Source organism: Simochromis diagramma, unplaced genomic scaffold, assembly GCF_900408965.1.
Source record: "Simochromis diagramma unplaced genomic scaffold, fSimDia1.1 OVJJ01000343.1, whole genome shotgun sequence".
Classification (NCBI taxonomy): Eukaryota; Metazoa; Chordata; class Actinopteri; order Cichliformes; family Cichlidae; genus Simochromis; species Simochromis diagramma.
The window spans coordinates 10,807,871-11,045,668 of NW_024386831.1; the positions used below are offsets into that span (position 1 = coordinate 10,807,871).

Sequence of the window (237,798 nt, forward strand, 5' to 3'; positions counted from 1 at the left end):
AATTGTTAAATTGCAGTTAATTACATTTTGAGATTATTGAAATGGGGGTGTTACAATGATAATGTGGTTAGAATTGTCACCTTACACCAAGAAGGGTTCCATAGGTTATTTCCATAGTCCAGAGGCATGGCAATTCTAAATTAGCCACAGTGAAGGTCTTTCTGTGTTGACGAGAAACGCTGGCAACCTGTCCCAGTTGGGGCGTAACGTTGTGCTGAACATTGGGGGAGTCAAGATCTCTGTCTAAATAAATAAATAAATCTGGGTAAATTTCCAAACATGCAACTATTTTGCTGGTAATACCTGAAATGAGTAAAGAAAATTAACAGCCTATTTATGCAAGATAATTCATAATTTTATTGGGGGGCTTATATTGGTTGGGTCTGATTATTGGGTGGGTCATAACCCCCCCTGGAAATTACGCCCCTGGGCCCTGACCTGATTAGGTTCAAACAATCAAACGACCCTCTTTTAGCAAGCACTTGGTGACAGCGGGAAGGAAAAACTCCCTGTTAACAGGAAAAAACCTCCAGCAGAATCAGGTTCAAGGACGGGCAGCCATCCACCACAGTAGGGGGTGAGGAAAGGAAAGAAAGTGGAAGTGGAAGAAAATGGATGGAGAATTAAAATATTATACATTTGAAAACCAAATGTATTTTTTTATATTAGTGTTGCTGAGTGACTTTCTCAGCAATGTCCTCTGTGTTCACTTTTCAGAGGAAGGACATTATAAGTAGTACTGTATGTACTGTACTTCATTTTCTATTCCTCTGCACATGATGTATTTGTGGTCACCACGAGTACTTGCCTCGTAGCATATTATTCTCATGTCTTGCTAACATTATTCAGTGTAATTTACTACACGGAGATGCACAGACTCAAACACAAAAAGCTGCTAATGAGCAGGCAATTAAGTTTTATACAAAATGCGATGCTGTACTTTGTTTATGTGGTGAGAAGGGTCGTGTCATTTTGCCGAAGCTTGCACATGCACATCCGCACACGCACAAAGGCAAGTTTATTACACGTCAGAATAAACCACCCGAAATGTGCCAGCTCATTTGCAGCACGCTCTGTTGTTCCCGTGCACACAGACACTGGCGAACACACCTGGTACACGGCGTGTATATGGATGTGATACCTGTGAGAATGTGTCACCTTGCACTGTTCCCACTGCATCCACGGGTGGATCAGTGGTCTTTGCTGTGTGCGTGTGTGTGTCTGTGTGTATGTGTGCATGTCTGTGTGTGTTTGCATGTGTGTGGTGGAAGAATAATTGTATTTAAACGTGTTATTGCTTACATTTTTTGTCATCTGTTAAGAGGTTAGGGTGATAGTCTGCCTGTGAACATTTAAAATTAAATTTTTGCGGTGTGTGTGTGTGTGTGTGTGTGTGTGTGCATGAAGGGGGACGAGGAGGGGGATCTTGAACAGGTGCTTTAAGAGTACCCATTTGACTCAGGGTCTTTTCACTAATTAAGTTTAGGTTCTTTATGTGCATATGTATGTGTGCTTGTGTGTCTGTGGGTGTGTGTATGTGTGGGAAAGCTTTCCCTTTTTTGCTCCCTCATCCTTTGATTTTTTTTGTATTTGTCTAAAACCACATTCAGACCGCCCAGGTTTGATCAAAGCCCTTTGAAGCTGGCATTTACCTTTATTTTAAAACATGCAAATCCATTCAATTATGGCATTTACGATATTTCCAATATGCCAAGAGTTGGGGTATATTTGTAATTTTCAACAATGTGTTCTTTCACGTGCTTATCAAATGTCAATTGCCATTTACAGTCACAATGTACCATATGCATATCAAAGGCGAACACCTTGCCTACACTATGTCTGATCAATAACTTAAATCTAGAAATCAAAGGTATTATTTTAAACATATAAACCTTCACTGTCTCATCTTATGATGACTGCATTTACCATCTACCCACACAGATGCTGAGCAGGTTAGGCACAGCTCACAAGTCAAACATAAAATAACTTCTATTTCTACATTGCCATTCATTATTATTGAGCATTATTTACTATTTAGCAGTTACTAAGACTTATTGGACTGATTTTTATCAGGGCGGTCTGAATTGTTGGAGACTTGTTTTTCACACTAACACAGAGATTGCTTTAAAACAGAGGTGGTTGAGTCTCTCTGTGTGAAAATAGTCCTGCTTTCACCAGCTGGGAAGATGGTCTTCTGCCTGAGTGGGAGTTGTTGGCAGGAATGAAAGACTATGAAAAGTATTTTGAGAATAATATTGTTGCTGGTGAGATTTTTTTTTTTCTGTTGTCACACACCATTACATTCAGTTGTCTTAGTAATTTTGTAGACTTGTTTTCTGTTTCAAATCTGAAACTTGTAGAATGAGATTTGTCAAAGTCCATTTTCATTTGCATAGCTATTTGTCACAAAGACTTTCATTTTTCCAGTGCTCAGTCTTGTTGCGTTTTGCTTAATCAGTCTTTGAAAGATTGCATATTGAAGGGAGGATGGCTAAAGTAACTTCATGCTATCAGAGTTTGGGCTTAGACTATGATTATATTGCCTTTGAGATAATTACTTTTAAGACCTATTTAGTACTCTTACAAGACAATGGAGCAAAGCGAAGTCACCAAACCATCAGAAGGCAGAAACAATTTTCATTCCTTTTTTCTCTATTGTAATGACACTGTGAATAAACAAGCTCACAAACTTAGGTTTAAAATCCACGTCAAGCTAAGACATTGTCCGATGTGCTCAGTGCATCCAGTCCAAATTTACACTGTGCTTAGGCAAGCTGAATCCTGCCTGCCACCCACAAGCTATTTTCCACCTGCTGCCCACCTTTATCAACAATAGTGAAGCAGAGCTGAGGATAAACACAAGTATAGACACAACAAAGTGCACATGGTGGCCACACTCTTCAGATTAACTTCTGTCCATCCCGTTGAGTCCTATTGTCTTTACCTGGAGCACTCTGCATCCAACACAATATAGACACCATCCTGACACAATAGCAGCCCTTTCTTTCACTAATGCTGAGATGATGGTACATGAGAGTTTTTGTTTCTGAGAGATCAGCAGTAAATAGGGTGGAAGCAGCATTGCTGACCTCCGTGATAACCTGGGTGAACCTTAAAAAAAATAAAATCAATTTACAGCTGAAAGATGCTGCAGCACAGTTCAACGTTCTAGGTTGTATTTCTTGGTGCTCCGTGTGAATCTTTTGCATCTATTATTTTTTTCTCTTTTTTATTTTAATGAGCATTTTATGTTTTCACTTTATTTTCTCATTGCTTCCTCACAATCCCGTAATCAGGAAGAGACACAGGGAGAGAGCAAGCGAGGAAGAGGAGAGGAGAGGATCGGGTTTCTCAGCCGCTCTGTACCCTAATCCTGGATTTGAAAACAGGATGAGAAGAACACAGGTAAGTACAAACACAAGCAATTACAGCACTGACATGGAATTGGAAGGTGGGGGTGAGGAGCTCGATGGGAAATAGGGAATCTCATAGGTTGAGAGTGGGCGGTTAGTTGTAGGTTGGATATAAATACCTGCAGTAGACAAGGACAGAAAAATGCCGAGGGTATGACAGACGCCGGCTTACCTGCAACTATAACAGCGAGAAAAGACGAGAAGCCTTAATGAGGGAAATCTGTGTAGCTGAGAAACACATTTCAGAAAACGTACCAGTAATTTATCTTGAGCTTGAAGCTCCTGAATATTCATCTTCAAGAGTCTTGGCTGAGGGTAGAGTTGTGACTAAAACTGTGAAGTGTTCTGGATGAAGTGCTGACATCCACTTCTCTAAGAAAAAAAAAGGAAACCTATCACAGTTTTCTACCTGAATATTCCCAAGGGACTCAGGGAAGAAGTATGCTTGAATGAGCCCGAGTGAAAGAGGAAAATACAAGGAGGCGATACATGAGGTGAAAGAAGACTAGAACGCAGCTAGAAAAAGACAAAGCAGAACTACAGAAGGCCAAAGAAGACAAGACGAAAGGCAGAAGGCAAGACAAGGTATCCATAACAAGTCACGCGAGAGGAAGGTAAGGAAACAAATAGAGAAGGCAAAGGGCAAGCAAAGCAACATGGGAAATAAGGCAAAATAGGCAAGAGACAGAGAAGCAAAGACAAGAAACCAATCGATGAGCTGTGTTGAACTTCAGCGGATCGCCATTAAAGAGAGGGCAGGAAAAAATGGCCTGTCAGGCATTTGGTAGTGACTCCTTCGCCTCACTGACGGGAGATTCACCCCTGCCTATCATTATGCACCATGGCTCTACCACTGACTGCCTGCCAACCACGTCCCATGCTCAAAGCATGGTCGCTGCAGGTAAAGCAAACGTATTCAGTTATCTTGTAAAACTTGTTATAATTGTTTTCTTTGTTTGTTTTGCAAAGTGGAAAATTGTTTTTTTTGTGTGTGTGTCTCATTGATTTAAACTATCATCATCATGTCATAAAACTTAATCTGTGCTTTAGGAAGATGGGCCACCAGAGAGGCCTGTTAGAGCCTTTTAAGGGAAGATTCAGTATTGTGGCATTCTCCACTGCGATGAAACTGTACATGAACAAATCCTGGAAGGGTTCATTTGTGACAGATTATGTATGCATAGAAATGTAGAGATGACCTAACTGTGTGCAGTCGTAGCATAGATCACCCTTATCAAGGCGCAGAACACAACTGTGCCTCGATAAGGCTGCGTCTAGGCGACAGGCAAAACGGATTGAATTAAAAAATACATTTATTCAAATCTAATCCAAATTATGTAAATGTATCTAATCAGCTACATAGTTTGGCCCAGCTGTCTCTACTCAGTGGATAATTGCTTTGAGGATATGTTATCAGTATGATAAACTCCCCCAAGGTATTCTTTTTTTTTCCACGATGAAGTGTTGTGGAGAAAACTTCCAGGGGTCTTAAAACCTCCTGATGGTTATAGCTAAGAATAGACAAGATTAGATCATGCAAGACATGATTCAACCATTTATATAACAGCAGAGTAAACATTTTTGAAAAATATTTATTTATTTTTTCTGCCAAGTACTTGTGAGATTTTGAGGCCGTTGCTCCAAAACACATTGACCTGCCTTGTCTTCTAGTGTGTCTATGAATGACTTGAAATATGGTCACAGAATGCTAATAAAACCCAGCCATAACAGGAGGAGGAAAACTCATAAACAAGGCTTTGATTCTTCTCAGTTGTACAGTGTTATTGTTTACGTGCGAGACCGACTTCAAGAGCGCATCCTAATAATACCACTAAGCATTCATTAAAGCTTGGAGTGAACTCCAAACTGCATAAGAAGCAGAACACATGAATAATTATTTAATTAGAAGGCAATACTATTTTTGATTTTTTTAAATACACTTCATTTAATTCGGTTTTATTTATGGAGTGCAGGTTCACAATAAAAGTCATTTCAGGGTGCTCCGTATTGTAAAATAATCACTTCACAACAATACAGAGAGAAACCCAACAAATCCCTTTGAGTGAGTACTTGGCTACAGTGGGAAGGAAAAAGAAAAGAAAAAGTCCCCAACAGGAACAACAAGAACCCCCGGGCAGCACCAGACTCGAGGAGGGGAGCCATCTGCTACAACAAGTGGCAAGGACAGACAAGAAAAGCAGCTAGAGAAGACAAACAACAAGCCCCCTCACACTTAGATTCACAGCAGCACGTAAAGCAGTAGTTTTAAAGAAAAGTTAGCACTGATGTGTGTTCTTTGTTCTGCCACTCTTCCTAACAGACTCATTTAAGTTTGTGCTTTAGAAAGTTATGCAAGGTTATTTTATCAGCATCTAATAGTAAGTGATTTCCTTTTAGTGTCTAATTAAAGGAAAGAAAGGAAAGAAAAGAACTCACTGAAAACTAACCAAAGCTACTGACTCCATATGTGATGTGATGAGGGTTGTCAGTGCACATCTAGTCAGTGCACATCCTGCAGTAGGCAAGTCATTAAAATGCTTCCACTTGATATGAAATCAAACTTAAAGATGTTAAAGAAAGATGCTTTACTTGTCTGGGAATGCTTTAAAATTGAACTGCACACGGATCAGATCCTGACTTAAAAAATGTCTTTGTTTGTCTCTGTCAGTGTCATCTGGGCTGTCCCTGGGTCAGCCCTCCAAGCGTTCCCACATGCACCTCCCGACTTCCTCCCTGGGCAATGCTCTCAGCAACACCCCCGCAAGCTTACATTATCCAGTCACCCCCTGTCACTACACAAACCAGCAGGCCACCTATGGCATGATGGCAGGTAAGCAGAGATGATGCTAGGGAAGAAGAATTTGTGAAAACTAAAAAGGCAAACCACGAGTTGAGTTGGTCAATAAAATCTATCAATGTGTTTTGTATGCCTTAAGCACCAGCTTTATCAAATAGTGGATGGCCTGTGTTTAATATATGATATTTAATATAACCTTGACTTTTACTCTTCATCTCTCCGTTTTATACTGTGTGGGTTTGGGGTTGAAGATAAATTGTAGCATTCTCTTTAATGATATCTCATCATTTTTACAGCACTAGATTCACATTTGTTTCTGGTGGAAATGTTATTTTGCAGCATTTCCAAAGCCAACATTAAAAACAAAAAAACTGAAGCTGATGAAGACTCATGGGGGAGGGAGCAGTATTGATCTGTGCTGTTGGTTATGATGATGAGGACAAGGACAATCGATTCTAACTATGCCAGGTTTTGGAAGCACTGAAATCGAGCCTCAAATTTGCAAAATTATTCCGTTTCAGTCATGTGTGGGCATTATGTAGTCACGATCTGCAAACTGAAAGTGCTGCCATGCATTTAGAAACGACAGGTGTGGCTAACTGAAGACAAGTTCACAAAGTGTCAGGTGCGGATAAATCGGCAGAGTCGAGACTTTTAGGCAAGTTTCTGAAGGAAAAAGTCAGCTGCCGTATTGAAGGGTGACACTGAAAAGCAGGACTCATGCTGATTATAGCAAGGCTGAAATTACAATGTCACACTAACAGCGATGGCTATCATAGAGGTTTAGATGATGATGAGTATAGTGCAGGCAGTGACAATTACACTATACAGTAATGGCGATGGTGGTGTCGATAATAAAGGCCTCTGTCTCTCTCTCTCTCTGCAGCACAGGAGATGCTCTCTGCCAGTATTTCTCAGACTCGTATCTTGCAGACCTGTGGTGTCCCTCACCCTAACATGGTGAGCGGTGCAAATGCATTGCAAGGTAAAGATCAGACACACACACACACGCTTGCTTGCTCCTTCCCTCTACTTGCCTGTAGTTAAACACAGTAAATTAAGCAGAAAATGTGTTTATGTTCCATTTAATTTTAAATCTGCTGCCAGTTAAAATCAATTTCAACCTTGATTATCTCGCGTGGACTCTTTAGCGCACTTACTTGAGCTTTTTAGAGCACTTGTTACGTGTAACTGTCAAAGATTACTCGCCAATTCCCTGTCCTGCTGTCGGGAGTAGGAGTTGCACACTGTCACGATTGTTGCTACAATTGTGGTGGATGGGAATCGAATTAGTCGTGATTAAACCTCAGAAAAACTGCCATTTTTCATGAATGTAATTAATAACTGTAGTTAATAGCAGTTATCTTTAACAAAAAAAACCACTGTTTCCCTTAATGCATACTGTTCTTATAGCCTTTATTAGTTTGTAGCATTTTATCATATAAAACATGCCAAACTGATATTGTAAACCAACCAGATTTTAAAGAGTTCTGCCGTTTCTGTATTCCAGACATGAGCACAGACCTCAAGAAACATGACACCTTATCAAAGTTTCACTCTTTCAGACTTTAGGTCCTGCATGCTGATTCTTTTGAATAATATGAAATAATGAAAAAGGACACAGAAACAAAAAGAACATAAACAACCCTTCAAAGTCTTAAGCCGATAAAAAGAGAAAAGCATATCAGATTTGATCCATTTTTTTTTAGTTAGACAAAGTATAACTGAATTATTCTATATCATATAACCATGTGAGAGTACAAAAAAAAAGAACTCGACCCTAAATGAACCCAGGAGTTTTGCTGAAGAAATAAAAAAGTTTCTTTTTACAGACTTCTCTGTTTGGATTTTAACCACCTGGGCAGAGACCCGGTGACATCGGCCCACTTCTGCAAACGGCCTCACAAAAATTATATGAACTATGGTGTCAAAGACTGCACTGATGTACATTAGGATTAATTAAACAGCAAGTGCCCACACTTATTACCACCAGGAGGTAATTTGTCACCTTAATGATGTCTGTTCCTCAACTGCTAAATGATCAAATGTCTGACTGACAGCTTAAAAAGTACAGCTGTAAGCTTGTCTGAGACTGGTGTCAAGCTTCTGACAGCAATGTTTGACAAGACTGACATGAGGTGACATAAATTATGTGGGATGATAAAAAAGGGAGGCTGTATCGCTTGAAAAGAGCAATGCAATGCCAGGCAGAAACAGGGAAAAAAAAAATCTCATGTGTGCGGTGAAACTGATGGTAAAAAATCCGTCTGAATCATAAAATGAGACTAGCTGAAAGCATTCGACAGCAGAAGGACACGTTTAAGTTAAGAAGAGAGAGATAAAAGTTAATGTCATTAAACGGGGTCCTGAATTATGATAGCTGAGGTCAGAGGAAAGGAAAAAAGCCTCTTTCATTTTTTAAAGCTGCATTAATCCATTTTTATATTAACAGTGGATCAAATAAGTGTGATGTGAAAGGTGCTGCCCTACAAACCCACGGTGATTTATCAACTCTGCAGTTCCCCTCAGTTGGTCTCTTTCGTCTCATCAACCTCGTGTTCAGCTGCAAATGGTGACATTTTTCAGCAACAGCACTCTGGTACACCCACAGTACACCCCCTGCCCAGCAGCAAATAGCACATTTAAAAACTAAAGTCCCAGAATTCCCTCACTGCGGCTGGTTTTAAATCAAAAGAGACATGAAATAAAAGCGAATAGAGCACTAAAATAGAGCTTCAGAAGGTAAGGTTGGTCACTATACGCTAGATGTGTAAACAGTTAACTGTTTTCCAAGACATAACTTTATTAAATTGCGTTTGACTAAAAGGCAACTCTGGGATTCCAGCTTGTTCAGACTACAAAACATTGTTGAAGCAGCTTTTAATACAGCATCAAATCAGTGTTTGTTTGCTTTCTGTCCACATTTAGCTTAAATCTGTTGAAGCTTTTTGGATGGTGCACATGTATAGCTGCTGGGAGGTCCAAGGCCATGTACACAAAGGCTTGTGAGGTGCTTTCACAAAGTCAGTAAGCCCACATGTGCAAGGACCAGGGCTTGCTGCCCAGTCTGCCTCCCTGCCACACAAACAAAGGCTGTGTTCACTGCAGCATAGCTGCATGTAAGCTCCCCAGAGAACATCAGTGCATACATCAGGGCGAGACAACGAAGATTCCTCTCCCTTTTGCCAGCTCAGTGGGAAAAACAGGATGCCTCCAGCTGAATAATCCAAAAACTGTTGTTGTTCTCAGGGACATAGTATTAGCCCCAAACGCCCTCTTACCTATGCTAAACAACTGCAAGGTGCATACTGTACACGGAGCACTCACTTTTGGGATGTTGATTTTAAGAGGCGTCTGCAGTTAGGTGGAAAAAGCTCTGAAATCTAAAGGCTACAGCTACAAATGCAGACACATACTGTGCATGCAGCCTAAAGAAGCAATTTCAACAGAGAGAGGAACTCCAACCTCTGCCTGACACCTTCGGTACAAGAGAAGATCACTGATGCATACAGTTTTGGAGAAGAATCTGCCATACTGCTCTCCAGCTGATTTATAGATCCAGCTGAACAATGCAATGGGTCGATGGTGCTGTTATTTTCGCCACCACTTCATGCACAGGGCTCGTGACAGCTGTAACTGTTGTCAGTATTTCGGTTAGTGAATTCTATCTAGTTCAAAATGGCTCAACCACTGCTGTTGTCAGGCAACATTTTAGCTGAGCTAAAATCTGAGTTTCTGTAGAAGCTTTTGTTTCAGTGTGTCACGTCAGGTTTAAAAAGAAAAGATGTTGCTATGTGCTGCTTTGGAAAGTAGCGGCAGCTCATCCTTACTGGATGAGCAGAAAAAGAGAAGAAGTGTTGCTCAAAGTTGACAAAAAGTTTAGCCAAAGGATCACAAATATGTTTATTGACTGAGATTCAATTTCACATTAATAAATCATTTTAGCCTACCTTGGGTAATATTAATGGAGTAGGTAAAAATACTGAAAATACCATGCTTACCTAGCTTCCGCAACAAAACATATTTGGCATGCAATAACACCAAAAAGACCAAAAATTTAAATCAGCACCTCTGAAACAGTTTAAAACAAAGCGAAACGGTACTCTTCACAAAGCCGAGGGTTTGTTGCAAGGATGTATTAGACTCACAATAAGTGTACCCAATAAATCGTCAGCCGAGTGAATGTTCACTGTCAAGAAATAGTTTACCATTTAGTTTATGTGAAAAGAAAAAGGATACTAAGGGTACAGATATTATAAACTAACTAACTGAGACTTACCAACTGACCTTTATTATATTAGATCCTATTATTGTCTAAAAATAGTTATATATAGTTTGCACTACAACTGCAGTAACACAAGAGGGGAGTGTTGCATTACTCACTTACATTACCAGCAATATGGATAGCAGTTAAGGAAAACGGTGTCCCTCATGAGCGAAGACAGTCCTGTTTTGCACATGCCTAACTCGCTTAACGTCTCCTCTTGTATGCTAAATGCGACACGCAGACTGACATATTTTTAGTGCTGTTAATTAGTGGTTGTTTTCTTTTCTCTGCAGCTGTGCAGATTTGTGACGCAAAGGACAGAATCACATTAGAAATTACAATTAGTCATCCACCCATGAGGTACCGTGGCAGTCATCTGTCATTAATCTGTCATTAGTGATTAGCAGCAAGAGCTCCACTCCAGCTTACCACTTAACACTAACAGCCACCTGTAGCAATAATGAATCATCTTGAAAATTGTAACACAAGTAAATACAAACCTCTTGTCAGATGGTTGTGAGATGTTTGCTCACAGCTGAGCAGCGAGCCTTTAAAAAAGGTATATGAAGGAAAGCCGGCTTCGTGCCGCAACACCAAAGCCAAGGACGAGGGGACTGCGGAAAGACGAGTTCGTTAAATTATGGCTACACTGCAATTTATTGTTTTAAGTGACAGTTAAAAGAATATCTATTCACCAAGCCCCTGAAAACACATTCGCTTATTTAAGCACTCATGTCACATAGGAGGGTTTTTTTCCTTCTTTTTTTTAAATCTTACAGCTTTTATCAGTAAATGGAACTGGCTCAGGTGTCATCATGCCAACCAAGTGTGGGACTTCAAAAAGAAACCTTTACTTTTATTCCATACACCACAAATATGCACTGACATAAAACTGTTTGCGCCTGCCAGTCTGCAGATGTACTAATAAGGGCAACTTCAATGATGTTTCACTGGAGAGGTAAAGTTATACATGATCTACACGGTGCTTCACACTATGAAGACTTTTTATTTATAGAAGGAAAATGTTCTGATTACATTTAAACCTTCATTTTTTCAAAGAGTTACTGTTATCCAATATTGTCTATCGTAGCAAAAAGATTGAAAAAAACTCACATTAAAATATTAATTTCCACGTCCCAGCTGTTCCGTTGTTCCCTGCCAACAAATTTCCCCTCTCTTTCTGCTCTCTGCCACTCTCTGTTTTGCTAGGATCTCTTACTTCTTGCTTGTACAAGTTTCCGGATCATGGCCTAAGCAGCGGCTCTTGTGCATTAAGCCACGGTTTCTCTTCACTGCCCTCGGCCCTTCTTTCAACTGATGAGGCCCCAGGGGGCCCAAGCGGAGAGATAAAAAGTGACGGCCAAAGGAAGAGTATGCGGGACCCAGAGGACGCACCTGCCATGGATTCACCGCAGATACGAGAGTTGGAGATGTTTGCAAATGACTTCAAAATACGGAGGATCAAACTCGGTATGATTAATACAAATTTATCTCACTTTTCAGCTGCAGCAATGAGACGCTTCACTGCAGATGGTTTTGTCTTTTTTTTCCCACTCCTCTACTCCTCTGTGTTGCGTGTATTTTATAAAGTATTTCTGTTTCATTTTGACCCGCAGGGTACACTCAGACTAATGTAGGGGAGGCGCTCGCTGCCGTGCATGGTTCAGAGTTCAGCCAGACCACGATCTGCCGTTTTGAAAATTTGCAGCTGAGCTTTAAGAACGCCTGCAAACTCAAGGCCATTCTGGCTAAATGGCTTGATGAAGCTGAGCTGGCGGGTGGTGAGTCACACGTATCCACTCAACTCACAACCCTTTGAGAGTATTTATTTGAGGGTAACGTTTATCTATTCAGCAAGGTAAAATTTATCCTTCTGATTCAGTCTCTTTTAATGTCTCTTAAAAAAAAATATTTGAAAGTAATGCTTTCTTGGGTGATTACTAAGATCTAATTAGTTGTGCCTCATCTTGGACAGTGTTTGCCAACACTTTTAGTCTTACATCCTTTTCAAACGAATCGCTTGTAATGCTCATCACATGATGCATACATCAGATTGATTTTTTAGTCTCACATTTTTTCTGATTACTTAGGTGTAAAGAGCTACAACTTTCCAGATTACAACAAAGAAAAAGAATTTCAAATAAACAGATGCACCATGTGTGTCAAAGAAGTGTTTTTCTGTCATATTAGTGGCCTCCTCAACACCAGATTTATTTTATGACCAAGGTCATATAATGATATTTGATGTGGTGACACACTAAATCAGTCTAGGGAAAGTTATGGGTTACACTAGCAATCAGCCAGAAAGATGTATCCTTATGTCCTTACAGAACCTACTGTTGTTTCTTGCAGCTTTGTACAATGACAAAATAGGAATGAATGAACGGAAGAGAAAAAGGAGAACAACTATCAGGTGTGTACTGTAAAGATCAAACGTACAAAATATGCCATTTACCAAGTGAACTCATAATCTTTTTTTTTATTCCCCCTCTCCCTTGTTTCACTCTGTAGCCTTGGAGCTAAGGAGGCCCTTGAGCGCAGCTTTGTGGAGAAAAGTAAGCCATCCTCTCAGGAAATAGCCCGGATAGCCAAAGGCCTCCATCTGGAGAAGGAAGTGGTCAGAGTTTGGTTCTGCAACCGACGCCAAAGGGAAAAACGTGTTAAAACCAGCCTTAACCTCAGCTCGTGTTTGACCAAAATCAGTCCGAACTGCATAGCACAGATGAGTAAAACGCAAAGAGCAATGACATAATTCGAGGTTCGACGAGCGTGTGTGTGAGGGAGGCTCGTTTGTGACCGTGGTTAAAAATGTGCTCTTTTCAAATCTGACATGTCCAATAGCAATTATTCCAAATGCCACAGGAGACTTTTACCCTGCTGAAAACAGATAAAGCTTCTTTTGCCCAGCGTTACGCGGCTGCTTCACTGACTTAATACTGACAAGAGAATTTATATAAGACCAAGTTTGCCATAAAAATTTTTGTCTGTTGTCTTTGCACAGATATGCCTCTCTGTTAGATTTTCTGAATGTAATATATAAATGTCTGTTTTTATTTAAAATTGGAATTTTAAACAAGAGACATAAATGTCAAAGAGCAGCCCGGCCATTATTTCCTTGTTGTTTGAAGTTGAAACTGTGAAGATAAAAGGTTTTCAATAACTGCATATGAACTGCTGGCTTGATGCTGCACCTGCCAGTCTTGACATTTAAATGTACTGAATATTGACTGTGCCTTGTTTGCTATACAACTGCTGAAAGTATATTAACCACACAAACCAAATCTCATTTAATACATCAGCATCAGAGTACAGACAAGTGCTCATAAAGATCAGCTCTGTACCTTTCTGAAAGAAAGCAATACCATTATTGATTTTGTCCTTTTTTTTCCTACAAAAAGAAGTTTTATTGTTGATGAAATGAAGTGTTCTACATTTACATCTATATTTAACCACAGAACTCCCTGTTGTAGTTGTGTTTGTGTATTTTTTGGTGCCTTTATGTCCCTTTTTTTTTTATTAGCTGTCAGTCTTAAGAAAAATGCTTTAGCCAAATGAATGTAGTTGCAGTCAAAACAGTAATATATTTAAAAACTTTACAACAACCTATTTATTTGAGAGCTAATTTATTATGTCAGGCTACTTTACTGTGCACAAGCTCTGTGATTTATGGGATGAAGCCAGGGACATGGGAAACTTTTTGACAGCAAATGGATATGCAGTCTTCTGTTTCCCTGATGTAAGATAGATGTTGATGTTTTTGCTTTTGTCGTTGCTGCCTTGATAAAGTGTCATACAAAGAAGAACACCAGCCAGTCACAACTCTGACCTGGTTGAGGTGATTGATGGGAAAGAAACGGAAACGCCACGCCTTTCGTAAGAAGAAGAAAGCACCTAAAAGTATAAGGATGTTTTTATTCTTTTAAATTTGCATCAGAAGCCAGTAATTATTGTCAAAAAAACACTAGAAAATGTGATATAGGACTGGCAACAGACTGATTTAAAGGGTGTTTATTATACTGAAAATATAAAAATATGGCAAATATCTGCCCTTTTCTTTATCAAATTGCTCCTTTCAGTTCCCAGGCACTCAAAGCTCAGTCAGTTCACTGCATATGTAGCAAGCAGTAACCCACAATTCATAACTACAGTACGAGTGCCGTCTCTCATTTTTACTGTAGTACTACATAATATTATGTTGTGAATGTCTCACTGGAGATTCATAAATAAACATACAAGACACTTAAATTCAGAAATGAGTGGTTTTCACTGTGACTAATGTAAGGCTGTATAACGGGAGCGCTGCCAGGGGAAATAAATGCTGCAGGGTCACACCGACTGCTGTCACTCCTCTGAGTGTCTACACAGCAAAGTTACAGGCACAGCATGCTTACTATAAAACTACTAAGAAGCTTCTGAAGGCAGTCGTCCAGATGCATTTAGCCTTAAAGTTTTTCTCATATCTACTCCTTTTCCCCCCACAGTTCATGTATTCAGAGAGCTGAATGGGTACCACGTAATTTTTATATAAGTAAATCCATAAACGTGGCTAAAATATATGCATGTGTTATGTGTCGGTGTGTTTGCGCTTCTGTTTGATACTCTATTCAACTCTTCATCAGATGGATCATCATGCATCATTTAACAGTCAAAATTGATTTGGCTCCAAAATAATAAGTTACTTTTCATTGCCTGATAATGCACTTATATTGCATTACCATGCACTTTTTTTTTTTTTTTTTTTTAAACTGTTCTGCAGTTGGGGGGGTTTAAAAAAAAAAAAAAAAAAAAAAAAAAAAAAAAGAATTTCAGCAAACTATTGTCTGAGTCTGTCATTTATATGGAAATGAATGGAAACTGATGTCTGTCTTTAAGGACAGTAAAAAAAGATATATACCTCTTTGTGTTGCTCGGTTTGAAGCGAAGCCTTAAAAAAACCTTGAATACAACTTTAATGAAAAAGAAGGGGGGGGGGGATAAAGTGGAGACTGAAAATGAAAAAAGATCCGATCATACCTGAGGAAACTTTATTCCTTATAAAAGCCATACACCCTTTACACTTTACAATAAGAAGGAAACAAAATGAGTATACATACACAAAATGCATGGTAATATCCTATTGTAGAACTGCACTCAAAAAAATGTCTGTTAACTGATTCTGTTCTCAATCACAACAGATTGGTGTAAGGTTGAGGAACAAATTTTTTTGCAAAAATTCAAAGAATTATGACTTGTAGACTTCAGACATACGCAAGGATGAATCTTATTCTGTTTATTTTGGCAAAGGGAGTCTAAACGAGGGGGCACAAACAGATAAAACGTTGAGCAGATATGGCTGTCACTGTCACGAAGCCTGGAACGGCTGACGCTGACAAATTACTGTAAAGGAAAAACCTGCTTCAGCTGGAGAAGAGAAGAAATCTCCTCAATCACAGTGTTATATTAGCAAACGTTTCCATCATTTCGTTCCTTTAGTGTCTGTGTGTTTCTGTGAGTGAGGCAGCTTAAAAACAAAAAACAAAACAAATGACAGCAACTGCACAGCAGCTGAATGAGTAGAGGGACTGCAGGATCAGTACCACCTTACGATCTCTGTGTAAATCAAACGTCAACCCAGAAGCCTCTGGCTTTAATTATGGATTGAAATCTCTTTGACATGCCAGTCTTTCATTAGCCCTAAATTGTGTTTTTAATCTCAACTTTATTTAATTTTATAATCTGTACAGTATCATAAAAATGCTAGCCAGTTTGCTCTCGGATCAATTTGTCTTTTCATTTCATGCACGTAAATTGAAAGCCTGACCCCAGCCCGAAGATATTAGTTACATGTTTCACATGCATATGTCTGTCTGCAGTACCTATGGTGGCAAACCTAAAAAATCTTGGTAATGATTTAGCTAGTTAGCATGATTAAGTGTCTGTCTTATCTCTAATATCTCAGGATGAGAAAGAAATCAAACAGAGGCATTTTATCCATAAAACATTGCAAATTTGACAAAAGAATGCCTTAAAATGGAAAGTTTGCCTCAGAGAAAGTGGATTAAATTGGTTTTAATTTTACCAATGGCGACAAAGATAGCACATAAATAGTCTGAGTGGGAAAAAATACAAGTTCCATCTGCTTCTTGACATCCCCAAAGCTGCTTTTTAATTACCATGTTTTATTCATTAAAACTTCCTGAAGAAAGACCATCCTTCTTCAATCGTATAAAAGCAGACCGAGATTATAGGACTAATTCAAGATTGACCAAAACACCAGAAGGGAAAAGCCAATTCCAAGATCTCATACACTTGTAGCCCTTATAAAGACAGATGGGTGGTAAACAACAGCGTAATCAGTTTTTCAGGTGAAACATCAACTGCTGGTCCACCTTTGAGATGTGGCCTCTCCGATGTTGTAATAAATATTATTTTCACATAAATAGATCACATGTTCTGCCATAATGATCTCTAAGGCGAATGTGACAATATGTATGTGTTAATAAACGTATGTGTATGTATGTATGTGTGTGTGTGTGTGTGTGTGTGTGTGTGTGTGTGTGTGTGTGTGTGTGTGTGTGTATGTGTGTGTGTGTGTGTGTGTACGCTCGAACCATGACAAAACCAGTGTTTCTAACAATTTGAACATTAATACGAAGACGAAACCTAGTCGACTCCCAGAGCTCGGAGCTGTCTTTCAATCTCGTCGTCAGAGATGGTGGCTTTGGAGGAGGCAGCAGCACCGGGGACACTTTTTCCTGCAGCTGGAGCTTTCACCATCTGGAATCACACATGGGTAGAAAACCCCATTAGCAGCCACATCAACTTCAAAATACACACGTTCAATCGCAGAGCTGCTACTTGTTTCGAGACCGTCTACGATGTACAGCTGCTTGCTGACACTCAAAAACAAAGAAAAAAAAAAAAAAAAAAAAAAAAACTGTTCAAACTGAGTCACAATTTTGTCAATTAACTGTAAAGTTTACTTTACATAAAAAGTGCAGTTGTTTGGGTTTGTTAATGTTCAATTACTGCATCCTATAAAAGGTGCTAAAACAATCTGGTACTCGACACCAAAAGGCATGATTAATTTTATGCCGGTTACTTTTTATTTGCAGAAAAAAACTGAAACTATTCACAGCCTTTGTTAGCTTCCCAGCTGACTACTTACTGTCAGTAGACACAGAATTATCCCAGTAACAATAGAAGTAACATATGGATGATTATTTTATTATGGTAGATTTTCCAAACTACCGTAGTTTGTGAATCTTGTTATTTTATGAAGCCATTGGATTACTTTTATTTTTTAAAGAGCATCCTGTGTGTCTCTATCCCTCCCAAAAAAACCCACAAAAACAAAACAAAACAAAAACCCCACCCAAAAAACCCTGAGACAGTCTGATGAGCTTTTTTTTAAAAAAAACTGCCACTCCTGCTGGGGGCTTTTTTGGGAGATTTGTCGGTTTGTGCATTGTTTTGTGTGAGGTAATAACTCATGCAGCACCCCAGGGGGAGCCAGACACACAGCAGACGGACAGCCTGGCGGTTACAAAGAGGGAAAAAAACAAGGAACAGAGCTAGAAGAGCTGAGGGCTAGACCCACCATGTGGCAGCTGGAATACATTTTAAAAGCAGAGTAAAAGCCATGTGGACCATTTATTGTTCATCTTGCTAGGGGCTGTGTGCTCCATTAAGTGCATCTACATCTGAAAATGTGCAGTTAAATCTGAGACTAAATGGTAAAATGTTGAGATTGTTTTTCTACTTGGGCATTATGCGCTACTGTGATGTCTATAAAGTTGATGGATGTAGGAGAGATGTGGTTTTTGAATTTCTTACCTTCCCTGAGATCTCAATGCCAATCTCATCCAGAACCTGGTTGACAATGTCCTGAGATTCCTCTTCATCTCCAGATTCTTCAAAGATCTCATCCAAAGTGTCGTTGACTGAACAGATAGTGAGACAGGAAGGAAGAAGATAAGGACAGAAAAGTCAGTCAAATTGATTTCCAGTCACAAGTTTGGACTTTAGAGCAAGACGGCTGCTGCATACAAAAAACAACAAACAAAAACAAACCTCAGTTTCTTCTGAAAAACATCCCTACAAACATATTTTGCCTTTGCTGCATATTTTGCAGCACACATCACTTCTCACACTATTCCCATATATCTTCCCAAAACTTGTTTTGCCAAGTGCATTGTGTTCTTACTCATATCCTCTGTCATGCCCATCTTCATGTTCTCCTTCTGGAAGTCCTGCATGGTTTTCAGTGTCTTCTGTGGATCCATCTTTTTATTCACTGCTTGCATTGTCTGCAAACATTTAAGGAACGTATGAGAATCTATCTTTTTAGGTGCTACTGCCAAGAAATAACACTCTTCACGATGTAGAAACCTCTAATTATGCTCAACATGATAGGATGAACTTTAGTTGCACAAACTATTCGAGATAATTTACCTTTTAAAAACTTTAGACATTTCACAAAATATTCGATCCTCAACCTCAAGTAAATTTGCTTTGATATCATTTATCATCACAGAATTATGCGAGTCCTAAAGACAGACCAACTTCCTGTGAAAGATCAGCACAAACATGGCCTACTTTCAGACCTGAGTCTGACACAATACCTGATACATCAACGTCTCGACTGACAAGCTTCTCAAAATCATGCAAATCTAAAGCTCAGGAGAAAGGTGATGGAGAATGCATCACTTTCTACCGAAGACACATCAAAGCTGCAACTTTCCTGTGTGCGTCTGTGTCTAAACAAAATGTGTATCTGACAGAATATAATTAACACATTCTTTGTGACATAGCCACAGCCTCACGTAAACTTGAACACACACCATTAATTTAAAGCCTAATTATATTTGACCTGTCTATGTTTGCTCAGTGTGACTCTGTACAGTACATCGCTCCTGGCCCATTAGTACCTCTCATACTTCATTAACAACAGTGCTACAAGGCTCGGGTTTTAAACATGAACAGACCCCACATTAATACTTTAATTGCCACACTAGAATATTAATGTGTGTACACACTGAACTTAGCTTGTGTGGAAAACAAATTTAACTTTTCCATTAGATAGCAACACCTTGTTCATACAGACTGTCTAACGGCAATGGCACATAAAGTATGTTGAAGTAGGGACTTGTTCACTTTGTATATGCTGCACTGTATCCATATTTCTAATTCAAAATGAGCTGTACTGATTGACAGGGTTTAGCATTTTACCTTGGCTGAGGTAGACATGGCACTGGCCATCTTCATTTGGGAGTTCATGAGCTTTGTCTGCGTAGACATGGAGGTGACCTTGGAGCTGACAGCGTACGTCCGGGTCTTCTGCTTCCTCAGCTGAACTAATTGCTTGGCAAGAATCTTACAAGCCTCCCTGTTACCGCTCTTTGCCATTTTCTTGATCTCTGCTTCCTGGAGAAGGAAAGAAGAATACGATATGACTCCTCACCTCTGTCTTTTTTTTTTTTTTTTTTGGCATTATGAGTGTGTGTATGCATGGTCAATGTGCAAATTTACCAAGCGTGAGTATAGACATAACATAAAAGAAAATTCTAAGAACTGGCAGAAAACAGGGAATCAAAAATTCTCATTAAGATATACTGTCCACATCTGGAACTAATTGATTGAGGCTGCTGAAATGCACCATTGTCTCCTGGTTATCTGCCTAATATTGTAAATAAGCATTATATTTAGAGTTGATGTGCTTGTGTTTGCCCATATAAATTGAGTAAAATTGAGCATTCAGGGATGGCCTTTCTAAAACAACATGCTGCAGATTAGCTGAAGCCAGGAAACTACTTTGTTTTGAGAAATGTCAATTAATGCCACTGATTTCCCGACACCTTCAACACCACAGCCAGCCCGAGGTTCAGGAAAATGAAAATACGGGGAAGACGGAGCTTTTAGGCACCTGTAATTTCTCTCAGAAGCTTTTATTTTTAATATAGAACACATTGATAATACACTAAATAAAACATTTTATTGGACTTTAGGGATACTCTTCATATTAAAAATATATATTTATGCATAAAACAAATACATCCACCGAGTCCCAGAGAAACCATTGTGTTTGTAAACACAAATTTGTAAACACAATCATCCAGATCAGTTGTTACTCATATAAACTTTTAGCTTCAGTACACAGCCAAAAATACTCCGAGCCCCACAGGGATCCTGTGTGTGGGCACGATTCCCGAGAGACAACGGAGAAGCTCCAGGTTACGATGAGCCAGCCAATATGTCTTTTAGTTATCGTACATGTGCTGAAAGCATTCTCTTCAGGAAATTACAATCAATTATTAATGTTTGATAAAGCTAAAGGCTTTCCTCGCTCAGCTCTATGCATCTGTGCCTTTCTCTAATGCAGACACACATTCAGCAGGTCATTTGAGTTCAACCTGTATCTCCCTGCTTGTAAACAATTCAAATAATGCCATGGGGGAAAAGAGCAGACCTAGTTCAAAAAAAGGCAATAATATTGTCAGCTGCAGTGTTATCTGAAAGAAAAAAGAAAGACTAAGAATGCATTAACGGGGGAAAGAGAGACGAGTACGACGAACTGATGCTGACGGGAAGCTTATAATGTCTTATTTACTGGCCTGTCAGGGTAGGGTGGAGGAGGTGGGGCTGTGATGGATAGATAGTGCAGGAACAACTGTGAGGCTGTTGGGCTTTGCATGCTAGCAAATGGGAACCTTAATGCATTAACAAGGCCCAGTGCTGAAGATTTTTCTGAACAACAGATGCACAGTGTGCTGCTAAAGGAGCCTCAATCCAGCTGTTAGTAACATTTCAGGCGGCCAAATGCTGTGCAGCACAAATATTTTAAAAATAAAAAAAGATTATATCGTGCTAAAAAAATGCAGATATAGGTCATTTCCATTTTTTTGTCTTAATCTTTTATTCAGAATCTGCAACAAAGCTTTTAAAACGAGACTAATTAACGGAAGACATTAATGTAGAATAAGAATGTTCGTTCCCCAGGGAGGTAATTATGTCCTGTATGATATTTACTTAACACAACTGAGGAGAGGACACAGTCAGCTTCTTTCATCTTCTAGATTATGTGCGACGATGAATGTAGCCTAATTGTTTAACTCTGTGAGAGTGTATGAGAGATAGGCTCACTTGCCTGAGGCAGAGCCACCTCACCAAATCGCTTGTCTATTCATTTAGCCCCATTAGCCAATCAGGCACAATCATAGATTGTAGAAAGACAATCTAATATGCATCTGGGGCTGGGATTGTGTCTGTTGGGGAATCAGAGGGTCCTAAAAGGGCTTTGATGCGATATGTAGAACTCTACAAAAAAAAATGCTATGAATGCACATACTTTTGTTCCTCATAGCTTTTATATTTAATTGTCTGCATGCTTCCTACCAGTTGTTTTTCTTGTTTCTCCAGCGCTGTTCTGTCTCTGGTGATCTGCCTCTGTGTGCCGCGCAGCTCCTTATTCTGCTCCTTGATTATATCTTCAGAAAAGAATTAGAAAGGTTTGAGAGAGCGAGAATTTTGGTGGTGGTACAACACCCCACAAGCCTTTGACTTACAAAATGAAAAGAAAAAAAATGTCTGATAAATTGGATGAAACATATACAGTATATAGTGTTTTTCTACTCTTATTAAGCACTCATTTTATGCCTTTTCTATGCAATTAGGTGCTTTTTACTCATAACCTACACACTTTTGATGCACTCGTAGGAATTCGGGGTTCAGTATCTTGCCCTAAGGATGCAAGATATGCAAACTAGAGCAGCTGTGGCTCAAACCACTGAACTTCCAATGTAAACGTACCCTCTCTGACTGACTATCAATCTGTGTGATTTTACAACGATCTTTGTTCAACAAAAAATTTAAGACAAACATATTTTCTTTCTAAAAAAAAATCTATTTATATTCACCTATGCCCTCAGTATGTGTCATGTGTGGTATCTTTTTTTGTCTTTCTGTTCAACATCAACGCTGTTGGAGCATTAGAAAGGATGGTTCCCGAGCAGCTGCCAAATATTGGAAGAAATCTCAAACATCCAGCCACTGCCTCAATAGTAATCATGTTTGACTCCGCGCCCAGATGCACGTGAAATATCTCAGAGCAGTCAGTAACACACTGAGAGCATGCTGACACTGCCAACTGTGGAAATGCTTGGACAGCTCATGCCAATACAGTGTCAGCTCTATACCACCCACACAAACACAAAGTGGCATCATGTGACATAATTTATGACTATGAAGTCAGGCAGTAATCTGTGTGACTGAGGGATGACCCAGTTAATCAGTGTAACAATAACCTTACTTCAAGACTTAAATATAGTTTTGAGATTTATCCATTCCATTTTTCTGTTATTAAAACGCAGGAACCTTTTAGTAATTCTAAAACTAAATAAATCCTTAAGAACAGAAAAGGTGAGAATCAAGAATAAATAGAGTAATGAATAAATGAATCAAAGAATTCTCATTCAGTCTTATTCATATAGCTCAAAATTACAAACTTGCCTCAAAGGGCTTTGAACTGGTTTCTATTTTTAGAGTTCAAGCCTCAATGAGGCTTCAATGAGGAAAAACAAAAAGAAAAACAAAAAAAGAAAAACTCTGAAAAAACAGAAAAGGGTGGATCCCTCATCCAGGAAAGACAGATGTGCACTGGATTCATTTATTCATTAAATAAATGAATGAATGAATGAATTATAAAAAAAACTCAACAACAAAAAAGAAGAAAACTTCTAAATAGCTAACTCCGGTCTATATTCATGAGCTACTATATAATAGGAAATGTCCTACTTTGGGAAGAAAAAAAAAAAAAAAAAACATTGACCACTTTCAGAAAAAAAACAAAAAAAACCCAAAAACCTTATTCTTGCTGAAAAGTTCAACACCCACAAACTTGATCGAGATACGTCAATATGCTGGACCACTTAAGAGAACGATGCTTGTATACGTATAAGGTGACGTGCCGCCAACGTCTCAAAGAGGGAGGGATATCGTCCTACAAATATGGGTGATCAACCCACCCCCCCTTTACTAAATTTGCCAAATAACCAGAAACTACGACCCACATCCAAACCCAGGGCATCAACGAGAAACCTGTGTCCAGAGCGCAAGAGATGTCAAACAAAAAGAAAAGAAAGAAATGTACTGGATGGGGGACAGCTGAGAAGACCTGACAGCGCCTTGAAATGGAGTGGAGGCAGGAGAGCACTGTGAGTACAGTATGCAGATGATCGGTATGGGTGAAACTAGAATGACAACAATGGGAGGAGTAAACAGGGAGTGCTCTGAAAAGATTTGCCTTAACCAGTAGAGTCTATTTTTAAACCCAAAAATACAAAGTTGATAATTTTTTCTTTGTAATTCTCCACAAGAATAAGTTTCAGGTCCAAAGAGCTGAAGCACAGTCCGCCTTTTCTCTTGAATTCCAGCCCTAGGAGTTAATATAATTAGTATCTGAGAGTGAATAATTGATTCATTAATTTTGATGTAAGTTTGACTGATTTTCCATTCTGACCTTCTGAGGTGGTTACCTAGCCTGGGGGGGAAATACTCACTTTTTTAGACTGAAAGGCTATTCAGAATTTTGACATTTTTTTTAACTGAATATAGCCCACTTTAAATGACTTAACTTCATATGATAACAGCTTCACTTTCCATTGCACAATTTTATTGCACTCTTTGTCACAAAACTGACGTCATTTTAGTCACAGCACAAGGAGGCATTGGTTTCAGTCTGTGTGTAGGATACAAACTGACAGTAAGTTAACCAAATTAAAGTTTATAGGCGTAAATACGACACACGCAAAGTAATCATACAGGGAAAAATATCATGTACCCTTAATGACAACTAAGGCTTATGTTTGCCGTTTCTAAGTCATTGGAAACCATGGTGTAACGGAGTGTATACATAGACCTTTCCACAGCCTGTAACTCTAACGATTACAGGTGAAGTTCAAAGGAAAGAAACCAAGAGGATACTTGTAACAATTAACACCGCATTTTTTTTTCTTTAGAGGTTACATTGTAAAACAGCTACATATATACATTAAGTTTAGCAGCACGTCGAGGGCAGCAGTGTGACTCAGCTCGACTCAGAACAGGTAAAACAAGTTAAATTGGGACGTCTCATCTAACACGGGAACAACAGAACAAGCTGTACGGCCAACCGGGCTAAAAACAAGTTAGCTAGCTTTTCACCCTGAGCAAACTTACCGTCGACAGTCTTCTTCTTGAACAGGGAAGCCATGTTGCTGCTGTGTATCAAACCTAATTACAAAATATAAATCCTGTACTAATGTGTTGTGTGATGCCTGTTGTTAACGCCGCCGTTTATCCGTCAGACCGAGACGGTGGATGTTTGGCAGCCTCTGTTTCCTGGTTGATTTTCTGTTGTCGAAGTTCCTCCCTCAGCTGACATGACTCAAAGGCTCCACGTGACGTCACGGCGGGACTCTCGCGTTGCATTCACTTGTGCTCCGTAAAATAGCCTTTCGTAATCTTGAATAAAAACTAGTAAATTAAAATTGAGTCTGGAACTCAAATATTAGAAATATGGGCGCCTCGGTGTAGTAGGAATAGTATCGCGGATGTGCACAGCAGGTCCATTACTGTCGGACTCTCACTGCCTCTGCACTGTCAGCTTTAAAAAATTCCACACTGTTTTTGTTACATAAACGTCTCTAGTTGTAGGATTTTAAACACAGTGAATGCTGTGTTTTATCCTAGCCTTCAATCTGTCCTATTAAAAATAAAAAATGGTGAGTAAAGTTTAAATAAAATGACATTTATTTTTGTGCAATGATAAGCCTAAGCTAGCAAATCAGGGGACTGCATCCTCGAATGCAGGGGTTTTACTTGTGATCTGATTTTATTTTTTGCACTTCCTTTCATGCTTTTCAGTTATACATATACACTAAATATAAACTACTCAAAAAACCAAAACATACAAATGTGTAAACTACTACAGGGAAACAATCCTCAGAGTTGATTTCTGTCTATAACATCAACCCCACTGCTTAAAACACTGCGTCATAAATTCTGTTCTCAATTTCATTCCTCTCCTCTTTATCCCCAGAAGACTGGTATCGCATACTCTCCTGTTTGTATTCATATATTCATATTGTCTTATATCATATTAATGTTGAGACCAACTTTATGTAGGGTGGCGGGACTCTTGAACCATAACCAACTCAATTTTGTTCATAGTGTCAGTACATAGGAGGGCAGCGATACGGAGTGGAGGAGAAGACATAAGGTGGGAGGGGGTCTCATCCCAGAAATAGCAAGGGATGCCAAATGATGGCTGGAGCAGAGGAGAGACCGGTGACTTTGAGGAAAAGAAGAGGAGGATGGGTAACCCTTAGCTCTTTTTTTTTTTTTAAATCTCAGCGGAGGTGTGGATGTGTATCTGTGCATGTGCACAGTTGCCTGTGTGCATCGGCATGTGGTCCTGAGGCGTTGTTCTTGTTAGGTTATTAGGGAAGATGTTTGGCGCTAATCAGCAGAGGACTACAGGGACCCCACTAAACGGCCTCATCATCAGAGGGCCCCAGTGGTGATAAATCTAGCTCCAAGCACCCAGAGGGCCGACTTTTACTAAGTCTGCATCTGTCTCCAGCTTTGTGGGTACAAACGAGTTGAATGCACCATAACTCAATATTTAGGGATCAAATTTGCAATTTTTTTCTACTTCTGATGTTGCTGTTTTGGCAATTAATTTCAAGTTAATTGTAACTAATTACCACCACTGTAATTAGTTACAATAAACGTGAAATCAAGCTTATTGTGATAAGACTGGATTGCATAGAAATATGGCTTATTATAGCTGCAAAGCAAAGATTTTCAGTACTAATAATTTAAAATCACACTAAATTAACAAAAAAAAGTCAAAAGATTTCTGTCCACAAGTAGTTCATGCTTGTGCAACATATTCTACATACAGAAGTGCATTTAATTATGATTTAAAATAGAATTAAGCATGAAAAAAGTGTGGGGGAAAAGGCCTCTCTCTTCTTTTTCATTTTCAGTGGTTTCCTGCACCACTTTCTCCCCTACATTTTCATTTATCTGTCTATCCCATTCCCTTCCTTCACTGTGTGATGTAGCCCAGGGCGAGCAGAAGTGTAATGTTAAGGCACTAACTACGGAGTGTATGGACACACACACAGCAGAGAGAGACGTTCATGTGTGAAATGAGATCTCAGCACAATCAGTGGGAGTCGCAGCCATAAAGCACATCAAGCCTTACAGCTTTAAGGTAGCAACATGGAAAAAATCGCACAAATCCCTTCATGGGGTGATTGTGAAGCTGTTGCAGTCTAGTAACAACTGTGTGTCGGGTTTTTTTTATGTCTTCTCTTCACAGATAAACCCAAGAAGTCATGAAGCCAAGCGTGCCTCAACAAACCCCAAATGTTGCCGCGATTCAATCGACCTTTTTAGTCTTGCAGCCTGTGATTTAGCCACAAGTTACAAAATCTTTAAACAGTTATTAATTTCAACTTTATTTTAGCTTAGAAAAATTACACAGTGACTTATTAGTAATCATAGTCATGAGCCTTATATCCTGCACAACAAGGCAGATAGTTCTGGCTCAGGAATATCTCATTTTTACAATAGAGCACTATAATCTATCAAATACACCAGCAGAACAATGATTTTTTTTTAATGCTGTATCATTTGCAATAGATTGTCACCAAATCTCCCACAGGACTCCAGAATCTATGCATCTCATTCTCCTATTTGCCAAGCATAAATCTTGAATCACTGTAGGATATAAGACGTGATTATACTCTGTATTCTTCTATAAACCCCTGACATCTAACTACAAGCTGAAATATGTTTGTATGCAAATAAAGAAAGTCAAGAGGCTATGATGGGTGAGGTGGGATTTCCACAGCTCTTCTTCACTCTGATGGATGGATCAGTGATACCCAGATGGATGGAGAGAACGACCGACAGAGAAAGAGAGAAAAGGGAACAGACACAGGAGGAGAATGCGTGGCAAAATCAAGGGATTAGCACAGCAGGTGATCAGTGATGATGTTTGAACTGCCATTCCGAAACATTTTAGCTTAAACCCCTAAAACAAAAGTGTACAAATCTGGGTCAAATCTCAATACATACAACAAATACACACATATATGTATAAATATGTGTCTTTAAGCTGCACACGAACAATTTCTCTCTAAAAAACTAATAAATAAATAACGACATCATTCATGCAACCCAAGCTTCAGATACACTAGCTATGCACAGAGGATTTTATTTTTTAAAGAACCTTCTTAGGGAAATAGGAATGCAATTGAAGCTGTATCCTTTGGTCATAGAAACACTGATTAGCATCACCACTTGAGTAGAGTGTGGAACCACCACTGGTACAAAAAAAAAATCAGATTTTATCAATCAGCAACTTGAAAAATGAAGATAACAATGAGGTTTAAAAAAAAAGAAAACTGTTCCTCTAATGTCCACTTGAGGCTATATGGTCCCATTTTAAAATACCAGACTTTATAAATAAACATGTTTATCCTGTGATACATAAATGGTTTTGGCTGTCTTTTTCTCACAACTTTACAGGCAGAGATTTTTCAATAACTCACCCTGTTATAATAAGGGTTAAAGTTGCATTGGGCAAGGTAACTTTCTGTAATGTGTGTATCGACAAGGCCACAAGTTGATGACATACCCTAAGCTAATTTCATTCACTGAACTAGATATTGCGTCTTTAGCGTTGGTTCCTTGTGGAGCATTTTTATCAATTATCTTACAAAAGAATATGGCTTACTTTGTAAAATGTACCAGAAGGCTGCCCAGATGTGGGGAGTGAGTTTCTGTATGCATTTGTATGCTAACACTGGATGCACACTGATAGTCACGCTTACTAAAACTGCCTCATAACTTTCTAATTGAAATTTTATAGTTCTAGCTCAATAAAAACAAAGGTATCAACGTTAATGCTAAATTCAGGGTTTTAAGATGGGAGTTAACAAATGAACGGAGGATATCATAAATGTGTAGACCTTTTCTTGGGTTTGAGTTTGGATGTGACTGTGCAGACAAAAGATCTTCCATAACCCTTCATAAAATAAAGTGTTGTTCATTTTCTGTAGTTTTCTACCCATTAAAATTAAAAGAAAATTTATAAACCTATTAGTAAGTTTAAAGGTGCTTCTATAGGCTTATTTCATCACCGTGAGAGCCACACTAGATGTCTAGAAGTTTCATGTTTCCAGTCTTTATGCTGTACTCAGCAAGACTGCAGGTTCGAGTTGAGCACATGTAAGAGAGGCATTGATTTTCTTATCTAACTCTGCAAGAACACAAATGAATGCTAAAGTTAAAACAGTCAAGCTCTTCAAAGTAAGAGTTCCAGATGACACACTTTAAAGACAAACTTTTATAATAAGTATTTAATAATATATTTCCATCCAGTTCACAAAAAAAGTGCGAAGCCGGCAAGGGACTAAGAACATATGGAAGACAGCAGGTGACTGAGAGAGTGTGAGACGGAGTGATGATAGGAAGGAGTTGAACAGGGTGGTAACAGCAGGGGAGGCAGAGGGCAGGGGAGTTTGGAATGGTCTAATAAATCGAGTGAGTGACTCCACTCGTTTTTGCCTGTGGGACAAATCTAGTCGCGCTCACCAGCGCATCGTAGCATCAGGGAATTCTGGGTAATGAGAGATTATTTTCCCCTGTAGTGTGTGCTCATCATCATTGCCTGCCCCGACCTCCCGAGCCTCCCAGGAAGCACGCCTACACATACGCACACATACACCACATCATACAAGCTGGAAGAAACAACACTAAGATGCAGGTGTGGAGCTGCATGATGTACATGATTTATGATGTATAAAAATCAATGAAAGGGATACATGCATATACACACACACAGACAGACAGACAGACACACACAGACACACACACGAAGACATCTCACAGGCTGCTGGTTTTGTGAGTAAGGTCAAACAGTGAGGTGTTATTGTTTAAATCTGCTGCTGGCACCAATTTTAGATGTCACACTTAGTGAGACACACACATACACACAATTCAGTCAAATCCTCTTTTATCCACAGGTCCTTTTTGCCTGGGGATGCCAATCTGTCTGAGGGTACGCTATACATGCATCAAACCAGAACCATCTTTTGCCCTTCCTCTCTTTTTCTCTCTGTCTTTCTCGTCTGTCTCTCCAGTCCATGGGCCTTCTTGCCTTAGGGCCAAGCTGTGACCACAAGAAGTGGGCTGGTGGTCCCAGCAGGAGCTCAGGCTCAGACACACCATTAGCATGAGGGAATTAGAGTCATTACAGCTGGAAGGGCAATGGAGGACAAGTCCTTCGCTCTGCAAAAGGAGGGAGGAAATTTGTAAAGTTAAGCAAAAGAGGTATCAGACAAAATGAGAGAGTTTATGGAACAGATAGCTGAGAAAGGTGTTGTATGTATTGATGCAGTTTACATGTATTTGCATCTTGGGGATGGGTTTGATTTTTGTCCCCGTATCTTACAACCCTTTTGTGTGTTTCATTAAAGATTAAAAAGGAGACATATTGTGCTGATATGCGCAAAACAGGCAACGAACCGGGCATATTCTTCTGTTTTTTTCAGGGTGCCAGCACAGTAAAAGAGGTTTCTCTTCCCTTGTGTTTTTTATTTTTAGGGAGAGCATTTTGTTACTGTCAAATATAATATGAATGTTTTCTGTGTAATTCCCCATGTAATATGTTAAACTAGGAAACAAAATTTAGCTTTGAAAGGTAATTGTGCAAAAATAGTGTTATTTAAACACATTTCTTAACCTTAAGTGCTTAATTTCACACATATCTACCGTATAGTCCAAATATTATACATAAAAAATGTTATATTACTACCCTGCTTTCCAATTTGGTGTGGATTCTCTCATTCAGCTTTGAAATCCTTGTCCATTTAGCTTGAAAGGAACATATTTCCCAGCGTGATCCTCTAAGGGAGAGCCACATCTCTCATGTGTATTGCCCTCCATCCACCTGACCCTGCTTTTGAGTCTCTGTCATCCCATTAACTTCTGCAGGGATGCCTGGGCAGTTCCCATTATCTTCATACATGCAGAATATGAGCTAAAACTTGAGGATTGGGCAATTATCTGCTTTTTAAGCAAGGTCAGCATGCTTACTGCGAACCTAAAATCCACCGGTCACTTTGTAACAGACAAACTATTTGTGGACACTCTCACTCTAGCACGCACAGTGGAGGAAGTGCTTTTCTTTGTCTAGACTTTGCAATTAATAGTCTCATTTCCATTTATAAAATTTGCAAAAATGGCAAGAACAATGGAAATAGATAATGAAGAAGCACAAGTGTGGGCTTTTAGAAGAAAAAACAGTTCTAACAGTTTCTTTTTCTTTGGATTAACATGTAAATTACATTTCCATTAACTCACAAATGAATGGCTGCTCCTCATTAGCAGGGCGCTACAGTGCAAATGATTCCACTGTGTTGCTTTGTGTCTCACTTAAACTGAATTATGCATCTATGTTCACAATCTCACGTTAAATGAGAGGAAAATATGTGTCCAAGTACAGTAAGTAGTTACTTTTTAAGTCTGAAAATGGCTAATAATGAACAGGAATCCACTCATATACATGTGCTTGGAGAAGCACTAATGGATCTTTAATTAGACTTAGTCTCCACTCCTCCCCCACCTCTTACACGCACTCTATGAAGAGTGGTTTACAGCATTTTACAGCATTACTACAGCAACATAGAGTGCAATATCCACCTTGAGTATACAGGCACATACACATACCATATAGCATGTTTTTAACTAAAGAATTCCAACATCTACCACCAAACTAAATATCCTGTTAAAATCGCATCAAATGTGTAAAAGAAGAAGTGTGTGATGGAAGAAATTTAACAGATGCAATTTAGGTTTCTTGGCCTTAGATGGACAATTGAGCTTCTCTTGATGCTTTTTGTGGAAAAGGAAAGAGAGGTGCAATAAAGCCTATTGCTCATCTTCATCTAAAGTGAAGTGAGCAGTTATTAGCTATTATAATAACACAACATGGCTGAATATGAACTGTGTGGTTGGCATGCCTGCTCTATTTTATTTTTTCATTTATTTTAACTGCCTGTCCAACTAAGGTCACAACTCGGTGATGTGATCTATTTAATTTAGTCATATTTACACAGGTTTACCACTAAGAATAAAAAATTAAATTATAATATTAACAAATTTTTACACTGTAAAAAAATATGAACCTCAGGTCAAGTGTGTCTTGAGGATATTGGTTCTAAAAGAGAATTTACACTCTAAAGAACCAGCATTTATTTGCAGCCTGCAGGTTATTTGCATTTATTACAGTCAATGTTATCACCTCATCAGCTTCATCATCATCATCGCTCTATAAGGTCATCTATATGTCCAGCTTAGGCAGGTGTGTGTTTCCATAGAATCTCTGGGGGAAAAGAAGGATGGCAACCTCACTTCAAAACTCATGATGTTGCAGTCTGCTTAATGTGACATATCATCAACAGCACTCAGCATTATGTCACACCTGCTTCATAAGGCTCACGGGGTGAAGCTAACAAAAAAGCCAAACCATTTGGTAAAATCCTGCAAAAGTAGACTGGTGCAAAATCTTGTTCTAAAATCACTTCTAAAAATGCTTTTCATATTGTGGGGGCCTTAATAATTATGTCTCAGACTCTAATGTAGGACATTACACTTGTGACTTCTTTTTTCTTTTGGTTTCTTGGGATGTACCCCCTCAAACCCTGTTCATGTTTCTCTGACGGTGAAGTTTTAATAGGGATGTGGAATGTCTTTAGATCTAAAGCACTGGAGGTTCCGCTCATTTTTTCTTTTTTCTTTTTTTTTTTTTTGAGTAAAAAGCAAACAGTTATCCAATTTCACTTTAATTTCTATCCCTTCCCCTCTCCTCCCTCAATTTCCCCCTCTAAAACAGCCACTAATAATCATCTCTGTGCCTCATTAAGGAGCAGAGCAGCGGAGGCACGGGCTTCTCCAGATGTTTGGCAGAAAGCCCCTGAGGTCCACTGCCTGTGTCAGAGAGCTTGTGTGTATGTGTCTGTTGTAATATGCTCTGAACTGTGCAGCATGTGTGCATGAATGTGTATGGAATACCATCATAAAGTTTGAATACTTGCACTGTCTCCCGGCATCCGCGTGTTCCACTGCCCCACTTCCAAAGCCAGTCTGTGAGTTTTCCTATACAACACTAGCTGGAGATATGGATAAACTCTGCCATCTCTGCACAATTGTATAATCAGTCTTTGGCTGCTAGTGTTGTCACACTGAGTAATGTGTCAAACTGTCCCAGTTACCGATCACTATCTTTGTTGTATTGAATAAGACTGAGCGATATTGTTTTATCCACTGTATAACTGATTAGATAATTGTCGTTTCAGTGGTTCTAATTAAATGTTATTAATTCAGGGGACGGAAATTAGTATATACACATTTGGCAATTAAGTTATTCGAACTTAATTAAGATATTCATTTAAAAAAAAAAGCTCAAAATATACTCCCCATGATAATTTGGCTTTCCACCCTTTGGCAATGTCTGTGAAGGTTCTCAGTCATCCAGGTCATCGTAGTCAAAGGAGCTGGGTGTGGGTCACCCGAAACCCTGGCTGATTGGGACCCACATCCATTTTCACACCTTGGTTCAGGTGATTAGAGGATCATCAGGGGGTCCTTTTGTCCCTCTTTGGGGGAATACTCCCACTGGGTTTAAATCTGGGACTCTCCGCCATTTGACCTTAGAACTGAAGAAGCCTCTCGGATGAGAGGAGAAACGTCTTCAAGCAACTTAAAGAAGTCCAGACGCTTTCCTTTGCAAGCTCCTTTGACTACCCTTTGGCAATGTTAATAAAAAGTGGAGTTGTTCAGAAATAATATAAAGTCCTGAAAATGTTCCTGTATATTGTATTGTTTTTCTCAACAGCTCTGCCCCACTTTAGCACCTTCTGCTTATGAGGGAATAAGTCACACTCTCATTGTGACATCAAAGTGAATGAAAAATGAGTGAAAATAATGACACTTACTCTCTTGCCACAGTCCCCGAAGTGCCATCATATCTGGTAACAACATGCAGTGAGGCAGGATGAGAGAAATTAATAATAAATCTTCCTGTTGTGTTTCTCAGACATTCGTTTTTCATGCGCTCATGTTTGTGGGTGGGAGAGTTGCACACTGATTAAAGGTGTGCATAAAGTGAGAAAGATGAATGGTACATGCATTTGTTATATGCACTTTCAAAGGGATATTTGGGCTAAACACGTGCTTTCTTTACATGAAACATATATATTCTGTGTAAAAAGGTTAAGTATGAAGAAGCCTATGATATCCTTGAGTTAGCCAAAATGGATCAGGCAATTGATTATATAATGTTGTGAAACAGTATTTGCACCCTTCCTGATTTATTAGTTTGTTGCATATTTGTCAGACTTACATGTTTTAGATCATCAAAAACTTTTAATATTAAACAACAAAGCTGAGATCAGTTTGACAAGCCACACCCAGCTTTGATGACTACCAGACCTGATGAATCAAGACGTAACTTAAATGAAAACTTTCTGACAAAGTAGGCTAAAAGATCTCAAGAAGAGAGAAGCAACACATCATGCCACAATTTGAAGGAACAAAAAAGAGAAAAACAAAATCATTGACATTTGCCGGTCTGGGAAGGGTTGCAAAGTCATTTCTAAGGTTTTGAACCACAGTAAGAGCCATTCTCCACGAAAGGAGAAAACTTGAAATTGCAATGAACTATCTCAGAAGTGGCCGAAGTACTTACGACAAGAGGGGATCAGCAGTTCATCCAGAAGGTCACAAAAGAACCCAGAATAACATCTAAAGAACGTCATTCCCTACTTGCCTCAGTTAAGGTCAGCGTTCAAGATTCAAAAATAAGAAATAAACTGGCCTTAAATTACATCTATGACAGAGTTACAAGACAAAAATCCCTGCTGACCAAAAGGAACACAAAGGCTCATCTCAACATTTTGATGATTTTTGGGAAAATATTCTGTAAACTGACGAGACAATAGTTGATCCTTTCGGAAAATCTGAGTTCCATTCATGCTTGAAAATCCTCAAGTGTGTAAATTAAAACAATTCTGCAAAGAAGAGTGGGCTAAAATTCCTCAGTGAAATAAAAAAAAACACACATTGCCAGTTATTGCAAAAGCTTCATTGCAGTCCTTGCTGGCAAGTGTGGCACAACCAGTTATTAGGTTTAGGGACAACAGCTTTTTCACACAGGGCCAGGTAGAGTTGTCCAGCTTTTTTCCCCAAATAAATGAAATCATAATTTAAAAACTGCATTTTACATTTACTTGTGTTGTCTTGGTCTAACACTGAAATTTATTTGATGATGTGAAACATTTAAGTCCAACAAATATGCAAAAATAAAAAACAATCAAGAAAGGGGGGGGATGCTTTTTCAAAGCACTGTAAGTGATATACTCACTGGCCACTTCATGAATTACACCTTGTCAGTACTGAGCTGGAACCCCCCTTTTACCTTCAGAACTGACTGTTCTGTGAACTCATTGTTATGTTCAAGAAACCAGTCTGAGATGATCTGAGCTGACGTGATGTTATCATGTGTTATCTTGCTGGAAGCAGCCATAAGAACATGCATACACTGTTGGCATAAAGGGATGGACATGGTCAGCAGCAATGCATTTAAATGATGTTCAGTTGGTATTAAAAGGCACAACGTGTGCCCAGAAAATATATCCCAAACCATTACACCACCATCAGCCTGAGCCTTTGATATAAAGGAGGATGGAGCCATACTTTCATGTTGTTTGCACCAATTTCTTGCCCTACCACCTGCAATAAAATCAAGACTCATAAGACCAGAAAGCAATTTTACATTTGAGCAGGCGTACCTAATGAAATGGCCTGTGATAGTACCCCATTTCACATTTTGACGCGTGCAGAAGGGAAGTAGGAAAAGTTCTTTGTGAATAACATTCACTGGTTTCAATACCCTGGTGTTGTGCCTGTTGGCTTGTTTTACTGGGAAAATGAACAGGACACCTACTGTAAATCCATACTATACATGCATACATACACTGTGGGTGTATATATGCATGTGCCAAGCTTTCAAACAACATCCACAGTGCTCCAAAGCTGTTCAGCATTCAGGTCAGCAGTACTGGATTCATGTATGTTATAAATATTTTTTCATTAGACATGTCTGCAAAGAAATATGCTGGCAGTAACAAAGCTCTCAGACCTCATCGTCATATTTTAAATTTACTGAACCACAGGGAAGAACAGGCATGCTGCATATAAGCCAGATACTTGAAGGAGAGGAGGAGCTAGGTGTCATTAGCCCAAATACAGCCTGTTTTTTTTAAGCAGCAGCATTTTTGCAGAAAAAAACTGCAGAATAAGGAAGTGCTTTAGTTACAATATAGTGTTAACTCAGCAGGAATTAGAAAAGGCTAATTAGTGTAATAAGATATAAGCTCTCGGGTTTTTAGACCAATTGTTTTAGTGTCATTCCCACCCTTTCTACTTTTTAAAATTACATATAACCATTATTTCTGACACAGCATAACTGATTTTCTATCTTTTTTTAATAGAAACTAGTAGATTTCGAGGGACTGTCTGTTTTTTTTGTTTCTCATCTCCTTTGCTGTGGACTGTGGGGCAGTTGCTTTCTTTAAAATCACAACACCTGGCTCACCTGGTTAGCATTCTATGCATTCAATGAGATCAGAAGCAATTTTATGTAAGTGTTCATTTGGAACTGGGACAAAACACACTTTTTTGTTTCAGTTCACAATGAATGTACTTACACGTTCTTGTGTTTCCTGTTGTTGTTAATGAACTGCATTAAATATATGTAAACATTTTCAAATTTCAAAGTTTGCTTTTGGACTGAGTCAATCAGACAAAACAGATATGGAATACTATGATACCATAAGAAAAGATGCAAGAGTGACACAGCCTCATTGTAAATAAAAATCAATGTAATGATGGGTTAGGAGTAGTCACGTGTTCACTGGGAAAAAAGTGATGAAAATTATTATTATTATTTTTTTAATGTTTTGAACAACTATTGAAGCAAGTTTCGTCATGTATATATGGGATTTCTGGAGCTTTTTTTTCTTGCCTCAATAACATTAATATATAATCACATGTTTGGCTTCATAACCATGATGGCAAAATGTCTTTAGCTGGCTGCTTCACTATGGGACAAACTGATAACCATGTGATGTTATTATCCTTGTCAATAGATGGCAGCAAACAGCTCAGATCTCCCAATCAAAGCGCTGAGGGGGAAATGATGATTAGCGGGCACTGTTTGTAATGAAGAGCGAGGCCCTACTGAGTTTTAGTTGCCACGATTTTTAAAAAAAATATTTTGCTGCTGTTTTGAGATTCTGAGGTCTTCATCTCGATGCTAAAAAAAAACGTTCATTACTTATCCTTCACATTATTTTAGTCATTGTAACGCACCAGCCGTTGAGAGGCACCTGTTGCTCACAGACGACCTACAGACGAGGCTGTTTGACCACAAAAAAGGGTCTCGTACATTTTTTTAAATTAAAGTCCCTCCTCTCATGGCAAATTTCAAAGCAGCCTTTCCTATAATGACTAACCTGACAGTGTTAATTTTATATTAGGAGTTTTAAATGAGCCTGCTGCAGTATTTTTAGACTAATCTGACTGTGATTCAGTTACTACAATTATTAATGGTTAACAATGTTTGACACTGTGGAGAATATTTTGATAGACCCGTACTTAGAAAATAAAGACATTTGTAATCAGACCAATGAAAACGGCTGAAAATAAGAAATGACACGTAATAAATTAAACTTCTTTGTCGATAATGGTGATTTAAGTTTAGGATTTGTAGTCTCTCTCTAATCTAATCTTTGTTCAGATATTAATAGTGGCATGTCACACAAGCGCTCAGTGTTAAACTTTACTGTAGGGAAACCTCGACAAACCCTCAGACTTTCGGCAATAATACTACATTACTAAACTCTGCGCCATAGAGGCCCTTCCCCGGTGGGCGTGCGTAACGGCCCCAGCCCTCTCTAAATATATAACTCCCCTCCAAAACAGAAAGAGGGGAAAAACAAGAGAAGATGATGCTTGTCCAATCAAGAACTATCTGAAAACTTGTCAGGGGATAGGTTTTTTTTCCGGATATTGTGTGCGTCTCATACCGTTTTGAACTATTTTGTGGCCCCGGGTGGTGCTGGTGGAGCGCGCAACGGGAGGCGCATTGTTTCTATGCAAACTGGGCGACATGGCTATTGTATGCGTTTGGGCATATATGGAGACACTGATGGCTCAGAAGACACAGCCCGTCTGAAGTTTCAAGGAGAGTACCCCTCGGCTGTGTTTCGCCAGTTTCTCTCCTTCGGCTTCCCTCTTCTCCTTATCCGTTTCGCTCCGTCGCGATGAGTTGCCTGGATGTGATGTACCACCAAAGCTATGGAGCGCACTACCTCCCAGCAGCGGCGTACAAGGCAACTTACTATAACCACCATCACCAACAACAACAGGTGAGACATTCATCGCAAAACTTTTGAAGGCACTAAGAGGGGCAGACACCGAGATCTCAGCTCGAGGCTTTCCTTTGTGCTTGAAAATAAGCTTATTTTTTCCCATTTGAGGGCTCGTGTGCCCTACAGGGGGACGCGTGACTTTTCTATTTTCACAAGATAATCGAAATTCGTATTCAATTTACAAGCATACTACAAGCAAAAGATTTATAAAACTAAATGTATAATAATTAAGTACCTGGCAGAAGACAAAAAAATAACTAAAACTGAGTTTGGAATTAAAATATTATAGCAGAAAAAAGTTGTTAAATATCATCAACGGAGGAAAGTTTTAAGATGATTTATAAAATGTCCTTGGTGAACAATCGATTTCAATTTGTTTCTGTTCCAAAGTCTTTATCCTTCAATTGCTTTAATAACTTTTACCTTAAATTTCCTTTTTGTGTGATTAAATTCCAGTCTGGAGATTGGTATTCAACACAGGTCAGGCGTAATGACACGGAACTATTAATCCTGCGGTCAAACGGTGATGTAATGACAGTCAGTCAGTCACTGAGGAATGTGGATCAGGCACACTGAGCTTTACAAATAGTTTGAATGCAAAATGGAGGCGAAAAGAATCTTAGTTTCACACGATTCCCAATCAGCTTCCACATCAAATAATTAGTGGTACAGTGTGACTCCATGTCATTTATTTATGACATTTAGAACTCTGTGTAACTGTTAGCACCACCAACATGTGAGAAATTATTGTCTTCTGTATTATATCTATTCAAAACCAACACAAAGATGGTCATTATTTTAAAATTTAAATTCTAATAAACTTGAGCTACTGTTCTTTTTAACTTTCATTTAATCTCTATTTGTATCTCATTCCAGAGAAAGCTGAGTGTTTACAGTAAGATGCAGGAGTGTATGGACCAACACCAAGGAGGAGGAAGAGGGATACTGCCCAGAGAAGAGGTTCTACAGCAGGGTCCTGCAGCAGCAGGTGCTGAATCAGGCAGCAGATCTTCATCTGATTCCGAGTTAAAGGATGGTACTCAGCCAGCAGAGACGGAGTACTTGAGTTCCCGGTGTGTATTGTTTACCTACTTCCAAGGAAACATTGGTGATGTGGTGGATGAGCACTTCTCTCGTGCTCTCAGTCAGTCCAGCACCTTCAGTGGCGATACCAAGCCCATTAGAGTGACTCAGCCTTTGGCTTCAACCACCGCTGGCCTATGGAAAGGTGAGTAGGCAACACTTGCCTATGTAGTCGATGCACTGACTTGGTTTAACTATCCAAATAGTTACAAAACCCCTAAAAATTAAATCTAAAAATCGTGAAAAATAGCTTGTGTCAGTCTTTTAAGTCTTTGTGATGTGATTGTTTCAGATGGTGGCTCTCTCACTGAAGGTCAGGGAAGCTCAGCTTGGAACAACACTTATCCATCCCAGAGCAGCTCCTGTATCCCCGCTGTTTCTGTTTCAGTCCACCCAGGCTTTTCCTCCAGCCCTGTTTCATTCAACCAACAGGATGGAGCTCTGTGGGCCGGCCACATGCTTTCCCAGGCCAGCCTCTCACCTGCAGCTACCCTTCCTGATAGCTGGACCTACAGCCTGAACCACCAGAGCACAAGCGGTTACCCAAATGTTCATGACGTCTACCATTCCCACCCCCACATCCACACTCGGCACCATCACCCCATGCTTCATACATACCCAGCTCACAGCACGGCATTGGATCCCAGATTCAATTCACTCGTGCTGCCTGGTGTTAGGAGCCAAAGTCAGACATCCACCAACACAGGGGGTTCCCCACACGGCAAGGGGGTGAAGGCAGGGATCGAACCCAGCAGCAACAACAATGTCACGGCTACCTCTGCCACTTGGACTCCTTCTGGTCTCCATGGATCTTTAGAGGCATATGACACAGGTAGATATAACGGCTCAGTAACTCTGACAAGCCTTGGTCAAAATTCACATGTTTTTTTTTACTGCGCCATTAAATCTTAAACTCACAATAACATTTTAACCCTGTTTGTTTCTCTTTGCAGCTCTTGATCAAACCAAAGCAAAGACATCAGTTTGGTTCTAACTGATGGACTGGCAAAAAGCTCAACTTATGCCAAAAAGGACTTACTATGTGGCTTATCAATGTATGGCTGCAACACCAGCACTGTAATTCAAAATGTAGCTATAGAATGCTAACTGTAGCTTAATCTACGAGTCCTGCACTGTCCACACAATTACTGATATGAACTCAGGATTGGACTTAAATGACAGTGATCAGTATGCTTTGGCTGCACGTCAAGGCCCTCGAAGAACAATAAAAAAAAAGACTACTAGCTTTAAGAATGGAAGGTCTCTTCTCTGTCAGCACAAAACACCAATTTACTTTCCATGTGATGCGTGACTAAGTGGTTCTGTTTCAAGAGCTTGATTTTGACCCCCATTTTGTTTTGTACAGTAAAATGTTTGATGATGACTATAAATTGCTTATGTGTCTGTGTTCATTTAAGCCATGCTATATTGTCATTTGCTGGATGACCTCTGCTAAAACTGTTGTTTGGAAGCTGCCTTTCAATTTTGCCTTTCGGGGAATTTGTAGTGTAAATATTGATACTGTATGTTTAAGGAATAAATTCAACAACTGAAAAGCAAAACCTTTGCAGGTGCTTTGTTTTCTCTGACAGAAACTTGCAGATATGTAAAAATCAAGACCACGATGCATTAATCCAAAGCAAAGTTTAGAAAAGGATCAGTTTATTTTAGGCGGCACTCTGTTGCTGTTCCCATTATGTGTTAGTTTGTTGTTTGTTGTTTCCAAATGTAGGAAATGTCTTTAATAAAGAAAAGCATCCATGTTGATTTGATGCTGGCATTTTCTCTATTTTTAAAAGGACTGGTACATATACAGCATCTTTCAAATCAAAGCATAGTCCACTACAAGTCTCATTCATTCAATCACACAAACATTCATGCAGCTTTTACAGATGTCTGACTGTTTTCTAACATTTACAAACACATACAGATAGATGCATCGAGGACAACCCTTGGTCACTACTTCAGTATGCAGACTGGAGGAGCCTAGCCTTTTCCCCAACCTTCCAATTGATAGACAAGCCACTCTACCACCTGAGCCACAGAAGCCTTGTATTTTAACAGTACATCTCATGTACAAGACCTTCTTTCACATATGTCATAAAGGTAGAATAACTTCTGAAATCTACACATTTTAAAAGAGAAATGACTTCAATAACTATTGAATTAATAAAACAGAAGTTTATCATGTTAATATCCTGAATCAGAATCTTTAAAGATAAGATTTACTCGAGTAGAAGCTGCACATATATACTATAAAATTCAAACACAACCACATAAGAAAGGAAAAAACTTGAGCGCTTCAGCTGTGAGCATATATGTTATGTTATTCAGCCAACAGGATCTGTGCTGCAGTACCAAGGGAAGTGGTTTACATTCCACAGACCGTTATTGTTTGATACCATGAAACGTCTGTTGTCTGTTTCCACACAAACGCACATTTAAAAACAGACACCGCCAGACTGACAAATACACACCGAGGAATGCATTTCCGTCTGGACAGGAAGTTTGTCGGACGGGGGCAGGCACACACACAGAAATTCTGACCTTACGTACCACAGTTAAGTTTGATATGTTTATATCAGATTCATCAATCACTTGAATGGAAGTCTTGGTTGATTTCAGCTTGTAGAATGAACTGACTGACCAAATGCAGACATGTTTATAATATGACTAAAATCTAATTTTTACAATCAAGAACTGATTACACAAATAGTGTGTGTATGTTTATGTGTGTGAGTGTACTTGTATTACACATGATGTGACAGAACAAATATATTCTCATGTGTCACATTGTAGGGTCATACCCTATATTCCCCTAATGCATATGCTTCATTTTTAAAGTAAAGGCTTGGTTTAAAGGTTGAGCTCATAGGAAATAATCGCAAGTCAATGTAATGTCCTCTGAACTAATAGAAACACACTTGTCCGTGTGTGTGTGTGTGTGTGTGTGTGTGTGTGTGTGTGTGTGTGTGTGTGTGTGTGTGTGGTGAGTGGTCTGACCAGGTGGTATGATCAGCAGTACCAGCCCACTAACATTCCTGCTCCGCTCCCACGTATCTCACTCTCCATCTCGACTAAACAGCAGGACTTTAAATCTGGAGCACAGCAGCTGCGTTTCCATCCAAACTATCAACAAATTATGACGCATAGAAAAGAAAAGCCCAACGGAGAAACACTTATTTAATCAGAACTGAATGTTTGTTTCACTATCATTTCATTCACTTGTCTGTTTACGTTAGCTGGTCTATGGTTTATTGAAAGACGTAACACATGAGTTCCTGCAACCTGAAAAAAATGTAAATGAGGCAAAATAAATTGTTACTTTGTATTATTTTTATCTTTGTTTTGTGTTGTGTTGTTTTTCTTTTTGTTTTTTACAGATAGGCCTTTAGAAAGCTAACATTTTTACTTTATATACTTTATTTTTAAGTAGTTTATATTCTAATTACATAGCACCAGTTCTCAACAATAGTTGCCTCCAGGCACTACGCTGTAGGTGAAGATCTTGCAGCATTAGAGAGAAAATCCCAACCATCACAGCAAGCACTTGGCAAGAGCAGGGAACAAGAACTCCCTTTTTTTAAGGAAGAGATGAAAGAGAAGGGAGGAGCAGGTATCTGCCATGGTTTGGGGATGAGGGGAAAGAGAAGTACAAAAAAAGGAAAGCCCAAGAAGACAAAACACAACGTATCAAAAAGAGAAGACAAAATTTTATAGTGTGCAGTAGTAAAGCAGATGATGAGTGAAAAGTGTGGAGAAGAAACACTCAGAGCATCATGGAAAATTCTCTAGCTGCCTAATCCTATGGTAGCGTAATTAAAGAGTGGTTCAGGGTCACGTGACTCAATCCTAATTATAAAAATTATTTAAAAAAAAGAACAATTTAGGCTTAATCTTAAAACTAGAGAGGGTTATTGAGCTTATTCCCATTCAACTTTTAAAAACTCTAGGAACCACAAGGAGCCTGCAGTCTAAGCAACGTTAAGCCAATTGCCGCCAATGTGGCTCAACTGACAAGTCTTAAGGGAGCTTTCAGAACAGCCTGATCATCAAGAATTGCAATTGTCCAGCCTAGCAGTAACAAATAATTGTAAGAAAATGACTTCAAAAGATCTCTTACAATGCAAAATGTAAAAAGAAATGTAATTATATATTACTTTTTATGCAAGAAATTACATTTATTACACATGCATGCAATTAACGCTAGCTACTTAAATAACATGATCACATTTATCTATGTTTTTAGCTCTTCTTTTGTTTTGCACAACACAGCTTTGTCACCAAGCACTGCACCACTTTGGAGCATTCATCGACTGGAGTTCTGGTTGTGTCTCCCATGCTTGCTGAAGATATTGATGTTTGGGTTCATTTTAAGGTGGAAAATGAAAGGCCACAATTTGCAAGTAAGCTCTTCATTTGCATTAGCATACAGCCTCCACATCAGCATGTAGTGTAGTTACATGCAAACAGGCATCCCGCTGGCAGCCTTGGAGAATCACTGCAGGCACTTCCACTGCAGGAAGGAGAAAAGATACAGATACACAGAGATGGAAGTTAAATGAAAGTGAATTAATTTGTCTGTTATAAAATTACCATGGGGTTAAACAGTTTCAGGAAATGTAGCATTAGATTGTTATTAAAACTTTAAAGCTTATGCTTTGTGCTGATGTTACAATAAATATATCCCAAACAGTAAATGATTACATTACCACTTTTTCTTTGCTGCTTAACATAGCTGATTATATTAAATATGTAAGTTAATAAAGCAATTTTTATTTCATGTGGATTTCCTGTTCTAAATTTTTCTTTCCAAAATGAATCAATTTTATCCTTGAATCTTATTTGCACTCAAGTTCAAAGTTGCACTTACATTCACCAGAAGAACTTACTGCAAGCCCAGCTACACACACACACACACACACACACACACACACACACACACACACACACACACACACACACACACACACACACACACACAAATACACACACATATGCATGCACACACAGAACTGTGCTTCACTGGACAAAAGATACCAAATGAGAAAAGGATAAGTGCTGAGCCAATCTAGGGCTATAGCTCTTCATCTCCTCATTGCCATGATTGCCTCTTCCATGACCAATCTCCTCATCCTTTCTGTGGCAGACAAATGCATTTATTTTAAGAAAAGAAAGTAAATTGTTTTATTTTCTCTTTTATTTTCTCAGCATTCACATTTTCCTCCAACCTGGGGTGCACCTTTTGGATCTTCCAACTCATAATGAACTCATACTCATAATTCTATCATTGCTATCCTCTAAACCTCAGCCTGTTTGTTATCCATTTAATTTGTTAAGCTGTATGTTGCTCAGACATCACTATATCATCATCCCATACTGTGTGCACTTTTATTATCGCTGGTAATGCAAAAATGTTGTACTCTGTTATAAGCATGTTAACCAGTGTCTTTACTGGTAAAATAAAGCTTTTGCAAGCTGTAACTATTTGTTACTGAAAAGGTACTGAGTCAAACTTTTGTAGTAGTGTCGTATAACTAGTAAATACAGGGCAAATTTTGCCAGTGCCGATGCTGACACCAATACCGAAACAAATTCTTAACAAATTTTAATGATCACTAAATCACTTTCCACAATAATTTTTTAACACAACAAAACACACCTCTCAGCTTTTCCACGGCTTTTCAAAGCTTGAAAAGCAATTTTGGGGATTTTTTTAATGTTCATATCTCTAAAGGTTCCAAAATTTTGCATAGTGCATTTTTGAGGTTTATTTTTTTCATTACCAAGAAAGTAATCAATACCCTATCAAAATGCTAGTATTGATCCAATACTAATACCAGCATTGGTATTGATACTACTGATGTTTGGATCAATGCTCCCATCTCTAGCAGGTTGTCTTCTTTTGAAACACAGCTAAGTCTCAACCATAATCTGTGTTTAAGCTTGAAACCTCTTAAAAAAAGCTAATTAACCTTATTGCCGCACATGATATATTAACAACATTAAAAGATAGATGATTGTGGACTTAATCTAATTTGCCATTTTCTTTATTTGCTTTGCTTTTTGTTCAGATTGTGTTGTAAAAGTGAATTTGGACTGAACTGAATTAATTCAGCCCAAGTGAAGAAGAGAAAGTGGAGATAGAAAACACATGTTTAGATTAGCAGACTGGAGAGAGTCCACAGAAAAGAGATGAAAAAAAGAGCAGGAGAGGGAAAGTTGATCGGTCATAACACAGCCCAGCTACACATTCCAGAGTAATTGAGCGGATGATTAGTTTTACAATCAGCAACACAACACCAGCTGTCTGAACACAAAACTATATAAATACAGAGATGAGGATGGTTAGGAGAAGAGAGAAGATCTAGCTAGAAAAAGAAATGGAAAGTGAAGCATATGGTAGTCATAATCCCTCATCACATCCTTCTCACTGTTTTTTGCTTCCCTTTTCCATTCAAACATTTTTTCCTCACTTCCACAAGTCCGCTCAGTGTCTACAAATCACTGGGGTAATTAGAGCTAATTTGCCCTCCTTGAACAAGTATTACGGGTGTTAGGGGTATTAGTGAAAGGCTCAGCTTTCACCGTTCTGTTTGTGTCAACAGGGCAGCCTAATGAAGCGTGCTGGGACTGTCGCAGAACACTTGTCCTGCTGATTACACTTGATTTACCAAGTCCTCTGTGTTTCAAGTGATACCTGATTCCTGTTTAACAAATGACAAGGAACACCCAAGGAGCCGGGAACCTCGTGTTCTGCTTCTCAAGCCTTAGTATATTTATTAACATTGGGTTCAGATCAATATTTGCAGTAAAATATTTGCAGTCTTTCCTTCTTAACTGCCAATTATTTCCTTAATGCAGCAGGTCAAATGAACAAGCCACGTAATGGAGGTTCGAACACGACTAACATTAAAATTCTATAAGCTTTCTCATCAAATTTAGATTGGATTAGATCATTACAGCTTAATTTAATTTTGTTTAGATTCGATTAAACTCTAATGATACCATGGAGAAGAGTCACAGCAGTATAGAGAAGGTAATATGTAACTGCTGAAGGACAACAGCGCGGCGAATGCCCAAACATGTAACATTTTCTATTCACTTTTTTTTAGAAAAGGTTGCAATGAGGCGTTTTCACATTATTGCTCAAGAAACTTTGGTTTAATTGGCTGTCTTTGAAAAAGAAAACATTTTAAAACTGTACTAATTAATTGTTTGTCCACATGCGGGAAGGATAATGGTGAAGTTGCTGATTGAAAAAAAATGGATTTGGCCGCTACGAGTACTCACCTGTTTCATAACATCATTGATCATCATTTGAACACATACCTAATGATTAATGCATTTCCATATGAAATGTAAATAATGTTGCAAACACTGGTGTTTTTTACAGAAAGCGGGAAGTGTTACCATGTCAACCAGGAAGTCAAAGTTTGAAAAGTTGGGTAAGTCCTGTATTTTATCCTAACCATGATTCAAATCCTAACACAGGAGTTCGTTAAAGATTGAATCTAACAAACTTATTTGAAAATTATAGCAATGATGTGTGAAAAACTGCGACGTGTACGACTTGAATTTGAGTCTTTTGCGTGCATTTCAAGTTGACTTATTCGTCCACAAGACAACCTCAAACCTCCAAATGCACACAAGCGCACACTTTAATCAATAATATTAAGAAATTTGAGTTGAGGAACATGGTAAAAAAAAAATTCAACAAGAATCAGCAGATTAAAGGTTGTGACTCTATGATGGACTGTTGTGAGAGTGGGTTGTGCACATTGGGTTTAGTGCCTTTTTTTCCTGGATTCGTGAAAAATAACATTGTTGGCTTTGCTCATCCGAGATGATTTGCTCCAGTTCTTGTAAGCAAAATTAAAATGTTTATTAGTCTGTTCATTATTCTGATATGCATCTCTTTGTGTTGTGCGCATATGTTTTAGGAATGCAGCTTGCTAACTAGGCTTGATAGTGTTAGCTGATAAGTTAGCATCCTACCCTCTCATCCAAATGTTATTGGCTGCGGAAAAACAACATGGCAGCAGTCAAAATACCAACACTGGGCCAAAAACCAATGAGCAAAACCATCGTGGACAGACAGACCAGAAAGAGGTCCAGGAACTAAGGGCAGTGATGAAGCTATCAGATCCATTTTTGTTGGCTCGTGTTAGGGATTCGCTGTTTTTTTTCTAAAATCTAAACAAGCTAGTACAACTAGAAGTGGACAAGGGAGGCACCCCAGTGTGTTTTGTTTTATGGTTTGTCTTAGGATTATTTTGAAATGTACAAAGAACCCGGTTCTAATTTTGATTTGGTAACTTTTTCTAAGCAGGTAGCAATTTATTTGAGGGTTTTTGTTTGTTTGTTTGCTTAGCGTTTTAACAGCTGGTGCTAGAAAACAGTGGTGATTAGAAAAGCTGTGGGCATGTATTTTAAACTATGAGCAAGCCTTTTTCCATTACACAGTCGTTTTATTAGGTGATTAAAAAATGTTTATTATAGCTTACTACAGTTAATTAAAATGCATTTTGGTTCCCTGCCCTCCTTTTATTTTCTTGACTTTCTTTTGTTATTGATTTTGAGCAATCAAGGTGGATGATTTTGAAAACCATTGAATTCCTATACATATTGGTTTTAATGACCTTTTGGCCACTTTAAAGGGATAAGAGCTACTAATGTGATGTGATTTTACAGAAAATGGAAAAAAGTGAGCAATTCCTTAACTATTGCTGAACGTTTATCACTTTAGATTATAAAACGGATCAATTGCAAAAAAAGAAAAGAAAAAAAAGACAAGAAAAGAAAAGAGGCATTTATAACAGTTTGAGCAGAACTAGTGGGATGATATGTGGTGCGACTACATGGCATCAGGGAGGGAACATTTGCCCATGTCTATGCAGCATGGCATCAGCCTAGGGAAGGCCGTTAAATGAAAATCAATAAATAGATCACAGGGCAAGATCAACATTTGTGGCTGTTTATAGTGTACAACAAGAACGTCCACCCGTAACACTGGCCAGCAGCATTCCTGTGTTTGCCCACACACAGGGAAGCCAATATTTGGAAATCTGATAATAGTTCTCTCAAATTTCTTTTCAATATTAAAAAAGTAGAATGAAAAAAACAAACATTGACATATAAAGTAAAAGTAAAAATAAATATATATTTAAGTTTGCTACCAGTAGAGTTTCAAGGGGCTCTGACACCAACTGTTACCATTAGTGACACTTGACGTGGCAGTAAACTAGTAAAATAATAACTTTAACTGCTATATTTTAAAAAAACAAATAAAGGTTGGTACAATGTTTGCAAAAGGCAAAAAAATAAAATAAAATACAATAATAATCAGAGGCAAAGGCACTCCATTCATAAAGACCAAAGTAGGAGCAGCAATAGCCTGTGTCTATAAGCTCCAGTGTGGATAATGTGCCAGCAACCACAGAGGCCAGTACATAGCTGTCATTCCTGTGTTCACTGGAAGCACATTTAGCAACCAACACCTGTTTCCCCTGCTTAGTCTCCACTGTAAGCTGCTCCAATACAGCCCCGCCTGCATCTAGAGGAGTGAGGATTCAGCTCATACTCAACAATTCTGCTATTTGTGGAATGCAGCTATGATACTATTTTTATTGCCATCGCTTACAGTTAGACAAGCATTGGCAGCAAATCATTCAATAACAGTTCAACACTTTGCTCTGGAACCTGTATAACATTCTATAAAAAGCAAATACTGAGGATTGATTGCTCTGTAAAAATAGCTCATATTTACTTTTCATTTCATTCACATACACACATAATAAACACAGGTGTGGGTGTGGATTAGTAGCAGTTCCATACAGGAATAATTCATGTTTTGAATGAGTTGTTGCAGCAGTCAATACAGTTCACAGGAAAGGGGAATGTTTTCCAAATGAAGAGTTAGACAGTTTTTAACCTGATTAATCTGCATACATTCAGATATAAACTAATCTAAGGGATTAGATTAAGGAAAATTGCATCATTTGCATTTTATCAGCCATATTTCCGGTTTTACACACCATCCTTTCCAAATTAACACAGTACACCGATTAGTACTGCAGAGAAATAACTGCAGACGTCACTGATATTGAAGCTTTCTTTTCGAACAATGCAGATCAGAGGTCAGCTTGGGAAACTTGGATTTCTTAAGGTAACAGGGCAAACGCTTATTGAAGAGCATTGCTCAAGTAAAGCATTATTCAAGGGGAGTGTTTTTTATCCAGTGGCTAGGTTACTGGTCAGTCTTTAGAGTCTCACTATAATCTTAAACTTACACTCTGTCTGTATGCCACACTTTTTACTAAAATCTGTACCCATTAGTTTTGTCAAACACGTATTTAGGTCAACGCAGCTTTGAGCTTTGAGCTACAATCTATCACTGACTTGTCAGTTTGCTAATTGCTACCATCTACATAAAACGTCAAAAGCTAATCATATTTTATAAAGAACGTTCAAAGAAAAATATCTTGAGGCATTTTATCAAGAGCAATGACACAACCCTTTGATTTACATTACATTAATAAAAAGCCTTTTAAATGTAATAAAGAAAAATACAGTTCTGAAAAGAGTCCTCAGTAATAGCAGACTATAAATAGCATTTAACTTAAATGCATAAAATGACAACAATTCCACACAAATTCTTCTGTTTTTGTGCCAAGTCATCTGAAAAGAGCCTGAAAACACACAGTTACTCAGCAGTGAGGAATCCTTTGCTTTCCCACCTGCTTGTCAATCATCCAGGCTTCTGTTATTTGACCCTACCTGCTGCTACTGTCCCATGCTCTCCATAATGACCATACCACACATACCAGAGCCACACAGGGGCATTCCTGCTCCATTGACCCAGATTGTTTCTTACTTCCTAGCTGTCAGTGGAAGCAGCTTTCCACTGAAGATAAAAGCAACTAATGGATCGATTCCCAAAGGAGATGTAGCGTCACAACAAAGGCTGGAAGAATGTGATGATAAATATGCAATTATTAAAGGTTTGTTATGATTTTAAACGTTTCCAGTGATCCATTTTTTCCATGGGTTTCAGCTTTTGGAAAGGGATCATCTACACAGCAAACATTAAATGAAAACCCCCAGTATGAGGGTAGCATTTTTAAATGATTGGTGGCTAGAGTTAGCTTTTTACCCTGCATTATGTCTTTGGAGTAGACACAGCAATGAATGAATGATTAATGATTTTGCTTATGATGATACGTTTGCCCTGTGATGGACTGGCAGCCTGCCAGGCTATCCTGCCTTTCACCCAATGACAGCTGGGACAGACTCCAGCCCACCGCGGCCACGAATAAGCAGTTAAAGAAAATCGAAAATGGATGGACAACTGGCTGGATGGATGAATGGATGGATTTCAATTACATCAAGCTGCATAATGACAACAGGGGCACCAATTAGGATTTAGAGTATTGTTAAGATTTTATGATATTGTGTGAAAACTTTCCAGCCAGTTTACTTTGCATTTATATATTTAGCTAGGGAGAATAAGGACACCAGCATTTCCTTCCACAATCTCTCTAAAAACAAACATAACAAATATATACAATATATTCTACTTATCATTTATTCATCAAGAAAACTTTATATTTTGCCTGAACTAAATAGATATTCTTACAATTTGTGACCAAGAATTGAATTTCCAGTCAATTATCAGAAAAAGAGAAAATATCCAGTGAGCAGAGAATCACTGAATTGTTGAGATGGGAGTGTCCAGACTGCTTTGAGCTGATAGGAAAGCAACAGTAAAATTAAGTAACTACTTGTTAAAGCAAGGTATCCATAAGAACATCTCTGAACACACAACACATGGACTACAGCAGCAAAAGATCACACTAAGTGTCACTGCTATCAGCTAAGAATGGGAACCTGAGGCTACAATTAGCACGTGGCTAACCAAACTTGGCTGATCTAATGCCTTGTCTGAGTTTCTGACCCTACCATCTGAATTTTGTGTAAACAATACGAAAGCATTAATCCATCCTGCCTCGTATCAAAGATTCAGGCTGCTGCTGCTGATGGTGTAATAGTGTGTGGGATATTTTTTGGCACACTTTGACTTGCTTAGTGCCAACTGAGCATTGTTTAAATGCCACAGCCTACCTGAGTATTTTTGCTGAATATGTTCATTCCTTTATGACCACAGTACTGATGTTCTGTTGGCTGCTTTCAGCAGGAAAATGCTGTAATGAAAAACGCATCGATCTGCTTAAATGCATTTTGGAGTACTAATTTTATACCATAAACATCGGATATGTGGAGCCAACATCTGTTGTCTTGGATGGACCCTCTGGAATAGAAATGTTTCCAGCACCTTGTTGAATCTTAACAACCATCAATTAAGGCAGTTTTGAAGGCAAAAGGGGCTTCAATACTAGCAAGGTGTAGCTAATAAAGTTCTCACTGAGTGCAATATTAACAAGTTATTTTGCCCAACTTTTTGAGCTTATCCCTGACGTCCCATGTAGCTTGGAATTCAGTTAATGCACCTCTAAGACATTCTTTTTGTGTCTTGTTCTCTCCTTATTTAATCCAATGTTTTGGAACATATATATCTTTTGCTTATGGATGATTATCGTTATCTTCTATCTGCTGTGACACCTCCGACGAGAAACATTCAGTATGAAAAATAAACATAAAACTATTTATTCTGTTAGCACCTTTCTGGAAATCTCTTAAGTTTCACATTTTTTTAGCGCACTCCATATTTTAGATTACATCAATACATGTATCGTTTAATTTGTAGGAATCACAAATGTACATAAATGGTGTTGCAGTATGCGCCTGTGTGAGGGATTGTGTGTTTTTATGTGTGTGCGTGTGAGCATGTCAGTAGACAGTGTAATCTGAGGGATAACATGATGCTTATCCAGCTGATCCCTCACCACCCCCGGTTCTGACAGATTGACACTCATCATTCTCCACATTACCTTTGCCTAATTGGCAGGTAATTCTCCTCTCCCCTACTGGCCGGCTGCTGTCACTTTGTATTGTCCGTGTACTCTACTACTACCCCTACTGTCTGGCTCTTTATCCTCCAATCTTACCAGTCACCCAGTAGACAAAGAGTCACTCAGCAGGACCTCTTGTCTAAGCCCAGAAACCCAGTGTGCACTGTCACTGTAAACTGGGGAAGTGAAGTTGGGAGCTTCCTCTTTCATGGTAACCCCCATGCTGGGAAGATCTCCACAGGGCTGACAGGAGTGCCGGCCCCAAATACTTTCAACCTGTCACCAACTACTCCTTCCAAAAATCATGAAGTATTGTAAATACAACAATAACACAGATTTAATGGCTGACATGTGTCTTTATTGAGGAGTGTTCGTCATGTCTTACCCTCAGTTAGAGACCATCAATTAAAAATCACGTCAATGTATTTACAACAAGAAATATTAATGTCTTTACATGATTTTGTAGGTGTTTTCGGTTTCATTTGGTTTGCTAGAAGGAACGCCAGCAAACACCAATGATTGTGTTTTCTATTCTGATGTTAAGAAAACACAGGGTTTCTCTCTCACTGCCGCATATCCCAAGTTAATCCCCACACATCCCAAGTCTTTTAACGTGTTAAGCCTGTTCTCATTCTACTTCACAATCTTAAACATACAAACACGTGGATTTCAGCTGTACTGTAGTCCCCAGCCTGACAGTGATTGACAGGTGTTTGCAGAGCCACACTGGATAGTCAGACATGAGACATATGGGAGTCCCACCCTCCTGTCATGTCCACCTTCCCATGAGTCCTTTGTGGCTGAGGTGCAGGTGGCAGGAGCAGTCAGGAGCTTGTCAGAGCAACAGGAAGAGGCTAGCACTCTCACACGCACACAGATTCCCTCTCTCTTACAGCACCAACCGTCAGACACACTCACTGTCAACCCCCCTGTGAGTATGTCAGCTGTCATTAACTTCCCAGACTTCCAGTGTGCAGGGGAGCTTCCCCTTTGTTCCCTCCCACTCGCAGGTGACTTTCACTAGGGGCTGCATGCTGGGAATGCCCAGACTCTGTGCTGGGAATATTGGACCTGACAACCTAAACAGGCAAAGGCAGGAGAATGAAAGTGAGAGAGAGGTCATTTCTGTATGTATGTTTATAAAACACTGCATATATAGTATTGGTATATACGTTTGTGCCCATTTGTTTTATTTTATCTTCATAGTTTAGGGTTCTGTTCTTAATATTTTTAATATGACAATTAAAAATGCAAGGTGTCTGTTATTTTTTGTATTTCCGTATTTTCCCTATATCCTGTAAAAGCTGTCGGCTTTTATACGTGTGAATGTGTGTGTATGAACGTGTATGCATGTTGAGGGACAGCATGCATGGAATGTGTGTGATATAAAGGCTCTCTCCTCGTGACACAATGGCGTCTTTGACAGGCGGGAGAAGGGAAGGCTTTGTTTGGTGACACCACAGAGTGTTGTGAATGCCCGACATAGCTGCCATTCCTCTCTCTGTGTCGTCCGCCAGGCCACTGGCTTATCAGGGATTCCTCTGCTCTCGATCTGCCCACGCACACCCCCAGTATGTGTGCAAGTGAGGGAAAGAGTTTGTGGCACAGAGTTGCTAACACCAACAAGGAAAATGCTAATGAGCCATGGAATAGAACAGACTTTCTGTTAGATTACATATCTCAACACAACTGGATCAGTTTGGCTGCTAGAGTTTTCAGCAGTCTTAAGTAGATGGCTAACATGGGTTTGTATTGTGCTTTTAAACAAAAGAACTCAAAAACAACTGGTTACTGGTAACAAAGAAGGATAATAATGATTATAGTAATGGTGATGTAGGGGCTGATTTCTTGAATAAGTGGTGTCGATGGTACACGTGTCAATGCACACAAGACCATTCATTTTTGCTAAATTCATAACAAAAGATGCAGTTTGCACATACAACACTTAGGAAAATGATTCAGTCACATAAAGACTTATCAGGCAAGGTGGAGTGTCCAAAACTGTAGGTCTACCTCATGCAGCTAAAAACATCTCTGAACCCTTAAGGTCAGAGGTGTCCTTACTTTGGTTCCTGTGTTTTTTTGGTAGGGCCTTGCTGAAGTGGTTGTGGTGAATCCCAAAGATGCTTGTTCTGATAGGGATCTGCAGAGCTTGGAGGCTGGGTAAATGAATCTATACAGCCATTGTTTTCTTCTTGTCCAGTTCAGGATTGCAGTGGTGCTATGGTCTATTCCATTTGTCATGAAGCAAAGGGTGGTGCAGATGCTGGACAGTTTGCAAGTCCATGGCAGGGCTACTATATAGAAGCATACAGCAATTGGTATTCACATTCACATTTACAGCCAATTTAGAATAACCAGTTATCCTAACAAGCATGGCTTTGGACTGTGGGAATAAGTAAAGGTTTCAGAGACAACATGCAAATTCCACATGGAGGGACCCACTTCTCTCTTGGACAACTTCTTTTTTAGCTGCTGAGGGAGAAAACACAAAAAAAAACGTGACACGATGCAGTGACACCAAGGCATTTTCCTATTCTAGTTAATCTGTTTGGTTAAATCTGGAAGAATTGATCACTTGGCATGGATTCTCTTAAAGAATAATTTTATTGCCAGGTAAACAATACTCAGAATTACAATATTTAAGACTGAATAATTCTGCGAAACCCAAGTATCCCAATGTGAGCAGACTTCCCTGATTGAAAAATGATTTGGTGGGCTTAAGCTTGAAAGGTCATCTCTTTATTCATATAGTCATGGTTACACAGGTAATCCTTGGTTCTGCATGCTTTCCATTATCAGACTTGCTTAACTTCAAGGACAGACTGACCTCTTGGGCTGGTGGGCAGCTGTGCCTTCTGCTCTTTTTGCCAAACCAATAATCTAGTAAAATACATGAAAGCAAGTCAATAAAACTTCATTTTTGAGCAGTGATTGGAGAAACGGTACTGAAGACTCAACTATTCAGGCAGGTTGTTCCAAATTTCAGACTTTCTTCCCTTATTTTCCATCTAATGCTTCTCTCTCATCACTCTGTTTATCTAATGGCCAGGCTGTGAAATAGTATGTTGCTGAGAACATCATTCTTCTTTCTGGTGTCAGTAATCATGCAGTTACTTCCAGCTCTCACACAAACATAGCAGTTTCTGCCAAGATGCCTGATCCTCATCTTAACACTGGTATGGTGCCCACATGTGCAGAAGTTGGCCAGTTTATGCACATAAACTCACACACCCACACAGCTGTATATCTGCATTTCCATGCCAGGGGTTGTGTTTTATGTGTTTACATGAGGTTTCATGGACCTAGCAGAGGCTTGGCAGCAGCAATGCATCAGCAGTTTTGAGTAGGATTAGACCAGTTTGCACAATATTGTCCTTTAGAGTTATAATCCCTATTCATTTTAGGAAGTTTGAACTTCCAGATGGAAAATGCACATTTGTTTGTTTACTTCAAGTTTTTTTTAAATAAATTATATAAATACTACTACTTGCTAAACTGCTACATTAGGCTAAGAACTGCATCTTAAATGTCTGTCTCTAGTACACTTGCCCTTGCCTAGATCTTGAGCGATCACCTGGAAGGGTAGGAAATGCCCTCTATAATCTGTGCCATTGAAGTTGAGCTTTAATTAATATGTAAAATATAGGTGGCATAAAAAAGGATCTCACATTTGTAGCTTTAAGTCAAGCTATTTTTAAACAAGACACTGATTTTTGGTGGGGTGTTAGCAGGAGCACTTATTAACTCAAATTATGTGCTTCTAGATTAGAGGTGGATGATACAGTTCTCATTGTTAGATTGTCTCCATATTCAGCTCTCTGCACACATAAAATCATTTAAAATCTTTTTTTTAAGTGTCAAACAATGTGAAAGTACAATCCCCATAGAAAGACTGAAGTTGTAAAAACCTGTAATGTATGTATAATGAGAACATAATCACATATCTACTCCATAAATGAATTTTTCCACTTCTTGCCTCGTACTGAGGTCAGTAAGAGCAGGATAAAACAACTGTGGTCAAAAAATGTCTGTTTTAAATATTTTTATTTGAAATCCCATTTTAGAGAGCAAAATAGCTCTTTTACAAGCTTCCTGTTCCTCAAGTCTCAGTCCCTTATTTTTCATTGTTTGAAGTTACGTTTCATTGTTCAACCTTTAAAAAAAAAAAAGTAAAAATAGAAAACTTCAGTCTTATTGGATGCCAGTGTCTTTTCTCAGATGTGGGAGGTTGAGTTATTCTTGTCACTTTCCTAACACTGTGCCTTCAGGGAACAATTATGTTCCTTTTATGTTGTTGTAGCTTATTTCATCACACTCCTCCACTGCTCCTCCCTTTTAACCAGCAACACACACACACACACATACACGCACGCACGCACACACGCGATAATATGAACACATATGGTCCATTAACTCTACCAGTCTCCCAGGAGCTTCTCTCAGTTCAATTGCAGCCATCAGGCTCATCAGGCAGTGCTGTGGGAATAATATTAACAAAAAAAGAATCAGCCGTTCTGTCGGCCTCTTTCCCTTCTTTCAACATAGACACACACACACACTCGATCTCAGATCAAAGTATTTCCTTGCTTCTGCACTGTCCATGTTCTGTGTGTCTGTCTGTCTTTGTGCACTGTTTATTGTTGTCATTATTATCCCAAAGGTTTCATCTTGTGTGTCCAACAGGGCTGCATGTGCATGTTTTAGGGCGCGCGAGCAAATGGGAATGCAAAATAAAGGCGTTGCTGTAAGGTGTGTTTGGAAGCGTTTCCGTCCTTGTTTATCTATGCGTGCATGAGTGCGCTGCGTATTGGCAGACTTGCTGCTCCCACGTCCCTGAGAATGAGGCCAATCAGACTGGATAGACAGTTTATTTCCAAACACTAGCGTCTGGCCTGCTGCCTCACACACATTCCAATACATCCAGACAGACTTTCAGAAGCAGGAATTAAAAGGCATTGGAGTTGTTAAAACATGACATTCCCAAAAAAGGGCTGCTGGGCCCTGAGACTACCCAGAAACATCCCACATGACTTAACCCTGCAGGAATTACAGCATCGCCAGGGTCGCTGATGAAGGTTCTCTCATAGATACACTCCCTCTGCAATCCTTTACTCTCGCTATTTTTGTCCTTCAGCCTCTGTTTAATAATACTATCTCTCATATTAAATAATCATCACTTGTAATATATGTTCTTTTGTTTGGTGTAGTCATGTTTTAAGGGGCTTCCTCAAGAGTACCTCTGCAATCGAATGAGGATTTCTGCTCAGAAGTCTGGAGAGTGCATCAGATTTTCTTTTTTAAGTGTCAGATTTGAGATTGGATTCTTAATCCAGTAAGTGATGTGGATGTAACAGCCTCCTTTCATCTCAGAAGTATCAGGCAGTGTGCCAATAGTATAGTAAAAGCAATAATCCCCTAACCCTTTAATTGTCTTCCTTCTGGAACATTTCCAAAAAAGGACATAAGATGGTTTGGTTTGATTTTGACACAGGGAAGTTTTTAAGATATCTGCAGGACTTGTTTCCTAAATTAATTTATGGGCCAGTGATAATTCTATACATCGGTCACAAACCTGGTCAGCCTGCAGTAAAATCTGATGAGGGGAGAAGGATGTACTTTACAGCTTTAAATTGAATGAGTGAATATTGAGCCCACAAGGGAAAGGAGTGGAGTCTCCCACCCTAACTCTCCTTATCAAATGTCAAATAGGCCTCCTGTACCCATGAAAATTTAATATCAATCCGAGAGCAGCTATTTAATTTTGTGGTTAGATTGGATGCATTAAGATTGCTCCCTTATCAGTTGGTTTAAAACATATGATGGCTTAATCTGCTCAACTTATTTGGGCGCTTGTGGGGCAGTTGCAGAACTATGTCTAATATAGATGAAATCCACCCCCCTTCCACCCCCGAAATAGGGTGGGATGTCTTATTAACCACTGTAAAAAAAACACAAGCTCTATTAGAGTATGATTAATGTTTATTCATTTTTTCAAATGATTTTCTGACATAAAAATCAGTCCTGTGCTTTGAGCCACTCCTCATTTCTTGATATTTTGATATATTCAGTATACTCACTTTTATTCTTAAGCAACCTTGTCCTTTCTCTAAGTAATCTTCACCAATAGTTCTCCAGGCTTCTTGAAGGACACCCAAAGCTCTTCTTTGGATGTTGGAGGTCTTTTGTTTTGTTCTTTCTCAAGAACACATTGCTTCAACAATCGTGAGGACTCTGGGGAGGCCAGTTCATGATTGATAGTGTTCCATTGTGTGTTTTTCTATCCAGGTATGCTTCCTTACTGCAGTAACAGTATGTTTGAGCTCATTGTCATACTGAAAAATGAAGCTGTGGCCGATCACATCTCACTACATCTTTCTGCAATCACAACTCCATCAGTTTCAACAAGAGGCCCAACACTACTGACTGAAATGCATGGGCATGCACGTTTTACAGATGACAGCGGAGACTCACTGTTGTATTTCTCTTCTGACCTCCACTGTATATACTGGCAATGATTGTAACCAAAAACTTCAAGTTTGGATTCATCACCTCGCAACACCTGTTGCCAATGATTACAGTTCAGTCTTGTGTCAGTTGCCACACGTCTGCCTTTTCTGCCTTCCTTAAGGAAAATCTTGTTTGTTTCCTTCCTTAAGGAAAACAGGAGATCCACTAAAACCATTTCTGATGAGTTCTCGCTAAACAGTAAAACTTGATAAACTGAGGGGTCAAATACATCTCTAAGGTCACGTGTCAGGTCATTGCTCAGTTTTTTTCCCCTGTTTCTTGCAGTCATGAATTTTAGATCCTCTTCATCTGTTGTCGATAGATTTTTAAGGCCTACCACTTTTTGTTTTCTAATCATCCCGTCTTCTCAAATCTTTCCAGGGCACACTTGTGCTTGAATGATTCCTAGGTCACTGTTGAGTGGCTTAATAAATCTTCTGAAACTAGTCAGGTAAAAGAAGCCAGTGTCCAAGGAAAAACTCTGACAGCCCTTTAGAAAGCCTGGGGTACTATTGCTCAAGTCCACAACAAAGTCAGGCTCCTTGGAAGCAAAATATAAAGAAATGTAGGGTGGCTCATGACTTTTGCACAGTGCTGTAAACTTATCAGATATTAATGTCTGCATCAGGCGTTCAAAAACACTGGTGCACAACCACACTCACACACACTTAGAGGAATGTTTGTGAGTGGGAGTTGAGGTCAAACTTCACTATCACGGACTGTGTTGATGTATTCGGTTTCTATACAGGCTGACTAAGGCAGGCTAGCTGTTTAACAGTGGCTCCATTCATTCTGCTGGAAAATAGGGCCACTGACACTTAAGGGCCTTTGACGCAACTTAAATGATCATTAAAGCATTTTAAAGGGGCCGATCACCTTCCACTCATCTCCTGCGTATGCTTGTGACGTTGCACATACCCACTTTGGGGTGAGGATCATTCAGTGTTGTGATTTGTTTTTTGTTTTTTTAAATAGGAATGATAGGACATTAATATTATTGTTTCTGCACGTGGTCGCTGATGGATAGGTAAATGAATATAAGAAAGTGATCTGCAAACATTATATGCAGATATATGCTAAATGTGCCCACATTTTATTTTAAAAAATGATTCTTACTCCTATACACCGTTGACTTTTCCAAAGTATCAGTGGAAGTGCATTTCAGCGAGAACAATGAAAGGCAGTTTCTCTGAAATACTGTAACATTCTGCCCGACTTTATCCAGATTTATCGTCACCTACTTTACTATAATCACTAAATCCCATTTCAGTTTCAGCACCATAATGATTAGACAAATGTAAAAGTCCGAATAAACTATGAATCCTTTGAATAATTAAAACATTTTCATGCATTTCCATTACAAAAAAGTGGCTATCGAGGGGCTTCCCCAGAAGTGGATTTACTTTACTTTTCCTCCTGGTTTCCTGAGAAACCAAGAGCCTTTTAGACTAAGTAAGGGGTAAACATTAAAATATTCATGTATCAATTAAATCTGTAGAAATTAATCTAATAAATATAACCTGACAAAGCTATTACAGGCTCTTAAATAGTAGAAGTTATTATAAGGATAAATCCTGCAGGGCATTTTATGGCTGCTGATTGCAGTAGTTCTGACAAATGCAAATGTATAGGGCTGGACAAGGAAGTAGTATCACTGACCCTTCTCAGCTATGAATAAATTATTTACTTTAATTTCAGTGTCATACTTTAGAAGTATTGAACTCTTTTTGTCTTAGATAGCTCGCTGCAGTTTTAAGTGATCTTTTGATTCCTTTTTTATGTAGATTAACATTTTCAAATTTGGGGACTGATCTTCAGTCTGCGAGGGTGGGAATATTTCAAACTTAGTCACAAAAAAACCCAACATTGGTAAGATAAGATAGCCTCTTATGATCTGTCTCTATGACCAATTTAGAAAGACAGTGGCCCCAACTTGTAGTGAGAGAGAAAGAGACACTTACTGTCAATTTTCCGGCAGCTGGGCCTTTACCTGTGGGGCACAGTGGGAACGCTGTGAGGCCGGAAACTGCAAAGATAGCCATAAAGTTCAAGTGGAGTGTAAGCTTGGACGCTGGGGTGAAAAAGAAGAGCCCAATGGCCAACTGGTCACCACCGAGGGGTGGGTTTGACTGCTCTGTGGAAATGGAGAATTCTTACAACCACATTCCTTAGGGAGTTTTGTGTTTAGTACTTTGGGTTTATGATACATGCCGACCATTCCTGCCTGACAAGCCTCCAGTTTGAGAACATTAGAGTTTCCTCTCTGCTTTTTGGGTTTCTTCCACTGGCTTTATTTGACATGTGACCTTCAGGGTGCATTGGAGTTGAACATGTTCTTATAGAGAACAATGGATCGCTCTTTCCAAGTTAAGAATGAGCTGCTGCTCAAAGTTGAAGAGCCATATCTTTCGGTCGTGTGCATGTTAGATGCTTATTCCAAGTCCAATTAATGTGAGAGCTGGGAGATGACTGAAAACAGGCTGACCAGAGCATATGTATATGTTATTACTCCTCACTGACCCCTAACTTAGGCTTGGATAATTATCTAGGAGACTGAAGAAGTCATGCTTCTCCCACTGAAGAAAAGGCTACTTTTATGCATCAGTCTACTGCTACAGTATCTACTGGCCTTCACATTTTTACAGGCGTGTCCCTATAAATGTTTCAAATATATATATTTTTTAATATGGAAGAGCTCATAAAATTGCTTTGCTTGCCCTGGGTAGCAGTGTCTTGTCTGGGGCTCTCTAATTGCTCTGAGTCCACCCCCTGAACTGCAAATCCATTTTTACAGCTTGCATTAGCATACATAATGCTGCTCTGTGGACTCAACGAGTCATGCCAATTGAAAAGCAATCATTTTCACAGCAGAGCACTGCCATCGCCACTTTAATTGAGTGTGAGAGTACTTGGGTGTCTATGTGCGTTGCCTTGTATCATGAGACGGGAGATAATTGGTTGTGCAATACAACACAGCAATATGTTGGTAATTCAATGATTAGAGCTGATTGCTTTTGTCTAGTTGTGTCCCATGGGGTGACACGTGTTTATGTTGGCCACATCTTTTCTTACTGTCTGCGCTATATCTGTTACTGCCTCACACACACACTCATTACACTCACCCACTAAAGAGAGAAATATTCCCTCCCAATAATAAATAGAGCCGCATGCTAAAACATGAGCTTGGAGAGTTCATACACTCTGCTATAATAAAGAGCAGAATTGTTCTTTATATGAGTGCCCCACTGTTTAGTGAAAATGAAACCCAATTATCGTATCTTGAGTGGGTCCCCAGAATTTCATGACTGCTCTTCATAAAATTTGTGTACAAACTGCTTGTTTCCATGAGAGCTGTTCATGTTAGAATATCCATAAATAGGGGGGGGGGGGACTGTTTAGTGAATGTAAATGAATCAAAAGTGGACATTACTAAAGTACTGAGTACTTTTCTCCCAACTATGCAGTCTTTAACTTTCACAAACAAAAACTACTCACAAATTTACACGCACTACTGACTGCCTTATACAGTCTCTTTTTGGCCGAAATGGATAGAATACCGCTGAATGAAGAACGTCTATGATCAATTAATATAACGGGAAGAGTCATTTCCATACAAAGTGGACAAAGGAAAAAGCTCTAATGAAGATCTGTGTTATTATGCGTGCTGGCTAATTTCTCACAGCATCAAGCAAAAGCCTGCAGGGACAAAGTGACTGAATCAAGAGAATGTGTATTAATGGCGAAGGCTGCTAATTGGCCAAACAGAGAGAGGGGACATTAATCTTAAAGGCTATTTTAGACTATTCAAGTCTAAAGCAAACTTGGCACTGCCTAATGGCTAAAATCTAAACTGTGGGTCACAGGGGTACTTAAAGGGCTGTAGGAAGGTTAATCTGTGGAAATACACAATAAAGATTCTCTTTTATCTTTATTTTTTAACCTCTGCATTTTTATTGACTTCATAGTGATGCATTATGCATTTTTTAAATTCTCACACCTTCATTACAAAATTGCAATTAAAAACCCACAGAATTCAACTGATATTTGTTATTCAGTCATCATATTTACTGAGCTTTAATTTCTTAAAGCTCATACAGTCAGATAGAAAAGAAAAGAAAACAATATGCAATATTTTTTGTTGTTGTTGTTTAAAAATGTAAAGTTTTGTATTGCACAGTGTCTGCTTTCGGTGACCTTTCAGGATTTTAGGGAATGCATGCAACAAAGCTATCACCGATAGTAATAATATAAAAGACAGATATTTATGTTGTGATAGCCGTTGAAAAACTGTAAATGAACTGTAAGTGAAAGTGGGATGTTTGAGTTGCTCAGTCTGACGTTGTGCACTGATTTGACAAGCTTAAAGACTGATGGTGTCTATTGTCTTTGATGAAGCACTGACACTTAGTGGCTGATTGGTGTAACTACACTGTAACTGAGCCGGTAAGATTTCATCCATCAGTCGCAGAGATCTCACCTCAGGCAATCCAAAACTGAATCTAGATGAAACGTACACTGTATAAAATTTAGCTTTTTAAGCCAAATATTGCGATTTAAAGGCAAGTAACAAGAGAGGAGTTATGTCAAATGTACTTGATTTTTGAAGGGCTTTAGAGGATTGACTTATACACGATTACACTAAATTGCTGAATAAAAACAACTTTGATAAGCTTTGTTGATTTTTTTTAAAAAGCTACTGAAAAAATTGTGCTTTACTGTTTGCATTAGCCTAAAACTAGTGAACACAGAAAGGGTGGATCAAATGACTACACACTGCTGGAGAAATTAGAGTCACTGATGACTATGCCAATCATACATTCATCCTCCGCACCTGCTGTCACTTATAGTCCTGTACTTCTCTCTTTTTATTTGGAGCAATATTCTTCTTCTTCTTCTCTCGACTGGTCCCTTTAGAGATCACCACAGAGGATTATTTGCCTCCATTTTACCCTATTCCTAGCATGCCCCTCTGTTTCACCAACCCTCTGCATGTCCTCAGCACTACATCCATGCAACTCCTCATAGGTCTTCCTTTTGTCCTCTCCACTCCTCCCTGCCTGCACTCTCTCCTTCACCTGCTTGGATGACCCCAGGTATTTAAACTCATCCACCTTCACTGCCTCTGCTCCTTGCAGCTACACTGTTATACCTGTCTGCCTCATATGGATTACATTTAAAAGCCACTAGCTGGCGCCATTGTCCCCCACTAAACAGCGCTGGTGGCGTTGAAGAAAATGCATCACGTGATTAATCATCCGCCAAATTTTGGATGGTGCTTTAAAGTTAGCGAACACGGTTGGTTAAGGAAGTTTTCCAACATGCCACCAGTAATGTCGAATATGTTACGACTTTACAGAATACCAGCTCAGAAAAAGTACCTTTATCCATGATATGAAGAGGTTTTAATTCGAAAGTTTTAACCGGAAGTTGGTTTTATTTTTTATTTTACGTAAACTCGTGGGATAAAAGTGAAGAGGAGGAAGATTCTAATCACAGTAATAGTAGCTATGAACCAACATTTCAAGGATGCCGACTTGAATAACACAGTGGAAAAGCCTGGGCAGCAATATTTGGAGAGGAGGAAGCAGGTTTGACAATTTGAAGTACACAGTTAAGTTTTGTGGTGCAGTATCTTGGAAACGCTACCCTGTGCAAAAGTTGCCTGTCCATTCTTCTGTTTGTTCTCCGACCGACGTTTACCAAGCTTGTTTACATAGTTACTACTGGTTAAATGTACGTTAACCTACGCGTTTAAATCATTAATATCTGGTCTCCCATCCCTGTATCTAAATTCATAAGAAACAGACTAGGTTAACGTGTAGCTAGTTGAACACCGAGCCTCTGTATTTCTGGTTTACCAGCTGTGTATGTAGGCTTCGTGTAAGAGTAGTCACCACGTTATTTGACAAATAGTTATATGACATTTTGTCTTTTTGCACCTATGTTCTAAAACATGTTGCACTGTCTTTAAGGTTCTACCTCCAAAGGGAACTACCACAGGAACCAGTGATGGTAAGTGTAGTCTGGGTGTCACATGCCCTTTTGGGTTCCAACAGATCTTTAAGCGTTATATATTTATTAAATATTGCACGTCACACCACATTTGTCTTCACTGGTTAATATGATATTATTGAATTATAGCTTTTTTTTCTATTTTAAAAATGGTGAAAAGCTTAAAAGCAAGCCCCAAATGCTACTGTTGACACAGTGGGTTGCAATGTTCTGTACATAACAAAATGCAAAAGTTCAGAGAGTCTTGGGGAAATTACATTGTTGTTTTTGTTTTCTTGTTTTTGTTTTTTAAGTGAAACAAAGTATATAGAGCTACTGCAGCTGGTAGCCCAGCTTTCTTTAAAAGAAATTTCAAGCGCAATTGTCCCATTGCAAAAAATTTGGTGTTTTGAAAAACATTCAACTTGTCTAAGCAAATTACTGAAGCTCTAAAATAGGAGTGGGCGGTTAATTTTCCCAAGGGTCACATGGGAAACTGGCACTGCTGTGGAGGCATTCATGGGAAAGCTTATAAAGAGCTAAAATTCATATTTAGCAGAATTGAGTTCAGCTCGTTAGTGCGGCCGCCTACAACAATCTCATGTGGGCCCTTGAGAAAACAAATTGCCAATTGCTGATATAAAATCTCACTGAGAGCTAGTTTTTCCATTTTGGACACATTTCTAAAGTTAGACCACATATTGCACTTGCTACATCACATGTACGGACAGTGCTACACAAATTAAAGAAATTATTGAATGACTATAATTATTATTTTTAATATTTTTTTTTTTTTAGACTTTGCACAAAGACTTGTTTTGACTGGTGGGTCCAAAGAGTTGAAATGCTACAACAGAGCTTTGCATGAACTGTTCAAAGCAGTCGCCAATCATCCTGAGCAGTAAGTGATCAGTAACACCATGGAAGTGTTTGCATGTTTATGATGACTTCTTTGAGCAAAACCTGTATGTGGTTGTGTTTGGTTTAATTTGGCACAGTTGTAGTTTGCATGGCAACAATGAGGACCTGAGTGCAGACTCCACAGTAGTCCCACTTCAGGAGTCTCAGGTGCTGTTTACAGAAACAGGTATGTGTGTTTCACAGGTAGTAGTCCACTTTGTTGCCAAGGCAAATGTTTTCTGCTTCACTCAGAAGCTGAAATTATATCCTAAGTTGATTTAAAGTTTTCTTTTAATAACTTTATACTCTTGTCCAGATGTGACCTTGCCTTCCTATCTGGATGGTAGCTCTGGGTCCCAGGAAGCTGAGAGTGACAGAGAGCTGCAGTGGGATTTCCAGTTTCCCAACTCATGTGACTCATCTTCCTTTGCACTAGTCAAGATTTACCATGAAATGATGACCATACACAAACAGCTAAAGGTTTGCACATTAATATTTCTTCCTCTCATAATAGAATAAATAAAGCTCTATGTCCAGAATTTCTCAATCAATTAAAATGAAGAAACCTTACAAACATGGCATGTTAGGTATTTCGGTTTTTGTTGTGCTGAAGCTGTAGACTCAGCATGCATTTGTGTGTTCACAGGCAGAGCGACAAAATCAGCAGCAGCGGGAGAGAGAACTGCATGAGAGAGAAAGGAGGCTAAAACGGCAAGAAGAGGCTTTGCTGAAGCTGGCTGGGATGAAAGAGATGGTCCACAGTCGCATTGTGACTATAGAGGAGGTTTGACACGAATAAAACATCATATTACATTAAAAAGAAGGGACGTGTTCTTCACCACACATAGTTCCCTTTCCTTCCACCTTCTACATAACCATCCATGCACTTACAGGTCATGGATTATTCCATAAGGTGTCACTGCTATCTTCATTTTGTGTGAATGTTCAGTTATGTGTGCATCTCACCAGAAACACCAGCATGAACTGAGCCGGCTGCAGGACCTTCTTCGAGAGAGAAACAAAGAAAACAAGAGGCTTAAAAGCAATTTCGAGACAATCAAGGAGCTCAATGATAACATGAAGAAGCAGGTTGGAATTGGTTGCATTTGTAAAATTTCTAATCTAGGTCTGAACATTTCATAAGCATGATTATTTCCAACTTTTGAATGTCATATTCAAAATGAAGATGATGGCATCTTCAAAATTACCATTCAAATGTTCCCAAAAATGAAGTTAAAGTTTTCTTACCAAGCCAGTAGCTTGTTGATCCAGAGGAGGGCGCTACAACATAAGATATCTGGAAGTTCACTAATACGGCAGTGTATTAGGATTGCTTTGTCTACACTTGTTTTGTTGATCTAAATGCTTTTGGGGAATTTATATTGCAACAGCGCACTGATAGTCATTGTCTTTTTTCAAATCAACAGTTGAATGAGATCAGTGAACGAAATAAGAGGCTGGAGAGCAAATCCAAGAGGGTGCAGGCTCGGCTTGAAAATCTTCAGGTAACAACAAATATCTCAGTGCTGAAAAGGCCGTTCCTTCATGTTTTATATGAAAAGCCTTCAAGTTGTGACGTTTAGTCTCACAATCAGTTTTCAGCATCTAATAATGAGAGTTGAATAAAGGAGGCCATTCTGATATCTGTTATCTTTAGTAAATAGACAAAACAGATATTGACATTTACTTTTTTTGGCTTTTTTTTTTTATTATTATTTTAAGAGGAAATATGAGCACAATTTAGCAACAAGAAGCTGCAACAAAGGGAGTATTAAGAGTACCGAGTGTTTTAAACCATGCAACAAGGAGAAAGCAACAGCTTCTGGAAAACCCAACAACAAGGTACTTCATCTACTCAGAGTGCGTCTCTGTGTGTGGGAGTGGGACCGGGGGGGTTGTTTGTTTAACAGTTAAATGTACTACCAATCAGCAGGATTTACAGATTTCCTCTAATTACAGCCATGTTACTTAATCTATCGTTAATGTGTTTAGTGAAAAACGCTGCACATGGTTTAGTGTGGTTAGACAAACACTAACACTGCTCTTTACATATACCCGGAAAGGAAATGGTACAACAGCCCTTCTCCACAAACCACACGCATACTTCCAACTGACATGATAAATCATAGTTTGTGATTATGTTAAGTTATCATCACTGCTATTGATGAAGATAGATATACGGAGTTGGATACAGTTATATCCCTGCTGAGAAAGCTGGTTTTGTCAAACTTTTATTGCTTTATTTTCTTTTTTAACACTTTTTCTTTGCATTATATTTGAGCTGGGAGAGGTCTAATAAACACAGCAACTGTAACTTATTTTTCACCCTTCTTCCTTCAGGGCAGCGTAACTCCCTCTCCACTGAAGCTCATGGCCTTTCTGCTGGAGTGGGTGCTTGATGTAACAGAAAACAAAGTGGAAGGTGTAGGCCGGTGTTCAGAGGTTCTGCTCAGCGAAAGATGCCTCAAGGTGGTGTGCTCAATGCAGCTTTGCTCTGATCTTTGCATTTCTTCCCGGCTCTATTCCAACACACACAGTTGGTGTCACAACAACAAAAAAGCAGGAGATGATGAGACACGGACAGAGTTTGATTAGACATAACTTATCTTGGGTTTCTTAGGTGCTGCCGTTATTAGCAGACCAGCTTCATCACACTCCTTTGTCAGAACCTAAGCTCCTCCTCAACCTGCTTCGCCTCATTTACTCTGCTTTGAGACACTTGGACAACAGCAGGCAGGTAAAGATAATATTATTTCTGTGAGCAAGCTGTGTTTTTAGAGCAGGTAATTTTTAGATGCACCAAGGAACTTACTGTATTATATTATGAACATGTGGAGCATGACATTTTTACCGGAATTCAGCTAAAAAAAAAGAATAATTAAACCTTTTGCCATGCATGATATTTATTAGGAAATGTTCTTGTTGGGTTGTTGAAAGAAATGTTACGCTATGACTATTTAAGCTCTGGCTGAGATCATTATAAACAAAGTAACACAGTCACTATTCTTTTTCATGAAAATTTAAGTGTGTGTTCACTGTGAGCAAACAAGCCAGTGCTGAAAAAACGATGCCAAGACAGTGACCTTCAGGGGGGATGGTTTGTTTTTCTGCAAGAAAGACAAAATGGGCTGCATCTTGTTTATATGATCTGCCACTGTTTAAAAACTAAATCTCCCGCATAGCTGCCTGAAAGGACATTAATCTAAGTAACAGCCGCTTTATTCCTAAAACATTGCTTCTGGACACTTTTCAGCAGCAGTGTTATTCCTGTTACTAGATAAGCTTTGCTTTTAGAAAGTAAGAACACAGCAGGGTGAGATTACAATCTATAACAAGATGCAGGTAATTCTGTGGCCTGGCTCATTCATATTTCATCAGCCTTTATAAAGCTGAGTGTTATTCTGCTAGCAGAAAGCTGCTGGACCTCATTTCAAAACATGAGGCTGGCTCTAAAGTTGACACAGTTTTTCCCTCCCCACACATCAGAGGTACACATCGACTTCAAGCGGGGGATATCCACTTTATCGCTACATCTCCCTTCACACTAAGGAAGGCTTCCTTGTTTGGTAGTCCTGTCGAGTTTCATCTTGTGTTTACATGAGATGCTTGGTTTTCTGAAGTCCCCTGCCTGTATGTGTGTCAGACAGAGTCTAGACATTTGAGCACGCTGTCGCCGTTTTTGTGGCTCTGATAAGGGTGTGTGTCCTTCTCCTTATCTGGCCACAAGCCCCTCAAGAGTCCTAGATAACAAACATTGTATATCAGCAATTGCTATCTGAATGTGAGACATTATTAAACCGTGGCCCAATCCCATTTGCAGACTTGGACTGCAATTTTCATGCTCGTATGAAGTCCTTACCAGCTGCCAGTCATCTGGCCTCAGTCCCAGCTATGAGCTTGGGTTCAGCCTACACCAACTGTCCTTATCCACTTACTTTCTACCGTGTCCAATCTTCCAGCCTTAAGTCCTTGTCACTAGTCCTGCTACAGGGAGCTTGGGCCCGTTAAACCACTTGCTTCCTTATTGCTAAATAACGTGTTCCCTTTATATGATGAATACCAACTGGCTTTGAGCCAAAACACATAGATGGAGAAACAGAGATGACTTTAAGATGAGGGTTCTTGGTGAACCAGTGGAGACCTTGGGGAAAGGGAAAGACCACCAGCTCTTCAGCTTTCAAAATACATAAATCTTGGATAGTAGCTGTAGTTTACTGTGCTGATTTATTAGATCCATCAGTTATGGAAAAGTTGCAGAAGAAGCCTGCTGGCTTCCTGTCAGGCTGACCTTGTATTTTATACACTAGCATTTGATGAAGATCATTGTAGGCATGTAATTTCTGTTTTGACAGTTATATAACAAAAGTGAATGATTGCAGGCACAGTTGCTAATATTGCGCAATGGCCAGAGCATCTGAGTGTGTGTTTCTGTATATTTTGCCTAGCATGTAGCACCATCTGCTACTCTGCAATGGATAGGAGAGGAAGTGTCAAAGCCTGCAGAAGATTCAGATCACCCTATGAAATGCTCTGAAGCAGCTGGAAGTTGGCCCCTTTACCGAAGCCTTTGTCCTCATACACGGATCCTTTCTGTCCTCATTATCTTCAGCACCATCACACAAGGTATTAATGAAAACACGTGCATATATATATATATATATATATATATATATATATATATATATACACACACACACTCCTCAAAAATTAAAAGAACATTTTGAAAGCATACCAGATCTCAATGTGCAGTGAGCACAGGACCCAATACAGAAAGTCGGGCCCTCAGGCTACTCTCATGAAGTCTGTTTCTGATTGTTTGGTCAAAAATATTCACACCAGTGGACTGCAGGAGGTACCTTTTTAGGGCTCTGGCAGTGCTCATCATGTCCCTCCTTCCTCAGAGGAGCAGATACCATTCTTGCGGATGAGTTAAGTATCTTTTACAGCCCTGTGTAGCTCTCCTAGAGTAACTGCCTTTCTCCTGGAGTCTCCTCCATGCTCTTGAGACTGTGCTGGAAGCAACAGTGAATCTTCTGGCAATAGGGACATATTGATGTGCCATCCTAGAAGGAGTTATACTATCTGTGCAACTTCATCATGCTACCAATAGTGAGACTAACCCTAGCCAAATGCAAAACTAATGAGAAAATACATTAAAAAGATGCTTGGGGGAAAAAGGCAGAGGCCTCCACCTGTAAAACCATTACTGTTTTGCGGGTTTCCCAATTATTGTGTCTCTAGTGCAGGGGTGGGCAATTCCAGGCCCCGAGGGCCGGTGTCCCTGCAGGTTTTAGATGTGTCCTTGAACCAACACAGCTGATTTAAATGGCTAAATTAGCTCCTCAACATGTCCTGAAGTTCTCCAGAGGCCTGGTAATGAACTAATCATGTGATTCAGGTGTGTTGACCCAAGGTGAGATCTAAAACCTGCAGGACACCGGCCCTCGAGGCCTGGAATTGCCCAACCCTGCTCTAGTGCATCTGCTGTTAATGCCATTAACACCGAAGCAGGTGAGACTGATTAACAACCCCGCTCTGCTACTTAAATGACCAGATCAATATTCTGGAAGTATAACTGACTTGATGCTATGCTCTGATTTAAAGCATGGGACCATACTTTGAAATAAATGCAGAGATTAAATAATGGACATGTTTGGTAGACTGCATTCACTGTCATGATTAGAAGTACCAAAGACATGATATTTATTATCATCAATTACCTTAACAACATATAATATTGTCTTTGAGTTGAGTTCCATTGCAAAAATTGTGTTGTATTGTAAAGCAGTACTGCAGTCTAAAGCATTGTTAGGCACACCAGTTGTTATCCATTGCCATTCAGAGGTAGCCAGCCCTGAAGTTTCCTTTTAGAAGCAAGTGTCAGCACTCAGCAGCTATGTCATTAACAATGCTGGACAGTTATTTTGAATGTTATTTTAAAACAAAGATGACTGGAGAGCGGTAACTTTAACTGACTGGTCACTAGGATATAAAATCTGCATATATAGAATCAGTGGTCACATTTAATTTTCCAAGGAAATGAATGATACAAAAAATGCATAAAACTTTGACATTTTTGGTCCTAAATGAGGTTTAAAAGCTTTTTTTCTGTCAAGTTATACTTCTACTACATATGCATCACTAACAGCTCAGTTCCGAGTGCAGACACGGTTAGCGTCTCAGCCCATCAGAGCTCAGAGTAATAAGTGTGACAATTTTCGCAACCAGTAAAATAAGAAAGAGAAAAAAAATATAAGTAACTACTGTCTTTTCTGAGATAATTAGAAGATATGCCTGGCTCTATATAGTTGAACCTAGGTCAGGGTTTGGTGTCTGAGTGCAGACTTAAATATTAAACTGCTGGATGGGTTTACACGATTTCTGTTTGTTCCTAAACAAAGCTTAACTAAGACAGTAGGATGGTAAACATTTCTCGCTAAACGTTAGGATATTGGCATCATGTTACACTAACATGTTATTCTTCCATCCACAGTTTATATATTGACAGTGAGTGATAGTTTTGGATCTAAACTCTCGGCTGGGTTTGATAAGGAAAATCCTCAGATCACAGAGCTGCTAGCATTGCTTTAGGTTCTTGGCCCTCTTCCGTTACGTGCAAATATTTTAAAGAGGCAAGGAGCTCTTTGCCCTTCCACACTATAAATCTTGGTTGGCTCTCTGAGTTCAGCCCACAAACCTGACAAATCCTGACATATTTTATGAAACTCTTTTCTAAAATGACCTTCCGTCTGCTCGAGGGCTCCCTCAGCACATCAGTGCAGACTGTTTTCTGTCAATCTGCCTACCAGGTTTAGTTTTTTTTTCTTTTCCTTGTGGATTGTTGAGGAGCCAAATTGACTGTAATAAAGAGATATTTCTTCTCCTTTGCTAATTGCTCATTTTTATATATACCAAACTCAGGCACTTAAACTAACAAAGCTTGGCCTTTATCATATGTCAGGTAAAATATGAAGCTTTTGGAAATCTGAAAATAACTTTGTCAGAGGACTGTAGCCATTACATCCAAAGTACAGTGGAAAGTTGTGAGTTAAGTGGGAGAAGATAGGAAACAGCTGGTGAATGAGTACTTTCCATGTGTAATGCATCTAATGCAAAGGGATACACTAAGAAAGGTCTCTGCCTCAGTGAGTAATCTAACCTCAAATAAGTAATCATACAGTTAGAACCATAAGTATTTGGACAAATACAGAATTTTTATGTTTTTGTACAACAATGGATAACAGCAAAGATGTGATTGAAGTGCAGATTTTCAGCTTTAATTCAAGGGATTCAGTAAATTTTGCATTAACTGTCTGGGAAATACAACCATTCTTACACAGTCTTTCATGTTTAGATGTTGTTCAAAAGAAATTGAACAACTGACTGACAAGAAATGAACTTGCATTTTGTAGCTGTTCACTGGACCTCTCTGTATGAGGCTCAATACAATATCCCAAGACTTATAAACATTTGCATGTTGTTTTATTTTCTTTTAATTAACTTTACAGTTTGTACAAGCTGTTTTTATGTATGTATAATTCTCAGCAAGAACAGAAAACAATGAAAATGGTGGGGGCTAGGCTACCGAGAGGTCTCCGAGCTTGAAATGAACACGTGGAAACCTTCAAACAAAATTCAATGAGATCTTCCACTGTTACCCTTTTAACATGATAAACATGTATGTATGTATGTAAATATATTAAAAATAGTTAGTAATACCATTGAATATAATTGTTATTATTATTTTTAAAATTATTGGGGGAAAAAAATTTAAATAACAAAAACAGCTACTTTAAATGTAAAAAAGAAAAGAAAACAACATATTATTTTTTTTATATATTTTAAGACTATAATTTCAACTGAAAGAAATGTGTCATTTTCATCTAGACACCTGGAGTGTTTTTGACTGTTTCTACTTTACTCTTGTCATTTGCAGCTGATGTGCTGTCCCAGGCACTTGAAAGTCTCTATATAGAACTGATGAATGAGGAGAATCGAGGGCTGTTCATCCACTATGGAGGAGTGCAGAGGCTGCTTTCAGTGCTTCAGGGGAGTCGCACAGGGCTCAACATGCCTATAGACATTCTGATGAAACTCAGTGAGGAGTCCTGTAAGTAGGCTTGTTTTGTGGTAAACACTTTTAGATGAATGGTTATGGCGTGGTGTTTTTTTTGTTTTTGTTTTTTTCAATGCAGCTCAGAGCAAAGACAGGCTTATCGTAAAAGGCTTTGGCTTCCATTGTAATTGTATTTTTCCTATTTTTAGTGAATATAATGTGGTGACTCAGTTTCTGCAACTTCTGCAGCATCCTTCTGGTACATTTAACCTAAAAGGGTCAATGCTGATCAGTTCATGAATGTTGATACATGTGCCTGCTGAGTAGCAGTAGTAGTAGTAGTAGATTTGCATTGAGTAGCAAGACATTTTGCATGCCAAATGTTTTTGGGCATGGTAGTAACCCCAAGTTGCTCTCTGATGCATCCATCAGAGTATGAATATGTGTGAATGTTAGATAGAAAGCACTTGGGTAGAAAAAGAAAAAAAGTTTATATAGAGCACTTTGAGTTCTCAGAGTTAAAAAGCGCTGTATGAGAACCAGTCCATTTACCATTCAGTCAATGGTATCGCTCACCCTAGGAAATAATTAAAAAGTGGGAATTTGATACATGAATACTATCTGTTAATGTGAATAACTGTAGTCTATTTATTTAAATGATTGTACCTTACACTACAGTGATAACAAAAACAATTTCACGATTGAAAACATTTTTAAATCTAAGATACTTGGTATTTGCACAATGTTAGAAGATATTAAAATCTATTGATGCTCTGTTATCTGACATTTTAATGCTGTTTGAGGTGGTCCTTGATTTGTTTGGGGTGTTGTTTTTGTTTTTCTTAATCCAGAATAGTTTCTTTAAAGGTATCAGCAATTATATTTTAAAAGAACATTCACAAGGTAAGCAAGGGGCAGCAACATGAAACCATAGACTGTCACTGGCATTCACCAACTCCAAGCAATGACAAGCAAAATAACCACAGACAAACACAAAGTGAGCATGTTCTGAGTGAAACTTTTCTGAACTTCAAGGTGAAACTTTAAAGTAACTACTAATCATAGTGAGGGCTACTGTTGATTGAAATGTTACAGGGTGGTAAAGACATTAGAGAGTTACCTAGGCAACTGGACCTTGGAATGTCCAGGACCAATAATTATCTACAAACCAATGCCCAGTGAAAGAATGACTTCCTGTATGGACATCCCATAATAATGGTAAACAATTAATTATTTAACAAAGATTGAGTGCTTAAAAAGCAATAATACAAGTCTTCTTTTTTTTTCTCTCTAATCCACACAGAGTCAAAAGTGTGTATATATACTGGCTCAATCTTTTAAGGCCTTTTAACATCTCAATAGTGATCATGATGGACTATAACTGGTAGTTTCTCTTTACCAGCTTTACTAATTGATTGACCAGTAGATTTACACAAGTTGGGAAGGGCACTTGAAGCCATTTCTAAACAATTGAATATGAGTTGTTTAGATGTGTCACCAATTTGCCATGGTCTTGGAGAGAACACCTAAATTTTTACCCTTAGATGAGGCTCAGGAACAACCAAGGCTCAAGCTTGGAAGGAATTGGAAACTGTTGGAACACCAGTGCCCCTGTCCACAGTAAAGTTGGTTTTATATTGGACTTGAGAGGGTGTTGGCCAACAAAAAAGGCCTAAAGACCTCAGTAAATGTCAGGCTTTCAAAAAGCACTGTACCAGCTGTCAAGCATGGTGGTGGTGGTATCATGCTCTGGGGCTGTTGTGTGGTCAGTGGTACTGGTACATTTTAGGAAGTGGGTGAAATCATGAAAATTAAGGGCTACATTCGAATTCTTCAACTTCTTCTGAACTCAGCAGCTACACATTTAAAACTGGATGTGTCTCGGTATTCCAACATGACAATGATCGCAAACACACATCAAAATTGGTTTTGGAATGGATAAAGCATGCACATTTTCAGCTGCTGGAAAGCTCCAATGTCAACCGTGTTGAAAATTTATGGATTATGCTTTAAAGCAGAGTCTGTCCCAGTAAAACAACCCAATTAAATGTCCAAAAAGTCCGAAAAGAGTGGTCAGGGGTCCTGATGGACAATTAACGAAATGCTGGTAGGGGTTGAAAGACTCAAATTACCATGAAATTCATGTCCAAGATGAGTGTATGTAAACCTCTGACCACAACTGTTTTTCATATAGAAAGTGCTTTTTCCTATTACTATTATAGGATGAGTTTTCTAAAAGTGTACAATTTGTTCATTACAGTTGGAGGAAACAACACAGGAAGCTTGTGTATAAAACATGTTTCGAGATGGTAGTAGTTGGCCTTTTCTGTTCCCAAAGGCTTTAAGCAAAAAAAAAAAAAAAAAAAAAAAGAAGTGATGCAACACATTGGTAAAGAAGTCCCTCTCCTCACTTTTCTAAAAAGGTTATTTTAATTCAATTTAAAATAAGCACATTTATGTTTTCACCATTTCCAATAAAATGTAGAGTTCATTTTTTAAAACATATTTCATTCTCTTTTATTTAGATTCTGCTGACTTCTTTGAAAACAACTTTTTAAATGGATGGTTCAAGTTTTATCCAGCTTATGAGCCAATTTTAAAACTGTATAATTCATATTGCCTAAAAACTGGTTTTGATTGACAAAGCTGCTGTGATTACTTTGCTAGCCCTGATTTATAGACTGCTTTGAATATCACAATTTTCTTTGAGTTAAAACAGCCCTCCTGGTGTATCACTCCACATATTCCCCACATAAAAACCACATGTGAAAAATTACGTTGTGTTTTTTTTTTTGTTTTTTTTTTCTTTCTGAACTTAGATCAATCATAACTAGTGGTCAGGCAATAGATCTGGAAATCGTGGTCATAAAACCTTGGACCCCTACCACTTTCTGTCTTACTTATTGGAAGACAAAAGAGTAGATGGAGGTGGACAAGGTTAAGATACCAGCTGCAGTGTGTTTTCATGGAAGGGTGAGTTCAGCAGGGTTATGAGCCGTATCATTTAAACTGCTGCATACTAATAAACAGCAGGACCATATGCCAGAGGCGACTGGGGACTGAGGTCTGTGTGTTTGTATGTGTGTGCAGATATTTGTGTGTTTCAAGGGGATTGTAAGCCTTGCGAGACTTGCTAATTATTCTGTTTTACAAGCAGTAATGAGGGGAGATGGAAAAGGGCTGAGGAAGAGGGGGAAAGGTTTACACCTTAAGGTTAGCAATAAAAAAAAAAAAAAATGTAAAAAGGTCCATTTATACACAAATGTACCAAACATCTGTGGTCAAATCGCCTCTTCTTGTACAGAGGTAGTCACATTCTCTACCAGTAACTCAATCTTTTCAACTATTAACCCAGCATAGCTTTAAATAACAGGACCTTGGGGAGTTTTGGTGATAACACTGTTTATTCTACATTTGATTTGACTATATTAAAAATAATTGTCTTATTGAAACATATAATTAGTTGGAGCCTTGTACCTTCTGCTTCACTGGTGGATTATGTTTGTCTGTGTGGGCCATGTTTAAGCTTACATTAAAAGGCTGGAGTTAAAGGCAGTTTAAAAATGCTTAAATTTGAAATGTGTCAAATGTACCTATAAGCTGTAAAATGAATACCAGTAGTATTCATTTTACCATAGTTATCCATAGTGATTTTGAGGGTAAGATATTGTTGGAAAAAGACTGACCAATCCATGTTTCCCTTCTTATCTTTGTCATATTATCTTTCTATCTGTCTGATCCTTTCTTATCTAAGCCCGGTGCTATTCTTCCCCATCCATCTTCCGCTGTGATTTGATGCCAGTGGCGCTGCTTCACCAGCCAAAAAAAGTCCCTCTGTTGCTCAGATTGTATTCCCTCGCTGCATGTGTGTTTTAACACACAGCTACTTTTTCAAGGAGCAGGAATGTGACTTTTAGCAGAAACAAATGTTTGTTTACTCGAAATCGTCTTCATTTTAAGGTCAACGTTTGCTGTTATTAATTTAAGAGATCTACAGCTCCCATCTGTGTGCACTGGTGTTGTTGTCCTTTGTTTCATCTCCCTGTGTGAGTTTGTGTATGTTTGAGGTTTGAGGTCAAAGTTAAAAGTGACAATATGGAAATACAATGTTCTAAGAGACACTCTGACCAGCATATGTGTTCCTGTTTTTCTGTGTTATTCATGGTTTGTTGGTGTGTTCGTGTAGTTTTCTTGCTGGCAAAATTAAGCTGATAATTCCCATCTCTTTAGAAGTTTTGACATTGAATAAAATGTGTTGCAGATCATCAGAATTGATTGCCTTGATAATATCCTGTTCTCTTTGCTTTTGTTGTTGTGCTCATAGGCTACTTAAATTCCTTTCTGGATGCATGTAGCTGTGAAGAGTTTTTCCAAACATCCTTCTTGCTTCTTAAAAACCCTCATCTGGACCTCCCATCTTTGGAGAAGTTCTCCATCCTTCTGCAGAAGCTCTCCAACATCAGGTAGACACAGTGATGTCCATATTAAACATGGAAGCATTTCTCTGGGCGTGGCTAAAAACTACCTGCCTGCTTGGATTCATGTGTTTACGTTTGACTTCATGGATAGAAATATTTAATAGCCAATCAGCATTTGAATAGAAGATTTAGTGGAAGTGAACATGTTTTGCAACATTTATTTTGTGGATTGTCACGACTTACTCCAGGAATACACGAGATTTGTCTTTGCATTTTCAACATGGATTTGTTCATCCTTTGCACAGCTTCAGGTCACAGCTTTTTGTTTTTACCCTGGATATTGGATGCTCTTTCACTCTTTTTCAGTCCAGTCCTAATACTGCACCATTTTTAGAGGAATGTTTTCTTTTATTTATTGGGTTTGAGATCAGTAGCAAAAGTTTTATGGAGTCTTTCATAAAATTTCTCATTTCAAAATTCGAAATGTTTGGTTCAAATCATCATGAGTCTGTATGAAGTAGGTTGGGAGGAAGGTATAACGGCTTTGTCATGGTTTGGGGTTGCATTTTAGCTTGTGATCCCAAATACACTGCCAGTGTACTAAAAGTACACCTCAATAGAAAGTGACACAATCAAACACTGTCAGTTATGCACTGGCCTCTTCAGAGCCCAGACCGCAACATTATTGAAGTGGTGTGGGATCATTTTGACAGAGAATGGAACAAAATGCAGCCAACATCCAAAGAAGAGCTTTGATTGTGCTTCAAGAAGCGCATTCAATGTTGGAGAACTATTACCGAAGATAACTGAAAGAAATTACAAGAAAGCTTGGCTATAAAAGCTCAGGCTGTGTCGAATAATACATTTGGTCATAACAAATATTGATTTTTAAGCTTATTAGAATGTTGTAAACGCTAAATTTGCTTCTTAGACCCTGTTTTCATGTACATTTACAGGTTTTATTAAATCGCTTTCAGCTCCCATTTTCCTTAAAAGATATAAAGAAATGAGGGGTGGGCGCAAGACCTTTTCACATTACTAGATTTTAAGGGATATGTTTGCTAGCATTTAGCATATTAGCAGTCTAATCAAACAACCTAAACAATGTCCCAAAACTTCTTATGTTGTGCCATGGAGCACTAATTTGTATTTTTGATATGCAACATTGGAGGCTAGAGACATAATGTGAAATTTGAAACAGCACAGTAACGGACTTTGTTCACAGCAGGTAGAAACACTTTGTTTTTCATTTTCTTTTTTAACTTTTTCCAGGAAGAACCATCATCTGTTTGAACTTTCCTCCCTGCATCTCCAAATAGAAGAGCTGCATCACAAAACCAAAAACACACACGCTTTCCTCTGCCTGAACCTTAGATCGATCCTCCACAACATTAAATAATACAATTCTCATCGTGTTGGTCTGCAGAGACTTATTCAAGATGACATCCCTTCTCCTTCACTATTTCAACACTTTCCCTGGATTCTGTTGGGGTTTTTTTTCTTCTTTTTGAAAGATTTGCTTAAACTTCAAAAGTACATGAAAACAGCAGCTCCACCCTGGTTTACCTCAGATAATAACTGGAGACATGCTTTCTTTATTAGTAATACAATGAAGTGTTTGTATTTTATTTGTCATAAGCACTTTGATTTAAAGCTGTGTATGTTTTAAGTCTCTGACCCATATTTTTCGTTTTCCAAAATGCAAATTGTTCTTTTTTTGGAGATCATAAACCCATTTTTCCATATAAAAGTGAGTGTCACTCTTGCCAAGAGAGGTTGTGACTGTAAAATGGTTTAATGGCAATAAACAAAAAGAACTGAAGCATATTAAGTTTGGATGGCACATGAAGTACTGAACCCCCCCACCCCCCCTGTGTTTTGTATAAACTTGTCTCATTTCTTTGTTCCAGAGCAAGTCTGAGTTGACAGAGAGTAATAGTCTCAATATGAGGTGCGCTAGTGGTGGTTGATGGAACGAACTGGAGCAATTACAGCTGATATTTCAAATATAATTGAGTCATTCTTTGGTGAATTTAAAGGTTATACATGCAGGTTTTTTAATATCCGCAAAGCAAATCCCCAATTAATTACGTTTGTTAAAGTGCAGACTTCTGCTCAGGTTAGGTTTTTGGAATGAAAGATTTCATCATGATGAAAGATTTGTGTTCTTAAATCACGTGTTTATTGTAAGATATAGACTACCATGTACTCTGTCATTGGGTTTCTTTGTAAACCCCAAAAAACTGATTTAAATTTGCACATGATTTGATTCACTGGTAAACATGACGCACTTCCTGGGAGGCAACATGTCATTTTCAGATAAAACTACTGATTTATATTGACATTTTCCTCTTGTTTCTCCCAGTAAAAATCTGAGCGTCTTCTGCTCCTTCTATGTTTTTGTCGGTGCCATCATCTCCAAACCATACATCACAGCAGAGCTCAGTGGGATCTTGTAAATCTTCCTTTTCACTGTTGCTGCAATCCTGTCACAAATTACCCCTGGCACTCATCTCCACCCACTCTACCCTGCTGCACTCTCTTCTTCACCTCATTTGTGCACTTATACATTGCTTTAGTTTGATTGTTGAAACTCTTCTACCTTCACTATTTCTACTCCTCGCATGTTCACCTACCCCTTCAAATGTGTTCTGTCCTGCTTCTGCTGACTTTCATTCCTCTTCTCTTCAGTGCAGACCTCCACCTTTTCAGACTGTCTTCCAGGAGCGACTTCCCAGAGCCCTCCTGCCTGACCTCATCTGTCAGCCTCTGCGAATTTTAAAAAAAAAATAAAAAAAAAAAAAGGTGCTCTGAGCCAATCTGTGATAAAATCCCACCTGTCCAACCACACACCTTATCACATTCTCATACACGTTCTGCACCAGCCTCACATACTTTGCTGCCACTGCTGACTTCCTCATAGTTACCACAGTCCCTCTCTTGGAACCCTATCATGCTTTCTCTAGATCCATAAAGACCCCGTATAACTCCCTCTGACCTCTGTAATTCTCCATCAGCACTCTCAAAGCAAACATCACATCTGTAGAGCTCTTTCTCAGCATTGATCATCACCACACCCCGACTCTTTGCCATGGCGTCTTGGCATGGCTCATCAACTTATTCCATCTGTAGTGCATTTCTCTTCTCTTACTGTCCAGCTTCACATACAATTCACTATAAGCCTTTTCCTTTGTCACCTCTCTATGCTGTATGTCCAGCCTCCCTGTACTACTGTCTTCTTCCTTCATCTCCCACTTTTTCTTTCCCAACCCCTTCCTTTGAATACTTTACTGTACTTCCTCATTACACCACTAAGTCTCCTTGTCCTCTTTCCGTTGTCCAGAGGATACATCAAACTGATTCTTGGCAGTTTCTCTCAGCACTATGGCTGTACCTTCCCAGTCATTTTGTAACTCTTCATTACTACCCAGAACCTTTCTCAATTCCTTCCTGAATTTGGTGCAACATTCTTCCATTTTCAGCTTCCACCCTTTAATCCTTGCCTCTGCCTTCACTCACTTCCTGTTCTTGAAGTGTTACAGACTACCATCCAATTCTGCCTAATTGCAGAAAGCACCTCGCAGTGTGTATGCACCACTTTAATCTGTGTATAAAGTCATTTGTATATTTCTTTGTTACAAGGAATACCTGTGTTATATCCATCTTTGATGTTTTTCATGTCATGGGATGATAATGGATAACAACGTAGCTTTTGGCCAGTAGCTCCGTTATAAATAACCTACCTTCAAATCTGCTCTCATTCTCCTGATTCCTGCACGCTGCAGAAGGACAAGCCAATAAATCCACTTACATCTACTTATTTAAAGTAACAGGCCCTAAAATTCAAAGCTTCAGGATTTTGCTTAAGAATTATAAAGAAACTTTTATTACTATGTTTGATGTTGCACCAACAATTTTATTGATCAGTTGTGTGAGTGATGTGTTTATAGTTAGAACTATAGAACAGGTCATTATCACTCTTAAACATAGGGGCTTTAAATCATATGATATCTTTATCATATCTCTCTATAGATGGTGAGCGAGAGAGAGCGAAATTATCTGTCTCTCTCAGAGGGAGAGAGATTTTTCAATTATTCCTTTGTTGAAAGTAAATATTATATGTTTGTCCCTTGATATGAAAATAGAATTAGGAGTATCAGAAGACCAAATGTGGATGAAAATTATTTATTTGCTTGACTTTTGCTTCACACTTTTGTAAGGTCAGTACACAAAAGAATAAACTCAGTGTTTGTGGTAGCACATCAATATGTTCTGAATTTGTCTTAGAGAAGTCTGAATAATTTAATCTTTCGGTTCAGGCCATGTGCTGTGTGGTTAATGAAATCTCTGTCAACGTCAGCATGTTAAATCCGCTGTTTCATCCTCATCTGTCTCTTTGGATGTAGTACAGATTGAGCTGGAGCTCAGCATCCATTCACTCGTCACTTTCAGACTTCGTCAACTCATCTGTTGCTTTGGCAAAGCTGCAATCTGGAGATGTTGTGCAGAATGGTAACACGTGCAGTCTGTGCCATTTAAACAGTGTTGTCAGATTAAAACAATGTTTCTCGATGAGCAGTCAAGTTATCCTATAGGTACCACTTTTGTGGATACACAAAGACCAACATTTTCCTGTTGGAAGCAGCTGTCAGAAGATGGGTACACTGTGGTCATAAAGAGATAGACGTGATCACTAACAGTACTCTGGTAGGTGTTTAAATGATGCTTACTTGGTACTAAGAGACCCCATGCATGGCAAGGAAATATGCCCCACAGACTGAACAACTGATACTGGCAGATGGATCCTTGCTTTCATGTTGTTTACACCAAATTGTGACATCTGAATGTCAAAACAGAAATAAAGACAGAACAAGCAATGTTTTTCCAATCTTGCCCAGTTTTGGTTAGCCTGGATGAAATTTTGGTCTTCTGCATACCTTAGTGGTTGTTTGAGTTACTGTTGCCTGAAGCAGTCTGGCTATTGTCCTCTCACCTCTGGCACTAACAACCATGTCACATTGAAAGTCGCCTTCCTAAACCCCTTCTGTTGCTCAGTTTGAACTTCAGCAGGTCCTCTTCACCGCCTCTACATGCCAAAATGTGTGAGTTGCTGCAATGTAATTGGCTGATGAGAAAAAGCCGTTAAATACCTTTTAATTACGCCTCACAAAGATGTTTCTCTAGAACTAACCAAATATATCTTAAGTGTAGTTCATTAGCCTTAATATAATTTCGTTCCCTTTGTTCTACTTCGACTGAACTGTATTCAGCATGCAGTAATAATGAATGTTAAAAAACACTGTAATTGAAAAGAATGCAGAATCATAAAATATGCTATCGCTATCTTGTGGCCTTTCTCATTATAGGCTTTACAATTCTAAGTGTTGCATTTGATTGTCTAAATCAGTCAGATGCCAAAACATTTAGACATTTCCAACATACATATTTATTTAAAAACACAATTTTGAATTATCTCAAGCATCTTTTTCTGCATTATATTCTGTGATTAAAAAGTGTTCTCATAGGTGCATGTTACACAACATAGTGTGATATTTAAGTGGCCAATAACTGTGTTATATACAGCTAACACAGATCTTTTCTCTAAGAGACATCTGCAGCAACGTGACTGAAACGCTCCAACAAAGGATAGACAGAACTGATGGAACTCACTGTTGCTATTTATTTCAGCTAACTTTTCATCAGTGAAATTTATTGTAGCTGACATGAATTCAAGGTGCAGGACTCTTCAAACATTTTACAGCTGTCTTTCTACACTAAACGCGATGGGCGTTTGACAGTAAAATGGATTTTGGACAGAGTATCACTCTAACGAGCCCTTGACTGCCTATGTGTCTATTCCAGGAACTGTCAACAGATGAATTATTTACGCTATGAGCCTGGTTCACACTGCAGTGTCTGGCCTGTGTTTCCTAACAGGCTCACGTCTTCGAGTCTGCCCTGAACAATATCATCTGCATGACTTTATCCTCTGAACTTGATTTATATTTGGGGGTTTTTTAGTGGTAAAAAAAATTAAGAAAATTACCCCGAAAGTCGCCCTGCTCTGGTTTGGCTGGTAAACCTTATTAAAATGTTTTCTGGTAAGGGGGAAGCATCAGCACTTCCAATCCAGCTAAACCTTAGAGCTGAGACAATCAGCAATTTAATGTGGCAGCCCACCAAATGTTTATTATTTCCACCAGCCACAATATGTGTAAATACACTCTTTAAGTTTTAAGTAATGCAAAAAAAAAAAAAGGTCCATGGAGGTTCTGGTAATATACCTGACTGTAAATGAGCAGTTGTGTGATGAGGCAAAGTGGAACCAGCTGTCGGGGTTTCATATATGGTGGAAAGGCTGGGGTTACACCAGTTTCCAACTTTGAGTTTGTTTTTGCTTCTGTCAAATGTCAAGCCTGATTTAAACCAGGGGATTTTCGTACATATTGCTTTGCCTGCTGTGTGTCCCCGTGCCTCTAAATTTCTGTTTGTTTTTCTGCTTTTCACGATGTGCTGAAGGCCTGCATGTGATGGCTCTAACTCGTAAACTTTTTCTGTTGCTCAACATAACTGCAGAGTTGGTCAAAGGGAAAGAACAATATGAACACTATTATTTTCGAATTTAACAGGAGTCCCAGATTTATATATTTTATGTAACTGTTTTGCTTCATCCTTCTGTTTGTGAGATGGAAATAGTTACAGCAACTAGCAGGATTTTATAAAAAAGAGTCAAAGTTGGTTATGTGGTAGTGAGCTTTAGGGCTGTCTTGAAGATTTTAGGCTCTGCGCATACAGGCCATCGGTGTCCCTCTGCTTTTACTTAGTGCTAAGACGATCCCCTCCATATTCCAGGCATGTGAGTGCACCAGTCTTCAGTTGAAGAACTTTTAATTGATGTGAACACATTTATCTGGAACTCCAGACAGATTTAGTTTAGATCCATAGAAGTTATAGAAATACACCTGGCTGGGGTCTGGACACTACATGCTCTTTGATGTGTCTGCAGGTGAGTGACAGGGTTTGGTGTGTGCATGTTGGTGTTGCTGTCTGGCAAAGGTTTAATTACCCTCATGGTTGGCACTCCTTGCCCTGAAGAAGCTTTTTATGGCTTCATCCCTTGTCATATGAAAGTAAGCCATGCCAAGTGCTTTAGATGCAGTAACAGCCCCTGAAGACAAACACACCCCTCCTCACTACTACCCATGTGTACCTACTCTGTGTATTTGTGAGGACTGGAAGGCATATTTAGTGGGAAGGACTATTTGTGGTCAATTTTGAGTATTTGAGACTAGATGAGAGAGAGACCTCAATGCATCCCCGATGCCCCAAAGCAGCATCGGCTTGTTTCCACTGCCAGCCAGAGTTTTTTTTTTTTTTTTTTTGTCTTTCAACCAGCCTTAAGATCCCATTCCAGCGCGCGCGCGCACACACACACACACACACACACACACACACACACACACACACACACACACACACACACACACACACACACACACACACACACACACACACACACACACACACACACACACACACACACACACACACACACTTTATTGTTAGACTGAGATCTATTCAAATTCTGGCACACACCCACACTAAGCAAAAGCCTGATAACAGAAATGTGTGCAGAGGTGATGACTGCCACTGCAGAGGATAATGCCACGTGGATAGAGAAACGTTCTTGCAGGTATCATCTATACTTAGATCTGTGTTTTTGCAGGTCAGGTTACATTATCTAAATGTTCTCAAACTGGAAGGATGACACAAACGCAAAGATCACAAGAGTTTGTATTCTTCATACTTTGGTAAGAACTAGTGATTAAAAGAAATACCTTGTAGTGCGGCATGATAATAAGAAGTAATTATCCCGATAAAGAAAACAGTACTTTGGTTAGCAGTAGAAAGCAAGTGGGAAAGATCAAACATTTGAGGGAGAGATATAATGAGTCGAACTCATTGTGTTGTCTTGTCCTAAGGTCTTTTCCCAATAAAATCATCTTTCATTTGTCTAACCGTCTAGTTAATATGTCACATTTAATTACCTTTAATTTAATGTTGAATGAAGTGGAAAATGCTGCGATTAGTGATTTTCCATTTGGTGTTTTCAAGCCATTAACCAACCCTGTCGGTGTCAGCAGTAACGGCTGACTAACAGCCATCTGTGATGAAGAAATTTATGGGTTATTTACCACCCTATATGTCATTCATTTCTGACATGATTCATGACACATATGGTACTCTTTTTATGTATACTCAGTCTGTGTATCGACTATTGTAGATTATAAAGTAATAATGATAAGTTAGAATCCAAACTGAATACTTTATTTGTATTCTCTTACTCCTGTGCCACATCTGTATAGGTGATATATTAAAAAGAATTATCAATGTAAAGTCCCTTAGTAAAGTGTTCTCTCACAGAGCAGATCACCTTCAATGCACCTTTGTATACATTTTAGAAGTTCATTGGAACTTCATGCTCACAAAAGCCATTCCCCTTTTGAAGATGGTTCTAGTGAGAGCTCCCTTGACAGGCTGGTCAAAAAAGGGTTCATGTGAGCTAAGCTCTGGTGACTAAAATTAATACATGGGATATGTGTATCATATAATTTAAGGATAAGCGAAGGAGAACAGATGAATGGATAATTTTCAGCTCCCATCCAGCTGCTCAGTGCCACCTTGTGCCCTGCAGATTGGGGTAATGTCATCCTAAGGGAAAAAAATGGGTAAAGACGATCTCTGTGATGATTTCTCTCGTTTTATACTGAAGAGAGTCTCTAAGCTGCCACAGGACAAGATGTGGTTTTACACCCCTGGACAGGCTGCTAGTCTATGAAGGGTCCAACATACCAGGCAAAAGCACAAAATACACATTCATCCAACATATACTGTGATCACAGGTATACTGCGCCCTATAGCTCGGTTATAAATAACCATCTACCTTCAAATCTGGTTTCATTCTCCTGATTTCTGAACGCTGCATAAGGACAAACCAATAAATACACAAACAGATTAAAATACCATGCCATTTCAGCCATACATCTTTAATAAGATATAGTTTATGTACAATAATAAGTTATATATACAGCGACACTTTGGTTCTGTAAAAGAGTTTGTGTGTTTTTACATGCTCTACTATACTGCATGTGCTACTGAGGTAAGTAATTCATGTTTGGCTTCTGCTTGTTATTATGTCAGCATATTACATGTCATACAAAATTTGTCTTAAAACAGGCTGCACTTCAGTCCACTGATTCACTTTTTTTTTTTCTTTTTAAAAATCTATCAACAGCATATTACAATTCAAAAAGAATATTTGTGAACTGAAGTGGATTTGATGATGACAGTCAAGCTCTAATAAAGCAGTACATTTAATTGTAAGCTTTAAATCAAGAACGAGCAGATTCTGGAGTCATACTTGATAAGCATAAATGTAAATAAATTTAAAATAATGGAGTCCAGCTCCAGGTTGGCATGTAAAATGGGAACAACGAGCTTTAGGAAAGAAAAAAGTCTGTGCTTATCAGTCATGGCAGATTACCCAGACAACATCAGGTATCAGATAAAGATCAGCTCCATTCCCGAGAAATGAGATCAAAGCCAGTTTCGGCACTGCGTGGTTAAGTTTGGAAGCTTAAATTCTGCAGGAAGCAGCAGAGTCAACCTACAGCATGTTAACTGTTAACATCACTTATAATGGACTTCAGGGGATCATTAAAATGCAGGTCTTTAAAAAGGTTCAATCAGATGCTTAACAGACCCACAGTTTATTTACTGTACGTACAGCACCTAAGTGGCTTCAGCTGCTTTCCAGAACTCACACAACTGCATGCTGATCTTGTTTGCTATATTGGTCCCATCGGGGAGAGGCGAGCTATAATCCTGTGTGTGAGCATGACTGAGCTAACCACAAGAGCTGAATAAGACCAGACGTTATAGGACACAACTGTAGTGCTACCTCCACCGCAACCGACTGCACCGTCTCACCGTTGACAGCGCAGCAACCCCGGAGGCATTTAGTCATTCCTCTGGCCTGGCACTGCTCTTTTTAATGCAGTGATTTTATAGCTTTTCCACTGGGCTTTCAGTGGTTAAGTGGCCCTAAATGCTTAATTAGGTGCTGGAAATCACAGGCACTTTACACCCGCTCTGTAAACCGCAACACTTCAGCCTATTAGGGGCATGGGGAGCCACACGCCAAATAATTAGGGCTGGCGGCAGCACTAGACCACAGTATTGGGGTATAAGATGGAAGAGGGCGAATTATTGAGGTGGAGGGGGGTCAGAGAATGGGTCATTGCTAAGGAAGTACGTGAAGTAAGAGAGTATGTGAGAGATGTGTGTTAAACTTGTAGGCGGTGGACTGCGGACGCACGTGCTTAGATGGAGTACAGGCAGCGGAGTAGTGTTCATTCAGTGTATGGGATTAAAGCTGAAACACTGAACACACCACCTAAAACGAGTCCATGTGTTTTTGGGGTTTTCTTTTTTTTTTTGTGAGGTGCTTGGTTGAACTTTTCCATACACAACATCTGCTTGTGATCAGTGTTTCCACATTTACCACACATATGTTAATCAATGAATAAATCCGGTCGGTGTTTTAAAGTAAACAAGAGTGCAAAGTCAACCCAAAACTGATCCTCGAGAATAAAAATATCACAATCCACTCTAGCACACTGTTGTGTGTTTGCTGGTGACTCCACGGTTTAGGGAGAGACGCCGGGGCGTCCACAAACGGCCAGAGTTCGCAAGCAGGTTTACCAAATGTAAGCCGAGCTGAGCTGAAGGATGTTTTCCACTCAGACACAATGACTGTTCTAATCAGCCGTTTTTCCTGTTTTAAGACATGACTGAGTTATGAATGTTCGCTCATGCTGCGGTCACACCAGATCGCTTTCTGTATATGGATACAAACGTCTGGTTATGTCACTGCGGCAAGGCTTTGGTGAGAAACTTAAGTGAGTGAGCCAGTAGGAAGGCATCCTCAGTCTGCCACTTTCCAGTGACTTTCCATTAGCATGCCATTTCATCTTTTCCTGGTGATTTCTTAAAAAAAAATGTTTAGGAAAAAAAAGAACTGTGCATCCAGCGCACAGGCTTTCCACATGATTTTTTACTAAAGTGTTGCATTTATGAAAGTCAAGAATCTATCAAAATGGGAGCTAATTCTGATTCTTATATTCTTGCAAAAGAGAAATTATTTGAAATGGCAAACTTGAGGTTAATGTGAATCTGAGGCCTTTGATTTTGCTCTCTCTTTCAAACACTTTGAAAGAGAGAAAGTGTTTTTCAAACTATTAGCTTTTATACATAAAAGAAAAAAAGGATTGTGGACACTAAAGTCCATCGACATTCTTCATCTAATGGGGTAACGTGTGTATTTAAATGTGCTTTCCTCCTTGTCAGAGCAGTAAATGTCCGTACATACATGTGTACTGTAAGGCAATCAAGTCTCTAAGTCTCTTATGTTTCTGCTTCACTTCTTATTTAAACACTGGCGCAGCGATGGGATGGAGATGGGCAGGGAGAAGGACACACTAACTGGCTGTGAAAACTGCCAATTCCCTGCCGTCCAGCCACTGCTGCCCCCTCGCTACTGCCCAGCACATCTGCACAGAGCGACTCCACGGCATCCAGCCTTTCGATCTGCACCAGGCGAGTAAGTAGGTCGGGGATGCTGTAGCCCGCCGTGCTAACTCTCTCGAAGAGCTGCAGGCCGTCGCTCATGCCGCCGATCTCGTCGCGCTTCAGTCCAAAACTCTCAGCCAGGTGCCTCCACGTCTTCACCACGGCGGCGTCGCTGCTGTAGGAGGAGCTCAGCATGCGGCTGGCCTTCTCCAGGCAGTCGAAGGGAAGCTCTGTGGGGCTGAGGCCTGGGTAGAGACAAATAAGCTTGTTTCAAAACTTTCATTCAAAGGTTCAGTGGAGCTGTAGATGCCATTAACCCCTTAGAATCTATTTTAACATATCGGTTTTTATGAGTTTTTGAGACTTTTACATAATCAGTGTGATATTTATTTCCTCTCAAATATCTGATAAATTGCACAATTAATTTTTAAGCAATAAATTGCAAAAAAAATACAGAAAGTATGGCACAAAAAACTCATATATATAAATTAATATTGAATTATTTTTTTGTTATTTAGCTTTATTTTATGGAGTAGAGTTCGAGGGTCACAGGTTGTCACCAGAAAACTGTGAAACCATCCCACATGTTGTTGATGATAAAACTTGTTACAGAGGATATTTTCCTCTAAGTGACAGATTTACCCTCAGTCGCATTGCAGGCTCTGGCATACAGATCTAGAATCTTTTTCCTCCGACTCTGTAGCATCTGTGAATTAGAAAAAAAAACCATTATCCCAAGATGATACTTAACTGAGAATCTGTTCATAATCAGATTTTTTTTCTCCACTATAAAGGCCTCGTCTTCCTACCCCTGGGGTTTTATTGTTGTTGTTGATCCCATTCACACTGCTGATGTGGTTGCTGCTTGCGATGCGGTTGACATTGTTCATGTGGTTGGGACTCGGGATGTTAGTCTGACTGGCTGCAATGCCTGGGGTGCCATTGCATACGCGGCCACGGTCCAAGAGCCCCAGGGAGAGCAGGCAGAGGTCGGGTTTGTTGCCTAGGTTGACCAGGCACAGGTTAGGGTCGAGGTTAGCGGTCTCTGCCGAGCCCTGCTTTTCTGTTCCCGCCTCCTCGTCGCTGTCGATGCTGCGGCTCAACAGCTGCTCATTTTCTGAAGATGCATCATTTTCACTGCAAATATAAACACATACGTAAGTATGCATGCATAGGTCGATGATACTCATATTTGCAGGTATTTAAAATGTGAGTATATGGTATGCAGTCGCAAGACCACAGGCAGCAGTCCTCAGTGGATTAGAAGCAGGCACCTCTAAGCTACAGAGGTGTCCACCAACACCTCAATGCCTTAATAATAAACACAAATGCAGTTTGCTTAAGGTGTACAAAGTTTAAAGGGTTAACCCACCTCACTAGTTCCTGGTGAGGATTAGTTATTTCTGTGAACTTCAGAGACAGTGATTGGTGGATTTATTTACCTGCGGGCAGTTCTATTTCTCAATTTCTAGTCTCTATGACTTTTTCTGGCATGCCTTACTTCAGAGGTGAAGGAAAGTTCACTGCCACCATGCAGTGTTTTTAGCGATCAGTAATCATAAAACATTTTTATTTAATAAATGGAAAATCAGCTATTTGTTTTTAATTTTCCCTAAAAAAAAAAAAAAATCACATTTATTCAACTTAATTTCACCTACTCTGCCTCATCCCGCCGAATTGCTCTATAGCAAGCTGCTGTTCTTTTTATTTAATGACATAATAAATAAGATAAGGTGAATGTACTGAACTGCCCTAGCTGTAGCTAGGTATGCCAAATAAACTGGCAACTGCACGTTTACACTTGAACGCTGCTTTTCACGCATAAAAAGCCACTCTTTTGTTGCAGTCAGAGCAATTCTGCCCTGCCTGCTGTAACACTATTACATTAACATGCAAATGGTGACAACTAACACCCAAAGAATGACTTTTGTCTTTGCAAACGTAGCAGGAATCAGAGAAGAATGCTGTTTTGTTGCTGATGTTTCTAAGCAGTTCCTGTGATTGACTGAAATAAGCAGGGCATTTTAAAATATGATACTATGTAATATCATTTTAATACCGCTCCTCTCCCTCTTTCTCTCTCTGCTCTGGATTTTCTCGCAAAAGCGCTTTTTTTGACAGAGATGCTTACAGAATGCCATTGTTTCGATGTCCTGGACTCATCTTCTAAACACACACACACACACACAACATGGCATTGTTTCCCAGACATCTTACACCCACTCTGGCAGCTAATGCAGTGAGTTAGCACATCCTCTGGCATGCTGCTGTACCACACTATTTATGCTGTGGAGTGTGTGTGTGCATATGTGTGGCTCTTTTATTCTCTAATTTACACCCGTCTCAGTATTATCAATCTAAGCGTGCTGACTACGAGCACTGTAACATCTGAACACAGTGCTTCATTGTAACTTTGCGTGCAGTACTGTATGCTTTATGCACATTAGCCACCAGCAGCACTGTCCTCACATGCGGAACAAGATGTAGGTGAAAGAGGAAGGTAAGAAAACTGTCGTTCTTTTGTTGTCTGCCAGGACATGCTTTTACCTGGTGGTGGTTTAAGATGAGGCCTGGAATAAATACCCCTATCCCGCTTGACAACTACCCTCTCTGTTTGTCTCTCAGTATTTGCCAGACTTCAGGGCTCATCTGTAGCCCTCACATCCCCCTCCAAACCCACCTCCTTTGCCTTCTCCAAAGCCACATAATGGCTTTCTACTAAATTAAAAAAAAAAGACAAAGAAAAACCCAAAATGAATGTGTTTTGAACACTACACATATGTGTATGTATATACAGGACAAAACTGCAGTGACTTGTTTTGTGGTCGCTTAATTATGGGCACGTTCCAGAATACTGATTAAAGATTCTCTTTGTTGAGTCTACGGCACCAAATACAAATGCAAACGCACACATTAGTATACACAAACATATAACGCACATTCAGAGAGTGTCGCCTCTTCATTGGGTACACATGTGAAATCTAATGAATCTGCATTTGCCATAAAGTAAAAATTTATGAAAGCAAAAAAGTAATTCTACTTCGTGTGGTTAAGAAAGTCACAGTGGGTGTGCCTAACAGTGAGTGGACATATACATTATTAGCGATACATTTAGCACAGTTATCCTGAAGTCACCAACATTTGCACATTTCATCTATGGATAGTGTTACGCTTGGAAGATAAAAGTATTTTGGTTTGCAGACCACACACAAGTTTGTTCATTTACAATTTAGGAGTAAATGGGCTGGCAGTTATTCTTTCGTACCTTATTATTCCTTTTTTGAACTTATTTTCCTAAATGTGATAATTTTTCTGCTTATGTCCACACGATATGTTTGGCTTCTATAACCTCAGTATAATAAAATTACAAGACCCTTTTTGCTGTTTTATAGAAATTTCATACAGTAAAAAAAGTCAATAAACATTCAGCAGATCCATTTAAACTCATTTGTCTAATCATTATTGTAATTAATAATGTATTTAAAATACTATCACTGCCAACTTTCTTAGTTTCATGTTGCTAGTACCGGATTGGACCCTCTTCTGCCTTCAGAACCGCTTTAATACTTTGCATAGATTCAACAAGCTGTTTGAAACATTCAGAGACTTCGGCCCATCTTGACAGGCCAGCATGCAGCTGCTGCAAATTTTCAGCTTTTTTCAGTCCGTGATATGAATCTCGTGTTCGACCACATCCCAAGGATGCTCTATTGGATTGAGATCTGGTGACTTTAGAGATGATCTGAGTGCAGTGAACTCATTGTCATGTTTAACACAAGTTTGAGACTATTTGTGATATGTTACCGCGCTTCTAGCGGCCATCAGGATATAGGTACACCATGGTACTTCTGCTGCTGTAATTCCTCTGCTTCAAGACTTGACATGTGGATTCACAGATGCTCTTCTGCATACTTTGGTTTTAACAAGTGGTTATTTGAGTTACCGTTGCCTTCCTGTCAGCTCGAAGCAGTCAGGCGATTTTCCTCTCTGGCATCAAAAACTCATTTTCAGCCAGAGAGATGCCACTCACTGAATATTTTTCTTTTTCAGACCATTCTCTACAAAAATCTAGAGATGCTTGTGTAGGAAAATCCAAGTAGATGAGCAATTTCTGAACTACTCACACTAATCCATCTAGCATCAACAGCCACGCCACCTTCAAAGTTACTTAAATGACCTTTCTTCCCCGTTCTGATGCTCAGTTTGAACATCAACAGCTTGTCTTGACCATGTCTAAATCCCTAAATCCATTTAGTTGCTGCCATGTGATTGATTGATTGTACTGTAGCAGATTTTCTATTATAGCCTTGGTTATAAAGATCTCACTGGATAAAATAAAGTCTTTTGTTTATCGCCTTGATCTAAATCCCTAAAATCATGCACGTGTGTGTGGAACACTTCATCTTTTGCAGACCCAGTGTAGCTGAGCTCATAACAAGCTGCATGTCAGCTCTTACCGGATCACGCTTTCAGTTTTTTGCTGCCTAAAACTTTAAGCTGCCTGGATTTTTTTTTTTACCAGCAATCACAGAGAAGCTTTTCATTTTGTCTGAACCTATTTGTGCACTCAGGCTGAAGTAGGCCAGTGAGTCAGACTCTTCTCTCACCTTTTCACAGTCTTCTGAGGAGGAGCTTTCAGTTTGTCGAACTCGTCTTTCTCTGAGAATATCACCACATTGTCTGCGACAACAAAAGAGAGAGCGCACAGGATTACTGGTGTTTTCAGAATAAGAAAACCAAGAGACACACAGAAAACCTCAGTGACCATAAGACATCAAGTGTGCTACAGTACATGGTGTCGAGACACACATTATTCACCAAACAAACCCAAAAATATCATCGACAAAAATTCGTTACGAACACACAAGTGATCCACAAGCCCCAAACTAAAAAGAAAAGCGCACCAATCCACTTTTGTCAGCTTTTTTTGACTGCATCAAACGAGCAATTTTTAATCCACATTGGCATCAATTAGAATATAAATATGAACATGGGTTCCTGAGGCTAAAAGCTTTTTTTCCTTAAAACGGAACTGCACTTGGAGTAATACATAAAAATGATTACAGCGGATATTATATTAAATTACACTTACATCATGGACACTGATAGGGATAGACAGCATAATGAGTGAATACCAAAGTGGAACAAGCCCTGTGTGTGTGTGTGTTTGTGTGTAAGGGTGTGTGTGAAATAAAGCGCCTGTGTCTTTCATCTTGGAGCCTTATTAAGTCAGTGTCTACATGAGTGGCAGATAGCACCGGTAGAGCTCCAAGCAATGGGCTTGTCTCCCAAATACACACACCAGTCATCCAGAGTGCATTCACAGACTCGCACTGACCCAGCCAATTACGATAACCCAAAATTAACTAACAATGCAGACATTTAGCTTTAATGACTCTCTAACCACTTTTTTTTTCTTTTTTAACCTATCACGTCTTAAGTTTTAATGTGTCTGTGGCCAGTGATACAGTAACTGTGTGAGTGTGTGTGTGTTCTCATTTACACCACATGTAAGTGGTTAGTCAGCCAGTCTGGGATTGAAATCGAACAGAGCATCATTGTCATGAAAAACGGCGCCTAAAGCAACGTATGGCTTCGTCTCTAGAAGCTTTTGCATTCCACCATGATGTATTCATCACGCTGCACGTCTATCAGCCTACACACACACACACACACATAAAGTGTAAAAGCACACAGCTGCATTTGAATACATAACGCTCCACATCGCATGTGTGCACATAAATACAGCAGAGTATTAACATTTATACAGGATTCTATTAGATCTGATGAGATGATACAGTTTGTTTGATGACACATGGTCAGCACTGCACTGGTTGCAGGACAGATTTTAACATGTGTCCTATAATTCACATGTGGAAGCTGCTCCAAGCGCTCTTCAAATACAAGGAAACACTTTTTTTTCTTCTTCAGTATGTAATGGTTGCAGAACAGACTGCAATGTCTAACTTCAATCAAAAAGAAAAATCATTATCAGCTGAGCCCAGAGCGCTTCAATAAAGCTTTGGGTAATACATGTGTGGACACCTTGTCCAAAGATAACATTCGGTGTTTGGTTTGACAAAGCCAGTCACTCATTTACCTGAATTAAGGTTTGTAAGGGTTTTTTTCTGCAGGATTTAGTGCTGCCGCGTGGTTTCTATTCATACTTCCGCTGACTGCTGAGCGGATTCGTGTCATCGCAACTATTTTTTGAGTCATCTTACAGTCTTTCAAGCTAAGAGTGGAAAAAATGCTAATTAGAGTTGCTCTTGTTTCTCTAATCATGTACATTTGTGTGTCTTTGTGCTATTTGAAGCGCGCTTTTTAAGTTTGATTTAACTTTATCGAGTATATATTTTGTGGGCTAAGCTTTTGAAAATGTGCAACATGTGAGGGGAGTTTATGGAAACATGGTAATGATCAGTTAGTGACTGTCGGCCTGTTTACTTTTACAGATATGAAAACAATGAGAAAGTTACAGAAGAAAAACAGATGGTCGGCGCATAAACAACCCCTAATGTCCCAAAGTAAATGTATGCTCGTAGTTATTTTGTTTCTACCCTTCAGGACAGGGAACTATCCTCTTGTAATAGATTGTGGAAGAAATATCTTGTGGTATATTAGCTTATAATTGCATCTAACTAAGTACTCTGAATGATGCCGGTAACTGCAGCTACTTTTCTTCTTAAGCACAGCTGACGCTGGTTTTAAGAACAAAAAGAAAAGGGGGGAAAAAAGCACCAACCTTAGAGTTGGCCTTGTGTTGAAAGCCAAATTTGTGGCACATATGCTTGAAGTGGAGAGTTCCTCACTGGTTTCCTAGTATCTTAGTTATTAAAAACATGTATTGAACACATGTATTGTATTTGTATTTTTCTGCCTTAAAATGTCAACTTGTTTGACTTGTTTTCAATCCAAGCCATTATCCAATTAAAACAAAGAAAGAAAGAGAGAGCGAGAGAGGATACGCAAGATGGGGTCAAAAGTGTGTCTGCATCTTTACACATGGCCAAAAATGTGGAAAATGTTACAATTGTTTATGCAAGTATATTACTCATATTTCCCATAAACATCGCAATGTATAATCAAAACCATTATAAGGGTCATAAGCGGGATACTAGCACACATGTAAACAAATTAATTGTTTTTTATTACCAATTATGAGAGTGGAAAAAAAACATCTCAAACAATAATAACAGTGTTCGTGTCATTAATTGTAGAGTGTGCGCAGTCTGTCTCACCGGGGACGTCTTTCTTGTCTTCCTGTTTGTTGGTCTGAGCCTCCACTGCTTTCACAACCTGTCCGGAGCAGCACGCTGCCAAAAAACACACGCGTTCATTATAAATATCACAAAAAAACGCAAACATCGACTTTTCAGATGAGATTTTGCGCGCGTGTTTGTTTATTCGTCTCACCCTGGCCATTCGGTTTGGCCTTCAGGATGTAAAACATGATGATGAGAACAATGGCGATGGCCATGATGAAAATGGTCGACATGGCGATAATGAGAGCTGTTGCCAGGTGACCCTGTCCGTGGGAATCTGAAAGATGGAGGCAGTGATGTAAAGTTATGTGTTGTGAGAAACGAGAGAGAGAAAGAGAAAGAATGGATGATTGATGGAGACAGAGGATGATATTTGCGTTTGTGTGTATTTGTGTATACCTTTAATTACAGAAGGGAACACAGTTGTGCTACCACTGTGAAATATTGTTTTTTCTTTCGGTTTGTTGGTTTGCATGCCTGGGAAACAAACACAAACACACACAGAGACAGGCTGAGTGTCGTAATTCAGTCTACTTCGTTAACTGCGGCTATAACACACACATTCTCGTTTATGGATAATTTGGAGTTCACGTCCATCGCCACGCATTTCAACACACGTGACCCGGAAATCACATTACTTCAAGTATTCAGTGAAAACTAAACAAATTCAATTCATTTTTATTTAGATAAAAACAACAAATCACATTAGTCACCTAAAGGCACTTTAGACTTTAGGTGTATTAGAATCCTTTCACCATTTGTGGGTGGCTTTTGCTACCTAATGTCTGTCTTCAGGCTTTATGCTAAGTTTAAATAACTTAATTAATAATTTAATATTTAAACTTCCTATTTAAATATTGAGGATCAAGCAAAGAAATGGTGACTGGTGAGGCCTGCATCCCCATAAATGAGTAAATGTTTCAGATTTCTCCAAAAAGGGAGGTACCCCAGATGCTTCATGGTATGGACATTGGTTATTGGCAAAGTTTGCATCCCATCATTCACTACTGGCAGTGTGTTAGCTTTGGCCTTGCATTTTATTGACCTCAAAAGCAATGCACTGGATCATTCTGCAAACTCTAACATTTCACAAAAGAAAATCATCTGCGCTAGGAGCAGTAAAACTTTATTTCTTTCAGACCTTCTCCCGCTGCAGTAAACAAACTGTTACATTGGGCAGGGTGGACACAAAGCAGTAATTCTCTGTCCAGATTTCCCTCTGTTTCCTATCTGTCCTGCTCTTTTCGCCTCCTCTCACTGTGACTCTTTCTGGATTATTCATCAGCTGCTTTTCCTCTTTCCTAATGGAGCCGTAAACTCATGGCAGCTCATAAATCAACTCTTTTAATCAGTCTTTCCTTTCACCGAGCTGATATACTATAGACCTTGTTGGCATTTGGCTTGCCACTTCCCATGGTCTCAGAGCCTCATATCAACACACACATACACAAACACAGACACATGCACACACGCAGATTGCAGTGTCCTGTGGTTGAAGTTATTAACGTGAGGTATCTGTTTAGACTCTCTGGATAAGGATATGAGCCTGATCTGGAATTCTCTTTAGCGTCTTGTGGTTTAATCTCTTAATCACGTCTCGGAGTCTGAACCCAGGCTGAAAAACTGATAATTTCGCTGGGCGATCTGACTGCTTAGGTCCCAACAAACTAAGAAGAGCAGAATTACCCAGCAGTGTGTGAGGTGACACCTCTTACAGCAGAGTTGGCAAAAAAGATTAACATTATGATCTCTGTTGATACTGGAAATGCCATCTTTTTATTTTTAGTGCATTTATACTCACTTGAGAAACGGCACACAGAAATCAAAAGGTGACCGAAGAAATTGAGCAACGTCTACAGACTCATCAGCAGCCTGCCAAAGGGTAGCATCAGCGCAGGCACAAACATGCTAATCATCTTTTTTTTTTCTTTTTTCTTTTTTCTCATACCCGCCAAAGTTTTAATTATCGCACACACAGAGCGAGGCAGGAGCCAGGGTAATTTACAGATTACATGGCAAGTGTCAGCCTGCCTTCACCTTAAGCAAAGAGAACTCCCAGCTTTCGTATTTACTGTTGGGGGCACATTATTTTTGAAGACCTCATTCAAAGGGATGTAATTAAATTGTGCATGATTTAAAATGTAGGGAAAAATTCATCCAGGAAGCCACACTGCATGATTTACATCCATGTCAGGTTTGTTAAAGACTTGATTTATTTGCTTTTTAAACTGATTTGGTGTCCCAAACATATCTTAGAGTTATGGTTAAAATCTTTAAAGTAGAAGGGCACTTGGAGGCCAGTGCCTTGTCTTGAAATATAAAAGAATGATCTGGATCGGCACCAACATTTAATGGGTTCTTCCTTTGGCCATGCTTCAGCTTCTCTGAGTTTAATAAAACCGAGCCGCTATTTTTTTGCATAATATTGCTGAAAGAGAAGCCACAACATCAAAACTTAGATCCACCTTGGCTGAAGCATAACAAGTAGGAAGGTTTAGGAAATACGCAGTTGGTAACCCTTTTACAGTCATCCATACTATAAAAAGCTGAGCTACAGGAGTTTACCAATCCCTCTATCTAACGAAAGGTATTTTCCAGTCTTCAAAATGAGGAGAAATGCAAAATGTTTAAATGAAAAGGGTTTTAAATGAGATAAAATACTTGCTATATTTGCCATTTCTTTGTAGTATTCACATCACTTTATCTTATCTTATTTGCATTGCTTTACAACATCACTCAATCACTCATTTCCATGCCTGGGAGAGACAATTAGGTTGCTGTTGAAAATCAAGTGCTTATCCTTACACACAGAAACAAGCACAACATACACACACACACACTTCACACCCTCTTCTCTGCAGGCCCAGGCTGCTTTTTGGGGTTTCAATCTTTCAAAACACGCTCATTAAATATGACACAATAAAAATAGTTTCCGGCTCAAAGGGGATTTTGAGCAATGATGGGACAATGAATATCGTTTGCTTAGCAGGATGTACCAGCCAGGGTCACAAACGCAGTTCAGATCCTGCTGATGTTCTGATCTGTCACATCTGGATGAACACACGGGGAGCAAAGCAGAACAGCAAACGTCTTCAGCACTGCTCATCATTAGAAACACACTAGCACTGTTGAAAGTTTGCAAAGAGGAAAACAACCCACAAGAGACTCTGTGACAATTGTACAATGAAAAAGCAATTAATCTGCTTGCATATCACAACACATCACACATCCACTACACAGCAACTATGCCTCCAATTCAGGACGGTCAAACAAACAAGAAGATGTGACTGCTCAAGATTTATGCGCCGTGTTGCAAGTCTCAAGAAATGTCTGTGATTGCAGCAACAGTTTGCACACACACACACTCACGCACAAACATATATAGCATATAGTGTCAGGTAAGCAGAATAACCAGTGAGGCAACGATGTTATTGATAAGCAGCCAAACAGCCCTGTGGAGCCAGAGAAGCACTGATCCGGGGGGGAGTGGGCGTACAACTTCCTTGTATCCATCAGAGAGTCTGGCAGAACTCAACACAACCTCTGACCTTTAATTGTTTCCTTAAATGGAGCACAGGCTTACGGCAGACATCTGCTTTTCCACTGTCATATTGTACTTCCTTTCATTTAGGAAAAAAAAACTTTAATGTTTGGTAGCTTTTGTAGTTGTTGTATGCATGGATAGAAAAAATTTAGAGTTGGGAGATAACATTTAAAAAAAATGCGTGAAAACAAATGGAGCAAAAATTAAGAAAAAAGTAGCTAAACTTACATTCTTTGGTGTTGCGTGGTGCGTTTTGGCAGGAATGGCAAACCATCCAATAGGGCTTTTCTGACCTGTTCCCCAACCTGTAATACCTGGAAAAAACAAAGTGTCTTTAGCAAAGGCAGCAAGAGAAAAACTAAATAGAGAAATCACATAATGTATGAAACGCAAGACTTTCAGACACAACCGGGTTTCAAGACACTTATAAGTTCAACACGATTCAAAAGTATGTGGAAGCAGCGAAGGTTAAAAGTTTGAATCTGTGAGGATATGTACATAATTGATGCCTTGAGGGCACGAAGCATGGCTTGGTACAGATTTATGAAGTTATGAAGCGTCTGTGGGGGGAAAGAAGAGAGGAAGGTAGTGTATCATTTGTGCTTCTGGGCACAAGTGAAATATCTGAATAAATACACATGATTGCAGATAATTAAGTAATGGTTTAATATAGAACACATATATGAGGTCTTCGCTGTGCAGACATATAAGGAGACATCTGATTCGATGTTTGTAATGGACTTTAAATATAACCGTAACAGCAAACTCAGTCCAACAGTTCATGAGAATAACAGAATAATAATTATTATACTGGAAAAACACCACAAATTATACATTTTTTAGCAGGTCTTGTTGGGATTTGGTGCTTTTCAAATTAAATTTGAAAATTAGAAGACAGCAGATCATCATCCAGGCGATGACAGGATGAGATGATTTCAACATTGGACTCCCTGTGATAGTGTGGGATGTTTCTTAAAAAATCCCCTAATTATGAATTTCCTACCTACTATATAATATATCGCTATATTGCCCACATGTAACCAAAAAAATGTTTCCAATGAAATATGATTGAATAGAAAAAAAAAACAAAAAAATAAACTCAAGCAATTTATCGGCGGCGACACAACATGATTGATGATGCAAAGGGCAAATAAGGAAGAGGGAGGAGAGGAAGGTCTGGCAACATTTAAAAGTCCCTTATTGACTTAATATTTATGTGGCATGGGGTTGCAAAGACAACTGCCATGTGCAAATTGAAAAGTGCAAGATTTAGTGTGTATGCATACAAAGCCAGAGGATGTATGAAACCGAATGGAGCACGGCAGCCTATTCACATGCTAAATAATGCATCCGAGTGCGAATCATATTAAAAATGCATGCTGTACAGTAAATCGACGCTTGAGTAGAACATCCATTCAGGACGTAATCAGCCGTGTCTGTTTGCCTAAAGATGAGTTGTCATAAATATCCTTCTTTGGCAGAATTAACTGGCATCCATAGCAAAGTTATCCATCTCTGTAAATTTATCGGGAGACAGCAGTATACGGCTGCGATGTGTACAATTAGACTGAATGAGTCATCTGGGAAATGTTGATCTTGCCAACTAAAATAACCACGTCTGTTGTATCTGCCTTGATCAGATTAAGTACCTTGTTAAGAAAAAAACAAAACAAAGCAAAAAAAAAAAGTCTCTTTAAAAAAGTCACATGCTTATTTTATTTTCATAAGATCTGTACTTTTCTTTTTCAGACTGCACGTGACTACTCTTTTAGTTCTTTTGTATGTCAGGCTGCTTTTAAATGTACTTTATGGAGTTCTGATCACAATTAGTCCTACAAAGCACCTGGATCCATTCTTTCTTCTTCTTGTGTCTGCATGCAAAGGGCGATTTGTTCGAGTGATGTCATTGGTTTTACACCAGTCAGTGTTCTATAGGTGGCAGTAGTGTGCCAACTAATGCAGGCATGCATCAGGAAAAGGTAAAAAGAACTTAGAAACTAAGCAGCTAAAACTGGAGGCAAACAAATGCTCGAGTCATTTTTAAATATAACATTGAGCCAGATGTTTTAAGGCTTAAGCACCTGTTTTTCTTATGGGACACGTGTTTACAAGGACATGTAAGAAGACGCACCAGGAAAAAAGTGACAGTTCACGTGTCATTTGCGTATTTAAAAGGCTACAAAGGCTATTTTTTTATTGACACACTACCTTATTATTATAATGCAAAGTGAATAACAGATGGGTGAAGCTGACCATAAATGACCTTGAAATTCATCGCATGCATTTGTCTTATTTACCATTTAACATTGATTAAGTAACTGAAGCCAATGAAAAACACTGAGTATATTTTAATAGTTCAATGATTCTTTGTGTGATCATTTAAAAGGTGTCCTGCATTGTGTGTTAAATGGCTGTTGCCTCTGCTTGTTAGTGTGCTTTACCCAGGTAAACAGGGTCCACACTCTGCGTCGCGTTCGGGAGTTCCTGGTATGTGAACAGTGGCACTGTAAAGCGCATGACAGTCTGTGTGACGTTTGCAGATCTCATATTTCCCTCCGGAGTATTTTCCCTTTGGGCACAGCACGCAGGTAAAGCCTTCATCCTTCACACCATGACCGCAGGTCTGCGAAGCACACACAAAGACATTTTTTATAAAGAGACGTTTTCAGTTTTATGATCAATTATTAAATCAAAAAAACAAATAAATACAATTTACAGATCACTGACATTCCAACTGTGACGTGGACACACACATTATAAAACAGTGATGTGTTTCTATCTCTGTTCTGAGACAATCTGACATTACTTTTTCAAAAGACAAGAGGAAAATCAGATTTTTCGCTACGCATGCTTTTCAATGACTGGTGTTGTTTAAGATGACTGGTATGTTTTCAAGCATCCATCTCCTCCCATCTCCACATGGTAATTCCTCTCAGTTAGGAGGCCAAACAGGCCACACGCAAACACACACATGTAAAAACACATCAACCTCTTTCTCTTTTTCGCTCCTTTCATCTTTCATTTCCCTCCCACTTTCATCTGTCTATTAAAAAAAGCCTATGCCTCTTAGCTTTAGGCTACAGCAGGCTGACTCTTACAGAAATCTAATATTCTCTCCCTTCTTTTTTTGACGTCCGTGAGTCTCGGTGTGATTGTTTGATATAAAACCGTGCTGGGTTATCGGCAGGATCTTGTCGCTTTGAGTTAAAGCTCTCGTTGGATCATTTATATCAGGATTACAGTGACTCAAATCTTCTCCAGAATGATTAAGAACTCGTTCCTTTGAAAAGCAAATTGATGCCTTTTTGAATCTTGCTTATTAAAGGAGTTATGGAGGTGAGTGAAACTCAGATAGTTATGCTTGTATTATAATACTTGACCGTGAAGAGAAATAAAGGCGATTACCTCAGACTTGCAGTGCATATTATTCATCAAACGCCGGGGTTACAAGGGACCATAATCACAATACACAATACAAGATGCAATCTGATGTAAAACTTCTGTACTTCTTCACTTCCTCAATCTTTCCTCCCCCCACCAACCCTTCCACCAAAATCAGAAATGTAAGGGTGGGCTGTTAACTAGCCTGGAAATCTGCATACAAGATGTGCACTGAAATAGGTCTTCAATATCTCTCTGCACTGTGTGGAGTCTTGCATAGTGTCTGTGCGAGTGTGTGCGGGCATGTACTTTTTGGAGTCTCTGTTTTGAGCAAGAACTTTCTGGTTATACTGTGATTAAGACACACATGTACAAGAAACATGTCAGGGAAACAGAAGAACAAGTGACAGACTGTTCCAGACTGTGGCACCTAAAGGATCAGAGTGCAAAGAGGGCTTTCATGTCACTGATGAAACTACTCGAGGTTTACATTCAAATGGCTGCAATACTCTTTGATTATCAGACTGAGCTTCTCATCAGGTGGAGAAAGAGGAGAAAGATCATTTGATTTCACCAGCTGCTTTATAGAAGTTTCTGTTAACATGCGGAAACACAAAGCAGGAATGAGGAAAGCACCAGAGGAGAGAACTAAGATAGAAACAAAGGGTTTAGTGCACTGTGATCACTTCCATGCAAATGTGTAATTGTGGGTTTTTTTGTCTGCCTTTGGGGATCATTAAAATACTTGTAGTATTTGATCGTTTCTTGGTTCATGCTTTTTCTGTGATCTTGTTTTTTAAGCTCTTTAAATACAGAATGCACTACAACATCCATCCAGCTGCTGCTAATTTTGCCCATCCAGCGCTGAGTCTAGAGCGCCGAGCGGTTTTTCGTCTATTTTAATAGGCTGCTGTGGTTAAAAACTGCCACTGAGCAGTCAGAGTGCCGAGGGAACCTGCAGTATTGGGTGGTTTGACCGTTCATAACATCATGCCTAATTTGAGGTGAGTCGCATTCAGCTGGAAAAACAGTGACGCCACATACTTCAGTGCGCCGGTACAAATCAGATCCTGAGGACATTGTCAGTCAAATTCACCGTTGCATCCACGCAGCCCTTATAAAGCAAGACAGTTTGAACTGTTAGTCTTAATTAACAATACCTAGAGGGTGTTTTAACATTTTATATTCATTTTTTTAGTCGGGTTTATGTCATTTATTTTATTTTCAGCAGCATAAAATATGAGACAAAACAGTGTGCCATGTTTTCTGTTTTTGATAAAAAGGTTCTTCTAAAATTCATTCTGTTTTGTAAAATCCGTATCTATATCAATATAATTTAAAACTCTTACTACTATGCAAATTTAGATTTAAATTGCACTTATACAGCACTTTTCTCCTTTATTTGAGCACTCAAAAGGCTTTCTTACAAGCCACATTCACACACACACACACACACACACCTACACAAGTGTTTTTTTTGTCTAAGAGCTTTTAACTTAACATTTATACATTCAAACACCGGGGGCAACTCAGGGCTCAGTGTCTTGCCCAGGGATGCTTCCGCTTGCCGACTAGAGGAGCCATGGATCAAATGACCGACATTCCAATCAATAGATGACCCACAGCTGCTTTAAAGGACATCGACTTTAGATGAGAAGTTGGAGAAGTTGGATTTTTCTTTCTATGTTTTGATCAAATGATTTAAGCATTATTCATGCAGGTTAATGAGCCCAGAGAATCCAGCTTCTGCTGAACAGACACATGTATACGCACAAATATATATATAAAAGTAAATTCTAATAAAGGGTCTGCTCAAAATATTAAATAAATGCAGCATATAGATTTCCTGTTTATGCACAAGAATTCTACAAATGTTGAAAAAATATCATTGCTTTTTTACCACACAATAATGTAATTGGTCTCACTACTGCTTGAAGTCAAGGTTGCTACCTGAGCAAAGCGTGCAAGAGGCCAAACTTATGACTTATTGGGAATTCTGGATATTTGCCAGCTCTGTTTGGAAACGGGTGCCTCACAATGTCTTTGTGCTATCTACCTGGCAGGATAAAGACCATACACTGTTCTGCTTTGACTAAGTAGGACACTTGCGTTCCCATAAGCAGCTCCACCAGTAATACCGAGAAAAGTTTAAAGATGTAGAGCATGTGTGAAAACAGCTTGTAATTCATTCTGTTCACCCTTGAGTGCAGCTGTCTCTCTCAAGCGGGTGTGGCACCCCCAGGTGCCCACTGAAGCATTTACCTGCACTCTGTTTGCTTTGGCTGTTGGCAGACTGACTGACGAGGGCTAAATCACTATGTGACTACTGCAAGCCATTCACTGTAATGCATGCCTTCACGTTGAAGTCAATGATAGCAATAAACCATAAAGAAATTGTTCATTTAAATTAAGGCACCCTTCACCGTGCAGCTATGTGTGCGTGCTGTGTATTTGTATATATGCGTATGTGTTGGAATGCATGGATTGTGGGTGGTCTAAGCAAAACTGACACCTACATTCAAAAAGTCCGTTTTTTCTTCAGTTTTTGACGGTCTTAGTTTGATGATGATTCGCTACTGCATTTCCTTCACTCGTGCTGTCAGTTGATTCCAACAGTTGATTTCAAAATGTACTCAGATAGTGTAAAAATTTTACGACTTAAATTAACATTTTTTATGTATGAGTGCATGCATGCATTCTCACCATATATGGCTCATGTCCTGGCTGGCATTGAGGGCAGGCCTGGCAGCTGTTACTGGTCTGGTTGAAGAACTCATTCTGTCCACAGATGTTATATTCTGCACTAGCAAACACACAACACACCTGGAGGAAGAGAAAGAGAGTCAGAAAAGTGGAGTCGAGATCAGACGAAATAAGGACAAAACAACATATAATAACTTGTGATAACAGAAATGACAGATACATACTACTGCTGACAGACTCCCTGTGCAAGACATGTTTGCAACCGGCAAAAAGATTAAAGGCACTGCTGCTTAATAGATCCAGATCAACGCCTAATCTAACAGATTTATCACACGGCTAATATTACTTATTTGCTGATCTATCAGTAGTGGAATTTGTAATTTCCAATAAATCATAATCAGGAGAAACACTCTTCAACTATGTTACAAGTGTTGACATTGCATAGTTTGTCCACCAGAGAGCACTCTGCAAGTTTCCCAATACTAACAGTTGTGTTTGGAAATACAACAACCAGCTTATTCAAGCAAAAACGGATCAGTAAACAAACAGCTACACTGTTGTAGTTGTTTATTTACTTAATCATCCAATATTTTGGACTATCAGATATTTAAATCACCTAATATTGGTATTGGTATTTGCCTTAAACATCATTTTTTAATTCTTATTATCATAGTTTAAGTTCTGGAAAAGCAGATACTCCAGTTTCGCCACAAAGAAATGGCTGATGATATATATAGGGCCCACATCCATCTTTCATTTTATTTATAGAGTCTATAAATAAAGTTAAGCATCCATGAATCAGCATCTTCACTTTAACTGGAAATAAACAAGCAGCAAATAAAACAAACATGCTGACTTCTTTGTCTGCAATAGCTCAGATGGAGACCATCGTTAGCTGTCCTCATGTCAAACAAGAGTTTGTATGATCCCATCAATTGAATGTGTGTGTATTTGTTTGTGGTTGTGTTACTCATCTTGTTTAGACATAAATATATCTGCACAGTAACTCATTAACCTCAATCGCTGAAGTGTGAGGTGAAGACCTGGTTTAGACCTTTCAGGTGTAGGTTAGGGTTGCATGAAGAAAAGTTGTGGTATTGGTTAAGATTTGGAAATGAACGCAAGTCAGTATAACATCCTCTAAAATGTGAAAATGTGACGGTGTAGCCTATGTGTCTTTGTGCCGTGTCACTGTGGCTCACTGTAATAAGTAGCAGCTGGTATTTATAGCTTTACCAGCACACTTTGTCCTTTTCCAAACAAACAAACTGACTTTTAAAAATCATTTGCAGTCCAGAAAATGATGGAGTGAAAGTAAATGAGTGCATGACTGTGCATGACTAAGTTTCTCCATCTTCTCTCTATTGTTTAATAACATCTCCCACTCACTGTATTCTCCCTAATAACCATCTCATGTCAGCAGAGATAAGGCACCATTTAAATAAATATACATCTACACCACGAGTGTGTTTATGTGTCTAGATATTCAGTATTTGACTGCATATATTATCTCATACCAGATATTTGGTGAGTCAAACCAGATCCTCCAGATTAGCTTGCAATAGTTCACAGGTTAAGTAGTGCTTCCAGTGATGAGTAAATTAAAACTGGTGGATTTAAAATGTTTAGTTTGAAACTGAAATCCTTTGTTTAAGAGCTAGTGTGGAGTCACTGAGAGCAATCACTTTCTGCAAGAGACATTTAGATATTGTCTTTCTTTGTGTCTTTATTCATTTAACAGTTACAACACATGCTAATCGACATCAAGATACCAAAAATATTTAAAGATTTAAAGATGCCAGATTTGATCAAAACTGCTGTTTTACATCTGGTTTCCCAGGGAAAGTCGCATAAAAAAAGAGATTCAGCAAAAACAGATATTAATACCTCATCTGAGAGAAATTAGTTTCAAATGGTCACAGACCTGGTTTCCCATCAGCTTCTTTAAGATGAGCTTTAAATGTGGGATAAGTAGAGTGCTCGTTTATTGTCATTAGTAAGCTGTTCTATTTACTTCCCTTTACTAACAGCACAGATTGTCCAACTGCAGTGCGCAAAGAAAAGCTTTTCTTTGCAAGCTCCTTTGACTACGATGACCTGGATGACTGAGAACCTTCACAGACGAACAGATGAGTCGCCCCCTGCTGGCCTTGCAAGTGTATGCATGTTTAAAGCACATCGGCTTTCAATTTTTTTGTATGCAACTGATGTATTTAAAAAGCATTTAAAGCAAGATGACGCATTCTTTAACGTGTAATAATTATCTCAGCCTATAGAATTAAAATTTAGCAGAAACTAAGGGGACTGCAAATAATATAGTGCTAGTATCCATCACTTCTATAATCATCAAAAGGGTGCTATGTTGTATGACAGTAGCCGAGAAGTATACTGTCTGTCATTCTGGGAAAGAGGTTAAGATGAGGGTGTGTGTCAGAAGACTGCCAGTAGGTTTCAACATCAAAACAAGCTGAGAATCTCCAGATTGTAAGACAGATTATAAAGATATCTGTTCTATAAAAACTCCAAGGTTCACTAATTGGTACAAGTGCTGAAGAGTTATGCAAGCTGCTGGCACATAAAACCACAAAGTCTGTTTTTTTCCTGTGCCAAATGTGGAGTTTATTATGGCTGCGAGCCATACTGCTGGACCAATATGGGTTTCTGAGGGGTCAGCATCAAAAACAAGATGACAAAGTTAAATTAAAGCTACTGCTTTATGATTTTAGAGAGGGCGTGAAAAGAAGAAAAAAGTAAAGAGAAGAGCAGAGGAACGCAAACAGACAAAGATAAGGGGTGGAGAGGGGGAGTAAGTGATGTATGAAGATGTGCAAGGGAGAAGATTTTATCAAATATAAGGTAAAATAAGCGGATATGAGGCAGGAGAGGAAAACTTACTAATAACGAGGACAGAAAGATCGACTTCTTCTCCCTCCTTTCTGACATTTTTGTGTGTTCTTCCTGGGAGAGCTGAGAGAAAGACAGGTTGTTAATTCGAATTATATTCATGCAAACATTCCAGCATTCAGACTCCTGCACGAAACTTCAATCATAAAACAGCATTGTTATGAATCTCAGCATCCTGCCGACAGCAGTGCTGTCAGTGGGGATATTGTGTGTCTGTGTGTGTGTAAGTGTCGGTGTGGCCCAAATGACTTCACTCTCATGCTGATAGCACGTCACACCAAGAGCAAGTAATAGCAACAGAACAGCCCATGGCATTCTTCTGACTCATAACTACAAGCACACATCACCGTTGGCTAACCTCTGCTTCAATAAAGGTTGGTGATATCACTTAACAACATTTAATTATACGCCTATTTCTTTGTTATGTCTCTGTCACGTTAGGTTAGAAATTTTCTCCAAACCTCAACCTCAGCTGAAACGCGAGTAAAAACATATTTCAAGCTTAGTTTCACACTGATGGCTGCCACTTAATAGTGCAACTAATATTTAATGCTAACCTGGTATGGAACCAGGGTGGAAAAAGTTGGCTTGCAGTAGGGTGTAAATCCCCAGACTAATGTAGTCGATCAGTAGGTAATAAATCAATTTGATGTTTCTAATTCAGTTTATAGTTCTGCTAAGCACAGGTTAAAGGAGAAGGAAAACACTTAAAATAAAATGCCTAGGATCCATTTTCAAATCATACTTCCACAGCTACTGCGATCATTAAGTTGACATTAGGTAAACAGCAATTATACATTTTGTGATTGTTTCTGCAAACACGCTAAAATATTCTTTACCTCGCTGCTAAACGGTTTAATGACAAGCTAACGCGAAAACGAAGAGTTTGCAAAGGTCGGGAAAGCTATAAAATCCCTGACGAAGAGAAAGCTTGTTTAGTTTGGTTTTTGTGAAATGACAGCTGTGTTTGGATATAAGGTTGTTGATAGCAGCACTTCATAAAACATGTGTGTATTCCCCCTTAATGTGCCAGAAATTAATCTGCTGTGTGGTATTGTTTGATTGCTTGTTTATTTCTTGGAAATGCAAGCGTTTCCAAGAAAGTGTCTCTGATTTTAGTCACTGTATGTTTGTCCTGCACTGAGTATACAGCATTTCTGTGTGTGTGTGTGTGTGTGTGTGGCTGTCTGTGTCTATGTTTAAATACCATTCACTGATATATTTTGCTTGTAACATTAAATTACTAAATTATTATTAAGTCATTAGTTTATCACTGTCAACAGGGAACTAAATACATATGTCTCCGAGTAACTCAGCTGGCTAGGATCCGTTCTAATTATTATTATTATTATTATTTCTACCTTGCTAGTCCGTCATGGCATAGATTCAACAAGGTGCTGGAAACATTCCCCAGAGATTTTGGTCCATACTGACTTAATAGCATCACTTAGCTGCTGACGTTTTGTCACAAATTTGAGTACAGTGAACTCGTTGTCAGACTGAGATGATTTCAGCTTTGTGACATGGTGTGTTATCCTGCTGGATAACAGGCATCAGATAATAGATACAGTCTTTTTTCTGCCTGTTTATAACGGGCCATGACACATACTAAATCCTGGATGACACATCATTATGCAAACAAACAGATTTTTTTTTTGTACTTTCAAGTCACAATTTCCGGTGTATCTGTGGCTCAGTACAGTTAACATTTTTTTTTCTTCCTGCAATATAAAATTAAATAACATTTTTGTTTGAAGAATCCACAAAAATCCCAACATGTTTGAATCCTGATTATATGGTCATCAGCTATCAAAAGAACATTATACAGAAAAGTACGTGACCTCATTAAAATCGCTCATTAAAATCAATTTCATATTGTTCTATGATATCTTTTTAAGTATGGATCAGTTTAACAGTCATCAAGATGCATTCATGGAAATTAACAACAGCGCTGTCTTGTAGCAGGACTGGCTTTCATCATCCATCAAGGCAATGACTCCCCGACATGTACCAGTAGTTTTAGCTGCCTAAATCAGAAAACCAGCAAACACATGCACTGACACTTTGATAAAAACGTGTTTTACCGTTTTAACCGGTGTGGCCCCAGGTCAGATCAGATCAGTTTCGCACACTGACGGCTGAACTTTAAATCCATCTGAACTTGTCGAGAGTATCAAAGTATTTTTGTGTATGTGTCAGTGTGTCTGAGAGACAAAAAAAAGGAAGAGACCACAATTATCTGAGGTCACAATCTGTCTGCTGCCTGGCTCCAAACCTCTAAATTCATTCTTCCCTGTCTCACACTTGACTAAAAACCTTCTGATCTTCAACGATGGCTAATTCTACAAACCCAGAGGTTTGATCTTGCTTAATTACAGCATCCACATACACGCACATGCACACACGCACATGAACACACATATACGGGGGCTATAAATGCGCACAATTCGCTTTTAAGGGCAGAACAGGCTTAATTGCGCAAGTACTTGTGGTAAGACCACAACCGGTGTGTGTGTGTGTGTGTGTGTGTGTGTGTGTGTGTGTGTGTGTGTGTGTGTGTGTGTGTGTGTGTGTGTGTGTGTGTATCACTGCTGAAAAGGAGATAAAAGGGGAGACAGTTTTTGTTTTTTTTTTAAATCAGGAAATTAAGATCTGCCAAATGGCTATGGACCCCCTCAAGGCTTCTCATTATGGGGTTAAAGTGATACACACATAAACCCAAGCACAACACACACACATAACTCCAACATGGCAGCGTTTGAAGACTCTTGGTGTCTTCTGACAGTCTGCTTTACCTCTTTCAACCCGCACGCTGTCTCTCTAACCTCAGCTTTCTGTCGGGGCAGGTCTAAGATGAAAGTAAGCCCAAGCCTTTAACCTCCCCAAGGGTATTAATCTTCTAACGATCCTAAAATCACCGATAAATAACCCTTGTGTCTTTAGCTGTGTCATTACTAAGTAAGAGTGTAAACTGCTCTTAGTTACACAGCAAACGTACTGTGTATGAATCACAGTCCAGCATTGTTCATCTGTAGTACATTTTTACAGTAGTAAACATTTTCGAGAAGCCTTTTGGTGCCTCGCTGGCTTCATTAGCTCTGTCTTCATGTCTGCTTTTCATTTGGTTGCATCTGATTGCTGTTTTTGTTAGCGGAAGAAATTAAATGTGCAATACCACAAAGCGAGGGGGCGGCAATTTATCTCGCTTCATTTCAAAAATGCACAATTTCAAACGCATTAACCTTAAACGCATGTAACACTAATCAGCAAGACCTAAAGAAGGCATCTTTTGCCAAAGCTGTTTGGCCTACAGTGACAAGTATAATGCTGTAATGTTGCTAAAGATCCAGAGCAGAACTTCAAAGCGGGTTAAAGTCTGTATTGATATGGACTGCAACAAAATGTGTCAGCTAAATGTGATAGACTTACTTAAAGTCATTATGGTGATGTTTACATCCTGCAGGTGAAAGGAGATGTTGGTCTTTGGAAATTCCCATAGATTACATCATACAAGGACTAAGTAGACAGGCTCCACGTCTTTCTTGCTAATTCCACTTGTCCTCTTTTTTGTGCAAGTGAAGCAATGTACCACTCATAGACGTGGCTTAATGTGCTCAATGTGCTCAATGTGCTTGAATTTTTGCAGTAATGCTTTAGATTTTAATGCATAAGTAAATTATATATGTTCAAAGAAAACACTAAAGGCTGTCAAGTGTGTAAGTGTGTGTAAGTCCAATGATTAGTTTATGCGATCTACTTTTTTATGGGAAATGGACTAATTCTATCTATCGTGTCAACAATCACTATTTGGACGGAACAGACAGTCGCAGTCTGTTCAGTCTGAGGACTGAAATTCGTATGAGTTGTATAGTGGACTAATTACAAGTCGTGATACCATAGCTGTTGGAAGCTATGCAAGTGATTCTGTGTGTTTTTGTGTGAGGTCATGCTACACTTACTGGAGCAGAAATGACCACAAATGTGGTTCAGAGTACTTTGTCCAGTGTTTACGTGAGGATGTCCACCCTGAGAACGTGAGCAGACAGGCTGTGTGTGCAAGCTGTTAATTTATTAACTTAAGTTAGTCAGAAAATCGAGTCCTGTAGCATGTGTGTGAAATTGTAAAAAGACGTATTTTAACTTGAACCAAGACAATTTTCTAATAAGTTGTTTTTGTGATCAGGTTTTGTCAAAATAAACTAAACGGAATGAAGAGAAAACTTGAAAATGATGCCAGGTGTATTTGTGCTCTTCAACCCATCTTGTCTGCTTATACAGACTTTCTTAAAAGTGCAAATTCTCATATATGTAATTTCAATCCAACTTTACCTGTCAATGTAGCTGTCTAGATCTTTAGATGTTAATTCCAATGAGATCATTTAGTCAGGGGATTATTATATTAATATATAAAAATGCTACATCTGAAACATAGTGCTAAAGTTTTTCATTATGTAGTACAATGAGGGGATTGTCTGACTGGTCCTAAATTCACTCTTCAGCATCAGCAAAAACTAGAAGAGTCCTACAGCAAAGCCCCAAAGAGAGTCAATGTTAGCATTATGGAGTAAGCCTGAGATTAAGTAAGGAGAAAGCAGAAAGTAAGATGAAAGACTGTGGCTAACTTCACAAGGGTCCTTGGAAAACTGACGTTTCAAGCATCTTTAGTCCCAATCACCCAGGCCAAGAGACCTGCCTGTGACCACCTGGCAACCACTGGTTGTTTGTAAAAAATCAGCATTTCCCAAGTGGTAGCTGGAAGTTGCTTGGTGAAACCGATCACCAAGAGGTATTTGGTGCTGCACTGAAGACCTCATTGTGATTGCTTTATTTGTTCGCAGACTGCCAGAGTCCCCTGTATTTTGCTTGGAAGATGCCAACTTGTCCGCAAATACAGCTCACTAAGTGGTTTAACTTTCAAGATTGCAACCCAGACTCGAAACAGACCACTGAGTTTCAAAGTAAAAGAGGCTGATGGTTAGTTAGCATGTAGGTAGTCCACCATTTGTACACCTGTTTTTAGATCTCTTATAGGCCATAAAGATTGTCTGATTGTCACTCTATATGTAATTTGTTCTCACCAGTGGTCAACCAGTGTTTTACTATGATCTTTAGTGAACCCAGTGATGATGGTAATCATCTTAAACATTGCTCTTTCCTGATGCCGGCCTCTTTCTCCTCTGTATCACTGATTTAATTCCTTTCATTAAGCTTTTTCTGGGAAATATGCCACATCTATTTCACTCCTTCCTTCTGTGCTCTCCTACGTCTGTATCATTAAGCAATGTTACAGATGGATTGTGTGGAAAATGGCTTTTCAGCAACAGTGTTTAACCCTGTAAAGGATATTTATTACCCTGACTTCCTGCCCCGTGAAGTATTAGGCCAATCAGTGGCCAGGGAACAAAGCCAACAAGCTAACCAATGTAGAAAATGAAGAATTTGGTAAGAGGATGGTTTGTGGTCTCTTGAAAAGCACTTAATTTCTGATGACAATCAAATCAGCAGCAGGGTCCAGCCTTTTTTCATCTTGGGATTTCTTGGTTTTTCTAAAAGGAAAAATCTGTTTCCCATTTAGATCGTTCCTTCAGTCTTCCTCCCACTTTTTCATCTAACCGACCCCTTTTCCTGTCTTAATGACATTTTTAATGATCCTTAAACACGATGTAACTTCTTGTTATACAGATGAAAGTACATGTTAAAACTAAATACCTAATAGTCATATACTTTATATAATGTTTAAGTGATGCCAAAATTAATTCTTAGTGTCATAAAAATGCAAATTTAGAAACAATTAAAGTTTTGCAAGAAAACCACAATTAGTACTAATGCATTCCTCATATTAAAAAAGAAATCAAACTATCTAATATAGCATATCCAGTATACCTGAGGAGAATTATACTTCAATTTGAACATCTATAAAAAAAAAAAGCAATGTTGGTCTTTTTAACCAATAAACCTGCCAAACGCTGCCATAAACACATTCCTACACAATCCAACCAGGTCATAAACAAAGTTCCAAAGTTAAGCAGCGTTCTCTGGAGGAGCTCTATCCCTAAACAGGCAAATGATTTGATCCCTTAACAGAGTAGGGCTCAACCTGCCAAATCCAGGCACAATTTCAAACACATGTAACACAGTCTGACTGCCTTAAACTACCTTGTTTGTCTGCATGTGCATCCAAGAAGCACAACACCTCAAACCCATCTGTTTTCTTGCAAACCTAATGGCAGCTCTATTTCAGCATCACCATCTTTAAGCCTCCGTCAGAACACAAGATGTCTTCACTTGATGTCTTTCTATAGAAGATTCCACCTATTACAACATCTGATTTCTAGTGCATTTTTTAACATGTTAAGGAAGTTTATAGTTTTAATACATTCCCACTACATTAGCCCTGAATCACAACAGACTGTACACAACTTTATACCAATTACCAACTGACAATTAGTTGTGATCAGTTAAAATGTAAACTATAGTGTTGGGATATTATGCAAGTCAATTATCGGTTTTCTTATAGGTAGTAAAACTTCAGTGGCGTGGGTTTCTAGATAAAACAGAAAGCAGAAAACCACACATTTTGTGGATTTCCCCACTATCAAGTTTCTGTAGTCTGTCATTTAAACCTCCACCATCTCCGATAAACAACCTACTTTAACAAGACTTACATAGCACAGATTTCTATTTTCACCGAAACTGGACGACTGTACGTCTTTTTATACATACGTTGTTATGTTTTGTGACAGGTTTTACACTCAAGAGGATAAATCACTGAAACGCAGTAGAATAAAGTAAAATTTCACAATGCAACCTCAAATTATAAAGAGATTAAAACGAGATTATAAGCATAAAACCCATACTGCACGAGCCTATAATTATCAGGGGAAAAAAAGAAATAAACTATTCTATTCAGTGTAACACCATGTCATTAACTGAACAGTGGCCATAATCAGCTACCTGCACTTAACAACCTGCTCAAAAAGCATAAAATCACACTTTACTCCTAAACAATGTGCAGCTTTCAAAATTAATCCAACTATGTGTTTAAAAATGAGGCCATTTTGCTGTCATTTCATATTTAGCTATCCTCAGTAATCATAAACGCACCAACTGTCTTTCTTTTCTCCAGTGAATGATGAAGAAGGAATGTGCTGCTGGCATTTTGTCTCCTTTGAATGATTTGCAGGCAGCTGGAAAGTAAATAAAGGGGCGGTGGCAGCAGACCTGTCACTCAAATTAGACCAACCGCTTTCACCTTCAGCTGAGTCAGGCCATCAAAAACTCAATCAAAACTTCTATTAATGGATCTCACTGACTTCTTGTACTAGTCTTTAAAAAAAAAAGTTAAAGTTTAAAAGTCTTGACAAGTCTTTGAGAAAGTCAAACTCACTGAATGAAGTAGCCATCAAGACTCACTATTGGGGAACTAAATGAGCCGGAAATAAATACATCTGATTTGCAACATGATTACTGTCTTAAGTTTGATGTGAAAATAAACGCTGATTAAAGGGATTTCCAACTCTGGAGACATACCCAAACCTCAGACAACAGCTGGCTCTTGCCTCCTCACTAAATATCCATTTACTCCAATCCCACCCAACAGCATCATCCGTGCTTTTATCAATTCGAGCTGCGTTTTCACAGGAGCGTCAAAACATGCTTTGCTGCAACTTGAATTTCCACCAACAAATCAGAGTGCAATTCTACTGTGACATGGACACGCAGCAAGTGCAGTGACTCAGATATCATCTAGAGAACCGTGATTCGTGTAAACATGTGCCGCTAAGAGACGCGATGACGAGAGCCAGCTCGAAGACGGACTTGAGTCCTTGATGGTGAATAATGTCCATATTTTTTAAGCACAACAGAAACACACTTTCAATAATTTGAACGCACAAAGCGAAATGTATGTTTATGTGCATGCATGTGTGTGTGTGTGTGTGCATACATGTGTGATGTTTCTTCATGTCTCTTCATCTTTTGATTGGTTTAATTACAGACTTACTGTCAGCTTCCCACTCAATGCGCAGGAAAAACAAACTCTTAGGGCACATGAAAAGAAGTCGCGAATGCCTACACACACACACACACACATGCAGCACACACCTATCACAGTTCAAGTCAGTCACCGTGCTCTTTGATTCTCTGCCTGCCGGTGATCTGTCTTTCATCGTCTCCACTCCTTGATCCCTTGTTCTCTCTTTAGCTCTGCCGGTGCATAACATCTCTCTCCCTGTCTCCACGTCTGTCTCTGTTTATTTTGCATTGACTGTAGGTGGGAAGCTTAATCTTCTACCTGAAATTCCTCTGTATGTCTTATTCCTTCTCTCAATACACCTACAGTAAAGAAAAAAACAACTTTCAAAAATTAGCATAAATATGTTTTTGGGGTGTGCCCCTTAAAAAAGGTTTCACTGGCCTTTTTGCTCCTAGAAGACACTGTGCTGTAACAAAGAGTGTTAAAGAGTGTTTAATGATCAAATCAAGCTCAAATCAACAGCGGACAAGCTTTTCAGTAACAGCAATGACTCATTTGATGTGATTAGCAAGAATTTAGCCACACTCATAATCAACAGAGCGAGTGCCTTTTAAAACTCCGGCTCAAAGTAGAATCAATCTGCACTGTTCATTGCTACTTCTACGATTTTAAAAAAGGAACCATATAGGTGTGCCTTCTAAAAGCTTTCAGATTTTTCAAGCGGCTGAAATTGAGGGATAATTTAAGTTTTTTGAGCCGAAGCTTGTCATGATGGATGGATGTGGTTGTGAGAGAAGGGAAATCTTCAAAGCTAAATTCCTAGTCAATCAACCCAAGACTCCAAATTTGGGAATTTAAAGATTTACATAGAGGTATTTGCAAACCATCAAAAGCACACTTTATGCCTTCATCTGCCATCACTAACAGCCCAAGGAGGGCTCATGCTATCATAGATCTTACAGCTCATATGTTCAGCTGCACAGGTGCCCAACTTAGTGCACTGATGACACGGTCCCACACAGACTCTCCACCTGCAAAATGTCTCAACAACCAAATGAGAAACACTAGATTTGGAGATGAAAGCATCCTCGGTGCCCATGAATTCCTCTAATTGACAACCAGCAAAGGACAACCTATTTTAACTTCATCTTAAGGCACAAACGTTCTTGCATGTGTTTATCCGAACTTTGATTTCTAAAACCACTCTCAGCATTTTTCCATAATGTAAGACACAAAGTGCCAGATCGCTCTCTCCACAGACTCTACATGAAGGACATTGATGTAGTAGGTTACCCATACACAGGAGGAATTGTAAGTAGACACAAATTAGACCACAAACCCCAATTTGATTAAAACTTCCCTCTCTGGGGTCTACACGGAGAGGATTTAGTATTGGTTTGTTGAACTGTCTTCACTGTGCATGGGGAAATAATAGCGGTGAGAATGAAACCTATGATTAGAAAAGCTTTCTTGCTTTTATGTTCCTTTGCTGGGATTATTACAAAGTATTATTGCAAAGATAAAATGCAATGAAGTGGAGCTGCTACCTCTCATTTTGTTTGGGACCTCCTGGAAGCCCATGACGGAGCGCAGAAAAGAAGAACCACTGGCTGTTGACCCATAATGAGTAATTAATTCCCCCCCAAGAGTTTGGGAGGGTCAGTATTTCACTTCACTCTCTATCACAAAAGTATCATAAATGCCATTGGACTGATTTTATAATTTTGTCTGTAAAATTACAAAACAATTCTCATATTTTAGGATCATATGATTTAATTTAGGTGGCATTTAATATTTGATGTATCTCTTCACACAATACACAATAATTTATTTGTGTATGTGCTTTTAAGAATCTCTGCAGACTTAAATGTACTTTAAAAAATAAAAATATTACTTGGATTTTCATTGTTTGTACTTTAAATTTACTTTAAATTTACTTTGATGCTATAACGTTTTTGTGTGTGCATATTCACAGAGCTAACCTTTTTATTATACAAGGGTAGAACTAAGCTAAAGCTTAAAATCAAATCATTTATCTACTAATGGAATATATTTTAAAAGGTTTGAAAGCTGATGAACTGACACATTTATTTTACAACTAATGCAAAACTAATGCAGAAAAGTAATAGTAAAAAAATTTATCTAGCCTACTTTTTCAGCTCTAAAAGCAATAAATGCCTCCTAAATAAATGGAAGTATTAATTTGTGGATAAATGGGACCTAGATTTTTATGTTCTTCATATAAAGCTATAAGCAATATATTGCATATTATGCAAAATGCACAGGGTCACTGTAACTCTTACACATGTTCCCAGTGCTGTAAGTTTGGCTACAAGACTCCACCAAACAGCTGTATCATAAATTGTCCCGCTAACTAAAATAATGAGCTGAAATAACTTCACTACCATAAGTAAACTCCAAATGACGTGTTTTAGTTGAGTTTCCTCTTAGATGTGTGAAGCATTTACGAAACATTCAACCCCAGAAGGCCTCCTGAGCTCTATAAATTTCTCCATGGGGGGAAATGATTATGCTTCCTCTATTGGAATCAGCTGTGACATCTAGCATAAATTTAAACATTAAACTTTCACAAGAAAAACACTTGCAATGATAACACTCCAAAAAAGCGAGTAAGTAAACAAATTTCCCATTCACTTCAGCCTAGTATAGGATGATCATGACTACAGGCGCTGGCTTTGTTAGTTTTTCTACCTTCATCCCTTTAATCCTCAGAAACCATATTAACTTCTTTTGAAGATGAGTTACAATCCCTCCTGTTTCTTCTCTGTGTATCCTTTGCCTTTCTACATGAAAGATTCAGTGGCAGAAGAGATGTCTGCACCGGGGGCTGCAGGGGAAAGAGAGAGAGAGAGTGAGAGTGAGGGGAAGAGAGAGTCAGGGCGAGAGACACAGAGACAGAGAGAGAGGGGGGATCGAGACGGATTGATTTCCACCTCCAGCAGCTTCAGTTCAAAGCCAGCCAGCAGACTTCAGAGGCTCGGCAGGACCCGGCATGTCCCCAGCCGGGCCGAGCTGCCTGTCTGCGGGCAGGACTTCCCCTGGGGGGCCCGGGGCCCGGGACAGTCAGGCGGCACCAGAAAAACAATTACGCAGACAGACGAGAAAGTTGTGCGAGGTCACAAACGCGCACTACCTCAAGTGTCACAGGAAAAATAACGCCGTGCACTGTAAGTATGACGTGGCTTGTTATTCATAGAAGCACTAAAATGATTGACTGAGACGAAATTAATAATAGAAATCCGTTTTTCAAATCAAAGTAATCAGCACAGTACTTAATCCAATTCATTATCAACCATTCATCATGAACCAACTGAGGTCGGAAATGTGAAAAATGTGAAAAATGGAAAAACAATCTAATTTTTCTACCACCTTAGGCTAAAACCTTTGCATCAACACGTACAGTGAGCTACCTCTAACATGCTCCACAATCATCTAGCTATATGCTTGTCACACACTCACTGTTAGAAAATGTATTTCTTGAAGCTGTCATTCCTGCAAATCATAACATTGAAAATGTTTTCATTCAGCCGTGTTCACTATAAACAAAACTATTTATTACTAGATAATTATGCCTTGCGCCAAAATCATCCTGTCAAGTGTTTATATGAAAGCAGAAAGATTTTTTTGTGCGCTGTTGTTTTAAGTCACTTCTGAAAAGGAATTGCCGGTGTGATAATATGCCATGGTCCACTGATTCTTTATCATTTCCCTTAAAACAAAATAAAAGCAACAATTCGTGCATTTCCCCTTTGAGTGAAAATTACAGTGAAGCACATGTCTGCTTGGCATAAAAAAGTGCTGCTCAGGAATTTCCCCGAGTGTTGCAGCAATCCGTCCTTGCATTCCTGAGAGCGGAGCTGATCACTCTTCTTACCTGGAGCTCAGGAGCGGGGCGCACTGGTTTGGTTTCTCCCCTGCGCTACCGGCTAAGCTGCCCGATGATCAGTCCCGGTAATTGGTGATCAATCTCGAGTGTGGAGCCGGGTGAGCATCGCCGAGGGACTGACTCGCTGTCTAAGAGTTTTTACTCCGCAAAGTCAAATTGTGCCCCAGCCTCTGCGCCGCTGCTTGTCGGTGCGTCTCCAGGCTCCTCCTTGATAAGAAAAAAGTGAGAAGTTTTCTCCCCGCCCTGGATAAGAAACGGATTAACGTGGCCCAGGTAGACTATGTTTTTCAGTCGGGGCAATTAATGTGCTACAGGCTACAACTCGACTCTGCCATCTAGCGTTCATAAGACCACAGTGGCATGACTATAGTCTTAAACAAGTCTATGGTCGTCATGAGGGAAACAAGAAGCTCAGTTATAGTTTGCACTTACACGAAAGTACTGAAAGTCTAATTAGTAACAGAATAAGGTCACTAAAGGTCACTTTGTGTACATTTAATAATTCATAAAAATGTCACCACAACTACCACATCCACCTCTGTGACCTCAGCTACTTCATTTCACTTCACTTGGCATGGTGTGAGATGATGCAAGTTGTTTATTTTTGTTTTTATTTTGAAGTGGCAAAGTTGAACATGCTAATATTTTCATTCAAAGTCACCAAGATGGACACGATTAGAAATGAGTACGTCTGAGCGAGAGATCAGATTTGGAGACAAAGAGGGAAGGCTGAGATGGTTTGAAGATGTGCTGAGGAAGGATCGTGGATAGACTGGATGTTGAAAGACGTAGAAGATGGAGCTGCCGAGGCAGAAGAAAAAGAGGAAGGCCTCAGAGAAGGTTCATGGATGTAGTAATGGAGGATACGGAGGGGATTGGTGTGACAGAAGAGGATGCTCAGGATAGGGTGAGATGGAGGTAGATGATCCGCTGTGGTGAACCCTAAAGACAGCAGCTGAAACAAGAAGGCTAAACAGTGAAGGAATAACAACAGAACATCAAACGACACATTAAACAATAAATGATAACCACAGTATTGCTACTGTAGATGGATAAACAAAAGTTGCACATTAAGACTGAAAATATACAATTAAACTTCTTAATATAAACACCCTGCAAATACCCCACCGCCACAAACACACACACATACACACACGCACACACAAGACATAGGTTGAGTGTGTCTGTGATGTAGCTATAACTGGTGCCTGATGTCTGAGTTGGAATAAAGCTTCGACTTTAGTCTTCTTCTCCTCCTCCTCCTCTTCCTTTCCGCTCCTTCTCCTTTTCTCAGCCACAGGAAGAATGAGATAAAAGAGGGGCTTTGAAAACACTGGGAGGCCTGTAATTACTTACTCTTCATCTCGGTGTCCGTCTATCTGTCTCTGCCTTCGTCTTTCATGTCTTTTTTGTTTTTCTTTTATTTGGTCACTTTCTGTTTTTCCCCCCACTTTCTTTGCCCTCTTTTCATCGTCTTCTTCCTTCTCCATCCTCTTCTCTCTTTCTCTCTCTTTTTCTGTCATCCTCGCTCCTCTTTTGGAGCCTCATTGATGTCTGTCCAGGGCTTCCTGACTGAAACGGAGGATGAGAGGAGAAGAGATTAGATGAGAGGAGGGGATAAAGAGAGGATGAGGAGGGGATAACAAGAAAAGTGATGAATTCTGCTGAGAGAACGATGGCTGCTCTGTCACACACCGGACAAAAACACATATTAAGCAAAACCTGTATTTACTGCGGTAGATGGTGGAGCACACTTTAGTTAAGATAATATGACATAGATGATGAAAGCGATGCTTTAATGAGACAAGCTGGGACAGATGAACCATAATGCAATGAAAAGAAACAGAAGCAGATGTCATGAGATAAAGGATTTTTTTTTTTGCTATGTAATTTTCTAAATAGACCATGCAATTTATCTAATACGTCTTATATGTGGAAAATGTAGTGCATCTTATAATGAAAAGCAAGGTTTCAAATGAATGAAGCCTTAGTTATCATGCTCTAATGGCTCCTCTGGTCTGCATTCGAATCAGGACAATATCCTTATTTCCGCCTGCTAAATGTGAACTATGTAGTTCAATAGGATGTATTTGAAAAACACAAATCTTCCTGACATTATGTGAAAAAGTATTTTAAAAAGATCTCAGAAAGCAACACATCATGACATGATCTAAAGAAACTCAAGAACAGATGAAGAAGAAAGTCATTTAGATCTTTCAATCCAGGGTTGCAAAGCCATTTCTAAGGTTTTGGTTCTCTAGTAAACAACAGTAAAAACCATTAACCACAAATGGTGAATCTTTCCAGTAGTGGCCGGTCTGCCCAAATTACTCCAAGAGTGGTGCACTGATGACTCATCCAGATCACAACAAATTCAATAACAAGATCTAAAGTACCTCAGGCCTCACTTGTCTCAGTTAAGGTCAGTGTTAATGATTCACCAATAGCAAAGAGACTGGGTCATTCATGGGAGCGTCCTGAGGTGAAAACTAGTGCTGACTAAAAAGAACACAAAGGCTCATCTCACATTTGCTAAACAATTTGCAAGAGTTTGTGGATTGATGAGACAAAAGTTAAACTTTTTGTAAGGTTTAAGTTCTGTCACATCTGACATAAAACTTACAGAGCATCATACCGAGGGTCAAACATGGTGGTAGTTTGATGATCCGGAGCTGCTTTGCTGCTTCAGGACCTGAAGCAGCAAAGCATAAGAAGAACATGCTCTCTACCAAATCAGTTAATGCCCTGAAGCTCAAGTTATTCAGCAGAACAATAGTACAAAACACTCCAACAAGTCCACTCAAAAAACAAATCTTTTGAATGAGTTTTGGATCGGCCTAGTCAAAGTCCAGACTAAGATCCAATTGTGTTGCTTTGGCGTGTCCTTAAACAGGCCATTCATGCTTGAAAACCCTCCAATGTGGCTGAATTAAAACAATTCTGAAAAGAAGAGTGAGCCAAAATTCCTCCACAGTGATGTGAAAGACTCATTGTCAGTTTTCGCAAATGCTTGAGTGCATTTCTTGCTGGCACAACCGGTTATGTTTTAGCAGGCAAATACATTTTCACACAGGGCCAGGTAGGTTTGGATAACCTTTTCCCCTTAATAAATGAAATCATCATTGAAAAACTGCATTTTGTATTTAATCCGTTTATCTTTGTCTAATATTAAAATGTGTTTGATCGTTTGAAGCATGTGACAAAGATGCAAAAAAAATAGACAGCTCTGATAATTTTTTCTCCTTTTAATAATACATGGTATGAATGATATGTGATTGTTATTTATTCACTTCATGTTTTTTTCTCATTTATTTTTTGGGGTCTGTCTTTATAAAATATGCTAAACAAATTAGGTTTACAGCTACCACTACTTGATGAACAAATCTAATCATTGGCAGAATATATTTAGGCTCTACAAAGTCTTAAAATGCATTGATGTAGGACATCTCACTTTTAAAGAATCACAAGATCACAGCATCTGTCACAGAATGCCTACCCTGTTTATAACCCAGCTAAGCTCCAATCAAAGCACTGTAGCTCTGAGAAGACAGAAGTCAGCGGAGGCCTAATTTGTTTGGTATATTGAATTAGGATGACTTCAGTTTGCCACCAAAACACACTTCTCATGCCTTTTATAAGGCTTAAATGTACAAAAGGCGAAACACTATTTTAAAAAATCCATAGATGAGCGCAATATTTAAACGACAGAATAAAAATGCAACCACTGATCTCTTCTGATTCATATTAATAACCACAACCAAAAATTATACAGGCTTTCCACTTGATCTCAGGGTTACTGTGTAAATGGAATCATGTTTCAATATTATTATGAGTAGTCAGAGTCCACAGAAAATAAAAAAAATAACTTTGTATGTGTCACATCGCAGGTAGACAACACCTCTTGAGCATTGTTCTTTTTGTTACACATTAAAAAAGGTGTGGAATGCGCACACTGTACTACTGAAACTGCCTACAACAGACTCTATGACCTTGCCATTACCCCTGGAAATCTTTCAGTGAGAACACACACACGCACCACTCTTCAGTGAGGAAGCAAGAGCCGGTTGCCATGGTAACTGTCGTGTCAGCTAACCTACTTTTGCATGAAGGAAAGTCATTGGCGGCTGAGAGAGAGGTGTATGGTATAGGTTCGCGGTAAAGATCCACCCATTTACACATATACACTCACACGCGTCCACACGTATACGCACAGTAAATGTTTATTATATTTTTATACCTAAAGCAAACAAGATTTAATCTTCCTTCAGTTTAGTCCGATGAAATTAGAACTGATAAAGATGAAGATAACATAGGATTCTGTGAAACTTTGGTGAACTAGATTTGTGCAGAAGTAAACAGCAGGAAAACCAGCAGGAGGAATGTGAATATAAATGCAGCTGAAGTGAGGTCAGCACAAATCAGGTTTATTTTCATGGCTCATCACGGCAAGAATTTCCCAGAGGACAATATCCAATTGCAAAATAACTACACTGCAGTAATAAAAACAATAAGTTATTTATTTATTTTAAGAATAAAGTGAAACATTGCAGCGCACTATGCAGTAAAATTGAATACAGAGCACAAAATACACGAAGAAATCACTCACAAGGCTGACTGTAACTTATTTTGCAAAGCACTGAGCAATCTGCCATTTTCAGACGCTCATTCCTTGGGAAATGTAAAGAAAATTCAAATAAACCCAACACAAATGTACATATAATTTACCTTACATGCAATGCACTATTGTACTAACTGATTACATGAAAAATAACACTTTTTTTGCATAATCTTTTAGCTCATCATTACAGTATCTAATAGAGAGCATTAACATGCAAAACAACAGCATGTGCACTGCAACAGAGAAGCACGTGGAGTGCATGTGTGTTCATGTTTTGCAACATTGTTAGACTCTGTAATTTCTCTGAGAATTGACTAACCCCTTATATTAGCAGAAAGCTAGTTATCATTCTTAATTGACACGTGTGCTGGTTAAACAGCATCCAGCTTTTGTCTATTATTGACAGCAGTGCATCCTACAGGGAGCCCTGACGATCCTGCTTAAATGGATTGAGGGGATTTTCATCCAAAAATCATTTATGTTCACTTCTCTCTGTAGTTCCCCTCTAATTCTGAATCATTGGCTGTGAAGAATTGTATTAAGCACATGAAAGACACTGGGCATAAGACAGGAGTGAGTATGATAACGAGAGGGGAGGGAGACAGGATGAATTTTGGTTCACTGCCAGCACTCGTGGGCTGCTGCACTAGTGAGGTATTGAGAATCAGGGCTTGACAACAACAACATACATGTGTTTTAGCAGCTGAGTTGCATTGGATTGCTCCTTGGCTATAGACATACAAATACATCTTAGGAAATGGGAGGCCTCTGTAGATAAATGGCAAGTGGAGCTCTGTGTCACAGAGAATTTTTTTAAAAAAATTACTGGCATAAAAAACAAGTCCTTGATTTCAGTCTTTTTCTAGTTAGCTGTAGAAGCTTCTTTTCCAGCTCCTTTAATATAGCCTTTACTGTGCTGTGCAGTTTTTATCTGTTTAGCTTTACACCATTCATTACCAAACACATGGACTCCAGTAAGAGTGCTTTTTTAAATCAGTATGCTTCATTACATTATTTTAACTTTGCTTCTCTGCTCTGAAATCTTCTTCAGTGTTTAAAACTTTGTACAGAATGCGTAAGTGTATTTTAACAGCCCGATACTGTCATAAAAACGAAAAAAAAACTGCAATACTGTGTCACAAACAGACACACTCACACACACACACATACACTCCTTATTTCTTATTGTATCCCTAAGCTGTACACCCTCTTCTTTTCATCGTGGGTGGTAAAGAGTGGGTTCACCCTGTAACCAGGAAGGCGTCACTTTAGTCACACAGACATAGACACTCGCAAACACACAAATGAGCACAGACACACACAGTGGTCTTAATCACTCCCTGCCTCTCCTGAATGTGAGAGCAGAGCAAGTCTGAACAGGTGGACGAGCTGAGAAAGACTATGGCTGAGAAACAGAGCACATGGTCATGTTATCGTCACTTCGCAGAGAGTTTAATTGACTTGTACAGAAATTTGCTGTGGATTTGTCTTGGTGACATTAACAATACTAGCCAAACTTAACTTAAACATAACTTTAAACTAAAGCCAGTGTACTGATTTAGCTTACATGATGTAGATTTGTAATGCAACACACACGCACACATACATACACACATTTCCTTATCCTTTGTCTATTTTGTGCTCATTATATAGCACATGCCAGGAATAGGTCAGTGGAAATGTTACAGATTTCTTTCCCTGTATCTTTAAATAAAGGTCATGTCATTTCATAGGAAATGGCATTGTAATCATCTTACCATGTTTCTAATGTAGCGCTGTCAAAAATGTTATCTGTAAATAGAATCCTGTAATTATTCAGTGACATTCCCTTTTACAATTTGCAATGAAACCAATGATAATGAGGTTTTGCATTATAACCATCTATTGATACCATTCATTTTTCACTTGCTTATCCAGTTGGCTGCAGCCTATCCCAGCTATCATAGGGCGAAAGGCAGGGTATACCCTGGACAGGTCGCCAGTGTATTGCAAGGCTAACACGGAGAGTCGGAAAACAAGCATAAGAAGAACATGCAAAGTCCACAAAGCAAGGCTCTGGATGGCTGGTGGGTTTGAACCCAGGACCTTCTCATTGCGCTAACCAAGTAGTTTATAATGAGGCAATTAACTGCCCATTGTCATATGAGCTAGGCTCTGTATGTCCCCAGCCTGAATGAGCCTGAATTTGATAAGCTGTTAAAAGGATGGATGGATCGTAACCACGGTTCTTAAAGTGTTGTCCGTAGAATAATTGCCACTTCTGAACAAATGTGCAAGCACGGCAAGGAAAGAAGGCACTACTATGTAATTAATCCAAAGTTCGTGTCATACTATAACTACTGAGCGACCATCACTCCTGTTTTAAATAATCTATTCTACCTATGATAGCAGACCACACTTTCCTTATATTAAAAATGATTAATAATGCGTGATGTAACCGTTATTCCCCTGCGCCCCAGTTGTACATTGCCTCCGTAAATTGACACTGAGTCACGAAAACTTTGAGAATCTCTGACTAATTGATTTAAATTAAAAAGTCACAGGAAACGACCGCCAGGCGTCGCCACAAACCACCCTTTCCCATTCCCTCAACCATCAGCTGGATGTTGTTACTGAGGTAATCAAAAGGATGTCTTCTCCTGTCAGGTAGGCATCACACAAAAAGACAGCATAGAGACTGAGATCAAGCCCGCGCCCTGTTGGTCGCATTTGAACAGAAAGGGGAACAAAATCGAGAAAAAGCGTCCAGGAATCAACTTTTGTATCTCTGGATGCTGCGACCTGTGAGGATTTGGAGAATCAAAAACTAGGAATGAATTGTTTATGACAGGTATAAGAAGGTGAGATGACAAAGAACCTTTCGGCCTTTCAAGGAGCGATACCAGCTTCCTTCTTAACCAGTTGGAGTGAAGGTGTGAGGAGTGAGAGAGCGGGCTGCTGGTAATTACCGAGGGGGGCTGTGGAGCCGCCTGCATGCCTGTGGTGGTTCTGAGGTGTAAGGTCTCTCTCTCTCTCCCTCTCGCGCTCTCTCAGTCTTTATCAATCTGTCTTTGGTGCGTGAGCGCGCACCGCAATTGTGATCGGCGCGCGGATGATGATGATGAGAGCGTGACCTCACCGCTTTCCGCACAGCTGCTGGAGAGCGGGGGAGACACACGGAGAGCGGAGCGAACAACATAAACACGCCGAGGGAGACAGCGAGAGAGAGGCGCGGAACAGCGGAGAACATTCACAACTCAGCGGGGAACCGCTCGGTACGAGGGAACACCGTCGTCGTAGGGCGTCCGTGGACTGCTTCCCAGCCAGTCCGTCTCCCAGAATGTTCTGTGCCCCCGGTTCTTTTCTACGGTACACGAAACAGTCGCCGCGGCGTCCCCACGGACACTGAAGCCCAGATGCTCACCCTCTCCGCCGACATGGACGAGTCCTCGTCACTGCTGGATCTGCTGGAGTGTTCGGTGTGCCTGGAGCGCCTGGACACCACGGCTAAGGTGCTGCCGTGCCAGCACACCTTCTGCCGTCGCTGCCTGGAGAACATTGTCAGCTCCCGGAACGAGCTCCGCTGCCCGGAGTGCCGCATCCTGGTGGACTGCGGGGTGGACGACCTGCCCGCTAACATCCTCCTGGTTCGCCTCCTGGATGGTATCAAGCAGCGGCCCCAGCGAGGAAGCGGAGGAGGAGGGGGAGTAGGAGCGGGAGGCAGGCAGTCCCTAGCCGGGGGCTCGCTGCAGGGGTACGCAGCCGGGATATCCGCCTCTCCTCCGGGCACAGCGATCAGGGAGCTTCCCGTGGCCACCAGGAGCTCTCCTGTTAAGGTTAGTCACTTTCCCCCCAATTGTGCACGATGTGGATGACGACACCTAACATCCAACACTTTCGAAAATACGCAATTTTGTAAAAAGTTAGTTGGTTTTCATTTTGCAATACGTAACGCACAACTTTAAGGTTGTTTGCACGGCACTCTGTACCGTACTGAGAAAAGTACGGGCGTTCTTTCTCACGCTTTTAATTACTGGAACTGTAGATCAGCGTGCTCATCATCCGCCTGCTCAGATATTCAGGTGCTGTGTAGTTAGATGCAAACATTCCAATTATATCCTGATTATATAAACTGTGATTTCATGGATCGGTCATACTTCTGGTCATGAGTTGAATGAAGGGAGGAAAACAAACTTGGAATAAGACTCCAAGTCATGGAATACATTGATCGAGAGAATGAGAACATTTCTTTCCAATGTTCATAATATGTAACTGAATGGAAAAGGAGAAATGCATTGCTGTGGTTTTCCCATACTGTTACAAAGACAGAGATGTGTAGTGACTCATTTATAATCTCTCTTGTGTTACCTAATTAAACTGAACTGAGTTTGCAAAGCAAGAGGGGAGGCAAACGTGAAGACAGATGGAAGAGGATGGGGTCACTGGTCAGTGTTATAGTTGCCATACTTCTGGTAATGTCCAGCCGCCCACAGGCTGCAGCATTCTGAGGTTTTATTACTCACACTCAATGGGAGTAGATCTGAGAGCTTTGTTTACTTCAGTGCAGCCAGCGCATTGTCTTATGGCTGTAACTTGTTAAAGAATATGTCAGTTAAGCAGTAAAATGTGAGACAATCTGCACTTAGCTGCAAAAATATTGACATTTTGCTAGGATTTTCACCTGGGGTCTAAAATCTGGAAAAGCTTATGGTTTGCGGTTTGATAGAAATTCTCAGGGTTTTTCTTTTTGTTTGTTTCTGTTGTTTTTGCTTTACTGAATTAAGAAGTACCAGAATTGTGTGGTTAAACATCCTGCAATTAAACAATTTAAATTTTTGTGCAAATAGCTAAAGTGCTTTAAGATGTTTTTCAAGACTCGAATTTCAGTTGTAAACGCATACTGACAGTGAAATCAGAAAATTCAACAGCTAATGGAAAAGACTGGCTAAAAACCATAAATGTGGTAAGGTGTCAGAAGGGTCTTTGAAAAATAATTTGCGACATGTTACAAAATTTATTGTGGACATATTGTGTGTGTGTGTGTTGGTTTTCTGATAAGAACAATGAGATTTCTTAGAGCTGGAGTACACAAGAGTTTCCGTCATGAATTTAGTGAGGACCTGAGTAAGAAAGATGCAAAGAATGTTCAAGCAACTTAAAAACATTCCCGTCAGGTCTCACACCATATTCAGTGCTTGAGTTTTCTCACATTAGCTAGGCATTGTTTGAAGATGTGGAGCGCTTGAGGTGGTGAACAGAAATCCAGACCCTCAGTGCCATTTCTGCCAGCACTTAAGCCTTTATTTCACTTTGCTTGTTAAACTTTAAGGGGCCTACAGGCAATTTTGGAGCTTGGAACAGCAAAAGCGACATGTGGTGATATAAGCTCTCATAATATTAATATTTTTATACAGAAAGTGTAGAAAGGATATTGAACTGTTAGTTTTAAAAAAGTTTTTGGACAATTGCTCTGGAGCACAAAGTGACATCTTGATTTGCAGTTTGCACCGGAAATAATGGTATCCAGAAAATATTTTATATTTGCTGTATTTCTAATATTTAGGGTTGCTGTAGCTCAGGAGGTGACTTTACCTCCTGAGCTATGCTGGTTCAATCCACTGCCAATCCACCACCTGCTTCATCCCCAACCGGTTGCAGCAGGTGGCTGCCCCTCCCTGAGCCTGGTTCTGCCTGAGGTTTCTTCCTATTTAAAGGGATTTTTTCCTTCCCACTGTCACCTAGTGCTTACTCAAAGAGGGTAGCTTGACTGTGGGGGACTGTCTTTACCTTACAACCCCTTGAAGCTATTATCGTTGTTGTGATTATGCACTATATGAATAAAACAGATTTTGGAATTTAATTGAATTCGATCCCTGGCTGCTCCCGCCTGCATGCCAAAGTATCCTGGGTCTAGATGCTGAACTCCAAGTTGTTCTCTGATGTGTTCATTGGAGTGTGAATGCAAGATAGAAAGCACTAGAAAAAGTGCTTATATGAATAGGTGTGAATGGGTGAATGAGGGATGTTGTATAAAGCGCTGTGAGTAGAAATAAGAACCATATAAGAACCAGTCCAGTTACCATTTACTTGTAAATGTACACGATTTATTGAGTAATCAAGTAATCAGCAGATCACTTCAGCCGTACTAACATGGATTTCAGAAGCTGTTGTCCGAAGCAGCCACATACATGCACAGTGGACGCTTACTACTTAATTGTGGCCAGTCTGTGCTTGTTTTAGGGCCCCATGGGAGAGGACTCCACTGTGGACCAAGCTTTTATTGGTCAGTGAACACACAAACAGTCACCCGCTAGTACACGTGCACACACCTATAACCCATTAACACCCCCCCGCAATCCCACTGCAGTCACTTTGCCCAAGTCTCATCCAGGCTCTCCTGGGACCAAGGCTTGGTGATGAAAGTGTGAATTAATCTCCTCTAACAGTGGTGTGTGTGTGCGTGTGCATGTGGATGCACACACCTCAACATATAAACAGCAGGGGTCTCGCAAAAGGATTTAATTCTCTCTTTGAGTGACACACTTGTGCAGCACTACCTCACAAACACACATGGTCACAGAGGGAGTCAAACAGGTGAAACAGAGCACTCTACATCATGTATTTGGGGTTGTAGATTAGAATGAATGTGTTGCTATGGAAAAGGAAGAAGAGGCAGGCATGCTGAGTCAGCAGTGAGATCTGCAATTCCCCCGCTCTTTGTGCTCCTTGAGCCTCTGTTGCCGACTTCGTGCTTTGACCAGTTAAAGTCTATCAAGACCGATAAAGTCTATTTTGCCAATCAGAAAGAGAGATTACAATCCCCATCTATAACAGTGTCAAAAAATAGCTGCTTCACATTGTTTTTACAGGGATATTCAAACCTTTACAGCGTTATTTCCTCTGCTAAAACGTTTTTTTGGGGGTCAAACATTCAAGTGCTGTGTTGCTCTTAACTTGAAAGGAGAAATTTGGAGCCTATTTGCATTTTTAATACATCTTAAGTAGTCCCTCAGTCGTTGTGATGAACATCAGCTGTTGCATTTGTTTGCTCATTGTTTTTCTTTTTTTGTTTTGCTTTGAATAGCACAAGATTTTTATAGTAAATCAATTTTAGTATATTTAGTCTCTTTCAATCTTGGCAGCATGGTGTTGTTGTTCCCTCACAACAAAATCCACCTTTCTCTGTGTGTATGTTTCTCCTTGTGTCTGCATGGGTTCTCTCCAGGTGCTCTGGCTTTGTCCCGCAGTTCAAAGACATGTGGTTAGTGGGGTTAGATTAACTGGTGATTCTAAATTGCCCATACGTGTTAGTGGTTGTTGGTCTCTCTGTGCTGTGTGACAGACTGGTGACCTATTCAGGGTGTGCTCCACCTTTTGCCCTATGGCAGCCAGGATCGGTTCCAGCCCCTCCCCTGAGACTTTGAATTGGATAAGCGGAAGAGAGTGGATCTCTGTCAATCAACTAAATTATGTTAAGTCTTATTAAAGCACAATAATACCCAGACTCAGTTATGGCACCTGTCTTTTATTATCAGTTCTCATACTGACTGCAGCGTTGTTCTCAATTTTCAGTTCTCTTGTTTTAGTCCTGTTTAGCATGTGTTTTAGCTAGATTTCCAGAAAATGTGTCACTGTATGTATGTTAAATTTCAGTCCAGTTGTAGATAGCCCAAAGGAAGCATGGTTGTACACTGATTAGCCCTGCCACATCATAGCAAGAGTGTTCCTGGTTTGAACCCACTGGGGACATTCTGTGTAAAGTTTGTTATACAGAAAAAAAAATCATTTATCAAGTTTTAGGTGTAAAACTAAAACCAATTTCTTGGGAAAATGGGGGAAAAATGCCGGCATATTTATGGTCACGTTTTTCTCATGGCACAGAGTGAATCAGATCTTATTTTTGAATGTGGTCAATGTCATTACAGAAACCTATTTGATACAGAGCCTTTTGCATTGGTTTGATCAGAAATGTCTTCACTTGCTAAGTCTGAAGAGAGACAAATAAGACGTCTGCACTCTGAAGCATTAGAATGTTATCATCAGGACCTGATGATGACACTGAAGGATGACTCGCACAGATTCATGAATTTTTAGTGGCTTTCTTCTGGCAGGTTGGCCTTGGCAGGAATATGTCCTTTTAGAGTGGATTGTTTTTTGAGAGTTAGGGGTTTATGGATTATTTGGGCTCTCTTTTATACTTCAGTGACTTACCCAGACTCCTGTTTGGTATTCAGTTCGTCTGCTCATCCATCTGTCAGTGATAGATTTTGTCTTAGAAGAGATTAATTTTGGATCGCTATGCACAGTATAAAACATTCGAAGTTCTCAATCATTTTGATGTGATCACGAATCAAGAATATTCTTCGGAATTATATTCTGGTCATTTACAGATAATTATGATGTACCTGAGCATCAACAGTCAAAATTCAGAGCTAAACTGATCTATCAAATATCTGTTCAAGCAAACTGCTGCATATCGTCACACTGAAAGTAATTTGTTGGGCTGCCCTAGAATAGTTTCACTGTGATTTACCATGAACTGTCAAAGTCTCTAAGAGTATAAAGAAGGGTTCCTTCATTAGGTGATCGTGAGCATTGTCTAACCTATCAGTCCAAAATTGCTTGTAGCTGTTTAATTAGTTCAAGATCTGATAGCTGTGAAGATGATGCATTAATACTTTTCAAAGTGTTCAGTTACTTCTTGTACCCAATGGATGGAGGTATTGCCTTCTTGGAAGCTGCAAGATAGAAAAGTTGCATCTAAAGGATCACTCATAGCAACTTTTTAATTACTTGCGGTAACCATTCCCTTTGAGGGGACGAGTGGATCCGAATCATGCTAGCAAAATGCACTCAGAGGCACAACAGAGCCACGAGATGTCCTGCCTCTAGGGGTCAAAAGGTTCACGTCTTTCCTTTAATTTGTCACCCATCTGTAGCAGTCCAATTTTCATCAAAGCAATGTGTCACGAAGATCCCAGCCCTTGATCTTCTTCCTTACCTGTATTTACCTGGGGTTGCTATGGTGACACCTGGGGTTACCATGACAGTGCACTGCAGTAATGACGCCGCCTCCTTTCATCTCCAGAGTCAGATATTGCTTTGCCCTGTCATTCCCAGGGATTAGGTGGGGTTCCAAAAGGAAATAGTCTTTTACCAGTCCCTGTAATGATCCTTTGAACCTGTGTCCTTTGTATGATAGCACAGTAGAGACACACAAAGAAACACAATGCGTGCACACACACACACACAAAGGTGTTTTCTTAATGTAAACAGTTTTTCTAACTTTAACTCTGGAACGCAGTTTTTTAACTAGAAAAACAATTTCCAAACAAGTCTTAAAACTCACTTAAAACTTACAAACTTAGAATCTGCTCACTCATTTGCACAATCACCACATTTCCTTCTCCCCAGCTGCATATACAAACGCACACGTTCTCATGCACACACGTGCATGCACATTTATTCAGTCGTTAGTGTTGCAAACTGCCGATCTCTGCAGCAAACAACGAGCTCCTCGTCATTGCCTCCACATTATCCCCCCAACTTCATGAATACTGAACGAAGGCCTGGCACACACGCTACACAGCGATGTACACGCACACAGCCAAACAGATGCACACAAATCATCTTCGTGAGTATTATAGTATCGCTCTAGACACTCTCTTTTTCTGTGCTCGTATATGTTTATGTCTGTGAGCGTGCGCGACCTTTTCAGCTCAGCTTGTTAGCACATACTCGCACAAACACATCTTTTCCCTCTGTGACTCTCTGCTCATTGCTTTTCATCTTCTGCTCACTTTTTCTGAAGTAAGAAGAATCAAATTAATTCAAATAAAGTCGCAAAATAAGGTCCCCATCCCCCACACACATGCAAGAAGTGCATTTAGTACTCTGGTTCTCCTCTGGCATCTATGGAATTATGCTGTTTTGTGGTGTGCTTGCACAAATGTGTGGTAGCTGCAGTATGCATATGGTCCCATGCTTATTTTTGTGTTTATCAGTTGAGCACAATGGGATTTTGAATGGTTTGCAATTAAGCAGCCCACAGAGTGTGTCCAGAATTTTGTAGTTTAAACCGTTTCCTTGCCAGAATGTGCTGTGGTATTGTTTCCTCCACAATTTTATTCTCGTCCGCCTAAAGTGGACCAGTGTTTATTTTTTGCTCTCCTTTAAAATACGGGGCAGAACCAAAACTACTCATTCACATTTTCAGTAGATTCATGGGAAATGTATTTATTTCTGCACTAGACAAAGAACAGAAACCTAACTTTAAATATACGCATTCTCCAAAAAAGTCATTTTTATTTCTTCTGGTGATTTAAAAAAATGTTGATCCTTGTATGGCTAGATATGTTTCGGTGTCATGTTTCTTTGGAAATATAAAACACCCAGAGTTTTAGAATCAAGTGCCACGGTTCTGCCAACAGTTCTAACCACTCAAAGAACGGACACAGTGGGGTGGCATCTTTAGATTCCCGTTGATATCTCATTTTGGCACATTACTGAATCTTATGGTCCCGTGGGTTGCAGGGTGAGAACCCCTGTGGTTGAAATCCAGTGGATGTTCAATCAGATTGGGACCTGGGGAGACTGGGGGCCAGATCAACACCTTGGATTCATGCTGTGTTCGCTGAGCTGGTTATGACCTTAATCCAAGTGAGGGTGTTCTTTGTCTGCAAAAATGTTTAGGTGGGTGGTATGTGTCAAAGAAACATCCTCATGAATGCCAGAAGCCAAGATTTCCCTGCAGGATATGGTATTGTAACAAGGTGATCAATGTTACCCTTTTCCCCCTGTCAGTGGTTTTATTGTTCTTGCTTACTGGTGGGAGACAGCTTTGCCTATAATAATATATTTTGCAGTACCAATTCCTGTTTTGTACAACTTTATTATATAGCGTCTATATTGTGCTAAATCTGTGAAATTCTATATCATATTGCACCCTACCATCATCTAACTAGTATAGATATGGAGAAAGGTGGATCAAATAATGTTCCAATGGAAAGAAGCAGTGTGACAGAAGAGGGCAGCTTCCAGCCTGGGAGATGTGTTTAGTTTTGGGGGTTGATGTATAACGGGTGTTAAGGCCTAAACAAGCTTTTGGAGCTTGACTGCTATTCCCACGAGTGTAGCCAGTTACACACACACACACACACACACACACACACACACACACACGCACACACACACACAGACACACACACACACACACACACACACACACACACACGCACACACACACACACACATTGGGTTAAGGGTTAACCCCCTCACTACTGCTCCTTTTGTTACTATGGAGATAAGGGTGAGAAGTCACTGGCCACTAGTCAAGCCATTATATTTTAGATGGAAGATTGACACCTTATTATCTAGCTCCAATTAACATTTAAATCTATTCTAGGACATTACATTTTAGACAGATTTTTTAAAACTGTAATTATTAAAAACGAAATCAGATTAAAGTTTCCCTGTGAACATTTTTCAAGGAAAGTGAAAACAATGTTGCGTAACTCTGGATCTTTCTAATTTGTCATTACAGAACGCCTCGCAGAAATATCTCAATCAGTTTTTTCTCCTACGGTTCAACCACAATCAATTTTCTTGGAGTTTTTTCTTTCATTAAATCATTGCATAGCTGTCAAAGTCTGGTCCCAGTGAAAGGAATTGTGTAAGCTACTGTCTTCATCTGTGAGGTTTTACATATTACAACAGCTAATGGTTGCATTAAAACACAGGAATAATGAATAGAAAATGTGCTTTAGAGAACCTAAATTATTAACCTTAATTTAATTTTAGTTTAATAATTGTAAAAATTATACATGCATGCTGTTTTTTTTAAAATAACATAAAAAAAACCTTATATAGCCCCTGCATTTTCGCTGAATTACACATGCTTTTTCTTCATTCAAGGTTATTAGACACAATTGAAGTCCCCACTCTGTCACTCTCTTGAATATACACGTACATCTTAAGTAAATTTTAAAAAAAGGAAAAAAGGGAACATATAAATTGTGCCCCTTCAGCAGAATGTGAACACACAGTAAAAAACCAAGTGTCAATTTTACACTTACAGAGTTGATTTTAACTCTGCTTCAGATAACATTTGGTCCCACTCAAAATTAGAGTTAAATTTACTCTATGGCCAGTGTTAACTTTTCAGTGTTAATTGTACTCAATTTAGTGTCAAAATTAACAACAAAATGTGTAAAAAATATTTAACACTGAGGGTTATTCACACTGTTCAGAGTAATTTGATTACACTTTATAGAGCTATTTTTACTCCAAATTTAGTTTAATAATAACACTCTGATGTGTAATAATATATCATTTTTATTTCTCTGTAGTGTGATTTTTTCATATTCATCTTATGATGCTATATTACTAAATAACTGTGATCTATCCTGCATTATGGAAATAACAACAAATATACAGGTTAAAGTAACAGCATTTATTATGTATCTCAATTCAGTGTCATTTAATTAACGTAACAAACCTTTACAATTCACAGTTCTATGATGCTCACTAGAGAAAGCAATATGACATTTCCCCAATGTCGTAGTTGCAGAAAAGTAACAAAGTTGGTCAGGGATGAACTGTATGATGTACCAAAGACATAATGGGCCCTAAAGAGTTCATCAAGGGCTCCTACAGAACCTGTCGCATTACATGGAAGTGCATGCTTCTCAATCACAATGAAGGTGTGAATGCTGCTTCTTGTGGATCCCTGAGTAAGATGGTAGGGCTGATTGCTTCGGGTGATGTTGTCTAGATGCTGCTGTATACTGGTTCCAGCCTACAACAACACATTAAACAACAGTATTAAGTGACTATCCTCTGACAGTAGATTAGCTCAACTCACTGTCCATGAAAATAGAGGTGATGGAAAGTATATTTTAAACAACATACCTTTGGGAATTTGATGAGGTTATTGACAGCTTGAGATGCAGACATCTTTCCTGGTCTCTTTCGCCCTTGTGCAGATGGTGGTAGCAGATGTAGCAGCAGCAAGATAGTAGACAAGTCACTGTCCCAGCCTACAGACGAATAAACAAAGAATTATTCCAAAAATACATTGAATTGACAGAATTACCTATATAACCAACAATGGCAAATAAAAACAGTCACAATCGTACCATTCTCAACTTCAGTACCTGACTCAGCATTGCACATTAACTCCAAGAGCTCTGAGGTGGGGACAAGTCCATGACTTTCCTTTACAGCCTTTGCTTTGAGATTGGTGAGCCACCTCTCCAAGAATTTGCTCCCAGTGACCTCACAAAACAGGAGTCGGAAATCTTGTTCTATCTGTAATGCAAAAATACAGAACATAGAGAGGTGTTTGATTGAATCCTGCCTACAAATTACATCAGTATCATTTAAATGATAAGTGAACTTACTTTTGGGAGATTTGCAAACTGAGACGCTTCTTTCCTCCACAGCTTTTCTTTGAATGGTCTTCAACCGCCATGCAATGTATCCTGAACTGCTCTCTGGATCGTAGTAATGTTTCTATGTAATTAAATAAACGAAGAAGGACTATGTTATCAACATTTCTGAGGGAAATTATGTATTTAATGTTGAAAAGTTCCCTTTACTTACATATCCATGTTGTAAATATGGGCCTTCCAGATATGGAGACAGAGCAACAATGCCCTGCGCATACATCACTCTTACGCTTTTAGGGGGAGATGTCCTAATGTATAAATTCAATAATTGGCATTAAACATCACAATTAAAAATAATACAATGTTTAAAATGTTTCTTTATATCTTACATTTTTGATTCTTACCCATGTTATTCTGTCATCTCAGCCTCTAGTGTGTTTCTCATCCATCTTCTGGTTGCATCTCTCAGAGATTTGGTTTTTGCGTACTCTTAAACCTTTCTATAAAATAGGAACATTACTTAATATTACTTAACATGTCATTAACATTGCTATCAGTTAATTTACACAAAATACATATTTCTTACTAAATAATGACCAAAACTCTAAAGTAGTGTATGCCTTTGGCATTTGCTTAAAATAATATAAACCAGTAAAGTTAACTTTATGGTAATGTTACCCACTTTTTCTGAAAGTATGTTCACTTATGTAAGCTAATTAGTGATTATTAGCTTACTGATAAACGGTAATTTAGTTGTTCAAACTGTTCGATTTGACATGTGACAATGATATTATTTAGACAGCATTTAGAAGAAATACATAGTTAAAATGTTTTAGGTTCATATTAACGCAGTGATAAGATAACGAACATCTTAACTTTTAGCAACTGCTAGCATGTAGTTACTGGAATGCCATTAAACCTATGGGTAAATGCTGCTAACATGTCCTCACTCGACATCAGCGAAACTATGAAGAGCTACTTAGTTTAAAAATACCTTTTAAACAATGTTACCAGTATGGGAATGTTAACTTCACTTACCTGACTGTGGCAGCTCTTCGGAGAAAATTCCATGTGCATTAGAGCTCTGAGGCCACACACGCCTGCGGACTGGTAATAATCAACACTGTGTGGAGTGAAGTCTTCACTGCGTGACTAACAAACTTTACAGAGCTGGTTTACTCCTCATAGAGTTGTAAATACTCTATCTAGGTTAAAATAGGTTTACTCTGAAATATTGACACTCCATTTTTTACTGTGCAGCAGGTAAGGTAGTGATTAGCAAAACATGACAGATGACAGAGTTAAGGAAGTTTTATAAGTACTTATAAAACTTCCTTAACTCTGGGGTGATCGTGGCTCAAGAGCTGGGAGTTTGCCTTGTAATTGCAAGGTTGCCGTTTCGAGCCCCGGCTTGGACAGTCTCGGTCGTTGTGTCCTTGGGCAAGACACTTCACCCGTTGCCTACTGGTGGTGGTCAGAGGGCCCGGTGGTGCCAGTGTCCGGCAGCCTCGCCTCTGTCAGTGCGCCCCAGGGTGGCTGTGGCTACAATGTAGCTTGCCATCACCAGTGTGTGAATGTGTGCGTGAATGGGTGGATGACTGGATGTGTAAAGCGCTTGGGGGTCCTTAGGGACTAGTAAAGTGCTATACAAATACAGGCCATTTACCATATTTTTTGGCTGAAAGTGTCATTGTGCCCCCAAATTCCCTATACTGTTATAATGACTAGTACAGTGAGGTACTGAAAACCATCCTGGTATCTAATCCCCAAATTGGTGCTTATCTCAAGGTTGTTTAGGGGTTGAATAAGTGAAGAAATTTGCTTCGGAAAAGCGCTCCAAGTAACAGTTTGTGACTTGTAGCACGTTTTCCTTTGGTGCTGACTCCTTTAACAGCCTGCTATGTAATGTGTGTATGTCTGTTGTAATATCAGATAAGGTTCCACTACTGATGTGCTTGAAGAAGTAGAACGGTTCTCTTGGGGGAAGAGAATCGTGGAAACACGCAGTGGTTTCTTCAGGTGTCAGACGCTGCATGCATGCGTGTGTGCGTGAGCGCTTGCGCTTGTATGCCTAAGTGTAAATATGTTTCAGTTCCTTCCTGTCTTATTGCAAAAATGCCTCCTCCATCCTCCTCTCCCACCCCTCCTCCTTCTCCTCATCTTTCTCTGTAATGGAGAGATGTTGAAATGCACCCACCACCCACTTTAGATTTGGCAGGAAACAGAGTCTTGGCTGGAGTAGAGAAGACACATCAGAGCGCACACACATACACACATACATGCAGACACATTTGAACAGAATTTGGAAACATGGCAGTGAATACAGGTCTTCCTTTTTATCGACCTGCTGTTCATTTTCACAGCTCTTGACTTCAGTTCATCACCAGTTGTGTGGAAATTATTCCTTCCTTTCTTTAAAAATATTCTCAGGAGCTGTTGAAGTTCCTAGTTTAATGTGTAAACAATTTCCAGATTTTTACTATAAACTTTACTTTTTCTGTTTGTGAAATTAGGCAGAAAAAAAACAGCTTTAAATGTGTGTTTGTTTGTTTTTTAAATCTAGAATCGGTGTTGCTGATGTCAACCCTAGTTTTGGTTTTTCCTGACATCAGTATAATTTCTGGTTGACCAGACAGACGTAACTGAATAAAACGATCATTTTTTTGGGCGATATTAATGAATGGACTACATTTATAAATAGACTTTGCCAGTGGCGCTCACTGTTGGTACTGCAGGGGAGCGAAAGAAAGGCGCTGGGGCAAAGTGCTCACTGTGCATAAACACATTCTTTTGATTGAATTAAAATGTTAAATGGGAAACAGGTGCAGGAATTTATTTTAACAAGTTCAAATATACATGGCAATACAATATGTACGACAAAAACAGAGTTTGTACAATTTTAATGAGCTTGAAAGTCAATATTTGGTATGATCATCTTTGCTCTGCAACACTTGTCAGTTCTTTAAGTAGTCTTCAGGAATAGTTCTCCAGATTTGTTGAAGAACATTTAAAGCTCCTCTTTAGATGATGGCTACATTTTGTTCGCTTCCCACACTGCTTCAATAATGTTGATGGCCAGGCCATAGGGAGACCGATCCATGACTGATTGTGTTCCACTGTGTGTGTTTTATTTTTTCCAGGTATGCTTTTAGTGCAGTGCCAGTGTTTAGGATCAATGTCATGCTGAAAATCGAAGCTGTTGTTAATCAGATGCGTTCCAGATGGTATTGTGTGGTGGGTCAAACTGCCACGGTGCATTTCTCCGTTCATAATTTCATCAATTTTGACAAGATCCCAAACACCACTGGCTGAAACGCAGCCCTAAAGCGTGGCAGAGGGTTTGCACAGATGGCTGTAGAAACTCACTGTTGTACCTCTCTCCTCACTTCCTCAACACATATTGACAGTCACCAAAAATTTCATCTTTTCATGTGTATTTTGGAACACTTTTCTCCCTGTTGAATGGTGACTGTCAAGAAGCCAGTCTCGACAATCACTATTCCACTGAGATCATTTGTGATGAGTCGTTCGCAAACAGCAGATTGATCAACTGAACCACCAGATGCATCTCTCAGGGCCAGTGTCAGGATTTTGTTGGATTCCCCCCCCCCTATTTTTAAGGTCAGGACTTTCAAGTACTGCTGAGATATTTTTATTGGCTTCCCAATGCTTTGTCCTCTACTTGTCTATTTTACACCACACACCATGATGAGAAACGACTCGTTTTCATCTAATAGCTCTTTGGGAATCACCTTGTTGGTGGAAAAATAGAATTTTATGCCTGTCAAACTGTTTTATATTTGGCATTTTTCATAGATTAACTTAAAGAAGTCAGAGTAACTGATGTGTTTTTACAACAGGCTGCTAGTAACAAAGTGCCTAAACAGTTAATTGATTCTTTGATAAGTTGTCTGTTAGGTGCAGGTTCATCCTTTGACCTAGGTGCCTTTTTTATGCTTCAATGATTCATAGGTTAGTGTTAAGTGGTGCAGCAGAAAAAGAATAGATTTGTGAGTAGGTGGTAACTGAGTAAGGAAAGTAAGGAAATTATTGTCACACTTTGGTAATTAAATGAAGAGAAAATTATAAACAGTGACCTTTTTTACTCAGTGTACTTTCTGAAATATTTCAGGTAGACTTTTCCACAGTTTGAAAGTTGTGAACTATATCCAGTCTTTAAAAGGTTAATGTATGGAGACAAAAACACCAGTGCAAAATAAAGTGAACTCTGTTTCGTTTACACATGAAGTATTAAAGTGTGAATATTTTATGCTAAAATCAGCGTTGAATCCTTAATAAATCACAAAGTGTAATAGCACAGCTGTTAAAATATTCTGAATATGGTGTCAGACTCAGAAAACCATGAATATATAAGATCTATAATAGAATAGAATAGAATAGAATATTCCTGTAGGGGCTACAGGAATACTGAGTTCTAATTTATTTTTTTCCTGTGTGTGAATGAATGTGCATCTGCATGCATATAAAATTTTGGGGTCATATAAAAGCATTGCCGGTTATTTCAGGACACTGATCCTCAGTGTTCATGGCTACAGTACAGCTGTGATCAGCTTTCCACTCTGACGTCTGTGTCCAAACATCTACTCCTGGCTCTGTCTTTGAGTCTGTGTGTGTGTGTGTGCATAAATACTATGTGTGCGTATTTGAATTGGCATATGTATACGTGTGTGGTGTTTGGTGTTGGTTTGTGTGCGTACTTACAGTAAAGAAATTGCTATGTGTATGTATGTGTGTTTCCTGGCTGCTTTATGTTTATAAGTAGGATTGCTCAAACTTTTGTTGGTGCCTGTGTGCTTAGAAGTTTAGAAACCCGTCATGGTAGTGTGTTAGAGGGGAAGGGTGTGTATCTGGGGGTGGGGGGTTAAAGCTGGAAGAAAAGCACGAAAGCCTAGTGGCAGTTATGTTGTGAATTTTTGGCTTTGGGTCTGGTGTGTTGTGTGTGTGTTTGTGTGTGTGTATGTGTAAGAAGGATCTGGCAGTTTTCTCCCTTCGGGACAGGGATTATGTAAGCACAGAGAAGTAAGGTCAAATACCATCGTTTTTTTCCAGCTGTGTAGACTGGGAACAATGGAAACACTGGTAGACACAATAAACATAAAACCCTACAGGTCACTGCCACTTTGCTCTTTATCAGATATTTTATGGCTTTACATAGGGCTTATTTTAAGAAACAGAAATTGAAGTAAAGAGGAAGAGGGAGAAGATTAGAAGTATCAACAGAGACATTACTCTTGCAACATGCACAGACCAGTCTTACAAATTTTATCTCTTCATAAAAAAGGAGGGCGGGTTTGTTGTTTAGCAAAATCTCTTGGTCTGTGCTTATAATAGTGAACGTTTCTTTGACATTTCGTCCTCCAGATACAGACATTTTATTATATTGTATGAAATCACAATTTCAAGGTGTCACCAGTGTAAGTTTTTCTCTGATAAGGCTAGTCTGAAGAAACTTGTCCTGAGTGATAGCCATTATTGCATACTTAAATATAATCATGATATTAGGGAGGCCAATAGTTTTAGAAACATGTGGAATCAGTGTTCATTGAAGGTCATTGAAGTTATTATAGTGGTGGGTATTACACAGGCCTAGAGACCAGTTAGAGAACATCTGGAAACCACTGGTCACTAGAGGAAAATGAGTATTCTGCAATCAGTTGCTAGAGGCTTCTGGCTGATACTTGGTGAAATCAGTCACAAAACTGATGCTGGACCAAAAACCTCCTTGTGATTGCTTTGGTTGCAAGGAGATTGCTGTGGTAGCCCATCATTTGCATGAAAGATGCAGACTTGTCTGCCAACACTCATCATTGTACTCTCTGAGGTTTAGTGAAACTTGAAGAAGTGCAACCTAAACCAGAAACAAAGACATTCGAGGTAGAAGTTGTGCCTTACTGCTGCAACCAACACATTTCGAAAGGTGGTCACCCTTCCTGTTCTTTTTTTTTCCCAGAGTTTGATTGCACTTAGCAAGTAGTCCTCTGGCATTTGCTGTCAAATCAACATCTGCAATGTAAACTATGCAGCACTGTGTACTAGGGCTGGGCAAAACGATTATTTTCCTAATCGATGAATCTAGCAATTAATTTTTCGATGCATCGATGAATCTAACGATGAATTTTTCAATCCGATTCTATTTTGATTTGATTCAATTATTGATTATTTCCCCATTATTTGACTTGTATAGGGTTTGTCCTTTGCAGAAGCTGCTCCTGGATGCCGTCATTTGAGGTGCTGGTGCATAGCCATCGTGCTTTTATGATAGGCCATTTCCACCTTACAAAGCCGGCAAACGACTGAATCACTTCCTTTTCTGTTATAATATCCCCATACTGTAGAACTGCGTGTTCGGGTGGAGTGATTTAAGTTGACTGCGGCTGCCTCACTAATCTTGCTGCTACTCGCTGCCGCCATGTCTGTTTTGAAAGTGACGACGCATCGATGCACATTTTTTTACATCGACGTATTTTACGTGTTGACATAATCGATTACGTCGACGCGTCGTCCCAGCCCTACTGTGTACCTATTTCGGTACACTAGTTCAGACTAGCGATTGCCATCAACCTCCAAAAAACACTTACTAAACAGTTGCGGAATACACGTTTCCTGAAGTGACCAAGGGATCACCAGGGGGTGTTATGATCATCGACTGACCTGAAATCAGTTGCTAAAACCCAAATGGGTTTTAGCAACTGATTTCACATGGACTTCCAGCAACTGCCAGTATCACTTGCAAACCCCTGTTGGGGAATATACATCGTCTCCTAGCAGCCACTACTTACCAGTTAGTCGCAGACCACTCTTTAGGCCTGTGTGACTGTGCATTACTAAGACACATTGGCACAAATGATCGACACACAAACACCTGCTAGATTGCACTAAAATATGATCAGTAGGGCTTGAACAGCCTGCCATTATTTTGGGGATTTGGAGCTTTGAAAGCAATAAGCACTACATATTGAAAGGGGAATATCTCCTGCAGTGGTTTTGCTCTGTTTCTTCGCTACATGAACATGTATGACAATCAAGAAGAGAGATTGTAAGAAACAAAAAAAGACATTGTTATTCACTGTCTTCGCTTCTCTGTCACTCTACTCTTGAACAGAGCAGACACAGAATGAAAGCTGTGCCTCTCCCATAGAGAATAAGAACTTACTGTGAAGCAGTCCTGTCCTCACATTTTTCATTAGAACATATTGAAAATAAAAAGAGGTGCACAGGTTTGCGAAGTCTAGTGACAATCATTAAGCTTCCAACAATGAACTGTAGCGTGGTGCGAGATACGTCAGATCGCCAAACCGTTTATATTTTCAAATGAAAAAAGAATCAGCTAAACTAACATCAGAATCCCTAAACTGAAAACTGAATACCTAACAGGTGAACAAATATACAGAGAGATTCATTTTCAGTGCTCAGTGTTGGTCTCCTGCCTGCTGAAACTATTAGTGAAACACATCATAATGGAAATAACCCCCCTGGTGACCTGTCCAGAGTGTCCCCAGCCTTTTGCCCAATAAAAACTGGGGAAGGTTCCAGCGTCCTCATGACCCTGAATTCGATAAGCAGTTAAGAAGATAGATGGATGGAAGTAACCACCACATCTCATCTAAATTTATGATCTTAACCTTAATATCAATCCGACGAGCCTGGGCACTTACCTGTGTGGAACACCCCATGCAAATCAAGTATATCTGATTTAATGAAACGAGTGTGCAGGTAAATAGGTGAGAAAACATACTGTAAGCACATAAAAATAAAACGACTCCTAAATTAAGTTTAAACCACTATTTCATTTCACTAAGGCAGCCAACCGCATTAACAGTGTCCATATTTTTTCAAGATGAGACGCACAGAGACTCACTAGGAAAACAATACTAGCCTCGCTGTCACGGCTGCTAACAGGAGAAGGTGCTGGATCTATTCTGCCATCTGCTATCTCTTCAAGTAACTGGGACAAATGTTGACACTCTTTAAACTCAAAGTTTAAAGAGTGTTCTGTCTGAATGCTAAAGCCCTCTGTGTCTCACTCTGCCACTGTGCATCACTGTCATCTTACACGGTTTCATTTTCCCCTCTTTCTGCATTCTCTCTTTCATTACTCTAATCTCTGCCTTTGACTGATGTTTGTCCACTCGTAGAGGGACTTTCACAGAATGATTGCAGCCACTTCTCCACTCAGCTCTTCATTCATTCTCTTCATCCCTCCTCAGACAGTTGGCTGAAATCCAAGTTCATCTTACGCTGCCTTTGCCCAGTCCTGCCAGCTCTATTAAAACACCACAGGTCATCTTGCTGTTCTCTGGCACCAACTGTACATCGCTGCCATCAGGAAATCGCATAAAATGTACAGTAAACAGACTTTTGTGTTAACTGAGTAAAGCAGCCTTGTAGCTTGTCCATTTTGTGTTGAAAGTTTGAGAATGTGTGGTGCAATATGATTAAGATTAAGCCCTTTTCACACACATGTAATATCATCACTTGCGGGAAAGCTAACAGTGTATCTGTGGCACTTGCTTTTGACCTTCATCATCTTTTAAAGTAAACATGTGTGAAAGTTTGTTAAAATTGGCTTTAGATACATTTGTTTCTTCTTTTTTACTGCCGTGATGACTGTGATTAGAAGCCGTGACACATATTTTTCTAATTTCCTGTTTAACACAGCATTGAAATTTGATAGTGCAGCAGCCTGAGAAGTTAGGAGTTCTTTGTTGGGCACAAAAAAATCTCAGAGTTTGGGAAGACTAAAACATCTTAGTCACATGATAGTACGGAAGATCGTAGTAAGTGCATAGTAAGTGAAAGTTTAAAGAATCAAATAGCTGCTTGGCCAGAGTAATTAATAAAGAACCTATGCTCTGCTACTTAAACATGTATGGATTGCTTTAGATACTCATGTGGCAGGGACTGTGCCAGAAAGGTTGCTGGACTCGGTGGGTTATGTGTGTGTATGCTGAGGTGCAGGTTATTATTTCAACTTAATGTTGCACTTGATATCGACTTACTATAAAGCTAATTGCTAGTTGTGTGGCAGCTCAGACAGAACAGCGGCGATGCGTTAGTGCAGCTCTGCACATGGCGAGACACAGAGAGAAAAAAGGAGTTTCTTACTTTTTAAGCTCTCTTTTTTTAACTTTTCATAGGTTTTTAATAGGAGGAGCAGTAGGGTAATAATCAGAATCAGCTTTTTGGCCAAGTATGTGTACGTATACAAGGAATCGGGCTCCGGTGCAGTACAGACTATACAGAAAATAACAAACTTAAAAATTCAGGCAAGTATTTTTGTGTGTAATGGCGCAAAGATGCAGGAATAATTATGGAATAAATAATGGATGAATAACTGGTTATTACATACACACGAGGACTTTCCAGTTCTTAACAAATATATTAGACCACCTGTCATAAAAACAAGGGAAAAACAATTATTTGAGAAATCTGTCAACGAGCCAACACACACTCTGGACTTCTGTAAGACGTCAGAAATATATCAAGCCTAATATTCCACCACAATGAAACCTATTTTTTTCTGTTCACAAGTAAATAGCTATAATTTGGTATGTTAATCAAAAAATAATAACAGGCTTCATTATTTTCTTTGCTTTTTTGGAAAACTGCAAATTTGACAATTTATCAGTGAAAAAAATTATATCATTTCTTTGAAACAGCTTGAACATAATAGTGGATTAACCATTACAGAAGCATAAAAAAATGTTTTTGGTACTCAGTGCTACAGAAAAATGAGGGCAGCCGTGGCACAAACTTTGCATTTGCATGAGGGTCTTGCTTTTAATTCAGTAGCAGATATGGTAGATAAGTACAGACACTATGTGAGTGATTTAAGTGTTCATCAAAGTGATGGCTTGTCGAAACTGTACAGATGTCTTGTCGTTTTGATGTACAGAAATCTGTAGTGTCTCTCCAGGGTGTGATTAGCAAACTTACACTACGACGAAATTATCAAACTTAATGGTTGTCGCTTTTGCCTCAAAATTAGAAATAAACAAACAAATAAAATACTTGGTGCACTAGGGCTGTTCGATATAACGATATATATCGGATGACGATATAAAAACGTCTATCTTTTCATTTTACGCTATCGTTTGTTTCGTGGTGAAATAAACTACGGCAATATTTTTTCATTATTTTGATGGTCACTGTAGTGGCTATATTAATTTCTTAAAGTTCTCTATTTCTCTTATATTTAATATAACCACACTACAGACAGACAAGCGTTTGTTTTTATGCGTTGTCGTTAGCAACAACGACGGTAAAACCACCGCGTGTCCGCTTGTTCCACATAAACCTTTCACAATAAAGCTCAAGATCCTGTTGAGACTTTTCAAAATAAACTGAATCACGTGAAAGATGCAGTGTGTTTACAGATGAGAAGCAAAAAAGAGCCGCCAGGTGCTAAAAAATAAACCTTAGACTCAAACGTTAGAACAGGCTTTTCCCCGCAGCACGCCGTGTAATAAATACTCACAAAGAAAACGGCGGCCGTTACAACTTATGTCTAAAAATGTATAGTTTCATGCATCAGTTAAAACACTGTACTCCAGGTACGCGACGCCCAGCTGGAAACACTTCCCGCAAGTCGAGCTGCCCGAGATTCACAGAATTTACAGAAAATGTTACATTTTTGTGATTTATATCGTTATCGGGACGATAGAATTCTTAATATCGGGATATGAGATTTTGGTCATATCGCATAGCCCTATGGTGCACTGACCTGACAGGGGGTCAGGCTCAGATTTAAAGCCTTTACCTCAAAGAATAGAAGATTTTCTCTCCCCCCACCTTAGGCTTTGATTAAGTGGTTGCCATAAGAATTAAGTTGAGGCAATATTGTGTTCTATCAAAGCTGCTAAACATTTACACATAATCATGCAAAGCCAAATCAGTCAGACACACTGAGAACCTTTAGAATGAAATCTTTTTCTCACAGGAAGTGACAAATTAAACGTCTTTCACACTGGAGAACTTCCAATTTGAAATCACTTAATGCACAGAATCCAGGGCAATAAATTTTCTGACAACCATTTTAACCAAGCTATAAAAATACGTTAGTCACACACCATCCTGAAGCAGCCTAGTGTACCTTCATGCCCTAATTCCACCAGGATGCCAGCATGTCCCAGAACTTTTTTTCTCAGGCAATCAACACTAAAACTAGGCTGAAACGGAGAGCTGTGATGAGCAGATATTTTATGTGGATCATCATAGTTTCTTTTTTTCAGTCTTCAAAGAGACTGGCGATGGTTGTGATGGCAGCATTAATCAACTGGGTAGAAATGTGTTGGAGAGCCACAGGAGATTCTGGCTCTGTAGCAAAACTGGGGCAGTGTCAGACCCTGCAGCCATGGCTTTCCCTTTTCCTCTCTGAAAGCGCATTCTTTCATACATTAACCCCATTTCTGCCTTTATCAACACACACCACATTTCTGTCTCACGCTCATTTATGCCTCTTCTTCTTTTTCCCCCAGTCTTCCCAGTACCCAGGTCAGGTTCATCGCGCTGCTTGGTAACAGCACTGTTGTTAAAGTGATATATAATTGTGGGTAAGGTTGGCAGGTCCTTTGGAATGGATTAAAAATCAATGGATGTCGGTGCCATGCTTTATGAAGATGGTAACCTACAACCGCAAAAGCTGCTTTGAGACCAGTTTTACAAGCTTTTAGTTGGATCATTACACAGTTGGAGACACTTGAAATGCAATAAAGACTTATAACAGCGCCATACAAAATATGATGAAGTAATACTTATAGTTTGCTTATATAGTGATTACACAATAAAACATTTATTAACATTATTGCGGGACATTTATACACATAGCCAAATGTTTCTTCAACCTAAATCAGATTGTGGTCAGTGACTCAGCCAGACGTCAAAACTGCCAGCCCTCATCTGTAACTTTATGAGTCTGTTTTGTGTTATTTTGGTGAGTGAATTAAGCTTTAGAAAGTATAGAGTTGACACATGTAATTGCAGAAGAAGAATGTGTTGTTATCGAAGTGTGGTTGTAGCAGTATTCCAAGGGGCGCATACTTGACTTTTTTTTTTTCCATTCCTGCAGTTTGCATACCACGTGGAGGCTTTACCTTTTAGCTGAAGGGAGCAGTGTTCTTCAAAATCAGTTAGGCAGTCCTGAGCCTCATATAATACCTGACTGTGCACACACAAACTTCTGTTTCATTGCACCAATTAAACTGTCTGGTTAGATTTCACTTTTCAGCAAAGTAAAGCGGTTTATGCACCAAATATCATCAAGCCGCCAAAAAATACTTCAATTACTTTCATTCAGTGTCACCAGGGTATTCGGTGCCTGAAGCAGTGTTTGGATGATTACCAGAGATATTAAACTATAAGTTTCAAAATAATGAGACTGAAAAGAACGGTGTGTGTGTTAATAAAAACGTATCATAAATAATGTTTTAATTATGTAACAGATGTGCAAATTTACTCATCGTTATCTTGTTTCTGTTTTTATGCAGCTAACGTAATAATGCATCCAGAAATAGTCAACCTTGGTAACCATATAAGGTAAAAGTTAAGATAATAGGAAAACTAATAGCCTTTTATTTAAAATATATTTGTATTTTTTCTGTATTGTTGATTTGTTGTGTTGCGGTGGAAATAAATGCAGTGATTTACTGAAACCTTCAAACATACAGGGAGATAAAGTATATATAAAGCAAAAACAAAAAACTGTCTGAGGCAAGCTTTTTGTAATTTCTTTAAGTATTTTTTAACACTTAAACTCCCAGGCTTATCCAGGCTATACATATATATAATAATTATCCAGGCTTCTTGGAGGACATTCCAAAGCTCTTCTCTGGCTGTATTTTCTTATTTTCTCTCTCAAGATGATCCTAAACCGCTTCAATAATGCTGAGGTCCGGGCTCTGGGTAGGCCAATCCATCACTATGTGTTTTTCAATCCAAGTATACTTCTACTGCATAAGCGCTTGCCAATCAGGTGCTTCTATTAAGCTTGCCACATCTTCATTTGTCCTCTACGTGTCCAATTTTTGAATATTTTGAGAGAATGTGCTAAACGCCATTCTATGATATTCCAGTTCTTTGGGAATCACCTTGCTGGGTCAAACATACTATTTTGTGCCTGTCAAAATGTCTTTTGTGGATTAAGCTAATGAGCTAATTACTAATGGGAACATTTTGTTATGTATAGACACAACACTGGTTAGATGCCTTTTTTATGCTTGAATGATTAATAGACCAGTGTTATGTGGCTTAACAAAAAACTAAAAAAAATGATGAAAATGATCAGATACTGAAAAGACTGGAAAAAAAATTGAAGGAAAAAATACAAGTGCAGCTTCTTGGAAGGAAAATATAAAGAAATGAGGGGACTTTTGCACAGTGCTACATATTTATTTATTCATTTATTTTTGTTACACCACAGTTTTACTAGGAACTGCAGATCTGGTTATTGTATGGATTGCTGTAAATTGTTGTAAATCACAATGACCTCTGGATAGTGGAGACGCAATTTGTCCCTGCCAGCATATTTGCACTGTTCTGTATTTCATCTTGCAACACTGCACTTCCTGGCCAAGTTTCCTTTCAGGAGAAACTCTCCTGCACTTTCCATCAGCAGACTCTCAGTACATCGTGATGGGAGAGTACTGCTTTTAGAGGGGAAGAGAAGAGCTGATGTAACTGGTATAATGACTCACGCTGGTAATATGTGATAATGCCAGCTTGTTTTCTCACCCTTCACACCTGCACGGTGACAGACTTCAAAAAGTTCTGAGCTGCAACTGCACTTAATAACAGTCCCTTACATAAAGTTTGTGTAATTAGCAGTAATGCACTGTTTTTGTTTGAAACTCTAACCAAAGTAATGCTGACGGCTCCTGTAAAAACACGTTTGTATTATGAGAACTGTTATGCCTACTAATTTTTCTGTGAAATTCAACATTTCACATTTTTCTGCCTTTTCCACACACCCCTATAAGATATCTAGTTAGCATTTGAAGAAAATCTACTGACACTGGAAGGTGTCATATTCTAGGGGATGTAACTATAGCATCATTCTTGCTGTGAGTTCTATATCTTTGCAAAACTGCCAAGTTTTAGTGTCTCACACTCACAAGAAGACACACTGTCTCACTGAGGTATCTATATATATTTTACTTTGAGTACAGAAGGTTTTGTTTTGGTGCTCCAAATTTAAAAAAAATGATGCAACACTGCAGCAAAGTACATTTATGGAAACGTATTCTTGCCACCTACAGTGACCAACAGTTTTCACTGACTTAGAGCGACTGTGCCTTAGTCCAAGGTGTGGTACTGCATCTGTGCTTTGTCCACTGAACTTTAGGGCCAGGGTCCAGCCCTTCACAGGGCTCCTGATATACAGCACCCCTGGGTGATATGCACGAGTTAAGTACACTTCAAGATGACTGCTAAGAAAAAACTACATTAATATACCCTGAAGTTAAAACATGCTGGAAAAAATGGAGCTATTCACCTCAACTGACTGATGTCCGCTCTCTGTTGCTCCCACTCTTTTTTTTATTTCCTCTTTGTTCTCTGCACTCTCTTGCTCTCTCTTTTTTCCTCTTTTCTCTTGTTTTGAGTGACACTACAGTGCTCATTTATATCTGCTGAATTCAGCTGCTGCAGCTTTACACATCCACACTTTCTCACGCGTTTTTTTTAAGACATAAAACGATGTCAGCAGGAAGGCTTTTCCTGGCGGCCTGTTCTTCTGTTTGTGTTGTATGATGTTGGACGTATTAAAGGAAAACCTCTGCAGTCACACCTATTCAGTCATGCTCTCTCTCCCTATTCTATCGCCACCAGAAAATTGAATTTCTACTGCTGTTGTTCCCTGTGATGTCTCTGTCCCAGATAAGTCACTCATGTCCCTTAGTGCCTATATAAAGGCACAAATATGCACGCACAGACATACATGCATAAATGTACACTAACGCTGCTGTTTGTTGACAACTGCTAATACCAAAAGTAGAAGCAGTTAATTTCCTCTGTATTCACTGTTTGTATTCATGTCAGGGTGTAAAAGCATCTGAACAGAGGATTAGATTTAGAGCGTAATACGGAAACCAGAGATAACATCAAAACTTGAAATATAAAAAAATTCATTGATGTGAATCAGCTGTGGCCCATTAGTTTTGCAGTACTTACAATTAAGGTTCATAAACCTAACTCTTACTTGTACTGGACAATTACTGCTCATTCAAAGAACATGTGAAGGAGGTTTGGAAGATTTTAAAGGAGGTTTGGAAGATTTTAAAACAGTGACATTTTATTATGAAGAAATTTTTGGATGTAATGTCTCAGTCATTACATCTCTCCCTGGCAACCACTGGTTGCTAGGGAGAGATGTTTATTCCCCAACCAGCTGCTGAGTGGTTGCTAGAGGTTAGAAAATTGGTTTCAAGTAAGGCAGTCTCATTTCCATTTGGTGTCACACTTTTTAGTTTCAGTACAAGTCGGCAAGCATTTGTAGACAAACCAGTGTCTTCCATGAAATCTATGAATGATGACTAGCAACCAAAGCAATCAGAAGGAGTTTATCAGTGCAGCACTGTACACGTCTTTGCAACCAACTTCACCCATAGACTGTCAGCAGCTTCCAGCAACTATTAACTGATTATTCCCCAACAAGTAGTTGGGAAATACTCAAGACAACTTGTGGGCAGGAGACCAACAACAGGTCTCGAGGCTTGCATGATTTCAGCCTAATCAAACACAAAATGAAAAAATGTATAAAAGTGTTATGTTAAAGTTAAGACAGGAAAAGTAGAGACACCGATCAGATAAATTACTAAACATGATCCTGATATGCCAAACATCTTTTGAAAACCAGAACCTTTTTGTTCTTACTAAAACAAACCCAAAACTGTTTGCTGAGCCGTTCTGTCGACTGTTTACAAAATAAGTTTCACCCCCAAGTGCATATGCTGCATTTGAGTGTCCCAGTTGTGCCACAGTTAATCATGCGTTTAGTTCCACATGGAGTAAGAAAGTTTGGGTAGCGCTGTTCTTTATTTATTGATTTCTTCAAGATTGTGACTATAAATTGGTCAATGGTTATCATTATTCAGGACAAAACCTCATGAAAGTACAATTAATTGTGCAAGTAATTAACAAGATTTGGACATATCAGGTTTTTTGACCTGACTGTTTTGTTAGATGAAAAAAAATCAATGCATGTTTCTGTAGGCAGTGCTCTCATTTCCAACACAGTGGTCTTGACAGTTCCCTGTCATTCTGAGCAGTCTCGCTGATAGTGCTTCAACATATGCAATGATGATGGCAAGTATCAACTTGTTTATTTATTGACTTGCGCTGTGTTGTGTTGGGATGTCGGCATCTGGCTCCTACTGTCTTTTTTGTCAGATTTTGCATTGTTAAGCCCATAAAAAGTTGATCACAAAAAGCAGAGCCACACACAGTTTACAGAGAAATGACAGCCATTATCGTATGAGCAATGATTTACTCCTTACATTGTTGAAATCCTTCCAAGATTCCTCCTGTAACTGTCACAATGAATATGTGTTTTTTTGAAAGCTTTTGGGTTAAAGTTTGTGTGTTTGCTCCCGCTATGATAAAGCGGAGAGTTTCTGCTGACTGACATTCCTTTTCACAGACAGGCTACATTCCCCGCCACAAGCTGCACATACTCTCGGAAACCACACACACACACACATTCAGAAGACAATGGTTTATGTCTAAATGGAAGATGTGTGACATTCACACTCAGACACACATACAGACACACATCGGGCTGATTGAGCAGTTGTAACAACAGATGGCTCTGAAACTATGCAGATGTTTGTGTGTGTTGCTGTTGTCAATCGTGAATAAAGATCTCTTGTTCGTCATAATTGAATCTTATGACTGGCGTGTGGCTCATGAGGCAGAACAACACAGGTATGTGGTTGTGCAGATAACCAAAAAAAAAACTGACTTGATTTTCATGGTGTCATTTTTTGCTCCAGAGCACATCAACAGACAGTGATCCATTAGCCGCTGGTGGTCCATGAGTGGACAGGTGGGACAGTCTGTGGTCTCTCTGGTGGTCTGCAGTCGTCTGTGTGTGTGTGTGTTCAGAGTGAGAGATGTTTGGAGCCAGTCTACATTGCTTGCAGGGCTGAGGCTTTTCTATATGTGGTATTTGAGCTGCCTGTGTGCGTCTATCCTTAGCTATCTCTGTTTAGCCAGCCGTCTGAGTGAGGTATTTCACAGAACCGTTCAAAAAGAGCACAGTGAAACATAATGAACTAAACCAATTAATTCTAGATAATAATGAGCTCTTCTGTTCATCCCAGTGGAGAACTTTAGGGTTTTCTGGAGGTCAGGGACTGAGCAGCACCCTGTTACTGGGCAATAAAGCAGGGAGCATACTATATGAGTATTTAATTAACTCAGATATTCTACAGCACACAGGGATGTGGTATCATGCTTTGGCTACAAGTACTTGGTAGATGAATACTGTAAATGCATTGGTGATTGTGGCTTTTTATAAGGAATTTATTTCACAAAACTTCTACTTAAGGCCTTACTCGATGCAATGACATGGTGATTCGATAAAACATTTATCTCAGATATTTCCTCTTCCTATCATTTTTTTATTCATTTGATTTTATGTTCATATTAGTAAACCTGCTATATTTGATATCTCTGTGATAGAGTTTTGCTTTTTTGAGTCTTTCAGTCATCCCTTTGTATGCGCATGATGCTCATCTCCTCATCGTCTTATTTCCTCAATGTGACACTGTTCAACTCTTACACCATCTTGAACTCTTTTTTGCATGAACTTATGCTGAAACAATGTAAGAGACATTCACTATTCGAGAATCCAGTTTTTATTGAGGAAAATTAATTAAAACCCACTCCTGAGACTGTGCTATTTATTCCAGTATTTACTGTTTTATTTCAAAAAGGAGCAAAGTTCAGGGGATTTAACTTAGCATATGTTTAATACTTTCCACACCCCGTGATAAATGGCTTACATGTGGCAGAGACAAAATCTGAACTTTGTATTTGCAGCTCTGGTGTTTTTTCTTTGTAGACATGCTACTGCTGATCAGAGGAGAAAGACAGACCAGAGAGTGTTTGTCGTGATAAGAGTCTCATCATGAAGAGAAAGTAGCATACGCTACGCCAGCAGGAAACCCCCAAAATCACGGTTAGCTCAGTGAATGCATCTGAAAAAAAAAAAAAGAATAATAAACAAAAAAAAAGCAAAACAAGTAAACCTAAACCAAGCCCACTGATTTATTCCAGTGCAGTAAGATTGGGTTCAGTTTAGTATAATCTGATTCCACCTTTAATTCACTGCCATGTATTCCTATTTCCTCTGCTACAGTCTTAATCTATCCAGTGTAATCCAGTTCTAAATAATCCGCTAATTCAGCATAATCAGTTTGAGACTCACATGATCCAGTTCAGTTTATTACAATCCCATTCACTCCCATTCACTCCAGTGTAATCTGGTCCAAAGCAGCTCTGTTCACATGGTGTGTGAGCCACAGCGGGAGACCTGATCCAGTCTCTCCTTTTTTCTCTGCATGAATGAAGTTATGATTGACCTGATTGAGTAGACAGATGGAGGAAGGTGTGTGTGTCTGCATGTGTCCGTCTGCACCAGCAGTATCGCTTCCTCTTGGTTTGTGGTCTTGGCCAGACTACTTTGGCACACACACACACACACACACACACACACACACACACACACACACACACACACACACAAATGTTTCCGACACTTCAGAGGATATTTTACTGACTTACATTAATTTCCTGGAGACGTACAGTAATCTGATTACATCAGTACTCTACACCGAGTCTTCGTATTGAAATGTGATGATGAAAATATGGAGAACATTTTTTTCACAAAAGGTAAGTGCAGCCCCTCAGTGTGTTACTGTAATTTATATTCCCACCAATGACTGTACTGTTTTCTACAGCCATTGATTGATTCCACCATAACTAAAACCAGGAATAAACATATACATTTGTTATCTAAGCAACACTGTGCATGTGTGTATGTATAGTAAATTCAGTTTATGGCCTGTTGTAGGATGTGCATATGTGTCTGTGCGTGTGTGAGACAAATACTAAAAAAGCTAATCCTTGTTGGCTGGTTGCACGTTCTAGTCTCTGAAACACATTAATGATGGCAGTCTGCTCCCGATGCTTAAGTGTTTGGGAGCATTCCAATGTTTTCCAGTATGTTAGTTCAGGAGAAGGTTGCGATTTATATAAAGACACAAAATGACAACACAAGAGAGAAACAGAAGAGACGGAGAAAGGTGAAAAGATTTGGGCGGTCAGTCTGGGTCGATGACCTAAGCTTCCCTCTCTCGCTTGTCTCTGGGGCTCTTGCAGCTGTTCTCAGCTGTCCCGTGGTAATGATGTCAACAAGCAGCTGCAGCTCAGTGATGATACTGACAAGCCATCCATCCCTCACTGACCAAACGGGACATACTGTACATACCCACTAATAATGATGCAATAGTATTTATCAGTTCTGTCATGTTCAGAGCAATTCTGGGCACAGTTTCACAAAACACTGCATTTATTTAATTTATGGCTCAAACTAGAATGCGAGCATGGTCAGTCTGTATTAGTCATGCCAACAGAGGGCAATAAAACACTTATCTATACCTTTCATTCATATCTTTAACAGCACATAAATGTAGCTGCCATGATTCTTGGCTGAAAGGTGATTTTTGCGTAACAGAATTAACGTATGATTCCCCTATTCACCTGTTACAAAAAAAGGTGATTGGCTCTTTGGGGTGAAGAGCCATTACATTATTATGTCAACTACAGTTCATCAATAGATGAGGTACATTTTAGTCGGTTACATAAAGATCACTGGTTCAGTTCTGGGAGGAGACAGAAATCCAGCTTAGTGGCAGTCTCCAGTCTGGATAAAAGGGAGAGCTGCATCAGGAAGGGCATCCGGCGTGAAATCCTTGACAAATCAACTATGTGGATCCATCTACTTTGGCAACCCATTGGGAAATAAGGCAGGAGCCAAAAGTATCTTCACATAGTATCAGTTCCAGCTGCAAGTTCCTTTTTTTAAATGCAGACTTGTGACTCTAACATGAAAATCAGCTGGGGGCAAAAATATCCAATGACTTCATAAGAACTCTAAAATATATTCAGACTTTCATGTGAAATTATTGTCAGAAATTTGCTGTCACGCTCAGGAGCAAGCGACTGTTTGTAGGAGATAAAATGGTGGTTTTTAGCGAGAGGAGGGCTTACTGTAACCTTTAGCTGTGAGGATACAGTATGTGTGTGTTTTTATCATACGGATTTCTTTGGATTTAGTGTTTTAGGATTCACCCCTGTCACCAGGCTGATTGGAATTGCACCCTCCGACCATCTGCCTGTCCATCTGACACAACAGCCTGCTTCTTCCCTTCCCCTTCCTTTTTTTATCACTTGTGTATCCCATCCTTCTCGCTCCTCATGAAATCTTCACCCTTTGTTGCTCCTGCTGTTTTCTTTTTTCTGTTGGATGTCCGCGCATTGTCTCACAATTGAAATGTCGTATATTAGCGTGTTGTGTGATTTTCATTTCATATCAGATGATCTTATTCTTGGTTTCCCGCAGAGAAGAAAAACAACATTTTCTCATTAGCTCATATTTGTCCATTACCGAGGCAATGGAGGTTGAAAGAGGCCCTGAACCCATATACACTCTTTCCTTGGGGGAAAGTTTTTAGGAGATAAACTCTATGCCTATATTAATACTCTTCTAATGCAGCCTTTTATCATGAATAAATAGGTTTTCCAGCCAGGCTTCTTCCCAGATGACTGAATCTGTTGGTATATTTAGCAAGTGACAGACCAAAGAGCTGATTTCCATAAAATATCATCTTTTAAATCTATTTATTTGACAACAAAACCTATATTAGTTTGCCGATTATCTCCCAAAGGCTCCCAAAGGGTACAATTTTCAACTTTAATCTTCCTGTAATGTAAAGTGTTAGTCAGTGTTACAGTGTTATTGCAAATCTGCTGGTGAGATGTGCATGTGTGCCTTTGCACGTGGGCAGGAAACAAACAAAGCATCAACCTACTCGCTGCTCTGTACTCTTAAGCTCATGGCCATAATGGTACTATTCATGTACATATGATCCATAAAGCATTCAAAAGTAACATGACAGTGGCAGTAATCCACTATCGCTCCTTTAATCCTCTTCTCCCTTTATCATTCATGAATGCCTCTTATCAAGTTCACTTCTTCTTTATAACTAATCAGGTTCCTTTATTATAAACTCTTATCACATTTTTTTTCATGGACCGTGACACTTATGTAGCTCCTAGTCTAACTGGTTGCTTCCAAGAAAACTGAAAAAAGTAAGTATATCACAGGTCTGCAGCCTTCAGCCCCCCCCCCCCCCTTCCCCCCCAAAGCTTGAGCCCTGCTGTAGTGTTTCTTCATGTGTGCTATGTTGAGCTGCAGTTCAGTGCAAATGATCATCTACAGTGCAATAATACACTTTAAAAATAGTTACACGGTAACCTTTAAGCTTTACCTTATTATTATCACTTTTTTTTTCTTAATCTCTGCTGTAAAATGCACCAAACATTGTATTTTATGTGCTATTACACCCCTTGTATGCAGCATGATTTTCTTGGTGATGGAGGGGTTGCGTATTGCTGACCTGTTACAAAGTGGCTGACAGCTGCACGCTTGACTGCAAGACTCAGTGGCTCCATGACACAGAGAGAGAGAGGTAGCCGCATACAGAGAAACTGAGAGAGAGAGAGAGAGGGAGAGAGAGAATGGATGAAAAAGTATCAGAGGATCAGATTTCTTTCTGTCTCCATCAGTGAAGCGTTATCTGACCCACTATGGCCTTGCATCTGTCCTATTTGCTACTTCTCCCCCCTCCCCAGTAGGTGTCTTCCCTCCATCCCTCTAATCTGGCCCACTTCCCAATCGCACTCCCCTACAGCACGTGTGTGTGTATGTAAGAGGGATCACTCCTGAGTAAGATGTTTGCCAAAATAAAGGTTTAATCTCCTTTAAAAAGAATTATAACCTTGCCTGATACTCTCTCTCCCCCCTCTCTCTTCTCTCACTGACACAGAGTTAATCTGCTTCTTATCATCACCAAATCCATCTATTTGGGAGGAATTAATCCACTATTCATTTGGGCAATTTCAACAGGGGTGGGCAAAACAATGAACATCTTAAAGAATATTGTGAAACTTTGCAAAGAGTGTTTATTTTTATGCCTGTTGGGCTGGATTGTAAAACTGCACGTGTACCCCACCAATATCTCATGGCTGAAAAGCCACAGAGATCTAGCAGATGTGTTTGTCTGACATATAGGTAGGCTTGGATGACAAATGTCTGCATATGTCTGTCTGCATGTATCTGAGAGCTTACAAAGGTTTAAGTCTGGTCTGTAACACCCTCATCATCTGATTACTACATCAGTCTTCTCAGTGCTTTTACTGTAATCTCAGACAGAATAAGCAACATTTATTTACGTGAAGGGAAATTATATCGCATAAAGTAGAAGTTACCAGTAAATAAATACATAAAGATTGATGGGAAGGATCTATTATTGTAGTTTAAAAATTCACTAGTTGAAGGAAGAAAGTCGTTTTTTAAGGCATCCCTGTGAAACCAAAATCTCACGTTATCTCTTTTTTTCTCTCCATACATGAAGCCAATGCAAAGAAGTACATCCAGCACCCTTTGTTTCAAAGAAAAAAAGAAACACAAATATTGTAAATATTTGATGATCAATATATATAATTCAAACCCCTATGTAATAAATTATGCATTGTCTGAAGGGATTTGAGGAATATTTGTCTCCATTACTGATAGCTCTCTCTCCCGTCTCCAGCCACTGATACTCTGTACTGCACATGTGTATATGGAGAAAAACAACCACACAGACAGAATATATGAATTTAAGTTCTCAGTAATTATCTCAAAAGAATTGCTCATGACTCCCAAGAGGAATTATGTGTACTCCGGTTATTAATTATAAATAATATGCAGTGTGTACATGCACTTCTAATTACTAGTTTTCTGTTAGTTTCATTTCCAAAACCAAAACTTTTCTAAATTTAAGATATTTTTTTAATCTTTAGAAGACTAGACTAACAAATTATTCAATGAGATGAGTTCTAAGAAAAAGATCCTTTTTAGTATCAGATTTGTGTATATGTTATTTTTTTTGTATAAAGGACATGTACATTCACAAAACCATGCACACACTTCTTCCCCACACATAAACTGATATCTATAAAATAAATATATGTGGCTAAAATGTGCAGACCTCATGCATTCTTAAGCAGATGTGTCAAGTCAAGATGAAGTGAAGACGCAAAGCAAGATGAAGCCAAATGTTATCATAGAGCAAAACAATGACTTGTTTTTTTGTTTGTGTTTTTTACAGAATTTGCATTACTTGTATGTAGAAAAACATACCTGATATATTAACATGAACATTTTTGTGCAAAAATTGTCTAAGACTTATTCTTCATCCATCATCATCTTATTAGTAGTATATTATTATTTGTAGCAAATTTAATGTCCTATAAATAACTGCAGCTGTGCAGAATGGTCTGAATTGTTTGTGTAAACTGATGCACACTCCCCCTCTCATCTGTACTCCATTTATTTATGGATTTAGTTATTTGTTTTACTTCTGGGTAATAATGGTTGAAGGGTTCTTTGCAGCAGTAAATGTGGGATTTAGCAGGTGGAGGAACCCTGAGTTCTTGTGTAGTGGGGTTGAAGTAATAATTTACTTACGCTAATTTAGCATAAGTAAATAACTTTACTGGTTTGTGGATTTAGCCAACTACATTCTATTGTAATAGGTCCATGTTACATGAGCTATTATGGCTCTTTTCCAAACCCCAGGTGGAATTTGGCAAGCATTACTAAAGAAAATCATTGATAATACCTTCCAGAAGCACACTCTGTTATTCAGCAGCCATTCTGAAACACTGTAATCAGTTATAAATTATTGCAATTATAATAATTTATTATATATAATTATAAAGTCAGATGGACATGAAAACAGAAAATTCAGTCAAATGTGATTAAAAATGCGTAAAAGTTTGCAGATTTTAAAAGCTTTTTCCACTGGAAAAAATACTTAAAAAATTTTTTTTTTTTTAACCTCCTAGGACCTGGCGTCCACATATGTGGACATCACATTTTGGGTTATTTAGACCAAAATACTCAATTTTGCTCTTCAAGGGCCTGATATCCACTTACGAGGACATTATACCACTACTGTTCTATCAAAATTATAAACGAATATCCTCATATGTGGCTCTGATTTTTCATAAAAACAAAAATAAGGTAAAAAAAAACAAAATCTGGTAATTTGTTGTTTTTACATTTATCGGGCCCCAATATGCCCAAATATCAAAGAGAAATTAAAATTGCATGCTGTGGAAGAGTTCGGGTCTTAGGAGATTAAATATAAATTTAAGGTCAGAATCATTGGCGTGTCTTTTACGATGCCTCTGATTCAGGAACTAACCTAGTAGTGACATAAGATTCCACAATCTGCCCTCCACCAGTGCAACATCGTTCATCAGTATACAGTGTACCATAACACTGCACTTCAGCCTGCACTATAAAAGAATGAAATTTGAGAAACATGGAATTGTTACTTTTTAATGTGTTATTTCCAAAAACAATTCAGAATATGAAACATCCACTTCAACACGCACAGACTCGTACCTGATTATTTATGTAATTACATGTAATTACGCATTTCTAGATTATGTAATGTGACTTGCTGGAAAGTTATTACCTTTGAAAATTATTTCTCTATGGGACTTTTTTCTCCATGTCTGAGAGTGAAATAATCACGCATTAACATTTTTCTCCTCCCTGGAAAATACAGCCACTGCAGATTAGCTGGCAGACAGATTGTGAGCAAAGCTGCAGAGAAATAGTTTGTGTGTCATAAATATTGAGCTGTTTGAAATGGTGAAATTATTAGGTATTTAAAAAAGTTACAGTTATGCTCATTCCTCTCCTTTAGTGCCAGCTAGATAAACATAACTTTATCCATCTGGACCGTGAATGCATCACAGGAATGACAGAAAAAAGTGTGTGTGCAGAGCAGATCTAACTGTCTCTGTGGCATCAGCTGAAAGGACCACCACACTGAAAAATGAACTCCCTTGGCTGGATTTTGATTAGATTTAATTACTCATTAACTGAAGGTGTTGGAAAGCCCACTTTAACCCCTATTTCTTTGACTTGAATGTCTTCCATTACTTTTTGTCTTTAGCGGTTTTCTTCTCGTTGTGTTTATGGTCACACAACTGACACCAAAAAACCCACATTTTCTATGGTGATGCAAATTACTGGTCTTTTTTTTTTGGTGCTGTTGCTTGCTCAAAGGGAGTCATTTGATTGTTGGGATTATGGTCTGCATTGTTAAGTCTTCACCTTACAATATAAAGCACCTTGAGGCGACTGTTGTTGTGATTTGGCATTGTATAAATACATTTAATTTAAATAATTACCAGATGTAATAACTTTAGATAGAAGAAGACTTTAGAAGAAGCTATTTCATATGCAATTTATGAAACAAATGGACATCAAGAATGTCAAAATTTACTTATCTCTGGGGTTTTTTCTTTACAGTATAGCAAAGATTTGTTTCATGGGACTGATTATTAAATGGTTAAACAGAGTGTAGCCATAGCCTGTGATAAAGATAACATGTAGAGATCTCACTGTCCAACTCGCTGGGGCTGATAAATCTGGGAAAACGCTGTTGAGTCTGCTTAGTCAAGCAGCTGAACACTGGGGAGGACTGAATGAGCTGAGCAGCTGAGGATGGAAGTGTGCGCACACATACTCATAAACATATACACACTCACACTTACAGTCTGCTAATGGTTAAGGGTTATTATCAGGTCAAGATGAGTCAGGAAAAGGTCAAAGAGGAATCCATATTTGTGTTATACCAGATTTTCTGAGCACACAGAGTGTGTTTGTGTGTGTTTGAATGCCTTAGATTTGTGTCTTCCTGCCTGTCTCAGTTAGTATACATTACATCACTGCATATTAGATATATCAGTGAGTATATCTAGTGGTTTTGCAATGTGTGTGTGTGTGTGTGGATATGGCCCCATGCAGGCCCACCCACATAATGCGCCACCTGATCCAGGCCACCCCTCACCCCCAAAGTCATTACACGCTGCTACCCAATCCCTCCACGTCGCCCTGCAAGCTTACTGCTGTCTCAAAGCAGCACACAGACACAAACCATCCACACAAATCACATACACACACAGACACACACACACACGTTTCTGCGGCTAGCCTCAATTATCTCTAAGAACCACTGGAAAACTAGGGTAGGATTGTAATGGATGGTGCAGGGAGATTTTTGTCTTACAAAAATCACATTATTTATGATTTTAGTTTTATAAGACTCATGCCTTATTCAAGACCAGGGGATAGATACCAAGCAAGCAGATATGTGAGCATGACAGCTGATCAGGCCATTAAGCTGGACTGCTTACATTCTAGTCTGGCTAGGTGGATGCTCGTAATGAGGAGGAAATACAAACCATCCATCCATCTATTTTTTTAACCACTTATCCAGTTTAGGGTTGTGGGAGACTGGAGCATATCCCAGCTGTGGAAATATAAGCCATTATATATAATGTATAAAGTATAACCACTGTGTTTGGTCTCATAATGACCTGTCAGCACCTCACAGTGGAAGAAATAATTTCACAAGCAGTGCCAAAACAACTGGTAAAAAGCAGTGTGCAGAAATTGCATTTAAGTGCAGTTCTCGGTGCAGGGTCATCTTTGTTGCATACATCTCTCTTTGCACCATTTAAGGACTCGAAATATTTCCTTTTATTTAAATTTCATTTTTTTTTAGTAGAAATTGCAGCTAAAATTATCACAAAAAAGTAAAAATGTCTGTTTTTACAGCATTACAAACCCACGTTGGTATTGTCATTTTACGGAGTCAATCAACATGGGCTGTTGTCTCACTGTCAAGGCTAAATTTGTGTAGGTTTGTGAAAGCAGTCATTTTGTGGGGTTTTATAATGTCACGGTCTGCTGAGATTGTAAAAAGAGGAGCTAAATAGCCTCTTCTTGTTTTGTGTCTAACAGCACAGCACACTTCATTAGCTGCTTGTCATTTCATCTGATCTCAGAAACAAAAACAAACACTGATTAGACCACGGTGTCTGCTATGACAGGGTATAATTATTAGAGTAATTTGATATGGATTGAAGTGAACTGTGTCAGAAGACTCAGTAACACATTGCACTTCTTCTTTTCACTTGCACACATGCTCTTTGAATATTTGCTTAAATCCTGACTTCTGCAGAGGAACGCGGCGTATACATCCTGTGAGAGCGTGATTTATTTCTGTGTTTATAAATGAGCTCTTGGATGTAGAATTCGGGATTTGCATTAAGGCTCATTAATTCAGCTTTCACACTGCATTTTCTATAGATCACTTGGCAATCAGATTTCATTTTAGAAACCTTACCGTTTCTTCCCCCCGAGGAAGCATATTCTGTAGATAATGTAAAAGTCATTTTTCCCTTTTACTGTTCACTGTCATCTTCTGTAGACCTCCCCCCTTCGCTTGGCTCCCAAGAGAGGAAGGGCCCTGACACACATATATAGGCACACCCACTCACAGCTCTGAATAGACGTCAAACCAAATGCAAAACTGTTAACGTGAGAATTGAAGTCTCAGTCGTGAGAGTTGCTGAAAGACGAGATGGGTATTGTGAGTTTTGCGTGTTCAAATATAAATGTTTGAACTGAACATACAGAAACAAGAACAAAGAAGGTAGCCTATGCAGTTTTTCTACTTTTTAGAAATTTTAGCATTGCATCAAAAATAAATCATTTCAGTTATAACTCTCTCACATTTAAAGGTGAGTCCCGCCCCTTGTTAAATCTAAGCACTCCAGTCAAAGCAGTTCATGTTGCATGATTAATGACACTTCATAGGTCATGACCTTTTTTAAGTAACTGCAGCAATAAAAAGTGTGTGTGTGTGTGTGTGTGTGTGTGTGCGTGTGTGTGTGTGTGTGTATGAGCGTTGTATAGGTGTTATAGCCAGGGAGGCGGCAGAAGCTGTGATTTGATATATGAAGAATAATGGCTGGATGGGCCCTCACTTTTATTGTACATCAAGATAGATGCAGGGCAATGCAAGTGTGTGTGTGTGTGTGTGTGTGTGTGTGTGTGTGTGTGAGAGAGAGAGAGAGAGAATGGAAGAGTTTTTTTTCACCTTAGAAATTTGGGTTTGCGTGTGTAACAAATGAGAGCAAATGGGACAGACGAGAGCTGAAGATGTCATTCAGTCAGCAGCGAGTCTATGCTAACCGCTTTGCCACACATCTCTCTCACTTTCGCACATGCACAGACAGAGAGCAAGCATGAACCAACACCATCATTAGCATTTCAAAGTAACAAGGTGCAAGGAGGCACAAAATTATGCATTTTGTGCACTTTGAAATGTAGATTTGCATAAAGACTGGAAAAATACAGTTTACTTTTCCACAAGAGAGAATATGTTGGTCCTTATCATTGAGACTGTATCATCAATGTCATCTCACTCATTCACTCCGTCACTCCTTCGCTCACATCAGAGTAGAACCGACTGTGTTTATATTATTTGGTGTTAATAATTTTGTGTTTGTTTTGTTGTTGTGGTGGTCATTTCTGGCGTTAAGCTGCATTTGTTGACAGTGTGTTTTTCACTTTTACGTGGCTTATGGATGAAAACAAAGTTTCACATATGATAAGATAAGCTTCATTGTCATTGTAAGCATAAGCATCCAACAAAATTGGAAGCACAACTGAACTTGGTGTATATACAGACAAACAGCCATACTACTTGAGTAAAAGAATACTAAAAATGTATTCTATACTATCATAAATAAAGTAATAAATAAAAAGGCAATAATAATCCCAATGATAACAGGCAGGCAGTGGAATAGATGGATATAAAAGAGGTATATTAGAGGTATTTTAGCTGTTGCACTTGGATTTCCCAACACAAATGCTAGTGGCTTTTTACCTCTCACAGCAAAATGCAAAAGAACTGATAAGCCCGTCTGCTTTCATTTATATTCGTCATAGCCAATATCTTCCTAAGTGTTATTCAAATATCAGATGGGTAGGTTCAAAGTAACTGAAAAATATGTAGGTGGTGAAAAAAAAGTGTCAGTCGACTTTAGCTAAAGAGCTAGACACTGGATGGACTGGTGGTATCATACCAAAACTGCATCTCCTATGATCATGGATGGATAGATACTGGATGTTGCAGGGTTTTTGGGTGATCCAAACTTGCAGTTTCATGTCATTTATATTTATATAGTATATAGTGTAAAAAGCCCTCCGTAAAACTAGAACATCTTACTATTCATCAGTGATTAAAGGAAATAACAACAACCCTAGGTGTCTCTTCAGCGCTGTAGCAAGGCTGACAAAAAGTCAGAGCTCTGTTGAGCCAACCATTCCTTTAAATTTACCGGGTAATGACTTCATGAATTTATTTACAACTAAACTTTTAAACATTAGAAAAAAAATTTGTCATAACCATCTCACAGATATAACATTATGTACAGCTACTTTCAGTACCGTTAGTATTTATTTAGACTCTTTTTCTCCAGTTGATCTTTCTGAGTTAACGTCAGTAATTACTTCCTCCAAACCATCAACATGTCTTTTTAGACCTCATTCCTACAAGACTGCTCAAGGAAGTTCTACCATTAATTAATGTTTCAGTTTTGAATATGATCATCCTATCTGTAATAATGTGCCGCAGGCCTTCAAGTTGGCATGAGTTAAATTTACTTAAAAAGCCATCATTTTACTCAGCTGTCTTAGGTAATTTTAGTCCAGTCTCCAGCTTTCCTTTTATCTCAGAAATTCATCTGCAGACGAGGAGTTTATTTGAAGAGTTTCAGCCAGGTTTCAGAGCTCATCACAGTACAGAAACAGCTTTAGTAAGGTTACAAATTATCTTTTTGTGGCCTCTGACAGTGGACTTATGTGTGGTTGTCCTGCTAGACCTCAGTGCAACATTCGATACCATTGACCATAACATTTGATTACAGCGGTTAGAGCATGCTGTAAGTATTAAAGGTACTCCAGTGGTTGAATCATATCTATCTAATAGACTCCAATTTGTTCATGTAAATGGAGAGTCCTCTTCAGACACTAAGGTTAATTATGGAGTTCCACAGGGTTCAGTGCTAGGACATTTATTGTTTACATTATACATCCTTCCTTTAGGCAGTATCATTAAAAGGCATAGCATAGATTTTCACTGATTTGCAGATGACACCCAACTTTATCTATCCATGATGCCAGATAACACACACCAAATAGTAAAACTGCAGGAATGTCTTAAAGACCTGGATGAACTCAAATTTGCATTTAATTATATGGCTCTCTTCCACAGCATGTCTTTGTCCTGTCTTCATCCACTTACCCACAACCGGATACAGCAGATGCCCTTCTCTGAGGTTTCCTCCTGTTAAAGGAAGTTTTTCTTTCTCACTGTCGTCAAAGCGTTTGCTCATAAGGGATCATATGATTGTTGGGGATTTCTCTGTTTTCTTTTTATAATTGTACGGTCTGTACCTTACAATATAACAACTGTTGTTGTGTCTCCAAAGGTTGAATCTGTTCATCTGGATGTAGCGTTTTCAGTGGGAGAAACGTTTCGTCACTCATCCAAGTGACTTCTTCAGTCTCAGCTGACTGCAGGTTTCCCCAATCTTGTAAACAGTACATTTGCACAACTGTTGTTGTGATTTGGCACAAAATAAATTAAACAGAGATTAATTTAATTCAACAGTGTTATCAGCATTTCTTCAAAATGCCCATCTACAGTAATGCTAACAGTGCAAATGTTGAGAAGTAATAAGGAATACAACAATATTTCTTGTTACTTCCCGAAATATAACATAATATAACATTTGTGCCTACATGACCAGAACTTTAGTGAATTCATATCAAGATGCAATCCACTGGTAACCTTGAAAAAGGAAGTGACCATTCACAGAAACACAGAAAAGAAACCAGCAGGGTCCTCAAAGAAAGTTCTGTGGACTGATCAAACAAAAAAATCATTCACAATCACAATTATTGAAAGGGTAAAAAGTGGAGGAAAAAAGGAACATCTCTTCATCCAAAGCATAAGACATCACCTCTAAAATATAGTTGAAGGAAACAGTTACAGTTTGGCTTCAACTTGTATGGCTCCCAATGAAACTGGCACACTGGGATTTACTGATGAGTAAGATATACAGGCATGTTTTGTGACATTGCATAGTTAAGGAGGCCCAAAGTTACAGCAACAGCAACTAAAGAGTTATTCAGAATGAAGAGGTGGAAAATTTTTGTGTGGCAGAATCAATCATCTGATCTCAGTCCAATAGAGTCAAAGTCCACAGACATCAAACAAGCGAGAGCTGAAGTTGGCAGCAGGGAGGCCCTGGATAGAGAAGTGTCTGGTGATGTGATGTGTTTTGGAGGCAAGTCATGGTCACGTTGCTTTTAATAATACATATCCCGCTGTGTCATTAAACATGAAAGGTGTAGAATCAGCTTCAGAAGCACTGTCTAGTCTGTTTGAAAGTAGTCGCTTGAATAATCGTTTGATGAAAATCAGCTTATTTCATACGAAAATTGAATAGATTAATGAGAATATTTAAAGTTTTTATTTGTTTTTCAACTTTTAGCTCATCCATGTACTTGGCTTTCAAGAGAACTTAACCAGGGACCTGCAGTGTTGCTGAATGAGGTTGTACTTCTCCTTTGATTTACTTAAAGGAGCTCCCCATGAGTGAAAATGACTACACTGATGTGGTTTTCCCTGTCCACAGAGACCTGTTAAACACACACTTAAATAAGTCAGTGAGATAATTATATGTTTAATGTGAAGAGGTATTTAAAACAAAAGATGTGAAGATTCAGCGGTACTTGTGCCATGGGAAAACAAATGAACTGTCGCTCATTGATAAGAACGTTTTCAGTGCATCCCTTCCACTCTCTGTTTCTCTCTCATTGCCATGTTCCCAGTGATGGAAGACTCCCAAGTCTACAGTTAAATCTCGCCAACTGTCTGCCCGTGCGTTGTTAGGATGAATTTACTCCCCCCTTTATTCGATTTCAATTTATATGATACCTAAGGACCCTCAGTGCTCTTCACTACCTCTGATAAGATAGTGAATTTAGAAACAGATATAATAACATTTGCTGAGTTCTACTTCAATTCATTAACTGATCATTTTGTAATCTGATTTGTCAGAAAGACATTCGGAAAGTAGCAGTGAAAACACAGATGAAGAGATAATCCCAGGCCAGAAAGCTCAACCTTGGGACTTTTCTGTGGACTACGTAGCCCTGCTGCCTGCTAAAATACACTTCCATACAACTGAACCGCATTCTCACTCAGGTTTGCAAGACGAACAACACTGACATAGGCAGGCATGCAAGATAATCCATTTCATCCAAGAGGCTTGAGTTTGACTTGTGAAGCCATTATTTTTTTCTTAGTTTGTTTGTTTTGTTTTTGAGTTTCTTTTTAAGTCCCTAATAATGAAGCTCATATTTGAAGTGAAGTGAACTCTTGTTATGCACCTTGACAGGCTTGAGACCCATGTACAAAAGTTCACAATACTATATCCAACAAGACAAACATCAATGGTATAAAAGTATTTTTATTATTGTTATTTTTTAAAGAGATCAGACATGCTCAGGGTGGTTTGGCCTTAAGTTTAGGGGTGGCATAGAGGTGTTAGCACATAGAGCAGTGTTTAGCGCTATTGCTTGCAAAGAAGGTCCTGGTTTTGAATCCAGGCTTTAGCCTTTCTCTGTGGAATCTGCATGTTCTCGCTGTGCCTGCATGAGTTCTTTCTGGGTACTTCAGCTTCCTCCACAGTCCAAAGACATACACGTTCGGTTATTTGATGGTTCTAAAAGTGTGTCTTTCTCTGTGTGTTAATCTGTGACCTGTCCAGGGTCTTCCCCACCATTCTCCAATCGAATCCAATCCAACGTTATTTATAGAGCACTTTAAAACAACATGGTTGACCAAAGTGCTTTCCAGTAGAAAGCAGAGATAAAGGTTAAAAACCATACATTAAACAGACAGACAAAGCTTAAAAAAAACAATAAAATACATAATGAAAAAAAAAGATAAAAATCAGTAAAATAAACATTAAAATATACAATAAATAAAAATAAAATGAACAAAAATAAAAAAGATTAAGAACAACCAAAAGCTGACTAAAACTGACTACAAGCTGACTGTGGTACTACTCCTAAAAAGCCTTGGAAAAAAGGTGCATTTTTAAAAGTGATTTGAACATTTCAAGTGTCTCTCTAAGATAGCTTGGACAGGATCCATCCCTACCATGGACCTGAATAAGACAAGTGGTTAAGAAAGTAAATAGTTTTGATTTTCTGATCATGAACATTCCACCACCAAAAAAATGTTATTCGTCACATGGGGGAAAAAACCCTCAAATTGCATAATAGGAAATAGGGCTTTGGAGTTGACGTCACGCCGCAGTGTATTGTGGGATCGCGGCGCCATGTCAGAAGGCCACAAATCAAAACAAACACACTGTGTTGGAAGCGGGACTGCCAGAACCTTGCTTAAAATCAACGCAAAAGACAAAGGGCTGTATCGCGACCGATTGCGCCCAGACGCCAAGAGATGGTACTTGGAAAAAAATAGCGTGCATCGGTAATGTGGACCCGTATGAAATAAGGCAGTGGAGTGGAAACCCAGACAGCCTACCGCCGTTGTCCTATCCTGATACCTGTCTGTGGAGTCAGCGCATACACGGCGAATCATTTTCGGAATTATAAATTCCTGGAGACACACATCTAGTTCACAAACGGTTGGGTACAAGATTTGGCCGTTTTTAAGCCTCCACGTTGTGAGTACGTTGACCATATGACCAAGATACAGCCAGGTTGCCAGCTGTGCGTTGCCATGTAAATAGTTTGCATTTCATGTGTATGTACTTGCTAAGTACAGGTGAACAGATCTTGAATAAAAAAAATAAACATACTTTTCTTTTCTGTTTCATATTTCATATGCTGGTTTGCCTGCAATAATGCCAAATAATAAGCTACTCCGTCAACATGACGTGATTCGATAGCATCACACATTACGATGTTTTATCTAATTATCTATGACCTCAGCGGATCAATATGTTTTGATTTGTAAAAAAGAGCCTTACTGGACCACCACTGAGTACACAACACCCCCTGCCCATCTGCCTTATAACCATGCTGCGGTGTTTGCTATGAAACATGATACATTTTTGGTGAGCTTGGCTATAGGAAGATATTTAGTTTGTATAAAATAGGTCCTTTCTCTGAGTGTTGTAATATATTGGTGACCTGAAAACAAGAAACAGTAAAAAGAGGATGTGCTGATTACAAATACATTTGTAACATTTCACAAAGTTGTTGCAAAATAAACATTTAGTCCAAGCATTATTGAGAATGTAGGGTTTAGATGTATGGTAACATATTTTTGATTACTAAGTGATATTAATGTTTAAACTGATATAGACACGAAAAATAAAAATATGTCCAAAGAATTCTTCACTCTCATTGAAGTGCACCACTCTATGATATTGCATTATTATAATTTAACTGTGCATCACTGGCATTGATTCTGGCTTCGCTTGTTCTCTTTTTAAATATCTTTGGTTTTGTTGTCAGGGAAAATGTTTTAATGTAAAACTGAGACACATCAGAAATAAACATAACACCCTGAAGCAACAAGATGAGAGAAGGGGGGGGGAGATAGGGAGAGGGAGATAAGGAGAGACAGGGAAAGACGTGACATGTGATAAGGAAGGAACCGTGCACCACACCAGGTGGAGGTGTGAGGAGGTGGTGGATATAAAGATAGAGACATACGGCGGTGAGGTGTTGGAAAGAGGAAGGAATATAAAGGAGGTAGACACTGCTGTCACCATGTGTTACTGCGAGATAATTGGTTGTTGCCAACAGCCATCCTCCAATCATCTTTGTTGTCAAAGCTAGTGTGTGTTTGTGTGTTTGTGTACTACTGGGTGTACTGTGTAACAGACTGACGACATGGTGGAGGAATCTCCTTTTTCAACAAGTCTTCAGTGAAGAGCCTGGGGGAAGAACCTTTTTGTTCCCTTTGACTTCAGTGCTCATGCCTGTGTGTACATGCAGTGATGTATGTGTGCGTGCACGCACTTGTAAATTTGTAATGGGAGCACATGAGGTGCAGAGATGTACTGCGTTCTCACCCTGTGTTGAGTCTGCAGGGTCAGACTCTTGGTTAACATCTCTGATTCGACACACTGCACCCATCAGTGTAGCGCAGCTCTTGACATTAACATGCACCTACGCATTTCACACTTTAACATTAGGCCGTAGAGCTCTGGATCACACTATCCTCGTCTCTTAAGTCTTGTTCATCTCTGTCAGATGTCGACTGTATATTAGGTCTACTTTTTTGTTGAATGGATGGATATGTCACTGTCTCTTACGTCTCACATTTTCTCTGGACCAGTTAAAGATTTAGTGGAAGTAGCTTTAGAAATAGAGAGACTACAGGGACACTTCTTCTTGGGTTTGGAATTGCCAAACTATAGAGTGTATATAGGGCTGGGTAATAAAACAATAAATGTAATTATTACATATATTTGAATCTATAAAAAAGAAATGATACAGGTTAGTTGTTGTTGTTTCTTTTAGATTTTGTCTTGTATTATTATGTACATCGGGAGGATGATACAAATGCAGGACTCAGACACAGAAAGTGAACTTAACGTGGCAGCTTTATTGCTGGAAAAAATGTCCAAAACATAAGCACAAAAAACAAACTAAAGCCCCAAACTTGAAAACTAGGAAAAGAACACTGAGAAGCTTGAACTAAAACTCAAGGAAACTAGAAACATGGAACTAACTCTGAAACCAGGAACACAGAGAGACTTACAGACATAAGGAGGTAGGACGCGACATTGACAGGAAGAAACACCGGGCTAAAATACACTGAGGGATAACGAGGGAATGAGAAACTGGAGGAAGCTGAGATTTATTAGACATAACAGGACAACAGGAAGCAAAACTAGACCCACTGAAATAGGACATGGGACTGTCAAACCTAAACAGGAAACAACATGTACATCAACCCAGGAAAACAAGACACCACACAAAGAACACAAGGGAGGCACAGAGACAAAACCTAAAGGCTGGAAAATAACAGCAGTGCTAAAGAATAACTAAGGAATACAAAATACAAAAGAGAAAACTATGAAAACTCCACAAAAACCCAGAATAAACAAAACTGATGTTCTAAACTCATTTCCACACTTAGGAATAAAAAGAAAACCTTTCTGATTTTATTTATTTTGTCATATGTATTGATATCATTTTTTGATTTTTTGATTTGATTTGATTTTTTATTGATTAGCATTCAAATGTCTCAGTGAAAACAGAACAAAGATCTACCACAAAGCAAGAAAGCATGAGGCTAATCAAAAGGTATTGGCTGAAGCATTTGCTTATTACGCCAACCCCAATATCATCTGATAGAAAATTAAATATTGTGATAAGATGTTTAATCTGATAACTCAGTCCACCTACACAAGCCTGTTCTTGAATCGTTCTATAGTAATCAATGATCAATTTTAAATGAGGTGTAACTGAATAATTATGTTGTTTTTTTGTTTGTTTTTTAATTTAACTCTTTGTTTTTGACAGTTATGGGTTTTGGAGTAGAGTTGATCAATTTAAACAGCATTTTCCTTTGCTTGGATTTGTCATGTTGAGATTTATGGATTTTGAATTTGTAGAGACCAGGGTTTATATAGACTTTCAAAAATCTCCTACAATATCCTCAAGCCTGATGCTGACATGGAGAAAACAGCTTTCTAATAGTATTAGTATTCAGTGCACAACATTCACGCATCCTAGATTAAATTTTTTTTCATCTTCTTAATGGGCTATTTTTCTTTGGCGTGAAAGATAATCAAACTATGACAAAGCTAGCTTATGTTTCCCTGTTGTTATTCAAAATGCTCCAGCGCTCATATTTTTCCTTAATAAATGAGGGTTTGCCTTTTGATGGGGAGAGTTAATAAGTAATTAGTGCTCACTTGCTCAATTATTCATTATTTATGCACATCCAGCCACTCATTTAGTGAATGTTCAGAGTTGCAGGGCCTGATCTCAGCTTGTATTGTGTGGTAAACATCACTAATGAGTTAATTTATTTTTCTTACAAGTGAAAAATGTCAATCCCTTCTAAATAATGATTCTTTTGCAAATCATGTGAATCGCACTCTACTCGCTGTGGATTGGGTTTCTTCTGGCCATGATTAGATCCTTTAAGTTCTTTATATCTATGACTGTGATTGACACATTTACTAGTCTTAACAACCATCGACATGCCTTAGCAACCGTCCGTCACTCAAGGCCCCCCGTCGCCACAGTAACAGGGGTCTAGAGAGGGGAGGGGACCAATTCAAAGGACACATCCATGACAACATATTATCCCTAGCAACCTCACCTGCATCTATTTCTGTCCTCATAGCTGATTTGGCTCTCTTAATCTTTCGGAAGGGTTGAACATGGGTCTGTTAATGTTAAAGGCCTTCAAAAACTCATTTGAGAACACAAACGTTTAAACTTTTAAGGTTTGAACGACTGAATCAGCTGGTGATATGACGGTATCTACTTGAATGCTTCAGATGACAGGACTAACAGTGTTGTCAACCACATCTTTTAGGCATAATTCCAGACCTAAAAGCCTTGGAGGCTGAATTCTGCATTTTATTGCAAGTAGAAATTACAAGGTGGCGTGCTAAACGCAAAAGGTGGTTGAAGATTTAAAAAGTTGGTCTTGTTTGTGATATTTAACATATTGATCTGTGGTTTACTTCTCACCAAAATACTGTTTCCTGTAAACTGTGACAAAAAAAATGTGTGTACCCAGGAAGTTGATTCTGTTCATATCGGATGTAGCATTTTCAGCGGGAACAACGTTTCATCATTCATTGATGTAACTTCTTCGGTCTCAGCTGACTGCAGGTTGGAGAAGCCTTACCTAGATTACTGAGCATGCATCAAGGTATCTTGTATGTTGTATTTGCTGTTGTGTCCTGTTGATTTTTTTTTTCTTACATGACTTACATTTAAGTTAAAGTAGGTACTGCACAGTTAAGGGCAGGAATGACCCAAATCGTTTCTGATTGATGTTACGTATCCACTATCCACTTAAACAGAGTAAATTTAAAACACGTGTCTGAGTGCAGTTGAGAGTTTATTAATAAACAAGTGACATAACTGTAATTACTTACATGATTCACTTATGTGATTTAATTTAATTTAATATCTGTTATGCTAATCATTTGTTGTGTTGTGTTTTCATATTTGTGTGGGTCGGGACGTTGGGGACACCTGGACATAGTGATGCCCTTTCCAAACAAACAGAATAGCTAGACGGTGTAGGGTATTGTTCTTAGGGGTGTTTTGCTTCAGTAGTGGGTCTGACAATTTTTCTAGGACAGAATGAAATTGTCATTGCAAGTATAAAGCTGTCCTGTCTCTTTCTGCAAGCAGTTATTGTCCTTTGATGCATGTTGACTTCTCCATGTCTTTGTAAAAAATAAAGAAGACAGTTAATCTTGAAAACTCAGTCTACTGAGACTTATATTCCACAACTTGAGAAGTCTTGTTATTTGGGACAAACGTATGGGCTCAAATTGTGGTCATAAATATTTTGTACTTGTAAATCAGTTTTGTAAAACACAGAAAAAATTGAGGGAAAACTACCTGAACTGAAGCACGCAGGGCATTGAAAGCGTATTTTTGGATCACACTAACACAATATTTGTTTTCCATTCACCCTGCTCACCTGATCTGACTCACTTTGTCTGCTTCGCCAAAATGAAATTAGGGTTGAAAGGTTACCTTTCTGACACAGAGATCCATCGCTCAAACCTGGCGCACAAGAGGCTTCTATTTAAAATATCTTCACAATGCAGTAATTTAGATTATTTATTATATTTGATGATTGATTTGGCTTGTTTTTACAGCTTGTTGCTCACACTGTTGAAACGTCAGCCTTTTCTGTATCATAATAAATCTCGTTATTGTATAAGTTTATCCACTCATGCGCTATATTGAAGTAGTGTAACTTAAAGAAAAAAATCTTCAAATACAACAGTTCAAAGAGCTGCCTACTTCATGTCAAATCAGTTGCTGTTTTGACTGTTTTTACAGCAACGGCACAAAAGGTAATAAAGTTAAAATGTATTAAAAAAAAAGGATGGAGACAGCTGTTAGCCACATGCTAACCAGATGGCATGTCATGTTCTACGTAGATTATTTTATCATTCAGGGAGCTGTGGGACTTGCTCCATGATTTGAAAGCTTAAACTGAGCTTTGGTGTCATTTTTGAATGGTGCTTTGCAAATTATTGTTATCACAAGTGTTGTTCTTATATCTACACAATAGGATAGACAATCATATTCATAACTCATAGACTAATTATACTTATTCTCCTCTTCTCTTCTGTGTTTTTTTACCTCCCCTCTGCCTTCCTTAACATGTGGATCAACCCTCTGGATACTTGATCAGGTAAGACGCCATCATTTTCACAACTCCACTGTCACTGAAGCGCTGTGCATGTATGTGTTTTTTAGAGGGCTACTTTTTCTCTCACAGCTCAGATGGAAACGAGCCTTATGAATATGCATGCAGTCCTCGAGCTTTCTGAACTAAAGCCTGCTGTCGAGTCTCCTTCCCATCTTTCGCTCTGTTCCTCGCTCTCTGTCATCGCTTCTACTCAGTCATTCACTCAGTCAGAAACGCTCAATGCAGAACCCTGGCATTCAGGCGTGAAAGTAGATCATTGACGATATTCACAAAGAATATTCAATGTGAAGATGAAAGTTTGTGTGACATTGTACAAAAGTCGGAGGAGAGATTAAAGATAACAGTGTGTTTGTACGAGTGCGTGTGTGCTAAAACAATTATAATTCTTTTTGACAGGCTGTCTCAGCTCTGGGAGAATCGTAGCATTTATTCTGTCTTACTTCACAGATTTTAAAACGTCCTCTGTTATGTAACGCGGATACGTATCGCGACATCAGGTCAGAGACATAAAGCACTATGCTCACGTGTTGCTCCTACTAATAAACTATGAAATAAATAAATTATAAATATTAAAAAATGCAACTTTTGATCAATTAAATTTATGTTTGTGAAATGATCTCTGAGAAAAGAGATTCTGGATAAGCAGAGGAGAAACACCCCTGTGTAGCTGAAGCAGTGCAATGAAGTATCTTAAGTTTATTCATTTGTATGCATTGTGGTGGCAGTGTTTTTTCCCCTTGCAATCATTGCGGTATATTTACTTTCCACTAGGGCTGTTCGATATAACGATATATATCGGATGACGATATAAAAACGTCTATCGTTTCATTTTACGCTATCGTTTGTTTCGTGGTGTCGCAAAATAAACTGTTTACGGCAATATTTTTTCATCGTTCTGATGGTCACTGTAGTGGCTATATTAATTTCTTAAAGTTCTCTCTTTCTCTTAAATTTAATATAACCACATTACAGACAGACAAGCGCCTGTGGTAACACCATCGCGTGTCCGCTTGTTTATGTTCCACATAAACTTTTCACAATAAAGCTCAAGATCCTGTTGAGACTTTTCAAAATAAACTGAATCACGTGAAAGAGCAGATTATTTACGGATGAGAAGTAAAAAAAGAGCCGTCAGGTGCTAAAAAATAAACCTTAGACTCAAACGTTAGAACAGGCTTTTCCCCGCAGCATGCCGTGTAATAAATACTCACAAAGAAAACGGCGGCTGTTACAACTTATGTCTAAAAATGTATAGTTTCATGCATCGGTTAAAACACTCGACTCCAGGTACACGACGCCCAGCTGGAAACACTTCCCGCAAGTCGAGCTGCCCGAGATTCACAGAATTTACAGAAAATGTTACATTTTTGTGATTTATATCGTTATCGGGACGATAGAATTCTTATATCGGGATATGAGATTTTGGTCATATCGCACAGCCCTACTTTCCACACATAAATCAGTGGGTTTTTTTTATTTCTCTCTACTTTCTCTTTATTTTAATTTTGATTTTTACAGTACTGTGCAAAAGTTCTGAGCCACAACCTCATTTCTTTATACTTTACTTTCAGGGAGACAGACTTTATTATATTTAAATATATATATATCATTTATTTTTTTAAATGGTTGTGAGCAGTAGATCCTCAACAGTACTGAAGCAGTCTTGACAGAGAACAGAATGAAGAAGAGCTCTGAATACCCTTTAAGAAGCCTGGAGAACTGAACACTTAAATTACAACAAAGCTTGTCTAAGTGAGTTCAGGCTGCATTGAAGAATATTGATGTTCGTAGTACCAAATATTGACTTTCAAGCTCATCATAATTGTACAAACTCTGCTTTTTGGCATTTATACTGTATTTACATGTATGTTTGTACACATTTCAATAAATCACTACACATATTTCCTATTTCCATTGCAAAATATAAAGAAATGCAGGTGGCTTTTGCACAGAACTGTATACATTATAAATATATCAGATTATTATGGAATCCAAGACGTTTGTGCTGCAATATTTGTCTAAGGTTTTGTGATAACTGGTAAATTTATCCTATTTTTCTGTGACAATAAACATTTTCTGGTGATAATGACTTCATTTATTTATTGCAAGAAACAGAAAAAGTTGTTATTTTTCCATCAATCAGAAGTGCCATCCCAGCAGGGTGCAACTACAGTGAAGCCAGCGGGAGCTTGGCTCTTCTTAGTAAACACAAGCTCCTAGATTATGATATTGGCACTATACCATTCGTCCCATGCGTTTCTGTCATTCTTTTTCTTTATCATTGTAGATCATACATAAAATTATCCCATTATTGATTAATATTCATAAAGATATAGGCATGCACGCTATTCTTGGCAATCTCGATTTGTCTTGTCACCTTTATGAAACAGTAACGTGTGAAACGTAGCACGAAGGAAAAAACGAACTACAGTAGTTAAATTGTGTCTTGCTGTCTTTGTCCCGATTAACAAAGGAATATCCTACTGCTACCACCATTAGCGAGATAAACAGTCTGTTTCTCTGCTTTACACACCTTTGTGGTGCAAGACGCTCAGAAGGCAGCAGTTGGTGCTCTTATCTGTTTTCATTCATATTTATGTTTTTAGGAATGCTCATCAATAAAATTTAAATTAAACCAATTATATGTTAATAGTTTTAGATCATGAAAATGTCAAAAAAAAACAAACCTTGAGTGTCCCTTGTCAACTGTTGCTCCCAGTTTAAAGTAAAACCTTTACTTAAAAAGTATCCATTACTGAGCAGTGCATCACCCTGTGCTTCAATCAAGGTCTAACATGGCCAGAAATTGGATTGTGTCTTCTTGTTAGAGACACTGTTAAAGTTAACCGTGATGTCAATTCTGTCATATTCACAGGACATATACATGGCCTGTACATGCCCCACCCCCAAGGCACAATATGCAAACAAAACACAAATTAAAAATAAATAAAAAAGGGTTATTTTTTGTTTTGTTTTTGTTTTTAAATACTTATGGTGAGAGCCTAAAAAACATTAATCAATCAAGCACTCAGATATATATGTTTTACATGGTGATAATGTAAGAGACAGACAAGCAGGCAGCCGGATGGACAGAGAAATAATTTTGTAATCGAACCTCCTCATTTAGAAAACACTAGCTCGACTGAAGCGCCATGGGTGAGTGCACTTTAGCGATCCTGATAAACTGTTAACTTCATCAGTAACCAGAAAAGTCCAAGTCGCCTTCACGACATAATTCTCCTCTGATCCTGAAAAAAGTTATAGTTTCCTGTTAGTGTGAGCACTTCACTTTATAAATGTATGTTATTGCACAAAATAAGCAAAGAACTTCTCCAAGGTTTTATGGGCTCTGGTCCCATCCTATGTATATAGAATCCCTAATACAATGAAGAATGCACACAGTCCCAATGCCAGCATGTCTGACCTCAGCACAGCAACACGCACATGAATTATGCTGATTGCTGAGCTCCTCATTCATGCTGCTTCAGTGACCCAGTAATTTCAATAAAGCAAACACACTTGGGAAGTGGCTTTTCCCATATGGTAATAATGGGGCACGAGTATTCATGCATGTGTGTGTATGGGAGTGTTTACTTGTTTTTCTCATGTTGTGGGGACATCTGTTTACTAAGTCACATTGTGAGGACTCATTTCCCTTTTTGGATGCAAAAGCAACTCACCTTAAGATAACTTTGAAAATTTCACCTGGTTTAATGTTAGGGTAAGTGGTTATGGCTGTACAGACATCTACTAGGGAACTATCCATTATGTTTTAAAAAAGCATTTTCACAGAGGATTAAACTTTTTTCATTTGTGACACAAAAGCTTCCTCAGATTAAGAAGTGGAAGGGACTAAAAACCCGAGGATAATCCAAAGCAGGGTTGAAGAATGGCACCTGAGCTTTGTGATGTGCTGAGAGTGAAGAAAGAGAGGAGACATGTAGAGAGAAGAATGAGGGAGTGATGGGGAGGTGAAGACAAGGTTAAGATGAATGAACTCGTGGTAGCTGCTGGCTAGACTGGTGTGCGACTGTGTGTGTATCAGTGGGTTTAAGTTTATGTACAGCGAGTGGTATTGTGTTTCTTCTCTTCCTGCTTCTCAGAAACTGGCAGTTTGTGTGTGTGTGTTTCTGCACTTAAGCTGAGGTGTGCGTTGTACCATGAATTATAGATGGAAATTGAATCAATAGTGCACTGAATTACTGCCAGACAGCTTCTGTGTGTGTGTGTGTGTGTGTGTGTGTGTTTATGCACATGTGTGTGTATGCACTGATGTCAGCATGAGACTTGTTGTATAATGGTGCAAATTTGCTGCTTCACATTTTATGTATATAAATAAATATTTTCTTGCGTTTTCTCATCTTCAGATATTCTCCTGCACCAGCACTGTGATTTTGTAACTATGTGTGGGCGTGGTCACGTGTTTTCATTTTTAAAAAAAGTCCGTTTCTGCCAATTACCTCAGCTTAACATGTGTGCAATCCCCTTTTTTGTGCTGGATTGTGTGTTTGTGTTGTGCTCGAGTGTCTGCTCCAATAAAACGGCACCGTATGATCGAACGCCGCTCTCACAGCAGAGTGGAAAAAGACCTCTGCAGATTTACTATGCTATTACCACACACACACACACACATATATATATATATATATACACACATACACACAGGCTGTGCAGGAGAAAAGTTGTAATGGCCCACTGCCCCTCCAAGGACGGGTGAGCGAGCGAGGAGCGAGCAGGGTAATCACAGTTAAACAGAGAGTGTGTGTGTGTGTGTGTGTGTGTCTGTAGGGAGGTGAATAAACGTACTACAGGGGACACAGGAATGGTTTGGTGCTGGAAAAAATGGATGGGGATATGAACCGAGTGGAACATCCTGTCCCATCTACCATTCTTCACATACTTGCACTCACACATGGAGCGGTTCGGTGTGGCTATGTTAGTGTTCTTGAGCAGTGGAGTAGACAGATGAGTGAATCCAGGATACGGAATGTGTTCCAGTACTCCAAACATGGCCGTTTAGTTGCTTTAATTCCATATTTCCCTCAAAGCTCACTTAACCTGAAGCTTCTCCACGTACCCAGTATGCAGATGTCGCCACTGAAGCGAAACCTCTAAAATTGAGTCTCAGTTCACAGCAGGCAGTATAGACATTACTGTAAGACCGATGCTTTTTTTTAAAAAAGTTTTTACATATTAGTCTCTCTTTTTTTGGATAAGTCAACAGTATTGATGCTCTTCCCCTTCATAGTGCCACTACTTTGAGCAGAGTACTTGTGATAGCAAAATAACTTTATGAAGCAGTATTGCCCATAAAGTCAAAATCTGGCATGAGGTTGCTTCTGAAGTCTGACAATCTGTTAAATCTAGTAATAAGGTTGATAAATTGGGAACAGTGAAGTCAACTGCAGTGTGATGACCGCTGCTCTCCATGAGATGTAGTAGCTGCAGTTTTGCCAGCTGTATCTGGTGACCCTTGAGGCCATTTGAGTACAGTACACTCAAATTTCCATATTTAAGAAATCACTTTGAGATGCTTTGAGCTTTGTGACATGGTGCATTTTCCCGCTGGAAACTGGATATAAGTGCATTGTGGTTATAAAGGGATGGATATGGTCAGCAACAATACTCAGGTAGCTTATGTCTGTGATGCTTAAATAATTTTCACTTGGTACAAAATTAGTATACTCTTACATCACCTTATGTTTCTGAAATACTCAGACTCCTATTCTTATTAACAAACAGTTGAAAGGTATATGGTTAAACCCTTAGCAGCGGATCAGGTATATCATACACGTCCAAAAGAATCTTTCATAATACACAAGACTTTTATAACAACAAAATGAAATGCAGAGTAAGAACCATGACTGTGCTACGTGATCTGAAAATTAGAGAGTATTAAAGCTCATGTTGTAGATGTCAGTCCCTAAAAGATCCTGACTCTTGTTGTTTTGGAGTATTCTGCTTTAAAGTGCATGTTCTGTGGGTGTATTGTTTTTGTTTTTTGGGGTTTTGTTTTTTTTTTGTTTCAGCTTGCCTTTTGTGCACATATTGAAAAACAAATCTACATTTTGTTTCACTTGCAAAAACAGCATGAAAAGAGGCTGTAGTGATGTGTATCACGCTTTTGTAGCAGTTAACATATTGGGTCTATTTTTGTGTGGGTGCGCAGAGTTTCTGTCTTCTGCTGAGCTACTCATTGGTGGATTACAGTACATTTCATACCGCCAGAGCACATTTTTCATCGTACTTTCACTTTTATTTATGGCACTGTAGTTGCATTTGCAACTTTAAATCAATATGTGTCACATAAAATTGTACAGTGCCACTCACAAAAGACTTAGTGTCTGCCAAAGTTTCAACATGGCCATAAACTGGGAAAAAAATAAAAAATAAATGTAACTTTAATCGAGACATTCATGACAACATATTGGGCTGCCATAGGTTCACAGCTGCAACCCAGCATGTTCCAGGCCATTAGTTTTCTCATAGAAAAACTCAATTTGGATCTAATACAGTCAGTGCACCACGCCAGGGAAATCACTGCTGTTAATGGCAATACAGGATGTGATTTAGCGTGACTTCCCATATGTGCTGTCCCACCCACATACATGTAAGCTGTGTACAGAATAATTCCTCTTCTTTGGTGACAAAGAAGAAGGGAAGAGTGTACCTAACACAGTTTACTTTCAGCATAGTTGAAAATAATTCTGGATTCTTAAAAAATAACCTTTTAAGTTATGTTACTGGGGACTTGAGCCTCGAAAAAGGCAATGTAAGGGGTCGTAAGATCTCAGCCACAGATGGTGATAACAAAGTGCAGCAGTAAAGCGGAACTCCTCATTGTCATCTAACATTCAGGAGTGCTTGGCTTGACAAATCTTCTAAACTGCCTCAACATCTACAATACCAGCTGGAAGCCAAGTTTAAGAACAGACAGTGAGTGGTATATTTGCCCAGTAGAGCAAGAGCTGCCGTTGAGTGACAGCTGGTCAAAAGATTAATCCAGTTTTCTGCCAAGTGACACTGGGGCACACTCACTGACAATACACCTTTAACTGCCTTTTGAGAGGGCTCTTTTTACATCGGTCACACAGCAAAAGCAACAAGTCAGCAGCTTCAGGATCCATTCAGCCACAGTGCTGCTGTTTTGTCACGCATTTTTACAGCACTCGGAGCCTAGTACACAATCAGAGTACTTACAAATGGAAAATGGAAAATTTTAAAATTGGAAGTTAAACTCATCTTTAATGTACAAAGGTTTCTGTTGGCAACAAAGTTAAGTTATTCAAACAATTCTTCTAATACATTCGGTTGTAGTTGATATGTAGAATTTTGGAATCATGAAGTGGACAGTAGAGCTTGAGCAATGTTTGTCTCAGCAGTGTATATAACCTGCAACTGTTCACTGTAAGTTTGCAGTGAACAGCATATTCATTTGTTTCCCTGCAGAAGCTTCGTCTGTCATGAGTTCTTTGTCCCTATTTCCTCTGAGGAGTAACACCAACTACGAAAAACAGCTGTACATTAAGTGACAAACATAAAGACTAATGATAGATGAATTATTATTAATCTGTGCATTATAACAAGACATCTTTGAGCCAGGAGTGCTGTGATGTGCCATCATTTCAAAGGACATTAGTCACAACGGTCACCGATCACCAAATAACTTCCCTAATATATCCTCAACCTCAACAACCACCTCTGTTTACCATTATATAACGTTTATTTATTTGAGACTCAGTGTTTGCCATCATTCACAGCAAATAAATGAATAGATTTACATGAATACATGAATATTAGTGTTTTGTTGTCATTTGTTGTTTCAGTCTGTCAGAGTCAACTGCATTTCTTCTGCCTGTGGAATCTGTGTGCATTCTTACGAATGTAACAGCTGGTTCACACATGTGAGTCTGCGTGCGCGTTTAGCGGAAGCATTCAGCTCTTTAGTGCAGGTCAATGAAAACCCACAAGTGAGAAAAACCTTTCAGAACGAAGGCCAGGCATTCCCGATGAAGCTTTCAACCTGCCAAACTCATAAAGCAAGCTTTATTTCAATCAATAGTTCTTGATTATAAATCCTTTTCACAAAACACAATTCACAGCAGCAGATGTTTGTTGTGAAGAACAATGTTGGCCCGATTTTTAAAAGTGAATGTTAAACACCATTGTCAGCATTGTGAGATTGGGGCTCTCGTGGGCGACATTATTAACTCTTTCTACTTGCGGTGCAACATCAGCAGTTGTTTATGCTGCCGTGTTGAATGCAGCGCACGCCCTAATGCTGTAGTATTAGCTCATCTATGTGAGGAAGAACCTTCAGTAGACCCTAAATATGTAGATCAGCTGTAGTTAGCTTGACATTTAAACAAATGTATATCAAAAAAAAACAACAACACAAATTTACTTATAAATTGTCTTTGGAAAATTAGTCTTCAAATTTGCCCAAAACTTGAAGAGCTGGCTGGTCTCACTAAATGAATTTAAGCCATTTTAAATAACTTTAAATGATGCTTTTACTTCAGGGTGCTGATGTTTTGCCTAAACATTATTAACCTCGTGTCCGGTACAAAGGTAATAATAAGTTTGGTTGTTTTTGTATTAGATTTTCATAGATTCTCTTTTAGTGTACTTAATTTGTGTTTTTATTTCTATGTGAAGATTATATCCATTTCACTCATGTAAAATCTTAGTTGTGTCACGTAGCTGGCAAGGATAAGAGCAGCTAATGGTGCAACTTATTGTTCGAGCAGGTGAATCTATCTTGTATAATAAGGTCATTAATACTGTGTGTGAATGTGTATGTGTGTATGTAGTTGTGTGTATATGGGTCACTGATGTGACACGCAGTTGTGAATCATTTCTATTCATGGTTTTATCGTTTCTATAAAACTCTTCACTTTAAATAGATTTGGTTTTAAGAACATTGAAATAATATATTGTGTGTAAACCCAAAACTATCCACTCTCCATTTGAATGAATGGCATTTAAATGATAACAAATTAAGCATCATTTTCCCAGCAACTGCCAATCTCTGGCAACCACTCTAAACTGGTTGGGGAATATTCATTTTTCCCTTATGACAGGTGGTTGCCAGATGGTCATGGATCAAACTGTGTGACAGGGACCATTGTCATGACACATGGTTAGAGGTCATGTGTCTACACAATCTCAATAGATACCAAAATTTTTATCATTGTGAATATAATTGTCAAGTAATATTTATTACTTTATTATGAGGGGGGGAAGTAATAATAGTGAAAAGAATATTTTGTCACGGGTGGATGAAAATGTTTGTGCCTCTCTGTTAAATACCGATAAAAGTAGCAGAATTCAGCTCATATGTAGGCTGCTACACTTTCTATGTCAGGTGGTATAACCAATGTAAAACTGGGAAAATGTTATTTTATTCACAAATAACATATGTGTGCTTGTTCTGACAAACACACAAGTTAATAGAAGTGTCCAAATAAAAAGTGTTTAAATTAAAAGAGTAGGTGACTTAAATGGATGATTACTGCACTAACTGTAACTATACTAACTGCACATTTCACTGAAGTACACTGTGCCTTGTGAAAACTGTCTCTGATTATCATTCATAATGAAAAGCTTTAAAACAATAAGCTGAAACAATAAGGTGGACAACACGCATCTCTCAACCCAGTAACCATATGTATCTGTTTAGTGTGTGTGTGTGTGCGCGTGCATTTGTCTCACAGTAGCCCCGCTGAATGGTGCAGTCACTCACATGTGGGACAAGTCGCCTGTGTATACCTTATGGCTAAAGGAGACACACACACACATACACAAGCACACACTCAGAGATGTGACAGATGGGCGTCCCAGCAGCGACTTGTGCATTTATTGTATGTCACCAAGGAAAATCAGACACACACACACAAAAGTATTCCGAACACTTTCTTACCCTTTTGCTGCAGTAATTACCATTTGGAGGGGTGTGTTTGTCTGTCTGTGTGTGTGTACATGTGTGTTTACTGATGAGAATATTGCGCTGCTGAAAGGACACAAAAAACTCCCTCTGCTTCCCCACTGAGATCCAAGAGTCCTGGCTTGGTTTTGCCCACTCACGCAGTTCTGATCCTTTCACACATGTACTGAGAGCTCAGGATAGATTAGTTTCCGTTCTCACAATGGTGGGAGGACTGCAGGAAAGCACCGCTGAGCTTGAAAGTAATCAAAAGAAAAGTGTGAGAGGGCTGTCACTTACCTTACAGCAACCTTCAGTGATGGGTTTAAAACTTTGCTGCCTCAGTTTTATCATTAATTCATGGAAAAATGGAGAAAAAAATGTTATCTCGAGATACAGCCTGACAGACAACACACGAGCCACCGGAGTTAAATTCAACACAAAACTGTAGATAAGTTTTAGCTTTCATTTAATCCCTACCATACTCCCGCTTGACGTTAATCTTGTAGGTGAAGCAGTTTTCCCGGATGGCCATGATGTAAAAAATTGTAATTAATTCTAAAAACTTTGTGTTGTGCATGTAGAATGCAATTTTCTGCCGGGGAGATTTTGCATCCCCCGATCTGCTACTACAAATATTCAAGAGTAGGACAGCTTAAAATATATAAATCTTCTACAAAAATGAAGCTGGAACTAGCTTATCTAAAGGGTTTTATTTGTAAATGAAAGGGGTTTATTTTGGTTTATTTATTCATAGGAAATACAAATTGCAATAAAAGTGGCTATATACAAAGGTGTAATTGTAAAACTGCATTTCTAAATACTTTGTAGCCATTCAAATAATGTCTAAATTATGAGGGTAGGGGTACCTCGTAGCAAAGCAAAGTTTTGTGTTGAGCTGCAAGGGATGAATTACAGCTCAATTAGATGCAATTAGAGAGAACAGAGTGACTCAGGGACCTTTTCATATGTGCTGGAATGTTTATACAGTAAATTTAACATGTTAAAGGGTTTTTACAGTGCTGCAGAGACACTTAGAAAAGCATTAATAGTGTTATAGTCAAACAATTGGGGTAATGGGTGGAATGAAAGCAGCAGAGAAACATTAGGGTGGAAGGAACGTTCAAATTCAGTAAAAAGAAATATTTAAGTCCTCTAAATGTAATGTTCCTGGAATTTTAGGTTTAGTTTTGTACATAAATGTTAAGGTTTTAGTGTGTAGCAGAGAAATGTTTTCATTTAGCAACTTGAAAGCTGAAAGCATCTAGTTAACCCTAGCACTGGTGTATGCCAAATTACCTACTGAATAGAATATGTGTGTATCTGAATAGAATATACTGAATATACAGTGTGTGTTGAAGAGTGTTGAAGTTAAATGTTTCCAGCTGAATTAATAAATGATAAAGTAAACTTTTCTACATTTTATTTCAGGTATTTGGCCTTTTAGATAGTGTGCCTACATTTTAGATTGTTTTCAGTGGCCAAATAATCCTGTTTTTATTGTTTTATATTAGTTAGTTTTTATATTTCTTGCTTTGAAATGTGTTCTATATTAAATTTCACTTGACTTTCAGTGGCAGATTATGTATCTTGTGTAATGAAAACATTTACCTTACATCTTTCTTAACAGAGAATACACTTTTTACTTGCAAGCTCGGCTTGTAGTCCAGGTTAAAGCTCACAGGAGGACAGCAGTGTTATTAGTGGCAACATCTGGTTCAGCTGGGTTGTGTTTATTGCACTTAAACACTTACATTTCTGCTTAAATGCTCACTGACAGAGTTTTTAGGGGGGGATTGCTTTAAAACGGAATTAGATTAACTCATACACTCTATGAGACAAATACCCTTTACACCAGCAGGAGCTGCTCAACCATGGAAACCAATGCCATGAAGGCCCTAGTGCATAATTCTTGTACTGATGTTAATGTGGAGGTTTGGATCTCTGCAATTATTGAGTCAGCAGAGTGTTAGCAACTTCAACACATTATATGGCTCATCATTCTGTAACTTTACATGGTTTGCTTCTTTGTGGCTCAGCTGCTGTGGCTCCTGAAAACTTTTACTTTGCAGCAATACCACTCACCAGCTCTTTGAAATGGCCCATTCTGTCACAAATGTTTGTAAAGGCAGACTGCATGGTACTTGAATTTATACACCTGGTACAATGGGATTGAAAACATCTGAAATGAAAGATTAAGAAGTGTCCACATTTGTACACACAATACCCAGTCTGTCACAGGGCTAGCAGAGAGACAGACAGCCACTCCCACTCACATCCACACCAATTCAGAATCACCACTTAATCTCACACTTGGGAAGTGGGAAGCAACTAAAATACACACAAACAGTACCTAGAGAAAACCCGCACAGGCAGAACATGCAAACTCTGAATCTCCCTGTCATGATGTCCAGACCTAGAACTGTCTGGTTCTGCACCACCCTGTCACTACTAATACTAATATATCACAATGATACATATCAGTTTATTACCAAAAAGAACTGCCAAGCAAAGACTGTTCCTCCAAAGATGATTGATAAAGTGGCTTTGTTCTTGTGGCATGTATTGCAGTCTCAGATGATCGCCAAGCAGAGAGAGCGTAGCCATCGCCCTCCTCCCGGCACTGAGCAGCAAACACAGCAATTCCCTGATGAAGCCATGCGGCAGCTTCTACCACCCAGTCTGTTGGCCCAGGGGCAGTCAAATAAAGATTGAAGAGAGGGAGGAAGGGCTGAGGGAAAGAGAGAAATGTGAAAATAATCAGAGGAGGAAGGATAAGAAGAACATAGAGGGAGTGCAGAAAATGAGAGTTGTAGGGGCACAGGTGAGAAGAAACAAGTGAGTCTTCCAAAGGGAAATGAAGACTAAGAAATTTGTGTGACGTAGCTGTTCTTCCTCCAGTACTGTCTTTCTTTTGCCAGATTACAATGTCTCACATCTCCACCACCATCTTTGCCATCTGCAACTATTTAAGCGAAACTCCCAGTTTTGGGGGAGTCTTCTCAAAATGAATTGCAGCCTCGCTGAAGTACGTTTCCTTGAAACTATGTACACAGTTTATAAAACCAATCTAAATGGCGAATATTTCTTGGAAATGTGAGGCCACTCAGATTACATTTTTAATAACATGAAGATGAATTGTTGATGTAATGCTGGAAGCTACACTTTTACAGCGTATCATTAAAATAATGACAAAGTAGTTTATTACATTTTGTTATCTGCCAAAAAATCGTCCACTAAAATATCAGGTCACGTCATTTTAGTTAAGAGGAAGTGTTTTAGCTGCATCCTTCAGTCGACCACCTCTTACTTACAGAATAGATTCCTCTTTTAATGAATCCAGCTGTGTACCAGCTGTCTACGCAGGTTGTCTATTTTTTTGTGTTTTGCACATGCAGCTGTTGCATTGTGTGCTTTATTGTGCGCTGGGCTCCGAGCACTTCCAAAACATGAGCAACCTACTGCTACTGTGCCTGAACACATCCTGTGCAGACACAGATGGAGCACCAGGAGCTGCGCTTTGTGGCAGCAGGTTAGGAAAAGCTCTTTCCTGTTTTAACCTGACATGAATGCCCTCGCGCATAAATGGGAATCCCTGTGCGTATGTATTATTTTGGTTTGAAAGAAGAAGAATATCCTTTAAACTAGGAATGTCTCATTTTACAACATGGTCCACACAACAGCTCATTTTGATCTTAAGTGGGCTGGACCAGTGAAACTCCTCTTTCTTTCAGTGGAAACAGTTCAGCTACACATTTAATCCCCGAGATGTCTAAATATAAGTAAAAATGTGCAATTTCAACAATACATCTCAATTTCTTTACACGACAAAGAAATGCCTGTGTAGTAAATGAAAGAAATGTGTGAAATTGCAGAAACGTTTCTGGTAGCTCATTGCACAGACTGAGCTGTAATTGTAAAACAGACATTTTCTAATATTTCACAGAAAATTCTGTTCTTTTTACTGTGGACACATTATAAAAAACAGACATTTTGATCGCTGATAGTCATTTAACTGTTTGTCCTTTACGTGATTATTTTGGTATGGTATAAACTGTCATGGGGGAGGTCTTTATCAGCAGGAAAAAACTGTAAAACTTATTAAAATGCATTTAAATGTGCAAACTTTATGCCCTCTTTCACCTTTTCTAAAGCGGTCCAGTGGTCCGAAAGGTAATGTTTGCCGGGCCAATTCTGGCCCCCGGGTCTTATGTTTCACACCCCTGTTTTAAACACACCTGACCTCAATCCACACTTTTCTGCCCAACATCTGTGCCGGCAGGTCTGGCACTAAGGAGAGGAGGAGAATATGTTTAGTGGAAGGTCTTCTTTGATCAAGTGTTGTTTTGTATAGTAGTGAAACACAAGCTGTATTAAATGTGTTACAGTAGAAGAGAGAAATAGCAGTAGTAATAGTTAAAGCAGCATTAGTATTTTATTTTACTTTCTAGTTGTTTGCGTGTGTCTGTGTGTGTGTTTCCTCTTATTGCGTCATCACTGATCTCAAAACAGTCAGGCAGGGGAGCCTCAGGCTGTTCTCTTCAGTGCTCTGTCTGGGGAGAATCTATCTATATGTGAGTGTATAAAATGTCAGTGTGTGTACGTGTGTTTGTGTTATTGTAAACAGCTTCTCTGTGAAGAAAATAAGTTTTCACCTCTCATGCATTGTCTCTTCTGTTACACAGTGCTGTTTGTTTACCTGGATCTTCTTTAAGATAAACTCCCTTTCAGGACCGCTTGCCTTCAAGAACATGTTCGGTTTATTAAGTGTCTGCTGAACGCAGCCGTACTGCGATGATGCATATCTATGTATCACTGGTTATATGGAAATGACAGTTTTATCTCACTTGCTGAATCTAGACTATATTAGCCTTTCCCCCTTACTTGCTGTTGCTATTGCTGTCAAGATTTCCCCTATAGCATGCCACGTAGGCAGGTTAAATAACTTCTCCAACAGTGGCTCACCTTCAACCCACAGTTATTTGCTAAAGGATCACACACAGTCAGAGAAAATGCATAGTTTTTTGAGCACACAAGCTGGTTGTGAGAGAAAAAAGTGTGTCGCGCGATCAATTGCGAGTGGTTGCTGGAGATTGCTAAAAGTCGCTCTGAAATAAATAGGTAGAACCCCATTAACCTAGAGACTGGTCAGCGAACCCTTGCCAACAGCTGATCACTGAGCTAGGGAAAAGTAAGTATTCCATGACCAGTTGCTGAGTTGTTTCTGAGGCTGCCGGAAATCACTAGTGTGAAATCGGTAGCAAAGAGGCCTATGGTGCTGCACCAAAAAACTTCTTGGGATTGTTTTTGTCGCTAGCTGGTTACCGTGGCTGCCCGTAGTTTGCATGGCAGATGCCAACTTGGCTGCAAACGCTTGCAAACTATTCACCAAGAGGTCGTGAAAATGTGATTGGTGCGGCGCAAACTGGAAACAGAGGCTTTTTGCCTTCAAAGTAAAAGTTGTGCCTTTTGAAATGTGACGATTGCAGCAGTAAGGTACAACTTTTACCTTGAAATCAAAGTTTCTGGTTTGTGTTACACTTTTTCAAGTTTCAAAATAAAATAGTGAGTGCAGACAAGTTGTGACTTTAATGCAAACTATGAATGAGCGTGACAATTACTAAAGCAATTGCAAGGAGGTTGTGCTGCAGCACCCTCTATGCAACTAATTACACCTAGCATCAACCAGCAATCTCCAGCAACCACTAGCAACAGGTCAGGGGAATACATTATTTTTCTCACTTGCCAGATGCTTGCTAATCTGTCTCAAGGCCTGTGCGACTGAGGACTTATAATTAGCTGGTTAAGGGGTATTGTCTCTATGAAAATGTCTTCATTCTATTATCTACAGACATGATATTATCCTAGAGCATACTAGAAAACTGTCATAATATCTCACCAGATGATGATCCTTTCAATAGGCAGCATTATGTAACACCAAATAAAGAAACAGCATTGTAATTGTGTTACAGTGTAGAGATAGTTTTTCCTACTGTGCTAAAAATGATATGGAAAAATGTCAGATCCTATTGTCGCTATCATATTGTATATGGGTTTGCTCAACAGAGTGGCTTACATTTCCAAGTACAAAAAGAAATAATTAAGAGAACAGCTAATATTTGGCAAGAGCATCCAGAGCACATCTTGTGTTTATGCCCCCACACCTGTCATGTCAACCTAGGTTCAATGTGGCAGAGAAAACTGGGTATGGATTTAAGCTAATCCTCTCTAAGGTATAAGGGGTGGAAGTTAAGGTAAAGGGAAGAATATGTTAACAGGGGAAAAAGGCTGCTACTTATATTAGCACTCTAAACAGAAGTCTTTATTATTGTAAGTTAGAAATAGCATGTTACAGTAGCTATTCAGATATGCCAGTGCTGTGTTATCATGCAGGTCCCACCATTACTGGAGCTTTTGGGATGATGCCTATATTGAATTTTTATTTATTCATGTTTATTCTTAACTGGGAGAATTTCAAACTTTCAAACACAATTCTCAATACTTTTTCAATACACCACAGGAAGACAAATATAAATTATTTTTAAATAAAGTTTAGAAAAATACAAATAATAACATCAACAACAACACTCACAACACTCACCTAAAGCAAGTAATAGTAATAATAATAGTGACTTGCACCATACTCTTTTCCTTCTCTGATGTCTCATTGGACACAAATAATCAAGCTATCCTGGTAAACTAAGACTGTTTTAAAATGACAGACAGGCAGGACTGATAATGTTAGCTGAATGACTCCCACATTAACTTTATCCTTTCATCATTAGTCACAGCCACTCGCCACTACCGTAATAACCTAACAAGAGGCTATTGTGGCTGTCGGGGTGCTCCCAAAAGAAATGGCTGACTCAAACATATCCGCATTTATGATATAACTGTTAAAAACATTAATATTCTCGAAACAGGAGCTTTACTGACCTTACAAATCATCTGTTATAACTGCTAGTGAGGGGAGGGCTATGTACCTGCCTGAATTCAATGTGAACAATATCAATACTGTTGCAAAGGAGTGTCTAATCCAATATTAATTTTTTATAATCAATTACTATCTGAGTCTTCATTTTTTTTGACAACCCAAATATATATGTATGTCAGAGTCATATTGAAAAGGCAGGATTGATGAGGTAATTGTTCATGAACTTTCCAGCAATTTATTGTACGAGCTAGTCAGTAACTTACAATTAAGACGCCATCTGCTTAGCTGTGATTCATGTTCTGTTACATGTGCTGCAGACAGAGCAGCACATATAGCAGAATGTATACCCCAAGGATTTCATACAGTATCCATCCATCCATCCATTAACTTCCAATTTAGGGCTGCAGAGTCTGCAGGTCTGAAACCTATATCTGCTGTCATAGGGCAAGAGTTACAGTCTTGTGTACCTGTGATAGGCCTATGCATACTGGGTATCTGCCTAGAAAATCATTATTTTAAATGATTTCAAAAGCACACTAGTTAAATGCAGTTTTAACACAAATTGAGTTCAGTGTGACGTTTTAATCATTTTACTCAAGTTTGCTTCATGTATCTGATGTGTGGAGGATAAATGGTGCGTTTGTCCTGGACATTTGATAAGTGAGACACGGAGGACCTGATTTTGATGAAACTCACGGGAGTCATGCTTCATGCCGTTCTGGCATTTTGAAAATTACTATGTTTGGCCCAAGGTGGGAGCAGCAATTACCTTGCAAACATTTTAATAACCCGTCATATCTCACATACTGCTGGGGGGGAATAAAATGAACCTTCAAGCACATATCCAATTCTCAATTTCTACAAATTTGTCTCCAGGGCCTGTAGTTTGTAATATATTTGATTTGCCAGTGTTTTAAGTTGGTTTATAGCATGTTTACCTCCAGGGTTTTTTTTTTAACTTCATTTACTCATCGCTGCAGGGGTCACCACCTTGTTTGTGATTAGCAAACAGACCTGAAGCCCATTTATTCCGGACATGACACAAAGGGAAAGTCTGTTGCATCTTAACAGAATTTAATAAAAAAGCATTACCCTGTAATCTGTCAACCCCAAGTGTAGTTATCGCCTAACATTTCAGCACACTTGCACTAATTTTAAACAGAAATGCTTTTAGTCTTCTGTAGAGATGTAAAAAAGCTCTTAAAGCTGCTCTGTGTAAGATGTTTATGTCAAAAGAACACCTGCCGTCGAACCTTTTATATTAATAACTCCTGCTGTACTGGAGAGCATTCTTCATATTGAAATATAAGAGAAAAATGCAAATCATTTCAAAACACCAGCAACCAAGTGCTCTTATCTAATCCTTTTAGCTTCTGTTTTGACCCCTTCATCATGTAGGTTATGATTTCAGAGTGTATATTACAGAATTTATCTTCTAAGATGTATTGGAAGGGTTTTTAAAAACCTGAAGAGACACAAAAATGTAGTATTTAACATGAAAAAGCACCCTAATAGCACATGCCATCCACCCCTTTCCTTAATGCTTTTTATTGATGCCCTTCTAAAACGTTATAAATTTCTTCTGATATTAAGTGCTTCTGTGTGTATGCTTCACAGAATATCCCAGCGCTACCTTGCGGCAAAGCCCTCTATTCTTATGAGGGCAAGGAACCGGGCGACCTCCAGTTTTCCAAAGGTGACATCATCATCCTGCGACGCAAGGTGGATGACAACTGGTACCACGGCGAGCTCAATGGTTGTCATGGTTTCTTGCCTGCTAGTTACATCCAGCTGCTGCGTCCCCTGAGCCAAACTCCACCCCAGGGCAAAGCGTTGTATGACTTTGAGGTCAAAGACAAGGACCAGGATAAAGACTGTCTGGCCTTCAGCAAGGTAGCACACACTCATAGTATACACATGCTTTTTTAATATCCGACACAGAATAACATTTCTTTAAAAAAAGGCTGCATGCTTAAATCAGTGAAAAGATCCGAAGGACTGATGTGTTCAGAATTTACAACAGCATAAATACTGTAGCAGGAGAAAACACTTATCTGTAGTGTTAAACCAGGCTGGTTCTTTGTAGGGCACTAATAATTTATTAGCTCAGACCCTGCTCTACAGATTGGTTCACAGAATGTAAACTGGAACATCTTCAAACAGAGAAACAAGTGCATGCTCTCCTCAGTGGAGTCCACAGATAACAAAATAGTCTGCTGTCTCTGATAAGATCAGTGCTGTTCATGAAATCTAATTGTTTGACTTAGAAAACGAATGCCTTTGTTACTGTTATAAAGTCATGTGATCTGTCTGAGAGGAAAACCAGAATAAGTATTACTATTTGCGGTAGTGTGTTACTTGAAGGTGCTGGTATTTAAAGCAACTGTAGTTGCAGTTTCATGTTTTACTTTGTTCTCTCTCATTTTAACAGTTTACACCACTTTTTTTTTATTTTACAGCTGATGTTTTCATCAGTGTAAGTGATTGTGTATTGTGTTTGTTATGAGGTTTTCTACTATGGAGACAGCAGACAAGTAGCGGGGAGTTGCTGCACTGCAATCATTACCAGTCTCCTCGAGGATTTGGCTGAAGTTGAATTTTAACACTGACTCTTGTTTTTTTTGGGGGGGGGATGAAAGTTCTGGCAACTGATACTCTCTATGCCCATCTTCAAATAATATTCTTCTGTTTTAATGCCAAGACAGCATTTACACCATGATTATACTCAAAAACTCCACTAAAATACCACTATTTATTTACTGGTGCGGTCTAATCTATTCTTTTTCATGTGGATTTGCAGTTCTTTTAGGCAGTATGAGAAGTGTTTGGGATTCCAGAGTAAAATCCATTGTGGGGTTTTGGTTTGTTTGATGTGAAATTAATATTAAAAGTATTTTCCAAAGCAAAGGCCAGAGAGGAACAACCACCAGGAGGACACTATTGCCTTTCTATTGAAGCAGATATGTGCTTTATGTCTGCATTACAAAATTGGGAAGGGCTATTTCAGGAATTTTGCTACATAACCCTACCTAACCTTCTCTTATATGTAAAAATGTAGATTGGATCTGAAAATGAGCCAAGACAGATTTGGTGGCTCACAAATAGCACAAGCAGCACATCAGTGAAAAACAAGTATAAGTTTCTACACCTGGTCAGGTATATGTTCCTGCATCCAGTGGTGGGGTTGTTACTTTAAAAAAAAGGAATGTTTTACAAATTACTGGTTACCTTTCTGAAAAGCACTGCTATACGTTACTTAATTACTCTGAAGAGACAGTGAGTCGTTACAGCATCTGTCACATTACTTTCTCATTACTCCATAAAATTATCTGAAACTCACTGTTACATAATTACCAGCTAACAGTATAAACTCCAGGCTACAGTTCTACACACCAACACAAATGCTTTATGTCCCAATGAGGACACAAAAGATCGTTCTTTAGTGTTTACATTTAAACAAAAAGCTGACAACACAAAGCAAAGAAAACCATCACAAAGAGACTGTTGAAGTTCAGGCTCTGGCTGCTGGGCTCAGCATAGCTTAGCTGTACCATCACTCTGGGCTCTTGGCTAGCTTTGTGTTAGCATGCTGTCTGTGCAGAAATTGGGTTAGCAAGGTAATGGATTTTCTGTCCTGGGCGTCGTTTGCACTTTACAAACACGCTACTTTTCTTCAATAAAAATAATAGTATAGTGGTCCCTCATTTTTCGCAGGAGTTACGTTTTTAAAAATAACCCGCAATAAGTGATAGGTGAAATCTTTTACGAAGTAGTCAGCTTATAATTTTTTACAATTATTATAGATGTTTTAAGGCTGTAAAACCCCCCACTACACACTTTATACACTTTTCTCAGACAGGCATGAACATTTTCACACTTTTCTCTCAAAGTTCAAATCTTCGTAGAAAAATAAGTCCAGTATTATACAGGATAGGCCATTTATATGGATACACCGTAATAAAATGGGAATGGTTGGTGATATTAAAGTCCTGTTTGTGGCACATTAGTATATGTGAGGGGGCAAACTCCTCAAGAGGGGTGGTGACCATGGTTGCCATTTAGAAGTCGGCCATCTTGGATACAACTTTTGTTTTTTCAATAGGAAGAGGGCCATGTGACTCATCAAACTTATTGGTAATGTCACAAGATAAACAATGGTGTGCTTGGTTTCAACGTAACTTTATTCTTTCGTGAGTTATTTACAAGTTTCTCTTTATTCACAGCCATTGACATGTTGAAGAGGTTAACACGTGAGGAGCGGATCGAAATTGTATTGATATCTGGTGAACGCAGTAACTGGGTCATTGCAGCAGATTTCAATGCAAGACACCCTACGAGACCACCCATCTCCCATGCTACAGTTAGCAAACTGCTTGCTAAGTTTCGTGAAACTGGTTCAGTGTTGGATTTGCCAAAATGTGGGCGCAAGAAAACTTTCACTAATGAAGAAACATCAGTGGCTGTCCTAGCTTCATTCAGCAAGAGCCCACAGCGTAGCACTGGCTGCATGTCACTGGAGAGTGGCATTAGTCGAACATCCCTTCGGCGGATATTAGCTACTCACAAATGGCACCCTTACAAACTCCAGCTACTGCAGCATCTCAACGAGGATGACCCAGATCGGCGCACAGAATTTGCAGAATGGGCAAAACAAAAATTGGAACAGGACCCTCAGTTCACGCAGAAGATTTTATTCAGTGATGAGGCAAACTTTTATGTGAATGGTGAAGTTAACAAACAAAACCACCGCTATTGGTCTGACACTAACCCACATTGGATGGTTCCCTCCAAGACTGTTGGAACAACAAAAGTGATGGTTTGGTGTGGTATATGGGTACAACGATAGTGGGTCCATTCTTCATCAATGGAAACCTCAAGGCCACTGGATATTTGAAATTGCTACATGATGATATGTTTCCCTCTTTATGCACTGAAGCTGGCACGTTCCCTGAGTTTTTCCAGCAAGATGGTGCACCACCACATTATGGGTGCCAGGTCCAAGCATTCCTAGATGAACAGTTTTCTGGAAAGTGGATTGGTCGTCGTGGGCCAGTTGAATGGCCCCCAAGGTCTCCCGATCTGACGCCCTTAGACTTTTATCTTTGGGGTCATCTGAAGGCAATTGTCTATGGTGTGAAGATACGAGATGTGCAGCACCTGAAACTACGGATACTGGATGCCTGTGCTGGCATTTCTCCTGCGGTGTTGCTATCAGTGTGTGAAGAGTGGGAGAAGAGGGTTGCATTGACAATCCAACACAATGGGCAGCACATTGAACACATTTTATAAGTGGTCAGAAACTCATGAAAGAATAAAGTTACGTTGAAACCAAGCACACCATTGTTTTTCTTGTGACATTACCAATAAGTTTGATGTGTCACATGGCCCTCTTCCTATTGACAAAACACAAGTTGTATCCAAGATGGCCGACTTCTAAATGGCCACCGTGGTCACCACCCATCTTGAGGAGTTTTCCCCCTGACATATAATATTGTGCCACAAACAGGACTTTAATATCACCAACCATTCCCATGTTATTACGGTGTATCCATATAAATGGCCCATCCTGTAGAATGAAACCAAAGATCAAACCCGGTTTTCAAGTCCAGAGCACGGGACTAGAGCAGCTGCGAGAGAATTCAACATTAATGAATCAATAGTACAGAAGTAGAGGAAGCAAGAAGAATGAGCTGAGTAAAGTTTGACTTATCTGACTGTTTTGTTTCGTTTAATGCGCCTTCTGGTCCGAATAATACGGTAACTTCTACCTTCCTTTAGCATGTCCAGAAGTCCAACTATTTGTGCGATGGTCAGCATCTCCCTCGGCCTTTTGGGTGCTACTGCAGGTGCCTTGAATGGCGTAAAACGTTTCGTCAATATTGTTGTGGAAAAAACTTACTCACACTGCTAGCGATCGAAGAGTTATGTAAATTTGACAAGCTGAACGCATTCTGTACTGTACAAGAGACACAGCACGAGATTGATTGACAATGGTCTATAGCCAATTAGGACGCAACAAAATGCATTGTAAAAAAAAAAAAGAAAGCATGCAAAATTTTCCACAAAAAAAAGAAAAAACACAAAATAGCGAGGCCACATTATAGCGAGGGACCACTGTAATGTCAATTTCCTCCACTGCTGAAAAGTTGTAGCTTGCTCCACCATTTTCCGGCACACAAACTGAAATCAGATGACTGTAGCACAAGTGCACAACAAGAAGCATGTGTTTTAGCTTTATAGCCTGTCTATCCATACACCATGCAGATAACTGAAGAACCTTTGTCATGTAAGTTATGACATAATTAAGACTTTAATATAATTGCCAAATTTAGTACGGTAACATGGTACACTACTATTGTACTGAAAACTCTAACCTGATTACAATAACGTGTTGCTCTGTAAGGCATTACTCTCAACAGTGCCTGGATCCTAACCAGCTGTGTAGCATGGGCTCTTTTTTGCTCGTGGATCTGTGATTGGAGTGTCAAAATGTCTATTACATTCCACTCTCCAGTACTTCTAATGCGCTTGTGGTTGTGCGTCATCATGAGTGCAGGAAAAAAATGGTGCTTTTACAAAAGACAGGAAGTGTGAACTGGAAGTGCAAGAAAAAAAAGAATTAAATTGTACAAGCGTGGGTACATTTTCTGTGTCAGTCTTACTGATCTTAATGACCTTTATCATATAAGAGGTAGATAATCTGAGTAGCCGATGTCAAAAATATCACTCAAATTATACTTTGAATAGGATGGAAATGAGAGAAGGCACTCAGTCCTTGAGCAGTGCACGTTCAGGTCGGGCTTGGTGTAAACAGTAATTTGTATTCTCCGTAATGTTGTGTTCCTCTGAGCTTATCATTTTTTTCCCGCTGTTACACAGGCCTCATTTGTGCTAGGACTGAAGGCTCGACACCTCCACTCTGTCTTTGCACTCTAAATGTGTCTGCAGCAAGAGAACAAGATAGTTTATTAAATTACAGTGTAATGTTCAGTCTAGTGTGGGCGTCTTAAGACCTATCACGGTAATGTAAAGTGTACACACGTTGTTTCCGACACACCGCTCTCTGCATCCAGGAGAACAGATAATGCTGGGGCATCACATTATTTTGATTTTTAGGGTTAAACTAATCAACAGGTTAACAACTGAAAATCATGCAAGACCATAATTCACACAGAGACACGTGCCCCCGTGGAGTTCTGTATGCGTGTTGTCATGCAGAACCAGTGTGTGTGATATTGTTTTCTCAGTGTGAGAGGTAATTACTCAGTATGACTAATACAGAGTCATTTGCTGGCATTATCACTGCCATCCCATAATGGTCTAACCAAGACCTTTATGTGAGGAGAGGAGAAGCAGAGGGAAAAACATCATATATTTATTATATTACATGTGATATTATATCATATGCACAATGTAGAGATGGAAGTGTACACAAAGGTACATATTTACTGATAACCAGTACGTAAACTGACATCAAATTGTTGGTTTTTGTTGTTATATACACGATTGTTGATCGATGTAAAGTTGGGTTGGGTTGGGCACGCAGATGTAGAAAAAAAGGAAAAACAGATGCATCAGTATTCACCTTAACTTTGCCCTAAGGCAGTCATTTTAAATATTTCTGCAGAGTGTCATATTTAGCTCATTTTTAGCTCGCATTTTACATTTGAAATGGGAGCAGCTCAAGTAATTTGAATTCAGTAGCCTGCTTGCAGTCACTGAAAAGGGTTACAGTTTGTAGTTAATATGCAGTGGCTTGCAAGGATGCCAGTGTGTCGTGCTGGAATTGTATCAGTCCTGAGTTGCCGTTCCAACATAAACATAAACAGCCTTGAAAAATGTTGATTTGCCATTTATTAAATATATTTTCAGGGACCTCAACAAGGTAGCAAGGCATCACTTGGAATAATTTGATCATGCTTTCATAAGCAGCCCATGTTTTAAAAAAAGTCACGTCATTATGCATAAACGCTTTATATGCAAAGGCAGAACAAATAAACTTTGTTTTGTCTGCAGCATATCAAAAGTAGTTAAATGTCTATTGTTCTGGAAGTGTGGTATACGGTGTATACTTGAGTGTGTTTGTAGCTTCACTCATTTCCTCTCTCCCCAGGATGAGGTGCTGACAGTAATCAGGCGAGTAGATGAGAACTGGGCAGAAGGCATGCTGGGAGACAAGATTGGCATCTTCCCAATTCTTTATGTGGAGGTAAAATGGCATACAAACACAAACCCACTGCAGAAGTGTCGATGATGCTGTAGCAGAACATCCACTGTCACATCTATTGTCATTGCCACATTGCTACTTTTAAGAGAAGAGGAAGAAAATGCGATCTCCTTTTATCGAACGCTTGATGAAGACTTCTAAAGTTAGTTTTGCATGTGTCCACTGAAAGAGTGATAAAACGCTGTTTCTTGTCTACTGTGGAATGTGCCGAAAACTGACAAGTAGAAGCTTTCCATGTTAAAGAAAGAAGTTGACTGGTTCAGATTTGTTAGCGAGCGGAGGATAAATCAGTATAGTCGCCAGTAAAAAAGCTGAATATGTTCACCTTTACTAAATTATTGTTTCTTGATACCAAGTAGGTTTCAACTAAATTGCATTCCGATCCAGTTATAAATTTTACCAAAGGTACTGCTGCTACTGTAGTCATTAACTCTATTCTTCTTTAGCACAGCTGCACTTTGTTCTCTGTACTTAGTGAAAGCATATCTCTTGTCGAAATTCACTGCCAGTGGTAATGAGTAATCTATTATTTATTTTCTTTGGTTTTAATAACCTCACTGCCATAAGTGCAGAGACCAGGGACACGCGGAGTGTGTGCTCACTTTAAAGTTAGGATGTGAGAGGAGATGGTTACATGTTCTTGGCTGATTAATGAAATGTTGTAAAGCCTCCAGCATTAATATTAATTAACGCTGGGATTTCACTCTGAAAGGAGGCATATTGTGTGTTCATTATTCTCCATTAATCATGATGTTTGTGCATTGAGATTCCACATTATGCTTCCATATCAGGATGTTAAGGCTTGACCACTTTCAGACGGGTGACAAATTTAAGTGTCTTAGTGAGGGGCTGCGCCACCACAGCTTTGTATTGATTTGCAGTGACCCTTTCCTCTCAGGCAAGGCAGTCTGCCTTATTTTAGCTCGACCACAAGAGATTTACTGGGCCAGACAATTGAAATATTTACGTAGAAACCACCAAAGTTTAAAGAAATCCAAGTACTTTCTGAAAACATCCATTCATTTCTACTTAATATCTTTTTTTAAACAAGTTAGTAAAATTTTATTGATATAGCACCTTTCAAGATGAATAAGTGCTTTCCAACAACAATAATAAAAACCTAAAACTAAAGTGTTAGCCAAAAACAAAGCTGAAAAACAAGCAGAGTTTTTAGCTGCCTTTTAAAAGAGATCACCAAGTCCACAGATCTCAGACTCAGAGCGAGAGCGTTCCAGAGTTCGGGGGCGCCACTGTTGCATAAGCTCTGTCTCCTTTATTTCACAGTCACGTACGCTGTATAGTCAGCAGGTCCTGATCACATGACCTCAGGGACCTGCTGGGGATGTATGGATGTAAAAGTTCACTGTTGTATGGCAGTGTTTGTCCACGCAGAGCTATAAAAGTCAAGTCATTTTCACTTAAAGTGAAGTCTGAAGTTGATGGGGAGCCAGAGCAACTGATTTAGCAACAGTGTGATATGTGAGTATTTAGAAGACTTAGTCAGAAGGCTTGCAGCGGCGTTGGAACAACTTGGAGACGTTCAAAGGAAGCCTTGCTTAGACAAGTAAACAGTAATCCAGATGTGATTAAATGAAGGCATGGATGACAATCTACACAGTGTGACACAGTGGAACTTAAGTGATAAAAAGCGAGAGCGAACCAGAGAATCCAAAATGTAGACTAAGTCAAAGGTACCTCGATGTTCCTGTGTGAAGCGTACCTAGAGTTTCTGTTATGTTAGGTACAAATCAGTTGGGGGCACAAACAAGGACTTCTGTTTTCTCTCTTTCTGTATTAATAACCATTCATTCAGTGTACTAAATTCAAAGAAACTTAAAAGCATCGCTCTGTTGTTTATCCGTCTTTTTCAGCATGGTATTGCATGACATGTCCGATGCCTTTGTGGGCCTTTGTGCTGTAAAATTAAAAAGGATTCAGAACTCTGGTTTGGATTAAAATAACAGTTCCGAAAACCACTTTCGAGACATGATGCGTTCTTAATGATTTGCATGCCTCAGGATGCAAAATGCAATGGAAACTCCCAAATTGAAACATTTCACAACTTTGCAGGGCTTTTGAGTGCGTCAAATTGGTCGCTTTGGCAGGCCAGTTCTGGCCCACAACCCATAAGTTTGACATCCCTGCTTTAGGACACAAACAGACCCTAACCATGCCAGCAAGAGCTCCCCTGCATAATAGCTGCCAGATCCTTTCTCTGTAGTGGCGAAGGTTTCTTTTTCCTTTAATTTGTCACTTGTCTGTATCTAAAGGAAAGCACAACACAAACACATAAATACCCTCAGAAATGCAAACATAGTTTGTAATGCTATTTAAAACTTGGCTGAAGGAATTTTCTCTCAGTAAAATGCTGAAAACACCCCAAACATTCTACCTTCTTTCATAGTGCCATGGCTGTCAAGAGTAAAATAGTTTACTTTAATCCCCTGTGCAACTGAAAAAAAAAAAAACTGGATCACATTTAAGGCTTTTAAGCTGTTATGGGGGGAAAAAAGCATTGGTAGCAAGTGTGTTTGCAATTTTTTATCTCTACGACACCACAGATTTGTAAAAACGCTGATTCTCGCATGACCTGTCCAAAACAAATGATGAAGTCTTCAGAAATGACAGGAGATTCACCCACACTACAAAGAGCTTTTGTGTGTGTGATTTTCAAAACAGTGGGAGTGCCAGGAGTTCAGCTGCAGTGTAGTAGCTGCATTGTCTTCTTTATAAAGTCAAAGCAGATTTTTAATGCACAGATTAGAGGCAAGTCGCTGTAGGATGGAGTCATCCTATATGCTGCTCTTATACATTATATTGCTTTTTCTTGCTGAATAAAGCACATATTATATAAAACACTTAGTAGTACAACACAGCACATGTGTTACAATCAGGATCCATATACATGTGTATATGAAATCAGTGGTGTGTTTTTTCTCTAAACTTTAATCATACTGCTCTCTGAATCATTTTTCATTTTTTCTCTATGTCTGGGTTTGCAGCCTACTCATGCTTGTACTCTTGGCCACACAATCTCACACACACAATGTCCTTGAAATTAGCTAACAACTCTAGAAAAGGACTCTCTTAGGTGACGGTGATTAAGCCATAGGCTGAGTCGTGTTGGGATACACACACACACACACACACACACACACGCACCCACACGCACAGGGGTTCCTATTAGATCGAGATGCATCAATAATTTAGCCCTCTCCATCACTCTCACACAGTGGGGGTGCAGGGGCATGTTGACGACGTGCGAGCAGACATGTGAGTGCTTGATGTGTGTGCGTGCGCACGCGCGTGTGTGTGTGTCATCATTTAAAAGCCAATAAGGAGGACCCAGCTGGAGCCTCTGCCGATCTGTGGCCCTGTTCAGACCAGGTATTAACATTAATTTTGAGTGATCCAATCATAAGTAGACAGCTCCAGATTTTAATGCAACAAAGATGCAATAACATCCCATCACTCAGACCTCATTGAGAGGTGGGGTGAGCCACATATGGGCAAATTGTTTTTGCAGTTGCTACATCATTGCGAGCCACTTAAAAGGACCTTCTACTCAAGTGGTGTGCCTACTGCAGGTGCAAAGCAGCAGTGCGTCTGGCAGAGTCCTGCACTTGCTTGATTACCCACAGCTTGTCATTAGCTATTTGTTTTTGCATAAGGCTGTTGGCCACTTGCTCAAGAAAAAATTACAGCCCATTTAGATCATATTGTTGGGTTCTAACAGATATTACTGGGATTTGTGGTAACTTTTTGTGATAACAGAAAGCAGATTTTTTTTAAAAAAGAAGCTTAGAGTGAATTAAAAATGGTGTCATCAAAGTGTTTAGTAAAAATGAAGCGGTTTGAGGTGGATGTGTTTAATATCTCGGGTACTTGTATTAAAGGGTCACAGCTGGTTTAGATTTGCTTGGAAATAATTGTGGGTAAGAGGTTGGTTCTTGAAGTCTGTTATACTATACAGATAGAGTGTGCATTTGCAAATGTTGACCTGTGCGTGACTCTGTTATTTGAGCTTGACAAACAGAAATAATATGCTTGTGTTTTCACATACAGAGGCGGGAAGGTGAGGTTCAATCATAGGTTACTCAAGAACCGTGTGGAGATAGATTCTAATGCCAGACATGAGCTGACTTAGTATACTAAGATCCCTGTGTGTCTGCCCTACTGGATATGAAGTAAATACCACTTCCAGATCACTTGCATTGCTGGTTGATGTTGCACCAATTTGCACCAAAAGTTGTATCAATATTTTTTTTGCCAGAAAGCTTTGAGTTTTTTGTTGGGGCCCTCTGCATTAGTAGATCTCCCCTAAAGGGAAAGGGTGTTATTTTTTGACACTATTCTTTTAAACTATTCATTTAATTGCATGGGAAGCCGTGCAGAGCCGGGTGCTCTAATCTTTTCATGTCAGTACATTTCACGTGTTAAGAGCCATGCCAAAATAATTAATTTTTCATTATATACGTGTTATCTGATAATGTCTGTAGGTCTTTCAGGGCTTATGCAAGAGTTTGCATCACCACGTCTCTATTTCTAATCTCAACTGTATTGAAAAGAGAATTAAAACAAGAGGACAGAAACTATCTAATTTTACTGACTGCAGGAAATGTATCGTTAAATTTGTGATTCGTTTGATTCGGTAAGTTTGGGTGGATTTATTGGATGTGCCTGGGTTTTTTGGGGGGGGGTTAAATGTTTGAGAACAGTAGGGTGGATGATGTAAAGGAGTAGATATGCTTTGCATTTGAATATACTGTACCCGACATGACTTTGAGTGGATATATAATGAGTGGGCTGGTCTGTGTTGTGTAAGTTTGCACCAGGAGCTGAAGGAGCTGATGTGGTTTCAGGTAGATGTGAGCTCAGTGTGCATAAGTTTGTGCTAAATGACAATGACTGATTTAAGTTTAATGATGGTAACGGGAGACATATTGGGACTTCCTTTGTTTTGTTCTGTTTTTGTTGTGGAGAGTTTCCACTTTTATGTATCCCTGCAGCAAAAGGAAGTTGGCACATGTCTGCCACCAGTTCTCTGCGTGTGTGTCTGTGTGTGTGTGTGTGTGCTTGTGCTAGTACATGCAAGTGTCCTGCTGGCTTACCCTTTCGCAGTGCAGATATCAGCTCATCAGCTCGAGTCTCAGTATTACCCCTAGAGAGGAACTGACTCTCCAAAAGGCACACGTTACAGTTAGCTCAACACATAATAGATGACCTTGGAGATTTCATTCAGCCAAAAGCACCAAATGAAGAACTGCGCCTATCAAAACTTCGCTCTCTTTTCTCTGGCTCTGTCACTTTCACTCAAACACGCACAGACACACACACCGACACGCACCCTCTGTCATTTAATGCGCCATTTTCAGTGGAACAGCTGAAAATGTATGTGCGTCTGTGTATCCGTCCAGTTGTTGCATTCACAGACAGTAACTGGAATGTGTTTGTGTAAGTCACTTAGTGAAAGTGTTGGATGAATTCCTGACTGTGTGTGTGTGTGTGTCCTCTAGTCAACCTCATGAGAGCAAACTGAGTTATATCTGCAGCATCAATCCATCATGCTCATTAGCATATGATTTGGCTTTGATTAGCATATCTATTAAAATGGAAATGCAACATCACCAACACTGAACCCAGACAGGGCGGCCCTGTACACACTTTGTCTGAGTCTCTCTCTCCAACACACACATACTTATATACCACACATATCTCTCCAGGGGTTGCTCAGGGAATTTGTTGGAGGATGCCAAAGTTGATGATGTCTGTTAATGTATCAGATGCGTTAGCTTATATGTCATCTCTCTGTTCAGACATTTATTGTTAGAAACTCACTGCTTCATAGATATTTCTGAGCCCAGCTGTATTTTTCAAACTTATAAATATTCAGTCTGCTTTGATGACTAGAATACAAGAGTTAAAATTGAAAGGAGTTGTTCCTTTGGTCTTGTTCTGTGCCAAGTCATACCTTAATTTGGCATGAAGTGCCGATGAACTACATGTACATGTACAGTCTTTCTTTGGCATGCTTGCAGGCTGCACAGCATGTAACAGTGGGCTGCCATTGGCCTGCAGGCAGCACTTTAAAGACCCTTGCTTTACACTGAAGAAAAATGTGAAGCGGAAATGTTAGACTTTCACTGAGGTAACAAAAGTGAAATACTCAGGTCATAATGCGTATATAGTATTTATGTAAAAGCTGCAGGGTTTCTGTCTGAGTGAGGCGAAGGGAGGTTGAATTGCAAGCAACAGATACTTCAGTAACAAAGAGAAGCAGCGTAAGCACCGGAGTAAGAAGAATTAATGAGCGGCAGGTTCTTGTAATGATTGCTTGGATGACTAATTGGATTGTACAAGCAACGTGTGACAGTAAAACAACTTCACTGCCAGCTTAAACTACCTCAGAGCTCCATAATGGTCAAAAAATACAAATTGTTCCTTTCAGTAATCCCATTTGCAATCAAATATGTGCTCACGTCCACAGAAAACACAATCAGATTAGTTCATATAGGGGGTTTTTCCAACGCTTGGTAAGTATTACAGATAATAACATAACATAATTCAATTTCTATGGAACACTCATTCTCATATTTTCACTACTTTTTTATGTCGATAAACACATTTTGCTCTTTCCTTGATAATATGATGCATACTGAGTACAGTAGGAAACGGCAATGATCAGGACTACACCAACAAACTTCTTGTTGCAGGTCAGTGCCTGACCACAAATAATCAAGATTGATTAGATTTACAGAGGTGCTTTTACCTCCTATACTGGTGCTTTTTCCCAGCACAGCGATCCATAATTTAGACGTCTAATACTTCTATTATATAGTGTATCGCATGTGTAACTGTTATAAATCAGGATTTAATAAGTAAAATTATTTATCAGCTGTAAGGGAACCTGGAATTTGATACTTTGCACTCGTAATTTATTGTCTTATTTTTTTCGAATTATTTTCCTTCTTTACCTCAACAAAATGATGCATCTTCTCCTCTGCCGGTAAATCACACTGTCTGTAAACAGACCACAACCTGCGCCGATAGTGTGAGCTCTTCTACCGTAAAGTAAAAAAAAAAAAATAAAGTAGGTGTTTCTTTCTCATCGATTTCTGGTTGAAAAAAATTAATAAATAAAATTGACACATTATTAAAATCCAGAGCTCTGACCAGATGTTAGAGTCACAGAGCCAACCTTTTTTTTAATCACCCAGTTAATGACGGCTTTGGATTCATTCATGTTTGCCATGTCTTAAAAGGGATGTTTTACCAAAACAACAGAAAAATGGTATTTACAAAAGAGCGCAGTGTCAAGATTGCGTGTAAGAGGTGGAAACTGGGGTTATGCCACTAACCGTGTTGTATACGTATTTCTGGGAATTCCTTTTTCAAGGTGCAAATTATAGGGAGGATAATATTTAAATCAATAGTGCAAAGTAAGTGATTTACTGTGCACATAATTTCCTGCTAATTGTTCCAATATTTAACACCAAAAAGCAGCATGTCTCATTTTTTGTGCTTTATATTGAAATGAGCCGACTGCACCTGTTTAGAAAACAATACAGCTTTTGTAAATCACCCAGCTAACGGCACCTATGAGCGCTATTTGGAGGTGGCCCCCACACTCGGCAGGTCAGTCCCCTGTTTAGTGAATCAGGCTGATTGTGTCTTCCCCCCCAAAAAAAATGTTTTTCCTGGAAATACTCTGTAAATAAACGTTTGAAACATGTACAAGACCATCTATTGGTGAGAAGAAAAGGAGTAAACTCTGGCAAGCAAAGTGAATGCTCACCTTTCTGTGGGTTATTTGAGTATCTGTGTGTTTGAGCTACTGTCAGAGTGTTACACAGAGGGAGTCTCACCAGACCTGCTGTTGTAAGTGATGATTCTTGTGCTGCTGGTTTGAAAAGCTGCCAGCAAGAACAAGCAGCAAGAGAGCCACACAAACACACTTGAATGTACTGGAGATGTACTTGAACCACTCAGGTCTGAAATCGAACACCTGAACGTCTTCTCTCTCATAGTTCCCTCCCCCTCTCCTCTCCTCTGCTCTCCTCGCAGTTAAATGAAACAGCCAAGCAGTTGATGGAGATTGACAAACCTATACCAGCTAATGCACCGGGTCCGAGCTCTGAGCCGGCCCCGTTGGGCCCCTGCTCTTCCGGGCCCTCCCCAAGCGCGTCCCCGTCTAATGGAAACGGCTTTGGCCATCGGAGAGGCGAAGGAAAGAAGAACGCCAAGAAGCGCCATTCGTTTACCGCTCTATCCGTCAGCCAGAGGGCTGCCCAGCTCAACAACAGACACAGCATGGAGATCTCCCACCCAGTCCTCATCAGCTCCTCTGACCCCAGAGCGGCTGCACGCATCCAGGTGCATGCGAACGCTGTGATGTACACAGACCCCATAATTACAGAACGCAGCAGATCTTTTATATCAGGGAAAATCAGTTTGTTTGAGCATAAAAAAATACTTGATTAGATGTAATGTGGCCCCATTATGTACAAGTACTATGCTTGTTTTGTATTTAAAAAGTGTATAGTGAAAATCACTTGGATTTTTTGTGCATTTTCTAGTTAAACAGCAGTCAACAAATACCTTGCTTGGCATGTAATATATCTGCGGGGAACTAATATCAGCCAGTGTATTGCCCCTGCTGATTCCTTGGTTTCACCTCTAAGGCATTGCTTGCATTTCACAAACCAGAGTTCACTTCAGTCACTCTGTTACTCTATATTTAATAACTTATTCCCCAATCACCTACTCGTCCAGTTCCATGTAAATAAAATCATTCCTCTTATTTACAGCATTTCACTAGAGACGCATTGCTCTTGCAAATACTGCCTCTGGTTGTATTTAGACGTGGGTTCAGTTTGTATTCTGTGAATAATACCCAGCATGTATACTGTAAATCTGCATGTGGGTTGTAGGCATTTTCATTGTATATCTTTCTGCATTTCTTTAGGATGCATCTCCCCCAGGTCCCTCTCCCTCCTCGGCAGGGGTGCTGGTGCCCCCCAAAGTGGCATCCATAACCTCTGAGCTGCTGGCCCATGCCAAGGTTCAGCTCCCACTCAACATGTGAGTATGCCTCAGTGCTGTGAGTTCACCCAGCTGTGACTTTCTTTTCTCTTTTTTCCACCTGCCCATTCTGTTTATCACAGCATCAGATCCAAGCTTGATTTCACAAGCCGCCTGTTGGCAGCGTTAAAAATATTTCCTTTGTTGTGCTCTGAGATATTGGCCGTGTTCCACCACCTCTGCACATTCGCTCCTCCACTGGTCAATGATGAAATTCTCCCCAGAAAGGAAAATTGCACCTCTGTTATGCTATTTCCTCACTTGTGCGATGCTTACGTCAGTGTTTCGTAACAAGGCTCTTAACAGCATTTTACTGTACAGGTTTTTGTTATTTCATTAAGATGACCATGTCAAGAGGGATGAGAGATGCACACAAAAAAGATTTCTGTCATAAAGATTATGACATAAAAAGTGAGACTATGACTATCACACTAACATTGCATACATTGCAACATAAAAAGAGGTGTTATGCATTAGGATGTGCATGATAAAGTAATTTATTGCTGCAGTTGGAGACTTTATCTTTACACAAACACACAAAAACTACATTGAATCCTTTGGAAAATTTAGGTGGTCAGCAGTCCTGGGGAAGTGCCACTGCTAACCTAGTTTTACCACATAACTAACCTACAAACAAATTAACTAGGAAAATAAAGGTCTCTTCAAGGTGAGCATGTGATTGTTCTCTTGTGCTTCCATTGCTGCATGGACCAATTTTGAGAGTGAGACCTTGAGGGTGTGGATATTTTTGGAAAGTGAGGACACCTGCTTAATCTGCGCGCCATACAAGGTTAGAATTAGAACTATGGTATAATAACAATGGACAAACATTAATGAAATTCAATATTCTTTCAAATTACAAAAAGATAATAGCGTTATTTTTTCAGGGTGAAAAAAAGAGATTTGTAAAAGTTTGAATTTCTAAAGCTTTGGGCTCGAACAGAAAAACTGACTATTTAGTGTAAACCACAGCAAAAGTGTTTACTTTGGTATAACTTTTAAAGTGTCAGTGTTTGGGAATTGGGACATTTAGGGGGTTTGTTTTTTTATTGTATTATTTTGTAGGATTTATTAGTATCTGCTTGTTTGTTTTATTATTACTATAAATCATTCTTCAAACAAATAACAAAGACATTGTGTTAAAAAAGAAACCCATACATTTGTGCCAAGAACAACATTACACCAGTGAAGATCTTCACTTGTATAGAAGTAGAAGTTCGCGTGTGTGTATGCGCGTGTGTGCGATGGCCTGTGTGTGTGCTGTTTACTATTAACCAGTGTCCTTCCTGCAGGATGTGAGCCAAATACAGCAACATTGTCAGATTTAATAATATCACTTTCCAAGTAGTAGGTACACACTCAGACGTGCGCTCTCTCACGCACACACACAAACACACACACAATATGCACACGTGCATCCGGAGTGAGTTCATACTACTGATGAGGTCGGACGTTTTCCTCTTGACCTGGCAACTGTTCCTGTTGCCATGGGGAGACCGAAGACAGTCCCTACATCTGTTACCATGGAAACGGGAAGGCAGCATATATAGTACTTGTTTACTTTCTGGTATTATCGTCTTCTGTTGGAGTCTGGCACCACACAACTATGAGTGCACTCCAGCACCGGTACCGGGATATCATGTATATGTAGTAGTTGTGGAACCCACAAAACTCAATATACAGTCACATTTAGGACATTTCAAAATACTACACTGATCAATAAATGTGTGTGTAAACACATAAACCAAGACACGTATGGCAAAGTGTACCATTCACCTCTAGTGGTCACACTGGTCCTTCAGACAGAAAAAAAGTGTTGTCCTGTAAAAATAGGAAGTATGCAAAAAAGGTGTTACGTCTTAGATATGATGCAAAAAATTGATGTTTTCTTTTTTAACAGTGTTTTTGTTGTCTTATAGTTCAAATTGTCATAACAGTAAATTGAAGCTATTGTAAGATCTGTCTAAATATATTCTTTCTTATTTAGTATTCAACAACTGTACAACTGCATTACAGAATTAATTCTTAGACACATTAGTGGATAAGTAAAGGTAAAACATTGACGATGCATTTGCATAATGACTGAAACTAGCACCACTGAAGGAACAATGGGCTGGGAGTTCAGTTCCTTCATAAAATGCACTATTTATAAGACTGGGGAAACCTGCAGTCAGCTGAGACTGAAGAAGTCACTTGGATGAGTGATGAAATGTTTCTCCCACTGAAAACGCTACATCCAGAAGAACAGAATCAACTTTTGGAGTAACAATTATACATGCTGTACATGTATATATTTATTTGCAGTGTTAGGGTGATAATCATAGTCTCACTTAAACCAGTAGTTGACAACTGTTCGTGTTTGCAGTCCCACTCCTTCCCTCTATTTCTAAAGGAGACAGTAATACACAGACATGAAATATACAGCGAAAACAGGTGATTTATAGTGGAAGGACCAAACAGCACTGCCGTAATAAAAGATTGAATTGCTGCTGTTCACTCGGAGTAATCCACATGCATGCTTTAAGAAGAAGATGTCCAGTGGGAGTTTATAATTAGGTGAACAGTTGTTCAAGATTTCCTTTAGAGTTAAATATTGTTATTATATGACTCGCTTTTGCAATGCAGCTTGTCACTTTTCTTTCTCAGATACCTGGCATTATATGCCTACAAACCCCAGAAGGCTGACGAGCTGGAGCTTAGAAAAGGGGAGATGTATCGGGTGACAGAGAAGTGTCAAGACGGATGGTTCAAAGGCACGTCACTGAGAACTGCTGCCTCTGGCGTCTTCCCAGGAAACTATGTCACTCCTGTGTCCAGGTGAGAGCGGAAAGTACTGCATGCATGTGGTTAAATAGTGAAAGAACTACCACTGCATGAACACTTGGAAACTTAGTTATGCAATGACAGATGTTGTTGAGATGTGTCCATCCATCCACTTGTCTGCTGTGGTAAAACTACAGTGTTCTGAAGACAGATAACAGAGATACCCACCCCGGGTGTTCTTACCTTGTTGTTTGATGTAAGCTAAATAAACTGGGACCCCACACTGAGCATTTTTACTTCATTACCAAAGCTGAAAAGCAAAACAGTAAAGTGAAATGAAATGGTTGTCACATCGAGACTTGATGCTCACCCTTGTGTCCATTTATATTTTCTCTTCCTGCTGAGTGGAAAATCCATTTGAAGTCTAGCCTTTATTAAGGCAAGGCTTTCAGCTTCTGTGACTGAAGTAAAAGGCAATAAAAGTATCTTATGCTGTGCTACATCAACTTCACTTTCATCAATTTAATAAAGCCTATAATCTTTTCTAAATCCACATTACAAAGAGCTGCATACAAGACAACAATTACTTAACAAGCAGATTTTATGACAGCATAAAGTTTATAGTGCACTTGTGGGTTCAACATATTGGTAAAAGTGGTCATTTACCTGGTAATGGCTTGTTTTCACGAACACCCAAATGGTGCATTATGTTTGATTTTTGAATTAGTCTTAGTTATGCTGGGCCTTAAAGAAGTAATAAGTACAATTAAAGCACCTTAGCTTTTAGAGAATTCCACTAGCTCTTATTACGACTGCCAATCATATCAGGGTTATTGCTGTGGTGATGAAGCTTAGAGTACAGTTAACCTCGTTCACCGAAGATGGACAAATAAGTTCAACTGAATATCTCCACAGTATGAGCAGAGGGCACATGAGTTAAATTTTTAATCTCTTTATTCCCTGTTAAAGCCTTTTTGCCCTCTTATTTTTTTAATGTACCCAGCATTGCAATCAAATCAGACGCACACCCCAATTTTGTCCTCTCACAAAGGCAATGTGAATGGTAGCATCAACATAGTTGTTGTAATTTACTGTGTAATTTTTTTTGCAGTCATTACTTAGTTGCAGACTGAAATGTGCAATTTGCCCGGTATTATGGCATGGCAATTGCACATGTGTTTCTCTGCACTCAGGCTGCCTCTCGTCACAAAGGCACACCCAAAAAGGTAATTTTGGGGGGCTTTAGTTGGAGAAAGGTGCAATCTGTGCATATTATCTCCAACGTGGCTACAAAAACCACCAAAATGATTAGGTCGAGCCAGCACATTTACCAGAAGTATGATCTGGGAAGCTATTGCTAGGAGGGAAACTGTATATTGCTGTGAAGACAAGAAGAAATAAAGTATAGTTATGTTTGAGTGCAAAAATGTCTTATTCTTGATCTAATCCATTCTTAATCAATTCATTTAAATTATATGTTGTTACATGAGGATTAAATTAAATACATCATAAAATTTAACCAGTCCGACACTACTGGCTCTGCCGTTCTAGTGTTTGGCTTCCGCAGCCTCACCATAGATCATTGCGACTGTCGTCATTATTATAATTACCATCCTCGTCGTTACTGAGTTGTACAGCTACTTCTCGTAGCTGTCCAAAACAAATAAACCAGTAAAAATGGTGTGCTGAAATATTTTGCAACTTAATTACCCTCATTATTCCCGTATGCATTAAAACGTTTTCAGTTGCTTTATATCTCATCTGTATTCCGCTCTATGATGCAGTCAAGAAAAAGGAGAGAAGAAAATGAAAGCAAGGCACAGTAACAGTAATGGAAGAAAAGAGAGCCAAAAAAATGAGAGAGAGGAAGGTAATGAGAAGCTGGAGAGCATGATGAGGCTATGCAGGATAAACAGGGAAAGCGAATGGAGGGAAGCAAAATGTGAGAGGAGAAGAAAACGGTTGAAAGGGAATAGAATGGGTTTGACAAAGGAAAAGGTGAAGAAGGGCGTGAATTATGGAAAGAAATTCAAACAGAAGATGGCTGAAAGAGAAATTGACAGAGTGAGGAGGAGGAGCAGGAGAGAGAAGAAGGAAGAGAAAGCAAAAGAAAATGATACAAAGACATGAAACGGGTGCAAAAACAGCAGGTGTCCTTCTCCAGTGGATATGAATGGCTGCTTCACATTTTGCAATTATGCAATCCCAAGAAGAGAGAAAGAGAGAAAGACAGGATGGGCGAGTAATCAAATGAGAGGCAATTTGTTATTTTTACGCAAGCATACTCTCTCCCTCTCTGCCTTCCTCCCTCCTTACACCCCCCCCTACCCCCCCCCCCCCTTTGTCTGCAGTGCAGCTCAGAAATTTCTCAGTATGATAATGAGAAGCTGCCAAAGATATGCACACAGAAACACACTGACTTGATCAAACACATAAATGCATGTTTATTTTAGAGCTACACAGGTGGCCCATACTGGCAAATTTAAATTTCACTTTGAATATTTGCATATTTGTTGTGGAATTCATTATCCTGGTTAATGCAAACCGTGAGTATACATAACAAATGCATGTGATTAAACATAAGACTCCCAAGAAGCCTTTTGATTGTTGTGTTGCCGCCGGATTAATTTCCGATCTTGAACTCATACTGGGGGGAAAAAAATCCTCTTTTGTATGAAATCTTCAAACTTACTCATAAGTAAGGCCAAAAACGCCTGCTAAAAGACCTGAGTTAAACCCAGCACACATTTTAAGCAGTTAAATTTAGTGTGTCGAAGAAACAGTGGATAACTTTGCAGTTTCTTTTGGCAAAAACACACACAGGGAGAGAAAGCCATAACTCTGTATGTGTCTGACGGGAAGTCGATGGGCAACCATAAGTGTGTGAATACCGCTGCGTCAATAATGTTCAGCTCACTGTTCTGCCATTCAGCACTCTGCAGACAGAAACATGAGCAGTCTGCAACGCCATATATGTTACAGCAGGACACTTTCTCGTGCTGATCCACCGGTCAGATAATAGTACCGGAATTTTTCACTTTGACAGAGGGTAATAATACTGACAGGGAAGCTTGCAAATTTTAATTTTGGATTCAGTACTGGCTCATAATTAACATTTAGCATAACTCCTGATGAGTTTATTGTCTCGGTCGCTTATTAAGTATGATATGATGTTTGTTTTTTCAGTTATATTCCCCATTGTGCTACGGTCTCACTAGGGAAAGCAGTGGTTAGAGACCGCAGCATGACTAAATTACTGTGACTGTGTCTTGTTGCCTTTGAAATGGTTGCTTCAAAGAAAGGGACCAGGTCTGCAACCACTTGTAGTCAGCTGCTGTCTTTAAAGTGACTTTGATGCAATAAGATTGTGATAAAACTGCATTCACTATCAATCTGCTACCAGTCTATCAGTTTAAATCTGAATGGGATCACATTTGCATTTGAATGCAATTAATTTCTGATAATATGGCAATTAACCGTGGTAAATTAGTGAAAAGGGCAAATCTGTTATCTGTTAACTAGTTGCATTTATCGTTCACCAGAAGGCCAGAATTAGTTCCCAGAGTTGCTGCAGGTTGGTAAGGACTGGGGTAGCCATTTTTAAAGACTTATCCCTCATTTTTTTTCTGTTTTTACTTTAAATATGGCTAACTTACAATGCAAACACCATGCTGTGTTAAAGAAGACTATAGCTAGAGACCATAAAAAGGATGTTAACTAAACTAATATATCATTGGGTAAATCTGTCCAATCAGATTTTCCTTTGCAATGGTAGTATTTTTAGGGCCCTTCCACACTGGCTTTACTTTTCAAACCAGAAGCTATCTCCATCTTATTTTTATACATGGAGATGGCTTCTGGTCTTGGATTGTAAAGCTACTTTCTCAAGTCAGCTTGAGATGAATACACAGCTGGAGTTGACCACATTAAAGTGAGGTTTTCAAGCTCCAATTTGCTACTTAGCATTAAATGGGTATTTGAGTTACTGAGCAAATAAACAGATGAGGACTGTCAGGGGCCAGTGGTACATCAAATTTCAAGGCAATATGTTCAACAGTTTTTACTCTAAACCACTGAAATGAATCTTAATGTGGCACTAGAAGAAAAGTCACTGTATTGAAAGAGACTGATGTTTTCAGAGCAGTAAATGTTAATGGGTCACAAGTACAGTAGAAAGCAGTTGTAATTAAATGACAAAATAAATTTAATAAAAAGTCTATATCGCTTTCACCTTTTTTCGTTGAAGGGCTCCATTTGGAGTTGGTGCTACTCGGAGCTCATGTTTGTCCAGCCCAGGAGGAGGAAGTGGCTGCAGTCAGGTGGCAAGTAAAATCTTAGACCCCTCGTCTCCAGGATCCCCGGGGCCCTCTTCATCCCGTCCTGGCACCCCACTGGTAAACTCAGCCAACGCTGTTAACAGCATCAGTCCCGCCTCTTCGCCACAAACTGCTGCCGCCCAGCTGAAAAACTGCCTGCGCTCCAGCCAGCATACCAACCAAGCACGCACCTCAATGCAGCTGGGTGAGCAGAAACATTTTAAATCTATATATTTCTACGTGCTTTTGTTAGCTTGTCATAATGACAAGAGCTATTCTATTCTATTCTATTATATTATATTCTATTCTATTCTATTCTAAACCACCTTTCTTCATTATGGAACAATTTATAAGCCAGAAAAAGGTCTATATACAGCAGAGAAGAGAGCATAACAGTGTCGTTCCCCTTGATTTCGTAAAAGCAGCTGTACTGAGCCTAGCCTGCCAGGCCAGGTTAAGGCTACTGCATCCAGGTGGGATGTTGTGACACAGAGAAAAAGTCACATAGATGTATTGCTTTAATCGCATGTTTATTTTTCTTTAATGCAGGGTAACAGCAAAGGAGATCCTGAAAAATATCATGCATGGGTTTTTGTAATATGCTTTAAAAACTTTACTTTGCAGCATTACAGATTTCAGGCTAATAGGACTGTTAGTTTCAAGTTCAGAGTTAGCAAAAAGCAAAGGTTTGACTAACAAACTGACACAGGCAGTATGTTCTATGATTGGTAAAAGATTTTACTTTGATGGTAAATCAGTTATTCTGAAATTGACATACACTTCTGAGAAACAAAGAATAAGGTTTTCCGCAGGAGAAGGGGAAACATTAAAGCCTCTTTAAATGACAGATGACTGAATCTTTGCTGCAAAGAAATATTCAGTAAAAAGAAATCATACGGGGATGTGCAGTATTTTTACAGTTTTAATGTGCTTCAGTAAAACTGCTCAGCAGCCTCCAGCCTTAAAGGAGCCAAGTCCAGATTATTTGGGGTGCTATAGCATTTTTGCCCCGTAGTCTTTGATTACAGAATAATGGAATATTGAACAGTCATTAATTCCAGTAGCTACCATATGCAGTTTTACAAGTAACCTCTTTAATCTTCAGCTTCTTCCATGTTGTTAGTCATGTGCTGATTGTTTTTGGCAGCAGCTAAATAAAAGCAAACAAGAAAAATGTGCCTAAATAAATGAAACCCAGTTAGTATTGTTCACATAGACAAAATATCCAAAGGTATGTGCACACTTGGCTTTTAAAGTATATTGTTCTGGCAAGCAGTTGTAATGATGAACAAAGTGCACATATCCACCCAGGTTTTCCCAAACCAGACAGAGAAAAACCCTGATTTAACAGCTGGTGAATTTTTTATTAGTCAACATGATAACCAAGGTTTCTTTTTATAACCCTGCTTCACTTTAATACATTCATAAAATACACTCATCATCTTTATTAGGTATGCCTTGCGAGTATTAGGTTGGTTCCCCCTTTGCCTTTAGAACGAACTCAATTCTTCGTGGCATAGCTTCAACAAGGTGAGATTTTGGTCCACATTGACATGAAAGCATCACACACTTGCTGCAGATTTGTCGACTGGACAGACTTGGTGTGAATCTCCTGTTTCACCCTGTCTCAAAGTGCTGTATTGGAATGACAAATTGTGTCTGGAGATGCCATTTGATTACAGTTAACCCGTTGTCATGTTCAAGAAATCTGTTTGAAATTATGTAAGCTCTGTGACGTGGCTGAAAGCAGCCAATCAGAAGGAAGGACATGTCATCCTAGTAGTCTGTGGGGTTTGAATGATGCCCCTCTCTGGTCTTTTGCTTGAAAGTATTCTGTTTCAAGGTTTGCCATGTTGTGCCTTCTGAGATGCTCTTCTGTATACCTTGGTTGAAACCTGTAGTTTGTTGAGTTACTGTTGCTATCCTGTCCTCTTGAAGCCATCTGGTCTTGCTCGTCTGATCTCTGGCACCTGCAAAACTACCGCTCACTGGATAGTTTCTCTCAGGGAGTTTGGTTGAGAGTCTCTTAAATCACCTTTCTTCCCCATTTGGATGTTCAGTTTGAACTTCATCAGGTTGTTTTTGCCACGTCTACAAGCCTAAATGCACTGAGTTGCCTGCACGTGATTGCCAGATTAGATAACAAGCAGCTGAATAGGTATACCTAATAAAATGGCCCAGAGGGTATGCTGTGGGGTAAATATAATGCATTTCCAACAATCGTATTGTCTGTATCTGCAGCATGTTGATTGCAACCGGTTGCAGTCCTCAGTAAAGCAGCAAAACCTAAATATAGACACTAAAACATTTTTGTTAAATTTAGAAAAAACTTGTGATCGTGGGACATTATTTAATGTGTATCATACACATACACTCAATCACTGCATTTTACCCCATAAACCTTAAGGAACAACACTAAAGATGGGAGTTTATGTTCAGAGAGGCTGTACAAGAACACATTGTACCTCAGCTGGATAATTTAGCACAATGTCAGTGTTACTACATGCACTCACACATAAAGACACTGGACTTCTGCACACAACACAGACATTTCTAAGCACTCTGATCATGCAGTGTTACTGCTTTTGCCAGAAGCACCCTTACACACAGTTCCCAGACACACACACACACACACACACAGCAGTGTCCATACAAGGTCTCGATCACATCAGCCTTGTTCTCTCTTTGAATCTTTGCTTTCTCCCTTTGAGAAAATAATGGTGAGTGTTTCATTTGGGAAGCTAAAGAGTACACACTGTGAGGAGACAGCCAAGAATAACACACATACACACACGAGCACTCCCACGTACATACGTACACACAAGTGAACACACAGACTCACAAAACACACAGCTGAATGACATCACTGTGCTTTTTGTTTTATGGAGGCGTAATGACAGAGCTTCTCCTTTCGCTCTGTTTTTCTCTCCCTCTCTTGCGCTCCCTCTCGCATATATGCGCACACAAACGCACGCACGCACACGAACATGCACACACACGCATCTGTTCTCAATTACAAAAGAAAGTATGCGCATAGCTCTGGCATTTTGTGTTTTTTCACATGACCGGTACACCTCTCTGTGGATTTCTGCCTCTGTTCTGCAGTGTAGAAGAGCAGGTGGCTAGCAACCATATGTGTCCATTTGTGCGTGCACATGCATACACAAACACACTCACGTGCTTGCCTGAATGTTGTCGTGGAATTGTATATTTGTGCACTTTTATTCTCACGAGAAACAAACTCAGCCCTAATAGTGTTAAATTGCATTTCCTACATTATAAATTTAATTAATATAATTATAAATGCATGAAGTAATGCATTATAATGACTATTATCTTAGCTGTTGGACAAGTTGGTTTCTAAACAGACATTATAAACTTGCAGTTTTGGAAGACTTCTCATGTAGGAACTAAAGTGGTTACAACTTCTTTGCATATTTGCACCAACATGGGTGTTGACAATCGGCTGACTGTACTGTGTCTATGTTTTCTATCCTGTGCAAATTGCACCAGAGCCTTGGACACAATAGTGTATCAAGTAATTTAGTGTTAGCCAGTATATGAGGAGTATCAGGAGACAGAGGGGTGAGGTAGCACGGGTACATCTTAAACAAGCTAAGATGACTTTGAAAGTAATAATGATGCTAACTGCTTACAGATACAGGCAGACCTATTATTTCCAAGACACAATTTTAAAACCAGCCCTCTCCTGCAATATTAAGTGATTATTCAGTGAGACTCAATGTCAAACCACTGATTTGTTCCCTCCAGGGCCTAATACCGAGTGACGGCTGCAGTCAGTGAAGGCCGCTCATTTATACTAATCCACACTGCATCTTTGTGTCTTCCAGTCCACAGTCCCTCTGCTGCAAGCCCGGAACGCCCCACGGTGGCCATATCTCCCCTTCGTTCTCAGAGCTCCTCCCCGTCGCGCTGCCCTGGCCAATCGGGTCGTCCTCTCTCCATGGTGTCTCCGGGACCCAGCTTAGGGCCCTCGCCCCTCTCTTCCCCGGCTTCGCGCCCCATCCTCCCCCTCTCCTCCCCTCTCTCCTGCCTCACGCCTCCGAACGTGTCCGCGGTGCTCCTCAACGGAGAGTCAGCCAGTCCACTGCAACCGCCATCGCCGGGCCCCTCACACACCACAGCCCAAGGCGTCCTCGCGCCCAAAGCAGAGAAGGTGAGGCTCATTCCCGCTGATAATTCTGAAGACACTTTGCAGCAGAGAGCAAATATTATTAGCTTGCTTCAATATTTGTCTTTTTGTACAAACATTTGCCATCAGATTTTGAAAAAAAATTATTGGATTTTGTGAAATTACAGCTACAAGGACTTTTCCTCTAATGGAATAATTGGATGTCTTACATTACAATATGGCTTTCATTTTTTTCTTCACATATATAATCACAAAACTGAACTGTTTTGTGGGAATTAGGTTCTATGAGAAATGAAAGTCACACCTCTTAATCATAAAATAACTATAAATGACTGTATTTATATCAGGGCAAGAATATTTCAGATCTATGGACATGAACACAGAAAAATATACCAGAATTACCAAAATTATTATTGAAAATGTTCACAGACTCGTTTTTCACGGCTGGAAATTCAACATGGCAAAACTCATCTGTCAGTTTGCGTATTTTGCCTGCACCTAAATTCCCTCATTTCAGACCGCTCAGCTCTTCTCATTTACACGGATAGTAACTGAGGGAGCAAGTAATTGGTGCCACTTCTACTTTTATGTCTCCAGACATTATACTCCTCCTATTAATACTCATCACATATAGTTTAATTAATGTTCACACCACGCGAGGAGAAAATGTGTTTTGTCTTTCACCTTTCACAGCTAAGTAGGTGTGAAATCTGTGCTGTGTATGTCCTCTTCCTCCGTAAGTGTCATTCACCCAGGCAGCTGGCACAAACGCTGAGTGCCATCCTATATGTTATAAGAACCGCAGCGTTAAAGCTGTGGATGTTAAGTCGGGCTGCTTTGACAGTGAATGATGGCACCGAAAGCTCACATCTGTCTCAGCTCCATTTGCTTCACTGTTGGCTTCACTGTCTGGGACAGCTAATCTAACTACGTGGCTAGCTGACAAACAGCTCATTGACTATGGAACAGCAGGCAGAGGCCTTGTTGACACTGTCACACTCATAGATGAAATGCCTCTCATTTTTTGTTAGGAGTTTGTGTTCCACATACTAATAAATATATTACAACTACGTGTAATTCATTTAAAATGGCTATTTATGACATCCTTTATTTCATTATGATTTTAAAGAATGCTGCCTTTTATCACTAAAATTATACACACTATGGTCTTCTCTTAACAACTTAACCAATTTACAGTTTTCTTAGGGGGCCTGGAGCTTATCCCAGCTGATATAGGGCCAGAGGCGCAGTAGAACCTAGACAGATAGCTAAAATGACAACTACACTTTCACACCCACGTCTACGGTCAGTTTCAAATCACCATTTGCCAAACAAGCACAGTTCACTGTGCACACACAGGTACATGTATAGACCCAAGCTCACCGCTGCACCACCGTCCTAAAATCATATATTTGGAGGGTTTAAGGAGATTTTCCTCAGCTTTTAACTGATCACCTGGCTTAAACATCCTTTCTGAGCTTTCTCTGATCCCAAAAGAGCCTCTCAGTATGGATTTTTCTGTAGTTGTAACATCCATTTATCATCTAAATGCTGATTAAAATTTCAGAGGAAAGCCAGATAATTCTTCTTCTTTTTTTCGAAGACAAACGGGCTTGTTACAACCTAATTAATACTGGTTAAAAAACTGGGTATTGACATCTTTTGTCCCATTATATGACACTATCCTTTTGTACTTGGCTCGTTCGCGGTTGCATTGGCACAGCTGAAACATCAGGTATGAAATCAGCGTGGCGGTGAGGCTGCACAGACTTTGTTACAGAGGAAATGATGAAGCAGCTATGATAACTCTCTGCCAGACGCAGTTTAGGGTAATCTCTGTTCGACACACTGTCTAGAGTGCAAGCCAGCATTACAGACGCATATCACGCCGGACACTGAAATGCATTTGTACACCACTTCCAAGAGGCCTGCCCTCACAGGCCAACCGCCAAGAAAAAGGCTGTCAGAAGTGATTGCATGAAGTCTGAAAATGCCTTGAAACACTTTGGAGATTGATTGTAAATAAGTCTCACATTTAGCTGTATAGTGGTGTCATTAAATCATGTTGGAACCTTGATCCTTATACCCAGAGGCTCTTTTGTCCTTAAAGCGACAGCTATGACTAGGGAAAACAAGGACATCAAACTAAATAAGATATATGAATATGAAGGAGATGTTCATTCTTAAAATTTCCTGATTAATCTTTCTCAATTTTTCTTCTTTTTTTAAACCTAAGCAGAGTGTTGAGTGTGGGTGAATAAAATGGCAGAGTAATTAGCTCTGTGGGTGGACAGAAAGTGGCATCCAGTGCATTACTTCTATCAACCCCGATCTCCATGGTGCCTACTTTTAGAAGTGAAGTTAAAAACACTGCGACTTTAACACAGCTTTCTCACATTTAAAGTGTAACACAAGTTCACTCACACACGAGCATCAACGGTATTTATTTACATACTGTGCAAATCACAGACTGGACGGCAGAGTCACAAGCGATTAAATGCGAGTAGCTGCTGCCCCCTCGTGGTTCATTTTGGAAGAACACCAGGGGCTCGACACACTCGTGCAAACAGACGCACACACAGATGAGCGCACACACTCGCAGGAGGCAGATTAAGCCTTTAAGCCAGCAGATGAAAGAAGAGAGGGAGTGATTATTCACTTTTTGTGCCATTTCACTCCCGCCTCCCTCCCTCTATCTCTATGCCTGAACCTCCCTGTTCTCTCTATCCTGCCCTCTGTATTTCTTTCCCACCCACTGCTGACCTTCTTCTTTTTCTCCCTCTTCTCTACCTCTTTCCCATTCTGACTTCTTTTCCTTTTTTCCTCCATCCTTCCATTCTTCTTCTATCTCTTTAATCTTTATTTTTCCCCCTCGCTCTCCCAAATTAGATTCCAGACAATCTGCATTTGCATGAAAAGGAAGAAAACCTGTGTTGCCAAAGCCGTGCAACATCTTATGCGTGTTATACCATGCCAGAGTACACTCGAGACAGCTGTATGTTATCCAGACAGTGAGCACTTTTATTTTTAAAGAAGGCTGGGAAATAAAGAAAGGCGAGCAGTATTTTTTTTAGGCATCTAACAAGAAAAAAACATATGTCTTTATTTAGAGGAATGCACATCCCTAAAGCGCTGCTTCTCTGAGTGTAGGAGCAGGTTATGCGGTTCATTTTCTGTAGTGGGTCTGCTGAGTCAAAGTGTTTTACAGCCTCCCCTAATGCTTTCCCAAGCACTTTTTTCTAACCATCCCACCTCCATAATAAGTTTGGTCATTAGGACTGAATTATTATTGGTCTCCTTTTTTGTTTTGCTTGATTTTATCAGTTATTTTAATACAGTTATCATCAAAACACTCAATCATCACTAATGGACTTTGGTTGTCCCAGATGTAATAATTGAATTTATCTGAGGGTTGCAACTCGGGATTATTTGCAATTTTGACCACAGCAAAAGGTTCCTGGTGTGGACCTCCTGGTCGATGGGGCCGTTCTTGTGTGGAGTTTGCGTGTTCTCATTGGGCCTGCGTTATTCCCACATAGCCTTTGCAGATGCATGTTACTTTAACTGGTGATTCTAAATTGGCCATAAATGTGGATGTTAGAGGTGGTCTGAAAACACGTCTAGGGTATACACCACCTTTTTTTTTTAGCCTTTTTTTGCTAATGATAGCCCCCTTTGACCCTAGGTTGAATAAGCTGTTGTGTAGATGAATACTCTGCTGGTTGTTTTCAGAGTTAATGGACTCAATTTCAGAAACTGCAGTTAGACAGCAGTTTTAAAGGTTAGCATGTTCGACCCTGTTTAGATTTAAGTTTAAACAATGACATGCTCTACACGTTTGCTTTCACGAAAGGAACAGAGTTTAATTTACAGACTGTCACAGGAAGCCATTTACACCTGAACAAATGACCTTTTTAAACTGTCCAAATTAAGTTATTGACCAGCCAAAGTAGGTGTATTTCATGCAGGAAACAAACAAGCCGAGATGAACAAAGTTTTGACATAAGTGCCTTTTTAACTAGTATTTTTGCTTGTTCGTTTCTTCGCTTGAGCACACATTTCAATGCCGTTTTGTGCTCATTAGTTATAATTAGTAAGAAGAAGTAATCCTCCCGAAAGTGTTGTGTTCTGGCTATTTCTCTGTGACAGATCATTACTCTTATCGCCCTCCATATTTAATGACGGCTTCTAGTTTTCACAACTTCATGCAGAACAGGCAGGTTTTCCGTCAAGCCTGGTTCAGTAGACGACAGTATTGTAAAGCCATCTGCAAAGGCTTGCAAATTTACTGTGACAGCTGGGCAGAACTATCACAAGGGCCAGTGAGCAGAATTCACTGAAGATATATAGACAGCGATATCTTAAATTTCAATTACATGGAAGAAGTGTAGTCTCCCTAAGGAAACATGATTAGTTTGGTTTCTCTGTTTTTGTTTGTCTGCTTGTTAGCAGGATTTGCTCTGGATCTCAAACTGTTTTAGCAATTTTTGGGATGACTCTTTTTTTAACATTTGTTCATTATTCTGCATTGAAAGATGGTAGAGTTGGACATATGTTCACAGATCGTTTTCTTCTTCTTATCCAAGGACTCAGTTCATGTCCTTTGTCAAGTAAATTTTTAGTTTTACTTATTCCAGTCTGGAACTGCTCTTGTTTCTGATGCCATTACAGCTTATTGTTAATATCGTTATTATTATGTAAATGGTAAATGGCCTGCATTTGTATAGCGCTTTTCTAGTCCCTAAGGACCCCAAAGCGCTTCACACTACATTTAGTCATTCACCCATTCACACACACATTCACACACTGGCGATGGCAAGCTACGTTGTAGCCACAGCTGCCCTGGGGCGCACTGACAGAGGCAAGGCTGCCGGACACTGGCGCCACCGGGCCCTCTGACCACCACCAGTAGGCAAACATGGGGTTAGTATCTTGCCCAAGGATATTTGGCATGCAGCCAGGAGGCAGCCTGGGATTGAACCACCAACCTTCTGATTAGTGGCTGACCTGCTCTGCCACCTGAGCTACAGCCACTATGTCAAGGTTCAGTTCAATTTCAGTAACAGGCTGCACAATATCTAATCAGCTGTATACTATAGCATGCTCAATAGCTTATGTAGAGTCCAGAGAAATCATTTGAGTTGGAATAAAAGTGATGAAAAATAACTCGAAACCTCATGAATAACTTTTTGAAAAAGTGACTTTTTTCTTAGAATTGAATTTCAATGTCGCTTTTTTTTGTAGTTTCAGTTTAAGGACAAAGAACACGTCTTTGTGTGATTCACTGTCAAAAGTGAGAGTTCGCGTGTACTGAAAGCAAAAAACAGAGCCAAGAAAGGAGGGTCAAAAGCTAAACCTTTGTCTGGTGTTTCATAATTTTAAACAGTTAAAAGGTATTACGCATATAATTAGAAGAATGTAGCACGATACTAGAGAGAAGTGGCACCTTATACATTTTGTATGTGTAAGCTAGAGTTTTCATATACCGATTTTATATATATATATATATATATACATACATACATACATACATACATATATATATATATATATATATATATATATATATATATAATATATATATATATATATATATATATATATATATATATAGTACATATATATATAATACATAATACATACATATATATATATATATATATATATATGTATGTATGTATGTATGTATGTATGTATATATATATATATATATATATGTATGTATGTATAAAAGATCTGATGATTGATCTAGCAACCAAATTAGGTGAGACAGAGGTAGAGCCAATATGAATTCTCTGTGTGCGTCTCCAAAACAGCTGAAATCATGCTCAGACATGCTTACTATTGATTCGTGTCATCATGATTAAGGGTGTGAAATCACAGCAAGCTGTATGAGCTGAATGGACAGTATTGCCAAGCACGTCCATGATCAATCACAGTGAAGCCTGTATGAAAAGGCATGAATCTGCCTTCACAGACACCATTAAGAAACGCTTGCTCTATAATCAATACACCATAGTCAGCTGCATGTGTAATCAGCTTGAAGACCACATACCCAACCACTTTCCTCAGTTAGCACTCAGTGTAACACGGGCATTCACCCTGTGAAGACAGATTTCTTAACAATCTCACATATCCACTGGTTCCTTCTTTCTAAGTCATGAGTGTAAGGCATGCTAATGCAGGAAAGAAGACTCGGGCTGCGTTTTCAATGTATTCCAGACTTACACAAAATACTTCATAGTGATTAATAAAGAAAAAATTAACAGTAATATTAGTTAACTAAGAACAATGGTAGTTTTACTTTTGGCTTGCTGTCACTGGGACACCTGTAAAACTGTCAATCATAGCTTGGTAGACTGGTACAGTTGTGCTCAGAAGTTACACTCATCATGGGTCTGAATGCCATGGTCATTTGAGGCTTTTAATCATTTCTTTGAACTGTTTTTTTCCCAGGGGGGAATAATTGTAGATCATACAGCTTTGATTACTTTGAAAAACAAGAATTTTGGGGCACAATTTTTTATTTATTATGGATATTATCTAATCTACATCTACATTCATTAAAAGCCACGACATTCATGCCCAAGTAAACATGTATCTAAACTTTTGACCACACTTGTAATCTTAGCTTTGCCTTGAATTTAAGTATTTAGTTACACTAAATATTGTAATTGGAATATTTTGATAGATACTCTTCTTTCCTTTCCAACATAAGAGGCAGCAAAGCAGTATGCATAAAAATATTTAATGTGTTGTAAATCATACCTGAAATTTTCTGACACTTGTAAAGCTTGCGTTGTTTTGCCATCTCTATTGTTTTCTGTATTTCTCCATGTTATAATGTATTTGTTATTTAGTTATAGGAAACAAACAATACCCTCCTGACCTGTTTTTTTTACAACATCACTTTTATTAGTTTCTTATCAAGAAAGGCCTTCCGAAATATACCTTTATATAGAAAAACGATGACCCTTATTAGCTCTGAGTTATTTGTTTTCTTGTTCCTCCCTTATTCTATCCCTCCATCCTCCCCTGCATATTTTTCTTCATGCCTCTGTATTCAGAAGGAGAGGAAAGCAGGAGGTTTATTAAAACTCTTATCGGGCGCCGCAGCAAAGAAGAAACCTCGCTCACCCCCATCCTCCCCACCCACCCATGACCCCACTGGTCAAGGCGCCGTGGCTACCGACCCCGTGCACCACCATCACCACCACGCCCGCTCAGGTTCCTGTCCGATGGCGTCGCAAGGACGAGCCGGTTCCTGTCCCATCGAGAGCGACATGGCGGGGGCAATTGGGCTGGAGCCTCTGCACAGAAAGTCCGGTTCCCTGGATACCAACTTCCCCATGTCACCCCCGGCAACACGTGCTGGCAATGCTCTGATGGTCCTCCGACCTGAACCCAAACCCCTGTCCAGAGAGAGGTGGGCACACAGACACATGAAAACACACACGCGCACACTTAAATAGTCTGTACACAACAGGTGGATTTAGCCACCTGCTGTTACGAGCTTAACATTTGTATGTTTGAGAGAGTGGTTTGGATTGGATGTTTGGATGAGAGGTGGAGTAAAAAATTATCAGTCAATAAAAGTAAACCTGGTTCTTAAGCTGAATCCATAGTTTGTATAGACACAGACATCAAAAACTCTGCAGAAGACACCAATACCACCAACTTGATTGAGAGAGGGATCAAGTAACAGGCAGATGCTCAAACTCTTTGAGCGCCTGTCACTTAAAGCAGCCACATGGCCAAAATTCACAACCTCTGCAGTTTTCATGAAAAGGAATATTGGCTCTAAAGACAAAAACCTTTTTTTTTTGCGCCAGAATATGTTAAATTCTGCTGTGTATCCGGGCATTTTAACATGTGGGTTATTTGGTTTTAATGCCAGCCTTCAAGGAGTGTTTGGCACTTCCATGTTGGCTTTATTTTCCAGCCCCAGAGGTTGCCGCTTGATAAACACAGATAAACAAACACGCTTGCAGGCCGAGGTGATGCTTTTATGAACTTGGCTCAAGCACAAGTTTATTGTCACTGTGCAGAACAAGGCTGCAGGCGATGCAATATTCCTCAAACAAATCCGTTATATTGTTTCTCTCCAGAGTGATTAAAAAGTTAGACAAGGTAATATTTGGATATGTGCGAGCGCAGAACACTGACAATATCGTAAATACTGCGAGTAAACGAACACTCTGACCAGCTGGAAATGACAGCAAATATTTTCTGACAAGTTTAAGCAATTTTGGCATCAAATCTTGTGAGAGTGTGGGATAATAAACCATAAGCAGACAATGGATGAAAACAAAGCTGGGAGCCTCTCCAGAGGTGCCTTCATGACCAGTCGGTGCTGCATTCCCACAAAGAGAAAAGTAATACCGGGTTTCTCTTGAGGTGGTAGTTTTTTGTTATATATGCTGCCATCTATGTTAGTTGTTCTACACTTACTGCGATATGTGAGCTTAAGTGTTGAATAAGAACACATCGCAATACTATGGTGAAACACAGACAGTGTTAGGAGTGTTACCTGTGAAATAGAAGAGGTTACAAAACACTGGTTACCTTCTTAGCTAAATTGCATCGCTTATTGCATTTCTATGTTATTTACAACACTAAAGTAATGTAACTAAACTTTTGATTACTTTACTAAGCAAAGGTTTTAAGCAATAAAACAGTGTCCTCTACAGACTGTAAATGTTTCCTTAGGTTTGACATCAAGCATTTCAGTGCTCAAAGCATAAATAAATGAGCTCTACTCTCTATAGCAATGTTGATTTCAATAGGAAAGTGTTGAATTTCCAGCACTGAAAGACGCTCTCGTCTGACCGGATAGCCACTTGCCTGGCGTGGTCGACTGTTTTCAGGCATGGCAGACTCAGATTGCTTACAGTAATGTGCATTGATTTGACTGGCAGGCAAGAGGTGTATAAGAGAGCCAATCAAAAACAATCTGAGCACTACCAAATGAATAAAGCCTGTGTACACATAGACAGCTCCCTGTAAGCCATCCTACTCATGAAAACATTCATTCTTTTTCTTTCCCATGAACACACACTAACACACACTAACACACACACTTTGTGCCTCCTTAGAAAAAACCTGTAAATGCTGGAACGCACTTAAAGACTCCTCAGCTGGACGTTGAGGGGGAATAATGCATTTAGCATGAAATTATCACTGTCAGCAGGATGCTGGTGTAATGGGAACGCTGGTTATCACAGAATGATGCTTATTCTGTTTGTGCGAGGAAAAAAGCAGAGAAGGAAAACAAATCTCGTCCCCTGTGTTTGACAGCATTACACCAAAACATCAGCGCTATGGTTATCACAACAACTTATCACGCACTTACAAAAACATCATTCACTGGGGAAGATTTAACGGGCCTGTGGAATTAATCTCTGGTTCTCAAAAAAAAGAAACGGTTTATATATATATATAATATAAAAAATTAAGTATGATATTCCACAGAAGTGACTAACTAGTCATCTAAATTGTAACATTTATACTCACTGACAATTTGCTAGTATCTGGTTGGCCCCCTTTTGCCTTCAGAATTTATGTTCTTTGCATAGATTCAATAAGGAGCTGGAAACATTGCTCAGAGATTTTGATCATTTGGCTGATATCATTTAGTTAGGAGGATCGTCCCAGCATGCGATCTTGACTTTGCTACTCTGTGTTTCCGTGAGGCAGGTATCGTGTGGTTGTTCCGTACCCACCCCAGAGCGAGGCAGAGATCGAGCTGCGGGAGGGAGACGTGGTGTTCGTCCATAAGAAGAGGGACGACGGCTGGTACAAAGGCACTCTGCAGAGGACGGGTCAGACCGGCCTGTTTCCAGGCAGCTTTGTCGAGAGCTTCTGAACTGCAAAAAGTGGACGAATGAATGCACACATTGTTCCTGTTACTGAGTCATAAAACACATGAACACACACACAAAATCCAAGGTTGGGCTGATATTAGGTTCCCCAGATTTATCTTTGTTTTATTGGATTAAAGCTCAACAAGGCCTTAAGAGGCGGCTAACCTTGAAAACAAAGGAGATTTTTTTGTTATTTATATTTGCCAAGTAATCTGTTTGGAATTAAAATGTTTTTGATTCTATTGGAAAATATAATTCAGAATGAGAATACTTTATTAATCCATAAAGAAATTATATTATTAATTATTAATTATTGGTGTTGGCTATAGTAATCCATATCAGTCCAACTTATCTACACACACAAACACATATACACACTGATAATGTACAAGAAAGCTCGTCCCTGCCTCGACCAGCTCAGCCACACAGGAAGCAGGGCAGCTTTTCCCATTATCCACCCAGTGTTGGGTCAGAGGGGCTCCATCAGACTCGGTTTCCAGACCCGTGATGTTGACTACTGAAGGCACGCAGACTGAAAGAGCACAGAAAGACGAACCCTGCCTCCTAATTCTCCTCCTCGGCATCATCCACCAGCAAACACTAGCTCAAAAAAGCATTAGCTTTGCTTTTCCTCTGAGACCTCAGAACTTGAATTCGGGTGCTTTCTTTGTCTGAGAAGTGAGAACATACAGCCAGGTGATGAGGAAGCACATAAGCCTACACTCCAGAATCATTGTAAGCACATCTCTGTGTCGAATCTACGACCAGTATGTTTCTTTTCAACCCGATATATTATTTGTTAATGATGCATGTAGCATTATCACATTTTTAAAAAATGTTGAAATAGATATTTTATGTTGCCATGCTGTCTGTCACAGGATTTGTAATTTAAAAGCCAGTGTCACAGAAAGTCTAAATTACAGTGGGGCAAAAAAGTATTTAGTCAGCCACCGATTGTGCAAGTTCCCCCACCTAAAATGATGACAGAGGTCAGTAATTTGCACCAGAGGTACACTTCATCTGTGAGAGACGGAATGTGAAAAAAAAAAAATCCATGAATCCACATGGTAGGATTTGTAAAGAATTTATTCGTAAATCAGGGTGGAAAATAAGTATTTGGTCAATAACAAAAATACAACTCAATACTTTGTAACATAACCTTTGTTGGCAATAACAGAGGTCAAACGTTTACTATAGGTCTTTACCAGGTTTGCACACACAGTAGCTGGTATTTTGGCCCATTCCTCCATGCAGATCTTCTTGAGAGCAGTGATGTTTTGGGGCTGTCGCCGAGCAACACGGACTTTCAACTCCCGCCACAGATTTTCTATGGGGTTGAGGTCTGGAGACTGGCTAGGCCACTCCAGGACTTTCAAATGCTTCTTACGGAGCCACTCCTTTGTTGCCCGGGCGGTGTGTTTTGGATCATTGTCATGTTGGAAGACCCAGCCTCGTTTCATCTTCAAAGTTCTCACTGATGGAAGGAGGTTTTGGCTCAAAATCTCACGATACATGGCCCCATTCATTCTGTCCTTAACACGGATCAGCCGTCCTGTCCCCTTGGCAGAAAAACAGCCCCATAGCATGATGTTTCCACCCCCATGCTTCACAGTAGGTATGGTGTTCTTGGGATGCAACTCAGTATTCTTCTTCCTCCAAACACGACGAGTTGAGTTTATACCAAAAAGTTCTACTTTGGTTTCATCTGACCACATGACATTCTCCCAATCCTCTGCTGTATCATCCATGTGCTCTCTGGCAAACTTCAGACGGGCCTGGACATGCACTGGCTTCAGCAGCGGAACACGTCTGGCACTGCGGGATTTGATTCCCTGCCGTTGTAGTGTGTTACTGATGGTGACCTTTGTTACTTTGGTCCCAGCTCTCTGCAGGTCATTCACCAGGTCCCCCCGTGTGGTTCTGGGATCTTTGCTCACCGTTCTCATGATCATTTTGACCCCACGGGATGAGATCTTGCGTGGAGCCCCAGATCGAGGGAGATTATCAGTGGTCTTGTATGTCTTCCATTTTCTGATGATTGCTCCCACAGTTGATTTTTTCACACCAAGCTGCTTGCCTATTGTAGATTCACTCTTCCCAGTCTGGTGCAGGTCTACAATACTTTTCCTGGTGTCCTTCGAAAGCTCTTTGGTCTTGGCCATGGCGGAGTTTGGAGTCTGACTGTTTGAGGCTGTGGACAGGTGTCTTTTATACAGATGATGAGTTCAAACAGGTGCCACTCATACAGGTAACGAGTGGGGGACAGAAAAGCTTCTTACACAAGACGTTACAGGTCTGTGAGAGCCAGAGATTTTCCTTGTTTGAGGTGACCAAATACTTATTTTCCACCCTAATTTACGAATAAATTCTTTACAAATCCTACCATGTGAATTCATGGATTTTTTTTTTTCACATTCTGTCTCTCACAGTTGAAGTGTACCTCTGGTGCAAATTACTGACCTCTGTCATCATTTTAAGTGGGGGAACTTGCACAATCGGTGGCTGACTAAATACTTTTTTGCCCCACTGTAGGTCACTAATTTTTCTATTTCTATATCATAACATAATGGTGAACCGCTTATTTTTATTCAAGGTTTTTTTTTTTATTACATCTGATTTAAACAGACCCCATCAGTTGGATTAAGCTGAATTGTTGAATGTAAAAAGGAACACAAAGTCACACCAAAACTCCTTTAAAGAATTCATTTGTATTTATAATGCTGTTTTTGAACTTCTGTATGAGTTTAGAAACAAAAGAAATGCACTTGGTAATATTTGATACAACCTTCCAGAATATCTACATTTACAGTATTTTACTAATGTACAGTATTTACTTGACAAAGGGGATTTCCACTGCTGCTTGTGACATACTTGTTTTAAGCGCAAATATGATTTTTCTTTAAGAAAGCACAAATTTCTTTGGTGGGGCGAAATGACTAAAACATTTTTTTCAGATGTCAGCTTGCAATGTAAAAAAAACAAAGTTTCCATTATTGACAGTTCTCATCAAATAAGTACAAAGATTGCGAAGAGTATTTCCTCTTCCTCAGCTTTTTCCTCGACAGTTTTTTATCTATCCTGAGACAACGTTGCCAAACCAAAACTGCACAGACTCGATGCTCGTGAAAGAATAGCTGAGAGGGGAAACTCAGAGGACACAAACTTTCATCATGCAACTGCCAGAATTGACTTTGTTACTCAGATCGTGTCAAATAATTTTGTTCCGCTTTAGTGAAAGTGTAGTCTGTCTGCTTCTGTGATTCTTTCCTATCCAGAGTTTAGATGCAGGCTTGCCTGGTTTACGTTCTGCCACAACCACCTACCTGTTTTTCTGCTTGTGGAGACAAAAGCACAGCAACACTCAGAGCCTGACTCACTCGCTGTGTGTGCGGCGGTACATCAGAGATAAAGAGGCGGTCAAAGAGCACAGGTACAGGGCACGAGGCACTTCCTCACCTATTTTTTTTAAACGAGGCAGAGTTAAACACACAGGCGAGGGTTGTTCATTGGCTGACTGCTTAGATTTCTAATTGGCTCTAACCTGATCCTAAGCACAGAGCCTTTATGGCTTAAGCACTGTTGAGTCTCCTTCCTACATCCATGT

General features: G+C 39.2%; 6 protein-coding genes and 1 long non-coding RNA gene across 14 annotated transcripts; 4 read left to right on the plus strand and 3 right to left on the minus strand.

Annotated features, from left to right (window-relative positions):
* The first annotated feature begins 4,026 nt into the window (after window positions 1-4,026).
* Window positions 4,027-13,397, plus strand: pou1f1 (POU class 1 homeobox 1). Its single transcript, XM_040028353.1, has 7 exons — window positions 4,027-4,314; window positions 6,082-6,243; window positions 7,097-7,195; window positions 11,687-11,947; window positions 12,094-12,258; window positions 12,830-12,890; window positions 12,989-13,397. The coding sequence occupies exons 1-7, from the start codon at window positions 4,179-4,181 to the stop codon at window positions 13,227-13,229; spliced, it is 1,125 nt and encodes a 374-aa protein (XP_039884287.1). The 5' UTR covers window positions 4,027-4,178; the 3' UTR covers window positions 13,230-13,397.
* A 3,625-nt stretch (window positions 13,398-17,022) lies between these two features.
* On the minus strand, window positions 17,023-24,940 carry chmp2ba (charged multivesicular body protein 2Ba). The gene is made up of 6 exons (XM_040028365.1): window positions 24,671-24,940; window positions 21,851-21,942; window positions 19,688-19,882; window positions 18,663-18,765; window positions 18,293-18,399; window positions 17,023-17,233 (listed from the first exon to the last, which is right to left on the minus strand). The coding sequence occupies exons 1-6, from the start codon at window positions 24,702-24,704 to the stop codon at window positions 17,120-17,122; spliced, it is 645 nt and encodes a 214-aa protein (XP_039884299.1). The 5' UTR covers window positions 24,705-24,940; the 3' UTR covers window positions 17,023-17,119.
* Window positions 24,941-37,536: 12,596 nt separating this feature from the next.
* On the plus strand, window positions 37,537-40,927 carry vgll3 (vestigial-like family member 3). Its single transcript, XM_040028355.1, has 4 exons — window positions 37,537-38,001; window positions 38,881-39,232; window positions 39,380-39,919; window positions 40,041-40,927. Exons 1-4 carry the CDS (start codon window positions 37,897-37,899, stop codon window positions 40,079-40,081), a joined length of 1,038 nt encoding a protein of 345 aa, XP_039884289.1. The 5' UTR covers window positions 37,537-37,896; the 3' UTR covers window positions 40,082-40,927.
* A 22,861-nt stretch (window positions 40,928-63,788) lies between these two features.
* LOC120731335 (coiled-coil domain-containing protein 138-like) lies at window positions 63,789-82,199 on the plus strand. Of its 4 annotated transcripts, none has more exons than XM_040028332.1 (15): window positions 63,791-64,156; window positions 64,541-64,580; window positions 65,358-65,460; window positions 65,552-65,646; window positions 65,776-65,939; window positions 66,106-66,243; window positions 66,429-66,548; window positions 66,887-66,964; window positions 67,182-67,301; window positions 67,800-67,928; window positions 68,080-68,196; window positions 69,905-70,082; window positions 73,396-73,569; window positions 77,840-77,978; window positions 79,206-82,199. In XM_040028332.1, the coding sequence occupies exons 1-15, from the start codon at window positions 64,076-64,078 to the stop codon at window positions 79,330-79,332; spliced, it is 1,803 nt and encodes a 600-aa protein (XP_039884266.1). In that variant the 5' UTR covers window positions 63,791-64,075; the 3' UTR covers window positions 79,333-82,199. The 4 variants fall into 4 exon arrangements, with proteins under 4 accessions (XP_039884268.1, XP_039884266.1, XP_039884269.1 ...); XM_040028333.1 differs by having other exon boundaries at window positions 63,792-64,156; window positions 65,558-65,646; XM_040028334.1 differs by lacking the exon at window positions 67,182-67,301 and having other exon boundaries at window positions 63,789-64,156.
* A 4,755-nt stretch (window positions 82,200-86,954) lies between these two features.
* edar (ectodysplasin A receptor) lies at window positions 86,955-129,378 on the minus strand. Of its 2 annotated transcripts, XM_040028336.1 has the most exons (15): window positions 129,265-129,378; window positions 122,600-122,815; window positions 121,232-122,198; window positions 120,049-120,184; window positions 109,353-109,424; window positions 106,458-106,577; window positions 102,815-102,996; window positions 100,602-100,687; window positions 97,229-97,306; window positions 96,981-97,106; window positions 96,806-96,880; window positions 94,172-94,244; window positions 90,374-90,701; window positions 90,207-90,270; window positions 86,955-89,809 (listed from the first exon to the last, which is right to left on the minus strand). In XM_040028336.1, the coding sequence occupies exons 4-15, from the start codon at window positions 120,052-120,054 to the stop codon at window positions 89,424-89,426; spliced, it is 1,596 nt and encodes a 531-aa protein (XP_039884270.1). In that variant the 5' UTR covers window positions 120,055-120,184; window positions 121,232-122,198; window positions 122,600-122,815; window positions 129,265-129,378; the 3' UTR covers window positions 86,955-89,423. The 2 variants fall into 2 exon arrangements, with proteins under 2 accessions (XP_039884270.1, XP_039884271.1); XM_040028337.1 differs by lacking the exon at window positions 120,049-120,184 and having other exon boundaries at window positions 121,232-122,815.
* Window positions 128,328-235,108, plus strand: LOC120731329 (E3 ubiquitin-protein ligase SH3RF3-like). 2 transcript variants are annotated; one of them, XM_040028314.1, is made up of 10 exons: window positions 128,328-129,676; window positions 197,409-197,684; window positions 203,905-204,000; window positions 212,083-212,391; window positions 212,984-213,099; window positions 215,746-215,916; window positions 220,109-220,383; window positions 224,030-224,355; window positions 231,399-231,757; window positions 234,024-235,108. In XM_040028314.1, exons 1-10 carry the CDS (start codon window positions 129,257-129,259, stop codon window positions 234,106-234,108), a joined length of 2,433 nt encoding a protein of 810 aa, XP_039884248.1. In that variant the 5' UTR covers window positions 128,328-129,256; the 3' UTR covers window positions 234,109-235,108. The 2 variants fall into 2 exon arrangements, with proteins under 2 accessions (XP_039884248.1, XP_039884247.1); XM_040028313.1 differs by having other exon boundaries at window positions 128,329-129,676; window positions 234,028-235,108.
* LOC120731356 lies at window positions 138,637-140,391 on the minus strand. 3 transcript variants are annotated; one of them, XR_005695333.1, is made up of 4 exons: window positions 140,267-140,391; window positions 139,443-139,728; window positions 138,995-139,352; window positions 138,637-138,877 (listed from the first exon to the last, which is right to left on the minus strand). It is a non-coding gene; the product is annotated as an uncharacterized LOC120731356 (long non-coding RNA). The 3 variants fall into 3 exon arrangements; XR_005695332.1 differs by having other exon boundaries at window positions 139,443-139,536; window positions 139,633-140,391; XR_005695331.1 differs by having other exon boundaries at window positions 139,443-140,391.
* Window positions 235,109-237,798: the final 2,690 nt, after the last annotated feature.

Bases quoted from the DNA above. Each gene is read 5' to 3' on its own strand.
- LOC120731329 (XM_040028313.1), top strand. From the start codon at position 129,257: ATGCTCACCCTCTCCGCCGACATGGACGAGTCCTCGTCACTGCTGGAT. The intron at 215,917-220,108 runs GTGAGAGCGGAA...TTTTCGTTGAAG, and splicing joins TATGTCACTCCTGTGTCCAG to GGCTCCATTTGGAGTTGGTG. The intron at 231,758-234,027 runs GTGGGCACACAG...TCCGTGAGGCAG, and splicing joins AAACCCCTGTCCAGAGAGAG to GTATCGTGTGGTTGTTCCGT.
- LOC120731335 (XM_040028332.1), top strand. From the start codon at position 64,076: ATGAACCAACATTTCAAGGATGCCGACTTGAATAACACAGTGGAAAAG. The intron at 65,940-66,105 runs GTTTGCACATTA...GTGTGTTCACAG, and splicing joins CCATACACAAACAGCTAAAG to GCAGAGCGACAAAATCAGCA. The intron at 73,570-77,839 runs GTAAGTAGGCTT...TTGTGCTCATAG, and splicing joins GAAACTCAGTGAGGAGTCCT to GCTACTTAAATTCCTTTCTG.
- chmp2ba (XM_040028365.1), bottom strand. From the start codon at position 24,704: ATGGCTTCCCTGTTCAAGAAGAAGACTGTCGACG. The intron at 18,766-19,687 runs GTAAAATGCTAA...AAATGTTTGCAG, and splicing joins CCATGTCTACCTCAGCCAAG to ACAATGCAAGCAGTGAATAA. The intron at 17,234-18,292 runs GTAAGAAATTCA...GTGTGATTCCAG, and splicing joins GCATTGAGATCTCAGGGAAG to ATGGTGAAAGCTCCAGCTGC.
- edar (XM_040028336.1), bottom strand. The intron at 100,688-102,814 runs GTAAAGCACACT...TGTTTTTTCCAG, and splicing joins TGTGGACCCTGTTTACCTGG to GTATTACAGGTTGGGGAACA. The intron at 90,271-90,373 runs GTAGGAAGACGA...TCTAATTCACAG, and splicing joins ACAACAATAAAACCCCAGGG to ATGCTACAGAGTCGGAGGAA.
- pou1f1 (XM_040028353.1), top strand. From the start codon at position 4,179: ATGGCCTGTCAGGCATTTGGTAGTGACTCCTTCGCCTCACTGACGGGA. The intron at 4,315-6,081 runs GTAAAGCAAACG...TGTCTCTGTCAG, and splicing joins TCAAAGCATGGTCGCTGCAG to TGTCATCTGGGCTGTCCCTG. The intron at 6,244-7,096 runs GTAAGCAGAGAT...CTCTCTCTGCAG, and splicing joins CACCTATGGCATGATGGCAG to CACAGGAGATGCTCTCTGCC.
- vgll3 (XM_040028355.1), top strand. From the start codon at position 37,897: ATGAGTTGCCTGGATGTGATGTACCACCAAAGCTATGGAGCGCACTAC. The intron at 39,233-39,379 runs GTGAGTAGGCAA...TGATTGTTTCAG, and splicing joins CACCGCTGGCCTATGGAAAG to ATGGTGGCTCTCTCACTGAA. The intron at 39,920-40,040 runs GTAGATATAACG...TTCTCTTTGCAG, and splicing joins TTTAGAGGCATATGACACAG to CTCTTGATCAAACCAAAGCA.